Source organism: Diceros bicornis, chromosome 36, assembly GCF_020826845.1.
Source record: "Diceros bicornis minor isolate mBicDic1 chromosome 36, mDicBic1.mat.cur, whole genome shotgun sequence".
NCBI classification, from domain to species: Eukaryota; Metazoa; Chordata; class Mammalia; order Perissodactyla; family Rhinocerotidae; genus Diceros; species Diceros bicornis.
Genome location: NC_080775.1, coordinates 7,583,844 through 7,872,201, shown reverse-complemented (window position 1 = coordinate 7,872,201; position 288,358 = coordinate 7,583,844). Strand labels below are relative to the sequence as shown.

At 40.5% G+C, this 288,358-nt stretch overlaps 1 protein-coding gene across 1 annotated transcript; it reads left to right on the top strand.

Moving 5' to 3' along the window:
• The first annotated feature begins 119,785 nt into the window (after nt 1-119,785).
• On the top strand, nt 119,786-248,204 carry PRKCQ (protein kinase C theta). The gene is made up of 18 exons (XM_058532380.1): nt 119,786-119,824; nt 163,277-163,403; nt 167,168-167,367; nt 170,727-170,787; nt 178,255-178,417; nt 179,719-179,750; nt 179,847-179,932; nt 185,052-185,181; nt 188,632-188,741; nt 189,715-189,832; nt 191,097-191,257; nt 194,544-194,717; nt 219,824-219,915; nt 221,553-221,615; nt 228,694-228,832; nt 236,205-236,393; nt 244,512-244,640; nt 246,987-248,204. The coding sequence occupies exons 2-18, from the start codon at nt 163,286-163,288 to the stop codon at nt 247,173-247,175; spliced, it is 2,154 nt and encodes a 717-aa protein (XP_058388363.1). The 5' UTR covers nt 119,786-119,824; nt 163,277-163,285; the 3' UTR covers nt 247,176-248,204.
• Nucleotides 248,205-288,358: the final 40,154 nt, after the last annotated feature.

The following is a 288,358-nucleotide window of genomic DNA, read 5'->3' as shown; positions in this document are numbered from 1 at the left end:
ATGATGACTAAATCATCTCTTGCAGGACTGCTAGAGGAAAAGAGTCAACTTGTTGTCAGTAAAGCACACAGTTCCTGGTGGGCGCTAAGCAATTACAGCCATTGCTATTATTTGTATTCCATTAGTTAGTCATCCTACGGAAATCCGAGAGAGGGGGACAGGACCTGGGAGAGCAAAGAAAAGGTTCCCTCAATGTTAAACCTGCTGAGATATTCATCTAGAAGCAACAAGAAATAATTATGAATTCACAGATCAAAGAGTCATCAAAGGGGAGGGGAGGGATGAAGAGGTGAACACAGAGGATTTTTAGGGCAGTGAAAATACTCTGTATGAAACTGTGATGCTGGATACATGTCGTTACACACTTGTTCAAACCCACAGAATGTAGAACACCAAGAGGGAACCACGAGGTAAGCTATGGACTCTGGGTGATGTTGTGCCATTGTAGGTCCATCCTCAGCAAAAATGCACCACTCTGGTGAGTGATGTTGATAACGGGGCAGGCTATGCATGTGTGGGGGCAGGGTATATGGGAAATCTGTACTTTCCTCTCAATTTTGCTGTGAACCTAAAACTGCTCATAATATGTTCCGTTTATGGAGTAAAAGACCCAAATGAAATGCATGGGCCTTTTATATACTTGTATGTGTGGGTAGGACTATATGTGTAAACCCTGCTCAAACAAAAAGGAATTTGAGTAGCTACTAAATACAAATTTGGATGGTCCAAGGATTCTTTTCTCAGTTGGTCTACTATCATGACAGAATTCAAAGAAATTGCATGGAAGTAAAATAAGGGTAGGAAAATAGGATTTAGCCAGATACAAGTTTATATGAAATTTATATGCCATTGCTAAGATTTGGACACAAATTTTCCTTCAGCTCCTTAAGAGACAAAGCAATGAGAGAAATAGGACAAGATTCCTGAGTCACGGTGTATAAGAAATGAAAACAAACCAGTTGTTATCAGGGGTACAGATTTCTTCAGTCCTAAGATGGGAGAGAAATTTCTCTCTAGGTGCTCAGAAAGAAATGGTTAAAAAATAAAGTATAAAGACTATGTGTTTGAATGCAAGACAAAACATTTGCCAAGTTGAAGAACTAGGACAAACCAATGTTAGAATTTCTTTCTCATCCTGATTCAGAGTTGGACAACTTCGGAGTACTTGACTTTCGCCCTTTTTCCTTTGCTAGGGAGTTTGGAAGCTGAGGTCTATTCTATTTTGACCTGGCCTTCTTATGACAAGATTGAATCCACTCAAGACATCACTTTCTGGAAGCTCAAACCCAGGAGCCTCCCCTCCTAGGGATGGTCCAGGCTCTTAAGTGGAGTCGTACCAATCCTCCCAAGACCCAAGGACACTGGCATATGGGGGCTTCTCGTACACAACCCAAAGCCTCTTTTGCCATTCGCCTATCCTAAAAGGGCCTCTACTGTTTAGATGCCATGGTTGTGAATTCAGCAGCTATTGAATAGCATCATATTTCACGTTGCTTGTGTCATGAGCCTGTTCAAGAAAAAGGCACAGTTTAGAAAAGTCCAGGAGTGATCAATAAATATAGACCCAGGAGTTTGTTAAAACAGGCTTATTTTAATCCATTTACTCTCACTGAGCTAGTGTAGAAAGGCTAGAATCAGTATAAAGAGACATTCCCAGATGAAAATCAGAAGATCCTATGATTTGTCTACATAGAATGAAAAAAGTAACGAGTTGAGACAACTCTGTATCTAAAATGTAGATGCACAGAAAGTGACCTAGAGCACCCAGGTTGCTTGTTTAAATGTATTCCCCTAAATTAAAAAGGCAAGTGTGTCATTTACAGCTTTGCTTTTCCCGTGGAGACATTGCCAATTGCTCTTCGCTTTTTCCCATCAAAATTTTACTCTACATCCGGGCCTGCGCTACAAGAATAACCAAGTTATGGAGCCTCCACATCTTTTGTATAGATCTGCAGGATAACCTCATTAAATAGGACCTCGCTAATATGAAGTCAGAGATAATTAAGACAGCGAATCACTAAAGTTTTCCTTGGTGCTACTCAGGGATAAAATGGTTTGCTAAGCAAATTAATAGTGTCAATGAGATTCCAAGGGAAGTGTTTGCCTACTTTAGAAAACAAACTGTTGTCAAGTCTGTTAGAACCTCAAGCTATCAATTAGGTGCGCGCCAGACACGGCTTAAATGCATGGAGTGGCACAGACTCAGACAGACTTCCAAGCGGTTCCAGCTCCCTCGCATATTAGCTGGTTGACCTGGGGCAAGATACTTTATTTACCCCAGCCGGGTTTCCTCCTTGAAAACCAAAACGAGCCACTGTGTCTAAAGCACCGGACTGATATTAAGTTTCGATATTTGTTGGCTGTCTTTCCCCTTCTCCTCTTCCATTTATTCCAAACTAGCACCTCCACCCAGGAGAGAGATACACATCTAGTTATCCCATTGTAAGGGCCTCCTCTTGAAAGGAATGAAAACGATTTCTTTTCAAATTTTCTATTTCGCAGAGTGGCCTTGAAGTTGGATTTGGGAGATGTGACTGTACTTTCAAAATAATATGAGAATATCTAAAAGTATAGCAAGATTATGTTTTGTACTCCTAAAATGAGTTGTCTGTAGCATTTCTATGATGGGCCTAAATAGCTTTAAAAGAAAAAGAAAAAAAACTAAACTGATGGCAACTATTGGAACACATTTCTGAATATATATACCTTAGAAAATGTACCAGAAAAATGATTTTCACACATAAAGGGTGACCTATGCATATGGGTAACCCCAAATAGCGTGAATAAACTATACAGCAGGGGTGTGGCATATAAAGCAAAGAGATATATATGGAGCCCTAGATACTATTTACTGAGCTGTGAAGAACTGAGTTAACCATGCTCCAGAGGCCTGCCTCAGACACCACATTAATGATTCCTGCATACACAAATTCATTAGTTATTTAATTAAGTTAAATCATGAATTGAATTTGTTTAATCATTAATTAAGGAACAAGTAGTGCTGTGCTAAAATCTAGCACCTTGGGAAAACAAAACAAAAAAAAAAAAAACAGAAGAAAATAGTAATTGCAAATTCCTTGTACCCTACACCTACCAATGGTTTCCAATTTTGCCCTCTATCTACACACACACACACACACACACACACACACACACACACAGAGAAATCATTTTCAGAAATATTTTTACCTTTCCATTTCAAACTTGGTATGGTTTTCAAAATAAAAGTGAAAGTCATTTATTTATAGATTGTATATACAACTTTTGTTCCTCCTATAGATGGCATTTTTGTTAAGAAGTGAGAAAATGATTTGCCTAGCTTCATAAATGAAAATGGTGACATTTTTTTACCCATGACGGACCAACATTTAGGAGAGGGATTAGACTTCAACCCCAAATGGATTCTCAAGAGAACTCTACCAATAATCTCAAATCCTTCCATCATCATTTTAAGAATTCAGATAACAGTACAGTTAGAATCACGAACAGAGGTATTCTTAGGCGTCCAGCTTATTATAACATTGAGAATGAAATGGAGAATTGCATTTACTCAACACCTGAAGTCAAGCTCCCTCTCTGCTACCATGACGAAATGTTGGATGCCACCTGGAGCTCTTGGATTATGAGACAGCGAGAAAGTGGTCATTTTCTCTGTGAATGTAAGCAATTCCCCTAGTGCGATCTTGGGCATGACTTGTGAATCGTATGGCCCCTCCAGATGGTCCATGCTGTAATAACGCACCAAGGCAATTTATTCTAGTTTTGAGCATTAATCAGTGAGTCGTTTATGGCATCTCTTACAGGTGTTTCCCCCAAACAGGATGTGAGTTCTGGTGCACTTAATCTTGTTTTTCATATTGCCAAGGAGGGATTTGGAGGGTTTATTTGGCAGCATGGCTCAAGGGCTCAAGGCTGAGAATCCTGCTTTGGCATAATTGTCCACATCCTCATGCAAGTGGCTGGGTTAGTTGTCATAGCAACAGACATAAAAATTATCCACCTGATTTTTCCTCCTGGCTTTTCAGGGTACAGAGCCATAAAGTGTGAGAATCCTCTCTCCAATGTGCTCACAAAAAAGGTAGATGAGTTTTCTCACTGTTACCCCTGAAAGTTGATTTCAAAAATCCCATTTTCCAAGTTGTAGCCTGGTGGATCCATCAGAACATAGACATATCAGAATGACATGTAACTAGACAGGGCAGTGGATACCAAGTCAGATAAACGGGGCCTCCCGAATTTGCACATGGAGGGTCAGATCTTTGTGGAATAGAGGGAAGCAAGGATTGGACATAAGAGGACATTTCAGGTAGAGCAAGAAGGACAGAAGTATTTGTCCTCCCAGCCCTCTCAATGGGAATAGAGAGACTACTGGCTGACTCTCTGCAGAATTACGATGTTGCTTTGAATGGTCCAGAAAAACATGGACATTTTCAATGCCTTAGAATTCATAGATATAAGACATAAGATATATGTAAATATAAATATTTACATAGTTATGTATACATAGGTAAGTCTCCAAATCCATATCTATTTCAAGGAATGAGATATTAGTTGAGTTTATGACTAATACTTCATATTCAATATAATTCTATTAACATGTATTTAGCACCTGCAAGTTAGAAGGCGTAAGGTATGAAGTTGAATGAAACGACCAAGAGACCATTTGTCCTGCAGAGAGTAATAGACAAGTATTTTGTGTGTCCAAAATGCAAAACATAACAACAAATACTTTAAAGAGAAGTACAAAATGCAGGGAAATGCCCCAGAAGAGCTGGGTTTCATAACTGAATAAACCAGGGAGACATTCATAAGATGAGGATCATTGAGAATGAATGGTAAAGAATGGATGGAGAATTGGCAGAGAGAACAGGGACAACGGAGGCAGAGAGAGAGAATGGACTGTGGCTCAGAGGTGAGACCTCACTGTGTTTCTTCAGGGTAGGAGGAAGAAAGTCAGAGATGAAGCTAGAAGGCAGATTGTACAATATCAGGGAAGGACTTACACGCCAATGTCGAGGATTAATATTTAATTTGGTGAGTTGCTGGGAATTTCTTGGGCAGGTAATGACTTGATTTGACGGGAGGTTCACCAAAGACAAGTTAATAGGACATCTACTCATACGTAAAATGAACTGAAGTAGGGAGGACGTTAAGCAAGAGTTGGTGAGAATGGAACACAGGAGGGTGTCTGTCTAACCAATGACAAGGTGGTTGGCAAGGAAAAGGTGGACTCAAAGACTCTGAGGTCCCATGGCTAAAGATGAGACAATATGAGCATCAGTAAAAAATAAGTGCTATAGAGTCTCTCTCTCTCTCTCTCACACACACACACACACACTCACACACACTACTGGTTACCTCTGGAGGATATTAGTTAACTAACTCATTATTTTGAAAACTGGTAAATAAAGGAAAAAACTCGTACATTAATAGTGCCTTTCTTACACAAACTCTACCTCAAGGTAACCCAATAGATGATTTGGAAAATTTCTCTTCGTAAAAGTATTCCAGCTAATAAATTAAGAAGAAAGGATAGAATAAAAACTAAGCTATTGGTGGTGAACACGTTGCAGTCTATACAGAAACTAAAACATAATAAGGTCCACATGAGATTTACACAATGTTGTAAGCCAGTATGACCTCAATAAAAAAAAAAGAAGAAAACATAGAGTAGAACATCACCATTTTACAACCCCTAATGAAATAATAGCTCCAGGTCAGTGGTTCTCAAAAAAAGTGTGGCCCTGGGCCAACCGCATCAGCATTACCTGGAAGCTTGTTAAAAAGGCAGATTCTTGGGCCTAACCCAGACCTATTGAATCAGGAACTCAGGTTGGGGCTCAACGCTCTGTATTTTAACAAGCCTTCCAAGGTTACTGGGGCGCCTGCTTCAGATGGAGAAATGCTGACCTGGCCCATAACCATCAATGGCTGCTAAGATCACAGAAAGAGACAACCATGTATCATGAGCTCCTGATAGAACTACAATATACTACCTGTGCAGCAGTTGTGCTGAATAACGCATATCATGCCTCTATATCAAACTATCAATTTATAGATAATGCCAGGGACTCTAGACTATGCTAAATAAACTTTCAACAGAATCTTGACTGTGGACAAACACACTGGCTTCTTCAACAAATGAACTGAAAGTCAAAGAAAATGATTGAGAGGGAGAGAGAGAGGGAGAAAGGATAGAGCATCTACAGACTAAAGAAACATATCAACTAATTGCAATGTATGAACCTTATTTCAAAAACCACAAGAAAAAAATTCTGAGACAGTTAGAAAAGGGAACACTAACTCAAAATGTCTTATGTTGTTCATTATTTTTCAGTGGATAATAGTGTTGTGGCTATCTTTTTAAAAGAATCTTTATCTTTTAGAACACATACAGAAACATTTATAGCTTCAAAATAATCTAATGGAGTAGACATAGGAAAAACATAGGACCCACCACGAGCTGATAATTAGTTACTGGATGATGGGTACATGGAGGTTCATTATACAATCTTGTCGACTTCTGTAAATGTTTGAAATTTTTCGAAACAATTTTTATAAAGATAGAAAGATTTCAAAGACATTTCCTCTCCCCCTAGCACACACCTAAAATGTTCCTGAGGTCTGCAGCTGGGATGATTATAAAAATGGTGACCAGGAAAAAGTACAGGGGAAGGAGTTTCCTCTTGAGCTTGCTGAATTTAAGGCTCTGGCAGTGCATGCCTGGGAAGAATTCCAGCCCACCATCTGGAAAGGTTGATCTGCAGCTTAAGAGAAAATTTGGTATTAGAGAATTACCAAGCTAGATAACATATATTGTAGATATCAACATACACATGCTCAAAAAAGACACCAAAAAAAAAAAAGTTAAGGGCCAGAATAAGTATCGAAGTGCAGTGTTTTCTGACATAGCCTAGGAAGAGAGGAGGTAAAGGTGCACGTAGGGTTTATAAGTCCCAAATGTCATAAATGAATCCATGAGCGTTGTATAAGCCGTGTTGGGTTGAGTCATGCACAAGCAATCAGCAACCCCAAGATCTCAATAGCAAAACATATTTAAATGTATATATACACATACATATTTTAAATTTCTCACTCATTCTAGGTGAGCAGCACTGGTCAGTAGAGATGCTTTCCTCCTGGGACTCCACGGAAAGCTCTGTCTTATGTGTATCTCCAGAACTACTATTTTAAGGGGAAGGGAATGTGGGGATGCATGCCTAATATTTTAAAGCTTCTGCCCAGAAGGTGGCATGTCACTGCATCGCACAGTTCATTGAACAAAGCAAGTCACGGAGCAGGTGCCAAAAGCTCTCACTCCTGAGACACATCCACATTCAAAGGGAGCAGGGTTGTGCAATCATTCCAAATGCCCAGTAGAAGAAAGGGGACATTTGTGAACAGCCCTGTTGTGAACAGAATTGGGGGCCCTCAAATTCATACGTTGAAGCCCTAAGCCCCCATATGGCTGTATTTGGAGACAGCTTTAAGGAGGTAATAAAGATTAAATGAGATCATGAGTGGGGCCCTGATCCGATAGGACAGGTGTCCTTATAAGAAGAGGAAGAGACACCAGGGATGCGCATTCACACAGTGGCGGGGCCATGTGAGGACACAGCGAGAATGTAGCCATCTACAAGCCAAGAAGAGAAATCTCACCGGAAACCAACCCTGCCTTAACTTTGAACTTGGGCTTCCAGCCTCCAGAACTGTGAGAAAATAAGTGTCTTTTGTTTAAGCCGCCCATCTATGGTATCTTGTAATGGCAACCCAGACTGACCAAGACAAGCCCAGTGACCATCCCTAGCACAGAGGCTGCATTTCAGTTTGAACAGCTCGCTCGGCATTGTCCATCTTTATTAGATTTCAGTGGCACTACTCAGAGGCTTAGACGATCTATCAAACTGAATGAACCTGGTAAAGACAAACAGAAATCAGACACAAGTCAATGCTTCACTAAGGACTCTGCCCATCTACACAAAAAGTATTTTCTCAGTGTTGTTTTGATACGTTTCAGATCAGGATAAATATTCTAGGCTCCAACTTTCATCCCAACTTGTTTAAAAACCAAAAATGCTGCCAAGTAAACTGTGTTACTTCTCTCAGTTTACTATGGAAATGATTTGGTACAAAGACAGAATCCTACCTGCTGGCTGACTACTACATGTAGATATTTTCTGCAAATTCGACTTCTCAGGGCCGGAATCTTTATTACAAGAAAAGCTTTCCTAATCTGTAGGAAACTGGTAAAGGTCAATACTTTGGTTACTTTCTTGACTGACATATGAATCTTTGCTCTCTGGACAAAGTGAATTCTCATTCTATTGAAATACAGAGTAGAAATTTTTCTATGGAATATGTTACATGCTCTATACGTTTTCTTGTTATTGTGATTAGCAGTTTTTATTTTTATTAGAGTTCATTTTAGATCTCCATAATGGCTTCTTTATTATTTAAGAACATGTTTGTCAATCCTTCCTTGCAGCCAGGTTACACCATCCGAGTGGCTTATTTCTCTTGGCAGCTATAAGACGATCGTGAAATTTACCCTTTCTATTCAAATTCATACGAAGGCTTTATATCCTTATGTGTCAGCCAGGCTCCCTGCAGTTATTTTTTGGAGATTCAAAAAGTTTCTTTGTGAAGATGCCCAGACCATCAGCTGTCCTTCCAGATCCTTCTTTCTTCTCCAGCTCTCTCGAGAAAGGTTCCATTTGGGTAATCCCTAATTATACTATTGATGTTGGTAAGACAGAACCATTTCATCAACTGAATGCAAGCAGCCCTTTGAAACAAGTTTTGTCTGTTCCAGGATGATTGTTCCCTACCTGCAACACACCTGTACATTACAGTCAGCTTCTACTCCTCCGTGCCAACAGGGAGATCAGTCAATAAGTAACAGAGAGAGATCATTCTCCAAAACCAGAGAATGATCTCTAAACTACCTCTGTTTCATGTTGGATCAAATTACGCATTTGGGTTTGCTGTTTGTCGTGTTGCCTAAAATGTACTGTGATGCTTGATTTTTTTCTCGGGTTGTTAATATTCAATCATGTTCCTTGAGTATCTACCAATTGAAAATAAGTGAATAAAAAGTTTTCCAAACATAATCCACAGGGTGGCTAATCTATCCGGGAATTGTCAGGAACTCACTGTATCATCTCCCACTCCTCATGTATTGCTGAAATATTTGCTGAGGTCTGCTTTGGGTAAACACTGTGCTGGTCTCTGGGACTGTCTTCAGAAGCTCACACTTTAGTAGAAGGTATGTCATGCAGTGAAGTGATGAGTATACATGGTAGAGAGTGATAAGTTTTGTAAGGGAGGCATAGAAAAAATTGTCTGCTATGGCAGTTCACTGAGGGTAGAGAAGCATCAAGGGAGGTTAAGGGCAAGGGAGCATTTGAAACAGGTCGGCAGCAGTGGGTTGGATTTGGGCTTTTGGAGATAAGAAGTAAAAAAATGCCAGGCAGGGGAGCAGGGTTCATTTGCAAGTAAGCTATCTGCTCTTGAAGAAACTGCATAACTGAGATGTTAATTTAAAGTATTCCTGTTACATGCCTTTGACTTTGGGAACATAAAGGAAAAAAAAAAAAGATTTACTGCTCACAAAAATGTCAATTGTTACCTATTTAATAATGAGTTCATTATTGAGGCCACCCCAAGAAAAATACCTTTTGTTTATGTAACTCGTATAACAATAAAAGCAGCAAAGCAATTGCCCTCTCCTCTCTTAGACTGAGAGGAGTCTTCCTTGTTACTAGGTTATGCTTTTGAAGAATAAAACATGTAATACTTGCCTCTAGAAGGAAAGCATAGTTTTCATCCCCAACATTTGTTTTATGTTAATATACTTGGTGGCAGACACACACATGCACACACACTCCTTATGATAACGATCTCTAGCACCATCAACATTTCTCCTGAACATTTCTGAAGGAAAACAAATTCCTAATAAATGTGCGTATTTGAGCTAATCTGGTATAATCTCTGAAAAATTAGGGCCTTTCTCTTTGAGGCTTTAAATGCAAAAGGATCTGCTTTTGTAATCAATGCCCTCAATTAATCAGTAATGGATCAATAAGTTAGCCCACACAAAGGAGGGCCAGAAAAAAATCCGGTACTATGCTAATGAAGGGGATCAGAATATGCTACCCTAAAAGATGCCACTTTGGCATAAGGATTATTTTAAGTTGAAAGCAACCGAGAAGTAGCGGAGACAGGAGGAGGACTCCGCCCTCGTCCTTTCTGCCTGAAACAGGGGGTACATTTCATTTGTAAAGGTGTCTCCCTCTCCTGTACCAGGAAGAGGAGAATGATTCGTAATCACTGGAGGTGACTGTCACCACTCGTGACCTCCCCACAATTTACCGCCCCTAGAAGCCCAAACCCCTTTTCTTTTGTCTAGTCACTCCTCCACAACTTATCACCCTTTGTTACAATGGTATATAAGCTCTCAAGCCTAAAGCTTCTTTCAGTTTTCACTTCTTTTCTGTGAAGCTCCCATGTACAAACAAAATCAAATTTTCCTCTTATTATTCTGTCATTTGCCAGTTTAATTCACAGGCTCCAGTATAAGAACATAAGAGGGTACAGGAAAAGTTTTTTCCACATTTACACTGGTGCCATCATCAGTACTCAATAAATGTTTGTTGAAAGACACTGCTGGCAGTCTTAAGATATACTATCACAGACCCAGGTAATTATGAGATCTAGGATGGGGGGTGGGGGAGGTGGTGTCTTGGAGACCAGATCAACCCTCTCTTTTACTGATGAAGAAGCCGACCCTGGGAGGTTTATTTGTGACACACAGCCCAAGATCACATGGTAAGTTAAAATGTAAGTTACCAATTAGAGGTATGTTCTGAAAACCAGGCCTCTGACGGCCTTGCAGCATCATTTCTGCTGCTCCCTGATGCTTGTTAGCTCATGTGACCAGAGAAGAACAGTTTAAACTTTTTTGTTTCTGTTTGTAACATACACATGTTCTATTTGATTAGCAGTGCGATAGAAAGTATCCGTGATATGCTGAGATGAGTGGGGCAGGTAATAAACCTCTCCTAGTCTGGCCTTTAGATTTAGAGGATTTCCTTTTAAGACAGAAGCACGTCCTGCCATTTGAAGATTTGAAGATGCATGCAAAAATGAGATTTTTTTTTTTTTTTTTTAGGTTTTGTTTCCCAGGCAACTGCTCTCAATTCAAGATTGAATGCGAACACGAGAATCCCCCAGAGGCATCTCCCCCTCTGCCTCCCCTTATTCTCTTTACTGCAATAAAGCTGGAAACTCTGAGGACCTGGGATCCTACCTTCCTTTGGAGAATAAGAGGAGGTATAAGGGATGGTTCAGAAATGTTGCTAAATTCACAAGGACAAAACGTCTGCCAGCAGTCTCTGGAAACCTTCTGGGTGATATCGCCAAAGGGGCACAAGTAGACCAACATATCGGGAGGCCAGAAAAGATTGAGAAAGACACCATTCTGGTATTTGTCATAACCTTTAAACAGCAGTTGATCTCAGTTGATAACGAGACAGGGAAAGCTGGCCTTTTGAGACCCATAAAGTGGAGCATTAGTATCTGAATGACAACAAAATGACTGCCAGGGTGGTTTATCACAACACAAGCCACAAGTGTCCGCTGTTAAATGGCTCCCCAGATTAGCATTGCAAGGATCCTGAAATCACTAGGGGTTTGGAAATCAACTTGGCAGTCAATATCGACTTGGAGATTTTCCAATAGTTTCAAGACCTATTAGATTTATCTAACATAGACGTGCCGACTATGAAAAAAATGCTTTGTCCTCCTGGTTAAAATGTGAGTGGTGCTCCTCTGGAGAAGAGCACGTCTTTTTCGTCAGAGTCCCTCTCAGCTTTCTGAAGCAAGGCAGAGTTTCACAGATGGGGTGGCAGTGGGGACATCTTAACCATGTTATTCCAAAGAGATTTTTTCTTTCTCAGTGTGGTCATGGCGCTAATCTTCCGATACAAATCACAAAGAGCACGTGCCCAATTTGACATTTGAAAACAAAAGTAGCTGTCAGGTTGCTGGGCATCAGAACACTTTCTTGGTAGGTGAAAGGTAAAAAGGTGTTCTTTAAAAGGAAGATCCAGATGAATATTTATATATATATATATATATATATATTTTTTTTTTTTTGAGGAAGATTAGTCCTAAGCTAACATCTGTTGCCAATCCTCCTCTTTTTTGCTGAGGAAGACTGGCCCTGGGCTAACATCTGTGCCCATCTTCCTCTAATTTATGTGGGACGCCGCCACAGCATGGCTTGGTAAGCGGTGTGTAGGTCTGTGCCCGGGATCCAAACCTGCGAACCCGAGGCCACCGAAGCAGAGTGTGCGAACTTAACTGCTGCGCCACTGGGCCAGCCCTTGAATATACTTTTTATTAAATTTCCGTTATTACCTCCTCTCTCTCTGTCTCTCATCCATCATAACTTCTACCAACCGTGTTTCTGAGAAATTTTTCTAAGAACTTCTAGTTGAGAAATTCCTTTCAGTGATGAAGCCTGTATGAGGAGAAGAGAGGTATGTAGACATAAATTCTAGATTATTCTAGAAGACTACTTAGGATTTTTTCTGAATTTCAAGATTTCTTTCTATCTTTTCCTGATAAAATTAATCTACGTATTGCCACCCTGTATATAAGAATGACATCGAATAAGCCACTTTCCAGTCACTTTTCTGTTTTTGATGCCTTCTGATGGCCTGTTCCATTACATGGACAGAATTAGTTATTAACCTTTTCACTCAGAGAGCACAATTGGTTTTTTTATCTCAAGCTGTTTTCCCCAAAGTCACCCAGAAGACATTTTAGATGACCCCTCTCCCTCAACCACGGCCGCATCTCTAGCACTCTAAACAGGGGGATATTCAGGAAATGCAAACCCATTCTAATGACCCGATAACCCTCTGGATGTGTGGGGGTGGAGAGAAAGGTGAAAAGGTCATATGTTTTCCAAATCCAGCATGACCCATGCTACTTTTCTTTGTGTCATCTTGATTTGACAATATAAATCATAAAATAATTTAAAATTCAGGAAACTTTTCTCCAAGCAACATTTTGGTAGTGTACACATGGGGGCTTAAGTAGAATAGAATACTCACAAAATGTCAGATCTATTTGCGAGAGGAGATTTTTATGGGGAAGTGACAGTAAAATGAGCAGTCAGATGAGTAAGAGGGAAAGGAAGCAGGATGACCTCACACAAGTAGAATGGCACTTTAATTAAATGGACAGGAGATGGTACAGATTCACCAAACATTTAAGTGGTCATAATTTAGTGCTGTGAAAAATAATTCTCTTTTTTAAACCCAAGAATGCCAGTACTCTCCTGGTATTTATTCTGTCCAAGGAACAACTAATTTCACAATGTCTCAAGTAGGAAACAAGAAAAGAGAAAAAATCATGGCAAGCAAAGAGAGAAAAGAATGAGAGGAAAAGAAATAGGATAAAGAGTATAAACCATGAATGAATAAAAGAGAAAAAAATGTAAGGATGAAAGAAAGAGAGATTATAGGGATGTCTCAGAAATCTGCAAGAGCATGATCCCCCGTCTGCAGAGGACGAAGTTAAAAAAACAGAACAATTATATCATTTTTAATTATTATTACTCACATTAAAAATGACAAAGATAAAAACTCCATAATTTCATATACTCTGACTCTCTGTTCCAGAGTTTTGCTGAGAGTTCCTAGGCATGTGTGTCTGTGAGCAATTCCAAAATTATATGCGGCCGTGTAGGAATCTCAGAATTTCGTATCTGGTAGGGGTCTTGGAAAGGATTTAGTTCAAACGTCTCATTATGCAGATAAAGAAACTAAGAAATACTTTCCCAGAACCAGAAATGTGTTTTCCCTACATTACCGTTCAAGAAGAACAAATGAGAGTGTGATAATGAATGAGACACATGGTGGGGGCGTTGATGACTGTGGGTGAGGTCAATGTTGGCTCTGCAAACTGTGTATTATTTTTGCAGACCTGGCAACTGGGGCGGTCTATGTGCACTATTGCTCTATACAACATCAGCCTTAAATTGAAAATCATGTGTATCTTATGGTAGCATCCTACTTTTGGAAATTCAGTATCAGATGGGACAATTTTATGAGTTTCTGGAGCAAGCTGTCTTCTAAAAGCTTTACGTTTCCTCTTTACAGGGCAAACTAATCTAAAATGCTTTTGAAATTATTTGAATCTGGATTCAAAAATATTTCAGACTTTTTCTTTATAAAGAAACTGTTTTAAGATAGGATCCAAATATTTTTTCCTATAAATATGTCTGAACTGCTTTTGAGACCATTAGCCAGTTTTCAAAGAATTTTCTGTTTAGCAAAGGGAAGGTTTGAAACATTTCCAAAACTATAGAGTTAAAGCGTTTTCAAAAACATGTTTCCTCTGAAAGCTCTTTTTGTTAGTGCCCAGAGTTTTTCTACACACTTGCATATGTTATGTCAGGCTTTATTACATACATATTAGGCTAAAGAGATGTGAATAAGGTCATTACAATTTCCAAACTAAATATCTTTTCCATTATAAAAATAACACATTCATGAAAGAAAGTTTAAAAATATATAAATATAAAAATTAGAAAAAATGTTACTCATAACTTAATCACATCAACATTTTGTTGTATTTTTTTTTAGGGTAATTCTCCAACACCCATGTCTTATCTAAAATTGTCATAAAATTGATTTTAAAACAGAGCTGTAGGACAAGAGATGTTAATAGGCGTGAGGTACTTGGATTATCTAAAACAACATCTCAGTTTCCCCTGCCTTAGAGTGTCTTTAAGTACTACCACTGGTTTACCTAACATCTTTGGTGTTTTAGTACTGTTTGTCTCAAGCTCCTTATGGTAGACTTGAAATGTGTTTCTGTCCATAAAATCTCTGCCTTTTAACTTGCTTTTTCTTATTTTCTTTAATGGTAAGTCTAATTCACTGGAATTGTTGAACTACCAGAGTACCACTTCAGAAACTTGTCCCTTTCTCAAAGGAAGTATAACTTCTAGCAAGTTAAAACTATCTAGCAAGGAAGTATAACTATCTAGCAAGGAAGGAGTGCATTTGAAGGGAAATAAGAATTAAAAAGCAGAATGGTTTACAGTAAACTAAGAAGCACAGATTAACTAATAAAGCATGTTCTTTGATATAATGTTAACTGTTACATAAGAAGGATGTTATCAATTTAATGTAACAATAGGCAGTCCTATAGAAAGGATAAATTTTACAAATTAGGTCACACCCAGAGGGTGTTCAGATCTGAGCACCATACTTAAGGAAGAGCACTATAAGTCGGTGGCTTACCCAGGAAGATAGTCAGCATGGTGGCAAAGATGATAAGGGAATGGAGGATAAATGAATGAAGGTGTTCAACTTGGAAATAGAGAAACTCTAAGGAGCTATACCACTAGACTTCAGCTATCTCAAAGACGGGCACGCTAAAGGGGCATTGGACTTTTTATGTGAGGCTCCAAAACCCATATCTGGATTGATTCATCAAGGGGCTAGAAATCAGCTCTCTAAAATGAATTTGTTTCTAAATATTGAGATTTTCCTAAATGTAATGATATGTCTTGTCCATGTTTCCACCCTGGAAAGTTGAATTTGTTGCCAAGTGACCATCTAACTAGAACTTTCTAAAGACAATTTCTACACTAGGTTGTAGATTCTAGGGGGTTGTACTATTATCTCTCTAAGGTCCCTTCAACTCCAAAACTCAAGGATTATGTGATGTTGCTAGAAGGATTTCTACATCGGGAGGGAGACTGACCTATATACCAAATGACTCTTGATTCCTATCGCTCTCTAAATTTTTTGACAGTCAACTCAGGAATCATATCCCAGAGTCTCAGTCTTTTTTTTTAAGTCACATAACCATACTTCTTAATTAATTAAACATATCTACAAAGAACGATTCATTTCTTAGTAAGAATAAGTCCACAAGCCTACGAGTAAAATGCCCACAAGAGCCCTCTGCTAAAAAATATAAAGAATATTGCTGCAGGTTCATGCTAATAAGCCTTGCAAAGCAGTGAGATTTTCTCATTTTCTAGTTCTTGTTTTTCACGACAACATCTGTTGACCTAAAACTGGCATTCAGCGTTAGCACATATGTGCCAGAAATCGCAAAGGTAGACGAGAGCAGAAAGCGAGGTGGGTGTTGTTCAGGAACAAAGAGTAGGAAAAAGAAAGGCAGGGTTTTTTTTGTTTTTGTTTTTTAAGTCCCTTTTGAAACCAGAAACAAAATAGAAAATACCCACAATAAGATCAAATTGACAGTGAGCCGGTATGAGCAGATGAATGCTCTCTGTAAGGAGTTACCGAGTGACTGTTGGGTTGATAGAGCTGTGTTCTCAAGGTCATGACTGTTCCTAAGCACATGACCCTTCAAAGATTTTACTATCTTTCCCTTCCAAAAATTGGTAACATTTCCTGCTAAATGTTTACAGTTTTTGCTTGCTTTGCTTCATGTTAAACCTGCTTCGAAGCTCAGGAACACCCAATCCTTCCATCCCTCTAATTGTATGCTGTTAGTCATAGAATAATAGGTAATCATGAGTTTTGATGGTACTCACAGAAGAAGAGGGAGTTTTAAGTGCATCTATTCGTTCAACGTGTCTGATATTTTGGGAACAAACCTTCAAATGGTGCACAGTTCAAGCATAAGGTCATTTGAGGTTTCACTTCATTGTCCCTCCGGACCACACATTCTATTTTGCCTCAACAGGACTTATGTCAACTAACCAAGGAGAGAGTTAAGACAAAAATCTCAAGACAAAAATCTTGACATACCCACCACTTTTTTGTTTCAGAAATGTGTTTTTATTTCTATTGACACAATATTTAGAGAGACAACAGGGATTGCATAAAAAATAATTGCATTCACTAAAAGATACGTCTTCCTATTGCATTGTGACAGATAGTTTTTATTGAACCACTAGTTGCTAAAACTAATGATTACCTCTGGCCTCAATTGGAAGTAACCTACTATCCAAATAGTTTCCAGAATAGTTCCCTTCTCGTCTTTAGAGCAAGAGATAGCAGCGGTAAAAGATAATTAGCAAGAAAAGCAGGTACGGCATATTTTCTACACTGGGTGACAGTGTTGAGTTCAACCGAGTGAAAGAAAGGTGACTTTATTTGGGCCTCAGATCGAAATTTTGACTGCTAATGTTTCTATACATTTGAAGTGTTTTGCTGTTGTATAAGACCTCTGAATAATGACTGAGTGGGAACCAAGACAATTGGTGGTGGTATCCAAAGCCAGTGAGGGCTTGATTGTTTTTCAGACCCTGATGATGTCAATTGTCTTTGCTCTGCAAGTGAATTGAGAACTAGATGGGAATGTAGACTAGAAATAGAAATTTATAGAGAGGTTCAGTAGGAAGCAAATTATAAAAAAAAAAAAAAAAAAAAATATGCTGGAATTTTAGTAGAAAGCTGATGTAAGGCAAATGGGCTCCCAGTGTGATGACATAATGACATCCACCATTGTTGTCATATGGCTGCCACTAGAAAAACATTCAGTTTTCATCCATTCAACAGACATTTTTGAGTGTGTTATGTATCTTCAGGGATGTGAATTCAAGGACTCAAAATCCAGTGAATGGTTGGGGCAGGGAGTGGGGAGACTGTTTAGAAAATAGTTGAAGAGGAAGAACTTCTAGGATTCATAAGACCAGCCCTAGATACTAGTTTGTAAAAATGTGTGAAAAACTAGGGGAAAAGCAAAAGAAAAAACACACAAGACAGAAAGGAAAATGTCAAGATTTCTAGGGGCTGAAGGCAAAAGACCTTTGAATTTGATACAAGATGCCCTAAACTCCAGAGGAAAGATGAGAGAATTCCCTTCTCATTTTGGCACCATGTCTTCCTGACAGTAGTGACGACCATGCATATTGGTCAGTCTCTTTCATATTTCCCCACCTGTGTTTTCTCCAACTACTTGCTGTTGGATCTGCCTGCCTGTTCATGCGCCAGTTCAAACAGAAGCAAGAAGCGGAAGCGAATCCTCATCTCGCTGTTCGTAGATTTAGTAACTAGTGGGCCCAACAGAAACTCAGAGTGCCCACAGAGTGTACCTCCTTCCTTGCTAATTTAACCCAGTCCATAGGACTGGGCTTCTGTCTCAGTTTCCCTAGCTAGCAATCGAACGCACACTCAGAGTAGAGCAGTACTCTAAATGCCAGCCCGCTTGGCTAGAAGTTTCCAAACTCTTACCTACCCACAGGTCATAATCCTATCATGACACGACTTTCAACAGACAGTCTCACCACCCCAGGCGTCTTCCATTTTAGTCTGGGCCTCTCGTATACAAATGCCTGCACAAAATAGGCCTGAGCCTATTTTGAGTCTTCTCATAGTCTACATAGTCTACTGCTAGTCAGTTCCCTGGTACCTTTCCCATCTTCCCCCCTGGGAAGACAACCCCCAAAGCTTCATTCCACCTCATTTGCCCTCTGGATCCAGACTGACTTCCTATCTATTCGAAGTGCAGATTCTCACCGTCCCACGACTTTGACACATTGACAAATGACACAACTCTACTTTCTAAGGAAGAGAGTAACTGATAGGGGTCCCCATCCCTCTGACCATGACCTTTTTTTAACTGTATGAGCACAATGGCAAGTTTAAACTTCTAAAAGATAAGCTCAGTACCCTTCTAGATGGAGAGAGACTCAGGCAAAGGATGAGGTTTAGTGGGACACCTCAGCAGATGGGTCTCATCATCCCCCCCACCCCACAAATCCCTTTCATTCTAAACATTAATGATTTATCTGATGAAAGGCAGATCTGAAGCTAGTAATTTGCTTCACCTGGGGCAAGTCTGAGCTTCCCCTCTAACAGGCCATGAGTAGGAAACCCAGAAATGAGGGCACAGAGAAAGCAGCTCTTGAGGTCATTGGTCCGACCGTTGTAATGCAGCCAAGTGACATCCATGACCATCGACTCCCAGAAAACACTCGATCATTTATTCAGTATCCATTCCTTCCTCCACCATCCCATGTGGAGTGAGGGAGGCTTTGTGGCAGCTGACTATTCTACTCCACTCTTTCACCTTGTGGCAAGTCCCATCTGGGACACAGCTCCCAGAAGTTCTACCCAGAGACTGGAATGTCATAGGCTCCTGGTGGATGGCTCTGTTCCTTGAGGCCTCCCTCCCCATCTTCTCAAATAAAAGGTATTTGTACCATTATTTAAAAACTTTTTATTTTGAAATGATTGCAGATTCCTAGGAAGCTGCAAAGATAGAACAGTGAGGTCCTCTGTAATCTTTATCCAGTTTCCCCCAATGGTAACATTTTACATCATGTCTGGTATTTTCACCGCGAGCGTCCTTGTTGCAAGCATTCCTGCTACAGATATTTTCACTGCATAACTAATTGGCTGTAAGGCAATTTTGATGTAAAAGAGAACCAGTTATTTCTATCAACTTGGTAGAAAATACAGTGATAAAACTTACTGGAAGTGTGAAATAAGAGAATGTAAAACCAGATTGCGTATTGACTAGAAAATGATAATATATCAGTTTGCAAATTCTTTGGTGAGCATAGTCAACCCTCCCATCCATCAAAACCACAGTTTACCAAGCTATGGCAAATATAAAAGAGGTGGCTAGTCATTCACAATAGTCATTGAGTTCATCCTTTTATGGCTGAGTAGTATTCCACTGTGTATATATACCACATCTTCTTTATCCATTCGTGAGCCATAAAAAAGGATGAAATCTTGCCATTTGTGACAACACAGATGGACCTTGAGGGTATTATGCTAAACAAAATAAGTCAGAGGGAGAAAGTCAAATACCATATGATGTCACTCACAAATAGAAGAAAACAACAACAACAAACAAACACATAGAGACAAAGACTTGATTGGTGGTTACCAGAGGGGAAGAGGGGAGGGAGGAGGGCAAAAGGGATGATTAGGCACATGTGTATGGTGATGGATTATAATTAGCCTTTGGGTGGTGAACAAGATGTAATCTACACAGAAATCGAAATATAATGATCTACACCTGAAATTTATATAATGTTATAAACCAATATTACTGCAACAACAAAAAAAAGAATGTGCCAAACTATTTCCCAGGTGGCTGTACCACTTTACATTCCTGCCAGCAATGAATGCATGAGAGATCTTGTTTCTCTGCGTTTTCACCAGCATTTGATGTTGTCACTACTTTTTATTTTATTTTAGCTCTTCTCATAGGTTTGTAGTGACATTTCATTATGGTCATAATTTTCTAATGGCTATGATGTTGAAAATCTATTCAAATTCATATTTGCCATCCTTATATCCTCCTCAACGAAATGTCGCTTCATGCCTTTTGCCCATTTTCTGCTTGGATTGTTTGGGTTATTTTTACTGTTGAGTTTCGAGAGTTCTAGATATGAAACCTCTGTTAGATACGAGGTTTGAAAAAGTTTTCTTCCAGTCTGTGGCTCGTCTTTTCAACCTCTTGACAGGATAATTTGCAGAGCAAAAGATTTTAATTTTGATGAAGCCCAATTAACCAATTTTTTTTTTTTTTTTTATGAATCATGCTTTTAATGTGTTGTGTCTAAGAACTCTTCACTTAACCCTAGGTCCCAAAGATTTTTCTCCTATATTTTTTTCCTAAAAGTCTCTAGTTCTACATTTGACGTTTAAATTTATGTCTATTTTGTCTTAGTTTTTGCATAAAGTGTGAGATTTAGGTGAAGGCTCTCTCTTTTTTCCCCCTATGGATATTCAATTGTTTCAGCAGCATTTGTTGAAAGGGCTATCCTTCCTCCATTGAATTACTTTTACAGCTTTGTCAAAAATCAGTTGGCTGTACATATATGGATCTATTTCTGGGTTCTGTTCCCTATCACACATCTTGTTTACTGTAGCTATACAGTGTCTTAGTCTTGGGTAGAGTTATTCCTCCTACTTTATTCTTTTTCAAAACCGTTTTAGTTATTCTAGTTCCTTTACCTTTCAATACAAGTTTTATAATCATCTTGTCTACATCTACAAAAGATTTTCGTGGGATTTTGATAAGAATTACATTAAACCTACATGTAGACATGGAGAGAATTGACATCTATAGTATGTTGAGTCTTCCAATCCATGATAATATGTCTCTCCCTTGGTTTAGATCTTTATTTCCTCAGTGTTTTTATAATTTTCAGTATATGTACATGTTTTGTTAGATTATGTCTATGTATTTCATTCTGGATTAATTTTAAATGGTGTTGTCTTTTTAATTTTGGTCTTTGAGATGTTCATTGCTTGTATATAGGAAAACAATTGACTTTTGTATGTTGATCTTGTATCCTGCAACCTTGCTGAACTCACTTTTCAGCTTGTAGACTTTTCTTACTGACCTTCATGGTTTCTGATGAGAAATTTGCTGTTGTTTGAATTGTTTTCCCCTGTCAGTAAGTATTGTTTCTCTCTCATTGCTTTCAAGATTTCATTTTTCAGAAGTTCAATTATGATATCTCTTGGCATGAGTTTCTTTGGGTTTATCCAATTTGGAGGTCACATAGCTTCCTTAATCTGTAGGTTTATGTCTTTTTTTCAACATTGGGAAAATTTCAGCCATTTTGTCAAATACTTTTTCAATCCCACTCTCTTTCTCCTCTCCTTCTGAGACTTTGATGACATGAATGTTAGATCTTTTTTATGATCACCTAAGTCCTGCTGTTCATTTTTTTTTAGTCAATTTTCTATTTTTCAGTAATTACAATTGTTTGATCTTCTGTTTCACTGATTCTTTCTTTGTCCTCTCCACCCTACTGTTGAGCCCCATCCAGAGAGTTTTTTTCATTTTGGTTATTGTATTTTTTCAGTTCTAAAATTTCCAGTTGATTTTTTTTTTATCTTCTGTTTCTTTGCTGAGACTTTCTATTTTTTCATTTTTTTCAAGTGTGTTTATAATTGCTTTTTGAAGCATTTTTATAATAATTGCTATAAAATCCTTGTCAGATAATTCCGCACCTGTTTCACCTTGGTGTTGGTGTCTGATGATTATCTTTTCTCATTTGAGTTGAGATTTTCCTGGCTCTTGGTATGACAAGTGATTTTTAATCATATCCTGGACATTCAGGGTATTATATTATGAGACTCTGGATCTTATTTAAATCTTCTGTTTTAGCAGACCTCCCCTGACATTCTGCCAGCAGGTGAAGGGAGGTACTACCTCATTACTGCCGCAAGGGAGTGGAAATTCAGGTTCATCATTCAGCCTCTGTTGACACAGTGCAGGGAGGGGTACTTTGTAACTGCTGGGCAGGGGTGGGAGTTCAGGCTCCCCACTAGGCCTCGATGACCCCCCTCTGGCTAGATGGAGGAGGGGCACCTCCTTACGACCCCCCATGTGGCTTCCACTGACACCACTGTGTGTGTGAGGTGGGGGAGGCTCATAACCCTGGATCAATGGTGAAAGCCCTCACTCTCCAATAGGCCTCCTGCAGTACCACCAGTAGGGAGAGTGTGGGTCCCTCATCCCCACTGTGTGTGGATAGAAGTTCAAACACTCCACGTGGCATCTGCTAAGGAAGTTCCCACTCCCCACTTGGCCTTCTCTCACCACTCTGGTAGGGACTAGGAGGCTGCCTAGTTACAGCCTGACCAGGCTGGAAGTCTAAGCTCCCTATTCATCCTTTGCTGGTAGATGTGGAGATGGGGCCATGGTCTTCTCTAAGGTGTTTGGCTTGGGTACAGTGGTTGTTGTCTAAAAGCTTTCTGCCTTGGTAGACTGTCCCTTCCCCCGTCGGGTCTTGTTTCATCTGTGCCCATTAGTGTTTCCAAATTGCTGGCTTCTCTAGGGCCCAGGCTGGGATATATGAAGCAAAACAAAAACACGGAATTCACCACCATGTCATTCTTGGTGTCCTGAGGTCTCCGGAATTAGTCTACCTTCTCTTTTCCACCTTATGTTTGTTTTATACATAACATTCAGGATTTTTAGCTGTACTTAGCAGGAGGAATAGGGAGAAGTGTGTCTACTCCATCTTATCTGAAGTGTTTATACCATTTTAAACTTGAAATGTAAAACAAGCTGGCTCATAAAAATTATAAAGATATTCTACCATAATGAACACGGGCAAGGCAAGGAAGCATTCTTTAGGAAAACAAAAAAGTCATTTATTGTGAGCTGACCCATTTGATCATGGAATGAATGTGAGTCATCTGTAGAGCAATATAACAATGGTCTGGAAAGACAGAGAAAAGATACTTAAAGAAAAAGAAGAGTAGAAAAGGTAGCACCAAACCAGTCTTTGGAAGGTCTTGAAAGACAGGCAGAAGTTTAACCTCCATGTGTGTCCCCATGAGACGTAGTGACCTTGAGAAAGAAAGTGGATGTTGGAGTAAGCCCTGACATTTACACGTCACTCACATGTTGTTACTTAACCTTCTCAAGCATTTTCTCATCTCTAAAATGGGGATAATCCTCTAAAGGACTGTTGTGAGGTTAGAGACAATAGGTATAGACATCCCAGCTAGGCACGTGCTCAGCTCGAGAAATGGTAACATTAAAATAGGAAACAGGGTCATAACGATTTTAAAGAAGTGGAATGATACGATGAAAATGGGTTCAAGAACTTAATTTGCCAAAACATGGAGGAAATTTGGGGGATTAAGGAGCCTGCAACTTGATGTATTAGTTAAGTTGGCTGTTGTAAGTTATCTGAGAGAGGTCATAACAATTAGGAACTGGGGGTGGCTAGGTCTTGGTAGAACCAGAAAAATGAAAAAGTACCAGGCATTCTAAAAGGGGAAAAAATGACATGATTTATGATTAAATATAACAAATGAAGATGAGTAAAATCTCACTAATTCTTGGTGAATATAAGGAGAATATTTTAAAGTTTTAAAGAAATTCAGTCTAATTCCTTGCAATTATATAAAGTCACCAGTGCTTCTTTGTGGGCATACATAGTCAACTCTTGCCAACTACAGGCTTTCCCTAGAATCTCTTCTGATGATTAGAAAAACAATTATTCACAGTTATCTTTTGTTTGAATAATGCTCTAATTTACTTTTAAACAATTTCTGTTCTTCATATTTTAAACACTCCCTCTGGAGACTTGTTTTCACTTTTGATTTATGCTATATAGTAAACAGAAAATTTTCTGAAAAAGAATTATCATAAATAATTTTAATAGGCCTGAGTAAATTTTATTTTAGCATGAAGTTTTTCACATTAAAAATTTTATGGATTGGTCATTTTAATTGTAAAATGTATTTGCAACTTGATTAAGCGATACATACTTCAATACTCTTCCTTTTACGCAAAGTAACTCTAAGTCTCCAGCTCCAAATTTTCCCCACTCTTTCCTTGGGATGCAAATTACATCTTATATTTTTAAGAGACACATGCCTGAAACTCCCCTACCCAGATTACACGTAAACACCCCTAGCTGAAAATGAAAGGAGATGTCTTTTGATTTACCAGAAGTCGAGGAGAGAATAAGACAAGAGAAAAAAATGACAGTGGCATCATAAAGTGAGCGAGTTGAAAGTTAATTTCCACACAGACAGGAAATCCTCCCCCCAAACACACACACACACACACACATACACACATGCATACACACACACCACATGACAGATGGTAGCAACCAGGTCCCGCACACAACACAAAAAGTACTTTCTAGAGAAATGCTTTTATTTAATTCTCATAAACTTGGCAAACAACACAAGGCTTGTGTCAAGAATTTTCAAAAAGAAATTGTAGCAACCACCATTTATTAGAGACTTTGCCTGTGTTGCAAATATGTGTCCCCTGACATTATCTGACGGAATTCTTGCCACAATTCTGGGATATGGCCAGACATGATTATCCCAGTTTTACAGATGAAGAAACAGGGTTTCAGAGGGGCTAAGGGATTTGTCCAAGGTCACCCAGTTAGTATGAACTTGAGCCGTGACTTGACTCCAAATTTTTTGACTTCCAAATCTAATCTCTTAAGGACTGTGTGTGCTGCTTTCTATAACCTTCCCCCGACAACAAAAACAGATATTGTGGGTTCTCTTTCCAATAGTAAAATCATAATAAACTCTGTCATAATGGGAGCATTAAATTATTTTATTTAAATATTTGTCCATTTTACTATATGAAGAATGTTTATTTGTGGATCACTTGGATAACAAATAGGCAGGAATCTTGAGTTAATTTCTGCTTCCCTCTTGTGTCAGAGACTAGTAATGGCAATTACTAGAGCTGTACACTGCCTTCTATCTCCTTTATCTCTCCCTTTATTCACCCTGGAAATTATTCCATTTCTTCTCCATCAGAGTGAAGGAAAAGTCTGCATTGGGAAATTTGATCTGTTCACAAAGTATACCTCAGCTCCCTTGAAACTCTCAATAAAATGTATCAATTTCTTTAAAAGCAACAATTTCAGTGTATGATAGAATAAGATTAAATCAACATAACACAATGCAATAAACTTCCTTTGTCTCATGTCTCCTGTACAAACTGTCTCAAAACAATTTTCAATATTAAATAATGCTGTTACCAAGTTATGAGCACCTCTCTGAAGGAACCTGAAGGAAGACTGGGCCTTGATGTCTTTTGGGTCTGTTTTAGAAATTAGTCACTGATTTATAAAATACAGGTGTATCCTTGCTTTTCACATTTTTATGTCTGAAAAGTCAAGCTATCTACTGCAACATTAAGTGCTTTAGAAGGACTTTATTTAAAGAAAACCTTTAGTGAATCATCTTTCTAAAGTAAATAATGACTCCTTGATGTTAGCTGCTTTAAAAATCCACTTTTTGTGCAGATCAGATTTATTCGAGGAAGCTCTCGCATTTTTATATAAAGAGATCGTATGGGTAACAGTCTAGCTGGGAGCTTTTTCTTAGCTCGTATGTTTCTCCAGGGTGGTTTTAGGGGGGCTATAGAGGCTGTGGGAGGGGATGCTCACGGATCTCCTTATCTCTAGTCACCTTTTGACCTTACTGCCAAAATGATCATTAAATAGCTCTCATTTCTGCTACACAACTAGATGAGACTCTAGTAAGGTCGCACGTTCTGCTTTTCCTTTCCTCTGTATCTTATTGTGACTAAATGCATCTCCCAGACCAGTGCCAGTAGCTTTCCACAGACTGCTACATCTGAAGAGTTTAGACCCGGCCTTGTTATTTGAAGTATGCCAGGGCAAAACTACGCTACAGAGCAGAAAATAACCCTAAACTGTACGTGCCACTCTAAAGAAGCATGCGTTGTGAAGTAATATAGGAGAAAGAACAAAGGGTACTTTTGCATAGCATGGTGCCACCATCCTTTTCCCCTCTTAGTCAGAGAAATTAGTGAGCTTGATTAAAGCAGCAACACTCCAGCAGATCAGAGGCCTTTATGGAGAGAAATGATTAGTGTCTGAACTGTACCATCCAATGTGGTAATCATTAACCACATATGGCTAATTAAGTTTAAATTAATTAAAATTAAATAAAACTGAAAATCCATTTGCTCAGTTGCAATAGCCGCATGTTAAGGGCTCACTAACTGCATGTAGCTAGTGGTTACTATATTGGATGTCACAAACAGAACATTTCCGTCATCACTTAAAGTTCTAAAAGGCAAGGCTGGTCTGGAAGACTGCATTTCACGTGAAATTTCTTGACTCTGACGAGTTCATAATCAGTGGCCCAAAGAATACAGATGGAGAATCCCTGGAGAGTTTTCCCTTACAACTATAAGGGGTTGCATCTAATGTAGGAAAAGAGAGAATAGAAAAAAGGCAGGACTTTAAAAAATCACATATGGCCAGGAGGGGGTGCTCCCATCCTCTGACATTCAGGATGACTTTTCCCCTACTGGAAACGATACTGCGCAGCTGTGGCTGGATTAAGGCACCAAAATAGAAATCTGGTTTTGCTTTAACTGTAGAATACTTCACAACTCAAGCTCTTCTGAGACACCTTTAACCTTAGAAGTTTTAGAAGGAAAAAAACCCCAGTGGATTATTTGTAGCAAATAAAGATTGGGTCATTATACAAAATATACACAAAATCACGCTATATAATTTTCAAGGCTGTGCACATATCTAAATACGTTGATGGGATGGTTTGAAAGGTCATGCATTCAATACACAAAGTGACTTAGGATTTTAATTACAAGAGTGAACTCCAGAAGGTGATTTCTCCATCTTTGACTCCTGAAAAGAAAAGGTAGAGGGGATATCCAGTTACATGCTGATGAATAAAAATAGCAATGATGGTATATAAGTAGATCTCCTATAATGAAGCAGATGTTCCCACTCATACATATTAGCACAATGGTTCCACTTAGCAAATTGCACTATAGCTCTCTAAGTGGTTCTCTGGTGCCCTGACAGGAATCATGCCTTCTCCAATGGACCCAACGTCTTACTCTCAGAGAAAAATACGTGCCAGGCTCATCTGACCTGCACGTGTCAGGCCCCACACATGGGAAGTGGTCCACTTCGAGAGAGGCACACACAGCACCAAATGTGTCAGGGCCCCCCATTTAGAAACATTTAGAGCCTTTCTGAATTCTAAAATCACAGGGCAGATTTGACATCATGAAGTTAACATTCATGCTTCAGCTATTTGTCATCCCTATATGAAGAAAATTTTAATTGTCTTATGTGGAGGCTTGATCTGAGGGCAGGAGACCCTTGAGCCTCCAGTGGTCATGGCCACCTTGGCCACATCTGCGTCCAATTTACTACCCAATCTCATTTTGTCTATACAGTAAATCCAGGGTGTAGATGTTATCAACCCCATTACATGGAGGAAGAAGCTGAGAAGAGTATATTTTAGAGCAGTGTTTCAGGAATGGAATATTTGAAGGGTTTCTAGATCCATCTCTTGTGAAATGTCCCTCCGAAACATCCCTCCGAAACGTCAGGCGTTTAATTTATTGGCTCTTGTTTGAAAATAGCACACGGAAGAAAATCCTAAACCATAAGAGAGCTATTTTAACTTCCTTTGTGTGTCTTCTGTCTGTCTTCTTTTCAAAACCAAGCTCTGACTAGAGCCTCCAAAGTGTTTTACTGTTTATTGGGCTTATCAAAGATAGCCCAATATTTGCATTCCCAGTTTATCACTTCATATTTGCATTCCAAATTTATTGCCTACCAAATGAGCTGCTATTTCATTTGTTTTCAGACAGGTCTCCAAGTCTTTCCAGTTGGAGCACATATTTTGGATATACTAAAATATATCCAAATACATACTTACATTTTTCAAAATAAATTATTTTACAAAAATAAGCCCCAAAAATCTGGCTTCAGGGAAAAAAACTTATGAGAATGTCGATATGTCTTTCAGAACCTGAGAATGGACCTCAGGAAACACTCGACCAGGAACCTGAATGAGGTCAGACCTCGTTCTCGGTCTGGCCTCTCTGCTCAGATCTGCACATCTGATGTGTTTTTGTCTCTTGTTCTGCAGAACCACCTGACAGGAAACAGCTAACAACAGCTCTTGAGCTTTTCCGTCTTACAGCTTCAGCCACGAGACAGACACCAAGATGCCTCTGTCGGCTTCAAACCAAATATCTCAAGGAAGAGACACATCGACCCAGCTTGGGACAGACGCCATCTTTGCCCAAGTCAACTCTGGATGTGAATCAGGATCATGCTACTTAAAACAACGAATGGATAATTGTGGGAGTGTGTGTAAGCTTGTTTGCAAGGAATTGAATTTCTCAATAGATAGAAAAGTCTATCTTTTCCCTGTAGAGTCAAAATCTCAAAATATCACTAGCAAGTTTTTTCGATTTATCTTGCATGAGGAATAAAATAACTTCATAATTTGTTTTTTTGTGTGTGTGTGTGTGTGTGTGAGAGAGAGAGGAAGATTAGCCCTGAGCTAACATCCGATGCGAATCCTCTTTTTGCTGAGGAAGACTGGCCCTGGGCTAACATCCGTGCCCATCTTCCTCTACTTTATATGGGACGCCGCCACAGCGTGGCTTGACAAGCGGTGCATCGGTGCACGCCCGGGATCCGAACCTGTGAACCCCGGGCCGCCACAGCAGAGTGCGCGCACTTAACTGCTACACCACCGGGCGGGCCCCAATAACTTTATAATTAAATGTGCCTTTTTATTATACCAACACTCTTTTTGTTTTTAACAAAATATTACAAGTATGAAATCTGTAATGTTTCCATAAGTTATTAGGTTGATACAGCATCCAGATAATACTCAATATCATCTGGATACAATACATTTTGAATTGTTTGAAACATTTGAATTGAATTTAAGTTGATTTCCTTTCTCAAAGAATTTTTTTAATTATAAAAGCATACTTTAGAATACTAAATAACACATTAAGGATTCATAAGTTTTATATCATCCACAACATACCTAACTATTATGGTGTATGCCTTGTATATTACAAAAAGGAAAATATCAGCTGCATCATTACTTGCTCATTTCCCGCAAATTTTCCCTAACTGTTTACTCACAGACACTGTATCCTTCTTTATATTTCTATTCTAAATTATGAACACTTGTTGTCTTAAGGAGGATCTATCAACTTGACAATAAGAGTAAAATAATAAATGTTTTGAATGGTCCTCTAAAGCAGTAGGCAAGATTGAAAGGTAAACATGCAAATGTAGACACATTATCGTTAAAATAAGAAAAATGATAGTAATGAAAATAAGAAACTATCTCTAAACAAATAAATATTAAGAATTGACATAGGATGCATAAATAGAGCCTTAATAAATTGATTTGCTAAGTGTTCCTCAGGGCTATTCACATTAATTATTATCAATCTTTAGCCTAACATATATTCATAAGTATACTGACTTCACCTCTTTCAAATTACCAATTCTCTTATTCATCAGCCAGCAAGGTAATCACTTCAAATAACAATGAGAGAGAGTTGATTTGATAGATACTTATGCAGAACTATTTCCAATTTCATGGAAAATAAGTTCAGTAAAATAATTTAGGAAATAAAGCTATGAATCAGGAGTCCAAAGCCCCATTTTTATTCTGATCCAACACAAAGATACTGCATGACCCTAAAGAAGTTGTTACAGCATTCTGAGTTTTTGCAAGTATCAAAGATATCAAAGAGGTGCAGTGAAAGATATTCTTTATTATTGAGGCAAAATTTATATATGATGAAATGCATTGATCTTAAGCACACATTTTGATAAGTTTTGACAAAGGTAAATACCCACAGAACCAACACCCAAATCAAGATATGGAACATTTCCACCACTCCAGAAAGTTCCCACGTGATATGGACAAATTTAAAGATTTTTTAAATCTGAAGTATTATATCACCTGTAACTCTGGACTTAATTATAAATAGCAACTAGAGGAAAGGGCCAATAATCAATTTCCCTGTTGATTAAAACACCCATGGAAGTTAACTGGTTGGGGGCTACAGGCGGAGAGAAGCAGTCTGAGCAACCGCCAGGTGAGAGGGTCGAAGACTTGGAAACGATCAGGGCCAAGTTAAACATGTTTCTTTACTGCAGGACCCTTCAGCACCATTTTATTTTATTTATTTTTTGGGTTTGGTGAATTATAACTCAGTCCCATGGGAACTTAAAATGCCTATTTCCCAAATACATCTATTTATATCTCAGGGGAACTCAAGGTAGCTTGGTTCCAATACAATTTGGGAAACACTGATCCTGATCATAAGAGACTCGAAAATATCAAGGCAGGCTCTGATCACCACGAAGACTTCAGGTGCCATCCAGGTTTGTTACTGACACTTCCCTTGGAGCAGCTCTCTTCTCCCAAGCTTTCTGACTGGTTCAGACTCATTAACTTTGTGGGATGGATAAACTCAAGATGGAAAAAATCACTCTCCTACAGATTTTGGGGAAAATGGGTGTCTAACATTACAGCTTTGAAAATGAAATGGTAAGCTTTCTGACACCTCAAGTATTCAAACAACCTGGGACTGTGATGGTATTGGGAGGACCCCAAGGGTTACTTTCAACCCTGTGAGAGTCTGTGATGCTCTGTAAATATGCATCTTCGGTATTTGTTAATATATCATGCCTCTTTTCTATGTCACATATTTTCTAAGATTTAGTCAACAATATAATCTCTATTGTATACCACTGCATTCGTCAGGGTTCTCCAGAGTGATTTTAGAGGCTGAGAAGTCCATCTGCAAGGTGGGCCAGCAGGCTGGAGACCCAAGGAGAACTGATGTTCCAGTTCAAAGGCCTTCAGGTAAGAAGAGCCAATGTTGCAGATGAATTCTGAAGGTAGTCAGCTGGAGAATTCTCTCTTACTCAAGGGAGGGTCAGTCTTTTCAACTGATTGGATGAGGCCCGCCCACATTAGGGAGGGCAATCTGCTTTATTCTACTGATTAAAGTGTTGATCTCATCCAGAAACACCCCGTATAATGTTTGACCAAATATCTGGGCACTCCCTGGCCCCGTCAAGTTGACACATAAAATCAACCATCACAACCACTCACTGAAACTGCATAAACAAGTCTACGCACCATAATCTCCATTCTCTGCAAAAAGGCATTCTGTGGCTCTCGTGGCTGCTGGTAGTGACCTCCAGCTGTTTCCCTGGTTTAAAAAACAACCACCACCAAACTTCTCTTTAGTTTAATCTCTATCCTTCTTTTTATTTTCCTGAGCTCTCTCCACGTCTACCACCCCCAACAACACACATGTACATACACACATAAGAATCACATCTTACCATTTTTTGTGCATATGTGTACACATGTTGTTGCATCTCTTTGTCCAATGTCCCAAAAACCCAAGTTAGTAAAGACTTTTTCCCTGTGGATATTTTTAGAAAATTGTTAAATTTATAATTTGCTTACCCATCACAGATTTATTAACATTTCATGTCAGAGAACTCTCAATCTAATCATTCACGTCTGGAGAAAGAGGGGAGGCTAGAATAACAGACAAATCCTGCATTGTATGTTGTTTGCAATAAGGAAGGGAAGAGGAAACAGGAACAAATTTCAGAGGAATATTATTGGATCTTATTCTTGTATAAGACGCCTTCAAGTATCGACCACCAGTAGCAAAGCAACAATACAAGTTTGGATTCTTTTGTGAAGGGGAAACCTTCTTTTGCAAGTTTTACAGGAAGAGATTTTTTGTTTGCTTGTTGTGTCTTGTTATTTACCATTAACTTGATCAATTCACTTCTATAATGGACTCTGTACTCTTAAAAACAAATTTATTATTCAGGACTTGGGAGAAGAATACGCTCTCCATTGCACAGGTGTTTTTGATCTACTCTTTAGGTGAGTCTGTTTAAAATTATTGTAATAATTTCTGTGGGAAATCAGAGATGATAGACTTAAGGCTTTGTTGCTGGTGAGATTTATCTACGATGTAGGAAGAGAAGAGGGAAAACTTACCAACTAGGAGCTGGGCACCCTCCGCTCTCTGGTTCCTTAACATATCAGAATTACAGGCTTTCTGGTATTCATTAGGGCAGCTTAAGTCACCTCCTACAATAATAGCCTTGAGGTCAATGAAGAGGGAGGGACCTTGTGACAATAGATGGGGCAAGACCTCTGAACACTCAGCTAGTAGGAGATGCCAGACCTTATAGTCTTAAGTTAGCAACCTTAAAAAGGACTATTTTAATAGGGCCTCATGACACACATTTGAAAGGGCCTCGCTATTTCTCTGGGAAGGTGTTAAGGATGTATTTCTTTCCCTGGGTCTCTACTACTGATGTGTTGTGATGCTTTACCCTACGGAAACCACTATATTCCTCATATTATATGTTGATATGTAATCAGCACCAATGTCTCTCCAATCCCTAAAATTCCCAGATGAAAAATAAATGAAGGAAACTCTCGTATGTGGATAGAAGGGCAAAGAGCAACGATCAAAAGAGAAGTGCTTATTTTAATTAGTTAATTAGTTAGCTCTATAAAAACAACAACCAATTTAGACTACAAATGCAAAAGTAACAGAGAAAACAGGGCATCTGGTATCCAGTCAAATGTGATGTGGCAAAGATCTAATTGCGATAGTGGTCTCACAGGATCTCTCTCAGAAGACTTAAAGAGTTTTGGTTTTTTTTTTCATCTGAAACTATTTAACTAATGAATTCAATCCAGGAGCGGAGGAAAGTACAAGCAGCCATGACAGAGAAAATCAATCATCATCATCATCCATTATCAAATAATACTCTGCTTCCTGCAAAACCACATGTTTAACAAATTCAGTATTTTCAAAAAATGGAGACAGCTATGTACATCAGTGTTAAATGCACATGTGCATACCAACCACTCCCAGCCCACCTCCCACTTGGAGTAATATCGGGAGTAAATGAATAAATGCTATATGATTTTCTCTTTTACCATTAATTGTGGCTTACACTGTATAGAAGAGCCAAAATCAAATTTCCATTTGACATTAAAACAAGAGGTAAGCTTCAAAACAGCAGAATAACAGCAAAGATTCCTACCCTTGGATTGAACAGAAACTCCTAATTTCTTTGTAATTTTTAATTGAATTTAATATAATTTAGATTACTTTACCAACCCTTTTTCTTTTCCTTCTTTGATTCTGAAATATAGGACATTAAATTATGCACAGATTATTGAAAGTAGCGGAGAGCACAGAACCAGATTTGACAGCCAGATTGGAATCCTGACTCTATGTAGAAAGCGAGAAAGTTCTCTTAGTGATCAATATGGGAAGATAAAAAGGTTTAAAGTTATGACTCCCCTCCCCCAAAATAAAAGTCTGGATTTTTGAAATGCCTGGGGCTGGTTACAGATTGTTTTCTATTAACAAAAGAGGGGGAAGAAACTTCTTTATTCCTAGCCCAGCAGACTTCTCCAAGAGCCCAAATGAACTACTGATAAATTTACTAAATACAATTGTATAGTATTTACTGTGTGTCGAGCACTATGGCAAATAGCTTATCTTTACTGACTTATGTAATCTTTATGAAAAGCGTATGAAGGATGTTGGTAGGCATGATGGAATAAAAACCTCTGAAAATCCGCTCTTCCATAAAAGCAAGGAGAACACTGGGAAAAATTGTGAAATCATCATTTTTAGAACTCTGGAAATTAACCAAAGGCTTGCAACAATTCAAGGAGCATTTAAGAAACACAACTGAATCTTGGTAAGAACAGCGAGCCTTGCGTCATTTTAACTTCCCCTTTTCCCATCCCCCTGTCCCTAGGTCCACAGGAGTCCTGATAAGCACTAGCCTATGGTAATACACCATATTAATAGAATAAAGGATGAAAAGCACATGATCATCACAATAGATGAATTAACTCCAATACCTTTTCATGGTAAAAACACTAATCATACTAGGAGTAAAGGGCAACTCTCTCAAACTGATAAAGGGCAACTACAAAAACTCACAGCTGGCATCATACTTATTGGTGAAAGACTAGATGCTTTCCCATAAAGATCAGGAACAAAAAATGGATGTCTGGTCACGCCAGTTCTATTCAATATTGTACTGGAGGTCTAGCCAGGACAATTAGGCAAGAAAAAGAAACAAGAAGCATCCAGATTGGAAAGGAAGAAGTAACACTATCTCTACTTACAGGTGGCATGATCTCGTATATAGAAAATGCCAAGGAATCCACAAAAATAAAACCATTAGAACTAATAAACTAGTTCAGCAAGGTTGCAGGATACAAGATTAATATACAAAATCAATTGTATTTCAATACACTAACAATGAACAATCCAAAAAAGAAATTAAGGAAGCAATTCTATTTGTACTAGCATCAAAAAATAATAAAATGCTTAGGAATAAATTTAACAAAAAAAAGCACAAGACTTGTGTGCTGAAAACTACAAAATGGTGATGAAAGAAATGGAGGAATACCTAAATAAATGCAAAGACATCCTCTACTCATGGATTGGAAGACTTAGTATTGTAAAAACAGCAATACCTCCCAAATTGATCTACAGATTCAATGCAATCTCTATTAAAATCCCAGCTGCCAATTTTTTTGAAGGAATTAACAAGCTGATCCTAAAATTCATATGGAATGCAAAAGAACCCAGAATAGCCAAAACAATCTTGGAAAAGAATAACAAGTTGGAAGACTCATATCTCCCTATGTCAAAACTTACTATGTAGCTACAGTAATCATGACAGTGTGGTACTGGGATAAAGATAAATATATAGATTAACTGGAAAGAATAAAGAGTCTAGAAATGAGCCATTAAATTTGTTGTCAGTGATTTTCCACAAGGGTGCCAAGAAAATTCAATGGTGAAAGAATAGTCTTTTCAACAAATGGTGCTGGACAACTGGACATCCACATGGAAAAGAATGAGGTTGAATGCATATGCACACCATATACAAAGTTAACTCAAAATGAATCAAAGACCTAAATGTAAGAGCTATAGCTATAAAATTTAAAAGAAAACACAGGGGGGAATCTTCATGACCTTGGATTAGGGAATGGTTTCCTAGATATGATACCAAAAGCACAAGCAACGAGAGAAAAATAGATAAATTGGACTTCATCAAAATTAAAAACTATCGTGCTTCAAAGGAAAGTATCAAGAAAGTATAAAGACAGTCCACAGAATGGGAGCAAATAATTGTAAATCATAGATTGATAAGGGTCTAGTATCCAGAATATATAAAGAGCTTTTACAACTCAACAATAAAAAGACAAATAATTCATTTAAAAAATGGGCAAAAGGTCTGAACAGACGTTTCTTGAAAGAAGATATACTCATGTCCAATAAGCACATGGAAATATGATCTCATAATCAGTCATTAGGAAAATGCAAATCAGGACTACCTTCATACTCACTAGGCTAGCTATAATCAAAAAGACAGAAAATAACAAGTATTGACAAAGATGTGAAGAAATTGGAACACTTGTATGTTCCCAGTAGAAATGTAAAATGGTGCATCTGCTTTGGAAAATACTCTTGCAGTTTCTCGAGAAGTAAAACAGAGAGTGGTGTCCACAATTTCACACCTAGATATATACCCAAGAGAACTGAAAACATATGTCCACATAGAAATTTGTACACGGGGTCGGCCCTGTGGCATAGTGGTTAAGTTCAGCGTGCTCCACTTCGGTGGCCCAGGTTCAGTTCCTGGGTGCAGACCTGCACCACTTGTCAGCCATGCTGTGGCGGGGACCCACATACAAAATAGAGGAAGACTGGCACAGATGTTAGCTCAGGTGAATCTTTCTCAAGCAAAAAAAAGGAGGAAGATTGGCAACAGATGTTAGCTCAGGGCTAATCTTCCTCAGCAAAAAAAAAAAAAGAAAGAAAGAAAATTGTACACAATGTTCATAGCAGACTTGTTAATAATAGCCAAATAGTGGAAACAACCTAAATGTCCATCAATTGATGAATGCATAAACAAGATGTGTTATGTTCACACAATGGAATATGATTCAGCCATAAAAAGGAATAAGTACTGATACATGCTACAACACAGATGAACCTTGAAAACATTATGCTAAGTGAATAAAGCCAGATACAAAAGGTCACATATTGCATGATTCCATTTATACGAGATGTCCAAATCCATAGTGACAGAAAGTGTATTGGTGATTGCTAGGAGCTGGGGTGGAGGGGGGAATGTGGAATGACTGCTATGGATATGGGATTTCTTTGGGGGATGATGAGCCTGTTCTGGAATTACATAATGATGATGTTTCACACCTGCATGAATATACTAAAAACCACTGAAGTATACACTTTAAAGGGTAGGAGAAAAGATATGAAGGAAATCCTGTTACCATCCCTATTTTACAGATGATAAAACCAAGTCACTAAAGATTAAGCAACTTACCCTAATTCACACACTGGAAGGTGGTAGAATTGGGATTCAATTCTACACACTCTGGCTCCAGGGTCCCAACTTTAACCACCGTGTCAGGTGGAACTCTTGCAAAGCTCTCCTTGCTAAAGAAAGTTCAACGAACAAGCCAGACATGGCACTGTTTCGTTTTCAGCTGGAGACAATGAGGAAAATAGAGATACTTGTGCCATTTTTGCAAAAAGGTGGTGTATCCACATATTCTGTAGGATTTCAATGACATGTAATGAAACTTACAGATACCTTTACAGCAATTGCCTCTCATTGGATCATTTGTAAACCTGCTCTTTCTTTGACACGTATAGAAGCTTCTCCCATAACGGAATAGGAATCAGGCTTTTGTCTGCAGAATCATTACCAGTGTGGACTTGTCACTTCCTGTTTCACAATATTACTTCAGCTCTCAGTGTTTAGTTTCGTTGTCTATAATATAGGGATAATAGTAGTACCCCTCAGAGGATTAATATGAGGATTAAGCCCTTAAATTAACACGCTTAATATGCTTAGGTCGGTGCCATGAGCATAGTGATTATTCATAAGTGTTAGCTATTATAGTAACAATTATTATTATGCTCACACTGATACCATGAACAAATTATCACCTTTCCCCATAATTCTTGTTAATATTGTCAATAACAGAGAAGAATTCACTTTTAACTTAAATGAGAATATGTCAATATTCACAAGCCACTACAATTGATGCAAGAATACGTAACAACTCACGGACATAGGGTTGATGAACAGTGAACCAGCAAAATGATGTAGGGAGAGTCAAGGAGAAACGTATGCTGCTGAATTAGTGGACATTTCCTCAAGTAAAATCTTTGGAAACTATAGCCAGTTGAATTTTCAGAGTAGGACTGCCAGGCTGAGCAAGGGATCACTGTAGGATCCATTAAGACACAAGCACACATAGCCATTAAAAACCACCGAGCATTCGCCATTGTACATGGAATCATCCTCACTTTCGTCCCCGTCACCCACAATCCATTCAAAGGTCTTTGAGCTCTTTTTCTTAGCTCCTCTCAGAAAGCTAACTGCCTGAGCCTCTGTGGCTGCGTAGAAGCAACTAGGAGACTGTGGTGGCTGTGAGAGCCTGGAAGTCTGTAGAGCCTACCACCGCTGGTCTCCACTTGTGTTCACATTGCATGATAGTCCTCTAAATCTCAGTTAAACAAACACATCTTGTCTCACGTAACTGACAGGTGGTTGGCGTTGTTACTCCTCTCCTTTTTTACTAAATACATAAAAAAGTGGAAAGTAGGTCAAAATCTAAAATCCAAATCTAATCCCTTTTTTAGAAACTGATCATTGGCTTAGAGAAAAGGTCTTATGCCTTATAGAGACACAGGAATCCATGAATTGATCACAATTACTCTGCATCTCGTTTGAACTATATTGAAACTACTGCAGGAATGCAGGCCACCTTTGCTTAAAAACACTTGAGAAAAACTAACAAAACTCCCAACATTAAAAGTTCAGCGTCACAATTCTTATAGCCTCAAAGTTATGCCTAACATATAACCTAACATATTCCCGAGATCTAGAATTTTTTTAAAAAATCGTAAAGGAAGAAATTTTAAAAATCACTTAGTCCGAGTTCTAAATTTAATAGAGGTAAAAACCAAGGCACATAAAAAGCTATATGTTATTTAAAAAAATAGTTATAAAGTTAGGTGGCTTGTTCAAGGTCACAGCTAGTCAATACACTACTTGAGGCCTCTGCCTAAATCAAATTCTCATGATAAAGCTGTCATATATATGTAACTCTCTTATTTATTTAAATATATTATTTAAATAGTATTTATTTACTTGTTTTGCTGGTATTATAAAAATAAGCAATGCTCTTCAGGGAAAAGTATATAAATCTAGTATGAATAAAATGCAAGAATAATTTAAGAAAATATTATTCATACCCCATCAATTTTCTCCAGCCAAACAAATTATCCTTGTCACTTAAAATACAGAATCATCTAATTCTCCATTTGTCTGACTGTTGTTTGCTGAGGATCCACACTGCAGCTCAGTGCAAATACCTGGGTATATATTTCCGTAAGACATTGTCTCGATGATTCAGTTCAACTGCTCATATTTCCGAATCAGTGTCTTGCAGGCTGTCAGGAAGTCTGATTGCCAGGGTTTGATATATTACTCATGGATCTTCTAGGATCTTTTTTTGACACATCGCTGGGAGACAATTTTCCATGGGTCTCTCATGTTTCCGCACATCCTGGGAGCAAGGTCCTGACTGCCCTTTGTTCTAGGCTGTCTTTTCAAGTATCTTTTTGTAGCAAACAGCCTTGGAAGATAGAGCTAGCAGCTCCCTCCAGAGCAAAGGGCAGACAGGCCTACTACCCTTTATAAAAGATTCGGTTTCCTAAACTCAGGGCTCCTCTTCTGTAATGCAACCCACTTCATCTCCATGTACCACCTGGCCCTTTTGCATTGACCCATGGTAAAGGGATTTGGGAAGCTGGCACATAAAATGCTCACACTTGGTTACCACTAGCCCTGTTACAGCTATTGCTGACCTAAGGGTCTCATGCTTTCTATTAGCATCTGTGAAATTGCAGTAGACTAATTTGTTAGCTTGTGTACAGGGTAAAATCTTAGACTCTTCATATTTGTTGACACACTTACAGAATTCTTAATATGTAATGGGTTAAATGCCAGGAAGAAAAGCTTAAAGTCTAAATCCTATTTGTCATATAAGGTTCTGCATAATCTCAACCCAGCCTCACTTCTTACCCTCTATAGTCACTTTACCCTCTTGTCCTCATTACTCTCCTTCTTCAGATAAACCCCTACCCATTTCCATTCAGCACCAGTGAATTGCTTTTACTTCCTCGAAGAAAACATTATATGGTATTACTCTATGCTTTGGCTTTTGCTTAATATCTTTACCTCTGTGGGATTCAGGTTCTTCATCTGTAACATAAAGAGTTTGGAAAGTCTCAGATTTTTGGACTATATCTGCTCTGGACTGAACGTTTGTGTTCTCCCCAAATTCATGTTGAAACCTAACCCCTAGGGTGATGGTATTAACAGGTGGGGTCTTTAGGAGGTAATTAGGTCATGAGGGTGGAGCCCTTTTGAATGGGATTAGTGCCCTTATAAGGAGAGAGATGAGAGAGCTTGCTTTCTCTCTCTCTGCTGTCTGTCATGTGAGGATACAAAGAGAAGGTGGCCATCTGTAAGCTAGAAAGTGGGTCCTCATCAGACGCTGGATCTGCCAGTATCTTGATCCTGGACTTCCAGCCTTCAGAACTGTGAGAAATAAATATTTATTATTTAAGCCATCCAGTCTATGGCATATTTGTTACAGCAGCCCAAGCTAACCAAGACAATATCTGACCAGGATGCTTTATCTTCTTTTTGGCCTGATAAATTCCAACTTGAATCTTTTTTGGCTACTTCTCTAGAATGACTTCTAGAACCACACTCTTCTTCATTCTCACCCACCACCTCCACCACACGCCATCAGAATAAGACAATACAATAAATACTTACTGAAATCTGAACGTGAGTTTACAACAAAAACACACACATAATAAAGACCATAATCTTTTACTATTTCTCAAGATCTCTCTCTCTCTTTCTTAACCTTAAAAGGATCTTTAGGTAATAGCAATATCTCTTATTGGGATGAGATATTTATTTGAAAATTAATAATGCTATTAGTTTTTTCTTCTATTAAAAAATGAAAGTATCATTTCATTTTTATAAATGTATTGCCAACATATAAATATTTATCCATTTAGCTTTCCCTCCTTCTATCTGAGTATATATACAGAAAAGGAGTTGAAATGATAATAATCTAAAAATAATAGCTATTTCTGAGTGGCGGGATTGGGTGATTATTTTTTTTTTTTTTTTTTTTGTGAGGAGATCAGCCCTGAGCTAACATCCGCCAATTCTCCTCTTTTTTTTTTTTTTTTTTTTTTGCTGAGGAAGACGGCCCTGGGCTAACATCTGTGCCTATCTTCCTCCACTTTATATGGGACGCCGCCACAGCATGGCTTACCAAGCAGTGCGTCGGTGCGCGCCCGGGATCCGAACCAGCGAACCCCGGGCCGCCGCAGCGGAGCGCGCGCACTTAACCGCTTGCGCCACCGGGCCGGCCCCTGGGTGATTATTTTTAATTTCATCTTTATACTTTTATATTTTTTGATTTCTTTACAATAAGCATGTGTCATTAATTTAACAAAAAATTGAGACAAATATGCCAAGATGTTATCCATGGTTAAAACTGGGAGATGGGACTAAATAGAGATAATATTTTTCTTTTTTGTACTTTTACGTTTTCTTAATTATTTTGAGACAAAAGTTAAAAAAGAAAAGGAAAAATATGAAAATTGGAAAGGATTCCAAAAATCACCTAGTTCACACCTCTCATTTTATAAATTTAAATAAATTCAACACAGACTTATTAAGTGCCTACCGTGTGCAGATCAAGTCAAAGATGAATAAGATACAGTCTTTGCCCTTAAACCAGTGGTGTGCTGGAGTCCAGCTCTTGCGAGGTGATTTTGAGATTTTAGAGAATTTAGGGAACTGGCTGTTAAATGCAGCCGTTATTTAAAATCGAATCAAGTACTCAATTGTAATTTTTTTCATGCTGGTATCTTTAATTTTATTTTGATATACCATGCTCTAAGTAAAAATGGGCTACCAATGATGCCTTCTTTAAAAAATTGTCATATAAATTTACAATGAAATAAATTATATTAAAAACACAAGTAATAATTACTCAGAACTCATCATCTCTTGTTTATCCCAAGGCGTTTCACTATTATCTGTGCTTTTGGGGTTCTTAACTCCCATTGTGTCTGTTTGGTGGAAATATGACACGGTGGATAGAGTGCTATTGCGCATCTCCCCAGCGCAGCGTCAGTGACGTCAGAATGGCAGATTAAAATCGGCCTTGGTGGGAGGATTTACACCTCGGAGAACGTCACATGCTACAAATCTGGGCTTGGTTTCCTGTTGCAGGAAAGCGACGGAGAAAACGTTAATAATGCGGATGGTACTTAAATGAGCACATGTCTGTAGCTATTCCATCATGAATAGCACACATTTAAGGACATATTCTTCAGTATTTGGAAACCAGGAGGCAGCAAAGAAGTCATCACGTCATCGACAAAGACTAAAGTGCCAACATATGTCTTCATTGTTTCACTTTTGTTATGTGAATGAAAATATCAACCACCAGGCTTGTCAGAACCATACTCCTTCTTCAATTGCAACCACAGGTGGGCTACAGATAGGAGAGTGCAAGTACCAGTGAAAGCATTTCGTGAGAATCAATTAATTGGAATTAACAGTGAAGAATATTGTATATTTTATTATTATTTGTACGCTGAATGTGCTGCACACCGTTTATATTAGTGGAATTTATAATAAACCTAGGTACTTAGAGGCATACAATTTCAGAGAGCTGATTGTTAAACATCTACCAACACGAAGCTGTTTATAATCTAGTGCTGAAGAAAAATCTGTGGAAAATGATCGGTAATAAAAGGCAGAATGAAAGAACCAAAGTCTTAGCTCATCTGCCTGGGGAAAGGGGGGCAACTAAGGAAAATCAAAGGTTCAGAGGAATTAAGAGGATGATTCAGTTCATCCAGTGATCGCCAAGATGGAGCTAACAAGGTAACTGATTGAGGTATGGGGAGGTATGTCAGAACTCTATTTATGTTTATTTTTATCTTAACTGTAAGAGAGCAATTAAATTTAACACTATTTAACACATGGATTCCCTGTGCTCTCCATCCCGTCATGTATTGTATAAGGATATCCTGAAGGAAGAGAGAGAGCTCTACAATGCGGAGGTATCCACAGTGACACCCTTTCTCTTGGATTCTACATTTCTACACATTGAGGGTTGTGTGCACCTGGTCACCTAGACTTACCAATTATTCTATCCATAATAATCTAACTCTTGCAAAGTGGAAAATCGACTTCAAAGTATTGCTATACAGAATTCATAGATCAAAGATATCAGTAATACCAGCAAAGGTGATAACAAAAATATGGCAGAACTGACTCTTCTCAGCTCTTTATCAGCCCTGTATGTGGCAAAAAACAAGGCAGTGTGATCAGATACAAGAAGTTGGCCAAATAAATTATGAAGCATCAAGAAGACTATTTGAAATGTATATTTATATCCATTGTCATTTATATAAATATACTAGTGTATTAGCATAATAATATTTATATAAAAGAGACAGGGAACGAATAAATAAATGTAGATATATTGAGGGTGCATGCCTCCTCCTCCTATTTTCCATGTAGAGGATGGGGGCGCAATAAAAAAAAGTTGGAGATCACTGGGTTAAACCAATAAATCCAGATTAGGGGCTATTGACCCTTAGGGGCATGTGGGAGCTAATGGCACTGACAGCAATTACTCCTGGTTCTTGCCCTTACTTGCTAATTATAAGACCTCTTAGTTCCCTTGAAAGCCTAATTGGTTGTGTTAGAGTCCCCAGAATTTGTCCTATTTGTGCTCCAGCTAAAACACAGTAAGCACTTGCTCGCTCTTCTCCCGCTTTATTGCCCACTCTATGAGATCCACAAGCCCACTGCTATTTCCTATGGGCATTGCATCTCTGCTAGGCAGTGCTGCCTCTTTGGCTGAGTTCTACCATATTCCTAGTATCCACTACATACTCCATATCCACTACTGCTGCACGTCAGAGTCCGTGAGATAGCAAAGCCAGGAGATTATGGGTGTTTAAGTGGGAAGGAAAGCCTCTTTATCCCTCTTCTGTTATATTCTTTTAAGAGGTACCAAAGAAACACAAACTGTACTGCAACACCATTTGCAATTTTATGTGAAGAGCTTTCCTTTTTGGTTTTTTCTTAGAGCATCTTTCTCTATAAATAGACCTAAGGGGCAAAGCAGAGTGGCCAACACCATGCCGTGCTGAAAATTGCCTTTTCCTTCAGAAGCCTGAGACTTTGTTACTGGGTCAAGTTCATCAGGCCTCCCTCCCCTCCTTTTTAGGATCAACTGTCTCCCAGAAGGCTTGAGGGCCCCACAAGCAAATAGATTCCTGCATGATTCAAAGGCCTAGTCATGGGCACGATCAGACCTGTTAAAACACCAATAGTGGGCCCAGTTTAGGCTCAAACTGGAACCCTCCCTCCACTCTACCACTGATGAGCCATGTGTCATAGATGACTTTGTAAGAGCCAGTAGAGTGGAAAGACAACTGGGGAAATGGTTACGTTCCAGCTGTGTCTCTACCTAGTTGGGTGACGTGGGGCTCTTCGTTTTTATCACGTGTGAAATGAAGATATTGAACAGGATGCTCTTTATGCTTTATGTCAACACTAACATTTCCTAATCCTATAGAATAGCACAGTAGAGATCTATCTATAAGGAAATTGAAGATAAAAACTCCTAGACCCAAAGAGAGTGTTTTGCTGCAATGCGTGTCTCTGTAATTCAAATCAATTCATCCGAGACTGGTAATTTGGGGAACATCTGAATGGCAGAAAAATCATGTTGATCCACACACAGTTTTCACCAGCACATTATATTTTGTGCCACTGCAGTCTTCCAACCCAACTGAACACAACCAGCCATGGAGGAACAAATACAACACTGTGTACATACTGTAAGTGTGCTCCCCAGAGCAGCAGCAGGGGCATCTCCCAGGGGCTTTAGTCTAAGAATCGCCTGGCAATACAGTGTACACTTCTGAGGACTCTACCCGATGTCCCATTTTTAGGAGGCCTTTTCAGCCTGGCTGGTGGAAACACAAACTATTCCCAGTCCTGTGCCTTCTCCTGAGATTGTTCCACCTGTTTTCTCCTAGTGGTTCTTTCTCTGGCCTTGGTAGTTTCCTCATACACAGGTGCAGATTAGTTCTCAGTCATAGACTGGAAGAGAATTCTCTACAGAGCTCTAGAGCTTTCTCTATATGTGCATCTTCCTCCTCTCCGCTACTCTACTCTGCAAGTTCTAGCATCTTGGCCACCCCAGACTGTGGCTTCTGTCTCCTTAATTCAAATAAGAGCCTGGGGTCTGTTGGGGCTCCTCACTCCTGCACCGCGACCTGGAAACCCTTTCCAGGCAGTGAGCTCAGAGGGACTTGTAGGGTTTTTCCTTTGCTTGGGGATCACTTTCATATACTACCTCCCTTCCAATGTCTGAATCTGTTGCTGCATATACTTTATCTAGTTTTATGGTTGCTGAGGTGAGAGAGTAAATCAGTTCCCTGTTATTCTTTCATGGGCAGAAGTGGGAGTTTATGGGACATTTTTTTCTACCCTTTTTGCCAAGGGTAGATTTTATTTTCTTTCTTTTATTATTAGTATTATTGTTATTACATTCTGATTTGAGTAAATTAAGGTATGAAGTCAGTTCTTTGAGTTTTTTAAGATTTTCTTGAGACTTATTATGTGATCAGTGTGAAGAGGATGGCTCATATCCCTGAGAAAAATATATATTGCAAATTCGCAGGATGTATTTCTGAAGTCCATAATTGTGCTTTTACATTGTTGGAGACACCTCTCCGTTATTTCCGGCATCCACTGCTGTTCAGAAATCTCAAGACTTCCTGATTCCTGACGCTTTATATGGAATTTTTTTTCTCAAGAACCTTTTAGAATCTTTTATTTACAACTCATGAGATGCGCCTTACTGTATTTTTTTGTTTTGTTTCATTTTTATTCTATGTGCTTTGCACCCTATGGGCCATTTAGATCTGAAACACATGTCCCAGAATTCTAGAAATTTTTCTTATATTATTTGTTTGAAAATCTCCTCTTCAATTTTTTTTGGTCTCTTTTTATGAAACTACCATTATTTGATGTTGGATCTGCTAGACCTATCCTCAAATTATCTTCTTTTATTTTCACCCTATTTTCTGTACCTTTATCATTATTACTCTAAGATTCTTCCTTCACTTTGTCCTTCATCTGTTCCAGAAGCTAACTGTACAGATAAGGAAATAGAAAATAGAAGATAAAAATGAAAGACCTAGATACTGACTACAGAAGTCGCAGTTTTTGTAAATGTTCCATGTGTTTTTGAGAAGGATGCATATAATATATTGGGATAATATTTTACAATACAAAAGTGCTTCACTCTTGGGGCCAGGCCCACTGCATAGTGGTTAAGTTTGGTGTGTTCCACTTTGGCAGCCCAGGGTTCAGATCCTGGGTGCAGACCTACACCACTCATCAGCCATGCTGTGGCAGTGATCCATATACAAAATAGAGGAGAGTTGGCATGGATATTAGCTCAGGGCTAATCTTCCTCAAGATAAAAAGAAGAAGATTGGCAACAGGTGTTAGTTCAAGGTGAATCTTCCTCACCAAAAAAACAAAAAAACTTTCACTCTTTTGCATTTCTTTCTCCATGACCTTCCCCTATTCTACCATAGGCATACATTTACCTAAGGAATGATTATGAACACTACAGCAGGAATGCAAAGAAGCTTCGTTGAAGTTTTGGAGTCTGCACCATGACTGTTATCTTAAAAGCCAAGATTTTCAAAAGTGAAATCGTTGTCTAAATTACTTAGGTTCATTTGTTCTATTAGGAACAAGATCTGGTGTGTTTGAATATCCAGTTAACTCTAAATCAAGAGTACAGAGACATCAGGATATGCTACACACAGCAAAGTAGGACAAGTCTTTCACTTTTGTTTCCTGGAGAGGGAGAGGAAGACACAGAGAGAAGAGATCAGACACCAGTGTCTTGATCCCAGTTATCCCATAACCTCTCAATGTCCAAATTCAAGGGGACAGGAGAAGGGACTTGGATGTTGGCTGTAAAAGCAGAATGGAAGGAGAGGAATCTGAGATCACTGGGGTCAAGTGACCCACTTCCCATGCATAGCCTCAGGAAGCTGCCAGCCTCTCTAGAGAAGTCAGCATCTGGTTCACAACCATGTCCTGCTTGACATGAAAACAAGAGTCCTGGATGGGAAATGAAGTGCTTAAATAGATGATACCGAGGTCTCTCTCCTGGTTCCTCAGAGTCTACACATGACATTCAGGTGGAGTTGCCAGATTTAGCAAACACAGGTCACCCAGTTTTAAATTCAAATTCAGATAAACAACAAATAATTTTTTAATATAAGTGTGCCGCATGCAATATTCAAAACTCTCTACTGCCTAGTCACATTTCCTCCCCTATTAGATATTTTAAAATAATTTTTAATAATAACAATTTGCTAGGAAAGGCAGTATCATTCTCCAGAAGATCACACTCTAATAGAAAATTTGAGTTTCCCCAGGAAACTGTCTCAAGACAGAATGATGGAAGAAGAAAGCATTCTCCACTGGGACAGGTATCTCAGCAATATGGTATCAGGCTATATACTCCTGAGATGGGGATATACAGATGTTTCTTGGTTTACTTTTTTCCTCTGATCTTGCTCCGTTATCTGGATAATCACCAAAATTCTGTTCCATATAAGGGCCACGTGTTAGTAGAGTCTTGGAGATGGAAGGAGAGAGGACTAAGGCAATGCAGAAGGAGCCAACACCTGAGAGGGGTGGTGGTGGTGATGGAATGATCTAGGTGACAGGTAAGAGTAAAGCTGGAGTAGGAATTCAAAGCCAGAGAAACAGGGGGCGGAATGTATGTCCCCCTCCCTCTACTCTTTGGTAATCCTCAGAAATCTTAGAGAGAGTGTTTCCGACATATATGACCTTAGTAATGAATAAGCCAGACAATTATCTGCAGTAAGGGCAGGTCAGGTAGAAAAGTAGTGCAAATGTCCTGTGATGGGAATGTACTTGCTGTGTTTAAGGAAGGGCCTTGAGCATACGCTGAAGGCCTTGGATTTTATTATGAGTGATGGGAATTCATTGGAGAATTTGAAAGGTGGGATATTACATGATTTTGGCATATGGGATTTAAGAATTGCTCTGGCTGCTGTAGAGGCTAGGCTGTGGTGTGTGTGGGCAGGGTTTAGGGCAAGACAAGAATAGAAGCAGGAAGACCAGGTGGAAGGCCGTTGTAAAGGTCAGCCAGACATGGGGGTGGCTTTGGCTGGGATGGCAGTAGCAGAAAAAATGAGAAGTACCTAGAGCCCTCTTGGTCCTGATAAGGGAAGACATTGCTGGGTTTTAATAGGGAAGTGGCATGATTGGATTCCTACTTCTAATGGCATTCCTGGCCATTGTGTAAAGAAGAGTCTGTCGAGATGCACAAGTGGATGCAAAGAGAAAAGGTAAGTGTCTGTTTCTGTAAGCCAGGCAAAAGATGATAATGGCCTGGACCAACGTGGTGATAATGGCCTGGACCAACGTGGTAATAATGGGGACCAAGAGAAGTGATGGATTAGGGATATATTTTGGAGGTGAGTTGACGGGACCAGCTGGTAGGCTTGATGTGGGGAATGAAGCAGGGTGAGGATAAGTCAAAAGCTTTAATAATACAGTCTCCTTCTTGTCACTCTTTAGCCACAAGTTAATCACTGTCCACAATGCCACATGTTTTATTTAAGTGTTTCTTGGTAAGGTTGTTCTGGTTGGGTTAACAACAGAGAAAGGAAAAACCAACACTAAACAAAATCAGGCAGACTCTAGAAATATGTGCTAAGCACCATTTTCCTTCTGGAAAAGTTAATGGGTGGCATAAAATAAACTGAAATTCCTCATGACTATCTTATTTCAAGCTGGAAGTGACCCCCACAAGATGAAAGAATAACAGCGATTTAGACACCCACTTAGGAGAGGCAAAACTCTCACATAGGCAGGGGCCCTGACAACAGATCTGAGAATATGAACTTATACTGTCCCTCTCTCTGAGCCAAAGCTAACTTCCCCAGCCTTGGTAAAACATCAGTTCATTTTGGGGAGGGAGGGGACAGAAGGAGGGAGAGAGGAGGAGAGGGGAAGGAGGGGAGGAAGGAAAAAGAGAAAAATTAAAAAGGAAAAAAAGAAAAGCAGTAACACTAGGTGGCAGTGACTTCATGACTTACAAGATTTCAAATTGGGCAGATTGTCAGCTTCATTGCTAAGGGAGGTGGTAGGCTGAAATGAAAAACCTAGAAATCCCAGGCTTTCCCCACTTCTGTCTGCAACATTGCTGTGCATATGAGTGCTGGATTCATGTCCCTCTGACTTCAGAACAGATTAATTAGTTTCAGAGTTCCTCCGTACATCCCAGGTTTAACAACGGCTATATCCATCCAGAACTCTTGTTAAGGTTACAACATTAATTTACATAGTTAAAAGCGTTTTTATACAGGACCCATTGGTACTTTCATCTACCGTTAAAGTTCTGAGCCTCAGAAGACCCTAGAACACATTCTCTGTCTTGGCTGCACTTGGGAATCACCTGAAGAATTTGTAAATGGTACTGATGCTTGAAACTGGTTAAACCAGAATCTCTCTGTGTAGACTGTACAACAGGATTTTTTTAAAGCTCCCCAAGTGACTCTAATACGCAGCCAGATTTGAGACACGCTGTCTGAAGAACCAGAAATGAGCCAGCCACCACCATTTATCCCTGAACTAGTGTTGTCACAGCGGTCCTTCAGTGGAACCTGCAGTAAATGCGCCAACACAGGCTTGTTTCTCTGATTGGCTCTCTGGGAGGCTGGAGGTCCCCTCAGCCTCGGCCTCTGAATAACTTGACTTGTAAGCCCCCATCCAGCATCAGCACCAGCAATAGAGCGCGATGGCCAAGAGCAGAAGCTCACACTCAGATGCCAGCGTCACTTACTAGCTGTAACATCGGGGAGTGATTTGCTCTCTCTGAGCCTCGGTTTTCTTCTCTGTAAGATAGGAATAATTATCAGTATCTCACAGGACTGTGTGTAGTATTAATCTAATCTATGTAAAACCTCTACAGCCATCCTCGGCATAATAAATTGCAACTATTGGTAATCAATTTCCTACTGAGAGCTCATCAGATGGAGAGTTGGAGGGGCTTCTGAGATTGCAGAGACAACGATGAATTGTAATTCTGTTGCAAATAAAAAGCAGACAAGCAAATAAAACTTGAGGTAGAAAGGACTAGTGCTTACTTTCTACTGCTCTCAGATCTGTGATATTCCTTCCTACCATCCCCATTGGGTCGCATTTCAAATCTGCATGAGCAAGCCAGGGGATGGTGATATTCTCCAGTCTCTGCTCATTGCAGCGTTATCTATAATAATGAAGACTGAGAATCACAAATATTCGGTGATAAGAGAGGAGTTGCCCCTCAATGGGATAGCATAGAACCGTTAAAATAAGATGTTTTTGAAGAATTTCCAAAACTTAAAAAATGCTCATCATATAATGTTAAATGACAAAAAAAAGCATCAAACTGATTATGTAGGTAAATTCTAATTGTGCATGTGGATGTGTGTGCATGGAAAAATAATCACCTCTGATTAGAAGCATATCTTGGATTCTACCCCACATGCTGGTCTGAGATCAGTCAAGTATTCCCAGAGGTCACTTGCTTTTTAAAGAAACAATTATCCTCTCAGTACATGTAATAAATAGAAATGTCTACCCAATCATCTTCAGTTCTTTAGGAATTAGGCAGGAGTTAATTGATAGAGATTACAAAAATAGATGGACTTTTTCTAAAAGTATTTACATTCAGATATCTCCCTGGCTCCTCCTAAGATGCCTCAAAGGTTAAAGTCCATCTACTATCTGTGTCCTGGATTAGGGCTTTCACTGTTTTCCTTTGGGATCTCGTGCAGGAGATGATACTCACAGACTGGGCACATCTCCACGAATATACCCCGATTTACACACAATTCCCGGAGTGGTAGTTATAACATCACCCAATTTTCTCCCCTCAGAAAAATATATCAGAACATTAGGAGAATAATATTATTATAAGAATAACCACAAATTCACTTTAATCTTTTAAATAAAAATCATAGTAAACCATCACCAAATATTAATAATTTATTATCAGTCAGATTACTTGCAACACACAGGCAATCCTGAAATACCAGGAAAAGCCAGGACTACATCTCACTCCTATCTGCAGGATTGAAGGAAGGAATTCAGGAAGGTCTTGGCATTGGTCAATAGCAGAAGTCTAGAAAGATGAGTCACTGGGAGAATTGGCTGATAAGGGCAGAGCATCAGTATTACAATGCGTGAGGTACCAAGTAAAGTCAGGGCCAGGGAGCATGAACGAGACCCAGTTACTGAAAGGCATACAACATGGGGCTTGTTCACAGATAACTAGGCCTGAACTAATTCTCTAGAACTAGAGAATAAGATTAACCTGAGACCCAGTATTGCAGCTGAATCTCTGAGCTAGGAGTTCATCAAATCCCCTTTGACCTTAGCCAGACTAACCCCAAAGTCTTGGGCAAAGATGATTCTATGGGTGAAGATTAAATTACCCTAGGCTGGGGAAGGGGGAGAGGAAAGAGGTTGCCCAAGAAGGACAATACAGTGACATTAGGTAGGACTTTTACCAGAGACTCTGCCTGGGGTCAAATGGATGGGTCCATTCGCATAGGTCAAATGGATATAAAATACTTGGTCCTCTCGGGAAATAGAAGACAATAAAAGCCAAGACTTGGAAACAACCTCAGTGCCCAATAAAGGGACGAATGGATAAAGAAGATGTGGTATATATACACCATGGAATACTACTCAGCCATAAGAAACGATGAAATCCAGCCATTTGTGACAACATGGATGGACATGGAGGGTATTATGCAAAGTGAAATAAGTCAGAGGGAGAAGGTCAAATACCGTATGATTTCCTTCATTAAGTAGTAGATAATAACAACAATAAACAAACACATATAGACAGAGATTGGATTGGTGGTTACCAGAGGGGAAAGGGGGAGGGAGGAGGGTGAAAGGGATAATTCGGCACATGTGTGTGGTGATGGGTTGTAATTAGTATTTGGGTGGTGAACATGATGTAATCTATGCAGAAATAGAAGTATAATGATGTACACCTGAAATTTATACAATGTTATAAACCAATGCTACTGCAATAAACAAAAAATTTAAAAAAAAAAGTCTCCTACAGGTTCTAGGCACCAAGGGAGAAAAAAAAACAAGTAATAAATGTTTGCAAGCTTTGATATATTCTGCAAAGAACAAAGTGTTGCTTGGATACAAAAAGATACGGACATTGTCATGCTTTGCCTGAAAGCATTGACATGAGAAATAAATTCACTAGCTACAAAACATTCTTAAGTGTTTGCTTATGTGCATCCACATTACCAGTTAAATATCGTGGATGTCATATTATAAATCAGTTATTTCATTAAAATCCCAGAAATTCAGGTGATTTATATACTTGACACTACTGCAATCTGTTATTCATACATGAACTAAACATCCAGCATCCTCTCTATTTTAAGTTACAAAAAGGTCTGTCAGTTGGGTTCCTCTGCCGTGAGAAGGATGCTTTTTCATCCTGTAGTAGAGCAGACACCACAGCTCTGATGCACGGTGGGAAATAAATGCCAGTCACACAGAATTTGAGGGAAACGTTTCCTCTGGTTATCAGGGCTGACCCAAATCACAGTGTAATTTATTTCAAAGACTCATAAGCAAGGAAAGAAAAGGTCCTAAGACCTCAAACAAGCAGAACTGGGGGTTGATTTTCTGTTCAGACAAGCTAAGAAAAAATGGGAAATCCTTTAAGGATAAAGAAGACACTGTCAAGAAGACATTAGTCTCAGGCACATACTGAGTTTTGCAGAAAACACATTTCCAGTGTTACTTCATACTCGTCTTCTCACAGTTTATATTTCCAATGGTATCTGGAAGGAAAACTGCCCAGGGGCGGTTTCGGAAGGGCTTGTTAAGCTTACTTACTAGTCCTCTCTGTTCAGTGTGATCAACATCTCAGATTGTCCTCCTAAGGTAGCTACTGTGAACTGAATTACGTGCCCCCAGAGTTCACATGTTGAAGCCCTAACCCCCAATGTGTCTGTATTTGGAGTAAGGAAGTAATTAGGGTTAAATGAGGCCATAAAAGTGGGGCCCTGATCCAACAGTATTAATGTCCTTATAAGAAGAGACACCAGAGAGCTCGCTTGCTCTCTCTCTACCGTGTGAGGACACAGTGAGAAGATGGCTATCTGCAAGCCAGGAAAAGGGACCTCTCCAGAAACTGAACCCTGCTTGGAACCCAGCCTCCAGAGTTGTAAGAAAATGCATTTCTCTTGGTTAAGCCACCCAATCTATGGTATTTTGTTATGGCGGCTGGAGCAGACTAAGACAGTGGCCACACCTCCCTGTGTACTAGCTAATTTCTGGAGTCCAAACATTTATAAACCTCCCCAGTAGGCTTGGAAATCAGTAGTGGGGATACATTCAAATTAACTGGGACAACAAGCTTATTAGCTGCTTGGGCTCTCAGTGGACCCACTCCTGACACTTTCCTTCAAGCTTCTCTATAGTGTGGTTCAAGTCCACTCTTTTTAGTTACATAGTGATTCCAGGGTGAAGTTGTCTCTCAAGAGAGGAGGGTGGGGATTGAAGTTCCCTGATCATACTGTATGGAGGAGGCAACTAGCGAGTCAGTAAGCATGTATCCGCCTCATACTATCCTATATGCAAAGCTGTCCCTACATTCTGGTCATATGTGGCCCCTCCTCCATGGCTGTCCGACCCCCAACCCACTAGATGTAGGAAGACCAATAGGAACTCTTCCAAGATTTACTATTTGTAACACTTCTTAGTCATTTTACCTTTACTTTCTCAATCTTTGCTACTCAAAGTCAGGTACAAAGAACAGCAGCATTGGCATCTCCTGGGAGCTGGTTAGAAACACAGAATCCCAGGCCCCACACCAGACTTATTGAATCAGAGTCTGCATCTTAACAGATCCCAGGTGTTTCATATGCACATGAAAGTTTGAGAAGCCCTACTCTGAATGACTGATGGACCATATATTATGATGAAAAGAAAACAGCATTAGGAGACATTGATCTTTCATTGATGGGATATGCGATTGGACAAATCACAGCTTGAGTGAGCCTGAATTTTTCTACATTTTCAAATTGGAAGATTGGACTAGAAGAGCCCTAATATACCATCCAACTTTGTACTTCCATATTCTATCCCCTAAATGAGATACTCAAAGTCACAGTCCTCTCTTTTATATCTTTCTGTCACTAAGAATCTGGAATAAATCCCAATATGGTAATTGTTCAATGATTATCTGCTAATTGATTGACTTGAAATAAGCTTAACTGTATTCACTCTGGGATTGTGACATAGCTAACCCTGCGACGTAGCCAATAGTTCCAGTGGCGGTGACTCAGAAAAGCCTATATGTGTCATAGAGAAGAAACCTCTGGTGAGCTTTGCGGGTAGCCGACTCTGGCAACTTTGGCCTCTCTGGGAACTGCTGTCACAGCAATTGATAGACCCCTCCAACATGCAGTGCCAGTTAAGCTGCCTCGAAGGCCCTGGCAGTCTCTGTAGTCTAGAAACTGCTGGAGCAGGTGGTAAATGGTGACTAAGACAACTGCGTTAATATGTTAGAGCGTGAATGTGGGGTGTGTAACATTGACCCAATGACACCTGCTCCTATGGGATAGACGTTCATTTCTCTTTCTTGCAAAATTGTAGGTGATACAGTGACTATGCTCTGTGAAGGCCTCAAATCTCTGACCCCTCCCCTCCAGTTCCTCTTTCATCCTAGTCCTCACCACGTCCCTCACCCCCCTTACCATTGGGAGAGGGAGACCATTCCTCTACCCTCTAGGTCCTTCTGGCTGGTCTACAAACTAAATTGACATGAGACAGATTAACAGGAGAAAATCAAACAAAACTTTATAACATGTATACATAGGAGAAACCCAGGAAAACTGAGTAACTCGCCAGAATGGCCAAAGCCGCCACCTTAAACACCATTTTCAGCTAAAGACAAAGGAGGATGTTGGGGGTAGTGGTTTGGGGCTGCAAAGGGGATGAAGGCAATTCACATGGAGATGAAAATGCACATGTTTGTTAAACAAATGTTTACTAGGCCAGTTATAGACAATGTTATCTTATGGTATTAGCTCCTTCCTGGAACAGGCCTTCTATCTTAAGATTTTTTTTTTTTTATCTTTTATTTTTTTGTTTACTACGGTAACATTGGTTTATAACATTGTATAAATTTCAGGTGTGCATCTTTACACTTCTATTTCTGCATGGATTACATCATGTTTCTCATGTTCACCATCCAAATACTAATTACAATCCATCACCACACACATGTGCCTAATTATCCCTTTTGCCCTCCTCCCCAACCCCTTCCCCTCTTTTTAGGCAGTTAGGGGGAAGGTGAAAGTTTCTTTCAGAGTCTTTTGTTCTTAAAAGTAATTAAGCCAAAGAGACACATTTTGTGGTGGTCAATTCTAATCCCTCACACCACCATATGTGCATTCCAGCCCCTAAGGAAAAGGAAAGAGAACGTGGGTGGGAAGGATGGACACTCCCCTTATGAACCCAGACATTATGTGTATCACTTCCACACTCAGCCTTCTGGCCAGAGCTAAAGCACACAGCTGCACCCAGCTGAAAGCAAGACGGGGAAATGTAGACTGGTTCTGGCAGCTGTGTGTCCATCTAAAAGTCTTCATACCAAGGCAGATAGGGGAGTGGCCACTGAAGGGCAGCCAGCAATCTCTCCTACAGTGGGCACATATGAAAAACCCCAAGGAAGAGCTTACAGGAACTTTGAAGATGGATTCATATTCAGAAAATACTGTTTTGTGAGCCTTATTTCTCACCCAGACTCAGTCTGAGTTGCAGGTAGTTCAAAACAAGGACAGAGAGGACTAGTGGTGTTACTAGGTTGACTTATTTTCTGGAAATATAAGATCTTTCCAAAACTTCTTTATTAATTGATGTGAGTAAAATTTTCCCCCTTTCCTGTCCATCAGACAGAAATAGTCACACCTCAGAATGACTAAGTGTTTTTATAGTCAACCTCAGAAGATAATAGCTTCCAGGAAAGAATTGGGGCCCCTCTGGTTGCAACATAAATGTCTTCAGTGGGGTTGGATGCTTCAAATGCCAGGTCCAATGTTTATGTCCAGCCCCTGTAAGTTTCTCAGAGGTAAAAGGTGATCATCAAATAGTCAATCAACTGGGACTTTGGAAAATGATATTTGTGCTCAATCTCTACTTGTCATGCTGTCTTCCCAAACACTCATAATGAAAATGGGAAACTAGCTGCCAGAGTCACCTGAGAGGTTGTTAAAAGCACATATTCCTGGGCCCCCTTGTCCAATGAGTCTCCAATGAGTCTGAATTAGATTCCAGCAATCTGTATTTTTCAAAAGCTTTAAAATTTTTAAATTTAATTTTTTAGATTTAAAATTTAACACATAGATTTGAAGTTCACAAGCTAATTAGGGAGATATTATTCCATGTTGTAAATAATTATATTGATAAATCAACATATATAGGCAAACCACTATGAATTAATATCTACAATATTTAGAAACATTTTCACCAGTGCTATTAAAAGCATTTTGCTATGTGTATATTAAATGTTCGTAACCTTCAATAATCCACTTACTAGATTACTGGTAAGTAGCTCTTATACATAAAAATGAAGTCTACAGAGTTGCTTTTCATTTTCTCTAAGAACTGAAAGAAAACCTTGAATTTTTTATTGATCACTGGCCCCCCATTGAGAATCGTGATGATAATAGATAACCGTTACAGACAATCAGAGTATAAGGCAATTTGTAAGTGATTGTATCCATTACAATTTGTCAGTGGTTGTATCCTGTTTAACCAGGAAAACAAAAAGTTCCTCAAGTATTTACAACAAAGGGAATTTACTGCAGGGAAGTGGTTACGGGGTGGTGAAAGAGCTGAGAATCCAAACTGAAGCAGCAGAAAACCCAAAGATTAGCAACAGCAGGAAGCCACTATTGCCCTCAAGCTGGGAACAAAGAGAAGAAGCAGCACCACCGGAGACCTGGGTCCACCTGCAGCTAATGGAAGCTGGGATCATCTCACGTCTGTCTGGAAGGAGCTGGAGTCTCAAGGAGATGCAGCTGCTACCAGACCCGCCGCCTAAGACTCTGTGGGAGGAAAGCAATGCCCTGTCTTCTCCCCTCCCTAACCTTCCAATCTCTCATCATTTAGCTGCACCCAATGGAAAGCTAATTGACAGGGGAGCCTGAAAGACACGTTCTGCAGAGGCGAAATACTGAGCAGAGAAGGGGGTGGGGTGAGGGATGGATCTTTGGGCAACAACAGGTGGAGGATGGGTACTGACTTAGAGATGCTGTGAGGATGAGTTCATTGGTGATTAGGAGAGTGAAGGGAGAGGAAAGATGGTCCAAAACAAAGAACGTTGCCAAAGATTAATTATAGGCCAAGAAAGACTGCTTGGTTACGAAGTTCAAAATGGAAAAACAGGTAGCGATCAGGCTTTCTGCTTCTGCTATAAATTAGACTCCCATGTCTAAAAAAGTACTGGGAGAGGCTGGCCTTGGGTCACAGTGGTTAAGGTCAGCACACTCTGCTTCTCTGGCCCAGGTTCTCGGGTTCAGATCCCAGGCACGCATCTATGCCACCCGTCAGCCATGCTGTGGTGGCGTCCCACATACAAAATAGAGGAAGATTGGCACAGATGTTAGCTCAGGGCAAATCTTCCTCAAGGGAAAAAAAAGAGGAAGATTGGCAACAGATGCTGGCTCAGGGCAAATCTTCCTCAGCAAAATTAATTAATTAACTAATTAATTAATTAAATTAAAAAGTACTGGGAAAATACAATGCATTATTTCAGGATATACCATCTATCAAAAGTCATGCTGATGTCATCTTTACTAAAAACTGTTCTTTATTCATTTAAAACATCTCATGACTGTCAGGTTTAGAAATACAAATTAATCTGAGGTAAATTATACAGACTAGAGAAAAGGCATCTGATTTTCTTAGAATCACATATAAAAAAGAACTTGGTTTAGTATGAATAATTTTTCTTGTATATAATGAACTTTTCTCTTGTAAATACCAATATCGTTCTCCCTTCTCTTGTCTGTTGCAGTGAATTTGAATGGACAATATCTCTGATTTATAACCAATTTTATTTTCTTATTCTTTGAGTTTTTTTAACATGTAAAAGATGACTTCAATAAATTCTGTATTTTATGAAACTCAATTTGGAGTTAAGATATAATATATTAGCTTTAACTCCCAAGCTTCAGTTACATGTTCAATATTAGAACTTGTATTTTTATTCCAGTTTCAAAATTAATACCTATGATATATTAGAAATGCTAGATTCTGGATGATCTGTAGGTAAAGAAAAGAAGGAAGAAGGGAGAAGAGAGAAGAACAAAGTGGTCAGAGCAAGAATCTGAATTTCCTCACAATCTTTTGAGTGGAATGCATGTAAATAATACCTACACTAAGAATAAAATTATAGTTCATTCAAAGAAAATACCTTTACTTTTAAATAGTCATTGGCTTACCCTTCTTTATGTCAATATATTTTTTACTTTATAAATTATACTTTGTATCAGAGAGATTATATTCTGTTTTTTCCTCATCTCCCTACTTGCATTAATATCTTATATTCTATCATTCTGTTCACAGATTTACTTCAAAATTTTTTCCCCTATAAACATCTAAAAATATTTCAAAAACCACTTAAACATTAATTTCTTTAATATTGTAGATTTAGTGAAAACATAGATCCAACAAACTCAATGATCCCTGGCAGGATTAAAACAGAATAAACTTGGCTCTAAGCATATCATAGGCAAACTAGTAAAAACCAAAGATAAGGAGAAAATCTTTAAGGCAGACAGAAAGAAATGACACACTACATATGGAGGGCAAGAATTATGAACAACTTGTTGTTGTTTGAATTTTTTTTAGGCTTTATTTTTTAAAGCAGTTTTAGGTCCACAGCAAAATTGAGGAGAAGGTACAGAGAGTTCCCAAATACTCCCTACCCCCACACATACACAGCCTCCCCAATTATCAACATGCCCCACCAGAGTGTAACATTTGTTACAATTGATGAACCCACACTGACATATCCTTATCACCCGAAGTGTATAGTTTACCTTGGGGTTCACTCTTTATGGTGTACATTCCACAGGTTTGGACAAATTTATAATGACATGTATCCAGCATTATAGTATCATGCAGAGTATTTTTACTGCCTTAAAAATGATCCATGCTCCACCTATTCATCCCTCCACCTTGACTAACTTCAAAAGAAGCAATGGAGACCAAAATACAATGGAATGTCATATTTAAAGTACTAGGGGAAAATAGCTGTCAAACCAGAATATTATATCCAGGGAAAGTGTCTTTCAAAATTAAGGCAAAATAAAGAAATTTCAAATAAAAGAAATCTGAAAAAATTTGTCACCAGCAGATCTGCACTAAAAGAAATGCTAAAAGAAGTTATACAGGCTGAAGGGAGCTGATAACAGATGGAGTCACAGATCTACAAGATGGAAATAAAGGTACCAGAAATGTTAAATATGTGGGTAAACATAAATAAATTTTTTAAAAAGTCATATGACTGTTTAAAGAAAAGTGGTAACATTGTATTTTGGGATTTATAACACATAGGTGTGATACATAAGACAACAATAGCACAAAGAGTAAATGAAACTATACTGGTTAAAGGTTCTTACATTTTACATGAGATTTACAACATAAATTCTAAATAGACTGTGATAAATTAAGGATATGTATTATAATTCCTAGAGCAGCTAAAATAATATAATGCAAAAAGGTATGGTTGAAAAGGAATAGAAAAATTAAAGTGGAACACATAAAAATATTCACTTAGCTCCCAAAATAGAAAAGAGAAACAAGAGATATTTTTAAACATGGGGAAAAAAACATAGCAAAATGGTAGACCTAAATCTAACCATTCTGTGATTACACGGAATATAAACAGACTTGATACTCTAGGTAAAAGGCAAAGATTGTCAGTTGGATAAAAAAGAAATCAAAAGTCAACTGTATACTGTCTAAAGACATGCCGTTAAGAAAATAAAGAGGAAAAAAGCATGTGTTCATATCAGTACATGCAAAAAAAGGGCATTTGACAAAATTTGACATACATTAATTATAAAAATCCTGAAAAACTAGGAGTTTCCCAAGGAAATTTACCAACTGATAAAAACTTCTATGAAAATCCTACCGCTAACATCATACTTTGTATAAAATATTGAACACTCACCTCCTGAGATCAGAAAAAGCAAGGGTATCAACTCTGATCACTTCTATTCAACAAGGTACTGGCATTCCTAGACAATGCAATAAGGAAAACAGAAGAAATAAAAGCCATAAAGATTGGAATGGAGGAAAAAATAGTCTCAGCAAAATACGAGCAAACCAATTCCACAGTAATTAAAACAATCATTCATCATGATCAAGTGAGATTCATCCCTGGGATGCAAGACTGGTTCAACGTATGCAAAGCAGTAAATGTGATACATCACATTAACAGAATGAAAGATAAAAACTATATGATCATCTCAACAGATGCATAAAAGACATTTGACAAAATTCAACATCTATTCATGATAAAAACTCTCAACACATTGGGTATAGATGGAATATACCTCAAAATAATAAAGACCATACATGACAAGCCCACAGCTAACATCATACTCAATAGTGAAAGCATGAAAGCTATCCCTCTAAGATCAGAAACAAGACAAGGGTGCCCACTCTCACCACTCCTATTCAACATAGTACTAGAAGTCCTACCCAGAGCAATAAGACAAAAAAAAGAAATAAAAGTCATCCAAATCAGAAAGAAAGGGGTAAAAATGTCTCTGCAGATGACACAATCATATATAGAAAACCATAAAAACTCCACTAAAAATTGTTAGAACTAATAAATTCAGTGAGGTTGCAGGATACAAAATCAACATACAAAAATCGGTTGCATTTCTATACTGTAACAACAAACTATCTGAAAGAGTAATAAAGAAAAGCAATCCCATTTACAATAGCATCAAAAACAATAAAATACTTAAGAACAAGTTTAACCAAGGAAGTAAAAGATCTGTACACTGAAAACTATAAGGTATGATGAAAGAGAAGATACAAATAAATGGAAAGATATCTTATGTTCAAGAATCAATATTATTAAAATGTCCATAGTACCCAAAGTGATCTTCAGATTCAATGCAATCACTACCAAGATTCCAATGACATTTTTCACAGATATAGAAAAAATCAGTCCTAAAATTCATATGGAACCACAAAAGACCCCAAACAGCCAAAGCAGTCTTCAGAAAAAGGCCCAAAGCTGGAAGCATTACACTTCTTAATTACAAGCTATATTATAAGCTAGAGTACTCAAAACAGTATGACACTAGGATAAAAACAGACACAGACCAATGAAACAGAATTGAAAGCCCAGAAATGAAGCCGTACATATAGAGTCAATTAAAATTACACAAGGAAGCCAAGACTATTCAATGAGGAAAAGACAATCTCTCAATAAATGGTATAGGTAAAACTGGATGTTCACATGCAAAAGAATGAAACTGTACCGTATGTCACACCATACACAAAAATTAACTCAAAATGGGAAAAATATTTAACATAAGACCTAAAACCATAATTCTCCTAGAAGAAAACATAGGGGAAAAGAACCTTGACATTGGTCTTGGCAAGGATTTGTTGGATATGACACTAAAAGTACAAACAACAAAAGCAAAGTTAAACAAGTGAGACTACATGAAACTAAAAAGCTTTGGCACAGCAAAAGAAATGATCAACAAAATGAAAAAGTGTTCTATGGAATGTGAGAAAATATATGCAAACCATATACTTCATAAGGGTTTAATATCCAAAATACGTAAGGAACTCTTATAAGTCATTAGTAAAAAACAAATAGTCCAATTAAAAATTGGGCAGAGGAATTGAACAGGCATTTGTCCAAAGAAGATATGAAAATGACGTTCAGGTACATGAAAAGGTGTTTAGTATCACTAATCATCAGGGAAATGCAAATCAAAACCACAATGTGGTATCACCTCACACCTGTTAGAATGGTTATTATCAAAGAGACAAGAGATAAATGTTGGTGAAGTTGTAGAGAAAAGGGAACCCTTGTGCACTGTTGGTGGGATGTAAATTGGCACAGCTACTATGGAAAACAGGATGGAGTTTCCTCAGAAAATTAAAAATAGAACTACCATATGATCCAGCAATTCCCCTTCTGGGGATACATCCAAAAGAAACGAAATCACTACCTTGAAGAGATTTCCCCACCCTGTGATCACTGCAGCATTATTTATAATAGGCAAAACATGAAAACAACCTAAGTGCCCATCAGCAGATGAATGGATAAAGAAGTTATGGAATATATACACAATGGAATGTTATTTAGCTATAAAAAAGAAGGAAATCCTGCCATTTGTGACAACATAGATGAGGGCATTATGCTAAGTGAACTAAATCAGATGAGAAAGACAAATACTGTATGATCTCACTTACACATGCAATCTAAAAAAAAAACTGAACTCATAGAAACAGAGAGTAAATTGGTGGTTGCCAAGGGCAACGGGGTGGGGAAGTGGGTGAAGGTGGTCAAAGGTTTCAAACGCCCTGTTACAAGATGAATAAGTTCTGAGGATCTAATGTACAGCATGGTGACTATAGCTAACAATACTGTATTATATACTTGAGAGTTGCTAAGAAAGTAAATCTTAGAAGTTCTCACCAGCAAAAAAAAAAAAAATGATAACTATATGAGGTGATGAATGTGTTAACTAACCTTATTTATTTATTTTTTTTGTGAGGAGATCAGCCCTGTGCTAACATCTGCCAATCCTCCTCTTTTTTTGCTGAGGAAGACTGGCCCTGGGCTAACATCCGTGCCCATCTTCCTCCACTTTATATGGGACACCGCCACAGCATGGCTTGCCAAGCAGTGCGTTGGTGCACGCCCGGGATCCGAACCGGCGAACCCCGGGCCGCTGCAGCGGAGCACATGCACTTAACTGCTTGCGCCACTGTGCCGGCCCTTAAGTAACCTTATTGTTGTCATCATTTCACAATATATACATATATCAAATCATCATGTTGTACCCTTTAAACTTACACAATGTTATATGTCAATTATATTTCAATAAAGCTGAGGAAAAAAGAAGATATTAGATGGCAAATATGTACATGAAAAGATGTTCCATATTGTATATCATCAGGCAAATGCAAACTAAAACACCAAAAAGATACCTCTACATGCTGGTCAGAATGGCCAAAATCCAGAATGGATGACATCAAATGCTGACAAAAATGTAGAGCAACAGGAACTCTCATTCATTGCTGATGGGAATGCAAAATGCTACAGCCACTTTGGAAGACAGTTTGGTAGTTTCTTACAAAACTAAACACCCTCTTATCATACAATCCAGCAGTTGCGTTCCTTGGTATTCATCCAAATGAGCTGAAAACTTATGTACACACAAAAATCTGCACACGGATGTTTATAATGGCTCTATTCATAATTGCCAAAACTTGGAGGCAACCAAGATGTCCTTCAGTAGGTGAATGGATAAGTAAACTGTGGCACATCTAGACAATGAAATATTATTCAGTGCTAAAAAGAAATCATCTATCAAACCATGAAAAGACATGGCAGAACCTTAAATGCACATTACTAAATGAAAGAAGCCAATCTGAAAAGGCCACATACTGTATAATTCCAACAATGTGATATACTGGAACAGGCAAAATGATGGAGATAGTAAAAGACCAGTGGTTGCCAGGGGTTGGAGAGAGGGAGGGATGAATAGGCAGAGCACAGAGGATTTTTAAGGCAGTGCAAATACTCTTCATGATACTATAATGGTGGATATATGTCATTATACATTTGTCCAAACTCATAAAATGTGCAACACTAAGAATGAACCCTAAGGTCAACTATGGACTCTGAGTGATAAAGATGCAGTGTATGTTCATCGGTTGTAACAAATGCACCACTTTGGTAAAGGATGTTGACGATGGCGGAGGTTATGCATGCATTGGGGCAGGGGCTACATGGGAAATCTCTGTACTTTCTGTTCAATTTTGCTCTGAACCTAAACTAAACTATTCTAAAAGATAAAATCTAGGGGCTGGCCTGGTGGCGTAGTGGTTAGGTTTGCACTCTCTGCTTCGGCAGCCCAGGGTTCATAGGTTCAGATCCCAGATGCAGAACTGCGTACCGCACATCAAGCCATGCTGTGGTGGCGTCCCATGTACAAAATAGAGGAAGATGGGCACAGATGTTAGCTCAGGGCTCATCTTCCTCAGCAAAAAGAGGAAGATTGGCATTGGACGTTAACTCAAGGCCAATCTTCCTCACCAAAAAATAAAATAATAAAATAAAATAAAAATAAAATCTATTTTAAAAAACTCTTTAGAAATCTTCAGTGTAACTACTAGAACTAATAAGTGAGTTTATCAAGGTTATAGGACACAGTCAATAAACAAAAATTAGTTGTGTTTCTTTATAACCATCAGAAATGAAATTTTTAATATTTCTGCTTACATTAGTGTCAAAAATATAAAATATTAAGGAATGAATTTAACAAAAGATATACAACAACAGTATACTAAAACTACAAAGTATTGCTGAGAAAAATTAACGAAAGCCTAAATAAAGGGAGAAATATGCTATGTTCATGGATTGGAAGATATAATATTGTTAAGATGTTAATTTACCCCAAATTGATATATAGATTCCATGATTCCCTATCAAAATTGCAATATTTTTTGTAGCCATTGACAAACAGATTCTAAGATATATATGTAAATTAAATTACTTTAATATTTTTATAGAGCTACAACAGACAAGGTAGTGTGATATTGGCATAAATATAGACAAATAGATCAATGGAACAGAATAGAGTCCAGATATAGACCCAAACTTATATGGTCAATTGATTTTCAACTGAGACACCAAAGCAATTTTATCATTAAAAACAATACAGTAGGGCCGACCCCGTGGCTTAGCGATTAAGTGCCCACGCTCTGCTACTGGCGGCCCGGGTTCAGATCCTGGGCGCACACCGGCGCACCACTTCTCCAGCCATGCTGAGGCCACGTCCCATATACAGCAACTAGAAGGATGTGCAGCTATGACATGGAACTATCTACTGGGGCTTTGGGGAAAAAAAAGGAGGAGGATTGGCAATAGATGTTAGCTCAGAGCTAGTCTTCCTCAGCAAAAAGAGGAGGATTGGCATGGATGTTAGCTCAGGGCTGATCTTCCTCACAAAAAAAAAAAAAAATCACTGTTAAGAAAATGAAGGGGCAAGCTACAGACTGGGAGAGACTATTTGCAACACCTACATCTGAAAAAGTAACCTGTATCCAGAATATGTAAAAAAAAATCCCTCCAATTCAGTAATAAAAAGACACTCTATTAAAAACATGGGCAAAGCAGCTTGAGTGGACACTTCACAAAGGAATTTGTATTAATAGCCAACAAGCATATGAAAAATGCCCACTATGTGGTCATTGGGGAAACAAAAATTAAAATCACAAAGAGATATCACTACACACCCACTAAAATAGCTAAAATTCAAAATACTGAGCAATCGGAAATTGTATGTATTGCTGGTAGGAGTGCAGAATGGTATAGCTGCTTTGGAAAAAGATGAGTAGTTTCTTGTAATGTTTTTTCCCTATTACCCAGCAATTCCATTGCTAAGTATTTACTAGAGAGAAATGAAAACACATGCCCACACAAAGACTTGTAAACACATGTTTAGAGAAGCTTTGTTCACAACAGCCCCAAAGTGGAGACAACACAAATGTCCACCAACTGATGAATGAATAAACCTCAGAAAGATGCATAGGTTAGAGTATTCAGTCACACAAAGGGCCCTTTCAAGAGACTGAAGCTATGCTTCAAGCAAACCAGGGGGCCTCTAGGAAGCTTTATGGTATTGTCCTTCAGCCATCTCACCAGCCACCTGAGATAGTGGAATGATTATCTTGAAAACATTTGTAGGTGCGGCTTTTATCAAACGGAGTGAAATTAGTAAAATTCGTTAAAGATCCACCAACTTTTTAAGAAAATTGTTTTAGCCCAACACTGCCAGCTTGGGCTAAAAGGGACAAAGATCATAGGAAATAAAAAGAGACTCTTGGACTCCCGAAATTTGCTGGCAGGAAACCGGCTGATAAAACTAGTCAATTGCAAACATGAGCTACTTTCCATGAAAAAGGAAGAGTGATTCAGAAGATGGAACCAAGAGTCCAGAGGGTAGATCCCCGAGCCAGGGGGAACTATTCCTGGGGGCCTTGAAATATAATCGGGAAATTCCCATCTGCTCAGCCGGATTTCGGAACTGCCTTTAGCAGGTGAGGTTTTACCCTCCATTTTCCCATTTTTTGAACCACAATATCTGCAACTATTATTCTATGCCTGTCCCACACTGTATGTTGGGAGCAAATAATTTATGTCATTAGTTTCACATATCCACAGAAGGAAAGAAATTGTTCCCCAGCAGCTGTACTCAATGGATTACGTCTAGTAGCCTCATTCCCACCTGGCACTGATTTAGATTTTGGATTTGAGCTGATGAAGTTTAGATGAGATTTTGGACTTTGAATTGATGCTCTACTGGGATGAGACTCTTGGGAAACTTTGGAGGGATGGACGTATTTTGCATCTGGGAGGGACATAAATGATCAAAGCCAAAGAGTGGACCGTGGTTGGCAGAATTCTGACGTAGTCACCAAGATTCCTATCCCTGGCATGCACACCTTGTCTAATCCCCTCTTCTTGATTGTGGGCTTGAAATGTGAATATGAGCAGATATGCTTCCATGGTTTTTGCAAGTCAGTTGAGTCCAACAAAAGGGAGATCATCTTGAGTGGGTCTCATCTAATCAGGTAGGCACTTAGAGAGAAAGGAAGTAACAGTAGCCAAGTTCCTCCTGGTCTGGAAGGAAGAAAACAAAGGGCCATGTTGTGAACTACTTACAGGGGACACACACAACAAGGAACTGTGGGTGGCCTCCAGGAGCTGAGAGTGGTCCTTGGTAACAGCTAGCAGGAAAATGGGACCTCAGTGACACAACCATAAGGAAAGGAATTTTTCCAACAACCAGTGAGCTGGGAAGAGGACTCTGATCCTCAGATGAGAGTAGCAGCCTCTGCTAACACCTTCATTTCAGCCTAGTGAGACCCTGAGCGAAGAACCCAGTGAAGCTGCACCCAGAATCCTGACCCATGGACACCGCGAGACAGTCAATTTGTGTTGTTTTAAGCTACTAAGTTTGTAGCAATTTATTATGCAGCATAGAAAACTAATATATTTTTCTTCAAAAGGTGATCTTTAGAAAAAAAATATGGACCCGTTTCCCTCCACTTCCTTGAAATAATTCAAAATATGCACCTGAGATTCAGACTGAGACAGGGAAGAATGAAGGTATTGACCAGCATCTACTCATTACAGAGATTGGTGAAGATGCAGAAGTGGTGCGTATAGTAGTGTTGTAACAAATTTTGAAGTTCTAATATTTTAAGATAGACAGATGGATGAATGGTCAGATAAGGGAGGCGCAGAGCTCTGCCAAGAGTTTTACCCCTGAATGAACTGAAGTGCTGCTACTTGCAGTACTTTTACGATCATTCTTTCCTTCAGACTTACCGGATTCTCTACTTCTCTCTTTTTGGATTTTCCCTCAGAAATGATGTATTCTTTGACAACACTCGGGGAAGGAAAAGGTGAAGTAATAATTTTTAAAAAGTCAAATCATCACTGTGGCAACCCCATTTTCTATGATATACTTGGGTTCGGAATATCCTTTGGGCCAAAATACCCTCATTCTAATGCTTTGCTTCGGCCACACGGACCACTCGCATGGATCTGTGGTGCCTTAATTAAGGGATGACTACAGACACCAATATTTTTAATTGACCATTCAATCATAGTAATATTCCAGATGATTGAGAGGTCTGCCTTTTTTTTGATAAAGTAAGAGAGGGGTAATTGTGAAGGGGAGCAGGCCAAGGAGAACAGCATGAAAAGCTGCCCCAACCACATTCTCAGATCATTTTTAGGAAAAAGGATACAGAGAAATCAAGAATCTGGAAGTTGATTCTTTAAAAACCACCTGGTCCATGTCCCCCCTGGAAAGTCTTCATGCAGCCCACATCCTCCAGTTTGGAAATTGTAAATTGAAATATTCATGAATAAAAAGTCTAGAAATGTAACTTCTAAAAGCATGGGCCAGGGCAAAACAGGTCTTCTCCAGTTCTCTTGACTTGAAAGAGACATTTAAAAAAACAATTACTGGAAATTACTATGAGAAAACTTGATTCAAAACAACCAAGGTCTTCTAGTTTCATTTTAGCTACACTCCAGAAAGCCATGTGGGGTGTGTGTGTGTGTGTATGCGTATATGTGTTTTCTTCAGTGTGTGTCTATATAAATATTCTGAATAAGAAATAAAACTAGCAACTTAAACTGAGATGATAATACAACTTTGAGTATTTTTGCATTAGTCAAGTCTTGTCTGATATGGTGGCTCCGCTGGTGCATCTGGTTGCAAAGACCCGGCTCAGGGATGTTCTTCAGTCAAAATATCACACTGCCTCACAATAAAAACCTGAGCATAAGGTTTGATATTACTTTATGACTCAAAATATCATAATTCAAAAGACAAATGAATCCAAGGAGATGACTTCTATTTTGATAAGATCTTTATAAGTAACAACTAACATCTTTGTCCATTTCTTTGTGTTCTTTGACTTATTGAGTGATTAAAGTTGAGTTTTGGTGAATGGCAGTAGGAAGTATTGTATTTCCAGAAAACCCAAAGTGAAGTTATAAATCTACTCTTTGTGATGGTAGAGAGGGAGAGAAGTGTTTGCAGAGTTTCACTACAGCAAAATTCTGTGAGCGCCTCGTTATCCTTCAGGGAACTGCCATTTATTACATCCAAAGAAAAAGAAAATCAAACTTATTGCATCTTGGGGGCAGCCAAGGTTATGAAGACAGGTCAATAATATTTTTTGATTCCAAACATAACATTTCAGGTCTCTGAAAGAAGTAGCGTGGCTGACTGAGTGAAATGCAGCCAGGAATATCCTTTATATATTATTATGACTCCCCCTTGGCTGTACTTTCACAAGATGACCCACTTTCTAGTAAGCAATTGGCGTGTCTGTTTAATTTAGAAAAGAGCCATGACCAGGAATTTTCAGAGAACATTTCAAAAACCATGTTGGGTAATGGAAACTAGCTCTAAGCTTGGAAGCTATTCATCAGCCAGGTTTTATTGTATTTCAATCAAATCTGTACACAGCCATTACACACCAGTTTATACTTAACACCAACAATAACAATTATAGTACTAATAATAGCTGCCAATTTTCAACTGTTTATTCCACACTAAGAACTTCTCATACGTAATTTCAGGAAATTCTCACGATAACCCTATGAGACAGATAGTTTTTTTGTTAGTCCTCATTTTATATACAGAAAAAGTGGTAGAAGAATTGGCACCAAGGTACATGCTGGACTCAAAAGAATTTGCATCATAGTATTATCTTCACATTGAAAACAATTTGGTTTCAAAAAACACAATTTTAATCTTTAATCTTTAATGTTGCTAATTTTATCGGTTTTACACTTTTGCTTATTTTTAAATTCTAAGTTGCATGTTTAAGAACTGTGGACATAAGGACTTTATACCCCGTTTATATTTACGTAAGTTTAAGTAATAACAACTAATTTAAGTCAACAATATATAAATATATTGCGTTTTCTTTTAAGGGATCTGCATTTTCTCAAGTTTGTGAAGCAGAGGAGTACATCTGATACTGTAAGAAGATAAAAGCAAGAACTGATGATGTTTATCCTGGAGGAGAGAAAATTGAAAGTAAAGAAATCAAGAAACACATCAGAAGAGTCTTCAATTATCTAAAAGGCTATTGCCCAAAAGAGTCAATGTATTTTTCTTCGTGGCCCCAAGTGCTAGAGCCATAGTTAATGGGTGAAAGCCACACACACACACACACACACACATAGACACACGAAATCAAAGTTGCGGCAAGATGGAATGGGTTACCTTGTATGGAAATTTATTTTCTTTCATTGGGAGCATTTCAACATAGAATTCCTTGACTAGTTTGGGTCTTGGGTGTCGACTGGAAGAGTACACTAGAAGACCTTTAAGGTCCCTTCCTGTGCTGAGATTCTCTATCTCTTAAGAGGAGCATTGAAACTAAGAAAACAGAAGACAGACTTCATCCAGTCACTATTTCTCCAGGACTAGTTCAGTTTGTGATGAAATCTGAAAAATAGGCAGTATTTCAAAGAGGTAAGAGGCACCAACTAACAGAGAAAAAGCAAGTAGTTGTTATCCCCAAGCAAGCTCCTTAATAACTGGGGCAGGAGAAGAAAAGGATTAAGCTGATAACACGTCAGTGAACTAGTGGAGCAGCCTCTCTTCTTGACTTGAGGAAGACGGTCTCTCCAGTTACCTCTTTCTTTGCTACACATTTTGACTGAGAATCTCCCCTTCCATGACCCACTATTCTCCCAAGAAAAACAGATAATTGGCTCATTTCTCACCCCAGAGAAGCCCTAATAGGAGAAAAAGTCTTTTTTGACAGACAGATAGTAGATGGACTGAAAGGAAACACAGCCCTCCACTATTTTAAGAGAACTGGCAGAAATGAGAATCTCAGAGTAGGGAATGAGCCCAGGGCACTGAAGCTGACAGAGAATAAGATGAGTGTGGTGATGGTGGAAATATTCACTCATTTCCTAGTCCAACATCCATGATGGAAAAAATTGCCAACCGAAGTTACAGTAAAGAAACAAATAAGGATCAATTGAGTCTCTTCCTCCTTCTCTGTAGTAAAAAATTTTGTTTTGCAGTTTGAAAATTTTGTAAAATGTAGATAAATGAGAAAACATACTCAAAATTATTTTCCATTTCCATAAAGAATATAGGTAATATTTCTGTAAAGCCATGTTGAATCAACGTATCCAGCTTGACTTCTAATATAAAATAAATAAAACAACATAGATCTTATTTTTCCCTGGTTCATATATTGTCAAAAAATGAGTAAAATATCCCCAAGTTATGCCTGAATGATCATATATTTCTCTCACATAGTGGTTCCGTATACATCTTCATAACATATCCTTCTCTCACCAATTTAATACTACACTACGGTCCACTCGCCCTCTCAGAAGTCTCATTCTTTAACTCTGTCTTCTTTTTCTATTTTCCATAATTACCTTTGAAAAAAATTGATCAGACACTTCTTTATTTTGTTTATTATTCATTGTCTCCTCCTGCTGGAATGAGGGGTCCATGAGGGCAAGGATCTCTGCTGCTTTTCACTAACACATCCAACGTCCAAAACAGAGCCTGACACACAGCAGGGACACTGTCCATATTTGTTAACTGAATAAACTCCAACTGTCTATTTCTTATCTATTTTTCCACTAAACTGTAAATTCCTCAAAGACAGGAACCATCTCTAATTTGTGATGATAGCCCAGCACACAGTAAGCAGTTAACAATGTTGAAGGAATTGAGAAAGGAAAAAAGAGCAGCCGCTGAGGTTCAGAAGCTGGCCTGATGCTCACAGGTTAGCCAAGCTATTCTCCTAGTAGACATCAACAATCCCACAGAGTACCAACCTCAAACAAGGTTACTCTGGGACCATGATAAAATGACATGAAGCGACTTCATAATTTTGTCTAAGCACTGACAAAAACAAGGTCACTCTGCCAGCTACAAGTACCAAACACCCCTTGTCTCTCGGCCAAAATGAGTGAATTCTGCTTCTTTACCAATTACAGCTTTATTCTCATTCTAGTCTCCCCTCCCTGTATGTAAGATTTAATAAGATACTCAGTCATAGACATTATCCAGTGTAGAGAAAACCTCTATATCCTTAGACCCTCCTCCAACTCACCCTAATCCTATAATTGGTTGTTTTTAATGCCCCCTTACTGGGACACCCCATTTTTCCTCATGGTGTATGTTCTCACTCAGTGCAATAAGTAATAAGTCCAACTTGTTTAACTACTGGTGTGTTTTTGGTGGCCTTTGGCTGAAGAGTATCGACAGAATAAATGAATTGCTTAAGAGATGCAAGCGCTTCATAAATTATCTGCCTAGGAATTCCTTAATATCTTGGAATTTACAACTTACTAAGGCCATTAGAAGGAAAAGAGTTTCACCTCCCTGCTTCTCCAGGAAGGAGACATTCTCCCATCTCCAGACAAACCTCAGGAGACTTATTTCAATGGCATTTAGTCATCTAAAAGTAAACCCATATATCAGGCATGAGGGATGTGAAAGCCTTATGGTTCATTTTTAAATTATGAAATCAGCTACATTATACAGATGCTGTGTATCACATAAAATGATGTCATCACTTATAAAAACAACAAATTCAAATGACATCTCTGATCTGTAGCCAGTTACTTTTTCAAGATGTTGATACAGCATAGGCTTAGCAGTTCTTTGAAGTACAAAGCAATAAGTATTAATATAAAATCTATGGTATATTAACCCAGAGACTTATAATAAAAGGAGGACGGGGAAGGAGTATGGATTTGGAAATTATTCTTGAAGAACACGATGATAAACAATGCCTGGATACTAGTTAAAGGCGATGAAAACAGATTTTATTCAGTCTATTGCGATAAGAAGAGAATCCCACATAAACCAACTTTACCTTCCATCTGTGCGGAGGTGGCTGGGCATTTAAAGTGAGAATGTGGGAGTTGGGGAGAAACAAGCAGAGGCTGGAGAAGAGTCAGGGAAGTGGACGTTTACGAAAAGAGGGAAGAGGGTTGGTCAATGTGACTAGGTCATCTGGGTTTGTTAACTGGCGTTTATCCAAGTTAAACTCCTGCCCTCCCACAGAGACTGGGAGACAAAGGTCCTATCTTCAGATGTTAATTGGAGCAAACAGTAAATTCTTTTGGCAGCCTTGAGCTTTCCCAGACAGAAACTTAAGGAGGGCTGGGGTCATCCTAGGAACCTTGAGCTGTTAGAAACCACGCTACTGTTTGTTCAAGTCTCCTAGTGCAGGAGTTTGTATGAAAGCCTTTGTGCTGAGGGTCTGCAGTCCTTATTGGCCAAAGTTGAGGTCTAGTTGAGAAAGCTTTCAGAGGAGCCTGAGTTTGGTCAAGAAGAGGGTCTTTGTCAATGGTGAGATTGACCGACACAGCCCTGGAGCTCAGAGTCCCCACACAACTACCATATATGGCTTCTGCCAACATGGCAACTAGGTTTCTGGTGTAGATTGTAGTAGACATTGAAGTTGTCTCCACAACATCCACACAACCCTCTGTCTATGTGTAGCACCCATAAAATCTGAGTGTGTCTCACCCCATTCTTAGCTTATGAGAGCGGGGAGTGATGGGGAGGTTGATGGGTCTGAGCCAATCAGGTTAGCCTCTTCCCTGTTAGTCCAGGTGCCCCAGGTCATAGCCGGTGGGGACACACCATTCCCCTCACCACATAGATTCACAGGTGTGGGCCAATTTGTGAGAAGCTCACTACGTATGCTAGATGGCCGTGAGAAGTCGTCCACTCTCTTATCAGGAGTCATGTGGCTCAGCTATAATTGTTAGCCATCTCCGTACAGTGAGAGAAACCAGCCTGAGGATGAACTGGTATATAGAGGAGGGCAGAGTGGAGAGAGACATCTGGGACTAGAACTACAGCTCTGATCAGACAGTTAAGCTTGCTCTGCCGCTACCCAATAAATCTCCCTTTTTTGTTTAAGAGAGTCTGGGTTTGCTTTTCTATTTTTTGCAAGCAAAAGCATCCACACTTAAATGTAAATTTTAATATGACTTTTTGAGAAAAAAAAAGTACAAACACAAGCAGAGGACAAACTTATCATTTGTTTTCAAAGGAACTGCAACTAGAAATGATAAATCAGAATCGTTTTCCAATTTAATGGTTTGGTGTTTCATACCTAAGAAGAGGGAAATTTCTAAACTTATTACTCCAGGTGGAAAGATGGTGGGTAAGTGGGGGCCTGGGAGTGATCACAAACGTCATCCTTTGTACTCAATCCATTTGCTCACTGGGCACATTTTATTATTCTCTGCAATAATTGGTTGTTCCCAAGTATATGTTAAAATAAAATTAGTTAGTGAATAACGATCCTGTTTGAATTCATGTACCATAATGACATCAATTTATTTGAATAGTTGGCTTAAAAAGCCACTACATTGAACTAGGCATAAGCACGTTGACATGCAAGTACTCTTTATACTCGTGTGCTCTCTACACTCTCATCTATTACCTCCTAATTAAACAACAACTGTTCACTGGAAATGCCCGGGGACATTAGACATCTTTGTTAAGATATCATTGCTAAGCATTTTGCCATCGTTTGCTAGATTAACGTGACAAATTGTACAACCTGCAGCAAAGCATACAACCTGAGTCAAGACCTCGGTGAAACACTTGAAATGAAGTGTACAAATCCCTTTGTAAATTGCTTTAAATCAAAGCAAGTTCATCCCTTATGGATAGACTAGATTACTCTAAATGTCAGTATCTCTCTTTTCTTTATAGTCATTGCATGCTCTCAAAGGAGAGTGGATGATTTATAACTCATGGGAATTAACTCTCTGAGACAGCATTGGATCCATTTTCAGCTTTAGAGTAGCAAGCGTGTGGGCTAGGTCAGGACACTAGATATTATATTACGTCTTCTCCTGGTATAGATTAGAAGAGGGATAAGAAGAAAAGACTACACAATGTGTTGCCCATGGTTGATGACCATTCATGTCTAAAAGGATTGGAAGACAGATTTAGCGGTTTAAAAGGTGGGCTCTGAGGATAAATCACCAGGGTTCAGATCCTGGCCCTTCTCCTTCCTAGTATAACTGTAGGGAAATTATCTGATACTTTTAAGCCTCATTTTCCCATTCTGTAAAATGGGTGTAATAATGGTACCTATCACATAATGTTGTTATGAGAACTCAGTGCTTATAAAGTGCTCAGCCACAAAGATCACTCATGGTCAGTAAAAGTTAGCTTATGGTTTTACGAAGAGAAAATGATAATCTCGTGTAAAAATAATTTAACACTAATATAAATATCTTTACATTTATATTTATTCTTACTGCAGTCATCTGAGATTTTGAAGTCTGATTTAAGGTAGGTCTTTCAACGTGGGGTTTGATTAGGAGCAAGTAAAGACCAAGATATAATACATAGTTCAGGACTGGGGGAATTACAGCAATGCAAGGATTTCCAGGCAAAGGGTTCAAATAGTCTTGGGGTATGAACCATCGTTTGACATTTTCTAAGGAGAGTCAATGGGTCTTTCAGGAAATTCTTGAAATGAGCAGTAAGGTTATTTGCAACTTTTATTTTCTTGAGGGAGAGTTTCCTGGAATAGCAAAATTATGTTGATGATCAGATTAGAATAATAGAGTCACATTAATGTGAACAATAACCTGTGTGGATTTCCGTTTTCAATGTAAAATAAAATAGTGGTTAACCTAAAACTTATTTCCGTAAAAAACTTTCTATGATTAATTTTTGCAGCAAATCTCAATTTCAAATTTTATTTTGTCAAAAGTATTGCTAAATATCTCAGTATGCATTTAGTCCTTGCAATCTATGCATCGAAGGAAAGTAACCATGAAGGAAAAAAATTGGCCTTAGATTACAATTTCTCCTCAGAGAATCCACATTTGCAGAATTAAGAAGCAACTTATCATAATGAACAATAAAGTATTACACTAAGGGCCCAGTTTCTTTAGGATGTCCTTGAGGTTTAATTTGGGGTCACACTAGTGGAATCTTTTTTTTTTTTTTTTGGATGTGAAGGAGAAAAGCATTAAAGAGAACACGGCAAAAATTCTTTCTCCTTATCAATCATTTGATTCCACCATTATCGTCTCAGCACATAAGCACACTCTTGGCTTCACATCCCTCCTTATTCAATTTATATTCTATAGATCAATAGCACAATCACCCCCATTGCTAACACTTCAAACCTCTCGCCCCTTTCTTCCTAGGTCCCACCTACCCTGCAAAATGCCATTCATTGATGAACCCAGCTATTGCAAACCGGGAGCCATGAACACTTAACCATGCAAAAGTCTTGCTTATTTTTGATGGATAACAATGGTATGGAAAGTCTGACGTGGGTGAGGGGTGGCTACTTCCTCACAAATCTGCCACTTGGTTATAACAAAATCAAATCACAGATCAAACACCCCTGCACTTGTAGACATTTTGTATGTAATCATTTATTAGCAAGCAAGAAGGAAAGGTTCTGTAGGTCCAGCTCTCTGACCTTTTAGAGATCTGTCCACATCTTCCATGACCCTAACTTGAGGCAGACACAACACTGCAGAAACAGGATTCTGTTACCCCTACATTTGTCATCAGACCATCAGAAAACCTTTGACCAATGCCTAGACACAGGTCCATTTAGGGATATACTTTGCCCCTGTAAGTTTAAGTAATGTCTTCAAAATATTTTAGGCCACCCATACATCTTGAATACCATTGATTTCACCACTGAGACCCCATTTCCAACCATTATGTTAATTCATGAGCCTCTAATTTCACAAAAATTCATTTTTAATGTTATGATGCTAACAAGAAAAAATCCTGGTGTTGTTCAGGGATAAAAAGAGCTAAATTTCTTGTAGTAAATGCCTGTGAAGTCCAGCCTCTCTGACACCCTTGAAGAGTGAATTTCTGAGATGATAACCAGCTGGGCCCCAGAGCAGACTTTCTCAATCTTTTTAATCTGGACGAACCCTTTAAATGATTTTCAGGATATAAAATATTAAAGAGGTATTATATATTGTGGCATATGGTATATGCAAGTGGAAATTTGTTTCCCTTGTTTAAAACTAAAACTGACTTTTTAATTAATCTTTGCTGGAAAAAAGGAAAAACAGATAGTTAAGCTTAGTTTACCTTTCTCAAAATTAAGCTCCTTTAAAAATTTTAAACACTAATAAAGCAAATATAATAAATTTCTGTTAAATAATTGGCTTAAGCCAAAATAGAATTAATTTTTCTAAATTTGGCTCAATAGAGTTAATTCAAAGGAATATTATAAATTTACTTTAATGTTATTTATAGCATGAAAATTTATTGACAAGCAATAAAGAGCAAAGCTTCTAAAATCATAAGCCAAAGCAAAATGAATAAAAATATAGCTTAACAAATGATTTTACTTAACACTTTGAAAAAGAGAGTTTCTTACTGAGTGATATAATCAGGCTCAAATATGGGCTTAGCAATTACAAAATTATACATGTTGATTTCTTCATCTTTTTGATAAACCTACATATGCATTTAAACATTGTTATTTTTGAAACTGAGAATGAAATTTACCTCTTTAATGTGAAACCTGTGCTTATTTGGTGCTGCATAAAAATCAATTCTTAGTCGAACCTGAGATAAGCACACACAGATTCCGTTTTCACCTGAAATGCGATGATTTTTGCCCTTGCTTTTGGTGATTCTGAAATGTCACAAAGCTTGCTCATCCATATGAGGAGCTGAAAACTTCATTGTTTCTCTGTAACTGGTGGGCCACTCTTCTCACACAGAAATCCAGCACCCATCTCAGGAGAGATCAGTATGTCTCATCCAGAGGATACGATCAGGCTGCAACTCACAGACTTCATCCTTTTCTCCTAAAACTGTGTTTTCAGGCCCAGCACAAGATTCAGAGAAAGGCTCCCTCGCCTGGTCATGTACTTGTGTCTAAAGAGAGAGAAAATATGATTCCATTGTATTTTTCACTTCTTCCATGCTCTTCTCAGTAAGAATTGACACCTCCTGATAGCCTTAGATCCAACCAGCAGTGGAAACATCTCAAGATTTCCTTTTACAACATAATTTTTTCCAAAAATTCAGTTTCCTTCTAAATCCAAAAATCTTGACATTTGGAATGAGAACATTTTCTCCAGGGCTTTGCAAAGACTTCTTCAACTGATTCATGTCGTGAGAAACATCTGCCAATCTGGCTAGTGTCGGTAGCCATTCTCCATCGTCGAAGCACTCTGCAAAATCTGGTCTTCTATGTTCTTGAAAGTCCCCCTCTAACACACTAGTGCAATTTGTTTGTGGGAGAAGATTATGTCCCTTTATTGGAGTTTCCACCCAGTTTTTAAAAAAAAAAATTCTCAATTAAGCTGATCTTTGTCAAATAAAGCTAACCATATTTGTAACGTCATCCAAAAGTTTTCCATTTCCTCTCCAAGAGCTTTTGACCCAAGTACGTCTCTATGAACAAAGCAGTGTGTTGTGACAATGTCAGGATTTTCTTGTTTTACAAAAGAAGGAAGCCTCTTACAGAGCCAACCGTGGATAAGACATTATCAGTAGAGATACCAACACAATTCCTCCAAAACTCATGCTCTGTTTCAAGATACAAGGACAAAACAGAAACTGTATCTTGGCTTGGCTTGTTGGGAGCAGCTTTTTGTAGCTGACAATATTTCTTGAATTTCATCATTATTTACAAACCTTACAAATGACGCAATTGGTGTCAAGCTAGATAAAGAAGCTGTTTTTATCAGTTTATTATATAGAATCTTTTCAGCATCCAGAGTCTTGTCACCAATCTGTCACTTATCATATGCTTGAGAGTGAAAACTTTCTCATTCTTTATACTGTAAATTGTCCTAGCACTTAACTCGGTATAATTTTATGTGTTGGGGATTATTATGTTCTCCCCAAAGGTGTAAGTTTTCCTTTTTTGGGCAATAAGTCTGCTACTAAAAAAAATCGCTTCCTGAGACATCTCTCTGAAGGAGACTCTTTTTAACAAATGTTTTACACTGTTTGTTTTGAGATTCCAATGGCAATTTAAAATAGTCAGCACCTTTCCTTGGTGGATGTCACATAGAGTACCTACTCCATTTTGTTGGAGTCACTGCAACCTTCGTAAGTTGTTTGCCATGGAGAAGATGAAATGGAGTAGGACACCTTGGATGACCCGTGAAATCCATTGATAAGCAGTTTTCCCTGTAAACACGAACACACAGACTTCTTGTGTGCCCTTTGACACAATGAAATTACTCAGAAGATTGCAATTCCTTGTCACTTCATCACTTAATCAGAAATGTCTGTAGGTCTAGATCTAGAAATCTCTTGCATCTCACATCTCATTTTCAAAAATCACCACACAGACCCTCAGACATGCTTGAAAACATAAATGCCAACAAATTATAACACAAGGAACATAATGAATAACCAAACAGAAATTGCAAAAAAATATGAAAATGTCATAATAAAATTCTTTTCTAATCTACATAATCCTTGCCTTGAAATGTTGATGACAGCAAAATGGCGGGAGGTCAGGGGTGCCAAGTTGCAACACATAAAAATTCCTTCTTTAGAGTGAAAATTCCCTCCAATTTTCTATGACTGCTCTGAGAGGGTATAACTCATTTGCTCCTATATCAGTCAGGAGTATGGGAGGGTTGGTTGGGGGAGGTAATTCTGGGAGTGAGAGGTTGACATCTTCAGTCTAGGGTTCTCCTTTAAACGCAATATGGCATTCACCAATTATTAACAGCCTTCTCGTTTTTGCGTAGAAAACCGAGAATGGATGCAAATGAATGAATGCAGTCCCACTGCTTACTGCAATATAGCATACAACTTTCATCTTTATGCTGTCCCCTTTCTCTTGCATCATCAGTCTCTCTTTCAACCAGGTCATTTCCATCAACATGAAAACATACTGGAGTACTCTCTTCTTAAAAACACAATGAAAAATAAGCTCTTGACCCTATAGCCCCTTCCAGACGTTACCCATCTCTTTGACCCCTTTCACAGCAAAACCACCAAAATAGCTCTCTCCACAAACTGTTTTCCACTTCCTCACTCTTCAGCTCACCCCAAACCGATTTCCGTCTCTGTTAGTTCACTGAGCCTTGTCTTGTCCAGGTGACCACTGTCTCATGGGTTACCAGATATGTTGACTATTTTCTATCCTAAATTTATACCACCTCTTAGCAGCATTTTGTGCAATGCACTATCCCATATTTTATTTATTTTTTGCTACAAGAATTTTTATTTATTTTTGTAACAGCTTTATTGCGATACAACTTGTATACCATACAAACAGTTCCTTTAAATCATACAGTTCAACGGTTTTTAGGATATTCACAGAGTTGTGTAACCATCACCACAATACATTTTAGAACATTTTTATCACTCCAAAAAGAAACCCTGTAATCTAGCCATCACTCCCTAATCTCCTCAGTTGCCCTCCCAGTTGATAATCTACTTTCTGTCTCTATAGATTTATCTATTCTACACATATCATTTAAATGGAATTATGCAATATTTGATCTTTTGTGACTGACGTCTTCACGTGTCCTAATGTTTTACGTTTGCATGTTTTCAAAGTTTCCTTTTTATTTCCAAATAATATTCCATTGTGTGGGTATACCACATTTTATTTCTTTTTCATTTCTCTTGGATATATGCCTGGGAGTGGAATTACCAGGTAAATTGGTACCTCTACATTTAACCTTTTGAGGAACTGCCAGACAATTTTCCAAAGTGGCTGCACCATTTTACACTCCCATCAGCAATGGATAAAGGTTCCAATTTCTCCACATCCTCATCAATACTTGTTATTGTCCATCTTTTTGATTATAGCCATCCTACTGGATCTGAAGTGGTATGTCATTGTGATTTTGACTGGCATTTCCCTGAGGACTAACAGGAATTTTACATGTACTTATAGGTCATTTTTATAATTGACTTTGGAGAAATGTCTATTTGAATCCTTTCTCCACTTTTTAAATGTTACATGCCTTTTTATGTTTTTTCATTTTTTGTAATTTTTTATGATTTTCAAATATTTTCTCCCACTGTGTGAGTTGTCTTCTCACTTCATGGTGTCCTTTGAAACACAAAAATTTTAAATTTTGATGAACTTCCATTTATTTTGTTGTTGTTGTTGCCTGTGCTTTTGGTGTCATATTTAAGAAACCACTGCCTAATCCAAAGTCACAAAGATTTACCCCTTTGTTTTCTTCTAAGAGTTTTACAGTTTTAACACTTGCATTTAAGTGCATTTGGACATAAGTACTGTATACGGTGTGAGGTAGGGGTCCAACTATATTGTTTTTCATGTAAATATCTACTTGTTCCAGTTTTTGTTAAAAAGACTATTCTTTTGCCATTGAATTGTCCTGGCAACTCCGTTAAAAATTAATTGACCGTAAATGTAAGGGTTTATTTCTGGGTTCCTAATTCTATTCTATTGAACTATATGTCCATTCTTATGGCAGTACCACATGTCTTTTTCTTGTAACACTTTTTTCTCTTGACTTCCAGACCACGAAACTCTCCTTGTTTTTCTCCAAACTTCCTGTCTCCTATGTAGGTTTATCTGCTTCTACCAGCCATACACCTGGAATCTAAATGTGTCTATCTAACAAATTGGTTTAACTACACTTAGCTGTCTCATAGGCATTTTATACTTTACATGTCCAAAACTGAACTTTCGTTTCTCCCACAAACCAAAGGTTTCTTATCCAAGGCACTCCATCATAATAAGTGGCATTTTCATACACTCAAGCTAGAAATTTGAAAATCATTCTTGCTCCTATTCCTAATTTCATCTATTGATTAGGGTATAGTCAAAAGATATGAATCACATTAGTTATTTTGATAGAAATAATTTAATAGAAAGAATTGGAACCAGATATCAGAGAATGTGAAAAGGCAAAAAAAAAAAAAAATCCTGAGATACCACAAAGATAGTAAGTGCAGGAAACAGCTACTGCCCTATGCTTGGGGAGACACAAGGATGAGGTTGGAATTATTGAAATCTTGGGATTATGAGAAGCTTGGAAGAGATATTCCGTGGAGCAGGGATTTAGACCTCTAAGGAGGGGTCACCAGCTGTCTGTAGCTAGTATCTGGGGGTGCTGGTGGGAATGGAAATAAAGCTGAATTTGGGGGAGTTAGGAAAACTACAAACTGAAACTCCCTGTTACAGCCCAGGTGTTGGACCTTTCCTAGAGCAATGCTGACGGGAACAGGAAGGAGCAGCTCCCTTCAAAGTGGGACCCTCCAGCCTTCCAGTATCCCTTAAAATGTCTGCTTTTGGAAGAGCCTAACAAGTTGGAGCTTACAGAGCAGAAATGTGGTTTTGAAGAGTCTCCATCTAAACATCAACAAAATGAGTATGGAATGGTGGCTTTGAAGCTAAGGAACAATAGTTTAATAACCAGCACAATCCACTCTTGATTACTCAGCACTCATACCTCCTGTTGTTTCTACCTGTATACTCTGGACCCTACCTGCCTCTCTAACCTCAACTCCTAACTCAAAATGCTTTTCGCCGTTCTCACTTTCTTTCAGATCCTCAAATCCACAAAATAAATTCTTGCCTTAGGATCATCACGCTTCGCCTGGACCACTCCCTATCCCTTTGTGCCTGGGTAACTCCTTCTCATCTTTAAATCTTAGCTAAATTGTCTCCTCCATGGTGTGAGCTTGCTTTACCATGCAGTCAAAGTAGCAACTGACCCTTCTTCACCGCACCTTGTTCTTTTCTTTTATTGCACTTATTGTGTATGTTCCTTACATGTGTACTCATGTGACTATTTGTTTTATGTCTGTCTCCATCAATGGAATGTAAACTTCATACTTACTTTGCTCCCCACTTCATATATATTCCCTATCACAGCTCCTGACATTTAATCATGCTGAATAAATGTGGGTTGAATGGATGCCGTACTGAACCAACCAACGGGGGGGTCATATTGATCCACAGAAGAATCCATTTGGGGTTGGGTAAGTGTTGGATCAGTTAGTGGGGGTGGGGGGTAAGAAGCCTAATGGGGAGGATAGTTTTCTTGCCCTCCTGGTAAGCACAGTGCACCAAAACCAGAGTTGCATTGAAAAAGAAATTAAGAAACAGAGCCATAATCATCTGGGGGAAAAAACCCAGAAAATGGATATTTGGAAGAACTGGAAAATAGGTAAGATTGGTTCAGATTACAGACACTTTGAAAGCCAAGCACAGCATACATAGCTATTTGATTTCCCCTGAGAACCAGGAGAGAGTGTTAGCTTCTGTTGCAGTAACATTAGTCTAGTTTAGCCATGGGGAAGACATTCCAACAAAAGCTACATGTCATTGGAATGGATTAACAAAGAGGCTGGTAATGTATCTACTCAGTAGAGGGAAGGGAAAGTTTGGGACCAGAAAGTAAAAGAGAGGAATAGGAAAATACAGTTTTCCAAATTGACTTACAGTTTGCCCTTTTTCTTTTACTTTTTGCACTGGCCCATTCCCAAGGACCCCAAACAAATCATTTTCACTGCAAGGATTAGTCTCCCTTCACCAGATTATGCGGGAAATTCATAACTTATAGTGGGGGCCAGCTTCATGGGCATCCAACCTGCACAGGTATATAGGACCCTATGCTCAGAAGGACAACACACTTGATCTGATGTTCTCCTGTTGCCATCTCTAAATTCAAATAATTTTTAGAGGGATCCCACATTTTTATTTCACACTAGACCCTCCAAATTATGAAGCCAGTCTTGCTTATAGTATAAGTTCTGAGATGTATTATGCTAAAAGCATTGCTATGTATATATTTACCAACCCTGTGTTTCACTCGAAAAGCTTATTTTATTAATATGAATCTAGAAGGCACTATGTGCCAGTGCCCTTCCCAATTCCTGAAATTTCTACCCCTGCCCTCCTTTACTGGCATTGTCAGTACTGCCATAAGCACGGATGAGAATTCACGCTAGCCTGAATTCCCCAAGATAAAGCTCACAAACCAACAGATCCTCTAAAGATGATCTTGCACATAAGCAAATGAGGGCAGGGCAGCCTCCACTTTGGGGACATTAAAGTATATGTAATTTAATGTAACCTGCCTCCCTCGTTTCTCTACTATCGCCGATCCCTGGCCCCACAGCTGCTGGAAACAGTGCGTATTATCAGTGCGTTATAACCAATTCTAATTTTCTTCTTAAAGGTTTGTATCGTAAAAAAACGAAACTTTGGGGGCTGGCCCCTTGACCTAGTGGTTAAGTTCGGGGCACTCCGCTTTGGCGGCCCAGGTTTGGTTCCTGGGCGTGGACCTACACTACAGTGTAGGTGGTGACCCACATACAGAGTGGAAGAAGACTGGCACAGATGTTAGCTCAGGGCAAATCTTCCTCAAGAGAAAAGAGGAAGATTGGCAACGCATGTTAGCTCAGGGCCAATCTTCCTCAGCAAAAAACACAAAACAAAAAAAAAACCCAAAACTTTGCATATAAAGCATTTTGTGGTTTTCTAAATGTTTTACCTACTTTGTATCATTGGATCGTCACAATAACTGTGCAGTAGGCAGGGTGGATCTTATAACCCCATGTGTCAACGGTGTAGAGGGCAGATATTAGAAGGCAGGCAAATCAGGGTCAAATCTTGTCCAAACCCCTTTCTTGTCTATAAAATGGAGTTTCATGGAGATTAAACGTGAGTGTGTGTGAAACTCCAAGTACAATGCCCAGCATGTAAGAGGGGATCCATCTCCGGGAGCTTTTGTTGTGTGCATACTTTCTTGGGGAAACTGAGGCCATGCACCATACAGATTAGGGCCCATCTACTCTCAGCATCCCTGTGAGACCTGGTCCAGCAGTTCCCAGAATGCATCTTGCTCTCCCATGGTTCTTTGACTTTCCATCTGGTGCTCTGTCCTAAATTGTTGCTGCCCATTTTCCATCTGCTAATCCCAACGTATCCTTGAAGACTTACCTCGTGTGGCCTTTTTCTAAAACTTTCCCCGCACAGGCCTCCTTCTCTGGGTTCCCGTCTCCCTCTCTTCTTATCTCTATGGCTGCACAATGCTGTGCTGTAGCTGTCTGGTCCCTACTTTGTCACCTCTGTTGTCTATACTTACCAGCAGGACAGGACCTGTGTCTTTAATCGCTGCTTCTATAGTCTCTGAGTAGATGCTCAATAAATATTTGCTCCTTAAATGAATGAATACATAAATGAATAAAAGAAGGTAAGAAGGAATTCATTAATTTGCTTTTTGTGTGTGTGCCCCCTGGTAACAGAACTGTGATGCAAACCAGCTTTTCTAACAGCCTGGAGATAAGCCAGCACTCCCTTTTAAAGCTGAAAGCAGCAGGACATCTCTACATAAAAGGGTTTCTTGAGTTTCCAGGAATCTGGCCCATGGCCACAGGTATAGAAATGGTAGACCGCTGGATCAGGGTTGGGGGAAGGAGCAGCGCTTGACTGCAAAGATCATTTTTCTTGGCACTTGTCAAAGAAGAGGACAGAGACATCTGCATGTCCCAATGATGTCACTTGGCCCTGCCTTGCACAATAGAGGAAAAAAACTGTCAGGGCAAATTTCCAGTTTATCTACACACAGCGGGGCCAAGGCCAAGATTTTTCACCCCTCTCCTCCCCTATCGGTCCCAACCCCGAAAATGGCTCTGGGAGCGCTGAATAAAACTGCCTACAAATATCATTGAATTTTGTTTATTGACTTTGTATCCTATCACCTTGCTAAATAAACTTGTTAGTTTTAGCAGTTTTTTATAGATTTCTTAAGATTTACTATGTATACAATTATTTCTTAATAAAGACAGTTATATTTTTGAACCTTTCTTTTTTAGATTGTTGATTGCTAGTGTATAGAAATATAACATTTTCATGTGTTTTTCTTTTATGCTGCAACTTTGCTGAATTTGTTTATTAGCTGCAGTAGGTTTTGTGGAATCTTCATGATGTTCTTTGTATAAGATCAGTTAGCAGTTTTGAATGTTAGAAAGTGCAAATATGCAAATAATTGTAACCTTTTAAAATTTCTTTTGGATTATATTTCTCTATCTCTTGTGTTATGGAATGTGAAATATTTATCTTTTTATTCTTTGCATTCAATGCCTGGCACATAGGGGGTTCCTAGCCAATAGTTGTTAAATGGTTATGCAATTAATATTGTTCTAGGTGACCAATAAAAACTTGGGTGTAAAAAAAAAAAACTGCCTCGAAAGAGCCAGACTCTTAGTTGGATTTGCAGCTATGAACTCAAGGCAATGTTATCACATCCCTCTTGCCCCCACCCAGCTTCCACTCACGGGAACCACTCCCCCCAATTTGAGGCTTACCATACCCAGGCATTTCTTCATACTTAAACTACACATGCATATATTCTTAAAACTAGATAGCATTGCTTTACATTTTGTGAACTTCAGGTTGTATGTATTCATCTTTAATCCCCTTAAACTTAAACTTACCGGGTCTTCTCAATATGATGTTGTAAAATTTATCCACATAGATATTTGTAGCTCTGCTTCATTCTTGACGCGTAGTGGCATTCCCTGGGGTAGAATCAAGTCCCTTGGATGAGTGTCAAATGCGACAGCTGCCAGTTGAAGATGTGCTGCTTGTGTTATGTGGGGCTGGTGGGTGGAGAAGCCGAGGGCAGATCACACACAGGTCTGCGCCTCTTCTGATCCTGGGGTAAATGTGGGTCTGCGATGCCACGGGGCCAGAGGGATCTGTGGTCTGTTATCACACTAGACTAGGCTGATCCCGCTTCCTGAGCTTTGTTCATGGCTTGAGTGATGCTGCGATCAGACAGTACACTGTTACCAGAAGAACACTAGGCTGATGTCAGAAACCTAGATTCCTGTCCCAGTTCTTAATAAGAGCCCACACGACCTCTGGCAAGTCATTTCACCTTCCCAAGCCTCAGTTTCCACATGGAAGGTCACTTGATTTCCATAAGCTGCACAGGTCTGAGGGAAACATGGGACATGTTCCCTGGGTGGAATGAGGTGAAGTTGTTGAACTTTGTACAGAAGGACCAGTGGTAGCCTCTGCTAAGTCTCTGCAAAGGGACTTTGCAGATGGGATTAAGTTAAGGATATTGAAATGGGGAGATTATCCTGGATTACCAGGTGGGCCCTATGTAATCCCAAGGGTCCTTATAAGAGGGAAATGGGAGGGTCCGCGAGTTAGAGAAGGAGATGTGACCCTGAATGCACAGATATGTGTGTGTGTGAGAGAGAGGGGGAGAGATAGAGAGATCTGAAGATGGTACACTGCCTGCTCTTAAGAGGGAGGAAGGAGACATAAGTCGAAGAATGTAGTGGCCTCTAGAATCTGGAAAAGGTAAGGAACTGATTTTCCCCCAGAGCATCCAGAAGGAACACAGCTCTGCCAACACCTTGATTTTAAGGCTTCTGAATCTAGAACCATAACCTAATACATTTGTGTTGTTTTCAACCACTAAGTTTGTGGCAATTTGTTACAGCAGCAATAGGTGATTAATACAGCGGGTAAGTTCAACACGATAAGTCCACTCCAGTATTTTTATCTCCTTAAGTCTTTTGATTCCTCCGTCTGCCTTAGGCCAAGGCATTTCTGGCATCTCAAGGTCCTTTAATGTGGGCTCTGACCTCCCAAGTCCATGTTTCGGTCAACAAATGTTGAGAACCATCCTGTTATTCAAGTCAACACACTGAATCCAGAATTTCCAGGAAGTGCCCCTATTTGGTAAATTCAGCCTAACCCAAAGTTATGTTCTTTTCTTCCTAGTCTATGACTTTTAGAATCCACTCCCACCCATTCTTCCCTGGTTTCTGCTGTTACTAATTAGCAAAATCTTGCAATTCATCAAGTGTGTGCACCTGCTCCTCCCAGGTAAGACTTTATACTTTCCCCCACAGCATGCTGGGAGCCTGACTCCGGGGTTGTCATGAATAGAAATCAGGAATCTGGAAGCAGTGAGAGCACAGACACCCCCTCGTTATGTCATCACCTCAAGTGAGATCTTGACATGAAGTGACAGAGGAGGAGGGTCTGCTTCTGCCTGTAAGGAAGCTTCATTAGGGCTCGAATCTGCCCCAACATCCTCCTTCCAACCCTCTCTTTCCCAAGATTATCCTATTTTCACAAAAAAAGACAACATGAGGCTGGAAATGCACAACCTCTGCTGTAATTCAGCAACCCACGAAGGTAGATTGTATCTGATTTTTAGATGCATCAGCCTGTGGCTACAAGATATAAGAAACGTTTTTGAGGGCATCTCTAGAAGTTCCTTGGTTCTGACTGCTTCTTAAAAATAGAATTTAAACCCTGAGCTTATCATATATTTTTTTCATTAAGCTTTCTGGCACAGTTAAAAACAGGTAACCCATATTCTGAAGGTAGGGTATCCTTGTTGCTTCCAAATCCAACTAGATAAGATTACCACCCCCGGAGTCCCCAATTTTCTTGGGAATACTGATACTAATTCCTCTTAGGGTAAAAGTTCAGTTGTAAAGAATAGATTCCACACTAGCTGCATTAAGTGAGAAAAGACTCATCACAGGCTATTAAACATTCCAGAATCATTAGGAAGGCTGCAGAAACAAACTCTGGGCTGTGCTTCTAAGAACAACTTCTAGATTACACTGCAGAACCTGCAGCCACGAGAGCAGTTGCTTCTGCCACACCCGGACATCAGGAAGCTGCAGACCAAGGGATAAAAGCCACCTCTACGCTGTGGTTCCAGAACCACACTGGCTCTGCTAGGATCCACACAGACAGAAAAGATGCTCATTATCCACCTCAAATTCAAGTCCCAAGCAAAAGTTTCTGCTCAGCAGACTTAAATCGTATCCAAAAAACCTAAGTGCAAAGAGTTCTAGGAGATATGATCTTTTAACATTCCAGCCTCTGCTCTAGGAAGGCTGGTGAAGAAACCAACCCACAGTGTTGGCTCACTTCCCTTGAGGATTCCCAAGTATCATCCAGAACCTGTCTGTTTTCCATAATGGCTGCAGTCACTATGGAAAACAGTTTGGAGATTTCTCAAAAAATTAAAAATAGAAATACCATATGATCCAGTTATCTCACTACTGGGTATTCATCCAAAGAACTTGAAATCAATAATCCAAAGAGATTTATGCACCCCTATGTTCATTGCAGCATTATTCACAATAGCCAAGACATGGAAGCAACCCAAGTACATTTCTATGGCTGAATGGATAAAGAAGATGTGGTATATATATACAATGGAATACTACTCAGCCATAAAAAAAGACAAAATCATCCCATTTGCAACAATGTGGAGGGAACTTGAGGGTATGATGTTAAGCAAAATAAGCCAGGCTGAGAAAGACAAATATTGCATGATTTCACTCATATGTGGAAGATAAACACATGGATAAAGAGAACAGGTTAGTGATTACCAGAGGGGAAGGAGACTGGGGGGTGGGTGAAAGGGGTAAAGGGGCACGTATATGGTGACGGATAAAAATTAGACTAATGGTGGTGAACACAATGCCGTCTACAGAAATTGATAAATAATAATGTACAACTGAAATTACACAGTTATAAATCATTATGATCTCAATAAAGTAATTGAAAAAAAGAAAGAAAGAACCTGTCTGGAAAATGGTGCAATGCTGGAAACCTGAGCCAAAGGGCTGCATTGGTGAGTTGGGGACCCACGATGAATCTATTCTTGGCAAGGAGCTGGGAGTTAGAGCAAGCACCCAGAGGAAGGCAGGACAGTTGTCTTGCAAGTGAGGAAGGCAATTCAACCTCAGCACATATATGACTTGGTTCAGAAATTTGAACTCCAAATTGTGTTCCATTGTTATCTTTTTGTGTTTTGGATTTTTCTTCATACTTACTTTTATCTTATTTTTAAAAGTTCTCCAATTTTATTTCAGAAAGAAAGGGGAAAAACGATCTCTACTCTATTCAAGATACATAGTCGGAGCAATAGTCAGAGAGAAATGGTTCCTGCCAGGGGAATTCCCTCTGACAAGCTTCTCAATTTAAGAATTCTCAGCGTAGGTTGAATTTTGCAAAGAAGAGCCCAATAGCCATTGTTTTTATTTTGGAATTTGGATCTATACAATTAACTAAGTGAAAGCTAGCATGTTATAGGAATGCTAATTAATTACTTCTCATTTAAATAACGACAATTGAGACATTGTTCAAGCTGCACCGGTTTGCATATGCAAATTGTGTTTTTCTCTGCCACTCGAAACTCACTGATCACAGCTGCATGAAAAAATGTCTGGTTTATGAAGTTTCCATCAATCTTCACATGATAATGCTTGGTTATGCTGAATTAATTAGCAGTTGCATATTAAGAAATTTGACTTTCATTTATGTCTGCCTTTGACTTCTGGAATTGTACAATTAATCCCTAAGAGAACTTGAGAAGAATAATCATTTAATATTAAAGCAAATTATAAAACATTTAAACTGGGAAGCACATATGTGAATGAGTCTGAGAGTGAGTGTGCCTCTGACAATTTGAACATATGGAGCCTTTTGACTTATATAAGAACAATGATCCCTGAGAACCCCTAGCAGTTCACCTTGGCACAGATTCTCCAGTGACTAAGACTGTTCTTATTTTCTCTGCACCTTTTTCCACTTTCCCATAGGCATTTTTAAACTGTGTACTGTTTTTCTACACTGAAATCATCAAATTACCTCAAATTTTACAGTAAAGCAAGAGAAAGGCTATTAGTTAATCATAGCTGTAATGGGGTGCATAAGCTATTTGAACATCTCCCCACTCCCAGCGAACAGAAACCATTTGCTCCCTCTGTACACTCACACGTTTTTCTCAGCTCACAGCAGGAAGACTGGTTGGGTGTCATTTATTTGAATGTGTACTGGAGGGTTGTATGCTTTAAAAGAGAAGCTATCTCTAAGCCCCCAACCCAAGTCATAGTAAGAAACCATCCCCCTTTTTTTCCAATTACTCGGTCTAGAAGAAAAATACATTCTAGAAATAAACTTGGGCATTTGTAAAAATCCAATATGGATAATTCAGTTAAGGAACAATATCCAACTTTTCCCTTAATTACGCAGGTTCAGCCAGAAACCACATGGTTCCTCTGGGTCCTAAACATCGGCTGGCTGACTTGATTGAGACTTCTCCTAGAGTTACAAGATTAGCATATGTGGCTGAATATGTAACTGTCTCCAATTAAAGGCTTCCTTTTTCAGTGCTGTGCTACTGATTAATTTGTAATCTGTTAGCACACCTTATGGTTGTTACCTAAGACACAGTTCCAGAGAGGAATTCTTTGTGAAACAACACGTCAATGATAATTTAAAGTACAATGGTGCATCTTGACTATTTTTTGGAGAACAGATGTTATTCTGAATAATCAGTTTGGTTATTCATCTGCTTCTCTTATATCTTTCGCAGATAATATTTATCAACTGGAGAGTTTCTCTTAATAATCGAGGAATTAGTCACATATGTTTGTGGTGTGTGTTAACTGGGAAAAAAAATTTCATGGGTTGATATAAATTATAACTGACTAAGTAAACTGATCTAACTATTTTATTGAGTCTCATAAATTATTCAAATGCACTCCGATGTTTTCCATTCTCAGATGGTTACCATTCAGCACCTCCCAGAAAATATAGTAGGGGGCTCCTGAGGCATCAGCAACTTCAGTTGCAAATAGCATCTATCTCCGTAGCAAGAACACCTTCATTGGTCTGGCTTCATTACCTGGTCCTATGAAGGCAACGTTTATCTTCCCAGAATAAGTACTGACTGTCAAGAGAACCCACATAGGAAATCCACAAGTGTTTAAGTACCCGATTAATCAACCACGTTTAGTAACTTTCACATAGGCACATGCACAAACTTGCTCCCACATTGTTTTTGCTAATCTGTTCTGGAGAGGGCACACTGATTTCTTTCATATGCCAACGCCAATGAACTAACAATAGTTCCCTGGAGCACTGCATTGAGAGGATTCTGAGGTCATATATGAGCTTAATAGCAAAGAACAGGGGTCAGGCATCATTTTTGCCTCGCCTCACGTCTTTTGCTCTGGTCATTGCTGCAGCTACCACCTGTGCACAGGTGAGGGCTGACAGCACCTCACTTCAGCCACATTGTATCTCTTTTTCTTCTGTTCAGGAGCATCTTTGCCCCTGTTGTGAGGGATGGCTGCATGGACCCGGGCAGCCCTTCTGCCAGTGGGCAAACTGATGTGAAAATCCTTGACCTTGGGCTGGTCGCCAATGGCTAAGTACTCCATTTCTGTCTTGGACAGGCAACTCTGAGGAACACTCTACACCATTCCTCAGATGGTCCATGGGGTTAAGCCTCAGTTGCCCATCAGCTCCATAATGCATCCATGGGTTGGCTTTCCCACCTTCCCTCTTTCACTCTCCTCAGGTCCCCATTCCTATCCTCTGAAACCACTTCTCAAAGTAAATTATTTTCATAAGAATTCTTATTTCTAGTTCTGCTTTTCTGGGGGAAATTCAAGCTAAGAAAAAAGTGCCGTGCTAGATTATTGGGGTTAGAATGAGTGGCACTCATGTAGAGCTATAACTGTAAGCCACACAGTTGCCACACCTTGTTTCTTCCATCCCTTATGATGATTTAAACTCTAATCAATAACAGAGCAACTGACTCTGCCAAGACAGTTGGTCAGCTGAAAGTTGTTGTCATTATGCAAGATTTAGAACCAACGATGTGTCTTAACTTCAAGTTCAATCTTTGGTTCATTATCTTTAAAAATCAAGACAAATTACTCATTCTCATCATCAACAACCTTATCTGGGTGTGTAAATTTTCAAAATAGGGTTTAAGTGTTGGGGGGGATCAAGTAGGGAAAAAAAATAATACCTGCATGATAAAGAAAGATCCAAGGGCGAAAGTTAAAAAGATAATATGAAATAGCATGTTCTAAAAAGTAAATGAATGACACAAAGAAAGGATCGTTATCTTTAGAGTGAGTCTTCAGGGAAGAGGTGGGACTTGAGTTGGATGTGCAAAGGACTGGACAGGCAGAGGAGCAGAAAGAGAATTGCAGGCTGGGGACAGGTTTAAGCAAGAATGCAGCGTGGGAGTGTACATGGCATGGTCAAGAAAAAATTAGTCGACTAGTTTAGGAGGGAAGAAATAGAGGGAGATAAGTCTGGGGACATAGGTTGAGATTAGACTCTAAAGGAAGATAAAGATCAGATAAGAAACTGGATGTTTATTCCACCAACAGTAGGGTCTTATTGACTATTTGTGGATTCAGACTGCTATTGATAACACTTTAACCTTTTGGAGCAGGAGTAATAAGAAAATATCTCAGGTCTTGCAGGAGAAGACAAAGAAGACCACAGTCTGCTCTTGAACCACACAACTGCCCCCCGCTAAATCTTGGGAAGAGTAGAGGGAGTGTGGGAACTTCAAATAATGCTTGAATGCAGGGGGGGCAAAAGGCAAAAACTTATAATTTGAGCCTGAAGCTTCCAGCCTGGATACCAGTGGTTTTTCTGAATAAAGTCACTGATTTTTACAGAAATCATTACCTCTAGGTTCTAAGACTTACAAGATGCTTCTAAAATGTTTACAAAGCATTAAAAGCCTAACCACCTAATACACCAAAGATTTAAAAGGATAAAATAATTGGGTAGCCAGGATGTAGCAGAAAAACGTCTTTAAATTCTGCAGTGGGAGGATGGACTCAGCTCCCTCTTTTTTATTTTATTTTATAATTTCTTCCTTTTTATTTTATATTTTTAATTATATAAAAAATTTATTCACTCAACAAATATTCTTTGAATGTTTACTGTGTACTGTGGGAGGTTATCAGAACACAGGATTGGAGTCAAAGCCGAATTCAAATCCACACTCTGCCATTTTCTGACCATGGAATTTTGGAAAATTGTGTATACTTTCTGGCCTCAATTTCCTTTTATGTAAAATGAGAGAAATGATACCCACCTCATAGCCTATTGTTAAGAATTATGTCTATAAAATGCCTATAGTAAGTGATCAATTAAAGGAAGCTTAAAATTTTTCAAGTTTCATTTCCCATACCATCAAAAAAAATTAAAAGATTTACTATTTTGTAGCTAATAGAGAATTAGCTAATTTCCTAGCTGGAATATCAGCAATCATGATAGGTATAGAAATAACTTTGGTTAGAATTTAAATGTCTCCATTGCAATTGGCTCCATAGTTCAGACGTTAGAGCACTGGTCTTATAAATGTCTCCATTAAATCTTTAAATTTCTGTAGGAAGCATAAATTCTAACTTATTTGTCATTTAGAGATAGCCAAGACAATTTCCATGGATTTGGTTTCTCTGCTTGCCCTCTGACTCTAAAAGAAAATAACAGACTGAAAGTTATTTACTTGTTTCACATTTTTCTACTCAAATGAGTTGGGATGTCTACACTCTATCTTCTTTTTTTTTTTTTTTCGTGAGGGAGATCAGCCCTGAGCTAACATCCATGCTAATCCTCCTCTTTTTGCTGAGGAAGACCGGCTCTGAGCTAACATCTATTGCCAATCCTCCTCCTCCTTTTTTTCCCCCAAAGCCCCAGTAGATAGTTGTACGTCATAGTTGCACATCCTTCTGGTTGCTGTATGTGGGACGCAGCCTCAGCATGGCCGGAGAAGCGGTGAGTTGGTGCGCGCTGCGATCCGAACCCAGGCCTCCAGTAGCGGAGCGAGCGCACTTAACCGCTAAGCCACAGGGCCGGCCCTCTCTATCTTCTTAATTATTCAAAAAGTCTTTCAAGCAACCTTGAAATATACAATAACTTTTTATCTTGCTCTTCCCATTCTGCATTGAGTTTAACTCTTGGAGATTCAGCTATTCAAGCTTTTAGTCAATGATCACTATGATTCTGTTACATCAGCAACTCAGCCTAACGTTTTCTACAACTAACCATTGAAAAAGCATTTTAATACTTAATTAGATTTTCTTAGGCACAGATAATACAACTAATAAAAATTCTAGAAATTAACAAAATTCCTAATACTCATTAATAAGCCTGTTGTCTTTGATAGTATTGTGGTGATGTTTCTGTTGAATGAATAGATTTGTGCAGGTTGAAAAAATACTTAGGAGTGACATTTCGTCAGGTGTCATTTTTTTATGTATAAAAAAATAACAACAAAAAATCACATCAGAAACTTTATACCCTCAGTTTCAAGAGCTGTTTTTGTCTGAAAATGGAAGGAAATCTACCCTATTTAGCCATAGTTGACATGTCTCCCTCAGTAAGACAGGAGGGCAGTGATATATAGTGAAATGTGATTTCACTCAGTAGCTTGAGGTATACAACAAAAATATTTTGACCTTATAGTGTCTCCTTCCAAGGATGCTGTGTAAGAAAGTATTTTCTTCACAAAAGACAAAACCAGTCACTGTTCAAAACCAACATGGCTGTAGAAAACATCAGCAACAGCTGTGAATTTCTCTGTAAACCCATCAGCAGGAACAGGCAGTAATTTAACAACCAAATAAGCAAAGTAAATGACTCTACAGAGTCGTCCTTTATATAGGATGGGCTCTGGGAGTTGATGCAATCAAATTGCTCAGGCTGTCCCACTGAGTCTGCAGTTTTCTTCTCCAAATATAATGCCAACTATTGTGGCTGCTGCTATAACCCCCTAGGTCTGAATGTCCCCTGATTCCTACCACCCATCTGCTTCTCTGTTCACAGAGGATATCTCCATGTTTTCCAAACACATTATGAACTTTCACAGCTTCCTATCTTTGTTCATGCTGTTACTTCTTCCTGGAATGACTTGTGTTTATTTCTCCCCTTGGAGAAAGCCTATTCATTCTTCCAGATCCAGTGCACAGCGTTATCTCTGCTCAGAAGGCTTTCTAGTCACCCTGCCTCCCAGAGGCACATTAGAGAACAGCTAGTCATTTACCTTTGTTATGGCTTTGACTATGTCCCACCCAAAATTCATATGTTGAAGTCCTAACCCCCAGTACCTCAGAATGTGATTGTATTTGGAGACACAATCTTAAAGATGTGATCAAAGCTAAATGAGGTCAGTAGGGTGGGCCCTAATCCAATATGACTGGTGTCCTTATAAGAAGAGGAGATGAGCATACAAACACACACAGAGGGAAGACCATGTGAAGACAGAGGGAGAAGGTGGCTATCTACATGTCTACCAGCCAAGAAGAGAAACTAGCCCTGCTGACACCTTGATCCTGGACTTCCAGCCTCCACAACTGTGAGAAAATAAATTTCTGTTGTTTAAGCTGCCCCACCTGTGATATTTGTTATGGCAGCCCCAGCAGACTAATCCATTTTTCCAGCTCCTCCCACTAGAATATGAGTCCTCAAGATCAGGGACTAAGCCTCAGTCCCACAATTTGTACTCAGTAAGTACTTATTGAAGGAAACAAGCTAAAAGTGAAGGGAGAATGGGGAAATAAATTTAAGAAAGTAGTAAAGGAGTTAAATGTGATGACAAAAATGTTGACCCCCTCTTCTAGTCAAAAAGTTAAACATAGTCTCCCTACTTTCCGTTAATTGCAAATCTGGTTTTTTAACTGCAAGGATTTCAAGATGCAAAAAGAGTTGGCTGCTGAACATGGCTGCTTTTGCTCTGCTATCTAACGTTCAGAGCAGAGACCAAAAGGAGACCCATGAATATCTGAATAATTGACGTCAACCTAAAAGGTGAGTTGTAGTTAACATTACTTGTATTGATAAATATCTCCATTTCACACTCCAAAAATACCAGCCCTCTAGCTGGATTCGGAAAACTCTGAAGTAAGTGCCTGACTATTCTAGAATATATGCTCTCTAGCCTTTGGAAGGATTCTTCTGACCTTTTGAAATCTTGACTTATGTGCAAAATATATTTGCAACTACTGACAACTGATTACGTTCATGGAAGAACATGAGGTGTCACAGGGTCCAGAGAGAGACCTGTCTGAAGAGGAGACTCACTTGAAATGTTGTGTCACAATACAAACAGCAACTCCTATGGGAGATGTCTCAAACCAATAAGTGATTATATGATTATATGGACTGAAGTTTGTGCCCCCACCAAATTCATATGTTGAATCCTAACCTCCAAGAGGACAGTATTAGGAGGTGGGGCCTTTGGGAGGTGATCAGGCCATGAGGATGGAGCCCTCATGATGGGATTAGTGCCGTTATAAACAGACTCCAGAGAACTCGCTTGCCCCTTCTGCCATGTAAGGTTGCAGCTAAAAGTTTCCGTCTTTAAACCAGGAACTGTCACATATTTATTTGTGATTTATTTGGTTGAGCAGGTTATAAAACTGCGAAGGGAGCAACAAAAATAAAAGAGTTAAATGAATTAAATGAGCAAATCATTGTCAAACACTTGTAATGGTCAGGATATATTCAGTAAAGATGCAGTTACAAACAATCCCAAATCTTAGAGATTTATAACAGGCCATGGGTTTAGTTCTCATTTGTGCTACATGTCCAAGCCAGGTCAGCTAGGGGACTCTGCTCATCATAGTCACTCAGGGCCCCAGCTAGTATGGCAGCCGCCATATTGAACATGGCCATTCCTTGCTCCAGTGATGAAGTGATGCAAGATGCTTCTGCTCATAATTCATTGGCCAGAACTGGTCACATGGCCCCACTCAATTACAAGGGGCCTGAAGTGTAATGTTCCTGTAAGTGAGATAACTAGAAATATTTGGTAAAAAGCACTAATGACTGACATGTAGTAAGAGCTACGTAAGTATTGGTTAAATGGAATGATTTCTTCTTTCTATAAAAGCGATAGATTTTTGAGATATTAAGCCAATGTATTTTGCTTTCTAAGACCTTAGTTATCCCATGGCTTCTCCATCCATTGATTAATAGGACTCAGTGTCTCAGGAGGAGAGCAGATACTGCCTGGGCCATGTGGTAATTGCCCATCTTTGAGCCTTAAGGTGACTTCTTTGTGTAGGTTGTATGGAAATCATTTCGGAAATTGGCTTTGTCAAAAAAGGTTTCCTACACTCTAAAGTCCAACACTGGCGGACCTGGTTCGTGGCCTTTTACTGTCATGTAGGGGGGATATCATAAGGATTTATTGTGTAGCATGAAAGACAGGGATGTAAACCATAAAATATGTTATATGTCAGCAATAAGAGCAAGTAAGGAATGCCAGAGAAATGTAGAATAGAGAGCAATTGTTTCTGTCTTGATGGGGGTGGAAGGCATATTTGTACAAGGATTCATCAACAAGATGACATTTGAGCCAGGTTTAAAACATATTATTTTTGCTCATGCTCATCCTTCTCTAGGATGTTCCTTCTCTGCCTAGACATTAAAGGATGAAAGATAATGTGGAAGAACAGATGTGAAGGAGTTGTAAGAAAGAGCATTCCAGGTAGAAGAAAAAGCATAAACAAAGCAAATCATGAAAACACAGGACATATTTTATAAAGGACTGGTAATTTTAGTAAAAGTTCATTATAGAGAAAAGTGACAAGTGGTGTAGTTGGAAGGGAAGTTAGGGCTGGATTGTGAAGGCCATTAAGTGCTGAAGGAATCACCAGAGGCTTTGTCTGAGATATGATCAGAGTTTAGTGTAGACCAACAAGTCACTTAAGTGCAAAGTTAAGTGTGGAGCCCAAGAGCTAGGAGGCTTTTGTGACTGCCTGATCTAACAATGAAGAGGTCCTGAACTAGAGTCATGCAACAGGAATGGAAAAGAAAGAGTGCATTTGACAGACCACCAGAGGCAGAATCCACAGAGCTTGACCAGTTGAATAGAAGGAGTGAAGGAGAAAAGAGAAACAAGGGGAACTAAAAAGTACTCTGAGGTTTCCATCTTGGAAGCCTGGGTGGGTGGTGACCCAACTCATCAAGAGAGACATCCTGGAGGAGAATCCGACTTGGACGAGGAGGTAGAAAACACTGAGTTCTATGTCAGTATGCTGCATGTGAGGTGTCTACGGGTGTTCAGAAGGGCCCATCCAGTTCAGAGCTAGAAACCTAGAAACCAGTAACGTGCTGGTCCGAACACCACAGCATCTAGAGGACAGGTTTATGATGAAGAAGCTACCAACCAGACACTCCTGCAGGACACTTCAATTTGCAAGAAAGTGAACAGAAGAAAGCACCTGCAGAGTCTGTTCTGGCAAGAGTAGCAATGCCAGTTATTTGGTGCACATAATTGATGGGGGACACTTATTTCCCACTCTTCATGTTTCCTTCCATGTGTGATTGATATCACACCCTGGCTTCTCTCTGCCCCTTCACTGCCTCCATCCTAGGGAGGTGGAATGTCTACTTTGACCACTAAATTTGTGAAGGATAAATAGGCACGCTGAGTTCCTCTCTTCCTCTTTGGAGTGAGTCTGTCCACAGGTCCCTGAGTTCCATGGGCATCACCTTAGGCAGACTCTACCCTTGTTGGGGGGTCTGCCCTGGTCCACTGACATGATCATTAGTTGCATGAATCTTCCCAATTCTGGTGTTTAATGAGCAAGCTCATTCGACTCTCATACTAAGCTTAGTATTCTAACTTAGCTATTATTAGGAATAAAGATACTTGTTCTCCAGTTGCCACTTCTTTGTCTTACTTGGTCAGAACTCAGCTGGGAAAAGGAAACACTGTTTATCAGGCCCCTTTCAGACTCCATCAGCAGAATCCTGGGCACAGAGGAAGCTGCGTCTGTGTACCAGGAGCAGTAACAAGAGGGTCTCTGCCCTGAAGGATAATGTGTTTATTATTCCTGGTTGCATGGTCTCCAAGCTTGATTCCACGGCCCTCCTGGAAATTCTGTGAGCTAAAAAAAAATCCTTCAATAAATGTCTTTTCTGCTTAAATTAGCTATAATTAGTTTTGTAATTAAGAGCCCTCACCAATATACCATGATTCAGATGATACGGTAATTTGGAGTTCCAAAGATATGGTCACTGTAGCTAGAACAGATGAATAGGGAGTTGCATTGATTCTAGAAAAAATCATGGAGGATTTTATGAGGAAAAGACAGAGCTAAAGAGTAGTAAAGTATCATGTCTTAAGGATAGAGTGCCTTTAGTGTCAACAGAAGTTTTCTAGTACTCTTAAGAGGCATGTGCTTGCCAAGAATGGGTACAGCCATTACCACCATCATGGTACAGTTCCATGAATTCTTTGCCAAAACTCTTTAGGCAGATACTTCCGAATCCAGATTTTCTTTTTCCTTACTTTAGGAAGATAATATGGTACATGCACCATATATTATACTGTGCCCCCAGGGAGGTCTGGGGCAAAATTCTGTAATTGAATATTCACACTGAGTGGAATAACGATTACAAATAGACTCAAGTCAGTTTACTAAGTGAGCTTCGGCATCAAACTTAACGAAAAATACTTGCAGTTTTCTGAGGTTTTTTGGATTTTTTGAATTATAGTTAAGGAATTGTGTGCCTGTGCTAAATTTTGCTCAATTTACAAGCAAATACCTGAACTTGATTGCATTTCCCAAGAAACTTTCCTACTGGTAACCGACTAAAGACACAAACTAATGGTCTTGGCAATAATATTTCCCAGAGTAAGTTTATATCCTTGAACCTTATCTTGACATTTAGAAATAAATCTATCTATCCAACTGCCCACTTGATATATACAAATGTATGTTTAAGTTTCTCCAATTTAACATGTCCAAAACAGAACTCTGAATTTTGTTTCCACGGTCTTTTCCAACACGATAAATGAGCACCTTCATTTGTCCAGTTGCACAAGCAAAACCTACAAAAATCACTCCTGGTCCTCCCTTTTGCTCATTCCCTACATCAAATCCACCAGCCCTGTGTGCGGGTTTGAATCATACTTTGAAAAGTCTTTCTCTTTCCAAGATTATTCTTAAACTTCCCTCATTCCATGGTTCACCATATTATTTCCTCTGGAACCCAAGTCAAGCATCAGAAAATTCTCCTCACTCCTTGACCACTTCTATGCATGCATTTTTCACCTTCCTGGATCTCTTCTGAGGACCTGCCTTACCTGCAGCCTACTCGAGCAGTTGCTGTATTATCTCCAATATCTTTCATGCCACTGGATCCGGAGACTGGGTGGATGCTATCCTTATTCCTCATGTTTGCATCCAAACAATCCTCTCGTCCTCCTTTCTAAACTCCCTACATTTGAATTTTATGTCATCAGATAATTTCTGATGACCCAGTTTCTCCTCCTTGCTGCAGTTTTTCATTGTCCCCTGGGATGCTCTCACTAATCCCTTGAAATTTTAGCTCCTCTCCTGCTGTTACTTTCTGTAACACTGTTTCTGTCATAATTCTGTATACATATAAATGATCCTTCTGCTATGCTCTCAGTTCCTTGACTTTCTCCTCCTACTATTTTCTTGTCCTTTAAACTAACTGCCTCCCACGGTCCTCCTCTTGACCTTGTCATTACAAATAACTGCGTGCCACTCCTTGACCATCATCTTCTGTCTTTCTAGATCCCCCCTTCCAGTATTCTTGCTCCAACAATCCTTTAAATACTCTTCCAATATGGGACGCTCAATCCATTATCATACCACCATCTTTTACTCTCCTTCTTCCCCTCACATCCTTACTTTTTTCCTTGCCATGCTTAAACTCCACAGTAAATTGCACTATAAGCGCTTCCTTACATAAACCCTTAGCGTTCTTCACCTCTTTCGCTACACTGTATTCATTTGGCTGAACCACAACCCTGGGTGTGGGAAGGATTGGATTCTGAATATATTTTGAAGGAATATAGGGCGCGAAAGAGGAGAGTCAAGAATGATTCCAAGATTATGGCCTGAAGACCAGAAGAATGGAGTGACAGTTTCAGTAATGGAGAAGTCTGGAAGAAAAGCAAAATATGGGGGACTAGGGTCAGAAACTCCATCTGAACAGGTGCATTTTAGGCACTTATTTGACGTCTCAGTGGATATGTGAAGTTTAAGGAAAGATCTTGGATAGAGAAATAAATTTAGGATTCTTCAGCATCTATATGGTATTTAAAAACCTTAAGACTAGATGAAATCACTCAGAAACAAATGAGTAGAAGTGATCCAAGGACTCCTAGCAGTAAACCTTGGGCACCCCAACATTTTAGGGCTAGTGGAATCAGCAAAAGAAACTGAAAAGCAAGTTGTCAGAGAAAAGTAGAGGAAATCCAGTGTGTGTGGTGTCCTAATATCCAAGCGAAGAGATATATCAAGAATAAGAGAGTGACCAGCTGTGTCAAATACTGATGATCCATCAAACTTTCATTAGGTTATTCCATGGTAACAAGAAATCCCCGAATCTCAGGGGTTACATCAGCAAAAGTTTATTTCTCTTTTATGTTACATATTGGCTGCAGGTCAGCTGTAGCTCTGCTGTACTCTGTGTATTGGCTTCATTCCAGGATCTGTGTTGGAGGGACAGCCCCCATCTGGGAAACACCATTCTCGTGGCAAAGACTGAAAGAAACCACATGATGCACTTAAACTTGTGCTTTGAACTGAATTCCCCATACTGCCATAACCGCAGCACTTTAAACTGACCCCATCTTATCAACAAATGAATGGTAAAGTTGTTTTTCAAGGGCGAAAGTGCAAAAAGCCAAAACTGCAAGTCATGTAGCTGGAGTATGAGCAGAGGAGAAAATTTTGACCCGAAATAACATCCAGAACCAAAGATTCTCACCCCACGGAACCAAAGGACTGGAAACGACCAGAACTTGAAAGCCGGACTCTCTTCAGAAGCAAGGGGTCCATTGTCTAGGAAGATCCGGTGTTTAAGCCCCTTTCCACACCTTACCATAAATGTTTGAAGCCCTCCACTGGAAACCTGCCCCTCTAGAATTTCCACATACTAGCCTTTCCCCCTAACCTCTTAAATTTTGCCCCAAACCCTGGATCGGGGAGACAGATTTGAGAGCCTTGCCTCCTGTCTCCTTGCCAGTTGACCTCACAATAAAGCCTTTTCTTCTCTCAAAAGCCAGTGCCATAATATTGGCTTTTTATGCACATTGGGCATTGGGCCTTCTTGCTCAGTAACACTGCTCCCCTCCGTTCACTTAGTCAAGAGGCTGAATCTGACTTTAAGAGCCTGGGAAAGGTAGCCTAGCCATGTGCTCTGAGGGAGCGGAAGACTTTGATTAATAATTGTCGCCCTCTGGAGACTGATAGCAGCAAGATGGCATAGTAGAAGTTTTCTACCATCTTTCTCCCCCAGCCCCCAAAGAACACCGATTTTGACAATCACCCATTGATGAGAGTAACTTTGTGGAAGTCTGCAAGAAGGATGAAGGATGAAGATCCTACTAACTGCTTCATGCCCTGAAGAGCTAAAGTTATCTTGCATAAGAAGAGCAAAGCTGGAGGCATCACACTTCCTGAGTTCCAACTATATTACAAAGCTATAGTTATCAAAACAGTGTGGTATTGACATGAAAACAGACACCTAGATCAATGGGACAGAGTAGACAGGCCAGGAATAAAACAAGGCAGACATAGTCAATTAATTTACAATAAAGACACCAAGAATGCACAACAAGAAAGTATAGTCTCTTCAATAAATGGTGCTGGGAAAACTGTATATCCACCTGCAAAAGAATAAAATTGGACCCCTATCTTACACTATACACAAAAATCAATTCAAAATGGATTAAAACTTAAGTGAAAGGCCTGAAACTGTAAAATTGCCAGAAGAAAATGTAGGAGGTGAGCTCCTTGACATTGGTCTTGGTGATAATTTTTTGGATTTGACACCAAAAGCACAGGCAACAAAAGCTAAAATAAACCAGTGGGACTACATCAAACTAAAAAGTTTCTACACAGCAAAAAACAATCAACAAAACAAAAAGTAACCTATGAAATGGGAGAAAATATTTGTGAGCCATATATACAATAAAGGATTGATATCCAAAATATATAAAGAACTCTTACAACGCAGTAGCAAAAAAAACCAAATAACTCAATTTAAAAAATGGGCAAAGGACCTTAATAGACATTTTTCCAAAGAAGACACACAAACGTCCAATTGGTATATGAAATGATGCTCAACATCACTAATCATCAAGGATACAAATCAAAACCACAATGAGATATCACCTCACACCTGTTAGAATGGCTACTATCAAAAAGACAAGAGAAAACAAATGTTGGTGAGGATGTGGAGAAAAGGGAACCCTTGTATGTTGTTGGTGGGAGTGTAAATTGGTACAGCCATTATGAAAACAGTATGGAGGTTCCTTAAGAAATTAAAAATAGAACTGCCATATGATCCAGCAATTCCACTTCTGGGTATTTATCCAGAGGAAACAAAATCATTAACTCAAAGAGATATCTGCACTCCCGTGTTCACTGCAACATTATTTACAATAGCCAAGATGTGGGAACAACCTAAGTGTCCATCAATGGATGAATGGATAAAGAAAATGTGGTATATATACAAAATGGAATATTATTCAGCTTTAGAAAAGAGAGAAACCCTGCCATTTGTGACACCATGGATGAACCTGGAGGGCGTTATGCCAAGTGAATAAGCCAGACAGAGAAAAGCTAACTCTATATCATCTCACTTCCATGTGGAATCTTAAAAAAAAAACAGTTGAACTCATGGAAACAGAGAGCAGAAACTGGTTGCCAGGGGCTGGTTGGGAAGAAGAAGAGGTTGGTCATAGCGCACAAACTTCCAGTTATAAGATGAATAGTGTCTGAGGATCTAATGCACAGTATAGTGATTATAGTTAATAATACTGTATTGCACACTTGCAATTTGCTAAGAGAGTAGATCTTAAGCATTCTCACACACACAAATAACTATGCAAGGTGATAGATTCATTAATTAACTTGTTTATGGGACTCATTTCACAATCTGTATCAATATCAAATCATCATGTTGTACTCTCTAAATATATTACAGTTTTATTTGTCAATTTTACTTCGATAAAGCTGGAAAAAAATAATTGCCAATCTCTGCCCCATCTACTGTATATATTTTTTGTGTGTGTGAGGAAGATCAGCCCTGAGCTAACACCCATGCTAATCCTCCTCTTTTTGCTGAGGAAGACCAGCTCTGAGCTAACATCTATTGCCAATCCTCCTCCTTTTTTTACCCCCAAAGCACCAGTAAATAGTTGTATGTCATAGTTGCACATCCTTCTAGTTGTTGTACGTGGGAGGCGGCCTCAGCATGGCCAGAGAAGCGGTGCGTGGGTGTGCGCCCAGGATCTGAACCCGGGCCGCCAGTAGCGGAGCGCACTCACTTAATCGCTAAGCCACAGGGCCGGCCCTACTGTATTGTTTTTAATGATAACTTTTTAGCTATAACTTATTTATTGCTATAATAAACTCCAATAATTTTTATATAGTATTTTGGTTTATAATAACCTTATAAATGCTCAACCTTATACTTGATGTATACATTCTTTTGATTCTAAGTACACAATCATCTTGTCTGCAAATAATGATAGATGTGTTTTCCCTCTCCAATCCTTATGCATTTATTTCTTTCCTTACCTTACTCTGCTGGCTAGAACTTCCAGTATAATATTGAAATTTTAAAGTAAACATTTTTGCCTTGTTCCTGATATGAGGAGTTGGGGGGGGTAGTATTCAATGTTGGGCCATTAAGTTGACTCCAAGTTTTTCAGATACTCTTTATCAGATTAAAGAAGTACTCTTCCATGTCTAAGCTAAGAGATTTATCATGGATGGATATCAAATTATATCAATTGTTTTTGTGCATTTCTTAAAATCGGGGAAATTCTTCTCTTTTAATCGGTTACTGTGGTGACTTGACCGATTTTTAGGCGATTTGTGATAGGAGAAAAAGGCAACACTATTTCTCCTCTGCGATTTGAATACTGGAAGTCCAAACCTTAGTATCTTAGGTTAGAGTTTGCTGTTCTCTTTGTCTAAAAAGTTTTGTTGCTCCATCTCCCCTCCCTAGTTATCCAAAAGCTGACACTTAGTCCTCATTCAGGCCTTATTTAAATGTCCCACTTTCACTGAGTCTTTCCCAGGCCACTCTGGCACCTTATCTCTGTCACATCACCCTATAGTGCCTACTTCGTAGCATTTATTATTATCTGAGGTGATCTTGTTCCCTTAATTGCCTGCTTGATTGCTTGCAATCTCTTCCCCTACTGGAATGTAAGCAAGACTTGAAATAGTTCCTGACACCAAATAGTCTTTCATAAATATTTGTGAATGAGCACATTAAAAAAGTTATTGACTTTCTGATTTATAAATCAGTCTCCTATAAGCTTCTTTAACATAAATTGGTCTCTCAGACACTGATCTTTCTGATAGATTTTGATTCAACGAAAATCGTGAATACGCGAAATCGAGGGGCCTTTGGTACAATGCATATCTAGTCTAAGAAGCCACCAGTTTGTCTCTCTCTTTCAACCCAGACTACAGCTTGATGAAAACCAAGAAGCGCTCTCGTCTCAGAAGCAACTTATTTTTAAGATCCTTCCTTGGCAGTTACTTTTCTCTGTAACTGAACCGTTAATTCTAGGAGGTCATATTTTTCTGAAACTCTCTCTAAACTAAGAATGTGCACCTGCAGTAGGCAGAATGGTCCCTCCCAAAGATGTCCGTTCCCTAATTCCCGGTTGTAACTAAGATTGCAGGCCTCAAATAGAGACATTATCTTGAGTTATCTGAGTGGGCCCACTTTGACCAAATGAGCCCTTAAAGGCAGAGAACTTTCTCCGGCTGGAGGTAGGAGATGGGGCAGAGGGGAATCAGAGAGATTCCAAGAATGAGAGGGAGTGGACATGCCATTGCTGTGTCTGTGATGTGGGGTCCACGTGCAAGGACTGGCGAGAGGTTCCAGGAGCAAGGGCGGCTCCCATCTGACAGCCAGGAAAAAAATGGGGACTTCAGTCTTATGGCTGCAAGGAACTAGACTCTGCCACCAACTCGAACGAGCCTGGAAGTAGATTCTTCCAGAGCCTCCCAGTGCGAGCCCAGCCAGCCAACACCCTGATTGCAGCCTTGTGAAACCTGGAGCAGAGAGGCCAGGTGAGTCAACCCCAACTTCTGGCCTACAAACCATGAGATAATGAATTTGTTTTGTTTTAAGCTGCTAAATTTACCGCAATTTGTGACAGCAGCAAGAGAAAACGAATACAGCACTCCTTTGAGAATAGTGATTCCTTGACTCAGCCCTATGGAGTAATTATCAATGAGTAAATATTTTCATTGACTTATTACTGATTTTTATGGAGGTGATTTGATTCCAGTTGTCTGAAGGAAGATATTCCATTTAAAGTAAAGGATTTTCTCTTTGTTTTTATTTGTAAACGTATTAAATACTTCTTATGATGTGAAAAGACTAATTAAATCTGAAATTATTCAAGATCTACTGTACAAAAATGTGACTATAGTTAACAATATTGTACTGTATACGTATAGCAAATCATCGTGTTGTATACATTAAATATATACAATTTTTAATTGTAAACTGTAACTCAGTAAAGTGAGGGGAAAAAGAAAATAAATAAATAAAAGATAAAGCATTTGTCTCTGTTTTTATTTGTGAATGTATTAACTAATTCTTAGGATATGAAAGAACTAACTAAATCTACAGCTATTCAGTTCTCTTGCATAAATATATGTGAATATTTTTCACATGCATGTAAATGTATTGTGATTAACTGCCTTTCATTAATTCATCCATATAACAAATATTGTTTGAATGACTACTATGTGCCAGGTTGTTGGAGGATATGATAGAAAACAAAACAGAAAATATATCTTGCTCAGTGGGGGATTATATCCAGAAAGGTGAAATAAACTGGGATGGTGGACATATCAGGAACAACACATATGGATGCATATGGTTCTTAGGGACTGCAATTTTAAATAGAGCGATCAGGGAAATACTCACTGAGAAACTGATGTCCAGGCCAAGACCCCAAGGAGGTCTTGTACCGATGTCCTGAGCTGAGGCTGGCCTGGCATGTTAAAGGGCCTGATGAGCCCAGCATGGCTGGAGCTGAGGGAGGACGATGAGTCAGAGAGGTGCCTGGGGAGTGGGACTGGGGCACCGTGAGAAGGGAGCCCCTGGAGGGCTGGGGCAGAGGAGTGGCACCTGTGACATGGGTGTTAACAGGGTCATTCTGGCCTCCGTGGGGAGGACGCACTGCAGTGGAGCGAGAGCAGAAGCAGAAGCACCGGTTAGAAGGATTTCCCCATCGCCGGCCTGCATCGACACCAATGCGTGTTTCACCATCCACATCTGTGCTTGTGTATAAACACGTCCACACTGATAACATCTCCCTCTGTGGCAGATAAGAGCTTGACAGATGTAGAACAGCTCACTCTGGCTTTCTTGTTCTATGTATGTCTCTGTTCCTTCTAAAAATGAACCCACATGTGAAAATCACTTGTATCTGTTCTTCTTGACACACTCAAGAGCTTTACTTACATACACTTATTCGATTGTGATCAGTAAGGCAACCGGAAGAAAAACTACGATGGTGTATTTATTCCTCCACTTACGCATTTTTCTCTGGCAGCTTTGCAGGTGGCTTGAACCAATGCACGAGATTTCCTCGAGTGGTTTTTCCCTCACTACCAGGTAACCCGACCATCTCAGAAGAAGACTTTAGAGTTAAAACAACGGTGTCTTGTGAAAACAGAATTAACATAAAACTTACTCCATATCTCTAATAGTTTGGGATGGTTACATTTCAGAAAATTCAAAGGACTTTTTTTGTTTTTGTCCTGCATTTCTTTCCGATTCCCTGTGAAGTTCAGATGTGCTCACATCATGAACTTAGTTGATGCTCTTTAAATTTTTATTGAAGAAGTAATTAATTTCAGATATAAACTCAACTGATCACAGTGGAAGATGATCCAGTTGTTGGAAACAACTGTGAAGGTAAAATGGAACAGAGGAAGAGTTATTTCGAGCAGGCCAATTTGCCTTAAGATGGGATCTGCTAAGGGATGCATAAAGCTGCTTGGGAAATGGGAAGGATTGCCTGCAAAGGCATTTTCTCCAAATTTCCCAGAATTTGAATTAAAGAAGAAAAGAGCGGCTGCTTGAAAACCTACTGGAGCACCGAAGACGCCCAGGGCGCTGGAGCCTTCCAAGTGCGCGACCACAACTCGATTCTAATTGCATCAACAGATGCAATTAGGCCTTGTTTTCCAACAACTTTTGAGACTTGCAACAACTAACAGTGTTCTTCTCAAGAAAAAACTCTTCTAACATGGGGTTTCATGTTTAAAGGCACTCCCCGCAAACACTCTTTCTGAGCTACACTTTTTCTACCTTCTAGTGGAAATTATAACCACAGGTTACCATGTTTTCTTTCCTGTGTTTGAAAACCACATGTGTTTTAGTGAAAACATTAAGGTGAATAATGAAATGGAAGACTTTAAAATACTAGGTACCTGTCACTGGAAATGGAAACGTCTTACTTACTGCTTCCTCTGCTGCAATAAATTCTAGTAAGTTGAAAATGTAGCTTTTAGTCATCAATCAATCTCAGCTGAATACAAATCACGTTTAATTATCCAGGGCAAAAAAAAAGGGTACAAATATCTGTGAGAGTTAGGTTATTCTGTACCTTATAGATTGTTAAAACTGAAAGGAGCATATTCTAGTCCATCACTTCATTTTATAGCTGAGGAAACTGAGGCCCAGAGAGATGATGGGCCTCCCTCATATCCACACGGCTTATTAGTGGTGAAGCCCAGACATGAATTTGGAGTTCTACAACTCTGAAGTCCATGCCACTGTGCCTCTATTCTTAACATAGCAGATAATATTGGAAAAGTGCAGGGCGGAGATATATTAAGTGCTTACTTAGGAACTTCCACATGTTTTATTTAAACTAGTTCTTACCTGTGAGGTAGGTAAAGGGAAGCAGAGAAGTGTTATAAAGTGTACTGAGCACCTACTATGTGAGCAGGAACCTTAAATGTCATAGAGAGACTTGTATCATCAGGATTTAGCTGCTGTTGAAGACAAAGAAGAAGATAGCAGTGCTTCTTTAAGGCTACAAGTCAGAAACCAAAAAAGTTAACATTTACACTTTTCTAAATTCATAGCTTGAAAATTCCCTCCATTTCTCTGACTTCCTCAGCCATCCCAGAAGCACCCCCGGCACCACAGTATGAACGGATGCCAACCCTCTGTAATAGAATGCACCCTCGCACTCTCAGGTTTATGTGATGGGTGAAGGCCATGGGCGAGTTGGTCAGCCATGAGCTTGCCATCCATCTGAACCTGGACCACATGGACCTTCCTTCTGTTCAGTTCACTTTCTCATAACACACCCCTCTCTGCTCTCCGCCCAGCTGGCCTCTCGGGGCGGCTGCTCCTTGAAAGACTTCTGTTCTAGCGTCTGATCCTGGATTTGGCAGTTTCAGAAACGGAATTTTATCTGGGAAATCTGTACCCGATGAAAAAATGTGCACCATCCATCAGGGAGGGTCTGCCTCACAAGATAACCAGTAGAGTTCCAATCACCCAGGAGACTAAAGCACAGGTCCCATCAATTCTTTGTAAGCAAAGAAATATTTGAAAAATGATAATAAAGGAAAGTGGAGGGCCGGCCCCGTGGCTTAGCGGTTAAAGTGCGCGCTCTGCTACTGGTGGCCGGGTTCGGATCCCGGGCGCACCGACGCACCGCTTCTGCGGCCATGCTGAGGCCGCATCCCACATACAGCCACTAGAAGGATGTGCAACTATGACATACAACTATCCCCTGGGGCTTTGGGGGGTAAAAAAAAAAGGAGGAGGATTGGCAATAGACGTTAGCTCAGAGCCGGTCTTCCTCAGCAAAAAGAGGAGGATTGGCATGGATGTTAGCTCAGGGCTGATCTTCCTCACCAAAAAAAAAAAAAAAAAAAAAAGGAAAGTGGATGTTTCCAATGGATATTTATATCAAGCTAATAGAGGCTTATCCTTCTGCAGTTTAGCGACATATCTTTTGAAATAACATTTTCAGCTCCTTAAGTAAAGAAATACAATTAAAGACAGTTGAACGATTTGGAAGAAAAGCAGACAAATTCTCATATCCAGCCCTCCTTTTTAATATTCTTTATCAATACTCAGGATCTCCATCATTAAAAGCTTATCTTTAATTACCTCAAGTAAAATTCTTCCAGATGATTCTTTATTGCCTTTATTTATATTTTATAGCAGTTACTTCACGATACTTTAATCTTATCGACATGCTACCTCCAAAAAAGCAATGTAGAGAGGGTCATAACTACCCCCATTGGTACTTTGTGCAGTCTTTATTGGATTCCATTTAGAAATGGGCATGAACTGACTTTTGCTCAAGTTGGGAAATATTCTATTTTTTAAAACTTTTGCAGTATTTACCCACTGACTAGAATGTGGAATTCAAGGTTTTCTTCACCAAATTTTTGCCTTTAAAGAACAAATACTTTGTATTATCTACTCTGTACAAGGCATGATGCTAGGGACCCAGCGGAGGCACACAAAGAGGAACGCAAGCACAAATCCATGGCGGAGGAGATGTCAGTGGACTGCCGCTCAGGGTAGGAGTGGCAGGGTGTGTGTCAGGATTTCAGAAAGAGAGAGGTTGAGAGAAAGAGAAGCCTCAAAGAGGAGGAGGAGGAGCCTAGAATCATGGCCGTGGGGGTCCAAAGTCCTGGAGACACCATCTTGTCTAACTCCTCCACTCATCAAATAAGAAAAAGGACTCAGACAGTATTGACTTGTTTGAGGTCACACTGTCATTAAGCTTAACTTGTTGGCATGCTGAATAATAGCACAAGAGAGACAGAGAGAAATAGAGGGAGACAGACACAGAGAGACAGAGAGACAGACACAGAGAGGAATAGAGAGAGACAGACACAGAGAGACAGAGACGTGGAGAGACAGAGGGAGAGAATTACCATATCTGCCACATTGTACTCACTATACTCCTAATGAACTCTCCATTACCTGGGAAACCAACCCTGTTTCTGGCTATACAGAAAGGGCTTTACAAACATGATAATACTACATTCCATTTTCAAATAACCATTTTATTGGGGTTGACGCAGACAGAAAAGTACACAAGCCACAAATGCACAGCTCAATGGATTACTTCAAAGTGAACATGATTATGTAACCACCTCCTACGTCAAGTGATAAAATACCACCAGTGCAGCATAAGCCACTCTGAGGTCCTTTCCCAGACACTATGCCACCTGCCTCCCCAAATGTAGCATCCACTATCCTGACTTTTCATAGCGTGCATTCGTTGTACCCATTTTTGAGCTTTACGTAAATGAAATCATATAGTCGGTGTTCATTTAGACCCAACATCATTCACTCAGCACTATGATTGTGAGAAGTGTTCATACTGCAGCAGTAGTTCATTTTCATTGCTGCGTCCTATCCATTGGTTGACGTACCACAATGTGTTGATGCATTCTACGGGTAATAGACGCTTGGGCTGTTTCCATCATGGGGGGATTGTGAACAGCGCTGTGATGAATACGTTTACTCGCCTTTTAGTGCATGTATATGTACACATTTCTGTGAGTTATGTACTCACGGAATGCTTGGGTCACAGGGCATGCATATGCTCAGCTTTAGCAAATACTGCCAGTTTCCCAAGGTTGTACTAATTTGCATGAGAATTCCACTTTCTCCACATCCTCCCCATAATGTACATAATGGACTCACTATGTCCAGGGAGTTACAAAGTAGATCATGGTATTTCTGGAATTTTCTTTCTTAGCTAAGAAATAAAAGGAAGAATTTAAGTTTAGGACCGCGGAAGAGGTCTCCATTCTATCCAGATGAAATGGCAAGGAAAAGAGAAAGTGTGAACCTGCAAAAAGTAAGTAAACGTAGAGAGGTTTGGGGAAATAACACAAGTGCAATAGTTTTGTTTTTTTTAATTCTTCTTAGTGCTTTGACACTCTGTGGAATATGCAAAAGGCCATAATACCCTCAGGGACCTATGTTTAAAGACTTTCAGTTGATTTATTGTTTGGTTTCTTTAGCTTGGGTTCTCACTACATTCCTAGGAAAAGTGGCAGCTTGGTAATAGAGCTGTGGTGGCTCGAATATGCTGCACCTTGCTGTGTCACCCAGAAGCCTTTTAAGATCTTAAGTTTCTAAGTCGTTTTAAGTTCCCTTGGCAGGTCAGGTCACATGACATAAAGGTTCTCAAGCAACAGTTTTCTTGTCGTTTGCTTAGAGAGAAACATTCTTAGTGTGATTAAAATTTAATCCACATTTCTGCAGCCCCCTCAAATCTACGTAACACTCGAACTTATTCTTCAGTATCAGTTGCTTTAGCCTGACCAAAAGCCTTTTCCTCTAGTTAAAAGTGCACAATCCAGTGAGTAAACAGGGAGCTGGTTGGGTTTCTTTCCCTGCGCAGCGGAAACTGCTTAAAATGAGTTACATTTGAAGAAAAAAAATAAAGCCATTCTGTGGAGTTATAAGGGCAGACAAACAGTATCATTATTCATTCTTTAAGGTATTTTTTTGTGTGGGAGTAATTTTCGTCCTTTAGTAAAAAGCAAAGTAGCTAGGCCTATTTGAGCACCCAGAGCATTCTAAACATCTGCCTAAAAATCATATTTGTCATTCTTTGAAAAATAAAAACATCAACAAATCAAGTGAAAATCAAACTATTAAAAAATGTGCTATGAACTGTCAGCTACAAATTGTACGATGTAGATAGTTTTAGCTACAGTGTCAAGATCCATGCCCTCAGCCACGACTAGGATAAGATACCAGAACAGTTATCTTTATATTTTGAGATTCTAAGAGATTTCAATTTTCTTTTATAAACATTTTTATATTTTTGAAATGTTCTATGATGAATCTTCATTACTTTATCATCAAGCAACCAGAAAAAGTTATTTCTAAAGTAAAATAATTCCAAAAATTATGCGTAGATAAAAGAATGTAAAGAAATACACCAAAATGTTAATTGTCTTTGGATTGTGGAATTATGGGTAATCTTTTTCTTTTTTCCTTTTTTCTAATTTCTAGATGTGTGTGTATGTGAGTGTGTGCATGCAAGTGAATGCATAACTTTTATCATAGGAAAAATAATAAGCCTTATTTTTCAAAACCTGCATGCAGAATATGATCCCTACTGTTAGCCTCCGTAGTTGGTGGCCAGAATTCTCTAGACACTTCAGCATAGGTCTGAATGAGCACCATCTTGGTTGTGATTCTGGATCTTGCGTTCACTTGCTATGTGATCTTGGATAAATTATTTATCCTCTCTGAGCCTCAGTGTTCTCATCTGTAAAGTGTGAATAACACCACCTATGTTATAGGATTATTACGAGGGTAAATAAGATCCTATAAGTAACATACCACTACAAATGGGCTATACAGGGCAGCTGATCATTCAACGTACAGCATCCTCTTCCTAAGGTTTATAGAGATCAAAGCACATGAGAGCCCTTACCTACTCAGTCTTCGCTATGAAATTGGCAGGATGTAATATGAATATCTCCCTTTTATTAATTTTAATACAAACATGTAGAGGAAAGGATTTGTGAAATAATGCATGACATTTATAATCTATTTAGAAAAATAAATATATCTTCCAATTTCGAACAGATACCACATATCTTCGATTTTTGAGCATAACATCTCCATCAAGCTCTAGCATGAGGTGTAAAAAGATTAATTTATTTTTCATTATTTTAAGGTTGTTTTAAGTACAAATATAAGCTAGATGATTACTTAACTATTGAACATCTGCTCTCTGAATTATATGCTGAATCTCAAATGTAGAGCTTTACTTCTTTTGTTTGCTGACTCTGCCTAGTGATAAGCAGAAAGAAAGAAAACAAAGAAGAAGAAAACATCTGCTCGAATCTACTTACAACATATGAGTCAATGCAAGTTTAAAAAAACAACCGGTGTCAAGGGTTGCCATTTGGGGGCTAAAAACAAACCTTTCAAGGGTGAGAGGGTTGGGTTGGCGAGACCATGAAGCAGAGCGCGTCGAACTGACTCACACAACAGCCAAATATGGTCAACTCAGCCTCTGTAGGCCATGTTCTAACCACTGAGAAAAAAAGAAATTCCTTAGGTTTTTGTTCCACAAGAATTTTACTTGAAAGTGAATGATTGAAACTACGGTGTAGACAGGAAAACTGTACACAAAGAAGAGCATAATGATGTTCAGTGTTTTCTTGGGCCATCAGTGCATGACTTCCTTGACAGTAATAAAAATTTTTTATACCAGTGAATATGTTAAATTAACAATGACTACGACCAGAAGCAAATTTTGTTACATTCCCCATCACTGACAACTAGAACTTTCTTTTAATTGACATTCTCAGAAGTTTTTTTTGTTTGTTTTTAATTTTTTTATTTATATTTTTATTGCGGTAACATTGGTTGATAACATTGTATAAATTTCAGGTGTACATCATTATACTTCTATTTCTGCATAGATTACATCATGTTCACCAACCACATACTAATTACAATCCATCACCACACACATGTGCCTAATCATCCCTTTCTCCCTCCTCCGTCCTCCCTTCCCCTCTGGTAACCACCAATCCAATCTCTGTCTCTATGTGATTGTTTGTTGTTGTTTTTATCTTCTACTTATGAGTGAAATCATACAGTATTTGACATTCTCCCTCTGACTTATTTCACTTAGCGTAATACTCTCAATGTCCACTTATTCTCAGAATTTTATAGCTGGAAGAAACCTGATAGAATATTCCATGTAGTCCAACGTACTTTTGTAAAATGAAAAATCCCCTCCCTCCATATGTGTGTGTGTTTGTATGTGTGTGTGTGAATGGCAGAATAAACCATATACAGTACGCATTTGAGGGGTATGGACTGAAGGAGAAGGGCGTGATGGGGGCAACTGTGGTATGTGCCTTGTTAAAAATGAGATTGAGAGACAAAATGGTTTAGGCTAAAGTCATATGCTTTCATTGATAGATTTTCAAATCCAAGGGCAATTGTACTATGTCAAATTGTAGAATTGCAATAATCAAATTTATAAATATGACAGAAGGCTTGATTTCTTGATTTCTTCCTCCTGGATTCACAGATTAATTCTCAGATTTATCAAACTTTCCTGGGGAGGAATTCTCATCAAGCTGTACAAGCTTTCCGACTTTCAGGCTGCTGTTGCTTTTCTGCTGCTGAAAGAGAATCACTAAAAAGTGGGCTGTATAGATTATTCTATCTAATCAATATCTCTTTAATTTCAGACAAAAATTTGTATTCATTTGGGCCACACTCACTATGCTGATATCTCGACTCACTCAATCCAGAACTGTATCTGTAGTCCTTAGAAATATCAGACCTTCCCCCCATCCTGAGTCTACCCTTAGAACTTACAAACACGCCAGAAGTTTATTGTGTTATCTTGCATCTATGTTAAAACAACATTGCATATCTTATTCACTGATTCAGATACTTATAATTAGTCTCTTTATTGGCAGTGATGACTTAAAAAAATCAGGCCTTTAGGATTTCAGAAGGCACGACCAAAACAAGACAATATTGTGTTTGCATAACTCCCCTACCTTTTTAAAAAAATAAAATAAAAGGAACACTTTCATGCTCAATTTCATTCTTTTATAATGTAATAATAATTCATGCTCAGGAAAAAAATGATCTACTCTAAATGTTATGCATCATTAAAGATTAAATTTTGTTTTCCATGGTTGTATTATTAAGTGGGCATTTTATACACCCTAATTTACAAATTGCCCATGCATACATGTGTTAACATTTTTCTTCTTAGAATACCTTATTCACCGGGACATCCACAAACATACACAATTCTTTTACTGCTTCAAGAGTCAGGCTATAATTTCACTTCTTGTCTTGTTTCTGTTTGATGCAAAAATCAGGGATTTGAGGGTAACAGACTGGGAGTCAAGCCACAACCGCCACCACCAATTGGCTCGATGAGCCTGGCAAGTCACCTGTTTGACTGCTAGGACTCAGCCATCTGTAAAATGAAGAGGACATTACTCATCTCATGGGATTCGTTGTAAGAATCAAATGAAATGATGGAAATAAAGTGTTTAACACCAGGCCCTGATACACGTCGTAAATGCACAACAAATATTAGCTAGTATTAGGTTCACTCATCACCTCTTTCTTAAAGGAAGACTTTGTACCTACCTCCCCACCTACCTTGTCTAAAATTTTAAAATTAGCTTAACATTACTAAGCATTACAAAAACAACAGAACTTTCACAAATATCACGTTATGAACACTGTCCCTTTTTTCCCTCAGCATTCACCTTCCCTCTCAGGGTCTGGAAGAGTTGATATCAATCTTATTACCAGCAGGAATCAAGGTTTATTTACTCCCCAAGGAGACTGCCAATTTTTGCTTCAGGTTTAGAGCTCTTTCTCACAATAACAATTTCTAACTTCTAATTATCTTTTCTTCCCACTTGACAACACGAAGTTGAAGTGAAGAGGAAAAAAAATTCTCTTTCCCTTGTCCAAGCTGTGAATTTAAAATACCTGTATTTTTGTCTGTGCCTCTGTCACTCTGACCCACAGCTCCTAGAATAATTTTGACATTTTCTGAATAAATTGATGCTAGACTCGGCATGTTTTTCAAGTCTTTGGTTAGGGTAGATCATTGTCTTCTGATATTCCATGCTGATTCTTCTGAGGATTCAGGAGGACCACTTTAAAAACTATGTCTGCCAGCCTTTAGAAAAAGTGGATAGCTGGGTAGCCAAATTCCTCATGAAATAGCCCAACCTGGTTTCCTCTGAGTGCTGATTTTCTGCAGACAGAGGCGTCCTTGTTACATAATCCTGTGCTCAAATTGTCTGTGTTTGTCATATCCTACTTCTCCCCAAATACCATCTTTCTCCAAATTGGGGCTCCTAAGGACATTTTCTTTTTAATTTCTTTCCTAAATCCTTCATGGAATGTTAACCTCACAGAAGGGCGCAAGAAGTGGTCTCTTTCAGAGACAGAGCATAATTGTCAACTAGATCCAAAATGAAAGCAAAGTGTCGTCTCAGGCTCCCTTTTGCAAATCTCAGGCTGAAGGAAGATGGATTGCAGTATCTCCAGGGACAAGACTCATGGGAGTCGTTTATTTCTTAGCTCTGGATCCAAAGTAGGAATCACATCTTTCCTGGCTGAAGTGAACTGAAGCGGCTGCCCACAGTCTGAGTTCAGCACGATTCCAGGAAACTTTAGGGCAAAACCTGAAGGAGGAAAAGAAGTACAAAACTGAAAGTTCGAGTGTGTGTAACGTAGTGAGTGGAACCTCACCACCCACACGTAGTCCCCTCCAGGAAATGCCATTTCCTCTTCCAGGAAACAAAGGTGTGGAGGACTTCTGAGCAGCAGCCATGTTGATAAAACAACGAGAGAATGTCTACTATGAAACAGAAATGCCTTGTAGCCCGAGGAAAGAGAAGGCTGGCAGCACAGCATGCTGGAGTCAAAAGACCCAGAGGTATCTTGAACGTCTAGCACACATCAAGAACAAATTTGGATTATTTTCTTTTAGATGAGATTCAAAATAAACAAAAAAAATCCCATTTCTAGACATATGATGAATATTGTTTTAAAAGATCCAGTCTTCAAATGAATGGGTTTCCAACTGTAGGACTACATGGTTATAGAATAGCATGGTTGTGTGAGTCTCCAGAGACCGGCTGTCCAGAAGAGAGAAGCAGAGAACGGAGGGAATGGTTCTAGAACGGAGGCAGTATTCAATAGTGCTGGAGCAGGCTGCTTCAGACTGGCCTGAGTTTGAATCCTGGTCTGGTAATTTACTAACGGTGGGAACTTGGGCAAGCTGCATAATCCTTCTAAATCTCATTATTCTCATCTCCAAAATAGAGATGAGGATATAATATCTACCTCCTAAGATTGTTATGAGGATTAAATGAATATTGCATTGAAAGTGTTGATCATAATGCCTGCCCCAAGACACGATCATCATCATCATCATCATCGTCATTTTTGAAACCTTTGTTAAAGCCACTGACTATTGACTAAATTAAAAGGACATGTGAATTTCCCTTGAGCCCCTATATGTACTTAATCTCTTTCTCAAGTAGTGAGTGCCTACTGAGTGCCAGGCTCTGGTGATGTCTTGGTGAGCCGGCGCATCTGAGGTTCTGTCCACCCTCACACCTCCTGGCTAGAATCTTCCAAGAGGTGGCAGCCTCTCTGTTGGATGATCCTGGCCTGAGGGTCCATCCAATGCTGTTAGACATTAACAAATGGGAGAGAGGGGCTAATTTTCATGGAACATATTTTTTGTCCTTAAAAGCAGTGTGTGTTTGCTTTGCTGAGTTCTTATAGATGAGGGGAAAGAGTCATCATATCAAACACTTCTGGGCCTCAGTTTTTCATCTTTAAATTAAAAACTAGCTGTAGACTGAGGTCCTTTTCAGCTAACACTGTACTTCCATGATCAGAAGCCTACAAATCGGAGGTTTGGCTCTTTCATAGACTTTAATCTCTCTCTCAAAAAAAAGAGATTATTGCTTTATTTCTCAGACTAATTCCGTCTTACTATGTTATAGCCACAAAAGACTTAACCAAGTGCATGTTAACCATTTAATGTCATAATGGAAAGGGAACAGCTCTATCATAGTATTGGTAACCAGGCATATAGTTTTACTAACCTGAATGAAAAATTAATTCTATGGAGTACAGCAAGAACCACCCCAATGATCCTGGTTCACGACGATCATTAATACCAATAGCACTGCGTAAAAATCTTCCAATGACAATGCTCTGTAGCATTACATTGCAGCTTCAAGGGCGTTCAAGTTTAAAGTGTGCACCTCTGGAAACTATATATAAATTATAAAGACAGTTGTGCAGAAACAGAAAATCAACATCATAAGTAGGACACAACCAGAGAAGATTATCCACCGGACAGAACTGCACCGACTTCTCAGGCAGGTAATTTTAAAAGAGCAATGTTCACAAGTACTTTCAGGTGTAAAAACAGACAGAACAGACGGAACGTTTTTTACCGATTGACCCTGATCCTTCCCACTGGAAGGATCGTTTTGGGTTTTCAGTTTGGTTAGATGTAGAATCAGGCGGTCTCATGCTTCCTTTTCCTTGCGCTCAGCATGTGGCTAATGCCAGGCGCCCCTTGTGGGCCCTCCTTCAGCATCGTCACCCCAGGGTACCCCATCCTCATCTTCTCCTGGTTGTAGCGCAGCGGAGCGCGAATCGCCAGGAAGGAGCGAGGCTGGAGGCGAGGGGCGGGCACAGAGGCGGAGAGGAGGCGCTCGGCACCGCGGTGCGCGCGGGCTGCGGGTTCCTGGGCGGCGTCCGGGGAGCCCGCTCGGGCGATCGGGGCGCAGGGTGACGAGCGCCCCCTGGCCGGCGCCGCCCGCGGGCGCAGCCCTGCGCCGGCCCCGCCAGTGCCCGCGCCAGCGCCGAGCAGCCGCGCGCCCGGACCGGCAGCCCACCCTGCAGGTACGTCCCTCCGCGCGTCGCCGGCCCGGGAAGGGAAGGGGGTCTGCGCGGGGCCAAGATCGCGGCCTAGCGGGGCGAGGCCCACCCAGCTCCGGCTTTGAGGTGTTCCAGGAAGAGGGGAGCAGGATGAGAGCGAAATCGAAAAGACACTCGAGCGCAGCAAACTTCTGGTCATTTGCTTCCCGTGGGTTCTTGTGTGCGGGTTGCGCAGGATGCTGCGGACCTTGGTCGTGGGGTGGCCACCGGGTCTGGGGCCGGAGGCGCCTCCTCCTTCCTTCTCGATTTTTGTTTTTGTTTTTGATTTTTTTTTTTACTCTCACCTGAACTAATGGGGAAGAGAGAGAGGGAAGAAGGCGGCGGCAAGTTTTATATTCTTGGCAAACCTTTGTAAATAGAGATGTTTGATGCGATGGCAACCTGTCCACAGAGGAGAATAACTTGTTTTCTTGGAATTTGCTAGAACAGCGGACAGGGCTGCCAACACTCACACTTCTAAACAAACCAAGTGTCTTCTCCAGGGCCTGGGGTAGGCTGGCGCGGGTCTGATAAATACCAAAAAAAAAAAAAAAAAAAAAAAAAGTCCGGCGCTCAATCCTGTAACCTTGACTGAGATTATCAGCTCTGAGGGCCACATATTAAGAAAGTAGAGTTAAATATCTTTATTTTATTGGATTTTTGAGAACCCCAATTATCAATGTGAAAGAAACTGTTGGTGCTAAAGGCTTGGGCACTCCGCATGGGCATGAATGAAGAGAGAACCAAAGGCTGACTGCGCTGGGAGATTCTGGTCATTTCTGCAAGGATAGTGCCACTGAGCTGCCTTGTCCTTGGGAGACACCCTGCTCAGAGTGGTGCTAATAAAAGATGATTCAGTAATGGCACGAGCTGACAGGGAGGGGGGTGGTGACATGGAGAGAAGAATGAGGACTCGCTGCTCTCTCCCTGTCACTGATGACAATGAACCACCGTAGGTAGTGCGCGGGTCCGCAGGTGCCGGGTGGGCTTTCTGAACACAAGTCTGGCAGCTCCACTCCGTTATTTATCCCCTTGCATTGTCCTCTAGAAGCTGTGACCACCACCGGTCCTTTCCTGGACGAAGATGTTTGAATACAGACAAATCCTATTTGTAAGGTCCTGCGTGCCCCCCACTCCCACCGCACACCCTGACTTTGTGAATCACCATCTTCATTTTTTCTCTAACTTATCTTGGGTAACTCTCATAAAGTGGCAGGCTTACTGCTTATGCTTAGTATCTTTTAAAAATGCTGTGTCTAGTGGGAAGAAGGGTGACATTTACTAATTTGGTTGCAAATTACTTTTGAAGTTTATGCACAGCTGTTTAAACTGCCTCAGAGGAGCCCAGGGCTCTTGTCTGATGCAGGTGTCTGCCACAGAATGATCTTGTTCTCTCTTTCTTCTGCTGACTGGAACATTCATTTATTTAAAGATGCAGCATAGGAAGAGCTTCTAAAACATTCAACGCCTCAGCTGCGAAACTCCTCTAAGTTAGCAAATGAGTCTAAATTAAGTTGTTTTGTTTGGTTTTGTTTTTTTGTGTGTGTTTTTTCCTTTCACCAACTTTTATCTCTGATTTCAAGAGTAACCTGCTCGGCATCACCCGCCTTTGTTTTAGCCTCCTGTGATTTTCTTGTAAACTTTTAAAATGTAAACTTCCAAGGAGGACTCTCGTCACCACCCTCCGCTTTGTCATGTTCACTTCCGCCACTGTCTTGTGCTATGGTGGCTCGGGATGGCAAGCGGCTCTTGGGCAAACTTCTTCGTTCGTTTTCCTACCAAGTCCACCTCCCTAGGAGAGAAACTCCTTTATTGAGTCTGCTTTGAACATACATGGGTCAACTACTGGAACTGAGGGTTCTTTAGCTGATGTCCCACTTCTCTTTCTCGTAGGCAGGGATACTGTTCCATTATTCACACCTTGGTCCTTCTTTTAATTTCAAAGATGCCTTTTAACACCAATACTTGATTTCTCGTGTTCCTAACAGGTACTGTAGGCTCCCCTGAATATCCCATTTGTCTTTGGTCATTTCTATCAAGGTTCTTCATTCCATTCTGTTCTGTGGAAAAGAAAAAATGCTTCCGTACAATGAATTTGATGTTTTATTGAAAATTCCCTGTAGGCTGGATCTGGGATTTTCTTTCGAGAGTAAGGGCTTATGGTACAAATCTGTGAGTGGCATGCAGGAGTAGTGCTCCACAAATCTCCTTATAATACAGTATTTAATGTTAGTACATTTGCCTTCCCTTAGAATAGGAATTAGAGTTAGTACTTGCTGTTTTTAATGCATTTCATGTTTTGGAGTTACTGCTTATGTTGTCTGCCCCTGAAAATATTGCTGATATTTTAATCTAATGTGACTGTTTGTTAATAAGGGTATATTTGATTTCAAGTGACTTCCTTTTTACAGGGTTCGATCTTTCATTTTTTTTTCAGGTAATTTCCCCAAATCATGTAAAATAAAAAAATTATTATATGATGAAAAATACCAGAGAACACAAATGCATCACGTGATTCCATATTTATATAGTTTTATTGCCCCAAATCAAATCTGTCATTAAACGTAGGGAAATTAGTCTTGTGGTGACGTACGTAGCGTTAAATTCATTCTTTCTGTTTCTGTCCATTGTTTTAAAACTTTATCTCATTTTCAAGCAGCAATGCATCTAGCTTTGCTTTTTCATACGTATTCTGGCTGTTGAGGCAGCAATCATGAGAAACTCATAGAAAAACATGATGGTGAGGCAAAAGGTGAGTGAAAAGATGTTTTCTTGCAATAAGGGAAACATCTTACATTAACGTGTCAAGTGTTTATATACAAATTCACATAGCTGTGTCATCTAAAAATATCCTTGGGGCAAAATGAGAATCAGAGGTTTCAGAAATTAGGAATAGCTCACTCTAAGCCCAGAATCATAGATTTCTGCCTTGAGATATAATTAGCAGATATTTTAAAGACACTCACTTTGGCAACACATACTTCTACAGGTCACTATAGGTTGATGTTAACTTTTGATTTAAGCTAATAATATCGATGATAATAATAATCGAGCCAACAAAAGTAATAAAGCATGGTTTTATTGATGCATTATTTGTTATAATTTATGTGCCAGATATTATACTCAGAATTTTATTTATATTTCACAAACATTACTACCTTATTTAATCTTTGCAAAGCTTTTATAAATTAGATATTATCATTATCCTCATCATCATCATCATCCTCATCCTCATTTTACAGATAAGGAAACTGAAGCTCAGAGAGGTTAAGTCACTTGCCCAGCTCTTATAGCAGTAGAGTCAGGTTTGCCTGAGCATCAAGCAGTTGCCATAAACCGCAAAGCTGGACAACCTATGAATTAAAATTTTTTTAAATTGTAGTAAAATACATGTAACATAAAATTTACCATCTTAATCATTTTTAAATGTACAGTTCAGTGGCGTTAAGGACATACACATTGTTGTGCAACCATCACCTCCATGCATCTCCAGAACTCTTTTCATCTTGTAAAACTGAAACTCTCTCATTAAACACTAACTCCCCACTCCCCACCTCCAGCCCGTGACAACCTCCGTTCTGCTTTCTGTCTCTATGAATTTGACTAGTCTAGGTACCTCACCTACATGGAATCATACAGTATTTGTCTTTTTGTGACTTGCTGTCTCACTTAGCATAATCTCCTTCAGGTTCATCTATGTTGTTGCATGTGTCAGAATTTCCTTCCTTTTTAAGGTTGACTAATATTCCATTGTAGGTTTATATCCCATTTTGTTTATCCATTCATCTGTCCATGGACATGTGTCCATGTCCATGGATTTACGAATAATGCTGCTATGAACATAGGTGTACATGTATCTCTTCAAGTCTCTGCTTTAAATTCTTTTGGTTATATACCCAGAGGTGGAATTGCTGGATTAAATGGTAATTATATGTTTAACTTTTTGAGGGACCACCATACTGTTTTCCATGGCAACCACACCATTTTACATTCCTACCAACAGTGCACAAGGGTTTCAGTTTCTCCACATCCTCACCAACACTTGTTATTTTCTGTTTTTTGATAGTGGCCATCCTAATGGATGTAAGGTGATAACCAGTTAACTTTTTACGAAATCATTTGATGACTGATGTCAGGGGTCTGTGGGCTGATGCTCCTTCTGAATTCATCGTTTTTTCCTACCTCGCCTTGTGCTTATGTACCTTTCTCTAGTGCAGAATCATTGGAGGAACTACTACTCAAGCATCCCCTGAAGGACTAGGGAAACCATGGACAGGAAGGTTTCTAAAAGATAAACCAAATGTCCCTCTAGGTAGAGTTGCCTCTACCTACATGAAGGGCGTGGTGATTTGGAAACAAATAGTTGTCAAGAATAAAGTAAAGATGATGTTAGTATTAATAAGTCTAAATGTGTGGAATAGACCACTTGCGGGAGGTTAAAGGCTGAATTATCTCTTGTATGAGATCAAAACAAGACAAATCCCCAGGACAATGGAGAAAACCAAAAGGGGGGTGGCCATGCTTGAATCCAGCAGGCTTTTGTTGGGAGCCGCAGAGCCACGCACTGCGCGGTGTAACCCGCGGCGGAGACGCAGCCAAGCAAATAGGGAATCACAGTGAAGTGTGCTGGTCTCATCGTGTGTTTATATTGTTATATGTCAGTTTATAATATTACAGTGTGCGGTTATACTACGTATTTGTTTGTTTACTTTGTCTTTTTTCTCCTCTAGAATGTAAACTCCATGAGGGCCAGCTATCCCCGCCTGGTACACAGCAGGCCCTCAGTGAATAAGTGCAGAATGAAGGTATAGGTGCTATACTAGGGACATACACGGTGCTACAGGAGCACCTAGACTTGGAGTGTCTGAGAATATGTCCCAGATGGCCCAGTGGGACCTGAAGGGTAGGTAGCAGTGAGCCAGGTGAAGACATTCCAGAAGGTGGAACAGCATTTGTAGAATGGCCTAGCAGCATTTGAGCATGATGTCCTAGCGAAGGAAAGGAACGCTCGGTTTGAATATAGCCGGTGAGTGGAATAGAGCAGAGTGAGCCCAGAGGCTTCCACCTCAAAGCATGTGGTTGCAACTACTCTTTAGTTACAAGTGCAAAGAGCAGACTCCTTACCTCCCTTGGCTATCCCATCCTCCTTCCCCTCTCCAACCATCTGAGTTGTTCCACTGAGTGGAGGCTAAAGTGAGGAGAGTGCTGCCAAGGGAGGGGTGAGTTTCCAAAGCAAACCAAGGGCTACGAGTTCATGGTCAGATGAGATGACTCTTCACAGCCAAGGTGAGCAAGAAGCCAAGTCTTTCACGAAAGTAAACTGCAATGTCCTTCTTGCCATTTTGGAAGAAGGTCATCTCAGCAGTCTGTCTAGCATTTTTAGCATAGCAGCTTTCAACATTCTCCATTCTGTGGTCCATTTATGTATTTATTTCAATGATGCACAAACAAGCCTCTTACACAGTGTTTTTCAAACTGCAAGACACAGTCCATCATTGGATTATGAAATTAATTTATTGAGTTGTGACAAGCATATCTTTAAAAATGAAATAGAACAGAAAGTACTAGAATGCATTTCATGTTGCAAGAGCAATTATTTCATGAAATTTTGTGTCATGGAGTTTGGGACATATTAAATCTGTTTCATACCTAAAGGTTTGAAAATTATAGACTAATGGCATTTGGCTTTTTATACCATTGCTTTAAGTCTACATAGAGCATGATTCTACATAGAATCACATAAGCTTAGGGCTGGAGGGAGGAAGGAGACATGGAAAGGAAAGGGACATCTGTTGAGCATGCACTGTTTCCAAGTGCCTGGACACATGAGATCATTCACTCCTAGAGCCCTGTGCATTGGGTGGATCATTCACGGTTTATGGAGGAGACATTGAGGCTTGGAGAGGTTAAGAAATTTGATCAAGGGTCACACAGCAAATTACTAGCAGCGAACTCTGATCTCTTGGCTCCTAATTTAAAATTCTTTTTCTGCCTTCATGGGTTATATTCCCAAAGTTTGTTCATTGGTTGGCTGTTTGGGGAAGACAGTTCCTCAGAGAAAGTGTTATAACCATACTCCACATGTGTTAGAAAGAATATGTGCTTTGAGATATACTCTATCAGCTTCTTACAAACTAGATCACTTAGAAAGAAATCATATTGATTATACAGACCAGGGAACATTCAGCCTGAAGCTGACAAAGATGGTGACGGCCACTCTTTCTTGCCCTGGAGCTTTCCCTTTGCTGCCGGGAGAAGACAAGCCTGGTGGTGCCATGTGAGATGGTGTGCTTTCCTTTCCAAAGCTGGGGTCCCGGGGACGATAGCCAAATCCACCTGTTTACTTTTCCCATGTCCATACAGAGGTTGATGGGTTCTACTGGACAGAATTATGCAACTATGCAAATTCATGATGCTCTAATTCCATGATTTCTAACTTCAGCCAGGCTCTCAGACTTTCTGTGGTCAGCTCTCTTTTGCTTTCTATGGCAGCTGTTTCAGACTTTCTCCTGCCTCCACCGTCCCTCACTCTCTGCATGTTGCCTTGCTTCCTGCTTCACTGAGAAAATGGAAGTTTCCCTGATGGGAACAACTTGACCTGTGACCACAGGGCCACAAACCTAACTTTATTTGGATCCACCTTCCCATCCTTCCCTTCTTTTCCATTGGAAAAAAGAAAAAGAAAAAGCCTCCCCTCCTGTCTCATGTTCCTCCTCCACTGGTGCTCTGGAACCCATTTCTTCCTCATTCTGCGGAACCTCCTTGTCTTGACTGCCTCCTCCCTCACCTGCATTTTCCTTCCTGCCCTCATTATTGGTTCCATTCTCACTGCGTCTATCATGCTTAAATCCATTCCTTCTGTGAAGAAAAAGACCAGCTTTCTATGCCTTCCTCCGGCTTCTCCGTTTTCTCTTTCCTCCTCTTCATGACCAGACTCTTTAAATGGTCCTCTCCACCTGCGGCTCTTTCCTAGTTCCACGTCTTGGCCACAGACATCTGGCTTTGCCTCCACTGCTTCTGGGACACTCTCATGCTCACACTCCGTATTGCTAATTCTTGCTAAATTCTAACCTGACTTCTCTGCTGAGCACTCCTGCGTTCTTGCAGCAATGTTTTCCTTCCATCCTCCCGTCCCTTTCTCCTTCCTTCCTTTCTTCTGCTTTGCAAGCTCCTCCTCTCCATTCTGTCCCATGAAAGGTTGATGTTCCTCAATTTTCTCACCCCATGGGCAACCTCATCTCTCATTGACTTTAATATCCAACTCCTTGCTGACCACTAGCCAGCTGTTACCTATCCAAAGTCCTGCTGATCCTCTTCTGCAGCTAGCTGATGGGCACATCCAACACTGTGTGCCCCAAACTGAACTCATCATCTTCCGTTTTCTCTTCCCACAAATATTCTCCTCCCACTCTTTTCTCTATCTGGCACTGGCATCACCTGTTCTTGCACAACCAGATATCTGGATGTTTTTCCTTGACTCCTCACCTCCACAGCTCACCCAAAACTAAGTTCTGTTAGTTCCACCCGCTGTGTATCTCCTTATCCCATCCACCCTTTCCTTTCCCCACTCTCTGTTCCCAAGGCCACCACCATTTCTCTTCTGGATTACTGCAGGCACCTCCTAACTTGTCTCTGTTACTATGGATTGTTCTCCCTGCTGTTCTAGAAGAACAGGATTGTCCTAGAAGGAATGATCCTTCTAGAACCCAGATCTGACATGTTACTCCTTGGTTTAAACTCTCCGATGGCTACCCAATGCACTTGGAATGAAACCCAGATCCCATAACATGAATTAGAAGGTTCTAGTTGATGTACACTTCCCTGTCCTTTCCAGCCTCATCTCTCCAGCACCACACACATCACATTCCTCCAAGTCCGAGCCTCCTTGGGTTCCTTAGCAGCCCCATGCATCCTGTTGCCTCCTGGAACTTTCTGCCCCTCCTCTAAACTACTTCCTTTGGCTAATTCCTAGACATCTTCGATCCCTAACTTAGACATCTTTTCCTCTAGAAAGCTTTTCCAGATCCTCCACATTAGGATTTTTTTTCTTCCCACATGTTCTTAAAGCACATATAAGATCATCTATATAGACTATTTAGCATCGTGCATGATGGATAGTAACCAATCACTAAACGTCAGCTGCTCGGCACTTAGACTGTATTGCCATTGTTAATTTTCTTTCAGGCTTCCCCAATAGATTGTAAACCCTGTGAGGGCAAAGCCACATTCTCTCTTATTCTTGGTTGACTCCCTAGCATCTAGCACAGTATCTGACATAGAGTAGGTCCTCAATAAATATGAGTGTGATAAATAATGAGCCATAAATTTTAGACCCTGTGATGTCTAAGGTACCGTGTGCTAATTGATAAGAGAAGAGAATCCCAATCTATGGGTTTAAATGTCTGCACAAGTAGAATCATATCATCCTGGGCAGATTTCGCTTGTGGGTCTCTGGAATTATCTGGATAAATTCTACGAGAAAGTCAGAGTGGAAGGTGATGGGAGACATTTAAAAATACTAAGAGGCAACTTGTGACAAGGGAAGAACTCCATCTCGCCCTGTCTATGGGGCGATTTTCTCTCTGTGTCATCCTCATAGCTTCTCACCTTGCTGACCATTATAATGCCAATAATAAAAGGAAAAAGACTAAGCTAAGAATAATCAAGAAATAAAAGGTAATATTAAAATATCCTGAAATATCTTACAAACAAAAGGATGAGGGAATAGGTAGACATTAAATGTAGATATACCAAGAACTTAAAAATTATTTTAATAAAAAGAAAATATTAAAGGATAAAAGAGATAAAATGTTTTTGATGAAACAATAAAGATTTAAGGATTCTTTGCAACAAAATCATGTCTTTAAATTTGTTAAAGTAGGTAAGAATAAGAAAGGTAAAAAGACTAAATTCAAGAATTAGGATAATAAGGAGGCCGGCCCCATGGTGTAGTGGTTAAGTTCCTGTGTTCCACTTCGGCAACCTGGGCTGGTGGGTTTGGATCCCAGATGCGGACCTACACCACTCGTCAGCCATGCTGTGGTGGCAACCCACATACAAAATAGAGGAAGATCGGCACAGATGTCAGCTGAGGGAGAATCTTCCTCAGCAAAAAAAAAAAAAAAAGTGGAAAAAGAAAAGAAAAAAGAATTAGGATGTTTAAAGTGTGCCAAAGATAAAATCATTGAAAGCATTCAGTGAAAAATATTTCAAACATAAAGAGTAATAAATTATTTAGGGACTCACTTAAAGGCAGACTAACCGAAAATCTGAAACCAAAGGAAAAAAACCCATAATCTTTTTTTTTTTTTACCCATAATCTTTTAAAGAAGATTAAAGATAAATCCCAGGGATAATAAAATAAAATGGACACTAGCATGGGTTCCTAACAACGAGTAAGCCACAGCTAAAATGACGTTAAACCCGGAGCTTAGGTTTCTGGCTTGTGCTACCAAAGTCCAGGTCACCTCTCTGGGATTTCAGGGACAGTTTTCAGAGTGTACTTTGCTGTGTGAATGGCATTGTGTTTCAGGGAAAACGCACTGCGCGTTCCTCTGTGCCATTCTCTCCTGGGGAGTGACAACAGGGGGTCACGTGAGGGCAGCCAACCATTTGTGCTCACCTCTGCCTGCAAAATGAGGAGACACTTCTAACTGTGTAAGACTAACATGCTCTGCATCCCAGCCCCCAGAGGCTTCCCCATCCAAAGTGTCCTGCTTTCCTTTGGGAAATAAAATAAGGTGGCCCCTGAGTTCTAAGTGCATTTCTCCCCTTGTTCATGAAGACCCCTTCTCAACCAGAGTCCCTTTGGCAGTTACCAAAGAAAGTGTCCATTTGTGTTATACCTTTTCCGTGCAGCTTGGAATGTCTTTACCCTCCCTCAATGCTTTCTCCTGTCTTGAGGGAATGTGGGTTCTACCTGGCTCATAACCGGAGCTCAGTAGTGATATTTTAACTCGGTTATTATCTCCTGAGTGAGCTCACGTGCACCAGGTCTCCTATGTCCTTCTTCTTCTTCACCTCTTAGCCCAGCGCTCAGGCTGCGTCGTGACTTGGGGAATCTCAGGAAGCCTCTTCCAATCAGGGAACATACTTTATTGTCCTCCAGTCGCCAACACGAAGGATTCTAAGCAAGAACATCATATTTTCAGGGCCTAATCATTAGTATCAAGAGCCGTAGCGCTCCAGTGTTTGTCCGCATTCTTAAGGTGAGTTTTAGGAATCTGAGTGAAATGTGGTTTCAAGGGCCAGGTCCGTAGTCACACTGTGGTGCCCCAACTTCTGTTTTGTGGTCTCTGCCCTTTGTCACCTGCTGCTTTCCTCCAGTCGGAGTTTTGTGGTGCCAGGCTGTCCACCTCACTCTCCACTCTCCCTGCGGTAAATGGGACACGTGGTAGTCGGCATACAAGGGTATAAGAATCCAGATTAGACTGGCCCTTTCAGTAGACGAGCCGGAGAGAGGCCATAGGATCTCGTGGCATAATACCCCTGCCTTCATTCTCTGACTTGATGGCCAAGCCAGTCTTCCAGAGCCATCCAATGGTGAAGGCTATAGAAAGGTCACAGAAGTGGGGCTAGGAGACCAAGGTTCTCATTCCAGTTTTGCCATATTGACCATAAGATGAGGGAGTTGGATAAGGGGTCTCTAGGATTCCTAATATTTGGTAGCTGTTTTGGGGGAATTGTTTTGATATCCACATGTTCCAGTTGGACCAGGATTTCCCCCAGGCACCTGGGGTGATACAGTACTACATGAATGTCAAGGATCCCAGGCTGTAGTCAGCCCACACGTAAGCGTTGGTGAGCAGCCTGTGTCGAGTAGAGAAGATAACCAGGAGTGCAGTGCGTAACCCTCCACCAGTCAACAGAAGTGCGGTCACCCACTGAAGTCATTCAACTACAGTTCTGATTTTGCAAATTAAAATTTCATGTGATGACAACAACAAAAGATTTTCCTTCCACTTTGTTAGTGATGAGGGTGACACAAGGGATGCTGTAACAACCAGACTTCTCAAAATGCTGGTTCTCCAAAAAGAATGGCTTTATTTCCTCAGTGGACTTGGTTTCTGGAAGATAAGATAATGAGGTCTAGGAGCCAGAGTATCTTCTCTCCTCTAAGAATGGGGACTGTTTTCATTCTTTACTCGAAAAGAAAAATAAATTAGCGTGTATTTTTTAGGACATATTCAGGCTGTACAGAAGGAGTGATATTAATAGTAACCGTAAATAAACTCTTTCATAAGAGGAACTTGAAATACTCTACTTCTCACATGCAACTGAGCCAATCCTAGGTAATTTTGTAAAAATCCTTTTAAAGTGGGTGAAATAATTTGGTGAGAAGTAACTTGCATAATTCCAAGTTCTGAAGCAGAGGCAGCTTAAGTATTTGCTGTAGGCCCAGCACGCGGTACTTGAGCCTTCCTTCCAATCCAAAGGAGGATTTTACTGCTGAGATTCTTTCCTAGTTCCAGGGCATTAAGACCTGTTAATATTTACAGTACACTTGAGATCTGTGACTGAAAGTGCTTTAGGAGAGTAAGGCATCTGAGCAGTAGGAAAGGCTTTTTGTTACTTATTAAAATAAAATAAATGCAACTTATTTGAGAAAAAAATTGCCAATGTTTGCCAAGCATAAATTAGCACATAATTGTAGCAATGAATGAAGTAAAACTCATCCATGAACAATGTCCCATAGGTGGAGCTGGTAGAGAGAAATGGCAAGACATAACATCGTATTTGAGTTTTATTATTTGAGTAGAAGCGAAAGGAAGAAGAGCATGCCCCTCCTCTGCACGGAATAGACTAGAAGTATTCAGAACAGAGAGAATATATGTTTATTTAAATACAGAAAATCAGTTTTCTCCTGGAAAAATACTGTAGATATTTTCTTGTGGAAAAATAGTCTAGACCTCCGGGTCCAAATATCAGATCACACACTATTTACCCGAGTTCTGTTCTATCTCAGGACACTCAGCAATACAACTAAGAAAGCCAATTATAAAGAAGCATCAAACATTCTGCAGGTCCAAAAAGTGAAACATATGTTTGTTTGGATATTGATTGGATAAACTACCAATAGGAAAGTTCAGACTTGAGTTCCAGGGAACTTTAATCCACACACCACATTTTCTTAGCCTTTTGCAAGACAGAATCAGAGGATTACATTTTCTAAGAACCGCTTTTTAAAAAGCTTGTGCACTAATCAGTTAAGTGTGACATGGGCTTGCAATGAGATTTGGTAATAAGGAATTCAGGGTGGGGTACAACTTGACACATATTGACCATGGACCAATGCTATTGCCCTGAAATTGTCCAGGCTGCAGTATTATTTATTTGACGTATTTATTTGACCCAGAATATTGCTTTGGATATCAATCACTGTGTAACAGATTTCACCAAAACTCAGTGGCTTAAAATAACCCCATCTTTTTTGCTCGTGACTCTGTGGACCAGGAATTGGGGCTGGCTCTGCTCCTTATGGCGTCACCTGGAGTCTCTCATGAGGTTGCACAAGATCTGAGATGGGATCACTCAGGTATGGCACTTGATGGGTGTGGCTAGAAGCCTGGGACCACCCCACTCCCTGTCTTTCTCTCTGTGTGGCTACCTTGGGCTTCTTTTCATGGTGGTTAGATCCTAAGAGTGAGTGTTCTAAACACACAAAGGCAAAAGCTCAAATCTCTTAAGGACCAAACCGAGAATTCACAGAGCATCACTTGTGTTGCATTCTACTGGTCAAAGCAAGTCGCAGGCCAGCCAAGATCAGGGGGAGGGCAGTGGATGGCACCCCTCGGTGGGCACGGCCCAGTGGTACCGCAGAAGAGCCATGGAGTGGAGATGCTGCTGCAGCCATCTTTGGACACACGGTTTAGCAGAAATATTTAGGCTGTTGAGATGATAACATTTCTTGAAGGTGACCTCATATTTATTTTCTGAGATCGAGCCTTTAGTCTCACTCTTCTCGCCCACTCTTAACTCTGCTGACAGAAGGATTGTACTAAAACAAAAATCAGACCCCTCTCCACTTTAAAACTCTTGGGTTGCTCCATATCATCACAAAATGAAATCCAGACCCTTGGCATGGATTCCTGGGTCCTTCCTGGTCTGTGCCCTGCCTGCCACTCCAGCTTCCCCTCTTACGAGGCCCTGAGCCCCTCCTGGGTCCTGGAGCTCCTCTTGGTTCTTCAGCTGCCTCTCGGTTAGCATGGCTCCGTGTGGGACCACGTGCTTAGGATGCACATCTTCTTCCCATCAGAATCCTTGCTTGGCTGACCCTTCAGACATCACCTCCTCCATGAAGGCTCCCCTTCCCACTCACCAGCTATATTACAACGTCCTTCCCCTGTGTGCCGGGGCTCCTGTACAGGAAGCTATCTCAGCAGTAACAACACCCCCCTCATCTCTCCAACCACACTGCGAGTCCCTGGAGGGCAGGATCTGTGGCTCTTGCTCTCTAGTGTGGCCCTTTCTCATCACAGAGAGTCCCCCCACACAAGTGCTCAGTAAATATTTACTGCATGTCATGTAGTATCCGCACATGACAGAGCAGGGAGTGCCTGGAGGAAAGACCAGAGAACCCCAAACAGGAAGAAGGCGGGTGTGATGAAGAGGAGGGTCAGAGCCCTGCAGAGTGAGCTGTGTAACGGAGCCAGAGCAGTGGGTGCGAAACTGCCAGCGTGCAGAAAGAGAAGGCACTAGACACACGAAAGACAAGAAACAAGCACAGTAGGTACAACAGAAAATTCGGTTAGATGTGTGAGAGAGCAAGGCGTGGGTCCTGGTGAAGAAGGAAGAAACCGTGAGAAGGTGGCTTAGCATAAGACCCAACCAAGCATCCACAGAGATGTGGGAGGGGCACCCCATAGGGGCATCCCGGACCCGAAACGAAAAGGCAGGACACCCCGAATCCAAACAGTGCAGAACCTCAGTCCTCCAGACACAGGTGGTTCTGCACAGGTGACTGACTGCCCGACCTAAGGGGCAGGAGAGAAGTTGGGCAAAGTGAAGGGAAGCCGCTGCTTCTGGGATAAACTGTGGGGCTGCCACTCCTGTATCTGAGACGTTGCTTGTGTCACTTGGTTGAGTATCTTTCCTCCTGAGTAACGTGAAAGTGAAACTGACTGTTCTGGTGACAGGGTACAGGGGAAATGGTGTGAGTGGGGAGGGCTGAGCTGGTAGCTACGCCCCAGTGAGGAGGACCCACCTTGAAGGAGCCCATCGCCTCCCTTTGACAAAACAGCTATAAAGGAAGTAATCGCCGTGAGAAAATGTTTTTTCTGCTCAACAGTGGAAGAAGAAAACATGATCATAATTCTTTTGACTCTGGGTGTATAAACTTAGCATAATAATTGTAACTAACTGATATGGAGCTTTTTCTGTATACTGGGTTCTGCTCTGATCAGTTCACATTCGTTAACTCATTTGAGGTGGATCCTAATATTGTCCTCATTTTACAGATGAGGAAACAGGTTCAATAGCTTGTTCAAAGTCACAGAGCTACTCAGTGGCAGAGCTGGGATTTGGACCCAGGTGGTCGGATGCCGTAGTCTGTGTTCTTAACATCTCCTTGGCTAAGCCTGAATTTGGCAATAAACTCTATCTACTGATTCATTTTTTTAAAGTGCTACCTAACATTCTAGAATTCTAAGAAGTAAGTTTTAAGACTTCCTTCCCTCTGTACGTCTCAATTACTACTTTGGGGCACGTTGAAAAGTGGCAAATTCCATCATATTTGGATACACACGCATCCGTATCTGCTGACTGCTGTAACTTGCAAAGAGCTGTTAAGAAGAAAGTTTAATTAAAAATGAGTAAGAAATGCAGCCAGATTAACATTCTTTAGTAATAACTTTGAAGTTTGAGCTTCAACTTTATGGGGTTGTTCTGGAAATCAGAAGAATAATGTATTGTCATACCATGAGATATACTTAAATTGTTTTTCGGTATATTCCTGATATGACTTTGTACTTTGCTTTTTAGCCGGTATGTTCTCATACCTATGAATCACTAATAAGGTTCACATTAAGTTTCTGATCCTTTTTATGTCTATTATTTATTAATTATTATTTGACAAGTTTCTGAAGCACAAGATTCCAAAAAGTTTGAAGAGAGATCCTTATTCAAGAAAACATTTCCTTTGTCAATATTTTCCAAAGAGTAATTTTTTAAAATCTCAAGAAATCTGTACTTTATTATTTTTTTGTTAGTTTGCAAAATAAAATCAGAAATACAATAGATGCTTCATATTAGAGCAAATGGACAATTTTCAGAGGTTGAGCAATTCATTGAATATAAATATTAGCCCTGAAAATGAATAAATAGGAACGTTACAATAACTACCAAGGCACAGAACGTCCAGGATTCATAGTCTTGGGGGCAGAAACAAAGTATCTACACTTTGTACAACCTTATCCTTCTGTCCCTAGTGGACCTCTGATGGGCAGCCCCCTCCCATGGCCAGCCTTTTAGAGGATTTGTGGATTCGGTCATAGAGGAAGGGAAGAAGCTGTGAACAGTACAGAGGAATTTTTTTTTCTTGGAGTAGCTTCCCAGAAAATCAAAGGGTGCCCAGCTTTGGAATGCTCCTTCTCACCTGATCTCAAAATACTCTCCATTGCACTGCCAGAATATTCTCACTTTGCTTTATTCCAGTGCCTGAAATTCTGCCAACTAGAAGTTTAAGGAACACAGATCCTCTTAAAAATGCAAGAGCTGCTGAGATTTCCTTCACACGTTCCAGCGGCTTAATCAGTAACTTAGAGAAAATGGGAATTTTTATGGAGAAGTGGAAGGCCGAGATTTATTCAGTCAACAAACATTAATTGATCAAACGCTTCATTGATCATTGGCCAGTGATTGATCTGGGTGTTGGAAATACAGGGGAAAAAAGAGGGCCACGGTCCTGGCCCTCATGAAGCCTACTTTCTTTTGCAGAGAAAGACGATAATAAGATAAACAGTATATAAACAAGATAATTTAGATCATGCAGTGCTCTGGAATAACATTAAAGAGAGTGAAGAACTAAAGATACAAACGTTTGGAAGCTGGCCTTCTCTTGGATTACTAAAGGCGTTCTTTTTATAGAGAATGAGGGAGGGGAAAAATATCTGATATACATTCACTGCCCCAAAATCATGGTTAAAAAAAAAAAAAAAGGAGGGTGCAGACAAGTCATCAGGTGACACAGAAAAGGCATATTCTGTCCTTCCCTGGTCCCAAATAATGTATAATCCTTGTCTTCCCCATTCCTCCATGAGGCCTGGGAACATGGCTACATTCTCACCACCGCTTTCCTCTGCTAGAACATACCTGGGACTTAGTAGGTGGTCAACAAGTATTGTTGCTAAATATATATATGGAATCTGACTATTATGATTCCTGTTAGTAATGAGGATCTATGCCTTTAAAAAAAATCCTTGGGCCGGCCCTGTGGAGCAAGTGGTTAAGTGTGCGTGCTCCGCTGTGTTGGCCCCGGGGGCCTGAGGTTCGCAGGTTCGGATCCTGGGCGTGCACCAATGCAGCACTTGGCAAGCCATGCTGTGGCGGCGTCCCATATAAACTGGAGGAAGATGGGCACGGATGTTAGCCCAGGGCCAGTCTTCCTCAGCAAAAAGAGAGGAGGATTGGCAGATGTTAGCTCAGGGCTGATCTTCCTCACAAAAAAAAAAAAAAATCCTTAACTTTGTATTGCCTACGGCTGCAATTTGAGCAGGCAGGCAAATGCGTATTAGGAGACTGAAGGACGCCTGATTAATTCCCACTCATGCAGCCCAGGCCCCAAAGCTCTGCTTCCTCTCCTCCTTAAACCTCCACATACGTCACATCCGAGGGAACGTGCCTCGTTGTGCTTGAGAACACACCTGATACTCTCTGAGTATTCCACTCACAAAGGAATAGCCTGAGTCAGATTTTAAATAGAGTCTTTCATTGCCCTCTTTTCTTACATCCTAAGAATAAATATTGTCTCTCAGAATTTCCCCAAATCTTAATAGCATCGAGATAAAAATAGTAAAATATGGAATTTTTGTACAAATATGAGTTATTCTTTCCAGACCCCTCATTTTAAAGGCAAGGAAATGGGCTCAGAGGTGCCAACCAGGATCTTCAGGGTGGCACAGCTGGTCCGTGATAGTCAAGAGTACCCTGAGGGCCTCTTGACTTCCAGGATTCCATAAATACCGATGATCTCCGGTGCCAACCTCAAAAATTCAACTTCATCCTAAAAATCTCATTTCTCCTCCTGTGTCAAGGTGACATATCCTCACAAGTGAAAGGGACGTGGGCAATAGATGACACTGTTCCAGCCAGCAGGGATTTCCCTAAGAGCACGATGCCCCGGGGGCTCCATGGAGTCAGAGCAATTTCTCAGACCTTCATGCTACACCCGTGATGCTTGCTTGCTAAACCATCTGCCTAACTTATTTACCCTGTATCTTTTATCTCAAGTTTTCTGGTTGTATTTTATCTAAGTCATCTTTACTTTAGTTGAGCTAAAGCTGTGGTTTTGCAAATTAAATCAGTTGTGGGTTTCTGCATACATCTCCTGCATGTGTTTACGTAGCTTTTTTTTTTAAATTAGCTTTGTATGTTTGTTTTCATCTTTATAGTTGTGTGAGGGAGGGAGGATTTGTTTTGTTTAAGGTTCTTTGAAACAAATTCAAAACTATTTAGAAGAACACATTTTAAGAAACCAAAACTTTTTTACATACCTTGTTTAATCTAGATCTTAAGCCACAGTTGTATTCTCTTAAAGTCTTTAAGTTTGTCCATAAGGAAGAGATCCTGTGGCTTTGAGTCTGGACTTTAGGCAAAGGGAAGGTGTAACATGGAAGAGATTTAGAAAGACAGCTCTTAGGCTAATGTGGAGGAGGAGTAGGCATCATGCAAGGATGAGGGTTTGGTACTAATTAGGAATCTACTGTAATGATCTAGAGAAAATATCTGAAGTTATATAAAAATATAACTTATAGGGGCTGGCCCCGTGGCCGAGTGGTTAATGTTCCCTGTGCTCCACTTTGGTGGCCCAGGGTTCACAGGTTCGGATCCTGGGCGAGGACCTACTCCACTCATCAGCCATGCTGTAGAGGCATCCCACATACAAAGTAGAGGAAGATTGGTACAGGTGTTAGCTCAGGGCAAATCTTCCTCAAGCAAAAAAAAGAGGAAGATTGCCAATGGATGTTAGCTCAGGGCAAATCTTCCTCACCAAAAAAAATATATATATATATTATATAATATATAACATATATATTATATATATATTTAGTTATATTAGTTACATTTCAATTTTTAAATTATAATTACATTTCCTGCCTCCCAGAGATAATCTTGACTGAAGTTTTAGGTGCTTGGAATCTAGTGACATATTTACAGATTTTAAATTTTAGAAAGCTATTTGGCAGTAACCACTCTAGTTGAAGGTGTGTGTATACCAAAACCCTGTGGTTCGACTATTTTGCACATATTCTATAGAAATTCTCAAAGGAGATAGCTACAAGAACGTTCACAACAGTATGGTTTACAAAGGCAAAAAAAAGGAATCAAACCTCAACAGAAGAACAGATAAAAAGAATGTCATATATTTATTTCAATGGAGTACTCAGGAGCAGTGATTCTTAAAGTGTGGTCCAGGGAACCCTGGAGATCCTCAAGACTCTTTCAGGGAGTTCTCAAGTCAAAACTAATCTCATAGCACTACTAAGAAGGCCTTTGTACCTTTCCACTCTCATTTTCCACAGTGGAGTTTTCCAGAGGCTTCGTGTCATGATAGCAACAGACAATGTAGAAATAGATACGAGAAGCCAGCTGTCTTCTATTAAGCCAGACGTTAAGTAGATTCGCAAAAATGTCAACAGCGCCACTTTTTTCATTATGTTTTTGCTTTGAAAATTATGATTATTTTTGATCAAATATGTTGCTTATGTGACTGTATTATATGTAATGGGTTTTTATTGTTATTTTTAATTAATAAATAATTGTTTAAAAATGTTCTCAGTGTTATTTTTTGATATGGCAAATACGGGTAGATTTAATCCACATAAACCAAAGTTCTTTGGCACCCTGGATAATTTTTAAAGAGGTAAAGGAATCCTAAGACCAAAAAGTTTGAGAACAACTGCTATGGAGCAAGGTAAATGAATAAGCCGAGACTATATGTATCAGTAAGAATGAATCTCACAAATATGACAGATGAAGTTGCAGAAGAATATAAACAATGATTAAGAAAAGATGAAACATAATATTTTACAAACAAATATCATATCCTTCCTTTTCTTCCCAGGATTTCATTCTAAGGGTCGCACGGGGCCTTCCCCCACGATAGAGTAGCTTAGCAATTAGGCAGCCGTTGCTATGGAGACAGATTCAGCAGTACTACCGTTGGTCATGGGCAGGGTGTGTGGGGGGTGCAGAAGTGCCTCAGATCTTTAGATCCGTCCTGCACAGAACGATAAAATTGAAATTAACGTGGCACTGATATTTTTGCTGTCTTGCCTTTCTCCCAAAATATACAGATATTGTGACTCCTTTGGATTTCAGACAAACTGTAAGAAAAGTGTGAATTTGTGAAATTTCAGAATAAACAAATTGTTTTACTTACAATTTTTTAATTTGGGGGTATGTAAAGTAATTTGACTAGCTAAAAATAGGTCGTCTGGGGGCACCCACCTTTAAAAATAGAAATTGGTTTCCTGGTATGATGGGAAAGGGCCTCGGATGCTGAATCCTGGCTCCTTTCCCTTTTAGCTGTCAATCCTTGTGGGAGATGTTTAACCTCTATGCCAGGTTTCTTCATCTGTAAAGTAGGGATGACAGTTTCTGCCTTGCAGAGTGCTGTGGGCATTTTTTCAGATGGGTATAAGGCAATCCAGCACACAGTAGGTGCTCAATCAATAGTACCTCACCATATTCTCTCTAACTTGCAATTCCATCGTAAATATCTGTGCCTTACGCACTTAAACACATCCGCTTAAGATTTAAAATAGTCTTGGCATAGTGCTTAGCAAACATTCACCAAAATATGTTTCCTAAGGGTAAATTTCAATCTATCGCTTCTTGGTGAAATTTAACACATATTCCAAATTAATCAGGGATGGGGTGGACTGAATTAACGAGGTTTTTGGTTTCCTGTAGTAAGATAAATGACATAAGCAGTTTTACGTACCTGACAGAAAAATAGCAACCTGCTTTGAAGCTGCATGCAAACCATCTGAAAAATGTGTAACCCTCTTAGCATTATGGGGCTAGAGATGGCTTCTCCCCCTTCCCATAATGGGGAGACTTGGCACACTGGTTTCCAGTCCTGACAGCTTCCCACACAAAGCATAAGTCAAACAGAATCACTGTGACCTCCACCAGGAAGGATGTGCTCAAAGGATGAATGACAGGAGGGACATGAGTGGAAAGAGGATGGCGACTCCCAAATTTCCCCATGCTGGAATCATTCCAGGACTGGTGTGGGCTTCTCTGGAGAACAGCTCCATTGGGCACGGAGTGGCCTTGTCAGAAAATCTGCTCTGTTAGGAGTGAGTTTATTTAATCATCAATGACAGTGTTTTCAGTGTCTGGAGGTGTGTGTTTGCTTTTCTGATGTAACCACAAAATAGCGGTTAGTTTCTCTCTAATAGATAAGGGTGACAGGAGTTGCTGTTGGCTTTAAAATGATGTATGAACTCATTCTGAGAACGAACAGGCTGAGTTTAGTCATGACAGCCCTAGTGCTTACTTTTTCCTCTCTCACCTTTTTCCCAACACCGCCCTTCCCTTTCCGTTTTTCTTCTCCATTTGGAGAGAGAAAGAAACAAGAGCAGGCTCAGCAGAGAGTGTTAGGAAACAGCTGCCCCGCTGATGGTAGGTATTTCAGATGCCTGGGCTCCACCTGGGTGACTTTTTCTTCTTTTCTTTTTAAAAGTAAACACAGTAGGATGTGCACACACCAATTAGTGAGCACACAGAAATATGGGACTGCTGGGCTAAGGGACAGCTTCAAAGGACCGTGGCAGGAGCCGGCTGCCTCCCTGACAGCCAGTTAAAGGGCTGCTGGCTCCCTGGGAGAAGAGTTGACTTCCTATTCCTGGACTTTTCTTAGAGCCCCACAGAAGGAACTCCACGTAGGCAAAGGACACGTTGGCAGTGGGGTTTCCCTCTAGCTTGGGGACATTCTGAACCCACGCAGAAAAAGAAACCTTTTAAAATTTTTATTTTATTTGGCAGAAACAATGAAAAGAATGTGACCTTGACTTTGAAATACCTTACACCTCATGGGCTGTATATTTTCCTAGTGTATTCCTGGGAATACCTAAGGAAGCTGTGATGTAGGTAGCCTTTATTACCTCCATTCTTTTTAGGTAAGGAATTGGAAGCACAAAGCAGGCGAGTGACCTTGTAACATCAAAGTTAAGCTGATCTTCTGTACTCCTAGTGTGTGCCCCTGTGTGCCACAATCTAACATCGCAACATGGGTAGCAAAGCACACCTGACAATCCAGTTGCTGAGTTATGCTCAAATTCTGCTCTTGTCTTAGAGTGAGAACTGTTAACTTTAAAATTATAGATGCTAGGCTATTCACGTCTCCATGGTTTCTGTCAGTGCTGTTGTATTCCTCTTTTATTGCTTCCACTACGGCGCAAGTATTTCGAGGATGCAATGCCTATAGTCCATGCTCAATGAGTATGTATTGTGTGAATGTTACTATTGAACAGATCATTTATATGTTATTCTATAATATCAGGATGCAAGGAGATGTCTCCAAGACGGCAGGTTTCTGTCTGTAAATGCAGTAGCCTCGGCAAAATGGTGAGCGAGACTAGCAAGCCTGGAATTCATCCCACACGACAGGGTGTCGGGACTAAAATAGACTGGGGAGATTCATCTCTACTCTCTTATTTCATAGGCAAAGAAGCTGAGGCCCACAGAGATGCAGTGATTTTCCCAAGTCTACCCAGTTCCCCATCGAGCTTTGTGTTGGCCTCATCATTCTTAGTGAGAACACAAGAACTGGCCACGGTTAGAACCATGGGCCCTTTGCACAGGTGGCTCCTGCCTCTGAATCAAAGAGCATGTGGAAAAAGATGTGGTTGCTTTCCTGGGCCTTAAACTTAAAAGTGCAGAAGTGGCCTTGGGCTTAGCATTTTAATAAGTTCCTGTAGAAATCAGATACCATCCAAAGAGTAGGGGAAAAAGTCATCTGATTTGAACATGAATACTTTTTGGAGAAAAGAGTGAAGAGTAGATATTGCTTCATATGGAAAAGAGAAGGCTTGGAGGTGATTTTAATATGTGGCATCAACATAAGAAGGATAATTGAAAAGAGAGTCCTAACTAGCAATTTTCTGATCTTCACTTAAAAGAGAGAAATAGGCCTGTAATGTTGCAGGAAATTTTCTGTTTAGTTGTAAAAAATAATGATAAAAAAGTGATAATCTGCAGGACTCAACATAGACTTACTAAGCTTCATGCCAAACTCACCTAATTTCCATTTTTGTAGAGTTACCAGACTAGTGAAATACTGGACTAGCGAGAGAGTATTTTAATTTCAATATGATATTTAACAGAATGTCTCATAACACTCCCGTCAAAAAGATGAAAAATATCTAGCTATTGTCTAGGGAGCAATCATTCATCTCAAATTCAAGAAAGAAGGGTCATTAGTGGCAGATCATAGAAGTCTGCACTTGATTCTGTCCTAGTCACCAGCATTTGTACAAATAAATATCCTAGTGAAGACTTAGAAGTCAGGCCAGATTGACAGCTGAACACACACTAGAAGGGTCAACAGAATGCAGAGTCAAAATGATTGCATAGACTGCAAAGCTAGGCCTAGACCAAACTCAGACCTAGCTTTGGTAAAAGCTCCATTTAGATTCAACGACCTAACTGGTTGAGGGCAGGGTGGAGAAAATATGACTTGAGAACATTATGATGAAGAAGATTCAGGAGTTTTAGTTAATTCATATTTCTGTAGGAGGTAACAGAAGCTTCCACAAAAGTCAATTTATTCTTAGCCTGCATTGATGGATCTTCAATGGATCATAGAACTCTCTCCTCTGTTGATCTGACAATATCTGGAGAGTGTTGATTGTTCTGGGCATGTTTTAAAAGCACATTAACACACATGAAAAGATGCTCAGCATCATTGGTCATTAGGGAAATGCAAATCAAAACAATAATAAGATACTCATCACACCCACTGGGATGGCTATTATCAAAAAAACAGAAAATAAGTGTGGTGGAGAAATTGGGACCCTCATGCATTGCTGGTAGGAATGTAACATGGCGCAGTTGCTGTGGAAAACAGTATGATGATTCCTCAAAAACTTAAAGACAGAATTACCATGTGATCCAGCAATTCCAGTCCTAGTATGTACCCAAAAGAATTGAAAGCAGGGACTCAGACACTTGTACACCCATGTTCATAGCAGCATTATTCACAATAGCCAAAAGATGGAAACAACCCAAGTACCAATCAATCAACAAATGAATGATAAATGAAATGTGGTCTACACATACATTGGAATATTATTAAGCTATAAAAAGAAAGAAATTCTGATACATGCTACAATGTGGATGAACCTTGACAACAATATGCAAAGTGAAATAAGCCAGACACAAAAGGACAAATATTGTATGCCTCCATTCAGTGAGATACCTAGAATAGTCAAATTCAGAGAGAGAGAAAGTCTCTTAGGTGGTCACCAGGGGCTAGGGGAAGGAAGGGAGAGGGAGTTACTGCTTAATGGGTACAGAGTTTCTTCAGGAAGATGAAAAAGTTCTGGAGATGGATGGTGGTGATAGCTGCACAACATTATGAAAGTGTTTAGCAGCACTGAACTGTTCACTTAAAAATGGTTAAGATGATAAATTTATCTCATGTATATTTTACCACAGTAAAAATGTTATTAAATATGGACAAATTATTCTGGCAACAACAACAAAAAGCATATTGACAAACTTCATTGTATCCCTGCAAAAGTGATCAAGACCATGGGTCTAGAAACTGACGAAGAAGAGATCACTAAAGGAACTGGGGATACTTATTACCTAGAAGACAAGGCAGAGGAGCACATCAGCCGTCCTCTGCCAGCGGGAAGGATCTCCTGGGGCAGGGGCATTATACTTATTCAGCTTATTCAGAGGCACCTTGGGGACAGACCCAGGATCAATGGGGAAAGTGAGATCTGGGGAGGTAAATTTCACTACAGGAAAGAATTTCTAACCGATTGGATCTATACGTATATTTTTTTAAGAAAATGGCTTTGAGGGCTGGCCTGGTAGCACAGTGGTTAAGTTCACGTGCTCCACTGCGGCAGCCAGGGGCTCGCAGGTTTGGATCCCGGGCTCGGACCTATGCACTGCTTATCAAACCATGCTGTGGCGGAGTCCCACACGTAAAGTAGAGGAAGATGGGCATGGATGTTAGCCTAGGGCCAATCTTCCTCAGCAAAAAGAGGAGGATTGGCATCGGATGTTAGCTCAGGGCTAATCTTCCTCACCAAAAAAAAAAAAAAAAGGACTGTCATAGCTAAATGCACATTTGAGGGCTCACAGTATTCTCTAGAAAGAACTTTTGTGCAATTTGTGATTCAGAGTGCTAAACTGAAAGATTATCCAAAAGGTCAATGTATGTAAATTTAGAAAAATCAATATCCTCCAAGCTCTAAGATTTGTTACTATCACTCACGGAAGAGTCCTGAAATTATAGTAAAACAAAATATTAGGGTCAACAGGAGGGAAACTAGGGCTCTAATTATTAAATTCACTGATATTTCTTCCCTCGTTCTAAGAACCATAACTCGATCCTTAGCCATGGCACTTTCAATTGTTAAAAATAAATTAAAAGTACTTCCTTTATGGGTCATTTGGGAATAGTTAAAAGTTGAAAGCCTAGAGGCCAGCCTGCTGACTCAAGCGGTTAAGTGCGCGCGCTCCGCTGTGGCGGCCTGAGGTTAGCAGGTTCAGATCCTGGGCGCGCACCACCGCACCACTTGTTAAGCCATGCTGTGGCGGCATCCCATGTAAAGTAGAGGAAGATGGACACGGATGTTAACCCAGGGCCAATCTTACTCAAGAAAAAAGGGGAGAATTGGCAGCAGATGTTAGCTTAGGGCTAGTCCTCCTCACAAAAAAAAAAAAAAAAAGTTGAAAGCCTAGAATCTGAACTGGGAGGTTTGGTCTCACTCCAGCTCAGACTTCCCACTGCATGGTGGTGAGAGAACTGCTCTGCTAGACCTGTGTCACCTCGGTGACATCAACATGGCATCACAGCTAAGCAAGGACATCCTCCGCTGTTTTAGTTCTGCCTGGGTTTTCTGAAGGCAGAAACCAGTGGGAGGAGCCTTGGTTTTAAAGAGCCCTTTCTTATGCCCTTCAAACCTAGTCACACCAACGGTAGATCTGAAACCCAGAATTTGGCTTAACATTTCCCAATGGGACAGCTTCTATACGATATTTCTTCCCTCTCTGCTCAGAAGTCGTTCCTGTTAGAATGCCTTCTACCTCCGATCAGAAACCAGCCTGGCTTCCTTAGCTGACCAAAGGGCCAGCAAGAAAATAATGAATTGATGCAGAGAGGTTGCAGCAGGCTGGCATACCCATTTCCTGCTGCCCCCACAGTCAACCATCCCTGGGCCCCAGTCATGGCAGCCCCAGAGGTTGGATGCTGGAGCATAGCTCGGCAGACCGTCACTCTAGAGAAGCTACTCTGGCTTCAGAGCCTAAGCACTCAGCAAGATGGGGGCTTTTCCGCCAGGAACTGAAGGCAGATTCCTTCTGGGGGAAGCTGGCAGAAGCCATGGTCCCATTCTTGCTGCTCCTGGAGGCAATGTACTCATTCCTCCTGGGGATAGATGGTGCAGGGAAGCGAATCCCCCTTCTCCTTTCTTCCTCCCCATTTGCCTGAAGGCCAGATGTTCTCTTCCTGTCACTTGTCTTTTATTACCACTCTGTCAGCAGGGAGGAAGCACTGAGCTGCAGAGGCCCTCGAAGAGTTAGTGTGTGAAGGGTGGCACCGTCGAAGAGGACCCAGAACCGGCAGGATTGATCCTGCCCTCCCCGACCCGAGCTTGCAAAGACAAGAAGAGTGGCTTCATTACTGGGAGCAGCTGAGGTGAAAGTGTCTTTTGAGAGCCCTAGGGAAGCATTAGATGAATAATACCTTTTAATCATCGTGTCTCTGCAGTAAAGACCAGCCGCAGAGAACTCAGTGGGAACCCAAAGGTTTCTTGACAAAGATGTCAACATAAGTCACTCGGTCAGATGTAATTAAAAATAATTACTTATGGAACAGAACTTAGCTTACAGGAGATTAAAGAACCGTGTATGCTTTCTGAACAGACCCTGAGAAAGGAAGAGAAGGTTTACAGCAGAGAGCCCTCGGGTTAGCTTCTGTGGCCCTCGAGTTCCCGTCCCCACTCCACCATGATTAGCTGTGCGACCTTGGACAAATGTCCTCGCCTCTCTGAGCCTGTTTCCCTATCTGGAAAATATGGATAAGATTATCAACTTGCATATGTCACAAGTTCGTGGCATTAAAATGGAGGAAACGTATGAAAGCACTTGGATAAATATCAGATTTTGTTATTCCTCATTCTCATTTATTTCCCTACCGAGGCACAGATTAACAAAATAGTTTATTGCTCTCAATTCTTTTCAGAACAAGATGAAATGTTAGTTTTAAAAACAAACAAAAGTACTGAAGAAAAGGAATCTCCCCCTTCCCTACAGCCACTCACAAATGCCCACAGTGAAGAGTTAAGTGGAGCATTCAATCCTTTCTCCTCCACACCCACCCATGAGCTCCAGCACCTGCCTCTCTCTGTCCCCTAAGCTTGACAAGCCTGGCCTGTGCTCACTCCGCTCTGAGCCCCTAGGTTGGGAGACGTTGAGAATTCAGGGTGGGGGTATTTCCAAGATCTGGTAGGTTTCTGTTTCATTTCAAGGAGGAAGGGGTTGTACCCCCAGAGTTCAGCCTTTCTCCTCTTGCAGCCCAAGAGCATGACAGACGTACTAGGTACACTACACATTTCCTTCTGCTTTCTCTCCCAGAGTTCTCCCCCAGGGGCAAACAAATTTGAATTTCAAATTTTTAAACCTCAGGAAAATATCTCTGCCCAGAAGGTACTTGGGGTTTGTTTTGTGCTGTCAGTTTGGGGGCAGTGTCAGGACACTGACACCAGATGCCTCATTTGGTTACCATTGTCACATCCTGTTTTTTTTTCCTGTGAGCAGGACAGGGAGAATTGGCTGGTCAGTCTGGAAGAGAATGAAGGGGGAAGGGGACAGGAAGGATGGGGCAGGGGGAGGCGGAGGACTTTTTAGAGTATAAGAATAAAACTCTGTTTTGTTATTAGGATAATTCTCTATCATTCAGAAAACTCTTTCAGTTATATTCTTATGTGTTTCTTACTAAAGCCTGGTGAGGCGTGGCATTCGTTGGTCTATGTGTTTGGCTGCTATCACAGGACTCCAGAATAACAGGGGCCTAAACAAGGTAGCTGACCCCTCTCCCACCTGAGAGTCCAGGCTCAGGGCTCGAGGGCATCACCACGGTGATTCAAGGCCACCACCTCAGTATTGTAGCCAGTGGCAGGCAGGTGGGCCCAGCCTGGAAGTTCATCGGCTAGGCTCACCTGCCCTTGGCCACGTTCAGCTGCCAGGAAGTGGAAGGGGACAGACCTGGAGGCAGCTCTCAGTCTCTGTGCGGTGGCGAGGTTTGTGCCGTAGGCTGCCCGACCTTCACATGCCCTTTGTTGGAGACCACCAGTTGCACGTGGTCCTCTTCTTGCCTTCATCCTCCTTTGTCTCCTACTCTGCCTTCTCTGGCATCACTCTCCACTGCCCTGTGTCTCAATCCCACTCCTACCTGGAATGCCATCCATCATTTTTTCCCGCTTCACCTCTGCTCTCCATGCTCAGCATCACGTGCAGGGTGCATCTCCCCCACTCCTACCTCCCACAGCCCTTTCCCTGGGCCCTGACTTCTCACTGCCGTCAGCCATGGGAGCCCCTCAGGCAACCTGGAGCAGGAGAAAGGACCTGATGCCACTACTTAGGAGGAAGGAAGAGGAATCTATGATCCTACTGCCACAGCTTGCCCAGGGTGTGTTCCTAAAACCCCGAAAGGGAAGTTGGGAGGCATTTCCTAGTACATATATTGCAACTATTGTAAATCCATTGTAGGTGGTTTCATAGGACTATTTAGTACTCCAGAACATGTGCTTATGCGGATTCAGCATCATGGGTAACATTTCTACGGGAAAAAATATATCCTCTGATCTGAAATGTTGATTAATGAAGTGGTGGACCACTGTTGTTTCTAAACTAGGAATCTCGTATTACAAGGATTGGAGGATTCTTGAAATCAAAAGCTATGGCTTATATGTCTACATTACTGCCCCACATACTAAACTTCCAATAAATTGGCATTAATTAAAAGAGTGACTTGTGCAATTACCAGATGTCATCAAAGCTGGGGATCTGACTGCATGCCAGCTGGTACCCTGGGGTGGGGTGCACAGAGGCTGTGCAGTGGAAGGGACTAGATTTGGAATTGGAGGTCTTAGGCCCTGTCACTTACGAGTTCTGTACCCTTGAAGAAAGTCTTGACTTCAACAGACATCCATTTCTCCCTTCCGTGTAATGGGAACCATCCATTCTACTTCACAAAATTGTTGGCAGTGAAAAATGAGTCGGTATATGAAAAACGTTTTTCCCTTTTTGTTATACAGGATCGTTTTGAAAAGTCAGAATTGTAAACTCCTCAAAAATAACCATCTAAAATCTGGTCCACCCAGAGACAACATTTTGGTCCAAACTTTTTCTCACTAAGATTTATGCATATAAATTCATATCTTTTTAAATGAGGTCCTATTATACACAGGATGGTTAGTACATCTCTTTTTTAACTTAACTATATCCTATAAATATCTTTATTTTAGTGAATAACAATCTACTGGTTGTAAAACATTCCATTGTAGTTATTTGCCATAATATATTTAAACAATATACTATTTTTGGCTATTGAGGCTGCTTCTGGTTTTACTATTATTAACCAGTGCTGCAATGGGCATTCTTGTATATATACCTTCATATACTTGCCTTATTGTTTTAAAGTCATTTAATACATATTTTCTTCCATAAAGATTGTGCAGATCCCTTATCCAAACCATTATGGCCAGATCTGTTTCAGAATTCGTATTTTATAAAGGAAATAAAGTTATATACAGTATATTCCAAAATATTCCCAATAAGTTGTGTGCTTGAGGGGAGAGTATGAATAGTTATGTTGCATGGAATAAATAAACCATAAATAGCTCACATCAGATTTTGCTACAAAATCAGTTTGCACGACAGAATAAATTTTTTTTTGTATTTTCAGACCTTTTTGGATTTTAGAATTGCATAGAAGGGATTATGGAACTGGCTAATTTAGATTCCTTTTATTTCTAGTGAAATTGAACTTTTTTCTTGTTTTATTGACCTTTTATATTTCTTTTGTAAAATGCCTGCTCTTAGCCTTTGCCTATTTTTATCAGGCAAGTAATATTAAATTATCGTTTTTCTTTTTTATTGATGTTTAAGAGCTTTTCACGTATTTGCCTAATATTTTGCCACAAATTTTATAATTATGTCTCCCAGTTTGTCATGTCTTATACTTCGTTAATGTTTAACACACATAAATTTTTAGATAAAATGGTGTAGAAATGTGTTCCTTTATGGAGCTCATCTCTGGTATCACATTTGAAAAGTCCTTCCTAATTCCAAAAGGATATAATCATTAATCTATTTATCTAGTACTTTTAGCAGTTCAGAAATTTTATTTCTCCATTAATATCATCAATCTATCTGAATTTTATTTTGATGTTAGCTTTAATGTAGGTTTTAGCCACTGGGCACAGTCCCGTTTATTAAGCAATCCTTCCTTTTCCCCTGACTTTAAATACTGTCTTCACTGTACACAAAATTTTCATAAATACTTAGATCTGTTTCAAAGTATTCTATTTTGTTCTGATGATCTGTTCAACTCTTCTGCTGACAGCACCACACTATTTCCATTATTTATCTTTATTTTAGTATCTATTAGGGCTGGGAGGAGGGAAGGATGAATAGATGGAGCACAGAGGATTTTTAGGGTGGTGAAATGACTCTGTATGATATTATAATGGGGCATAAATGTTATTATACACTTGTCCAAACCCATAGACTGTACAACACCAGGAGTGGACCCTAATGTATATTATGGGCTTGGGGTGATGAGGACATGTCCATGTAGGTTCATCAGTTGTAACAAATGTATCATCTGGTAGGTGATATTGATAATGGGGGAGGCTGTGCATGTGTGGGAGCAGGGATTAAATGAGAAATCTCTGTACCTTCTGCTGAATTTTGCTATGAATCTAAAATTGCTCTAAAAAATAAAGTCTATTTAAAAAACAAACCCTAGACATTGCTTCTGAAATCACAGAGCTTCTATTCGGGGGGTGCGGGGAAGGAGGAGATGAGGAATATAAAAAGATAAATAGAAAATTAGTATAGACTGTAATTTAGCAAGTATTGTGATACAAATAGGTACCGTAGAATAATGCTTCTCAAACTCTGGGTTGAAGGACCAATTTTAAAAAATCAAAAACAATTTCTAGTATCTATTAGGACTAGCAACCTCTTTATTACCCTCATCTCTGAAAAGCGATTTGTAAACTGTCAAATACTCTATGCATCTTACTTGTTATTTGCCGCTGCACTATAATGCATTCCTTGCTAAAATGAAGATCCCTATTCATTCCACTTACCTTCTATCTGGAGAACAATGAAACTGCAGTTACAAAATGCTGTGGTGTCCTCTTAAGAGATTGTTGTCTTGTAAGAATAGGCTGAAGAACATTTCAAACAATGGCTCTGATCACAAAATAATCTTAATTGCTCACTAAAAATTCACCACGTAAAGTCAAAGCTTGGCATTTGCAAGAGATATATCCCATAATCAAGTACTTCTTTTTCTTTTTACCATTTTTTTTCTTCCAGGAAGCAAAGTGTTTAATATCTTCACATTTTATATGTATATGATGAATACAGAAAAGCCCCCTCTGGAATATGAATAATCAACAGTTAGCTAGGTTCACTCACTAACTGAATGCCTGGCTCCTGCATGTGAGGCTCCTGCCCTGTTCAAAATTACCAAAATTAGTACATGTCACGAATGTTAAGTCTGAGCTGGCCAAGGGTCTGAAATCTGGTGGTTTACACAGTCTTGGGTATAAGCAGTGCTAATATTCTGTGCAGAAGGAAAAGCAAGCATTTGTTCAAATCCTGTTCCTCGCCGAGTGATATCCACGACAGTGAAATAAAGGCACAGTGCAAAGATGAATGACAGGGATCTGGGAGACCTGGGTCCTAGTAACACTTCTTCCACTAATTAGATGGATTGGACCACTTGCCTTAATTTCTCTGAGCCTCAGTTTCCTCATCTGTTAAAGGGGACAGACCACTAGTCCCTTCTCTTTGTGGGGCTAGAATTCTCTAAACCTGGGGAAGTGATGAGAGACAGTGAGGAATGGGTAAGGGAAATTCTCCTGGCTTCACCACATGTAAGATATTTATTTAAACCTCAGCACCATTAACATATTTGTTGTGGGCGCTGTCCTGTGCATCGTAGGTTGTTTAGCAGTATCTCTGGCCTCAACCTATTAGATGCCATTCACACCGTCTCCCCCCATTTGTGACAACCGATGATGACTCTAGACATTGCCAAATGTCCCTGGAGGCAAGATCACCCTGGTTGAGAGCCAATGCTTACAACCACCTGACTGCCAGGCGCTGTGCTGGCTACTGAGCAAATAAAGATGAAAAGTACACAGCCTGGCCTGGTGGGGTTTACTCAAGGGCAGCCCTTCCCGAACTTGAGTGTGCAGGGAGTCACGTGGAGGGCCGTTAAAACCCAGATGTCTGAGCCCGCCTGCATAGTCTCAAATTCAGTGGGTCTGGGTGGGGCCGGAGGATTTGCATTTCTAAAGAGTTCCCCACAGATGCTGCTGCTGATGTGGCTGGTCCTCCAGGACCACACTTTGAGAACCGCTGAGCTAGCGGGTTCCCATCTTGCGGGGTGTTGGGTGTCCCCTGCAGTTACGGCTGAGAATACAGATGTTCCCTTCTCACAGCGTAAAACTAGTGTTCCCTGAGAAGCAGAGTAATTTGTAGTTTTTGAATTGAGAAATTAGACCCCAAATGTGCTACTAAACCCTCGATAAATCTGAAATGTCGCAGGAAAAAAAGCTAGTAGAAGATCTCATAAGCTAGAACAATGACAGAAGGGGGTCAGTTTTATAAATTGATTTTGACCTCATTCTGAATCAACAGATTCATAGGTTAGTTAATGGGCTAATAGATCTCATTTCACGGTTTCCGTGGATCCTAAGGTTTAATTACAAACATGCTTTTACAACCCACTCATTTCTCCTAAGTTGGGGACATTTCTGTGTGCAACAAGACGTGGGTGACTCACCTAGACCTACACGCACACATCCACCCTAGGCTGTCTGACCCCCACTCTGCCTCCTTCTCTTCCTTCTGTCCCCATCCCCGGGTCACCCTGTCCCCTAGTCAATAGCAGTGATGGGCAGTAACTCAGGGCAGCATTGCCTGTGGTCGCTGGCACACACAGGATTCCGTGCATATTATTCTGAACAAAACCATTAGTTCATCTACGGACTGAACGTTGCTATTTCCGCTTGTGGGGTGATACTACCAAATACTGTATTTTCTTTGAAAAGTGTCACACACCCTCAGAGGAAGTGGGGTGTGGTGTTCAAGCAGCACTGGGAGGACAGGCGTGTTTTGCTACTGGTGTCCCCGAAGTGACAGCCCACTTCACCGTTTCTTGTTTTCTCGGTCTCTAACGCCAAGTCCACGTTAATTGGCTGCGTCCCTTTATTTACAGGATAAAAGGGCAAGAAAGTAAGTCCAGGCTCTCAAAACCTCCTTCTTTGATCCCCTCTAGACGGTGGTTGACCCCATTCTGAGGTCCCAAGGATTATTTAGAACGAGAACCATGTCACGTTTTATATCCAGCACTGTGCTTTATACGTCGTAGGCAGGTTTAGCAAATGCTTATTGAGCAATGGCAAAACACAGATGTGCCTGTCGCTTCATTTACTTAGCCAGCAGTTTAGGTGTATGCTAGGCCATGTCAGTTAATCCGTTGAGCAAACTGCCATCATTGGTAACTAATTATCATCAGGGAGAATTTCTAAGTATACTTTGGAAAAGTCCCATATGATAAGAGCTACCTTTTCCGCCAAACACTGTTGTAAGCATTTCCCATGAATTAATTCATTTCATCCTCATGACAACTCTATGAAGAGGCTCTGTTATTTTCCCCAAGTTGCAGGCACGGAGACATAGTCACAAAGAGATGAGGTTGCTTGTCGAACACTGTGCGGCTGGTAAAAGCTGGCTTTTACACCACGGTGGTCTCGTGTGCACACCTGTGAGCTCATCCACGTGTCCTCCCATTGCTGTGTCTCCATGCCTCTTACACGGCCAGGCCAAGGCCGGAGGATAATGGACTCTGTGTACAGGGACTTCAGCTTCCCGTTCTCAGTCCAGGCGCCCTTCGCCAGGGCGCCTGGGCCCCGGCTCTCATCTGAGGTCCCTGGTTCACGCGGTGTGCTTTTTCTCACTGGGCACCTGCCTGGTAGAAGAAGAACTCTTCCTCCAATGCATTAGGAAGATTACAGAGCACTCTGGGTCTCATTAGAGCTCCTGGGTTGATAAGATGGTAGAAGCACAGAGAAATTATTTCTTTTTCCCCAACTTTATTGAGACATCATTAACAATTAAAAATTGGATATATTTAAGGTGTGCAACTTGATAATTTGATATACATATACATCGTGAAATAATCACCACAATCAAGCTAATTAATATGTCCAACACCTCACCCTTTTCTTTTTTTGTGGTGAAGATTGTCTTTTTTTTTTTTTTTTTGGTGAGGAAGATTCACCCTGAGCTAACCTCTGTGCCAATCTTCCTCTATTTGGTATGTGGATTGCCGCCTCAGCATGTCTGACAAGTGGCGTAGGTCCACACCCGGGATCTGAACCCGAGAACCTCGGCCACTGAAATGGAGCGTGCTGAACTTAAACACTATACAATGGGGCCAGCCCCAAGATTGTCTTTTAAGAGTAAATTTTGACACCATGAACAGAGCCTTAAATTAAATTACTTCCTATCTGAGGCAGCATCCTTGGACTCAGTCAGTGACCACTCTAACTGTGGTTAGAAAATAGTGCCAAGGAGTCTGAGATGCTCCAAGGTTACATGAAGCATTAGCTTTGTTCTAGACTTTGGCCATAGAAATCCTCCCTGATCCCAGTCAGCCATCAGGAATGGCATGAATGGAGAAAGCTCTCAGGTGAGACAGCACACACTGATGACATCCTGGGGAAATTACCCAGGTCAGCAGCCTTGACCTCACCTCCAGAAGACAGCTTAAGTTATTCCAAGAAACTTCAACTGTTTATGTTACCTGCTCCTAACTCTTCAAATGACGGTCATGGGTAGAAGGATAGATCCTCAAACCAGAGGTACTGACAAAGAGGAACACCACCTGAGTACCTAAGGTAATGAGGCAGGTAGGCAGAGAAAGCCTGTGCCAGCGGTTCTGATAGACTCTTTCTAATTAGAGACTGGAAACAATCTATGAGGAACCTCCATGCTTTCACTTCCTCCATGACCTAACCTTACAAGGCATTTTCTAACAAGAGATAATTGACTAGTTGGGATGGAGACACTTAGCAACCAGGGCTGGAATCCAGGTTCTCCCACTTACTGGCTGTGTGACCTTCAGCAAGCTGCTCGCCCACTCAAGCCTTGGGTTTCCTATCTGTAGAATGGAGCTAATTATACCTACTTCATGGGTGTGGTGAGAAAACTGAGTAGTATAAGCTATGTAAAGCTCTTGGCAAAGTCTTGTGAATTGTAGGGAATCCAATAAATAACTCCTCTGGACTATGCTTGTGCTTGGAACAAATGGGGAGACAGACCAAGAGTCAGAGAGATGAAGAAAAATGCCCGCTTGACTGGTAATAAAGACTGGATTGGTGGAGATGGCTGAAGTGTTCAAGCAAAGAGGTTGGTTGTTGTTCACTGGGTCGTAGGCGATGCTGGACAATGGCCACCCTCCCAGGACTGAGGCGGATGGCCCCATCCTGCCTATGGCATGGCAGAGAAGAGAATGGAAAAACATGCTCTCTGCAAGTCAGCAGATTCCCCCAAAAGAGAGGAGGGGGCTGGGCCGGGCAGGCACACTTTCTTTTTCTAAAACTCATCCATCAGATAAATCACTCCTCTTCCCGTGGGGAGCAGGAAAGAATTTCTGAGTGAGGCAGTACATAAGTGAGGTCCTTGAAAGATGAGAAAGATGAAGGATGGCATTTGTGCAGGGGCGGAGGTGCACAGAGCATTGCAAACAGAAGGAATGGCTTGAACAGCCATCGACATGGATAGTTGGAGTGTATTCAGCAGAGAATGCGAGATGGGCTGGGGCTCCTGCTAAGACGTGCTGTGTGGGGAGGGCAAGTCGAAGCCGACACATGGAGTGTTTTAAATAACAGATTGAGAAGTCATGACTTCACTCAGCAGGGACTAGGATGGTTTTCCTGAGTGTTCGTGTAATTTGATCCGAGCTGTGCTTTAGTTGACTCTTTCTTCATGTCCCACATTAAAATTAGTGTCAGAATATTAATAATGTCATCCCAGGTGCTTTGTTTTCTATATTTCAATGTTTCAACACTGTTTTTTTTTTTTTCGTGGGGCAGGGGGGTGTGTTATATTAGCCAGCTCAGGCTGCCATAACAGAAAACCACAGACTGGGTGGCTTAAACAACAGACATTTATTTTCTCACAGTTCTGGGCACTGGAAGCACAAGATCGAGGTGCCGTTGGGGTTGGTTTCTGATGAGGCCTCTCTTCGTGGCGTGTAGACTGCACCTTCCCACCATGTCCTCACATGGAGAAGAGAGAGTGAGCTTGGGTGTCCTTTCCTCTTTTTATAAGGACACCGTCCTATCAGATCAGGGCCCCACCCTCGTGACATCATTTAACCTTCATCACCTCCTGAAAGGCCCCATCTCCAAATATAGTCACATGGGGGCTTAGGGCTCAACATATGGATTTGGGGGGATATAATTCAGACCAATACCATAATTCGGGGGGGGGGGTCTTGTTAATGTTTGCAGGTAGGAGGGCAGCACTGGCTCTGTCAACAAATCTCCCTTCCTCAGTGGTTCTAACAGCTAGTCAAATGCTAGGCTAGAGTTTCCTTTGTCATTGCACCACATACTGGAGGGGTTATTTTATTTTTATTTTATTATTATTTGTGTGTGTGAGGAGGATCAGCCCTGAGCTAACATCTGCCAATCCTCCTCTTTTTTTGCTGAGGAAGACTAGCCCTGGGTTAACATCTGTGCCCATCTTCCTCCACTTTATATGGGACGCCGCCACAGCATGGCTTGCCAAGCAGTGCATCGGTGCGCGCCCAGGATCCGAACCAGAGAACCCTGGGCCGCCACAGCGGAGCGTGCGCACTTAACTGCTTGTGCCACTGGGCCGGCCCCTGGAGGGGTTATTTTAAAATATTATCTTCAGTTCATACTTCTTATTTTGTTTCACTTGTGAGACGCTGTTTGAGGGCAAGAGGCTAATATTTAACCTGACTCTTTTATTATGATACTTTGTAGCAGTCTTAGCAAAAAGATAAAACACTTTCCAACTATGTGATCCTTCACTAGTTCTTTCTCTTGTGCACATTGAGAGACAAGTTATTTTTTATTACAGCTTATTTTGTATATGTTGCTTTTACCTAAGAAACCTTCCTATCTCATCAAGAAATGTAAAAGCTCTAAGTATAGCTTCATTTGCCAACACTTGCCCAAACTGATGTTAAATTTACCGCACTTTTGCTGAGCCGATGCATTTGGAAATGATTGAATGCTTTTTCCCTCATTCTCAAGTTTACTGTTGATTCATTTGTCTTCTCTCTTCTACATGTTAGAGGTTTTGATGTAGCGATGAGCACTGTTCCTTTATTTCTGAAAGAATCTCCCTCTGTCACTGAGACATCTCCAACTAAATTATAGCAATACAGATGCATCCAGATTTTTTAAAATCTAAAGTAGGCTCATTCTTATGTCATTTGCTGCCGAGGAAGAGAATTCTTGATATTTTGCAGCTGATGAGAGTATATCACACTTCTGTTGCTTTCTATGTCTCTGGATTTTTCCCCATCAGGTTTTGTGATGTGGTGGCAATCCTTGACATCACTGTGAAGGTGTATGGCAGGTCTGAATTGTGGCAGGGAAGTCAGTCTAGGTAAATAGATGAGTCAGCGCCCAGGGAGTCAAGAGACCAGACTTCTTGGTTCAGTGCTTGGAAGTGTGTGACCTTAAGCACACCGCTGAGCAATTATCCTTGACCATCGACCTGTATCATAGCTACCTGCTAAAGACAGAGGAGATCACAAGTAAGGTGAAAACACTGAGCTCATAAGAGTGAAGGCTCTTTTTAAATTTAAAGTACATATTATGATATTGCGCAGCTGGAATTGCAAAAGCAGAGAAGACTGGATGGACACACTGATAGTTCATCACGATAAGTGCAGGCACTGAGATGACTCTATTAGACCGTAATAATGCTGTCGGAGAGATATATGTGGGGTTTTATGGGAGCTCGGTGGCGGAGCACAGAGGAAGGTCACATAATTCAGCCCAGATAGGCTCCTAAAAGACTATTTCTCCTTTCTTCTTGTCCCTTTTTGGTACACACCAAAAGTCAAGAAAGTTCATTAGGAAATATATAAGAGTTGCAATAATAATAATAATAGCTAACATTTTTTGAGAGTTTACATGTGCAGCCCTATTCTAAGCACCTCTATGTAATTGCCCATTTCATCCCCTTAGCCCTCTGAGATGAGGAATGGCATCATCACCATTTTCCAAACGAGAAACCAGGCTTGAAGAGGTTAAATGACCCCTACAGCTGAGCTCGTGATGGCATCGATACTCCGCCTGTAACAATGACTGGGACAGTTCCTTTGAATTGACTTCCTCTATAACTGTCTGCTGCCTAATTGGACTGTAGCAAACCCTTGCAAGTAAAAGAAATGCGTGAAGATGAAGAGATTATGTAAAATCTTGCTTTTGAAAATTAAGTCCCTTAGCAAAAAGGCATTGAGCCTCTGCTACATATCCAACAGAGGGACCCACCTTGGAGGAGCATAGACGATCAAGACATGGTCCCTGTTCTCAGAGCCCACAGTCTGGTTTGCGAAGACTGACGCGAACCAGTAAATCTATAAAGCGATACAGAGAATTATGGCCATGTGAGAGCCAGCACTTGGTCTTGTCCCCCACCCCGTGTAGCTGACCTTAATGTCCAAATGAATGTGGTAACAGAGAAAACCTTTGATCACAGCTAGCGTCGAGTAAGTAATCCCACACTTCACTCACTCTAGAGGGGTTTGCTAGAGATATCGCAGGTGAAACCAGAGGGACTTCTGTAGTCTTAAGTCAGTTCCTCTTCTGAGTCTGTGTGGTACCTCAAGGATTAAGTAGGAGAAATCCTGGTGGGGCTCTACTGTGTCCCCCAAATTTGGGAGCTGAGAGCTGGAGACACAAAGACAGAGAATGGGAGCGACAGGATCTGCCCCACTCAGACTTCTGAAATAGCAGAGCTGAGGCAAACAGATATGACAAGTGCTGTCTCAAAATGGACCCAGGGAGCCATGGGGACCTGGAGGGCCGAGTAAATCCCACCATGATGTGCTGCAGGGAGGATGATAGAGGCAGAGCGAAGACAGGCTTCAAAGAGGAGGTAGAGACTGAGCAGGAACTTGAAAGATGAGGAAGTGGGGGTGGGGACGGATGGAGGATGAACTGAAATAGGAGGGCATTCCAGGGAGAGGGGCAGTGTGACTAAAAGCCTAGAGCTACCAAACAACATGACAATTTGGAGAAATCTGCACGATCCTAAGAAAGATACTGTGGCCTGCAGTAGGGAGATTTGACTGGGAATGAGAGGTGACCAGGACTGGATAGAGAGACGGGGTAAGCTGCTGCCATGCCTCAAACAAGAGACAATGCAGAATCTAAGGCCACAGAGACGGAGGGAGAGGAGGTGGGGAAGGAGGAAAGCAAATTGGTTGTGGGGCATGACGTCTGAGCAGAGTGCTAAGCCAGGAGTCATGGCACCAGTCACTGAGCTGGTGAAATAAAAGAAGACAGGACAGTGAGTCACTGGGACTCGGCAGGTGGAGGGTCCCAGGAGCTGGCCAGGGGAGAATTGAATGTGTGATTTTGTTGCTCAGACAGAAGTCTGTAGAGGGACCTGGCCCCTGCGCTGTCAGAAGCAGCCTGGCCGGTCTGTCTTCTACGCACAGTGTTTGTTGTAAACGTTGAGACCATCGTGAATGGCAAGTAAAGAGGAGATTTGTGAGACTTAAATTGCGCAGGAGACTGGGGGAGGACAGACCTGATAGATGCTATTCCAGGGCATGTATTTTTGTACACAAGCAATTCTCCTTTCTATTTTAGCACCAGGGAAATCCCCCTTCTCCCTTACCATCAGCTCTGAGCACAAAAAGCCAGCCCACAAAATCTTTCGTGTTAATTTCTTCCTCGTATGCTTGTTGCACAGCTTCTTGGCTCTTGAGATACACATATATACGTGTGTGCGTGTATATGTGTATATGTGTGTGTGTCTGTTCAAAAAGATTATGGAAATTGACACCCCAAACAGCATTGTATAAAAGTATATGATTCATATTGTCCTTGCCAGTGTCAGGTAAGAACATTTCAAAAATATTTGCTAATTGCACAGGGAAAAGATGATTGTTTTCTATTTTGTGTTTTAAATATTTTAACTCTTCTTATTATTACAGTTTAAATTAAGAGTTGAATATTAATGGATCCTCAAAAAAAATGCATTATCAAATTCTAATGTTTTTTTTCTCAGCTATTTGCACCAAAATGCAAAGTTTCAAAAGAGCTTAAATACTACAGAGTAAAAGCTGTATTGTTGTTTTTTTTTTAAGGCTTTGACGATTTCCCTTTAGTAAATTGAGGTTGCTTTTGATTACTTTAAGATTTTAATTTAATATTTTATTATATGAATTCCCAGTTTCCTAATGTATATCCTTTGTATTTTATCTATATAACCTCTATATTTATAATCCATGCCTCGAAATGCCAAAGCCTTTTTTTTTTATTTTGGTTTTTAAATTATCATATGGTAAAATTGGCCTTTGTTCTTGGTGTATAATTCTAGGAATTTAAGTTTAGATTTCCGTTACCTCTGCCACTATCAGGTTATAGACAGTTTGATCTTCCCCAAAAACTTCCTCAAGCTTACTCTTTATAGACATACTCTGTCCCCTACCCAAACCACCAGTAACCACTCATTTTTTTCTACGTATAGTTTTGTCTTTTCAAGAATGGCACATAAATGCAATTATATAGTTTTATTTTGCATTTCTTAAATTGCTCACAAGGCTGAACATTTTTCCATATAACTAGTGCAACTACGTTGTTTGAATTTGTATAGTTTGTGTCATTACCACTTATTTACTTGGGTCATGGGTAGTGGCTTTTTGCTTTACAAATGTGTATATACTTATTATGTAAGAATGATGCTAACTTATTGTCTGTTACATTTACCATAGATATTTTCCCATTAGATCTTTGCCTTTATGTCTCATTATGTTCTTTAAATGTATCAGACCTTACAAGTAGTAATATCATCTGATCTAGTAATATTGTATTACTCTAGTAATCTAGTCTGATGCCATATTCCTAAATTAAAAAAAAAATAGTAAAAAGGTGCTTAGCATAACATTATTTCTATTATGGAAAAATTGGAAACAGTCTAAATGTGTAACCATAAGACTTTAGTAAGGCAGATCCTGGAGCTGTCCTTCAACAGAATACCATGCAAGAATTAAAAGGATGCTTACAAAGATGATGTCGTAACTTGGACAATTTTTATGGTAAAATGTTACATTAAAGAGTTAAACGTAATCATACACACAGCATGTAAAACAAAAACACAAAACCTGTTAATTAAAACAGACTAGAGACTATACATCAAAATAGTAACAGTGATTTTGCTTTTGTTGGTGGAACTATGAGGTCCTTTTTACCAATTTTGTGTATTTTCTTCATTTCATAATGATCACCTATTACTGTTACAGAAGGGGAAGAAGTTCTGAGTAGCTCAAAAATAAAATGCTACCTTTTGCCTTAAAAACAAACTCCAGAGCTTGAGGCTTTGTTGGACGATGTGTCTGGTTAAGGGCACAAATGCCAGTTCTGTCTTCTAGACGTCAAATGTCAGATCATGTCACTGGGGCTAGATCTTTAGAAAGAGAGGTGGTGGCTTGGCTTCAGACACATGCAGGCATTGGGTAAATTGTCAAAATCCTCAATAGGGCAAGTGAATCTGGTGAAATGGCAAGTGAACCTGGATGGCTTATGAAATAGAAGACAGCTGATGTCTAAGCAAGACCTTCGGGAGGAGAAGGGGTCCCCTGCAGCCTCTTCCATACAGCCCTAGAAACCCTGGCTACCCGAGAGGCTTCTGTCTGTTCCCCAGACAGGTGTCCCCAGGTGTCTTTTGAGCTGCTGTTGCCTCATTCTGAGCCCAGCCTGGAAATAGCAGAGTGACACATCGGTCACTAAAGTTCAGAGTGGTTGTAACTCAGGCTCTATGAGCCAATGATCCCTCCAGGCTCAAATCAAAATGAATTGCTTACCTTTACTTGTATTGAGGAAATCTACAAAAAGCCCTCATGTGGTAAATACTCTCATGAATGAAGATAGTTCTTGGTGGTTTTTCCTCATTAGTGAAGAAATACAGATTTGTCTGAAAGACCTTTGTGGCCCAGGAAAAGGGGGATCTCAAAGAAGTTTTCTCCAGAGAATTCTTCGTTATTAGCCGGGCTGCTGCCCAAGAATTCTAAGCTCAGAGGGTAAAGGGAGCCCCCTAAAGACAAATCTGGAAGTCGTCTAGCTGCCAATTCAATAGTGTGACATATATAGATTGTTTCAGAGACTAAGGACACCCAACAAGTCATGATTATTCCATAACCATATCCTTTAGTTAAACGTGCTAAACTCTGCAGGAAATTGGGACTTTCTTAAGATCCATGAAATTAACAGCAGTTGTCAAGAGCCCCTAATTTGTCTCTCTAGAGGTTCAAAAAATACCCAGAGACTGCCAGCATTCCAGAGGACAGGCGATCGTTGATGGCTCTGCCGGGTTCGGGATTAGGGGCCCAAGATTTCCAGGTCTGTCATTGATTCTCACATCTGGGTTCTATTATTCGAGTAGTTTTCCTCCTTTAAACAAAGGTAGAAAAGACAGCTGATGCTTCGTTCTTGTTATCTTTGGCTTACTTAAGAAAGTTTGGGAAAATTCATGAGGAGAAAGCATTCAAGAAGACAGAAGAAGCAAGGAAGTAACTTTTCCACTAAATTCCAAATGATAGTTTCAGATTAATGGGACCTAATGGAAAAGTAGGTAATAAGAAAGGTGTTTAGTTGAGGCCATGGCCAAACAAGGACAAGGAAGGAATGTCAGATGAAGATCAGACTAGGATCCTGGAATTTGTAGCCAACACTATGATGATTTTCACCTATATCTCTAAGAAAATGTAATTATTAGTTATTTGGTGTTTATGAAGTAATTCATTTATCCTTGCACAATAAAGCACTATTTTATGATGGTCAGTGATTTAGGGTTTTTTAAGTGGTTTATGTTCAAAAGCTTATTTTTACGCATGTGTGTGTATATGTACATACGTGTGTGTCTATACATGCATACACATGTGTATATATCTGAGTGTGAAGAAAGCAGACCTTCTTGAAAATGTCTAAAGTAAATAGAGATCAGCTGCTAAACGTCCAGAGCCAATTCCATCACACACATAAATAGCCCATGTAAGAATTTGGTGGTATCATATTTAACTGGTGTGACTAAAATAGACTCACTCTTTATAAACTCGTTTTCTTATTACTGTATGTAGTTTCCTGGGTACCTACTGGAATAATAGAAGACATAAAATGTTAGAAAATTTCTGCCTTTCTCTGCAACTATTGAACATAACTCCACTAAATTAAGAGTGGAATTATTGTCCTAACTCACGAGGTTGAATAATGCAGACTTCCAGAAAGCCTCTTTCTTTGACAAGTCAGTCTGTGGTTTGGGGTGAGCCCAATAATGTACTTTGCAGAAGGGGAAGTAAAAGCACTAGTTTGAATGGATAGTTGAACCATTCGAGGCTCTGGCTGCCAGTGATAAAGCACTGGTTAAGTGGGGACGGTTAAATATATTATTATTAAAAAAATAATATATTTTTTAGCCGCCAAATAGCATTTGTTTTTTGTCACATTGCAGGGAGCGACCATGTCGCCATTTCTTCGAATTGGTTTGTCCAACTTCGACTGTGGGTCCTGCCAGCCGTGTCAGGGAGAGGCCGTTAACCCTTACTGTGCTGTGCTTGTCAAAGAATATGTTGAATCAGGTAAGCTTGAGTGGGTGTTGGAGGTGGGGGAGGAGGAGGAAGCCTCTGCTATGAACCATGAAGCAAGGCCTTCCAGGATCTTTCTACAATTCAGGAAGCTGATGCCCAGGAAGACTGATGCTGAGGGCATGTGGGCTTAGTGACAGCCTCTGAATAGACCCAGGTCTCCTGCCTCATGCTCTATTTCACTGCACCATTCTTCCACACAAACAGAGGGAACACAGGAAAGGAGAAATGGGTTGAGGACATTGGATGAGGAGTTAATAGGGCAAAAAAATCTACTAGTGAGCTGAAATAGAACATGGGACCTATATTGTTGAGCCTGGTTGTTTTCAATGAATATAGATAGATTGTCTGCATAATCTTACAATCAACTTTAAAGACAGTTTACTGCTTCTTTGGCTAAGCTTAGATGAATGTTACAAAGAATATGTAATTGGCCATTAGAATCCAAATTTCAGAAAACTTACTTTTATGTTTACTAAGACCCTGGATAAGTGAAAGAATAGTCAGGTTTTGTCAAATTTAAATATTTATAGGCAGTCCACGGTGAGGGGGAAAGTGTGACAGTCTTCCAAGTTAGATCATTCAATTAAAATCATCCTATTCTGTTGGGAATCTCTCCACGGTCATTTTAACTGGCTTCCATTCTCCTTAATCCCCACTTCTGTATTTTAAGATGCTTCTAGACTTTCTGAAGGAAAGGTAAGAGGAAGTTTACACCTCCAGGTCTTCCCAGCCTCACTACCTTCCTCTGTGTCCCTACATATACTTGTTTTAGTGGACACTTTGTAGAGAAGGATGAGTACCGCCATCCAGATTTGCAGTAATGATAGGAGCCATTACAGTTCATTTACACAAAAAGTACTTATGGAGTGCCTGCTGTGCACTAGGACAGGAAAAGCGCCTTTGCTTTACAGCTTCCATTCTAGCAGAGGAAGAGAGGCAAGAAACAAAAATATAATATAGTAAGTAATGAGCCTAGTGGTCTAGTGGTTAAGATTCGGTACTCTCACCGTGTGGCACAGGTTCATTTCCCAATTAGGGAATCACACCACCCATCTGTTGGTTGTCAGCTTGTGGTGGCTGTGTGTTGCTGTGATGCTGAAAGCTCTGCCACCAGTATTTCAAATACCTGCAGGGTCATCCATGGTGGACAGGTTTCAAGTGGAGCTTCCAAACTAAGACAGACTAGGAAAAAGGACCTGACTACCCAGTTTTGAAATAAGTGGCCGTGAAAACCCTATGAACAGCAGTGGAGCGTTGTCTGATAGAGCACGGGAAGGTGAGAGGATGGCATGGGAAGACCGGGCAGGGTTCCACTCTGCTGTCCACAGGGGAGCTAGGAGTCGGAATTGACTGGATGACACTAACAACAAAATGATTAGTGCTGTGAAGAAAAACAAGGTGGGGTAAAAGGGAGAGAAAAGGATTGGGGACAGAGAGAAAGAGAAGTGTGTTATTTTATATGGGGTAGTTCTAAAGGCCTCTTGGGGGGTGACATTTACAGATACAAGGGGACCTGATTCAGAAGCTGAGAACCTCCAGCTAGATGTTTCCAGCTCTGAATCCTGGAGTTCCAAATCCTATTCTGTTGGCTTTTCCCTCTCTGAAAAGGCTTGTGCTTTGTGGTTGACTTCAGCCTTCCAGCCGCTGCGAGTCCATCAAAGCTGAGGAGACAGTCTGCATCATCTTGATTTCCTTTCTGCCCAGATTTCTCTCCTGTTTAGTGAAAAGTAAGAGTGGCACTTGCTCCCAATCTAAAACCTTTCAAATGTCACAGAAATCTTTGAAGTGTAAAATGTCTGAGTTTTCAAAGCCGCTTCTGACTTCATGCGTCTCCTGGATCCAGTTCTCTTTGCAACCACAGGTCTCCCTGACATTTGCCTCCTGAGAGCCCTTTTTAAATTTCTTCTTCTTTTTTTGGCCTTGCCTTTGAACTTGGTCTAATCAGCCATGCGGATCAAGTGATCTTGTCAGAAAGGAAGACTTCGTTCTTCCGAAAGGTTGGTCGGTGGAGTTTGGAGATTTTTGTGTTTGATTTTGTTTTGGTTTTGTTCTGAAAAGAAACCACTGTGAACATTATAATTCAAGTGTTATTTCTACAGAATTTAAATACGTTTCAATCTTGGGGTGTGAGGCTGCATTTTCCAAGATGAGTCAACAGAACAGGGACAAATGGCACACAGTGTGTTGGTCTGGGAGCCTTTGAAAATGCTCATGCTCACTGTCATTAGATAGGATCCTGAGTCCTGAGTCACCTAAAAAGGATGATTACAAACCCAGCAACTGAAAGTGTAAAATTGCCTTGGGAATTTCTGTCTTTTGGGGGCATGGAAAATGGTTGAAAAGAATTATGTGTAGGAGAGGTTTCAAGTCTGTGGAAGTAAAATGTTATTATGATCATTAATATTGCCACTGGGGTTTTTTTTTTAAATGTCCAATCTCCAGGGAAATTTCTTTTAAACAAGCCATAAAAGTCTTCTCCTTCTATTCCACCCTTAACATTGTCAGAGTTTGTACCTCTAATAGCCAGGTTTACCTAAAATTTGAAGTTTCCGCTTATTGAAATCCTTGTGTACCTCCCAAATAATAATTTAGCAAATGCTAAATGATTGTGCTGTCGCAGCATTGTTGACTGGAGAGGAAGGGCCCTCAGGAGTCAGAACTGCTTGGTTTCCCTGCTTTAAACAGAATTTTCCCTTTTGCTTTCTCAACATCTCTGAATTGCTAAATCTGCTGCTTATGGTGCTTATTATCACAAGAAACAAACACTCGGATACAGCTGCAGTTTACTGCTTCTGAGATGATTAAAGAATAAATACTACAGAAAATCCAGTATGGATGAGAGATAAGACAACACTACTTAATCCCACTAGTAAACTCTTTCCCAATCCCCTGGTGGTTCTGGGGAGGTTTCCCTCACGCTTTATCAGCCTGACCCTGGGTCTTGCTACTGACCATGCCGAGGACTGCCACCCGCCTGGTGTTCCTCGCTGGCAGGTGTCTGGCCTGCTTCGCTGACTCTAGGCATTAAGAACACCACCTCCCTCTGTTACTTGTTAGCTCTTGCTTAGGGTGCATGGTGCGTGTAAAATGTATCCCCATTTGAGAATCAGAGAGAGAAATACTGACTCATTATATTTTAAAGGTTTTGCCTCTTAGTATATTTATGTCAAATGCAAAAATCTTAAATATCTTCTTAAAGGAGCACTTATTATGAGCCTTAAATTATGCTACTGTGTCTTTCCAGAAGAACACGCAGTGGTTTTGTATTGTCTATTTTTTTACCAGATGCCAGTGAAATTAGGCATGTGTCCACCTTTATAGATTAGCAAAAGAGGATCCTGAAAGGCACAAAAGCGTAAAATGTGTAAAGAATGGGGTCTGGGTCACTCTATCCTACTAAATATTCCAGGCTTAGCCCCTGAGTGCTTTTTATTTGCTCAGGTGTTCACAGTCAAAGTGAAGCGACTAACTATTGACTAAGAAAAGAATATTGCCAGTCCAAGACATTCTCAGATTTTTGTTGCCTAAATTGTCCAGATTGACTCTTAAGTTTCAATACGTGACCTTGCATGTAGACCAGGGATTTCATTCTGTCCTATGTTGTCTCTAATTGTTTCATATGTTATTTTTGCCTTCCCAATGGAATTATATATCCTAGAGAGCAGAGGGAATGGGCGCCACTGTTGTTGAGTTGAATTGAGTTATTTCCTGGAGCTAGCTAAAGGAGTAATGAGAACATATCTTTCTGTTCCTAGAGAATGGGCAAATGTATGTCCAGAAGAAGCCAACTATGTACCCTCCCTGGGACAGCACTTTTGATGCCCATATCAACAAGGGGAGAGTAATGCAGATCATCGTGAAGGGCAAAAATGTGGACCTAATATCCGAAACTACCGTTGAACTCTACTCGCTGGCCGAGAGATGCAGGAAGAACAATGGGAAGACGGAGATATGGGTAAGTATCTGAGCTGTGAGCTTTATTTACAGTGTATGTACCATTAAGTGATAAGTACCATATTAGCGGAAGACTAGCTCAAAATGTCAGTGTCATCCTAAAATAATGATACATCAGCCTTGAGTAAGCAGACTCCCTACCACTTACTCATTGTTGACTTGATAATGACGATGATTATTCATTATGGACTATAGAACGTACTGACATATTCTAATCTCTTTGATTCCTGTGTAAGATGAAGGTCTCTTAAGCTATGAAGAACTGTTATTGATTTATAACTGTCAAAATGTGCTCGGAAATATCACAAATTCCTCCTAACTTTGAAAACTTAACTGTTGTCTGTTTATCAAGATATCACATAGACATCTTGATAAAGATATCTTATAAGATAGAAAAAGTGAAGATAGCTAAATGAAAGGATAGAGCAAATACTCATTCAATGTTTGGTCTTCTCTCTCCGTACTTTGCCAATCCCTATAAATAATTTTTAGCCATAATGGATTCACTTAGTTTACTTTGTACTAAAAAGTACGTCATACACAATCCATGTTACCACACCAGGTTTTTGGAAAACTTAGGTTATAACCATTTTGGTAGCAAGTGTTTAGAAATGTTAAAGGGAAGAGTAAAATACAAAAGCATAAAAAATTCTAATGAAAATTTCTGGGGTCCACAAAATGAAAAAACATATACCAGTAAAAACTGCTTTTAGGGACCAGCTGGGTGGCGTGGCGATTAAGTTTGCATGCTCCTCTTCAGTGGCCCGGGGTTCACGGGTGTGGATCCCAGGCGTGGACCTACACACCACTCATCGAGCCATGCTGTGGCAGTGTCCCATAGAGGAGGATTGGCAGCAGATGTTAGCTCAGGGCCAATCTTCCTCACCAAAAAAAAACCAAAACTGCTTTTAAATGATCTGAAACTCAGAAAATGTTTATATCATTTATGGAAAAGGAGAGAATCTTTCCTTTCTGCTTCTTATTTCCTGTAACTCAGATTTTTAACAACTCCACCCAAAAGATTTTCAAATCACAGATTTCAAAATGGGAATGATATAAGCCTAAAAACTAGATTTGCATGTCAGTTTTGTATTTTTGACTTCAAAAAAATACATTACTTTTTGGGAAAGTATATATTTACATAAATCTTTGCTTGTGTCACCAAAGTCATCTTTAAAGATAAACACATACCAAGATTTAAAGAAGAAAAATTGCCCACACTTAGATGTGTTCAGATGTGTCTACTGACACATTTCTGCACTCAGCTAGGGGAGAGGATCATAGAAACAGAAGTCCTCTTGGGGAGCTGCTTAGGAAAATAGGATGAGGTTAAATAACTGGACAATGTCACAGGTGTGCAACTTAGTGTGGAAGGGTTTACACAAACCAGGTAAGCGAGGGGGAAAGGCTGTAACTGTGCCTAACCATGGGAGCATGTGGCTGGGCTAGGAGAAAGAAGAGATTAACTAGAGAATCTCCTCCGGTTTTTCCCTCATTCCATTTATTCTCTGCTTTCTGCCTCTATTTTTTTTAAAAAAAGAAGAGTCACAAAATCCCTAATTTTTTAAAGTAGCATGCTATCTGATTTCTTTCTCAATTCGTGGAGGGATAACTAAGTTGTTAATCCTTTTGTTAGGCTTCCCTGATGACCAGGTGGCCTTTCTATTCTTAGCTCTTCAAGTTGCATTTGATTTCTTGCCTAGGCTTTTTCTGGTTTTGTTCTTATCAGACTTTTCACTTTTTTGCATTCTAGGGTTATTTAGACATAAGCACTTGGTAGCCTCAGATCCTCATTTGACTAGCAACCATTTAACATTTTCCAGCTTTTTTTTTCCCAAGGTCATTTCTTAGTTTACTTTTATTTATAGTGTGTAAGGGCCAACAGGTTGTTTGGGACTTATATTTTCCCTTCTATTGAAATCTGCTTTCTTAAAATTAATTTCTCTATTTAAAAATTATTATTTTCTGAAATTTGCCTTTCACCTACGCAGACACCGTCCAGTTTCTAAACACCACACTGTGACTCGCCCTCTGCTCTCCCTGGGTTTTAACAGTTTGAGTGGTTATCGAGTATTTACTCTCAAAAATGTGACAGAATTTGACTTTCTATGGATATTGTTTTTCCAGCAGTGGAGGTTTAATTTCCTCCACCACCACTAAGTCCTGAATATTGATACCTTTGTGGTCATCTTTGTGGTCACAGTTTTCCCCACTTCGTTGGGGAATGAGTCCCTTATCTCTCGTTCTTCTAGTTCTATTTTGCTTCGATCTTTACTATTTATTCCCCAAACTGGAGAACAATGGTGTATATACGTCATGTCAAAAGCACTTCTCTTCATTAATCTATTTAAGCTGGCATGAGAATTTATAGTTGACCAAGCAGTGCAAGCTTATTTTATCATAAAATTCTCATAGTAGTGAAACTGTGACATAAGTATTGCTGTTATGTCAGTTTTTCAGAGATCTTTGAGGGTGAGTGACTTGCACAAGGTCACACAGCCAGTAAATTATTTAGCCACAATTCACATTCAACCCTGGGTTCCACCTGATACTTCTTACCATTTATCAGTTATTCTAGTTACCCATGGATGTAATGATCAATAATAAGCTTCAGTCACCTTCTTATTCTTTTTGGCATATTAACGATACAGTGTTACGGTTTCGTACATTAGCAATAGTGCTCAGGTTGTCTTAGATTTGCCGTTTTTCCCCTTAGGTCACATCACAGGATATCCTGCATCATCCCTTAAAATGTCACTTTCTTCTGGTCCCCTCTATATAACGATACTGAAATATATTTTTTTCCCTTCTCGGATCAATCTAATTAAAATATCCCTTAGTAGATTATCTAGCACTTTCCAAACAGCCTCTCCTTGTGAAAGAAAAACGTTGCTCCCATTTCATACCTGATTAACCTAGGGCCACGTGGGTAGGCACCCTCAGAGCAGGGTTTATCTTTCCTCCCAAAAGACCTACTTGTTCCCCAAGTGAGCTGGTCCAGTGTCTGCAATTCTTTTGTCGTGATTAAGATCTGAATCTGCCCTGTTACTACTCTTCAGATAAGGAGCAGCGCAGGGCAAGAAAATCAAATCAGATCTGTTCTAGAATTTTGTTTCTTCCTTACGGAAGCTTTGATCTCCAAGTAAAATTAATGAGTTGCTGAGGTGTTTTAATAAGAGAAAGGCTAGCTTCATGGATGCTGTGCTCTCCTGATGATAATATGTCTGAGTAGAGTGACACGGGGCCGTGCTTGGACCCTGCACTGGAAATCTGCCGTCGCCAGACCCACCTGTTATTACGTCATTAAATTCAGCGCTTGTTTCACATTCTGACTGATATTTCTCTCCTTCTCTCAACCAGTTAGAGCTGAAACCTCAAGGCCGAATGCTAATGAACGCAAGATACTTTCTGGAAATGAGTGGCAAGTGACATTTCTTCTTCCTGTTTGGGGATGAGGCGGGCATGTCTCTTCTCCTCATGTGCAACTGATTTTACTTTTGCCATAGCCTAGAAAAGAATTAGGAGAAAATGGAAGACAAGGAATTTTCCTGAGATGCCCAGTGGTGCTCAAATATTAGTTGAAAATACACTCTCTGGGCCAGATAAGCATAGAAATATGAAACATGTGTAGCATCATTTTCTAAATTGTGTGAACTCATATGCCCAGTGCTTTGATGGTCTGTCTTTATTATAGTCTGGGAATTTAATGTAAATATAAAAGGCTCTGTTTTATGTGTCGCTATGTGTATGCCCATTGTCTGTGCATAAATGATGTGATATAAAAAGCTGTCACACCAGCAGCAGAATACAAAATAAATAAGAAACCGATAAATAGTTTCCATAACGCTAGTGGCCAAATACTAACGCTTCAAGTTAGTCACCGCAAATCCTTTTAGGAACAAGGAAGGAAAAAATGCATTGCTAAAGAGTTTCGGTTCTATGTCATATACAGACGTTAGTCACAGAAGGTACATTTCTGAGCAGTGTGCTGGGTGCTGTGACAGCCTGACAGTTCCTTCTGTTGCCTTTATATTCTGTTGTCAAAGTGCTGTTTAAACGAACCGTATGCTACTACTCATAAAATTCCAAATCTCAGAGTGGGTATGTGAACTGACTGATAATAAACCGATATCATTTTTTCCTAAATTAGTTTCACTAGCAAGAAGCAAGTTTTAATTAGAGATTTATGGTGCTTTCTGGGGTTTTGCTTAAGATATACAATTCCTTTGGGTCCAGATTCAAACAAATCATTGGAAAAGCATATTATGAGATAATCAGGGCGACTTGAACACTCACCAGATATTTGATGATATTGAGACATTATTATTAATTTTTTAGGTGTTACAATGATATTGTGGTTATGTTTTTTTTAAGAAGAGACCTTATCTTGAAGATACATACTGAAGTATTTATAGATAAAATAATATGATACCAGGAATTTGCTTCAATATCCATTGGCATGGGGTGGAGGGAGTGGTTGGGGTATATTGAAAGAGAGTGGCCATGGATTGGTAATTGTTGAAGCTGGACTATTGGTACTGGGAAATTGATTACAATATTTCCTCAAATTTTTGTATATATTTGAAATTTCCCATAAAAAAGCTTTTTTTAAAGAAAAATAATTCCTAAGGAGGGAAAAAGATAATCCGAACTCTTCTTCTTTTTCTCATTGAAGCTGTAGATATATAGTATATGTCATTGTACTATTTTTGAGTTGGCAAAATTATATAGAGTGATTGTAGAACAGCTGAATAACTAGGCTTGCATAAAAAATGAAGGTACTGGCCTAAATGGTAATACCAATAGTGTTTAATTCCCTCTTCAAGAGAAAGTACCTCTTCCCATGAGTTCAAAACATGGCCCAATGTAAATTGAAGACAGTCCGCCATCGGAATGCAAGTATTTTTGCTAAATGGTTTAAAGATCACTGCTTTGAAAAACAATTTCATAGACGTTCATCATATTACTACGGAACTTAAATTTTGTCTTAGAATGAGAGTAAATTCGGGTGGGGCAAAAACAATGATATTTCACAAACAATAATTACACAAGCCCAGGAAGTTGTTTTTTAAGAATAAAACTTTGTCGTATTTAAAACATTTATATCTAGACCCAAATTGAGATTCTCTCTCGATTTTTATATATCAAAAAACCCTAATTTTTAACAAGCAATATTATGGAATAATCCAACTAGAAAATTCCTTATTGATGACAGGAAGTATAGGCTATCATTCAATTTTAAGAATGTTTATTATTATATATAAGAAATAGTTTTCTGAAGGATTCGGAAAACCAAAACATGAGTTCTTCCACTCAGGGAAGTTAAACCCAGATTGAAGGGGTGATGCAGATTAAACAGTTAGTGGAGAATGAAATCCTAAACCACATAAATACTGATTAACCAAAAGATCAGTATGGGTTACCTTCATTCCAGAAAATTCCCTACTGCAGGCATTGAAAGATAGGCAGAGTTGAGATTTACAAAGAGGAATAGCCTTCTAGGAGGGAAAAAAAGTAGGCTTGAACAAAAATATGAATGGACAGAGGACTGTGAGAAGACCAGTCTAAGTAGATCAGTGGGCCTCTGCTAAAATCAGAATGAAGAATCAGAGACAGATCTTGGAGGGCTTGGAAGCCAGATAAGAGGAGTGTATAGACTTGGGGAAGTCACCCACAAGGAGTCACTGTTGTGTTGAGCAGGACATGACGTGATGGAAGCAGTGTTTGAGGGAAATTGCTTACAATAGAATGTGGAACAGATGTGGGAAAGAAGACAGGCTGGATGTAGGAGAGTCTATAAAATTTCAGTTATGCAATGGAGAGGTTATGAGAATCTGGTCTAGAGATATGGTTATGGGGATGAAATAAAAGAAGAAGGCCAAAAGAAAAGAAGGTAAGAGCAAGATTTCATGACACGGTAGGTGAAGGGGTAGCCCTATTATCAGTACATAGATGAGGTGCTTCATAATTCTTTATAAATGAAAGTTGAATGAACAGAAAAAATGTTGATGATCTCTCTTAAAATAGCTAGACTGGGAAAATTATCATAGGAGTGGTAGAAATGGGAGATATGGGAAGAGAAGGCAAATGAGTAGGGGATCAGGAATTCAATCTTGGAAAACATTTAAAATGATATCATGTCCCCTGCACCCTTCTTTAGTGGACGCCTCAATTCCTTTCTGCTCTACTGGGAAGTAAATGGCTCATCACTCTCCACACACACATCACTCCATTCTTTCTCTTTTAAAATCCCCGTTCCTTGATTTCTGTGCTGGAATCACTTTTTCTCTTCTTCTTCTGCTCTCTTACTGTCACTTTGGGTGGCTTCGATGTTCACCATCACCATCTTATACCCCCACCTCATCTTTTCACACCTTCCTATACTTTTCTTTATCCTTTCAATAAACCACAATCACCCAACAGGTCATCACTCAGAATTCTCCACCGTCAAGGACTCCGAGTCAGACCTTTCTCTCTCAGAGCTCATCTTCCTCCCCTGTCAGTTCTGCCCTCCCTCATACCCAATAAGTAACAGACCTTACCTTAATCTAGTTTCTCTTTCACAGCCATTTAGTAGCCCACTTCTGGCATTAACTACCTCCCTACCTGGACCCCATGATGTGCACTTGCCAGTATTCCTCTCTCACGAGCGCACTCTTCTGCCACAGATGTTCTGACCTCTAAACCTTGCATTCTCTTCTCTCCTCCAAGGCTTTGCTAGAAAAAGTCATCCAGCTGTGTCCATTACAAACCGATGCTGCTAGATAATGTTCCTATGTTTCAGCCTCATGTGTTTGACCTCTTAGGAGGCCTCTCCAAGTAGATTTTCTACAAGTAATGTAAATTCAGTATGTCCAAAATCACACTTACCATTTTTACCAGTAACTTAATTCCTTTTGTATTCCCTATCTCAATTATAACTCCATCCATCCAGAAACCTGGGAATCATTTTTGTAGCCTCCTTTTCCTTCACCTCCCACATTAATCCATCAATTATTTCTGCCCATGTTGCCTACTCAATGTTTTTCAATTTTATCCTCTGCTTACATCATCATCTCTTCTCGAATCCCAATTTTTCTCCTACGCTGCTGCCAGAATGAACTGTGTAAAGCTCCACTCTGAACATGTCATGCTTTTCTTTGTCCCTTTGCCTTGCTCCCGCCTACAGCCTTTCAGTGTTTGCAAATTATCTACAGGAAAATGTACAAACTGGTCTTATACATACCCATCTTCTGGATGTGACCACTGATGTTTTCTGCTTCCTACTGTACACTCTAGCAATGCTTACATCCTGAGATACTTCTCTCTGTACCCTGGCTCATTCTCTTCCATCTAGAGAGAACACATTTTACTTTTCCCCACCATACTTTCTCCCCCATATAAGTAGGAGTTACTTATCCTTCAGAACCCAGCTCATAAATCATCTCTGCTAGTACCTTCCTCCCCCAACTTTCCTGTCTTTCTCACCTCCCCCTACCTCCACCTGCTTTAGCTGGTGTAGTGTCCTAACTCCATGGTCCCATAGCATCCTGTGAGTACTTCTATTCTGACATTTACTACATTGTCTTTCCTTCTGGACTGTGACTTCCTTACAGGAAAGCAATGGTTGAAGCACATCTTATTTGTCTCTTTGACTCCAGCACCAGGTTGTATGCTAGGTCCACAGGAGGTACCCAATGAATGGTTGTTGAACTATTCAGTTGGACTCACCCTGGCATTTAGAAATTCCTTTTATTTTCTTTTGTTTCCCATACAGTGGCTATTCCAAACATTCCCAAACTCCTCGGTTTCTGAGAGTATCCATTCTTTTCTCACTCTTAGAGGTTGGCCTTGTCCCAGCTGTAACTGGGAGAGGCTCCATCTTCTGTCTCTGCGCTTTAGAATATAGCTGCTTCTTCCTGCATTCTCTCCCTGCTCTTCTGCCTCAGAGAAAGTCCCTCCCTTTCTTGGTCTCCTGCCTCTCATCCTTTGTAGCTCTGCACCACCAAGTGTGCACGCTTTCTGGCATCGTCAACCTTCAACTTTTCCTTCTCTCATTGGCTTCCACCTCATTGCCAAGACATAGTGAATTAAGCCATCTTCTCCAATCTTGAAAAAAGATCTTTTTTTTTTTTACCTTTTTACCTCCATGAGTTTTTCTTTCCTCTCCTTCCCTGACACATTTCTTGAAAAAGTGGTTTATATTTATATAAGTTCCTGTTTCTTCACTACTCTGTCAATTCTTAAGCCCTAAGAGTCTGGGTTATAGTTCAACCAATCTGCTAAATGACTTTCTCCAAGAGTGTGAATCCTCAAAACAAATACCTGTTTCCTAGCCTTCAGTTCCCTTGATCTCTCTAGATCAATCAATGTTGAGAACCCCACATTTTCTTGGCTTGCCCAATGTGATATTATTCAAGTTTCCCTCTTAATTTTTCAGCTGCCACTTCGTGGTCTCTTTTATAATTTCTTTTCCTACCTCCTAAAAAATATGGGTGTGCCTATCTCCAAGTCTGTTCCACACCATCATACACTATTCTTGGTGTGAGTGCCGTGTCTCCCTGACTTGACTGTTAGCCGCTCAAAGTTGGGGGTAACATCTCATATTTCTTTTCAGCATAACAATTTGTTCATAGCCACCCAAGAAACATTTGTGGTTTGATTGACTACAAACAAGTGACAGATTAACCTAAATAAATAGATTAGACACCATTGCTATAAAAGAAATAACCAAACATATAAAAACCAATGAGCTTATTCAAGCCAATAAATAAGTAGAAGAGCAAATTGCTTCAGAAATAAACATAATAAATACCAGAAGAATTCAAAGATTCTGAGATTTTACACATGTATGTTCTTGTAATGATTGAAATGGTTAGAGGACAAAGGAAGTCATAGGAAGGAGCAAGAGAATACATTTCTAGAACTCTCTGACATTTTTAAAAATTTACAGTATTATAGTCTAATTATAGACTATTCTAAATATATATTTATATTTTAATTTATATTTATATATTATATAAATATTTATATAAATATTCGTGTATGTATAGTGTGTACTATTATATCCATGATAGTCTGTGCATTCGACTATATATATAATTTTTAACATAATTATATATGGATAATTTTTTACAATAATACAGATGGGGTTCCCAGAATAATTCACTTCCATATCCTAAATTTGAGAGTAGTTTTATGCTTTATTTATTTCATTTCATGTCATCTGGACCAAAATAGAAATGAGTCAAATCTTGCTGACAAATGACCCACTGCACCAGTCACAAGTTGTAAATAGATCTCCACATTTATACCAGAACTTGTGGAACAAGGCGATTGCCTCATTGACTCTAAATGTAACCCCTCATTCACCAAGCCTAATTTATTTCCAGCCTAGTTTCAAATAAAAATACCTATATTACCTAACCTTAAAGTATTAGGCAAAGCATTATGCCCCATCTGTGGAACTCTTTAGATGGTTACTGGGAATGCTCTTTATCTGGGGTTTGGGGTTGCCATAAAACAGACCTGTGGACCACTGCAGAGAGGACTTGAGTCTTAAAATGTGTCCTGGGCCTTGGCTGGACTCCTAGGGAGAGGTCTCCATCTACACGGTCCCACCTGTGTCTACCTAATGCATTTCTAGCCTGGCCACTATTTGGGATACGGAAAATAAAGTACCTTGGCAGGGATATTTGCCTCAAGTGTGTTGTCACATCTCTGTCACTGCCTAGCCAGAGTGCAAGTAATTTAGTTTAAATATCATTAACTCTTTATATTTGTAAATATAAGCCCCTTATTCTCGCTAAACCTCCATTTTTTGTATTTATAAAAATAAAAGAAATAGAATAAGTAATCAAAGAATCTTCAAGCTGTCACAGAACTACAATTCTAGGAGTTATAATCATTGAACTCATTGTCCTCATTTTAGTGATGATGATCATTTTTGTTATTTCTCTGTTGTTCACCATGCCATCCTCTCTTGCATGCTGGAGTTTTCATCATGCTGTTTAACCAAGACGGCCTTGCTATTGCGTGTTTTCATTGGGCATGGGTTTCAGCCAAGGCATCACTGTTATTCTCAGAATTCTGCCAGCCATTTGGGAAGATGTCATCTGGGCATAGGGCACTGTGCACAGTGACTACCAAAGTACCTTCACCAATATCCATGAGCCCAGGGGGAACTGAAGAAATGTCAATGTGATGGTTTGATGCAGATGACTAGGTAACATCCAGGATTACCTAGACAGTAAAAAAAAATTGCAGCAATTTGTTCATGTCTGGCCCTTTCCACATTGACCATTGACCAGTGTAGTCTGTAGCTGGTGCATCTGGTTTCTGTGGACATCAGGAACCAGAGCATAAACAATTTCCCAAAGTTCTTCTGCCCTCACCCGCAAGTCTGCCAAGCTCCCTCCAGCCTACTGTACTCTGTCTGCACCCAGATGTAAAGCATCTTGGGACCTAAAAAAATGCCGTTCCCAAGCTGCTGTCAGTAACCACATTGTTCTCTAGAATCACAGGTAGAAAAGTACTTGCCACTTCCTGCCTTTTCTGGCTGACTCATCATTGAGTGTGAATAGGAGAGGTTGATAAATACCTTGAAAGTTCTGACCTCTGGTTTTAAAAATTGAAGGATAGATCAGCCCAGGCAAAGAGGAGTGAAGGACTGAGCCAATAATCCAACCTCATTGTTTCAATCCTATAATGATATAACCTATGATAATTCTGTGTTATAGAATTCAGGAAAGAAGCTTAGTATTGTACCAACCTTTATAAGTACTGGGAATCTTATTGGTCTCAATGCTTGTGTAGTTCCTTGTCCATCTCTGTCCCTCACCCATCTCCCCGCCCTCCCCACCCAGCCATATCACAGAACTTCACTTTGTCCCCTATCCTCTTCCTGCAGACACAAAGGACATGAGTGAATTTGAGAATGAAGGTTTCTTTGCCTTGCATCACCGCCGAGGAGCCATCAAACAGGCTAAGGTGCACCACGTCAAGTGCCATGAGTTCACCGCCACCTTCTTCCCACAACCCACGTTTTGCTCTGTCTGCCATGAGTTTGTCTGGTACGTAACTTGGCATTTCCCTCCAAGCATCAGGTTATGCATTTTGTCATATCCTCTTAATCCACCAGGCCTGGCACGCTCCACCTTTGGGGAGTGTGCTGGAGTAAGTACAACGTGAGAGTTTTCAGTGGCCGCACCTGGATTGAGAAGGCCTACAGGGTATGATTGTATAAAATATTTTCATAATGTGGCTTCTGTAGAGCAAGGAAGCCAGTTCCATCAGAAAAAAGTTCCAAGAACTTTCATTTCTGATTAAATGAGAGGCTGCTGGGGGTAAGAGGGGAGGAACAGAAGAGGTAGATATCTTTGTCGTAAGCACAGTTTTACAGACAAAGCTGCCACCACCTCGACAGCCCAGCTGGGCTGGTACTAATGTCTGTAACAGGCAACATTTTCCATTGGAGCCAATGGGTTTAGGTGTTTACAAGGCTTGTGGGTGTCTTAAAACCCTCAAAGAGAGATGGGTTCAAGCCTCAGTAACCACATAGCACAGGCTATGGTAGAGTGGAGACTTGAAATGACTCCTATGTCTGTTCTCAGCCTCTTCACCTGTTAGTGAGGTGTTCTTCCCTGTGGGTTACTGCAGAATCCATTAATGCACAACCTCAGCTTAAGCAGGGTATCCAAAGCTCAAATAGACTTTTGGTGGATTTCCATCAACCTGTTTCATCTAATGACTTGAACCTCCTTCTTTTCTTTTCTTTTTTTTTTGTGAGGAAGATTAGCCCTGAGCTAACATCTGATGCCAATCCTCCTCTTTTTTTTTTTTTTTGCTGAGGAAGATTGGCCCTGGGCTAACATCCATGCCCATCTTTCTCTGAACCACCTTCCTTTCTAATAGTGAGTGTTACTCAGGAATCGATCTTAAGCTTGAGAATTTATTAGTTGCAAATATTCTCAGATACTCAGAAAGGAAATAAGATGCTGTACAGATGTCTTTGCTCATCTACACTGAGCTTAGTGAGACAATGAATTTTTAAGTGCAGAACATGGAAATTTCCTACTAGGAGCCCGTGACACATTTTCGGTCAGACATTTTAATCTCTACACATTTGTTTGGAAAATATGCAAATGCGAGGGAAAGCAATAGCTCCTCATTTGTTTAATTAACCAACTTTTAACAAAGCAGTTTAAAACAAAAAACACATGTTAATACTCTTGGCAAATGATAGACCAGGGCTGCTTATCAGAAAATGCTCTGTCACAGTAGGAAGCTATGAGATCTTGTTCACCTCTTAAATGTCTGTGGTGCTGCTCTTGACTTGAACACGCATAAAAATCAAACGTGTGTTTCATTGCAGGGGTCTGAACAAACAGGGCTACCAGTGTCGACGTAAGTGAGAAGGATTTTTGTTGTGTTATCCTCATTCTTTTTCTTTAGTTGTTCCATAACTTCTGAATATCTTCAGTTGCCATCATTTCTTTTCAGAATGTAACGCGGCAATTCACAAGAAGTGTATCGATAAAGTTATAGCAAAGTGCACAGGATCAGCTATCAACAGCCGAGAAACAATGGTACGTATCTAGATTCCTCTCTTTGTTTGAAATGTGAAGAATTTATCCTGACGCTAAATTCTACAGCCCACTAATTCTTTTTAATAGTGCCTGAACTTGAATCCTTAAGCTTATCCGTGGATATCAATCTCCCTAAAACCCTTTCCTTTTCATTAATGATTATTACTGAGATCCAAAACTAGGGGATGAATAAGAGAAGCATGGTAAGAATTTTAGTGACTCTACCTTTTCCAGAAAAACATAATAGAACGTGGCCAGAAAGCATGGTTTTGATCAATTATCCAAGAATAACTCCTGTGTCGTGTACAGCTAGAAGTGACCGTTAAAGAGTAAATAGAGGCAGATGATTAGAAAACACAGACATAAGCATTTACAAGGTTAGTAAGAGATGATAACAGACCTATCATTCTTACATTAAGAGGCGAATATTTCAGAATGAACTTTGAGGTACATGGTCTGGGGACAAGCTAGATCTTACCCCATGGGGAACTTTGAGGTACATGGTCTGGGGACAAGCTAGATCTTACCCCATGGGGAACTTTGAGGTACATGGTCTGGGGACAAGCTAGATCTTACCCCACGGGGAACTTTGAGGTACATGGTCTGGGGACAAGCTAGATCTTACCCCATGGGGAACTTTGAGGTACATGGTCTGGGGACAAGCTAGATCTTACCCCACGGGGAAGGGGAGCTGAGATAGAAAGCTGGGCAGCCTGCCGTCTCCTACCCTTTCCTCTTCATTCGACAAATATTTATTGTGTCTCTAATACATGGAAGATACTACACTGTGTACACAATGTACAGCAGAGCACAAAACAGACCTGGTCCTGCTTTTATGGACTTTACTGTAAAGTTGGGGAAACAGATAATTAACAAACAACTGTGTATAGTTTCCATTTATATTAGGTGCTGTGAAAACAGCCAACAAGGTGCAATGAGGGAGAATAATCGAGTGGCCTCCTTAGAGTGACGGTCAAGGATCTCCCAAGGGAGGGAACATCTAAGCTGAGAGCTGAAGGATGAAAGGAGCCAGCTATGTGAACAACAGGGGGAAGGAGTCTCCAGGCTGACTGAAAGGCATGAGGGTGGAAAGAATCAGCATGTTCTAGAAACTGAAATGCGACCATGTGGCTAGAACAGCAGGGGCGAGATAGAGAATGGAACCTGCAGTGGGGGAACTTGGCAGGACCTAGATCAGGCGGGGCTCTTCTGGACCCTGAGAAAGAGGTTGGATTTTATTTGACTTGTAGTGAAGCCCACTCTGTGACTGCTGTAGGGGAAACGGTGTGTTGAGATGTGACAGTGAAAACCGGAGGTGACTGAAGGAGTCCCACCACGAGGGAAGGTTGGTGGCTTGTACCAGTGTGAGGACAGTGCAGATGGAGCAAAGCGAGCAGATTTTCAGGTAATTTCAGTGTTAGAAATGACTACATTTGCCAATGGATTGGATGCTGAGAATGAAAGAGAGAGAAATAATGATGATGCCCGAGTTCCTGTCTTGAGCAGTGGGGTAGACAGCAGAACCGTGTGAATAAGACTGGAGGGAGAGATCTAGAGGGATAAATTAATATTTTGGTTTTGGATAAGATCAGTCTGAGATGCCTATGGACATCCAACTAGAGGTATCAAATGGACAATTTTATATGAGCTTGGAATTCACAAAAGCCAATGGACCAAATCTATAAATTGGGGAGTGGCTAGCATATAGGTGGAATTTAAAGCTGCCAAAGAGATTACCTAGTGAGAAGAGGGCTCAGGGCTGACCCCAAAGGAATCTAAATTAGATGTTGGATAGAAGAGAAGGAGCTTGTGATAGAGACTGAGAACAAGGGTTCAGAGAGGACTCTTCCTATACTAAAAGTGTATGAAGGGGTCAGCTGTGTCCAGTACAGTTGAGATGTTGAGAAAAATGAAGGCCACATGGAGGTCTTTGGAGACCTTGATCAGAGAAATTTCAGAGGATTGTAGAGGTGTTTGCCTCATTGACCAACACTGAAGGTTACTGGAAGATGATGAAACAGCCTATGCATTAGATGACTGGAAACAACCTGTGTCAATATTGTCAAGAAGATTAACCATGAAGGAGATCACTGAAGTTGAACAGTAGCTGGAGGGAGGTGAGGCACAGGGATGGAAATGCTCCCATAGCCAGGGAGAGATGAGAGATGGATGAAGCTAGAGAGAGAGGGACAGCCAAAGCAGTCAGTCTTGGCAAGAGCAGAAGAGGTCCAAAGCACGCGTGGAGATGGGACTCTGATGGATTGACAGACAGGTCATCAATTGCACCAGGAAGGGAGCAGGAGAAGATGGTTACAGATGAAGGTAGGTTTGTAGGTCGGGTGGCTGGCAGATGAGGGAGCTTCCTTAGACAGCTTACATCCTCATTGAAGTCTGAGGATTGGGGGAAGGAAGAAAAGAGGGCAACAAGTGGCTTTGGGGAGAAAGGAGGATCTGTGAAATAATTCTCTTAGAGATTTGGGAAAGGCAGTAGGATCGCCGAGCACAGTTGAAAGTCCACTTGAGTTTGAGGGGGCCGACCTGCCCAGGTATGTGATTTTCTCCAGCAAAGGAGCAGGTACAGAGAAGGCAAATTGGTTGAGTTCTTCCAAAGTAGAATTTCTTCTACAATTTAGAGCCAGAAAGGGATAATCTCATATTACAAGTGACTCTGCTAAGACTCAGAGAGGTTGAAGTGGTTTGTCCACAGTCAACCACCTGTAAGTGGCAGTGCTGGGACTAAAATTCAGATCTCAATCTCCCAGGCCAATGTTTTTGTTTGTTTAAATCAACTTGCCCCCTCCCAACCTGCCCTCGTTGCTCCCTTTGCTTGATGCCTTCAGCTTTCCTAGAAAAATCGCAAATTGTAAGCATGACTGTTAGCCTCAATGGCTAATGTCCAATAGAAACAGAATGAGAGCCACAAGTATAATTTTAAATTTTCACATAGTCACATTAGGTAATGGAAAAAGCAACAGGTGAAATTAATCTTACTAGTATATTTTATTTAACCCAATCTGCCCAAATATTATCATTTCAAGATGTAATCCATATAAAAAATTAAGGAGATATTTTACATTATTTTCTTTTCATGCCAACTCTTCAAAATCCAGTGTGTATCTTACACTCACAGCACATCTTTTCACCACCTTGCAAGTGTTCACTTGGCCTATGTGGCTAAGTGACTATCATTTTGGACAGTACAGACCCAGAGTCTTTCCCGGCTGTAGCTTGAACCATCTGGGCTTGAGTTCAAGATTTGAGTAGAAGCCTTCAAATTGTTCATATTTACATGGAAACGTTTATATGAAACGAGTTCTGAAAATTATTTTTTCTTGCTTGAAAATGGCTAGAGTAAGTGCCAAGCAACTTTTAAGCAATTCTAAACAGCCATTCTGAAGACCCAGTGCTGATCAGTATCCACAGTGGGAACATTAAATATGTCACTGTTATTGACTAAGGCTTCTTTGCTGTGTGCGTTCCCAGAGGAATTGTTTAATTAAAAACTTCTGCAGACATCGTAAGTCTTAAGTAAATAAAACTTTTTATACTGCACAACAATATCAATATTCTTCCCAGGAATCAAACTGCCTGATTTTTTTATTGTTGTTCATGTGACAAGTTTGATTAAAGGAGAGAATTTAAACTCTGGAAAACTGTTAAAAATAACAAAACACCTGCAATATATCTACTGCCACCATGCCTCTCTCATGTCCCCTCTCCCCACCCCCTGCATCATTATGTTTATTTTGGGAGAGAAAAGACAAATGGTCAAAGAAGATGGGCTCTGATTCTGACTGCCAGGCCCACAGATTTCACAGCTCACTTGACAGCTGTGTGAGCTAGACAAGTGTCTTGCCCTCTCTCTGCCTAATCTCCTTATCTATCAAATGAGATACTAATACTAATAGAGGCTACTTCAAAGGGAGTATTTGAGATAGCATATGTGTAAAAGATAATACATGTGACATATTTGTCCACAGCATCTGGCAGAACTGTTTACCTGCCTCTGGCCTCCTCGGTTCATGTGTAATGGGTGTGAAAATGCTTCCCACGTTAGGTTCTCAAATGAATAAACCCATAGCAATGTTTCCTCCAGATGAGGCATTATATGACTTCTTCAGAAGGTTAAAACACTAGTTCTGGGTTGAAAGAGAAAAAGAAATATTTATATTAAAATAGGATGGGAGGGGTCGGCCCTGTGGCTTAGCGGTTAAGTGCGCACGCTCCGCTACAGGCAGCCCGAGTTCGGATCCCGGGTGCGCACCAACGCACCGCTTGTCCAGCCATGCTGAGGCGGCATCCCATATACAGCAATTAGAAGGATGTGTAACTATGACATACAACTATCTACTGGGGCTTTGGGGAGAAAAAGGGAAAAAAAGGAGGAGGATTGGCAATAGATGTTAGCTCAGGGCCGGTCTTCCTCAGCAAAAAGAGGAGGATTGGCATGGATGTTAGCTCAGGGCTGATCTTCCTCGCCAAAAAATAAATAAATAAATAGGGGCCAGCCTGTGGCGCAAGCGGTTAAGTGTGTGCGCTCCGCTGCGGTGGCCTGGGGTTCGGATCCCGGGCGCGCACCGACACACTGCTTGGCAAGCCATGCTGTGGCGGCGTCCCATATAAAGTGAAGGAAGATGAGCATGGATGTTAGCCCAGGGCCAGTCTTCCTCAGCAAAAAAAAAGAGGAGGATTGGCAGATGTTAGCTCAGGGCTGATCTCCTCCCAATAAATAAATAAATAAATAAATAAAAATTAAAAATAAATAAATAAATAAAATAGGATGGGAAGTGCAACGTTTACTTATGCCCCATTTAAATAAATAACCCTAGTCCCCTCTTCCTGAAATGCTAGCCGGTCTGTGGGGGTGCCCCAGACTCCAGCCGACTCCGGGTTACCTGATATGTGTCTATTGCATGCTTGCCCCTTACTGAGAGGAGTTAATGGCTGCCTGCCTTCTTTGGACATGATTATCAGGCTTGACAAGTAAAAATTATAGTTTAAAATACACATCATTCCAGTGTTTTTCTTTCTCTGTTCGTTATGCTGAAGAATCTGCTAAGACATCAAAAGTTGGGAACCCAAGGATACGCGTGTGGTCTCACGTTCTTCTCTTGTTCAGTTCCACAAGGAGAGGTTCAAAATTGACATGCCGCACAGATTTAAAGTCTACAATTACAAGAGCCCCACCTTCTGTGAACACTGTGGGACCCTGCTGTGGGGCCTGGCGAGGCAAGGCCTCAAGTGTGACGGTGAGTCTAACGGGGAAGGAGCTGGGCCCCAGTACAGAACCCTGCTGCGGGCTGGATTCCCAGCTTCGATGGAGAGCATAAGGCAAGGAGGGAGGATGTAGATGGCTGACTTCTCCAACCAGCCTGGAGGAGCCAGGATCATGAATGAGAAATTGCCAGGACAATAAGCCACAGCTCTTCGTCTCCTTCCATCCCCAAAACCCTGAGCCTTGTATCCCAGATGAGTGCAAAACCGTTCAGGTTACATGTCAAGGCTCCTGGCCCGCTGCTTTCTGTTGCACTTGTTCCCAGGGAGAAAGGGAAACAGCGTTTCTCCTCTGAGTTGTCCCCTTCCCTTGCTCCTCTGAGTGGTCCCCTTCCCTTGGACCCACCCTGCTGTCTCCTCTGTGTTCTGGGCCTGCCCCTCCCTGACTCTGGCAGCTGCAGCTGTGCTGTGTCCCTGCCGCTGTCCTTGGCACCAGCCAGTAAGGTTCTTCCTGTCGTCCCCTCAAGGAGCAAGCCCCACAAGTCTGCTTGGCTGATGGATGGTCCTGCACAGAATAATTCTGGGACTTAAGCTGGAGAGTCCATCCCCAGAGCATGCTGTGAACTCAGAGTGTCCAGCGAGAGGCCCAGTCCACTCTGCCTCTCTGATCCTTCCTCAAAGGCTGGCATTTCAGCAGAGGCCAAGCCTGCAGCTCTTCTGAGTTATTCAGATCCACCCTGAGATAAAGCAAAAAGGGCTTTCTTGCTCTGAAATCCCAAGTCGCTAAGGCAATAACCTTTAGAAACTGAGATGCCGTTAGGCCAGGCTTAGGGAGTAGAAAGGAAAAAAATCCCAAGAACTAACAAAGCACTTCTGCCTTTTGAGTCTGGGTGAGAGTAGGGACAGGGCCCAGATAACATATTCAAAGAGGACTGTGTCCTGCTGCAGCAAAGGCCTTTTATTTTGAATTATTAAACATAGACGCCGCTATATTTTTTCTTGGCAGCCCCATTTTAATTACACCACTGGCTAATACATGTCTTAGCGTTTAAGTGATCAAGGTGGCTGATGTAAGGTAAAAGGTGACCTTCGCAGCCTCCCCCTTCCTCATCCCCACTGCATTCACATGTCTGTGGAGCCTGGAGTGACATCTCGGTGGGGCAGAGGGGTGAGGTTTTCAAATCATTACCGAAGAGAAAACCCACGTGTGGTCAAAATTCACCTAAACAATCCCTCCATCGCCCAAAAGTACCACTCTGCAGTCTCCTCTCTACCCCTGTTCAAGAGGACGTGGGTGGGCCTGGTGTGAGACAGAATATGGTTAAGAGTTCATGGGCAAGAAGTAATTGCAGAGTATTCTAAGTGTACAAACAAGAGATGAATAATCGAATGCCTGTACTGGGGCTCTCCTATTCCCGTGACAGTCCCCCGTTCAGGCTCCCTGTCCCTGCCGCGGCACCCCACTTGCAGAGGCCACGCTGGTCCCGACAGTGTGATTACGCTCTGAGCTTAGAACCTCCAGAGGCTTCCTCTGCATTATTTCACGGCCCACGTGCTGCTCTGTTCCGTCCTCCTAACGTTCTTTCTTCTCCATTCCATTCTCTTCCTCACTCTCTTCCACCTCCTGCACGTCAAGTGTCCCCTTTCCTCTTTTCTCTCATCCCCTCTCCACCCTCCCTCCCTTTCTTCCCCCTCCCAACACCCCGGACGGCCCTGTGTGCTCAACCTCTCATGCCCTGGTCTTCAGCTCCCCTCCCACCTTCCCCGGGCCTCCTTCTCCCTCGCCCTTGGCCTCACTCCCTCTGTATCTTTCTCTCTTATAAGCCACCTTCTTAAGTAGAGCCTCTTTTCATCCTAGCCCATCTCCTTTCTCTCTCCACTACAATTCCCATGAAAATCGTCATAGGAAGGAACTATTTACACTCACAGAGACCCAGCTCTCGCCTAAGAGGTTAGTGACAAAGACATGACATTGTCGTAGTAGAGATGCGGGCATCCCTCACGACTGCGCTTCAGAGACAAGCTTAGATCTGGGTGCAGTTTTAAGGAGCAAAATAAAACTCCCCAATCCCTTGTCTAAATCCTCGCTAACTGCCTGCCTTTGCCTTGGAGTGATGAGTAAGGAGATGGAGCTAGGGGCGCCCAGCATAAACCTGCATAAACAAGTCCAGGGAGTCGTGCTAACAGTGCAGAATTCAAAGGGCAGAGAGCCGCCATAAACAGCATCTTCACTGTGTTAAAAGATTTCACTTCGAATGGATTTTTATGATTATATCTCTGCATGTCTACTGGGACCAGTAATAGTTTATACTTATTTACATAGAAAATGCTGTTTTCTTTTGTTTTATTATGAACCATCTGAGGAAGAGTGGGCTAGTTAAAACTAAAGGTGAAGGCTGCTAAAATTTCACCTAAATATTTCAATATATATTTCATTGTAATAAATAAAGAGAAGTTGTATTTGGTGAGCACCTACCTGTTCGATGCCAATCACTGGACTGAGTTTTTTGCACACAAGTGGGCTGGTGATAAGCAGATATGTTTAAAACTGCAGGATTTTATAGCTTCTCCTGCCTGGTTCCATTATAACGATCCCTATTGATACACTTTATAGAATCAAGTTGAGATCTATATGAACTTGAGATCAGAGTTCTATCAGCTGGAGTTTGGAAATCTTTGTTAGCTTTTTTTTTTTCCATTGTAACAGTGATGTTTCATAAGCAGAATTTGAATTTTCTATAACTAACGACATGATGTAATAGTTGTCTTTACACAGACAGACAGGTGTGCACACCCCCCCCGACCCCAATCCGAGAAGGCTCACGTGGTCACAGTACATGGAGGGCAGACCTTTATGGTGCTGTTTTCAGGACTAATGAATCAGAATACTCCCCCGGAATTGTAGGTCTCAAAGCTAGAAGCCTACATAGATTGTTTAGTTCAGCCCAACCCTCCCATATGGTGAGAACAGTATCTCCAGGCCACTTCTCCCCGCCCCTAAACACATACACAGACACCCCCCACCATCACAATTTCAGTCCTGCAGGCTGAGGCTGCACCCTGGGCTTCTGCCTAGAGGGTAGAGAAGCTCCTCACAGCCCACATGAGAAAGGGGATGCTTGGGCTCTGGTCTAGGGTGGTAAGTGAACAACCTTCAGTTCCAGCATTGCACATTACCACCAGTGAAAGCCAGCATCAGTTTCTCTCCACAATGGCACAGTCTAAATGCAACCTCCTCTCTCAACAAGGCTCTGGTTCTATCTCAAGTGGGAGCATCCGGTCTGTGTGTGCCTGTTTTGGGAAGGGGAGGTGGATGCACGGGGGCATGGTAAAAGCACTGTTCAGTGTCTCCATCTGCTGGGAAGATGGGCCAGGGATTAGCCAGTTGTTCCTTTGACAGATGTGTACTTGAAACAGATCCTGTGCACAACCCGCGGAGGTTGGTTCTGTCGCTCTTCCTCACGGTGTCGCTTTCTTCCTTTCAGCATGTGGCATGAATGTACATCACAGATGCCAGACAAAGGTGGCCAACCTTTGTGGCATCAACCAGAAGCTAATGGCTGAAGCCCTGGCGATGATCGAGAGCACTCAACAGGTAGGAAAGACTTTCAGGTGACAAATTCCTGCAATTTCAGCTCAACAAGGACAACTCCAGCCCCTCTACTCTTTGATCTGCAGCAACTCTACAGGACAACATGGAATCTGTCTCCCAGCACTTGCTTTGCCCCTTGCGTCTTCAAGCCCATATCCCCCCTTTGAGATATTCTTTTAATGCATTTGTATTATATGGATCTTTATAAGATCTTAAATTCTTTGTGGAATGGGCAGGGGCAGAAACAAATAAATTCATAAAGTATTGAGGGTTCATTGCCAGCTTTATACCTGTATGCTAGGGCTATCTGATAGCCTTGGGGAGGGAACACTTATTGGCTGGAATCATCCCTACAATGCCCTCAGAACACCGAGTCCAGGGCAGCTTTTGTTTTGCCATTTACTAGCATGCTGAATTTGCATATCCAAGAATAAACCCTCTTTAAGACTTGGTGTTGCCTGTGTACGCTATGTTTCCATCCATTGGCCTTCTGGTCTTATCTGTGATGGGATGATGTGGATAGCACAGGAAAAACCAGTTAGCCCTCAGGAAAGTATGAGGGAAGTGAGTATGTTCTGCTGGTGCATCAAATATGATAAACTCTCAAAGGATATGGGATCCTAAAAGAGTGCTGAAGGGGGCTGGCCCGGTGGCATAGTGACTAAGTTTGTGCCCTCCACTTCGGCAGCCTGGGATTCGCAGGTTCAGATCCCAGGCACAGACCTATGCACCACTCATCAAGCCATGCTATGGCAGCGTCCCACATACAAAATAGAGGAAGATTGGCACAGATGTTAGCTCAGGGACAATCTTCCTCACCAAAAAAGGAAAAACAGTGCTGAGGGAAAGAAGAGCTTTGGTTATCCTACGCATTTAGGAATCTTAAATGGCTTTTGTCCCCGTGGACAGCAGGCTGAGCTGTCCCGTCAGTGGTGGGTGGGTAGATGAGTGGTCTGACTCTTTCTTTGTAATCTAGGCTCGCTGCTTAAGAGATTCCGAACACATCTGCAGAGAAGGTCCAGTTGAAATTGGTCTCCCCTGCTCCATAAAGGGTGAAGCAAAGCTGCCACATGTACCAGCACTGGGGAAAAGAGGTACCTATCTTGACTTGTGGTAGCATGAATGTCTGTAATTAATCTTGATCAAGCTTGACCTGAGTCTTCTGGATTTCAGTTCTCCGTTTACCTGGTCAGACAGATGATACTTTTCTATTTTACAGATTACAGACCTAGCCACCAACTCAGAGGCTCCTACTTCTTAGAAATGAAACCAAAATACACCCCATTAGGAAACTTCTATAAGAGAGTGGGAAGTGGGGGCAGGCGTAGGATAGGTCTGGGGGAAACAACTGCACATTTTCCTTAGAATTTTAGAACGTTACTTCCTGTCGCTGTTAAACAGCTTTACAGAAATAAATCCACCATAAAGCTCAATGGTGGGAATACTACAGAAGACCGTCTTCTGCACCTTTGAGACTTTTCTGGGAAGTTTGAGTAGAAAAGAGGACGACGGGACCCAAAGTCCTTAATGTTTATGACACTAGGGAGGTTTATCCAGCCTACTGTTGAAAGGTCGCTCATGAGCGGATATGACCATGTGATTCTGGGGCCCCGAATAGTTTCAGCATACATTGTAAAATACTTATTTTCCTTGGACTTAGGGAAAATATGAAAGATAAACGTAGAGATTGAAAAATAAAAGCAATGTTATAAGGAGGCAGGGGAAAGATTCCAAAAAAGTTTTTCTACACCTCTTCTGGCATTGGGTGAGAAATAAATCGACTTAAAGATTTATAAGAAAGGTTGGGTTAGACTTAGGAAGGGTCTCCAGGCAGTGATGTAGACCATGTCTCAGAGATGCTCAAAGCAGCAGCATCTTGACTTGAAGGCTGGTGAATGACCCAATTTGGATCTTTAACCATCTGCTATCCGTGTCCTCTTCCCTCCCACACTAAGTCGTAGAAATTGATGCCACTGTGCCCACGAGCCACGCAAGCAATTGGGGATCATTTTTCCTCACATTTGGTTAAAATCCCTATTGGCCCATGATTTGACATTATTAAAAGTGCTCGCTTGATTTGCACATACGGTCTTTTGCTGATTGGAATATGTTTAACAACTTGACATCTTTCCCAGTCTGTTGTGTAGATAAAGAGACACAGTCCACGCCCCAAATGCCAGGCCCACAAGCAGGAAGTGCTGCCCTCACAGCGAGGGAGGGGCATTAGAGCCGCTCTGCACTGCAGGGAACCCCTTCCCGCATTGTTGGGCTAGAGCCTCAGAAGGCGAAGTGGAAGGGAAAGTGTCGCTCGAATGACCTCCATTGTTCCTTGTTTTAACCACTGGCTTCCATTTTCAGAGCCTCAGGGAATCTCCTGGGAGTCTCCCTTGGATGAGGTAGAGAAAATGTGCCATCATCCAGAACCTGAACTGAAGGTAGAAAGACCATCTCTACATATGAAATTAAAAATCGAGGATTTTATCTTGCACAAAATGTTGGGGAAAGGAAGTTTTGGCAAGGTATGAGACCATACTATCGAATTCTAGGGACCAACTTCCGGAAATTGAAGGGCAAAGCTCCTGGTGGGTGGAACTAAAACTCGTGGGCCCAGAACTGTGTGTGGTGTGCAGAGAGAGTGTTCCTGCGCCTTTTGTGAGAGGGTCAAGAGATGTCTGAATAAATAGGGACCCAGAGAACTCTAGGGCTGTAGCAGCCTCTGCTTCCTGGGAATCATTGTTTTCAGGCCATTTTGCTCCAAAGGTCTACCCCACGTTGGACACCAAAGAATGAGAAGATGCCTCACCCAGTTCCTGTTTCACACAGGTTTTTCGTTTGGTTGGTTTTGTTGTTACTGTTTTTCCTCTTTGCTCCTTTCTCAAACCTGGAGTATTGTTTTACTTCGTATGTGACTTTTTTCTCTATTTTTCTCTCTATCAAATGTCCTCAGCCTTGTATTAATCTACCAGAACTGCTGTAACAAAATACAACACCCTGGGTGGCTTCAATAACAGAAATTTATTTTCTCGCAGTTCTGGAGGCTGGAAGTCTGAGATCAAGGTCTCGGCAGAGTTGTTTTCCTGAGGCCTCTCTCCTTGGCTTGTAGACGGCCGTCTTCTCCCTGTGTCTTCATATCGTCCCTCTGTGTGTGTGTCCTAATCTCCTCTTCTTATAAGGACACTAGTCAGATTGGATTAGGGCCATCCTAGTGACCTCATTTTAACATAATTACCTCTGTAAAGACTTCACTTCCAGATACAGTCACATTCTGAGATTCTGGGGTTAAGACTTCAACATATGAATTTTTTGGAGGGGATACAGTTCAGCCCTTAACAAGGCTGTAGCTTGAGAGTCCTGGGAAAAGTTTCACGGAGAAAATCCCTCCTCTAAATTCTTTCTGCCACACACTCAAGTTGTGGGCTGTCTCTGTCAGTCACAGAGGACAAGGGAGGGAGGAAAAAAATATAATTTAAGAAATTATAATCGATTAGTAACAGCAGCAGATTTTCAAGCTAGTGATTATAAGGAGGGATGATATGGAATGTAGGCTTTTAGGTTATTTTAGATATTAAGGATATCTAATGTATTAATGGCACTCCCAGTTGTTTTATATTCTTGGATGCTACTCCTAGGAAAATTTTAGCCAGAGAATACTGTTCCATGAATTTGTGTATCGAAAGCCAGGATTATGCTCAGCACCTGCTCACCAGACTTTGGCTGAAAAACTTACCCAGTGTATTTAATAATAAACAGACTAAAATGCAACTGAGCATTGCCGCAGCTAAATGACACTGTTGCAGTTGGGGTCTGCATTTAAATACCAATACATTGCCTTTGGCAAAATCTACTCTGCCTTGCAAATTATAGCTGATATCCATTAATTCTTTTAGTTCATTTCGACAATAATGTGAACCACAGCAGGCTCATTTGGTGTTAATCTGAGTGTAATAGGCAATTTTACAGCCAGTCTTCATTATAATTTAGCATCAATTAATGTGCAATTATAACCTGTTACTAAAAAATTGAAAGCACATTATAGAGATGGAAATTGCCTTTTCCGCTTCTTAGTTTATGGCTGGTTTTGGGATGTTTTATTGAAAGAAGCAATTACTGGAAGAGTACTTTTAATTGTTAATGAAATGCTTATCTTTCTTTGTTCCCGTGTGGATTGCTACATTTGAACAAGGTTAATAAGAAAGACATTAAGTTGAACCTACAATCCTTGGTAAATATTCCAAGGGACAACTGAGAGCTTAAGTTATCCTCTGCTCTGTGTCCAAAGCAGTGTGCTTGTCTCCATCTGGACCCTGGGTCCCTATGCACTGAGAGGACTGGACCATGGGATTGAAGAGGAGAGGAGGCTGAAACACCAAAGCAAAATGGGACACCCATATTTCCTGTCTCACAACACTGAGAATTCTCCAACCTTGTTTTTCTTCTTTCTTTTCACTCTATATAGGAAGTATGGTTCCTCACCAAAATGGTAGCCTCTATGTTCTTGTTCTCAGTCTACTTTTAGGCCCAGGAGAAAAAATTGCATGTTTTCTGGGGATCTGTCATCATTCATTTGCCTCAATTCTTATCTAAGCTCTGTCCCCTCTATCAAGTCAGCTACCCCAAAGCTATGTATCTGCACTATATTATTTTAAACATAGACACACGCATTTTCACTACTGGTTTAGTATCATTGGCTTCAGCATTCCCTAAAAGTCAATGAAAGAAACAAATGACAAGTGTTCTTAATGACTGTCATTTAGAGAACGTTTTATAGTTCACGCATCACTTTCCCATGCGGTATCTCATTTGATTTTCACAATGGTCCTGTAAATTAGAGAATGTGGTGATGGTTATCTCTTTCACACATTAGGAAACTGAAGCCCAGAGAGGTTACCTTCCCACAGCTAGTAAATGTCTGTGAAATGAGACCCGAGCTGGAGTTTTCTGTCTCCAAAGGCCGTGTCCTCACAACTGTCAAGCGTCTGTTGCTGCATCATTTGCAAAAGCGAAAGTTGTAGAAACTCTCCAATATATGCCATCTGGTGTCCTTTCACATAAGATTCAGGAAATCAAGTAGAAAAAGTAAACCTTGGAGTTAGGTTTTCCACTGAGCAGTTCTGTGAATTTAAGCCAGTGAAGTTACTCTTTGAACCCAGTTTTTTTATTATTAGTCTCTGTCTTGCAGAGAGTTCTGAGCTAAGAATTAAATTAGATAACCAAATTAGATAGCACTCATAAAGTACATAGCAGAATGTCTGACATATAGTAGGTCCTAAAGATGGTATCAGGGTCTGTGGCATCAGATAAAATGGTGTGCATTCTTTAAGCACAGAAGGAGAGCTCTAGTCCTCATGTATTCTCTTTCTCCTTGAAAAACTGGGTAGAACTTAGAGATAAGTATTATGCTCATTTGCAGAGATGTTTCAGTCGAATCCTCCTTTATACTACTTGCTGCTTCTTCCTTCAATACATGCTTTGTCTCTGTGAATTTTTATTAAAAACTTACTCGGGTGCCTGGGCAGACAGGGCATACTTTTTTAAATAGAATTTTCCAGGACTGAGAATAACCCATCCAATTGCACAATAGTTTTGTGAAACCCTTTGAAAGGTGCAAAGAGAATTTGAAACTATTAGGTAATATTCTAAACCAGTGAAGCACGCTATTTTGTCATTGCAAAGGGAAGAGAGGGGAAATTGGAGAAGGAATCCTCTTTTCTCACCTAACACAGGTGTCTCTCAGGACTTTGTCTCTTCTTTAATGAGTGTGAATCCAAATTTCCAAATAAAGTGACTTCTTCCCCTTCCTTCTAGGTCTTTCTAGCAGAGTTCAAGAAAACCAATCAATTTTTTGCAATAAAAGCCTTAAAGAAAGACGTAGTTTTGATGGATGATGACGTTGAGTGTACGATGGTAGAGAAGAGAGTCCTCTCCTTGGCCTGGGAGCATCCGTTCTTAACGCACATGTTCTGTACATTCCAGACCAAGGTAAGGCTTCTGCCCAGACAGCCATTGGTCCACCTCTCGCCCAGTAAATCTGCCCGAACAAGTGTGGTGCCCCTGGTGGTACCCCCATTGGGAGACTTGGGGTGTTGTCTCCATATTTTTCTTGTTACCTGTCAGTCCACCTTCTATCCATCCAAATGAGTTTCTTCTCCCCTGAACACCACTGAAATATTATTTAGAATTTTTTAATGTAATCTGTTGGGAAAGGGCTTTACTTCTAGATTTGTTTGTCTGTCTGCTTGTTTTTTGGAATTTGGTCTAATTTACCTAACAACCAGGATTATCAGCAGTCTGTAACTTGCTTGACAAAGCAGTGGTTTGTGAGGGGAAAAAAATATGATACCTGTTCATCCATCTACCATGCATGTATTTGAAGAGACGAAAGTTGGAAAAGAGATCAAAATGCACGTGCACTGTTGTTTTCCTTTATAAGCCCAGCCGAGGAGCAGCCTTCTCAGGGGTTTTGTTGGAGAGCAAGGCCCTGGGTAGTGAGGTAATGATTTTGCCAGGGGCTCTCCTATTCCAGGAGGATTCTCATCCTGATCTCCTTATTCCTTAAAAAATTTGTAATTGCTTTTTTTTTTCTGACTCAAAAGTTGTCAGGATCATTTTAGAAAATTTGCAAAATGCTTATACGCTCAAAGAAGAAAATAATTTATAATATCACCACTTGGTTATACTCACCGTTAATACTTTGAAGTTTATCCTTCTAGATTTCCCACCCCCCAATGGATTCTTAAAAATAAAAATAGCAACTCAGTATAAATACCTACTGTTCTGTAACTTGCGTTTTTAACATTCTATTATATACATTTCCTGACATCTGTGGATATTCTCATACAACATGATTTGTCTAATTAGAACATTTCTAACTTTTTGTTCTGATTTGAATAACACTGCAATGAACATCCTTGTAGATCAGTCTTCATGCACGAGCATGATGATTTTCTCTTTTCATTTTTCTACTCTCCTTTGCCCTGTCCCTACTGTATGTAGCCCAGAATAATAAGCAGATCCGTGTGGGGCCATGTGGTTAAGGTCTAAAGAGCGTGCAGAGTTGTCTTTTTTTTCTATTTCATGCCTTGATGATAATGTACTACCTCAGGGTACATAACAGAAGACCTCTAGCTGTCTCCAGTCACAGAAAGTATTTATTAGTGGGAAGACTGTGGGAATTGTCAGAAAATGTAGACAGCAGCTAGGGCTTTCATGACCCCTTCTCCAGCTCCCAGTAGATTCTCAACAAAGGTTTAATGAACAAATAAATGAATAAATACACTTAACTAAAGTAAGAGACACCAGACCATGATAAACCACTTAATGATTATCTCCTGTATTCAAAACACTGTGGAGGATGCAGAAATATATAATACAGTTCCTGACCTCTAGGATTTCATACTCTAATAAAAGAGGCAAAAGGGATACTTCCAACAGAGGTGAGGAATATTAAATTGCAGAATGCAGATCCTAAGCACCAAAGTGGAGAGAAACCAGATAGTGGAATGTGAACAGGCAGAAAGAGCCTTGCAGCAGAGGTGTGGTGGCTGCAAGAGAGAGGCATGAAGGAATGAGAAGATAATGATAAGCTGTTTCAGAGAAAGTAGGCTCATTTTCTGCGGCAGGAAGGAGTCTGGAATTTCTGATCATGAGTTAGGGAGATTTTCCACTAGAAATTTCCTCCTGGAGACCGTAAATTTCTATTGATCTGGGATGGTGTGGATGTGTTACCACAGGGCAAAGTGAGGAACTCTGCCGTGCTCTCCTGGTCTGTGTTCTAGATTTGCTGTGCACCCTCGGATACACAATCTCACTTTTTCTTTTGAAATATTGTGAGGCTTGCATCAAACTGCTAAATACACTTCAGACTGGGCTTCTAGGGTCATTATGTCATCAAACCTCGCTTGGCACCTTTTTTATATTTGTATGTATGATTGCTTTCGTATCTAACGGGGAAGGTTGTTATGAATCCCACTTTAGAAAACAGGTATATATCAGAGCTTCAGGTAGTGTTCACTTCTTTCCCTGTCCCGGGAGATGCTCTTGAGGTTCTGTGCATTTGGAATGCTTTACCAAAACCAGAGAAGTAAATGCATGAGAAAAAGCGGCAGAGAACGTGTGCATCAAATGTAAAAATGACTGATTCACTACTTACACTTCAAGAAATTGAGTCCTTTTAGAAAAAAGGGATGGAAAAAAAAGTTTGCATTGCACTTTCTCAAGGACCCTGAGTTGTTTGTAAGATGTCCTGATTTATTATTCAGACCTTGCCTGTCAAACAAAATAAGCAGTTGGATACCCCAGGTGAGTGTACGAAAGCAACAGCTGATATGAATGATGATTTGCTCTGGGAACATTTTTGAAATGGCCTTTCTTGAGGGGACAGTTACCTTTGCACACTAGTGAAGACATTAGATAAGATAAATGAACTATTTACTTCTCCAGGGAATTGTTGTTATTTGGAGAAAATTACTCATTTGCTTTCTGCGTCCAAAGAGCCCACCTGTTGAAGAGCAGATTGTTCAGGAGATTCTGACGACAGTTATTCACTTGTTATTTATCAGGGCCTGTGGATTAAATCATTAAAGGCTTTTCAAGTTCATAAGTGAGGGACATATGACCTGTTGAAGTGTGAAAATATAGTAAAGCCATTTAGGAAGCTATGAAGAGTGAAAATGGCCATGGACTTGGTTCCGAAGAAGTTCAGTCCCAGCTCAACCATATATCAGCAGGGCTCTGGGGCTCCCTTCCTCCCCTGCACGGGATGGAGAGTAAGAATTACCATGCAGAGGGATTGTAGGGTATAAATCAGGTACCTTGTGTGAAAGTGCAGTGCTTGGGACATAGATGTGCAAAATGATATCAGCTGGATCTGAACTTGAATCTGAATGAGGCTCAAAAGAAAGGAATCTTTGAAATTAATTTTCTCTGAGCTAGATCAAGATAACTTTGTATATCATTCAATGTGCAACATAAATTATTGGCATCAGAGTCTAGTACAAATCAGCATTATGGGAGGCTGGCCCGGAGGCGTCGTGGTTGACTTCTCGTGCTCCGCTTTGGCAGCCCAGGGTTCACAGGTTCAGATCCCGAGTGCAGACCTACACACTGCTCATCAAGCCACGCTGTGGCAGGTGTCCCACGTATAAAGTGGAGGAAGATGGGCACGGGTGTCAGCCCGGGGCCAATCTTCCTCAGCAAAAAGAGGAGGATTGGCAACAGATGTTAGCTCAGGGCCAATCTTCCTCACCAAAAAAAAAAAAAGAGCATTATGAGAGGTTGTTGTCTTAGCAGGAGAAGGCAGACTTTTTATTCTTTAATTTTTACTAATATTTATTATTTTTGAATATTTCTATTTTCTGTGTTTCACATGAAAGTCCACAGGGCTGGAAATTGCATGGTCCCTCTCAGTATCAAATGCAATATGTATGCCAGCCAACTTTCGCACTGCTGGGTTTTAGACCCGTGTGTTCAGTACCTTTTTTCCATTATTTACATTAAAATATCATCCACAGAACTGGGCTTCCATCCTCAAGGGTACTTCTCAGTCCACTATGGCTGCTGGAGCCCAGCCCTCACAGCCACATTCTAGTCAGGAAGCAGGAGGCAGAGGTAGAGGATAGAACAGCCCATGCCAGCTCTCTCTCCTTGATTAAATCACTTTTCCATAAGACCCACAAAAAACCTCTGCTTACATATTTGACTCTTCTATAGCTACAAGGAAAGCTGGGAAATTGAAAGCGCATTGGCATCCAGAATAAATTTTTTTACTAAGAAAGAAATGTAGGCAACCAGCTCCAATATGTATTTTAAAATAGAGAAAAATATGATAAAAACTACCTTTATTGAGGGCCTATTTTGTGACAGATAGTCTCCTAGGATCTGTAAGTCTATTATGCCATTTAATTCTGTTAACCTCAATGAAGTAGATAGTATTCCCATTCTACCCACGAGAAAATTGAGGCTAAGAAAGACGGTCTTTGACTAAGGCCACTCAGCTGGTACCTGGGAGCAGTGTTGGGTCTTACCGTGTGTCTCTGTGTCCAGACATTGGCCTCCTATATATTCATACCATGTAAGTATCTTAGTGATGTGTCATCTCTGTAGCAACTAAATGTTCACCTACAGGGAAGAAAAAACACTGAGAAAAATAATTTTCCTCTCTTTTTCATTATGCTAGAGTAAAAGAAAGATTAATAATTCAAGTACCCAAAGTTTCTCTGATCTATGTCTGATAACACTGTGGAAAAATAAGAAGGTTTAGTTCCAACATCGGTTTGGAAAGGAAGGAGGCGTCTAACGCTGTGAGAACACTGTTTTGTTTTGTTTTTTAAAACAATAATTTTTCCTTAGAAGTTAAAGTGAACTGTGGCCCACCTTCATTTGTGTTTCCTCTGAATTCTGAAAGGCCTATCTGTACTCAAGTCTATCTGTATTCAACTAATTTAAGAAGTGTTACAATTTCACACCTACAAGGAGTTTTAGATCGTAGGAGAACATCTCTGGGTCCCTCTTCAGGTTGAACGTGAGCGAAAGTGGGCAATTTGCAGGTCTCCGCGTGCAGACTCCCCGTCACGATGGCAGGAGTTAGGATACTAGTGTTTATTCATATATTTACACCCCTGCCCTGGACTTCCACACTCTCAGTGGAGCCAGTTGAACCTTCTTTGTCAGTCTTACTTTGAGATTTCTCTTTTATGAAAAAGAAAACTGAGTTTCACTTTCCATTTATAGAACACACCAAGCTTGACTTCCGGGCCAACCTCCCCACGGTCATCCCTCTATTTATGGTTTCGGGGCATGAATTTCTGCCTGACACTTCTTGTGACTTTCAAGTCGCCTAACGTTTCTTTGTATCCTTGGTTCTCTTCCTTTTGCCTCCAAAAGGATAGTGTTTAAAAAATGGCACCTGCAGAGAAGTTTGAATCCTTTGTGGAGAAAGTGGAAGATATTGTACTAACTATAAGATGTTATTTTTTGAAATAGAAGAAAAACTTCTTCAACTTGGCAGTTTTTCTAAAGTATGTCATTCTGGTATTTCCATGGTTTGAAGGTAAAATCCATCTAAGATTGCCAGAAGGTTTTAAATTTCAAGCATTTCATTCAGAAATGGCCCCACCTGAAGCTCTCAAAAACACTTTAATCCATAAACCCTCCAGTTGAGTTGGGAGCGCCAGCAGTTATCACAATTTTAGCAAGGAAGAGAGAAACCACATAAACCACATCCTCGAAAAGACTTATCCATGAACTAAGAAAAGAATTAACTTTTTGTGCCGTCGCCATTTATAGTGACTGATAAGTCTCTCTTCTTTAAAGTACCCTGGCAGTTTTCTGATACTTGAAAACTGTTATTTCCGAAATTGCACATCCCTTTGATGTGCTTCGGATGCCCTTTCTGTGCAACCAAACTGTGATTCAGCAGATGTTAGATTTACAGTAAATTTACAAAAATTAGTAAATTTACAGTAGATTTATGGTAAATTCATGTTGTGTTCACCAAGCTTGCTTTAGGTTTTTCCCACCCAAAGACACAGATAATCACCAATTAATGCACAAATGCTCAGGAATTCCTTGACTCTAAGCCTTGCCTGGCAAGTGTGAGATGCTATGCCCTCTCTGCACACCTGCTTTTTAAGCTCCCAGATGTTTTCTCACCTTTATGTGACTTTTGTAATGTTTCTTCAGGGCTCATGTGCCCACATTATCAGTCCATTCTTCTGTCAGCTGTTCTCTCAGAGCCCCAACAGGGCTGTCACCAGCTTCCCACAAGACATGAGCATTTTGCATCTCCTTCAAGAGTGTCTTAGGAAAGTGCCTCTCCTCTGTGAATCTACTCGCGCACCTTTGAAAGCTTGCTCAAAGACTGTCTCCTCCATAATGGCTTTCTGATCCACTAAATCCTACTTAATTACCAGTATATTTCACCCCCTCAGGCTTCTCTGCTTACAAGATCCAGAAAGCTGGTTCTGTTCCTGTATCGCTTGGCCTTTTCTGTCAGAACTTTCGTCGGCACTTATTCTGTTTCTCCATTTAAATATGACATTCCTTGATACCAAGAAGTACGTTTGGTCTTTTCCTTTTTTTTTTTTTTTTTTCATTTCCCCACGGAATGCTAGATAATTTTCTGGGGAGAGAAAAAAAGAGACAAATGGTCTTATGGAAAATTATATTGACTGACTACATCTCTGCCAGAATCCTCAGGTGCCAGAAAGGCTAGTCCTGACAAAACTGCAGAGAAGAGGGTGTCCATCCTTGGCATAGCCTCTTCCACCTCTCTGTGCCCTTCCATCCTGTCATTGCCCCTGCACCCGGGTTCCCAGGATCTTGTGCTCAAGTCCTTCTCATCTCGTCTCGCCGCATTAAAAATTCTGTCCTTTCAACATCCTTTTCTCGGCTAGAAGTCTCAGAGAAAAATATATGATAAATAGCATATGGCAGCTTAATATGTATTGTTCCCGGCAATAATTGCTCCCCAAAATAGGGCACTTGGAGATGCCGTTCCTTATTACACCAAAGACCATGTCGCATTTGCGTGGGTTACAGAAGATGCCTGAGGAAGGGAATAATGTAGGACTTTTTTTGCAAAGAGGCACTGGGTGAAACTGTGGGACTACGTGAGAGTTGGAATAAACCCACTGAAGAGGTTTAGGGACCAAACCAAAGAAAAGCCCCCTCTTAAGAAGTGGGAGGAAGAAGAGGAAAAGAAAGTGACAGGGGAGATCCCTCAGAGAGCTGTGGGGAGGGCCAGAGGAGTAGGGTCAGTGGTGGGGGAAGAATTTTAAGAATGAGGGGAGCACGTGTTCAGAGTGGTGAGGAGTCAGGACTGCTGACTGTGCCCTTCAGGAGGAACAGGAAGCAGCCTCTCAGTAGGAGGATGAAGGCATATGTCAGGTCACAGAGTCTTAAGGAGTGAGTGGAAGGTGGGCGGCTTCGGTGTCATACAGAAGTCTTTCAGAAAGTGTGTTTCAGAAGATGGAAGCTTGTTATGATCACAGGGTTTAAGAGTTAATGGAGAATGCTTGAGACAGAGGAAGAAACCAGACCAAAGGGAGGTAGATTCTGGAAGAGGAAGGGGTTAGGGCAAAGAGTACAGCAGACCTTGGTAAGGAGAGAGGTGGTGCTGGGAGATGGAGATGAAGTGGGAAGGAGAGGAGATTTGAGAGTGCTCACTGAGCTTGTGTCACTGCAATAAAGTAGGAAACTGCCTCTTGCTGGGAAGGAGAGGGACAGGGATAGAACTGAGACCTTGGAGGCACAGACAAGGCTAGAAATGTCAACAGTAGGGGCTCTAATAGAGATTCAGTAAGAGACAGAAGCACGAACTTCGAGGTATCGTCTAAGGACAAGAGTCTGGAGAGAGAGTGTGTGATAGGAATTTCCCAGGGATGGGAATTGGCAAGATGAAAGTAGCCTTCCAGACAAAGAAAGAAGTTGGTATAAAACTTACTGTTTAACTGCTGTATCCAATTTATAATGATTTGTATTTATCCAGAATGTGAATGAGCTCTTAAATCTTAAGCATTTAATAGGTTGAAAGAAATAAGCAGTAATTCTCCAAGAAACTCTCTGAAAACCATTTCTAGAAGAGCACTTACAAATATTTTGATTAAGTGGACACTATCAACCAAAATAAATAAAAATGTGTTTCTAGAACTCATATTTTCAAGGAAGATTTTAAATAGAACCTGTGCAGTGTTACCTTCTTTGTGTAATTTCTACCTTTACAGGGCAAATAAACATTATAAGAATTTAGTAGAACTTTATTAGTCTCCATATTGCTCAGTCCCATTATTTTATTGATATTTGTATGAATTCCATATGAGGAGGAATCTAAAGAATGTTTTTCTTCTTGTCTTGTGCACTAACGTTACTTTGAATGTATTGGCTAGCCTATAGTTACTAGTTTTTTTAATTAACAGACTTTATTTTTTAGAGCAGATTTAGGTTTACAGAAAAATTGAGTGGAAAGTACAGAGAGTTCCCATATATCCCCTCCCTCCCCCAGCCCCCATAGTTTCCCCTGTTTTTAATATCTTCTTGTAGTGTGGTACTTTTGTTACAACTGATGAGTCAACATTGATAAAATTGATAAAGCTAAAGTCCATCGTTTCCATTAGGGTTCACTTTTTGTCTTGAACATTCTATAGGGTTTGACAAATGTATGACAGACATCCACCATTATAGTATCATACAGAATGATTTCACTGTCCTAAAGATCCTCTGTGCTTCACCTATTCATCCCTCCCTCTCCCAAAAACCCTGGCAACCACTGATCTTTTCACTATCTCCATAGTTTTGCCGTTTCCAGAGTGTCATAGAGTTGGAGTCACACAGTATGGAGCCTTTTCAGATTGGCTTCTGAGACTTGGTAATATGCATTTAAGGTTCTTCCATGTCTTTTCATGGCTTGATAGCTCATTTATTTTTATTGCCAAATAATATTCCGTTGTCTGGATGGACCACAGTTGGTTTATCCATTCAGCTATTGGGAGACATCTTGGTTGCTTATAGCTACTAATTTGATTTGTTATACTCCTTTGCTTTGCTTATACTCCTTTGCTTTTCTTATAATGATAGGCTCAATAGATGGAGAACTTTTTAAGCATAGGGAGGGGTTGTAGAGGTTATTGTGTCAGATCCCCTCATTTTGCGGCTCAGGAAATTGAGATTCAAAGATCAGCATAGCTGATCACAGTGCAGTGCTCTTTTCTGGATCATACTGTCAATCCAAAATTATTAGAAAAGTTGAAATTTCAAGGTACTATCTAAACACCAAATCCAACTCACAACTCATTTAACTGGAGAATTTTCCATTGCTTAGACCCAAGCAAGAGGGGTTCTGCCCAGCCTCTCACTTTAGGAGCCTCCCTTTGACCTTCCTCTAGCCACACTTCTCCCCATGGAGCATGTCGTCTTGGCCCCCGTACCCATTCCTAAGCCATGCTTTGGGCCTCAGAATTCCATACTCGAACAGCTCCAAGCATGTGTGAACGTCTTCCTCGGGTCTGTTGTCAGGGGGAGAGGGGAGTTCCCCATGTGGCCACTTAACTGGTACAAGATTTGGAGGAATTCTAAATTTCTAAATTCGTCACTAATTTTCTTGGTCGTTATGAAATTATCTTTCTCAAGACTATAGAGAGAGAGGGAGGAAGAGAGAGAAAGAGCCCATATAAGAGTATAGAATAGATTTAATTTAATAGTTGGTGAGCTTGATTTATAGCACTTAAATTCTTAGACATATGGTGTAGGGCATCTGTTTGTACTCCTGTTCCAGACCTTGCAAATGTTAGGGCCATCCTTGTTCTGAATATAATATAACTTAAAGCTTTCCTTCCCTGTGTGATAAATAACAACAATATACATAATAAAGGTTAACATGTAATGAGTTCTTACCATATACCAGGCACAGAGCTAAATACTTCATGTGGATGATTTCTTTTAACTTTAGATAGGGACCAGCTCCCCATTGTTCTCCCAGGTGAACTTCCCGGCTCTTTCCACTTGCTATGATAGGATAGATCCCAAAGTAGAGCTGAATTCTCCTCTCCAGTTTCTATATTGTTAGGCTATCATCTTGGATGTTACAGCATTTATTACATATGCTTAACATACGATACTCTGAAAGGAGTCCTGGTATACTTAGATATTTTGTAATAAATATTTTGATTCTAATTTTATTTCTTCTTTAGACATGGCAAGTCTTTTCTTGTATACAATTTATTAATTTAGTAGCTTTTGAAGGAAAAAACACTAGGAAAAATGACTACAGTTATTCTTTTCCTCCTTCTCCCAATTTAGATTTTCTGGAGATGGAGACTGTATTCCTGATCTCATTTGCATGATATTTGCCAAGTTCTCTGTGTTTTTTCAAAATTGTTATTGGTTTGATAAAAATCATTAGCTAATCTCTTTAATGCTGTAAAGTTCTCGTTTATCCAATAACATGTGCACACTTGGCAACTGTTCTCTTATTTATTCAGTATTTGACTAGCTATGTTGAATTGTTGTCATTATTAAATAATTTTCCATGCTCTTTATTTTCATTCTCTTATTAAAAGAAATGTAATCATTCTAAGAAGGCAGTGTAGAAGCTAGATCTATTAAAATAACTTTTCAGGCCATCTTTATAGCCCCCCTTTACTAATTCTAGAATATCCATTCACAAAATGTCCTTTTAAAGAATTATTGTATATTTTAAATATTGATGTATTTTGACAGCCCTAGGACTTAACTTCTCTAAATAATATTTGTGTATGCAAACACAGTCCTGTGAGAATGACACAAATGACTTTGTTAAATCTATGGCTTTAATCTTGTATTTAAACATCTTTCTTTCATAGTGTGAACACAGATTTTTACTTTAATGACACTTCCCTTATTAGATCTTTCTGTTATTTTGTTTCTTTTTTGAAAGAATTATTCTATTTGTGTTATTTGGATTAAAAGTGATTTTAAAGTATTTCATCAGGTCAGACTCTACTTCCCTGTGCCTGGTCATACTTTCTTCAGAATGTTTAAGCCTGCTAGTTTGAACTTAGGTGAGCTGAAAAAGAGATCTTACTTTATATCAAACAATCTAAATTTCCATGCCAGCCCTACCAATAGCAATACTTCTTTGAATCTATCAATGAATCAGACTTATTCCAGACCTCTTTCAAATTGATGTATAGGCTAGACTGTCAGTCTTTAGCTATTCCTTGTACTTTGGGGAATCTGCTCTTCAGTAGCCCAGATCAGAACAAGAATAACAACCCCCCTTGACAAATGTTGAGAATCTATACCATATAAACATAAGGAGACAGAAAAGTCACTTATAATTTTCGTGGGTTTTTTTGGGGAGGAAGATTGTCCCTGAGCTAACATCTGTGCCAATCTTCCTCCACTTTGTATGTGGGATGCTGCCATAGCATGGCTTGATGAGCGGTGTGTAGGTCTGCGCCTGGGATCTGAAGCCGTGAACCCCAGGCTGCCGAAGCAGAGTGCACAAATTTAACCACTACACCACTGAGCCAGCCCCAGTCACTTATAATTTTTAAGTAAAATTCATTAACATTTTCCCTAATTATGAAAGTAATTACACCAAAACATACTTTAAAAGTTAGAAAAGTATTATAAAAAGAAGGGTATCAGTCCTAGTTACATCATTCAAAGGCACCCAGAGGTAGGATTTTTGAGTATTTCCTTTCACCATTTTTTACATTTTTTTTCTTTATAACAGTAATAATTTAGAAACTTGAAAATCTTCAGCAGAGTAGGTCATTTCACGTCAAAACCATATTCCTTAAAACTTGCCATTTGTGGTAAAAGTCAGTCTGTTCCTGAGACCCTTCTGTACGTGTGAATATATACTTCTCAACAAGTACATGCATGTGTATCGTATATAATAACTATTGTCATAAATATAATAATAGCAGCTGATGATCATGGAGCATTTACTGTGAGCCAGTCCATGTTGTAGGCAGGTTGCATATTTTAGCTCATTTAATCTTCCTAGCAACATTATGAGGCAGACACTATTATTATCCCCATTTTACAGATAAGGAAAGTAAGGTGGCCCTACGGGGGTAAGACAAGCATCAGAGGTCAAACAGCTGTTAAGGAGGGGTCCAGGATTCACACTTGGGCAGTCTGGTGGCAAAGTCCTTAGGCCTGACTGCAGTATTCCTCTCATTAGAGACCTAATCCTAGCAGGGAAAACAATTTTAAAATTCATGAAATGCAGTGCTATTTGTACTTCCGTTATGAAGGAAAATAATTGGTTAGTTAATGCAAGAAGATGCTGTGGGACAATTAAGTCAGTAAATACCAAGCTAGCCTGAGTTCCTGTTGCAAAGTACAAACCTCTAGAAACTCAGGCACGTTCTTTCTGACACATACTAATGGGTCTATTGAAGGCAAAGAATTTTACTAATTAGAGTTTACAGTAGAAATATCCACAGGCCCTAACGAGTGAGTTGGCTGGTCTGCAGAGAGCCATCTCTCTCTCTCTCTCTCTCACACACACACACACACACACGCACACACACTATAGATATAAAAAGTACGTATATGATTATGTGTTGGGTTTTTGATAGTATGTTCTTTATGAAAAAAGAAATAAACCTGTTTTTCTAGGATGTTTTAATTTATAGCTCAATACAGAAGAAAGGAATAGTTAAGTACTCCAGATTCAGAATTGCTCAGCCTTCTAAATTACAAGCATACCTAGGAAATTGAGTGTTGGTGTGACCAGACTGATGTAGGGTGTGTAAGTACACCAGAGGGACGTCCAGGTGAGCCAGCAGGTGTGCAGACCGGGATGCAAGCTCCGCCCCCACCTAGGGTGCACCTTCTGTGCACCCAGCTTGGGCAGCCCTGCCCCCGGCTTGGTGGTCTTCCTCCAGACAGGAAGCCCCTCCATAGCCTCACGACCACAGAGCTGAGGATGTCAAAAAGGTAGCTCTCGCAGGTTGTAATTCTCAACTAAAACCTTGCTTTTGGGGGACAATACATAGAAGTAAAGACGTAAACCTCCGCTGAGGTAGTCCACCCTCTGGAGGGGACCTGCCTCTACTTCTAACACCAGTTGCAGCTATGGTGCAAGTAAAAAGGATGGGAGTCACAAAAGTAGAGATTCAAGACAATGTCTTGGTTAAATTTAGACCAGAATGATTTAAATAATTTGGCCTTGAATACCACTAAAGTTAGTACATAACACCTGTTATCTGAAAAATGATTTTTTTTCTAGTTCTTAGATTAGCAAACTATTTAAATATTTTTATTCTCGTACACAATGTTGACCTCCCTTCCTTCTGTATACCAGTATAAATCACCTTTACAACTAAATTTTATATAGATATTTCACAAAGAAAATGAATACAAAGGAATTTACATTTTAGAATCTCCCTAAGTGCTATGTCATATTTTTATAAGAACACGGGAGAAGCAACTATACAGTTCCATCAACCAAGGAATGAAAGATATTTGTGGAAACTGGAAAATTCGGTGTTTTGTACACAAACACAGAATTCTTGGCAAAAACACTAGGCTATTTTGAATTTTTGAGTACTCTCTATATATATTTAAATGATTTTGCAAGAATATAATAAATACCATTTTTTAAAGCACCAAAAAAAGAGCCACAGAGCTTTGAATACCCATCTATCTACAGAATATTGGCATCAATTATTGCCTTCAGTTGTCAGAAAATCACAGCAGAGCAATAAATAACTGTGACTCTTGTTTTTATATTCCGGCATCCAGAACAGCATGCATACCATAGGTATACTTGTAAACTGGAGAGTTGAGAGTTAAATAAATGTTGTTAAATGCTGCATCAAATGCTTTCTTGTAAGCCAGAGGTACTTGGGCATTATTCAATGAATCCCTTCTTCCAGTGACCCTAATGTCATTGTACTGTCAAATCCCAACTAAAACCTGCTTCCCAGACAGGATGGCAGTATGCTCAGTGTTTTAGCGTTTCATTAATAAAGTCAGTGGATGGTGGAAGGACACTCAGAGAACTCCCTCTGAAGACCATGAATGGTAGGAACAGGAGCCTTATAGGAACACTCACTTTACAAGTCAGTCCCTTTGAGCTGACACCCACAGAGGTTCCGGGAACCTTGGTGTGTTTCCTCCTCTAGAAACTGGCTAAGTAAGGCAACCTTCCAACTATAAAATTCACTTTTCCAAACAGCTACTTGACAAAATGCTATGTTTTTGCACCAAAGTAGGCAAAAGTGGAAAAATTCACCAAACGCTCAGACTGGGCGAGAATCCTAGAGGTTATCATTCTGTGCCTTTGTTCCGATTCTTTTCCAAAATCGGAAATAAGACACTTCTCTGGGCAGGCCTGCTTGAGTTCCTCCTAAGAGAATAGGATGCACAATTCAGAAACAAAATACAAAGACCAATCAAAAAGCTAATCTCCTGCCACTCCCGTTGTCTGCTCAACAATGCTAAGCCACAGTCCATTCTAACCCTTTCTGCTTTTCAGCCCTTGGCCCATGGTGGGATTAATTTAAATGTTAAAGCAGTCAGGACCCTCGGTACAGAGAGGTATTTGTCCCCAACCAATGGCCAAGCTCTAGGAGCATAACAAGGAGGCAACTTCAGTGGGAGGATGCCCTCTGACCTCTATTGTATGACCTTCTTTGGGGTGTCGTGTGGGCCATAATGCTTACCTCCTTTGAGGAAGGCTCAAAGGGAAGGCTCATCTCTGTTCTTTTTCTTTTCTCTTTTTATTTATTTATTTTTTATTGTGGTAACATTGGTTTATAACATTATATAAATTTCAGGTGCACATCATTATATTTAGATTTCTGTGTAGATTACATGTCATGTTCACCACCCAAAGACTAATTACAATCCATCACCACACACACGTGCCTAATCATCCCTTTTGCCCTCCTCCTTCCCCTCTTCCCCTCTGGTAACCACCAATCCAATCTCTGTCTCTATGTGATTGTTGTTTTTTTGTCTTCTACTTATGAGTGAGATCATATGGTATTTGACGTTCTCCCTCTGACTTATTTAGCATAATACCCTCAAGTTCCATCCATGTTGTCACAAATGGCTGGATTTCATCATTTCTTATGGCTGAGTAGTATACCATTGTGTATATATACCACAGCTTCTTTATCCATTCATCCCTTGATGGGCACTAGGTTGCTTCCAAGTCTTAGCTATTGTGAATAACGCTGCAATGAACACAGGGGTGCATGTATCTGTACACATTCGTGTTTTCATGTTCTTTGGATGAATACTCAGCAGTGGAATAGCTGGATCATATGGTAGTTCTATTCTTAATTTTTGAGAAATCTCCATACTGTCTTCCATAGTGGCTGCACCAGTTTGCATTCCCACCAGCAGTGTATGAGAGTACCCTTTTCTCCACATCCTCTCAAACACTTGTTGGTTCCTGTATTGTTAATTATAGCCATTCTGATGGGCATGAGGTGATATCTCATTATAGTTTTGATTTGCCTTTCGCTGATAGTTAATGATGTTGAACATCTTTTCATGTGCCTGTTGGCCATCTGTGTATCTTCTTTGGAGAAATGTCTGTTCAGATCTTTTGCCCATTTTTTAATTGGATTGTTAGTGTTTTTGTTGTTGAGATGTATGAGTTCTTTACATATTTTGCATATTAACCCCTTATCAGATGTATAGTTTGCAAATATCTTCACCCAATTGTTAGGTTCTCTTTTCATTTTTTTGATGGTTTCCTTTGCTGTGCAGAAGCTTTTTAGTTGGATGTAGTCCCATTTGTTTATTTTTTCTATTATTTCCCTTGCCCGGTCAGATACGGTATTTGAAAATATGATGCTAACACTGATGTCAAAGAGCATACTGTCTTTGTTTTCTTCTAGAAGTTTCATGGATTCAGGTCTTAAATTCAAGTCTTTAATCCATTTTGAGTTAATTTTTGTGTATGGTATAAAATAATGGTCTACTTTCAATCTTTTGCATGTGGCTGTCCAGTTTTCCCAACACCGTTTGTTGAAGAGACTTTCGTTTCTTCATTGTATGTTCTTGGCTCCCTTGTCAAAAATTAGCTGTCCATAGATGTGTGCATTTATTTCTGGGCTCTTGATTCTGTTCCATTGATCTGTGTGTCTGTTTTTGTGCCAGTTCTGTGCTGTTTTGGTTACTATAGCTTTGTAGTGTATTTTGAAATCAGGGAGTGTGATACCTCCAGCTTTGCTTTTTTTTTTTTTTTCCTCAGGATTCCTTTGGCTATTTGGGGTCTTTTGTTGCTCCACATAAATTGTAGGATTGTTTACTCTATTTCTGTGAAAAAATGTCATTGGGACTTTGATAGGGATTGCACTGAATCTATAGATTGCTTTAGGAAGCAGGCACATTTTAACTATGTTAATTCTTCCAATCCAAGAGCACAGAATATCTTTCCATTTCTTTGTGTCTTCTTCAATTTCTTTCAACAATGTTTTATGGCTTTCAGTGTACAGATCTTTCACCTCTTTGGTTAAGTTTATTCCTAAGTTTATTTTTGTTGCAATTGTAAATTGGATTGTATTCTTAATTTCTCATTTTGCTACTTCATTGTTAGTATATAGAAACACAACTGATTTTTGTATGTTGCTTGTTGTATCCTGCAACTTTACTGTATTCATTTAATATTTCTAAAAGTTTTTTGGTGGATTCTTTAGGGCTTTCTATATGTAAATCATGTCATCTGCAAATAGTGACCATTTCACTTCTTCCTTTCCAATTTAGATCCCTTTTATTTATTTTTCTTGCCTGATTGCTCTGGCTAGGACTTCCAATACTATATTAAATAGGAGTGGTGAAAGTAGGCATCCTTGTCTGGTTCCTGTTCTTAGAGGAGTAGCTTTCAGTTTTTTACCATTGAGAATGATATTAGCTGTTGGCTTGTCATATATGGCCTTTATTATGTTGAGGTACTTTCCTTCAATACCCATTTTATTCAGAGTTTTTGTAATAAATGGATGCTGTATCTTGTCAAATGCTTTCTCTGCATCTGTTGAGATGATCATGTGATTTTTATTCTTCATTTTCCTAATGTGGTGTATCACATTGATTGATTTGTGGGTGCTGAACCATCCCTACATCCCTGGAATAAATCCCACTTGATTATGGTGTATGATCTTTTTAATGTATTGTATTCTATTACTAGTATTTTGTTGAGGCTTTTTGCATCCATGTTCATCAGTGATATTGGCCTGTAATTTTCTTTTTTCGTGTTGTCCTTGTCTGGTTTTGGTATGAGGGTGATGTTGGCTTCGTAAAATGAGTTAGGAAGCTTGCTCTCCTCTTTAATTTTTTGGAAGAGTTTGAGAAGGATAGGCATTAAGTTTTCTTTGAATGTTTCATAGAATTCACCAGGGAAGCCATCTGGTCCTGGACCTTTATTTGGGGGGAGGTTTTTGATTACTGTTTTGATCTCCTTACTGATGATTGGTCTATTCAAATTCTCTCTTTCTTCCTGATTCAGTTTTGGAAGGTTGTATGATTCTAAGAATTTATCCGTTTCTTCTAGATTATCCAATTTGTTGGTGTATGGCTTTTCACAGTATTCTCTTATAATCTTTCGTATTTATGAGGTGTCCACTGTAATTTCTCCTCTTTCATTTCTGATTTTATTTATTTGAGTCTTCTCTCTTTTTTTCTTGGTGAGTCTAGCTAAAGGTTTGTGAATTTTGTTTATCTTTTCAAAAAACCAGCTCTTGATTTCATTCATTTTTTCTATTTTTTTTTTTTTAGTCTGTATTTCTCTATTTTTAGTCTCTGTTTATTTCTGCTCTGATTTTTTATTATTTCCTTCCTTCTACTGATTTTGGACTTTGTTTGTTCTTCTTTTTCAAGTTCCTTTACATGCACTGTTAGATTGCTTATCTGAGATTTTTCTTGTTTGTTGAGGCAGGCCTGTGTTGCTATAAACTTGCCTCTTAGAACTGCTTTTGCTGTATCTCATAAATTCTGGCATGTCGTATTTTCATTTTCATTTGTCTCCACGTATTTTTGATTTCTTCTTTGATTTCTTCATTGACCCAATTGTTGTTCAGTAGCATTTTGTTTAATCTCTCGTGGCTTTTCTGATTTTCTTCCTGTAGTTGATTTCTAGTTTCATACCATTGTGGTCAAAAAAGATGCTTGGTATTATTTCAGTCTTCTTCAATTTATTGAGACTTGTTTTGTGACCTAATATGTGGTCAGTCCTGGAGAATGTTCCATGTGCATTTGAAAAGAATGTGTATTCTTCAGTTTTTGGATAGAATGTTCTGTATATATCAACTAAGTCCATCTGATCTATTGCGTCTTTTAAGGCCAATGTTTCCTTATTGATCTTCTGTTTGGATGATGGACCCATTGGTGTAAGTGGAGTGGAGTGTTAAAGTTCCCTACCACTATTGTGTTACTGTCTATTTCTCCTTTTATGTCTGTTAATAATTGCTTTATATATTTAGGTGCTCCTATGTTGGGTGCATAGATATTTACAAGTATTATATCCTCTTGTTGAATTGTTCCCTTGATCATTATGTAGTGCCCTTCTTTCTCTCTTGTTACAGATTTTGTTTTAAAGTCTATTTTGTCTGATATGAGTATTGCTACCCCAGCTTTCTTTTCATTGCCATTTGCATGGAGTATCTTTTCCATCCCTTCACTTTCAGTTTGTGAGTGTCTTTAGGTCTGAAGTGTGTCTCCTGTATGCAGCATATATATGGGTCTTGTTTTTTTTATCCAATCAGCCACCCTGTGCCTTTTGATTGGAGCATTTAGTCCATTGACATTTAAAGTAGCTATTGATAAGTATGCACTTATTGCCATTTTGTTACTTTTTTTCTGGGTGTTTTACTAGTTCTTCTCTGTTCCTTTCTTCTTCTCTGCACTCTCCCCTTGTGATTTGATGGCTTTCTTTCCTATTATGTTTGGGTTCCTTTCTCTTAGTCTTTTGTGTATTTATTACAGGTTTCTGGTTTGTGATTACCATGAAGTTCATATATAATAACCTACGTATATAGCAATCTATATTAAGTTGATGGTCTCTTTAGTTTGACCTCTTTCTAAAAGCTCTACTCTTTTACTCCCCTCCTCCCACATTTTTTTTTTTTGATATCATATCTAACCTCTCGTTTGTGCGTTTGTATCCGTTACACTCTTATTATGGAAACAGATAATTTTTTCCTATTAGTGGTCTTCTCTTTCCCCCTTAAATAAGCCCCTTTAGCATTTCTTGTAGGACTGGTTTCTTGGTGATAAACTCCTTTAATTTTTGCTTATCTGGGAAACTCTTTACCTCTCCTTCCATTTTGAATGATAACCTTGCTGGGTAGAGTATTCTTGGCTGTAAGTGTTTTCCTTTCAGCACTTTAAATATATCATGCCACTCTCTTCTAGCCTGTAAGGTTTCTGCTGAGAAGTTAGCTGATAGCCTTATGGGGTTTCCTTTGTATGTAACTCATCTTTGTCTTGTGGCTTTTAGGATTCTCTCTTTATCTTTAATTCTGTACATTTTAATTATGATGTGTCTTGGTGTGGGCCTCTGGGTTTACCTTTTTTGGTGCTCTCTGTGCTTCCTGTACCTGGATGTCTGTTTCCTTCCTTAGGTTAGGGAAGTTTTCATCTATTATTTCTTTAAATAGGTTCTCTGTCCCTTTGTCTTGCTCTTCTCCTTCTGGGACACCTATGACATGGATGTTAGTGCACTTGATGTTGTCCCAGAGGTCCCTTAGACTGTCATCATTCTTTTTAATTCTTTTTTCTTTTAGCTGGTCAGCTTGGGTGATTTCCTCTAGTCTTTCGTCCAGCTTGCAGATCCGTTCTTCTGCATCCTGTACTCTGGTTTTGAGTCCCTCTAGTGAATTTTTCATTTCCAGTATTGTATTCTTCATTTCTGGTTGGTTTTTTGTTATATTTTCCAATTCTTTCTTGACTTTCTCACTGAGTTCATCCATTCTTCTCCCAAGATCAGTGAGCATCCTTAACACTCTTTGTTTGAGCTCTCTGTCAGGTAGATTGCTCATTTCTGTTTCATTTAGTTCTTTTTCTGGGGTTTTGTCCTGTTCCCTTACTTGGAACATATTCCTTTGCCTCCTCATTTTTCCTCTTTCTCTGTGCTTGTATCTATGTATTAGGTAGGTCAGCTACATCTCCTGATCTTGGAGAGGTGACCTTATGTAAGAGATGCCTTATGAGGCCCAGCAGTGTGCTTCCCTCTCATCACCAGTTCTAAATCTTCCAGGAGTGACCCCTGTGTGGGCTACATGTGTCCTTCTGTTGTGGCAGGGTTGCTGTTTCTCTAGGTGCCCAGGGAGGCTGGGCTGTCCTGCTGGCTGGCTGGTTGCAGTGCTCAGCTGCATGTGGGTGCTATGGACCCTTCAGTCTCTTTATCAGGCATGGGGAGCCCCAGCAGAGTTGGCTGCAAGGTCTAATAGCACATTCCTGTTGCAGTTTTTCTGTTAAGTGTGTAGGCCCCCAGCGTGGCTGGTTGCTAGGCTCAGGGGCTTACAAATGCTGTAGGCTTCCAGCCTACAAGGCTCTTGTCAGCTCTCTCGGGATTGCAGCTGGCTGGGGATGGCCCCAGGCATGGGAGCACCCAATTGTTTCAGGCTTTGGAAGGTGGGGCCAATCCCCTATGTGGCTGTTTGAGAAGCACAAGTCTGCTGCAGCTGACAAGCCCCACCATCCACTGGGCCACAAACACCATCACAACACAGTCCTACCCTGTGTGTGCACCCCAACCCCCTGAAGTGGACCCAGTCTCCCCACTGCAGGGGCCCCACATGCTCCACCAATGCCCCACACACTCCACCAGCTCCCCACACAATGCCCTGCCTTGCAGAGGTGGACCCACTCACACGGCTGCAGAGAATCCAGTCACCTAGCCTCTGCAGGCCCACAAGTTGCCCGGGGACTTGCTACTGGATGGGCCCAGTCCCTAGGGCAGGCTGCCTGCACTGACTGAGCTGGATTAAATTGGTGCTTTAGTGGGTGGGGCAGACCCTGGGCTGAGGCGCCAGGGGAAGAACTTCAATGGTGTCTGCCAGCATCTGTGTCAGCACACCTGTACTAGGTCACAATAATGGCTCTGCCAATGTCTCAGTCCCTGGAGAGTTCTCAGCTCTCACCGAGATGCACCCAGAGCCTATCAGCTGAGTCTCTTTTCACCAAAAGACTGTGCACCTTTCTTTCTGGTGATTTTAGGTTGCTTTCCGAAACAGGTGACTTTGTGCATGGGCCCTTTAAGAGCCAGCTTTTTTTTTTCATATCAAATAGCTTTTCTCAGGGTATTCCCTGTTGTTGTTAGTAGCCAGCAAGGCCAGAGATTTGAACACTCATCTCGATTGTGCTGGGTCCAAAAAATGCTTATAGCGGCAGTGCTCCCCAGCTCAGGTCCCCTACTGCTCCAGGGAGGGCTGCATACCTTTGGATTGCTCCTGGGCAGCCATGAAGCACTGTGGGTTGTGAAGGTGCCTTTTTTTCTCTCCAGAAAGGAATTTATGCCTCTTCCACCTCAGTCAGGACTGTCACTTATTGCAGGGGTTCCTCTTATCCAGTTTTCAGTTCTCTCTCAGTGGTAATTGTTCCAAGAGTAGTTGTAAATCTGTTGTGACTGTGGGTGGAGGTGAGTACAGAGTCTGCCTATGCTGACATCTTGCCACCAACTCTCTCTGTTTTTTCATTATACTTCAAATATGCATTGTTTCCAGACAAAGATTTCTCTTAAGAATTTTGCAAGCATAACATCCTCTTGCCAATATTTATTTTATCATTTGGGCAGCACTACATGGGTCTTGTACTCAATAGTCACTGTTTGCTAATTTCATCTTTTCCCCCAAGAAAAAGGAAAAAAAAATTGAATGTATGGTGAAAATCAGGGGTCTTTAGGCTAGTAAAGGGCAATTTAGTCAAGGGTTTCACTGATACATCTCACTTTACAGAGGCCCAGGAATGGCGTGGTTGACCTGATCACACAGCTAGTGAATGACAGCACAGAGATGAGACTCTGCACCCCACAAATGCTGTGCCACAAGTTGTTGATAAATTCTGAGTCAGGGCACATTTGGAGCATCCCATCTCCCAACACCATCACCACTTCAGTTTTCACTCCTCAAAAGAATGATATGCATCAGTTAACGTATTACCAGCACGAAGAAGAGAGGGCTGTGTTGGTATGACGTGGGTCACAAGCTCACGCTCCCCCTCGCTACCCTGCTTTGCATTTCCTCTCAGCTTGTGATCAGAACAGAAAGGGCAGCATTGGAGGAGATCTAACTCCCTGTGGCCCTCTTTGTTTCAAGAGCCTCAGGACTGTGTAGTTTCTTTCCCTGGAAAGGAGCTGCTGGGTTTTTTTGTTTGTTTGTTTGTTTGATGTCATGTAAATTTATGCCATAAGATATAATGTAAATTAAGAAATGTGGAAATACTATAATATATAGTGGATGTCCAGCACCATTTCTTCAACAGATTATCTTTGCTCCATTGTGTTGCCTTTGCTCCTTTGTCAAAGATCAGTTGACTGTATTTATATGGGTCTATTTCTGGACTCTCTATTCTGTTCCATTGACCTACTTGTCTGTTCTTTCAACAGTACCACACTGTCTTGATTACTGTGGCTTCATAGTAGGTCTTGAAGTTGGGTAGTGTCAATCCTCCAACTTTGTTCTTCTCCTTCAGTATTGTGTTGGCTATTCTGACTCTTTTGCTTGTCCATATAAACTTTAGAATCAGTTTGTTGACATCCACCAAATACCTCACTGGGATTTCGATTGGGATTGCACTGAACCTATAGGTCAAGTTGAGAAGAACTGACATCTTGACAATATTGTTTTCCTATTTATGAACATGGAATGAATATCTCCTCATTTATTTAGTTCTTCTCATCTGCTGTTTTTTTCACTGGCGTGTAAATTGTTTCCTCTAATGACAACGGCTACCAGTTATCAAGTGCATGCTGAGTGACAACCCTGAGCTAGCATTCTACATGTATCATCTCATTTAACACTCATGTCAACCCTATGAGATGGGATTATTATTTCCTCCATCTCACAAATGAAGAATATGAGGCTCAGGAGAGGTTAAGTGACTTCTCCAAGGTCTCAATTAGAGGAAATCTGAACTCGGGTCTGAGAAAGGGCAAAGCCCATGTTCTTAACAATTACCTTGAGTCTTGTCCTTCTGGATTTGGTTCTACCTAACCCAAACCAGAGTTTTTCCAGTGGGCAGACTTTTCTTTCTGAAGGTGGTCCTACAGGGTTCCAGGTCAGCAGCAGGTCACCTTCAGCTCTGAGCACTCCTTCCCTAGCCATTTATGAAAGTTTGTCTATCATATTTATTTACTTTTGATGACTGGGAATTGGGATTCCACTTTTAAAAGATTTATCCATCCTTCAAAACATGATCCTGAAACCCAAACCCCACTACTGCATGGTCTGTATGTACATACATTTATGCTGATTTCATCATGGAGCCATCTCATTGGGCCCAGAGTGAACCCAACAGTCACCTGGATGAGTGGATCCCCAAGACTCCCAAATAGCTATCGGAACCCCCTAGAAGAGGGCAGAGATCCTCAGAATGGCACCCTCTAGCGGGATAATAGGTATCCCCGTCCTGCCCTCCCAAGCTGGACTTCAGGCATGGACTGCACTTACCCACCTTTAAGAAGCCCATGTTTTAGCTGTTATTCACCCAAACCAAAAGCTTCAACTGAAGCAAAATGCCATCATGAATAACAAAAGACAATCAATGAGCCTTTTCAGTGCCCCTGGCTTAATATAAAGATGATAACTAGAACAGACTCTTTTGAAAGATTTATTGTGCAGCCATAAAATCTTTTAGTAGGATTGTGTAGCATCCAACATGCTGTAAATCTCCATTACTATTTGATTAACAATCACCACGGCAGTGGGGTCTTCTTGGAATGCCCATGGTAGTGAACATCAACCGCACCCCGTGATTTCTTAGACTCTCTTTGACCACACAAATTCAGCCACCAATGCTCAGCAGAGGTGCTGGGTCTGATTTAGATGCAAGAATTGATGGGACCACTGTACTGGGGACATGGAGAAGTTAGGGTTGACCTTGTGCCTTGAGTCACCTTCCCCACTTTCTCCAAGTCCAAACTGACAATTTTTAAATTCCAAAATTTCACCTTTAGGGGAATTTGTGAGCATCCTAACACTTAAAAGGAGCTTTTCATCTGAGCACTGACATCAGTGATCTTACTTTAAGCTTTTATCCCTTTGGTTCTCCTGAGTACTTTGGAGATTCCACCACTGCGTGTCCACAGGTCTTCATAGCTTGAGGTAGACAGGTAATGGTTAGAAGTTGTTCATATGACTTATGAGAACAAAAGCTAGAGGGAAGATATGCTAATGAGAAAGCAGGTATGTGCAGATGGGGCAAATGATTAATCTCAAATTATGTTTGAAATAATAATGTTAAGTTAGGATTTTTTGTCCACAGAAAATTTTGGCCTGTCCACAAGAGAAAGAGTGGGCTCCAGTTAAAGATACATGGAACCAATAAATTTGATCTGAGGTCAACTTTGGAAAAACCAGGACATATATCTTTACCTGAATTATCGAGATAATTGCCACAATCCTTGGTTCCCCAGTTCTGTGGAAACCTGGCCTTAGTACAAATGGCAGGCAGTGTGTGTCACTCTTAGGCCAGAACACTGTTACTGTCGTCACCTCATATGCCTCAGGGCCTCAGTTAGTCTCACATCGAAACTTAAAGGTTAATTCTGTTAAAAAGTCACCCAGGTGAGGTTTGCAGGTGCAAATTCATGCATAGACACGCCAAACGTCTCCACACTTCATGGATTACTAATTCTGTGGTTCACGAGGACTCTCAAAATCAAGGTGCTCAAAGCGTTGTAAACATGCTTACCTCTGACACCCTGACCACAAGCTGAAGACCACTCAGCCTTGCTTTTCAGGGCTGCCATTCAAGGAAACCACCTCTAATAACATGCCTGGTGTCTCTGTTAGGAGCAACATGCTGGCTCATAAGCCATGTTTTGCAACAAGTGAAGTCGAGTCTGGAGAGAAATAAGACTATACTTGATTGTAAGCTCCCTGAAGGCAGGACTGTGTCTCAGCATCTTTGATGGATTAGGCAGGAATGAGCATCCCCACTCTCACTCCTGCCATGGTGCCACGCCCGTAGACTATGTTCAGAGCTACTTACTGAGTGTTGAATGAATGCTTTCTAGCCCTGCCCCTGGAGCCAGGGCCCCCAACTTGTATTCTCTTTCCCATTCTACATGCTGCCAACTTCAGTAGGTTTATGATCAGCACCCACTAAGTGCCCGACACCATCCTACTGTCGAGGGGAAAGTCCAATGGGACCCTTCCTCATGCTGTGCCCCATCTGCTGGATCACAGCATACAAGCATCCTAGCAAACATGACACGTACCCCATCCCCCACCGCCAGACTCCCCAGGCTCCTTGGGGTTCAGAAATGCTATAGATGAGCTAAATTATTTTGACAGTCTTTTGTAAGTCATTTCAAGACAGAATTGGTTCCTCTGAAATAATCTACATCCATTTGAAAAGTAATCCTTGTTTTTGCTTTTTAAGAAGCTAAAAGTTGGGACTGTTTTGTTTTTCCCTAGGAAAACCTCTTTTTTGTGATGGAGTATCTCAACGGAGGAGACTTAATGTACCACATTCAGAGCTGTCACAAGTTCGATCTTTCCAGAGCAACGTAAGAGCCCTTTCAAGGGGTTGGGATTTTTCACTGGTCTTGACAGGTCCTGAGGACCCACAGGGCCCACAAAACACTTTTCCCATGTGGCATTTTCTTGCTTCTTCTCTCAGCGTGTCTCAACCCTGGGGCAGGCCTAAATCCCCTGGAAACCTAGCAAACAAGGCAGCAGTTTCCCCAGTTTGTGAAGCTTAAATTCAAGTCAGTTTTGTTTCATTTCTCTGTGTTTTGAAATCAACTGCTTAGTGTCTTAAGGAACCACCCCAGTGCACCAGGCTTCTACATAATCTGAACACAGAAGCAAACATTTGCCCTTTGAAAGGAAGCAGTCAAATGGAACACAGATCTTGAGGGTGGCCGTGGGGAGGAAGCTGTAACTGAGGCCCTAAAGGGAAGCTCGATGTAAAGCCTTAAAGCATTTGGCTCCGGGGGCATGGAAATTAGGAAACCGGAAGAGGTCCTTACGCTCTCTGAGAATAAATCTGCACCTTCTTGGGCATCGAGCAACCCGAGATGCAAGCGAAATGGAGCGGGCTGCGTTGACCGGGTGGGACTGCTGCTGAGTCCCCAGAACCCCTGCCACTCTTCCTCCTGTGGGTCCCGTTTTCTGAGTAATGAAACCACCGTGACATTCAAAAACAAGAAAACCGTGCCTCCAGGCCCACTTAAAAATGGGGGTACGCTCTAGCTTTGTTTGCTTGATGCTCAGTAATCTTTCACTCACCCCTCAGGAGCACTTGGAGTAGTTTAGGTTGAGCTGGGTTGAAAGATGGACTTGTTCCACCAGGTCCTGCAGAACCCTTGGCTGAAATGGCCGTTTTGTCAAATCCAGTGGGTAGCACGCCGCTGATCTCATTGCCTCCAGGAACCATCAGCAAAGTGCCCAGAGATAATTTTATGGGATTTCTGCAACAGATTAATCATCAGGTCTTTTTCGTGCTAGAAAGGATTCTCTCGGTTGACCGTCCTCTCCAGCTCTGTAAGCCATGGAAGCCATCACAGACACATGCCATCTATCCTGTCCTCAATGCCTCCCAGGAAGGGGACTTTGCATTCTTCTCTGAGATCCAGCAAACCTCACTTCCAGGAAGTTCTCCCTTCTCTCTAACTTTAATCCCACTAGTGATAGTTCAAACCCATTTCCTTTGAGTCTGTCATCAAAGATGGGGAGGAATGTCTCACCTCCCATCTTCTCCTATCCCTTCCTCCACCTGTCAGGCTGCGTTTCTTGCACATGAACAAGTCAGATCTCTTTGGAATGACCCCACATACAGGTCTAAGTGTTCCAAGCAGAGTTTAAAATAAAAGGAAAAATGATTTTCCTGTTATACTGTACTCTTACATTGAATGTTTGTGTTATTAGCAAAAAATGACAGTTTGAGCATTATAGTTTAAACTATAAGAATGAGCACTAGATGCGGGTAGAATAACTAAAGATACCAGCTGTTTCCTGCCCTCAGGGCTGCGTCTAGACCTATGGAATGGATGACATCTTCCTTTTGTTGGGGTTAAACAAAACTATGCATGTATGCGTATAAATTACACGTGTCCATTTAGCAGAGCACCCTATACAAAATGGGGATTCCATTTTGTCCCATCCACGCATCCACATTGAACCTCGATTTTCCCTCCCTCAGGTTTTATGCTGCTGAAATCATTCTCGGGCTGCAGTTCCTCCATTCTAAAGGCATTGTCTACAGGTAAATTTGACTCTTTGCAGACAAATACTGAGCTGTCTGGATTTCCCGTTAATTTATCATTGTGCTTGAGTGACGTGACGGGCCAGTGTGCTTTTGTGGCAGAAAGTTCCACACCAGGCTTCCTGCCCATCGTGATAACACGGATGATGATTTAAAAACAACCAAGTCAGAGATTCCAGTCTCACAAGCAGGAAGGTTCTGATCTTATTTTGTTCTGTACTCTCGTCCTTACATTTCTTCTCCTTCTCACCTCTGTTTTTCTCGTTTCCTTCCATGACTCTGCTTTCTCTTTGGCATTTTATCGTTGCTCTCTCTCTCTTCTGTCTCCTTTGTGTCTCCTCTTTTTCCTGTCTCTGCTTTGAGCCACCTAGAAATGCTTATTGCATGCTCTCCATGGGGGGAGGGGGTCTTCCTTGAACACTCACACACGCCCATGGAAACGTAGGAGCCTACACCTCATACAAGCACAAAGGATGCCACACATACCCTCTTTTATGAATGGATGTCTGTCCAAAAGTTCTCTATTGGACACCATCATTTTACGTCCTTAGATGAAAGCCATTGTACTTCAGTTTCCTTACTTCTTTTCTCCAAACGTGGTTGACACTTATTTAACATACGAACCTTCAAAAGCTTAGTTGTCTGGTTTCTGACTTGCTGCAGATTAGGGGAAAAAACTAAAAAGAAAACAAAGAAAGGAACTAGACAGGAGGCTGCCCGAGCTGCCGGAGGCCAGCAGAATGACTGCGGTTGAAGGAACAGTGGAGAACCTGACATAAAGGGAAATACAAGACAACTGAGAGGCTCCGGGAGAGCGGGATTTATGCTGTTCTGTGGCAAGTGGTGGTAATAACGACCCGGAGTCATCAATACAGGTTACGTGATGTCCCACCCGATTGTTGAAGACAGCCAACTGTGTATACACAGTCCAGAGCATTCCATCAGAGATGGTCAATAGTGAGCTTCAGTGCTTACAGAGCAAGCTGACAATTCACTTAGGGAACCTCTCCATTTCCAGAGGGTGCAGCCAAGGGAGGGCTGCCCTATCTAGAGTCACAAAACTAAAGACTTGGGGGCGGTTGGGAAGTCATTCTTCTTAAGCAGTCTTTTTAGCAACCTTTGGATGTAGTTTTGTTTTTTCCAGAGATGGGAGGGGGTCTATCTACAAAATAATAGATAAAAAACCTGTTTTATACCATCCTTTAATCTTCAGGAAGTTGAGAAATACCCACCAGAACATCAAAAACCATAATCAGAATCCACATTTTTTTTCTTTCTCTTTATATCTGTAATGCCTGCAATATACCTAAAATGTACCTATACCAGGGCACTCAGTAGATCATGTGGGATGAATGGATGGGTGGATGGATGGAAGAGAGGGAGGGAGGGAGGAAAAATTAGGAAGACTGGAGAGAGAGAAAGATCTTAGAGCTGACAGGGACTTCATGAGACTAAACCCCACCTGCCCCAGTGCAGTCTATTTCTCCATACCACAATGTTTCTTTCTATCATTTCATCTTGTAAATTATTGACACTCAGAACAAAAGGACCAATAAGGATCCATAAGCATCTTTAACATCACAAACAAATTGTACCCATTTTATAGATCTTACTATGTCCATGTACAGGAAATCCTGTTTTCTAAGGTTTCTTATGCACCAGTAAAAAGGAATATGGGGTTTATTTAGTCGTGTGTTCACTGAGGTTGTAAGGGATCCTTGAAAGACATCATCAAATATTTAAAACTGAGGAGAGATCATCTAGCAAGTTCACTGACGCTGAGACTGGCTTGCCTTAAGAAATTATTCAGCTGCCATGTGTAACTGCACTGACCCAAACTTTTCATTTGGCAACTGAATTAATAAGGGTATTCTACTAATTTCTCTCCTCTGGCCACTTATGATTTGATTTCTGGGTTTGTGCACAAAAGAGATGTATTCATTTTGAAGGGTTGCCATGAGAAATTACCACAAACTTGATGGCTTAAACCAACAGGGATTTATTCCCTCACAGTTCTGGAGTCCAGAGGTCCAAAATAAAGGTGTCAGCAGGGCCACACTCCTTCTGAAGGCTCTAGGGATGAATCCTCCCTTGCCCCTTCCAACTTCAGGTGGCTGCCTACATTCCTTGGCTTTGGCTGCATCACTCCAGCCTCTGCCTCCATCTTTGCACGGTCTCCTCCTCTTCTTGTGTGTCTCTTCTCTGTACTTCTCTTATGAGGACACTTGACATTGGATATAGGGACCACTCAGATAATCCAAGATGATCTGATTTCAAGATCCTCAACTTAATTACATCTGCAAAGACCTTTTTTCCAAATAAGGGCTCATTCACAAGGTTCCAGGGGTTAGGATGTGAACTTATCTTTTGGGGGGCCACCATTCAACCCACTACAACTGGTAACTGTCCACTGAATGTGCAGCTCTTTGTTAAGCATGGGGGTGGCCACAAAAGCTAGGAAAATCCCAACTCCTGGACACCTAGTGAAGCCACTCTCTGGGTTTTTATTTTGTTACATTTGAGTTTTTGTGGAGGTAGAAAATAAGTACATGAAAAGATACAAGCAGCACACTCTAAAAAAGTCCAAGTGAATAAGATTCTAATTAAAGTAAGTGCTGAAGGGAATAAAAATGAAGGTATCATCAGAACTGGGTGAGGATTTGCCAACAAAATATTCCTATCAGAAAGTGGATTTTTTTTAAAGAGGCAGAGGCTTTGCAGATGGAAGGGGTGACTCCAGAAAAGGTATGGAAATAGGAAGAAGGAGGGCAAGTGGAGGAATATTAACCAAAGGTGTCCAGCTTTATCGGGAAGGCTGTTGGCAGGCAGTCACAAGAATTGAGGCCAAGATGTAGAGAAGCAGGTGGCAACATCCTCATTGACCATCTGCTAGTGGAATCGTAAAAGCAGTGGCATCTTAAACGATGCCTCAGCTCTGGTTTGGGTTAAATGTAAAAACAAGGAGCTGGAAAATATGAAGACATAGAAAGAGAAGAATCTAGAATCTCAAATCTTAGAAATGTTAGAACCAAAAGGGACCTTCAGATGATATTTAATCAATGATGACACTAGGCTCAACCCATATATTTGAAGCCACTTAATGAATGCTTTCACATGGATTATCTCATTTGATGCTCACAAGGGTCCTGTGGGATAAGCAAGGCGGGCATCATTGTACGCATTTTACAGATGAGTCATCAGAGGCTCAGAGAGGGGATGTGGCTTGGCTAAGTGACTTCAGTAAAGCTGGGATTTGGAAGCTGGTTCCTCTGACTCCCACTCTGCCTCTTCCAAATGGAAAGCTTTGCTTGTGTTGACCACATAACTGAATGAAAGGCTTCCACTGAATTCTCTGTTACACCTGATGCCCTGATGTGCTGCCTCTTGGGCAGACGGGTACTTACCAGAGCCACGCCAGGTGACCTGGTCTCTGAAGTTCCTTTCTGGCTCCTGGTGTCCTGTGAGGAGTAAATAGCTGATGTACCTGTGAACACTGTGGCCTTTGGGTTCTGAGGCCTTTTCAGTTAGTCTTCCTCTCCCCGGTCCTTACCCTCAGGGAGGTTTGGCTCTGCATGGCAGACTTCTGGACCTTTCCCATTCCAGCTTTGAGAGATCCAAGCACCAATGACCTTTTCTCTCCCAACCCCCTAACACACCTGGCCCACTTTAGAGGGTGGATTGAAAATTGGACATGCAGCTTGTTTTCCTAGCCTGAGGCCCAGAGAACATTTATTTTTAGAATTGGATAAAATGCACCCTAGCAGTCACAGAAGACTCTGGATATCTTAGCAAGACCCGTTCAGTGAGAAAGACTAGGTGAGCTTGGTTTAAGGGTATGGAAAAGAGGACAAGCCTGGGTTTGCATCCTAGCACACTGACTGACTGTGTGAGCTGGGATAAATCACATAACCCTGAAGAGCCTGTGGTTTTAACCAGAAAAATATGAATAATAATAATTCCATGTCAAAGGGCTGTTGTGAGAATCAGATGATAAAATGCATGTGAAAGTCATAAAATCCAATACAGATGTTAGATATTATGTTCATTATTCTCAAGATCCATGTATAGCACAGCAGCTAGGTATCTGGCTCCTTAGTGATGCCCCCAAAACCATCTTTCAGCCAAATTTCTAGGACCATATGTACGTGGCTATAAATGATGCAAATATGTTTCATACAGCAGAAACCCAAAAAGATATCAATATTGCATAGAGTTCAGATTAGAAAATGAACCTGCAATTTTAGAAGGAGGAGTTAAATGTGACCTATAATTGGAATATAATCCATAAGTCATAGTGAAAGTGTATTTAATTAAAATGAAGGCACAAGAAGGCAGAAGACCTGAGAAGACGTAGACATAATCGAAGTCTTTCATCCTGATAATGAAAGTGTGACCCCATTTGAGTTAGGATGAGAGAAATAGAACCGTGCTGATATGAATGTCAGATATATATTCACATATCCTGGAGACATCCAGGCCACCCAGTCAGGCAGAAACTGTGATGCATTGGTTATGGAGACTACCAAGCTGGCCCAGATGGAAGATGTCAACTCTAGGGACATCTGCTAATAGTGTCACTCCACCGAAACAGACCTGCATTCCATGCTCACTCTCTCTGGCTAGTTTATTCTCCCAGAAGGTGGAGAACACAAGGAAAGGGAAGTTACTCAGGACTTAATTGCAACTGGTAATCAGTCGTTGGTGATGAATTCATTCAACATATATTTACTGAATGCTCAATACGGGCTCTACTCTTATCAGAGCAGTCACAGTACGGCATATAACAAGCAATACGTGTTTCCAACCTCATGAAGCTTATGGTTTAATGAGAGAGACAAAACCAATAGTGATGGGAACTTTAGACTAATATGAATATTGATGTCAGGTAACATAAGACCACTCAAACTTCTTAAGCAAAATCTCAGCCTCATTGAGACACTGGAATCAAGGACGCAGACCCATCGGAAAGAAAGGTAGCTTCTCTCCCATCTGTTTCTCTCTGGGTTTACATGACCCCCATCTCTGCTCTTGGCCTAGCCACTTCATTTTTCTCCTTTTACAGACTGGTTTTCTGTTTCTCCAAGGGCATGCTAGAGGATATGCCATAAGCATCCTAAGTACCTTCTCAGTTCAGGCATGAAACCAAGACAGATTAGTGCTGCCACATTGCAACCCCAACATCCTAAAAGAGAAAGTCTGAATGATCCAGCTGAGTCAGACATCCACCTCTGGGCCAGTCCACTGGGGTGGAGGAGACGGGGCTGCTTGCCAGGCCTTTGGGAGCAGAATCCTTGAAAAGGGAATTCTCAGCAAATTCTCTAAGAAGACGTACAAAAAAGGGTAAGAACAGTAGCTGTTCCTGCTCTCTCCCAAGTCATCTTCACTCACTAAGGAAGGCAATGGTAGCCATCACCAAACACATATCCTAGACTTAAAGAAAGATTTCATAAAGTTCAGAAATTCATAGGCAAATGACATGAAAAGAAAAAAGGCTGGATGATATATAACAGACTAGAATTCATAAAGTGCCATTGACTAAAATTGGTAAAATAAAAGTTTAAGGAAATTGATGTCAAGTGTAGCACCTGGATAATCTTTAAAAAATCAGTTTCACAGGTACAGGATGAGAAGAAAGTAGTATAATGGCAATTTGTGTAGGGCAAAAAAAGAAAACACCTGGAGGTTTTAGTTTACAGTAAGCTCAATGTTAACCATTATTGTAATGGAGCTTCTAACCCACTAGTGCAGTAGTTCAGGCCACAGAGGTAAGAGGCTGGAGGATCATACCAGAAGCTAACCGTCCACCATAATCTGCACCAATGAGAGTATATATCTGGAGCATATCGGGTCCATTCTCAGCACCGTATTTTAAGAAGAAAATTGACAGATTGGAGATATTTGGATGGGAGGGGCTGGAATGTTGAAGGGTCTGAAAGCCATGCCATACGAGGAACAAACTTCCTGACCTTGATGAAAGAAAGACAAGAGAAAACTTGGTGTCACTTTTCAGATATTCAAGGTATCATGTGTAATAACAGAAATGTTCTTGGACCCACAGGTAGAATCACAAGGAGCTGTAATTTGGTTCATCCATTTTTTAAAAATCTTCTTATCAGTTACATTTACCTAAAAACTTAATGGGTGCTTTATGAGGATACTGGTTCTCTAAGGAAAGAAGAGTTTATTGCCTTGGTGTTCTGGCATCAGACGGATCCTGGTTCTAGCATTATTCTTAGTTAGGAGCAGCCTTCTTCACTTGGTCTTAGAATTAGGTACAGTATAATTTATCCGCGAAGAAACAAATAGAAATACTTGGAAAATGGCATAAAGTCAGTGTATTTTTTAGGCCTTTCTTTCCTCGCCGTGACCCCTGGGAAAGGTCCTGGGATAAAGAGCCTCCCATCTGTGTCTCGTCTGTTATTATGTTGCGCTGTACTCCTTGGTAAGTCAAAAAGCAGAATCAGCAGCAACCAGCCATTTCCTTGAAGCACTGGTTTTATCTATACTCCTATCTTGTATGCAAGTAGATAGGGTTACATATTGTGTAGTGTTAAATACCACCCTTCCCCAAACGCATCACCAACTCCTGGCCCCTGACATCTCATCACTAGCTATTTCTTTGTATCCAGGCATTGTTTCTTCAAGGCCCCTCTTAAAAGTGAAGGATGCTACACTGGAGAGAGAACACATTCCCCATCTCACTACCTGCTCAGCCATTCATACAAGAAATATGGATTGAGCTCCAAAGATTGCCCAAGTGCTGCCCTGGGCATGGCAGATATAAATTCCATCAGAGTTAGGCCCTGAGAAGGCTGGCCTGGGTCACAGAGAGCTATTGGCGAAGTCCCGAGCATGAGCCACTGGTCAAGGAGGAAAGAGCAGGGAGGAGACAGCAGTGAGCCCATGAGTGGAGTTGTGGACTGAGAACTGGGTTGGGAGGGAGAGGAGAACCAGGAAAGCAGCCACTCGTCAGCTTCTCAGGCTGGGATGAGACAAGCGACCACTCCTCCTGGGGCAATTCTATTTTATGAAAATCATATTTATTAAAGTGAGATTGTGATTTGCTTTTGTTTTTCAGGGACCTGAAGCTAGATAACATCCTGTTAGACAAAGATGGACATATCAAAATCGCGGACTTTGGAATGTGCAAGGAGAACATGTTAGGAGATGCCAAGACCAACACTTTCTGCGGAACCCCTGACTACATCGCCCCGGAGGTAGGGATGTGTTGCTGGAAAGGCCTACACCGGCCCCTTCCCAGCTCAACACACCTGGGCCAAGCACCCCTGCCTCTTCCTTCCCTGAAAATCAGAAGATTTTAAGTATTTTGGTTCAGGATTTGTTTGTCTTTCTGGGTATTTCATAAATGCAGCCGCACCCAGGGGCTGCTGTGATTATTTTGTGGGGGATGGTACTCACGGTAATTAGGTTCTCTCTGCAAGTCTGGAATGGCTCAGCATGTCCTTTCATGGCTCCCCCAACCCCAGCCTTAAAACATATTCACTCCTCTCAGACCAACCAGGGGAAACAACGGTGAGGAACCACGTGGACGCTGAACAGGCTCGTAAGCATCCACCTGAGGCAGTGCAGTGGTTTCATTGGGGGACCAGAAAAATTTATAATGTGGTTTCCAAGCTGCCACTGTGTGAGCATGGAGAGATTGCTGGAGTCTACCGACCCCCACTCCCTCTTCTGTAAAATGAGGAGAATAGTTACATCACATGTTATTGCAAGTGTAAAATGGGAGAACCTATAAAAGTTTAGAAAAAAAAAAAAGGCATTGCTCTCATATGTCTGAGCCCCCAGAAAATGGCATTTGCCCAGAGGACATCCATCAATCCGACTCCACCCACCTCTCCCCCTGTTATGGAGCCCTGCCTCACTGCCCAGCGCAGGGAGATTAGACAGCCCCATACCCCTTGGTCCTTCCCAGAGCATCACACTCATCATCGTTGCTTTTTATCTTTGAATCTCTTGCACTAGCGTATTGCTCTAAAGTCAAGGGCTGTTTCTTATTCACTTATTTAAAACTTTTTATTTTGAGATAGAGATTCACAAGAACTTGCAAAATCAGTACAGAAACATCAGCCATATATATAAATATATACCCTTTGCCCAGTTTCCCCCAATGGTCATATCTTATATAACTGTGGTGCAATATCAAAACCAGGAGAGTGACGTTGGTAGAAGGTGGGTCTAGTTCTATACCATTTTGTCACGTGTGATCTTAGTCGCTTTTACATCCAAGGACTGAGTCCTGGGCTTGGCACATTAAGGTGTTAATAAATACCTTTTTGGAAGAATGAATAACTGTATTAATAAATGTGTGAACGGTGATGGTTGTTTGATGGACAGTGATGGACCTCTGATGGATGTTAGTAGCAAATCCCTGTCATTGCCAAAGTAATTGTGGCATCCTGAATCTAAGAAATATGTGGTTTTGCCCTGTGCTTACATGGTATTTAATTTTGATTTAACCTTGTTTAAATGCAAGATTGGCCTGTGGTCAACAAGAAATTACGGCTCTTAACATTCCTGTCTACAAACACCTTGTGACATCTCCTTTCCCTGGCAGTCCTCCTTTCCTGATTCTGTTTCCTTCTGCATCTGTCAGAATTTAGCTTCAATGACTTCCTTCTCTCTTTGCAACCTCAGTCTCTTTCTCTCATCTTCAAACATGCATGTCTTCACGCGATTCCATTCTCGGTCCTCCTCGCACCGTACATTCTCCATGAGCAACTGTATTTATGACTATGATTTCAACTCCAAAATCAACATGGCCAGTCCCAACTTCTTCTTCTTGCTCCAGACCCATATGTCTATTTTCCCACTTGGGATCTCCAACAAGCCGTCACAGCCATTCAAACATAAGGAACTTGCTCTCTCTGTGGAACTTGCTCTCCCCACACCCTTCTCCTCTACCCCTTTCTTGGTGAATTATGCATCCGTCCATCCAGTCACCTAGCCAGAAAACTAAGAATTATCCAATCTTCTCCTTCTTCCTTACCCCTCCCAAATCCAAACACCACGACCTTCTAAATTTAGATCTCAAGGACCTCTCACGCCTCTTCTCCCACCTCCCCAATCTGGTGACTGAATTAATAACATTCCTTGATTCCTTCTCGATCCTCAAAGTGCATGCCTTCGATTTGATCGCCAACGCTTCTCCAGTTCCTTCTCATCCTACTGTTGCTTCCCTACCCCAGACCCTCAGAGCATCTCTCATCTGCACCCCGATGATACCCTTTTGCTTGGCTTTCCTCTCCGTCAATATCCAACTGCCAGTGCATCCTCTTTACATATTTTCAAACTTTTTGATCATGTTCCCTCATCAATTCAAAAGCATCCCAGTATTTGTATATTATATATGAATCTCATACATTATTGCCAATTAATATAGTCTATGTTATAAAACATACATAAAAAGGAATATAATCAAGTTGAACTGAAGATGAAATGAACAAAAAAAAGTTTTCAATAACTTAAATTTTATTCTATTGTTTAATAGTAAAAACATATTTATGCTTCATTAAAATAGTGAGATTAAATAACTTTTTAAAATCTTGATTTAACATTTTATGATTCTGAGATTCAAAGGTCTGATTAGTTTCTTTCAGCTCTTATTGGCTTTCCTAGCTGGAAAAGATACTCACAGAGGCACACGATGACAAAGGCTTTGCAATATGTACTTAAGGCAAGGCTCATCGTTGACAGTGGATAAAGTCCATAATTCCAAACAATGTTTTGATACATCCAAGTTTTTTAGCCAACTTGTCATAACTAATGAGATCGTCATTGCTTTTAGCCTCATTATAACGCGGCTGACAAAGAGCTCAGACTAGGAGTGAGAGAGACCTCTGTGCTGCCGTTTTCTTACCTTCTACGTACGTTTGCATTATTTAGCATTATCATCAATCCAAGCCTCTTCGCAGATAAATTTTTAAGGACTTGCCATTTTGTAAAAATGGGCTAGTGCAGAACCCACCGATCCCCTTAACCGGGCATGCAGCATAAATGATGCACCTTAGGATAATTAGTAATAATAGTAACACCCCTTACGATATGCTCAGAGCAAATGCACAAGCAGAGCCACCACCAGCTCCTGAGATATGGCTTCCCATTCTTCCCTCGGGATGCTGCAGTCACTGTGTAAATTTCTAAATGAGGGTACCAGTGTCACTCTTGGATTTTTTTAAATTAGCGTAAATACAAGTTCTACTATTGTCTTCCCACGTTTCCTTGCACCATCTGGTTGACCCCTGGGGTGCATCCACTGTTCTGAAGGCCACTGCCACACCAAGACACCAGATTCACCTTTCTAATGGGCAAACCTGTCATTCCACTGCTTTAAAATCTTCAAGAAGTCCCCATTATCAGCTGGTGTAAGCCAAAACCCTGAGTATAGGTCCTTAATAACATGTCCCTAGACTTCTATTTTGCCTTCATCTCTCATATTCCTTAACCATGCACTCTGAATCCTTGGTCTATGACTGTCGCACCTCCGAGGCCATCTTCTCCCTAAAGATGCCTCTGGCTTCTTGGAATAATCAGTTGTCTCCTCCTCTGCTACCACAGCACACGTGTAACCCAATTTACCAATAAACTGAATTTCTCCACACTCCTTCCTAGCTCAGTGCACCATCCACTGTTTGCTGAATGAATGACCACACTGAGACAGGCATCCTGAATGTCCATCTCTGACTCTGCTGAGTTTCCACCTCTGGGCCTCCTTCATACAATAAGGCTCTCTAGCCTCTCCCTTCTCTACCCATTTTTCAAGGCTCTACTCACATGCCATCTACTTTGTGAAGTTTTTCCTTTTTCTCACTCATTGACCCATTGCCGTCTCCTCCCTCAAAAAAAGAAAAAAAAATGAAGTGTGCTCTCCTGCCTCTGAACCTTAACAATAATTTAACCTTCCCTTCTTGTGGGTACTGTTTTTTCGTGTATTCAGTTGCCATCTCCCCTATTAAGGATAAGCTCCTTCAAGGAAGGGACTCTGCGGCAAACAAAAGGCTAGCCAGGCCAGGCGTTAGAAAGACACAGGGCACAGAACAGCTAGGACAGAGCTATGGAGCCCACCTGGCAGACACTGGTATCTCCTGACAGGAGAACCCACATCACAGAAATGAATGCTTTTCAGAGCAACATCAGGAGTGATGCACGAAGAACAGACTGTGCTCTCCAAAGCCAGGGAGTATTCTCGTGTCCTGAGACCTGAAGCTCTTCTCAAAAGCCCTGTGGTTCCCTTTGTCTCCCAGTTACAAGACCGAGGGGTCTGACCTCTAATGGAGGTCCAAGCTCTTTTTGACAAAAAATAGGGCAACACCCTACTTTCTGATATCTGCTAGCCACTCAGTAAGTCCACGTGGGACTCAATACTTAGAAGCTGCTTCCTGGAGAAACCAGAAGTCACAAAACTGTAGGGCACTGGTCATTTAATACACCAGAACAGCACGTGCCGCCATATGCACATCCACAAGGGAAGCTTGCACAGGCTGTACCTCACTGGCTCCATGGGGAAGGTGGAACTACAGATGTCGCTCTGTATAAGAGAGAACGAGAGACTCGGACGTCGAGTGGGAATGTCATTATGACCTGAATTATTTGAGTAAAGATGGGGGAGGGAACAGAACAAAAGATGACAAGGCCATAGAAGGCACCAGAGGCTGAGATGGAAACGGGGGCCATGCCAGCCAGTGTTGCTCCACCGCAGTTTCTTTAAAAATAGAGACTAGTGTGAGCATGACCATGTGAGGTGGAGGTTTAAATCCAGGAGACAACATTATAGTATGAAAGGAATGTTACGTAATAAAATCCCAAAAGACCAGGGTTCAGAACGAAGCTTTCAACTCACTAACTAGGAGACCCTCAATAAGACATGAGACCTCCCTAAGTCCAGTCATGGCCTTTGTTAAATAGGGACAGCAGGACCTACCTCAGGGGTTCTTAGAAATAAAATACATAGCACTTGATGTGTAACAGCCCCCATCTACAGACATTCACACTCAAATAACGGCGTGTATTTGAGTGTGAATCTGCGTTATGTTTCTTCCTCCTAACTTAAGACTGAAATTCTTTATTAACATCCTCTAACCTTAGAAGACTTCATTTCCGCCGCGGCTGTCTCCTCTCCTCCAAATTTCTTTCCATTTGTCCTACCAAATGAAGTTGTTGACAACAACGTGACCTCAGAGCAGTTTTGGGTTGCTGTGGGCTCCCCCTTGTGGCACATCCTGCAAACTGCGTGTGAACCGGGCCCCAGTGAAGGCAAATTTGCCCGAACGAAGTGTGTGCATGTGCGCATCTTCATTTTCTTTATCATTCTCCCTGGGTCTACTTTTAGATTATTCCTTAAGGCGAAGTTTATTTTTTCTAAACCTTAAAGTGAACTTCAGTATTTAGATATTGAGTTAAGGCTAGCGGATAGCATCTTTATACTGGAAGTCAGTGGCAGATTGCAAAATTTTGTTTGCAGCTTGCTTCTTATTTTCACAAATGGGTGACACTTCATCCAGCAGGATATTTATCAGAGAACATGTAGGCCTTCCTACTTTTCCCTGGATCCTTACCACAACCCAGTAATAAGCTAGCCAGATGTTATCACTGCTTTTCAGAAATGAGGCTTCGAGGGGTTGAGGAATCTACCCAACACCATACAGTAAAGGACTAAGCCAGCAGCAGAACCGGCAGCATTTTATATGGCCATCACAGTTGTTGTTGTTGCCGTTTGTTTGTTTAGCAAGTCTTGTGTTACAGGCACTTTCACGGTATCGCTGAACCTTGCTCCACGCTTCTCTCGTTTCCCAAGGACAGGCCTGGGGTGGGATAGGGCTCAGAGGTGGTCTGTGCACGTTATTCTACTGCATCAAAAGGTCATATGCAGCTTTCCTGGAAAAGACTGGAATGTCTGGAATCGTGTGTCATTTTCCTTTCCTCAGGCTACAATTCTACCATTCATTCCAAAGACCCACTTAAGAAGAGGGGGGAAATTCCATTTCAGAGGAGGAGCGCTCATAGTAACATGACCTCTGTGTGTTCGTGTGTGTGTTTATGTGACGTGCTCACTCGGATCCATGAGCGAAGCTGCAAATTGCAGTGTGGAAAGGATGGTACTTCCCCGAGAGGGTCCCGGTCTTGCTTTTTAAGTTTAGTGCTTCCGTGCTGTTATCCCTTCTCCATTTTGTTTTGGGTAATAAAGCAGCTTGCCCCCAGCCCATCCTGGGAGCAGCAGTCATGAAAGATAACATTTTCCTCCTCTTCTCCATGTAACAAATTATTATTGTGCTCTACTATGTACTGGTTCTAATTGTGGTAAAATATATATACCATAAAATACACCATCTTTTTTAAGAGTACAGTTCAATAGTGTTAAGTATATTCACACATTGTTGTGGAAAAGATCTCCAGAACTTTTTCACCTTGCACAACTGAAACTCTGTACCCATAACAACAACCCCCTATTTCCCCCAATCTCTGGTAACCATCATTCTATTTTCTCTTTCTATGAATCTGACTACTCTAGGAACCTCATATAAGTGGAATCATACAGTATTTGTCTTTTTGTGACTGGCTTATTTCACTTAGCACAATGTCCTCAAGGTTCATCCATGTTGTATCATGTGTCAGGATTTCCTTATTCAAGACTGAATAATAGTCCAGTGTATGTACTGACCACATTTTGTTTATTCGTTCTTCCACTGATGGACCATATGTACTGTTTTAGAGAAGGGCACAGCATGGTTTGTTGGGATGGCAGGCATTGAGCAGAGTGACATGTACCCTTTCTCTCCCAACATTAAACAACGAAGTTGCAGAAAGGCCAGAATACAAAGCCTTATCTGCCAGGAAAGTGGATTGATGAAAGGGTAGACATCTTTTAAAAAGTTAGGTTCCAGACTTTAAATCCACTTCCTTAAAGGATAGAGCAGACTGGTTCCACTTGAAACACCGCTATCAAGCTGTACGTAGGGCTTAAAGATCTCCGATTTCTGGATTTGAACAGTGTGTTAAACTAGTCTCTCTCTTGGCACAGTCACAAAATTTCTCTCTTCATAATGGTGACCACAAATGTGACTCCTTAGTTGCAGAACCATGAATAGTTAGGCTTTAAGGAGTGGACTAGGTCAGATGACCTGTTTTTTGATGCTTGATTGCCTACAGAAACTTTATGCAAAGCCTCAGGATGGTAGATAGAAGTCAGGACAACACATGGGTTTGGTTTAGATATTCAACTCAGAGGCACTGGAAAGCTTAGAAACACACCAGCTTTCCTACGTCCGAATCTACTACCCAACGCCTCACATCACAGAGGGGAAAATGAAGGCTAACAGCACAGTTCAGTTGTTTTACTTAAGTCCAAAGGAAAAGTAGAAATTGAAACTCAAAAGTGTTTGCTCAGTTTTGGCATTGCTCCCTCATTTCTATCATTAGCTTCTCAAAAGATGTGGTTTTCAGCATGATCTTTGTTAAAACCACATACTGTTGTCACCATCAATTATTTACTGAGTGGCCTTGAGAAGTGCATGTAGGGTTGTCACTCATTTATCTCATTTTTACTAATTATGTCTCTGCCTTTTGGTCATGCAGATCTTGCTGGGTCAGAAATACAACCATTCTGTTGACTGGTGGTCCTTTGGAGTTCTCCTCTATGAAATGCTGATCGGTCAGTCACCATTCCACGGGCAAGATGAAGAAGAGCTCTTCCACTCCATCCGCATGGACAATCCCTTTTACCCACGATGGCTTGAGAAGGAGGCCAAGGACCTTTTAGTGAAGGTAAGACATGAAGTCAAGGAGACTTCATAAGATTAGTATTGGGTTTTCTGATCAGCATTCCCATTCATTTCTAGATTCTGATTTAGACATGGTAGAGTCAACAATAATTGTGTTGAACCAGGTTTGAATGTGATGCTCACCATCTCTGTTTTAACTGAGGCACCAATATGATGAACATCAGATATCAAAATCAGTATAAGATAAACCCTCATGTGCATAATTTACAAAAGAAATGTCCAGGAACCAGTTCCATGACTCTTGAATGCCCTCACTTTGAGGTGTAATTGGTCCATTGAACAAGCACAATTTGTGGCTTAAAACTCAACTTTGTGTTTCCCATAGTCCCTATTAACTCTATTCAGCCCAGTGAATCTTCTCCTGCTCCTGGTTGAAAACTTGGACAGGATGCCCAACTTTTCTGCTCACTTTTAGGTAGAAGACAAACCTGTTGTTACTCTTAAGTCATAAAACACCATCTCAATTGAGAAATTAAAACTGTTCAGTTCAAGACATGTCATCACATCAATCTCAACTCTAAAGCAAAGACTTCTGCTCCCTCTCATCTGGTCAGGTCCATGGCTGGCAGCTGCTCACCTTTAGAGAAAGGAGTGTGGTCATATTGTTGTCAACTGTGTCTTTGCTCTCTTCCTCTCCAACTCCTGAGTTTCTGTTTCAGACCATAGCAGGTTATAAGCAGGGAGAGTATGGAGGGATAATGAAGAGAAAGAACTATTCTTATATGTCTGGGTGGCTTCATGCTCTTTGAATCTGGTGGGTTGTTAAAGCCAAGACTTTGGTGAGGCATTCTAGTAGTTTTCTTGGAAATACCTATCACTGGGGACATTTTTGGCTAAAGCCCTTGAGATACAGCCTATTCAGTCCATTTCCTGGTCCAACTACTGCACCAAACTCTAACTCAGCAACTCTCCGTCATCTCCCTGAGACTGTCACTGCTCATTGCCTGCTGAGCAGAGTCTCTTAGGCAGTACCTAAAATGGTTTGCAGACCAGCTCTATCCCTCCACCTCCTACCTGTGTCCACTAGAAATAATGATGCATTTGTCACCCTGAAACTCTGAGAGTACAGGCTGTCACCATCTTAGCAGCCATCTCCAGAATCACCATCAAAGCAGGAGTCAGACCCCATCCATGACAGCCCAGGATCAATTAAGAATTGGGGTACAGTGCTACAGATGTAAACTGAGCTCTGAGAATCGCCAGCCATGAGCCAGGTGCTTGCAGGGCAAACCAATGCAGAGACAGAAGAAGCACCTAAGAGCCATCATTAAAGATTTAGAGTTTAGGCAGAGTCCCCGTCCACCTTTTTTGAGGATGTAAAATGCCACCTATAATATATGAGTACAACAAGTTGTAAAAAATAAAAACAAATCGCAGTAAAACAGCATGCTAATTACATATAATAATCATAACCACCTACATTTACTGAGCTGTCCCAGCAACTATTTGGATCAAAGAGACCTACCAGTGTGATCAAGAGGCTAACAAATCTCAAAGAAGTGGGCCAAAAATACAGGTGTTTTGAACAAAACAGTGTTTTCATTTCTGGCAACTCATCTCTCAACTAGCTAAAAGGAAAAAAAAAAAAACATTTCAGGAAATAATTTTTAGCCTTGCTCTCCTATATTAAAAAGGGGAATAGGATAAGATCTTTCAACATTAGAAGCTATCAGTGGATTTTAAATCTAAACTCAGAAAAAGATGACCAGGCCCATCTTTTTTCACTAGTCTACTCTTTTCTCATGAAGAACTACCTGAAATTAAATTTAAAGGGCATGCACTTTTACTTCTGACGCAACTGACAGCTTGTCTAGGACAGCTCTGCAGCTCTCCCTGAGGGATCAAGACATTGAATCTGAAGTGATGACAGAGCCCTCCCAGGACCCCCAGCCCAAGGAGGATGGTAGTTAAAAATCTGCGCCAGTTCAATTCAGCCTTCACTTTCTGATTCTGATGCAAACAAGCAATAAACTTAGAAAACTCCCGGAATGACCAATTAAATTCACTTTTAATGACTGAACAAAACACTTATAAAATGATAGCTGATTTCAAAATTAACCAATTAAAAAAAAAAGATGACAGCAGTAAAAATAAGTTAGCAGGATCGGAACGTAAACAATCTGCTTGACAAAAAAGGCAAGTTCAAACATTATTACGCTTACTATCTTTATTTTACACTTGGCTCTCTGAAGGACTTCAGATGTACTGTGAGGTGTATTAGTCGGCTCTGGCTGCTCTAACGAAATACCATCAAGTGGGCGGCTTAAACAGCAGAAATGTATTTACTCACAGTTCTGGAGGCTGGAAGTCCAAGATTAAGGTCCAGCAGGGTTGGTTTCTAGTGAAGGCTGTCTTCCTGGCTTGCAGATGGCCGCCTTCTCGCTGTGTCCTCACATGACAGATAGCTTTCTGCTGTCTCCTCTTATGACCTCATTTACCCTTAATTACTTCTTTACTCCAAATACACTCACATTGGGTGTTAGGGCTTCAACAGATGAGTTTTGAGGAGACCGACTCCGTCCATAGCATGGGGGCTGCACTGAGAAGGCCTAGGCCAGCAAAACCCACAGAAAAAGGAAATAAGGAAAAAGCTTGGGGGCGGTCTGGAGGCCCTGGAGCTACAGTTGCAATCCACCCTCACCTGCTGATGTGGCATAAAGGTGACAGCTGTGCTTCCCAAACCCAGCTCCACCTCAGGATCAGGCAGAGCTCCCAGCAAGGAGTGAGGGTAATGGAGTAACAGGGGCCAGATGGAGTTAATCAGAAGTAACTCCATGGAAGGATGCAGGGAGCGATGGTTTCAAAGGAGAGAAAGGTGGGTGGGAGGAAATGATTACTTCCAGTTGGAGGAGAGAAGATGAAAAGTCATGTGCATGGAATGTTACTCAGGGATAAAAAGGAATAAACTATTATTGATGTACAAAGCGACTTGGGTGGATCTCAAGGGCATTATGCTAGTGAAAAAGCCAATCTCAAAAGGTTGCATACTGAATGAGTCCATTTATGTAATGTTCTTGAAAGGACAACATGGCAGAGATGGAAATCAGATTAGTGGTTGCCAGGGGTTAGGGCGAGTGGAGCCAGGGGAGTGACTATAAAGGGGTATCCCAAGGGAGATCTCTGTGGTGATGGGACAGTTCCGTATCCTGTTTGTCATGGTGGTGACCCAGATCTACACATGTGCTAAAACGACACAGAACTAGACACACGCATTGTACCAATGCTAGCGTCCTGGTTTTGATGTTGTGCTGTAATTACATAAGATGGAAGCATTAGGGGAAACTAGGTGAGGGGTACACAGGATATCGCTGTACTATCTTTCAATGTCCTGTGAATCTGTGTGTATGGACTGAATGTGTCCCCCCGAATTCCTATGTTGAAGCCCTAACTCCCAATGTGATGGTTATAGGAGGTGAGGCCTTTGGGAGGTAATTAGATATAGATGACATAATGAGGGTCGGGCCCCCATGATGGGACTAGTGCCCTTATAAAAAGAGGAAGAGAGAGCGATCACTCCGTCCAAGTGCATGCACCAAGGAAAGGCCCTGTGAGCACACAACAAGAAGGTGGCCGCCTACAAGCCAAGTAGAGAACCCTCACCAGAAACTCACCATTCTGACACCTTGATCTTGGACTTCCAGCCTCCAGAAGTATGACAAATAAATGTCTGTTGTTTAAGCTGCTCACTCTGTGACATTTTGTTACAGCAGCCCCAGCAGACTAAGACACTATAATTATTTCGAAATAAAAAGTTTTAAAACAAAACAAAATCTAAGGCTAACTGCCAGCAACTACGAAAAAAAAAAAAAGTCTGCAGAGTTTCAGTGGCAGGAAAAAAGATTTGCTGCAAGAATGGAAAATAAATTTGGTTGAATAGAGCAGAAACCAAGACAATTCAGGATAAAGAAGTAGGGGGACTAGTTGGTGAAAGAGGTTTTAAATCCAAGTGAAAGAGTTTGGGCTTATTCTTTCCCATGAGAGTTAGTAAAAATTCCCCGTCCGTGCTCCATGGGGAAGGTAATTCTCTCCCATGTCCTAGCAGTTGGGCTGATAAAAATTGGTTTCCATCAAGCAATCTGCTGACCGTTAGACTGGCTTCTAGTTTCATCTCTGCTCCTCATTCGCTCTATAACTTTGATCCAACAGCCCCTACATCCTTGAACTCCCTTTTCTGCAAAGATCAAAGATAATCTCATTTCTGAGAAACTTCCTCTAGGGAATTATACATCATGATGTCAAACCCGGAAGTAATGGGTCCTCTGGAAGGTTGAACCAAGCAGGATTGAGTGGTGTCTGTTGCAGCAGCGGCCTCAGTACCAGACTCTGTCCCCTTCAGCCCTCAGAGGGTGTGGATGCATGTAGCGCACTGAACAATTGCACATCAGGAGAGGCTGTGCTCCATCTAGAATTACAGCTGGGAATCTGCTGTCCGGTTGACTATTGCCATAGAAACACCCCTTTCTTCCCCACTTATTCATCCAGGATGTCCTGTCCATTTGTTTGGAAAATGATGGAAAATTAATGATCTCAAACAGAGATACCTCTCTGTTGTGTAGAAAGTATATCTGAGAAGGGAACGAAGAAGAGAAGACTCCAGTGACAGGTGCTAAGCACTGGTCACCATCCTTGGCAGCCCAGTGCTGCTTTCTTGCCCAGACAGTCAAATAAAGTTAAACAAACTCCAGCTGCATCCTGGCCATTTGTGTAACAGGTGTGCTGTTTCCTAGTGATGTAAACCACCCTTCTGACAGCTTTTATGGACAAAAGCAAGTCTTTCTTCGTGAACCTTTATTCCCTCGGTGCAGCTTCCCTGCCGCAGAGCCAACAACCTCCCATGAGGTCACCAGTCACCTTCAAGACCGGGAAGAAGAGGGGGTGATTTGCAGCAGGATAGAAAAGATAATTTACTCTTCTGTGCAAAACTAGAAAGAATTTTGAATCTCAAAGCTGGAAATCATATTATATTCTCATTATACATTTTATCTTTTAAAATATGTTTTTAGGGCCGGCCCCGTGGCTTAGCGGTTAAGTGCGCGCGCTCTGCTACTGGCGGCCCGGGTTCGGATCCCAGGCATGCACTGACGCACCACTTCTCCGGCCATGCTGAGGCCGTGTCCCACGTACAGCAGCTAGAAGGATGTACAACTGTGACATACAACTATCTACTGGGGCTTTGGGGAAAAAAAAAAAGGAGGAGGATTGGCAATAGATGTTAGCTCAGAGCCGATCTTCCTCAGCAAAAAAACAAAAAGAGAGAGAGGAGGAGGATTAGCATGGATGTTAGCTCAGGGCTGATCTTCTTCTTCAAAAAAAAAATATATGTTTTTAAATTTCACAGGTACATATACTAGGCCTAGCAGGCTCTTTGTCATGATTCTTTTGGTACAAATGCCTCACGTTACTGGAAAAATCTAATGGAAAACCTAGCATGGTGCACCCTTGGTCTAGGGCAGTTACTTCTAACTTAATTCCCTGAAGCATTTAGTTGTAACAACATGAGCTAGTTTGGGGCCTGTTCTTGAGGCCCTTACACCTTCTCTCTAATCTTGTTTCATCAAAAGGTCCTTCAGAAGTGGACGTCAACAATTAGTTATGATCATTTCAAGGGAAGAGAGATGGGGCAAGTCATTTATTCCCTCTGCTTCTAAAAAGCAATCTGCTTTCCCATCTGTTGACTCATACTGGTGTTCAAGTCTACAGAAAAATGTGTTTTACTGTGAACTCGGTGCCTTTTCTATATGTTGTTCTATATGGTGAAAACAAGAGGCTAACAGAAGGTGAGGACGGAAGACATGTAATCTGCAAATAAAGTAGACAGACAGATTACTCACTTATTCAACAAACATTTACTGAGCATCTACTGTGTGCATGCTCTGTGCTGAATTGTGTAAGAAATGGAAACGTAAATGGTGGCTGCTCTCCTGAGCTCACAGTCTGGTAGGAAAGATAGTCTTAAATATACATATAGTGTGCTGATTTCTCTAATGGAGGGAGGATGTTCTATGGAGCACAGAGGAGAGACTATCCAACCCCAGAAGTAGGAAGGGCCTGCTTATAAATTAGGTTCTGGCTGGACCTGTGATCTTGAGCAAGTTACTTAGCTACTTCAATCCTCAGTTTCCTCAGCTGACAATTGGGATAACAGTACCTGCTTTTAGAACTATCAGGATGATATAGCTGGGGCATCTAGCACAACGCCTGCTTCTCAAGGAACATTGGTTGGAATGAATGATGTAATCAACCATATGTCAATGAATGTGACTTGAAGAGGAGGGAGAGCTCACCATGAATTGAGGTAATCAAAGAAAGCTTCAGAAAGCAGAGGGCGTGTAAGCTGAACCCTGAAATGTGGGTCAGGATTTAAAGAGGAGGAGAAGGAAATGGGAACAGAACGTGGGGAGAGGTATCTCCTTGCAAGGTGGACGTGTCATTAGCAAAGGCCAGAGGCAGGCGAGGCAGGTGGGATATTCAGGAGTAGACACGTGTGGACAGAAGAGAGGGGTACAGGGAGACTCGAAGAACGTGCATCAGCATCAGGCTACAGAGAGCCTGGGAGGCTGAGAAAAGTGAGACTCAGAAAACTGGCCCAAGGCCACGTGGGTAGCAAGCCTCCTGGATGACAGTCTCATGGTATTTCCACTGTGCAGCGGTTTTCTAACAGGGTGCTTTGGAACCCCGAGTTTCCATTGAGATGCCCCAGCAGCCACCACATGGTAAGGGGAGAGGAAGTTAGGACCATGCCGATGATTGGTCACCTGGATAGGTGGGATAGCTGCATGAGCATTTCACTTGGACTCTTAAAAAGATTCTCCTGATTAGTAAAAGAAAGAAAGAATCTCCACTTTACTACAGCATGTTGTGTTTTTTGTGTTTTTTTTGGGTGAATAGAGCCTTTGCAGATTTCCAAGTAGTCAGGTAACGTAAGTAAAGCAGGATTTTAAAACACATAGATTGGCTGTTCTTATAAGAGGTAGAAGCAAGAGATCCCTGCAACTTAAGTGTGGATGGGGGTCAAGTCCTGCCAGAATCGCATGGAGAATCACTGCATCTCACTGTGGTTTCTATTTTCAAGACCCCTACCCTCCTCAGGACACCCTCCAACTAGCGTTTACTTTATAAATAAACATCCAGCTGATGTGAGAAAAAAGATAAAGGCTCAGACACTCAGGAGACCCAGGACCTTTCTAGGTTTCAGGTTTGCACTCTCCTATTCTTTAATGCCCTTGACATATTTTGTTTAAGTCTCAAGAGTTTCCAAGTTTCTTTCCTGTCCTGGCCTGTGTTCCTTTTGACCTCATGGGGGAAAGTAACAGGAGAGGGGACAGTGCAAAAGGAAAATAAATATGTAACAGGTCAGAGATGATGAAAGATGATTTGAGTTAAGTATTACTTGTCCAGCAGGTTTGCAGGAGTCCAGAGGGATCCGCAATACTCAGATGCCTTATCAAAGCTGACGTCAGGGACCAGTGTATATTACACCTGATATGAGCCCTCCTCACCGTGAGACTGTAATCCTGAGAGGGAAGCTTTGTAAGGAAGCAACTCGATTAATGGGCAGTCAACCAAACAACAAATAAATTGATCACTTACTCTATGTCGTTGGGTTTTACAGACCAGGAATTAGTGCATACATATGTATGCGTGTGTGTGCATGTGTGTGTGTAATTATTTCATTTAATCTACGAACAGCCTGGGAGAAGGACACTTCACTCACTTTACAGTTGAGGAGAGTGACTCAGAGTCCTTAACTTGCCAGAGTTCCCGTAAATAACACTGGTCAAAGCTGATTTCAAACCAGGTCCCTATAACTCAAAAGAGAGCATTTCTAGGCCAAAGAGTAAGGAAGCAAAGGCCCACACTCCAGAATATTCAGAGGGCTCATTTGAGAGAGGATGTTGCACCAGTTTGGCTTGAGTCAACAGTTTGTAACGGTAAGTAGAAAAATGAGGTTACAAAACAAATGGCAAAGAGCCAGGCCTTTATCTTTGTGGAGTCAAGTTCATGCGGCTTGCACTTCATCCGCTAAGAGAATGCAACCTCCATCTGAGGCTCATGGGCTGGTCCCTTGAGGAGTAACTGTGCCCTCTCTGCTCCTTTTCAGCTCTTCGTGAGAGAGCCTGAAAAGAGGCTGGGAGTGAGAGGAGACATCCGCCAGCACCCTTTGTTTCGGGAGATCAACTGGGAAGAGCTTGAAAGAAAGGAGATTGACCCACCGTTCAGGCCTAAAGTGGTAAGGACCCACCTAGGGACCGTTTGGTTCCAGCCATCTCGCTTTACTCCCAGGCCGCCCGCCTGTCCCATCCTGGGGCCATCCCTCACCCTGCCCAAGCCCTGACTTCCCACCCAGCCCCACCCTCTGGAGTGCAATTCTTGGAAGAAAGCGTTTCTTTAACCATAATTCAGGCTATTTGGCTGCTGGGGGGTACCACCAGCCAAAAAAAAAAATTTTGTTTGCAAAAAATCGATGTTTGCAAAATTTGACCTCTGTGATCCAAATGTACCTGCGTGAAAAATGATTTGCCACGTGTACGTGCCTTAGACTGAGTATATGTGTGTGAGGGTGACCATCAGATGAGGTATGGAGCCTTTGCATGGGATGCATACCTGCTTCAGGGTCACAGTCTGCATGACCCAAATCTGGTCATAAACCCTGCACCCTATGTCAGGAATTTTGGAGCCATTTTTTCCATGATGTTTATTAAAGTTTACCTGACGTTTGCAATTTGTTCATGTAACTGCATTCCCCAATGGCAATTGTTAGGTGTTCTCCAGTTTACAGAGAAATAAATTGGTGCTGAGAAAAAGACAGGTCTCTAAATTCCCATGTGTATACTCATTAGCAAAGTCACTAACCTCCATGAGAAAAGGCAGAATGACCTGGTCACATGCAGGACGGGCCACCATAAAGTGAACACAAAAGTAAAGCAAAGTTAAGATGGAAAAAGTTCTGGTGATGGATGGTGACGATGGTGGCCCAACACATGAATGTACTTAATGCCACTGAACTGTACACTTAAAAATGGTTAAAATGGGGGCCGGCCCTCTGGCCAAGTGGTTAAAGTTCTGAGCACTCCATTTCAGTGGCCCGGGTTTTTGGGTTCAGATCCTGGGCGTGGACCTACTCCGCTCATCAGCCATGCTTTGGAGTCATCCCCTGTAGAAAATAGAGGAAGATTGGCAGCGAATGTTAGCTCAGGGCGAATCTTCCTCATCAAAAAAGAAAAAAAAAATGGTTCAAATGGTCACTTTTATGTTATGTGTATTTTACCACAATTTTAAAAATAAATAATAATCTTTTTTAAAGAGTAAGGCCAAGTGGCAGATTCACCAGTTTTACCCATCCCTGGCAATTTCTGGGAAAGAGGTAGCAATGACCTGGGTGGTTGTGAACAGTCCCCACCGTCTCTGCATGGAGATGGCACAGGCTCATGGACTTCAAAGCAGAGTGTTCGCTCTGGGAAAGAGCTGCCGTTATTAGTCCTGACAGTGGATGGCCAGAAAAAGGAAGCATGTTCTGAGGGTTAGAAGAGTAATTCTCAACATTTGCCCCAAGCTCCGGGATGTTCCAAGGGTTCCACAGGCTGGCCTGTAGCACTCTTATTATTTGTAACAGCACCGTATCTAAAACATGGGCTAATAATTTGTGATAAAATAAATTTTTACCTTGTTTTAGCTCATCAGAGCAGTGCAATTCATGTCTCAACTTCCACAGTAGATTACAATTGACTTGGTATATTCCACATAAAAACCAGACCTTTCATCTACTGCTTCCCTACAGGACAATCCCAATTCCGCCAGCAGGAAGGAATTTCCCTGACTTGTCATCTAAGCAGCTATTTTGGGCAGAGGCCACAGGCCACTGGCCTCAGCAGGCCAGGGCCCCTTTGAGGGTGGGAAGAGCCTGTTATGCTCATATATGTAAGGGTGACTTTTGATTATCTTAGAAAGCTGAATTGTACACCATACTGGATGGTATTTATGAACAGGTGTTTGTTTTTACATTCTCTCCCTTTTGTCCTGGGCACCATTGGACTAGGTGGCTTGAGAGGAGATTGTCCCAATCTGTGTTGTCTATGGAAGAGAGTCCAAGATGTTTAATAATAAAATTATCAGGAGTAGGAAAATAACAGTAGTGAAGGATGTTGATAAAAGAACAGGAATATATAATCTGCAAAACTCCTTCCCTCTGCTCCCACCCCCACCCCCCCCAACCTCCTACACACTGTCCCCTGTAGACTAAAAGGACAGAGGTCAAATTTGGGCTCACCACTTTTTCAAAGGTTGCCAATCCCGCTTCATGTAAACTCTTGACTAGAATCATTAGATCTTATTAGAATGTATACGATGGAATTCCTTTATGTGAATTTAATTTTGCTATTGATAAACTGATGGCTCGGGGTCCTAGAGATGTTCAATAAAAACCCCATATGATCATCTGTAAGTATTACTTCAGTTTAGTTTATCTGCAAAGCCAGTGTGGTCGTACACAGATCATAGCCTAGATAACAAAAGCAAAGATAGTTAATTCAGTGGCTGACTTTCTTCCCTTTTTTCCCTGTCTTAAACTCTGATCAAGAAATCACCGTATGACTGCAGCAACTTTGACAAAGAATTCCTAAATGAGAAACCCCGGCTGTCGTTCGCCGACAGGGCCCTCATCAACAGTATGGACCAGAACATGTTCAGAAACTTTTCCTTCATTAACCCGGGGATGGAGAAGCTGATATCCTCCAGACACGCGAAGGAAGTTGCCTTCTCCCCGTGAACTGGTTCAAGGGACGCTCCTTGGGTTCCTTTTCAACTTGGAAAAGAAAAGAAACACTCAACGGTAAAGGCTGAGTCCTTTCAGCTCCTCACTGACTTTGTAGCAGAAATCAATCTACTTCACTAATGATGACGCCCTCCGGTTTCTCTCCTGTCATCTTTCACAGCCACTCCTGAAGTTAGGTCCTTACTAACCACAGTTATTTACTTGAAAGATGGTTCTCTGCACAGTGAAGATTAGGAGACTTAATCCTGCTCTAAATTACAGTTCTTCACTGGGGCACCAACTGCAGGTCAATGAAATACTTGATGACCCAAGGAGAAGAGTGAGTACAGACTTCTCAAGACGGAAGCAGCACGTCGCCTGGTGCAGTAGTGGATTTCGTTCAGCCACAGACGAGTGACCACTAACCCATTTTATTCTGTTCACATCTGTGGAAGGGTAAATGGTGGTGGGGAAAGCCCTGAGTAGGTTTTTATGGGAATTCTTCACAATAAACATAGCTTGTAACTTGAGATTTTCAAATCCGTTCATTCTGATTACCCATGAAATTCATGGGAAAGAGGAAAGTGGGAAGAGCTCACGTCACTGACATGGCAGCTTTGATACAACGACTACTCTGGTTCTCTTGTCAACGTAGATAATAAATTTAGAATCCAACAGATAGAATCATTTTACTCCTGCCAATAAAACCTTTCCATCTATCCATTCTCAGTTGATTTCAGTATCAGGGGCAGTCACTCATTACCAGCCTCACATTATAACAAGAAAAGAAATGAAGTGCATAGTTCTTCTAGGAGAAAAGAAAACCAATCCCTTATTAGACCATTACTGATGATTCGATGACTCGTAAGTCCCTCTGTAGGCATCATTCAAGACAAAAGACCCATGCACGCTACTTGTAGCAGTCAATCTTGTTGAATTAGAATTCTAGCTATACATTTTTTGGTATCTGTGCTGTTTGTATATTTTGATAAAATGTTGTGACTTAATGACACAAAGGTGGATATGTAAAAATGGAATGAAAGAAAGAAAGAAAGATGCCTGTTAATAGCTTAATTTCCTACTTGTCGCCCCTATGAACTTGGTTCTGTCTTGGTTATCATCAAAATGTAGCTATCATTGAGTTGATGTTTTAAATTTTGGGAATCATTAAAAATCCCGGAATGGGGGAGAAACTCAGATAACCCTTAAGTTATTGATATTCTATTCCTCTTTCCCTTCATTACAAGATTTCTTGGAGTGGTCCACACATGTTGCCTCTACCTGTCCAACACTTGAATTCAGCTCTGCCCTCTGACCTCTCTCCTGCACTGCTTCCTCCAAAGACTACCTTCTTGCCAGCACTTGTAGAATGTTCTAGGTCCTCATCTACCTTTCTGCAGCTTTTAGACAAGGAAAGACCCTCTCTTTGATCTCGGCCCCATCGGATGCTCAGACACAGCACTTTCCTCTTCCATCCCCCCACCACTGATTACTCCCTTGGCTCGCCCCTTTTCCTCCTCCTACCCCAAATCACTTCCAAGCCTCCCCTCCCCTCCTTGCCTTCACTTTCCCTTTGTTTTCTCCATCCACCTCATGCCTTCGAGGATCACTCAATGCAGATCATCTCAAGTCCACATCTCCAGTTCTCATCTCTCTGCCAGGCTTCAAAGAGGCTCCATTAACTCATTTTATTTTCTTATGCTCTACATCTCTCTTGTGTTTCCTAATTCTATTAATGGCACCATCATAGGCTCCATCATCCAGGCTCAGAACTTCAGAGTCGTTGTTAACCATCCCCCCATCTCCCTATCTAATCTCTCTCTCTCTTTTTTTTTTTACCAAATCCCTATGATTCTGCCTCTGCAGTCTCTCCAAAATATATACTCATCTCTACTTTCTCTCCTGCGAATCATGTCTTGATCAATCTCCCCATTGTAAGTCTCTCTGTCCATTTTAACTCATATATACAATATATATTATAAACTGTAGGGTAGAAATAACTTTTCCTCTACCCTCTTATGTTAAGTACCCAGGCACCTGCAAATTAAACTGACAAAAGACAGATTAGCAAGAGAAGCGTGCTTTTATTTACACATGCAAGGCTCATACATAAGGGAGTGCTCCATGATGAGTAACTCAAAGGAGTGGTTAGAATTTGGGGCTTAAATCCCTAACTTACCAGGGGAAAGGGAGAGGAGAGCAAGGCTCCTATGGGAAGAACAAATATGGGTCTTTAGGACAGACAAATGGGGTTTCAGGGGAACAAACAGGAGATAAGAAAGTTTGTGATCATGTTCTGTCTTCTTCAGGGCCATGAAACTCCCCCAGAAAGGGGATGTGTGGTAAGTAGGTTTACTCTTGGCCTCATTCCTGGGAACAGACCCACCGCAAAGAAGGAATTTATGGTGGTCCTCATCTCTCTGAAGTTTCTGCTTTTAGTCAGATAAGGGAAGCTCCAAGAAGGCCTCTTTCTGCATCTGTTGAATCTCAAATGACTTTAGCTTAAAATAATCTCTATTATTTATGAAATATAAAAATAGTATCTGCACAAATCAAAATTTTTCTTTCATCACACTGACGTACAAACCTTGAGCAATCTTCTCTGGCTAAAACCCATTCAGGGCCACCCATTCTATCCCCAGACAACCTGTCTACCTGTACCTCTCATTTCTACCTTTCAGTCACCTGTGCTCCAGTCAATCTGAATTTCTTAGCACGGCCTATAAACACCCATCGTTTCCTCCCTCCAGGCTTCCCTAATGCTAGTTTTTCTGTCTGGAATGCCCCATTCCCACATGTTCAATGCTTTCCTGTCTCTCAAGATCCAGTTCGACTGATGAGTCTGCCCATCAATCCCGTGAAGTATCCCCTATCCTCGCTGATCCCCCACTGAGCTGGTGCATCTCTACCTCTCTAGGATCCCATCATACTGGATTTCTCTATACTTCTCTCGTGGCTCTCACCACTTTCTATCAAGCTGTAAAAGTGTTTTGCTTTGCCTCTCTTTCTCAGCTATAATCCACCACTCAGGGCAGGATCTCTGTCCAGTTCATCTTTCTACTTCCCACAGTTCCTTTGTACATTAGCTCTCAAAAAGCGTTGTGGGCCAATGAGTAAATAAATGAGTGTGCTGGGTAGTGTTTGAATGGTGGCTCCTCCAAAGATATGTCCACCTGGAACCTATGAATGTGACCTTATTTGGCAAAAGGGTCTTTGCAGATGTCAAGTTAAAGATCTCGAGATGAAACCATCCTGGATCATATGGGTGGGCCCTAAATCCAATGTCAAGTGTCCTTACAAGAGACATACAGGGAGAAGAGAAAGCCAGAGGAAGACAGAGATTGGAGTGATGCGGCCCCAAGCCAAGGAACACCTGGAGCCACCAAAAGCTGGAAGAGGCAAGGAAGGATCCTCCCATGCTCCCTCTGGGAGCATGGTCCTGCCGACACCTTGATTTCAAGCTTCTGGCCTCCAAAAGTGTGAGAGAATAAATTTCTGTTCTTTTTGAGCCATGCAGCTTGTGGTAATTTGTTATAGCCACTACAGGAAATTAATACACACTGTTAAATGAAACTAGCAGTGTTCTAGAAGGCTCCAGTGAGGTTTGTGTGTTCCTGCCCACCTCGACCACCACACATGCCAAAAGGGCATCACATTCCTGACAGACGCTCACATTGCTTCTCCTGTGATATAACTTCTCACTGTCACTCAGCTTTTTGTCCACGTGAATTCCCCATTGTAGTTCTTAGTCTTTCCTTGCATATTTCTCCTGTTATCTCATTTGTCTGGTCTGCTTTTTTCCCTCACCTGCCTCCAATATCGTTCTCTTTGACTGCTGAGCTCATGGTTTTTCCATACAAATAGGGAGAAAGCCTCTCTCCAGCTTTTTGTTTGTGAGACAGCAGCTGTTTCTTCCTGCAGGTGGAATATCCACACTGTGGTTTATAAACTTGTGTCAATATTATTAAGGAAAAATTATTCCTGATGCTTGTTAAGGCACAGTCAGGAAGACTTGATTCAAGGGGGCCATTGCGATGGGTGTCGGGACCACTGCAATGGTTTTTGCAGTGGGAGAGAGATTGGACTCACTCTGAACACAGCATGAGAAAGTGGGAGTTTATAGACAAGGAGCAGGCTGGGGTCATTGGACTGGAAATAACCAAGAGGAAACATCAAAGGTGAGGGGGTTCTGGCTAAACCCACCTAACAGGATTCTTGCTGAAGGCAGGCCAGGCAATCAAACGTCTCCTGGAGGATGGTGGGGGATGAGAAACCCCATCAGATATTGAGAGTGGGGGCTTCTTGTTAAACTGACTTACTAGGATTCTTGCTAAAACTGGACAAAGCAGACACAGAGGCCCAAAAGCCATGCCTAGTTGAAAATTTCAGGGGACCTTGAGTAGAGTTTGGTCAAGGAGAGAATCTTCATCAGCATTTGGAGCAAACATTACAGTCTTAGCATTGTGAGGGCTTTGGGATCACAACCAGTTTAGCATTTTCTTAAACGGTGCTGGTAATCCCCAAGCAATTCCCTGAGGCTGTCTTTAGGGCTAGCCTTGCTGTTTCCTCCAGACAACACCCTTTGCTGTGAGTTCCGACTAAGGCAGATGCACTTCTACCATCTTCAAGGCAAAGGGGTGGCTTAGTTTATAGTCGGAATAGGCTGTCCTTTTCCTGGTGACAACCTCCCACGCTATTGCAAAGACTGTGCACGTGGGGCTTGGCCTTCAGGGGACAGTAAGCAAACCAATGGACTCGCTGAAGCACATGGAGTAACAGAATGTTAAAGACAGAAAAGTACGTTAGAGCCAGATTCCCAGGGCCGCAAATATTTGGTTAAAGAGTTTGAACGACATTCCATAGGCAAGGTGGAGCCACTAAAATTATGCCAATAAAGCACAACGAAATCCTCAAAGAGTAAGCACCAGAAGCATAAATGAAAAAGTAATTTTTTAATTAAAAAAAAAAAAGAATTTCCTGCCAACCTGGAAGCAAATTTTCTGAAGCAAAGATACACTTACATGATTCTACATATAAGATCATATCATCTCAGTAGGACATCAGCAAGGTGGAGGACTGAGAGGTCTCAGCCCTTGTACTCCCACAAAACAACAGTTTAACAACTACTCATGGAGGAACATAGCTCCAGGAGAGCTCCAGAGTACAGATAAGAAGCTGCAACAACCCAGCAGAGGGCAAAACTGTGGATGGCTGCATAGAGAAGTGTAGGAAGTGTTTTACCTGTCTTCCCATCTTTCAAACTGGCACAGCTCGGCACCAGGAGGAATCCCCTCGACCACAACTTCTCCCTGCAGGAAAAAAGAGAGCAGGAGGAGCGCAGCAGCCCACTCCATGCTGCAGACACCCTTGATGAGGGGTTAATATCCAAACTTTGGAAGGAACTCATACAACTCAACAGCAGAGAAAAAGATTTAAAAATGGGCAAATGACCTAAATAGACATTTCTCAAAAGAAGACATACAGATGGCCAATAGGTACATGAAAAGGTGCTCAACATCACTAATCATTAAGAAAATATGAATCAAAACCACAATGAGATCACCTCACACCTGTTAGAATGGCTATTATCAAAAAGTTGAGAAATAACAAGTGGTGGCGAGGATGTGGAGAAAAGGGAACCCTTCTGCACTGTTGATGGGAATGTAAATTGGTACAGCCACTATGGAAAACAGTATGGAGGTGCCTCAGAAAATTAAAAATGGAACTACCACATGATTCAGCAATCCCACTTCTGGGTATATGTCCACAGGAAACAAAATCAGTACTATCTCAAAGAGATTTGCGCTCCTATGTTCATTGTAGCATTATTCCCAATGGCCTAGACATTGAGACAACCTAAATGCCCATAAATGGATGAATGGATGAAGAAAGTATGGTGTGTATATATAATGGAATATTATCTAGCTTTAAAAACAGGAAATTCTTCCATTTGTAACAACATGAACAAACCAGGAGGACATTATGCTAAGTGCATGAGGCCAGACAAAAAAAGATGAATACTGCATGATCTCACTTATATGTGGAATCTAAAATAATCACACTCACGGAAGCAGAGAGTAGAATGGTGGTTGCCAGGGGCTGGGAGAAGGAGGAAATGGGGAGATACTGGTCAAGAGGTTCAAGGTTGCAGTTATGCAAGATGAGTAAACTCTGGAGATCTAATGTACAGCAATGTGACTATAGTTAATACCGTATACTTGAAAGTTGCTAAGAGTGTAGATCTTAAGTGTTCTCCCCACCAAAAAAAAAGGTATGTATGTAAGGAAACAGATATGTTAGTTAGTCTGATTTTGGTGAAAATTTCACAAAGTATACGTGTATCAAAACATCGAGTTGTACACCTTATATATATACAATTTTTGTCAATTACACCTCAATAAAGCCGGGTGAAACTTCTTTTTAATTTTAAAAAAGAACTAAAGATAGAAATACAATGAGGTAGATAATCTCTATACATTAAACTTATACATGTTCCTATGGCTGCTTATTTTGTGTGAGTGAGTTTCCATTTAATGGATGAAGGAGCACGTGCATGTCCTTAAGCCCTTTCCACTAGTAGGTCCCCGTGGCATGGATGCCAGAAAGGGTGATTCAGCTTTTACAGGTGGAAGATGCTAAAAGAAGAAAAGCATTGACCAAGCTGAGCCAGAATGAAAGGTCAAGCTCTTGGCTCCCCTAGTCCCTTGGCATCCCCATGTCTGGGCTGAGCCCCTGTGGTCCTGGCAGACTGTTCACAAAGAGCTTCCTGCTGCTCCTTGATGGAAGACCACAGTGGCCAGACCTCCGCATGAGGAAAGCCCAGAAACCTCTCTCTGCCCCGGAAGAGGCCCCCTTCCAACACTAGGGGAAACAAAAGAGCAAGTACCCATTCTTCCAATAGAACAAAGACATGTGACTATACCGTGTAATTCTGCCTAGGCTGGCGAACCGGCCAAAAGGGGACCTCCCACTAGTTTTTTGCATTTTAGTGTATTAGTTACATTGATTTTTAGGATGAATTTGAGGCCAGTTTTATTTCTGGTCAGTGTGATATTCTTGGCCTTTGCAGAAGAACTGAGGTTCCTTCTGAAGCAAAAAAGTGATAAGACCTCTAATCCTCATGCTCACGAACAAATTATTTGCTCCTCGGTCTTCAGGGAGAGACATTAGGTCACCAAAGGATGAGATCAGAGCCCTCTGACCACACAGGCTCCTGGAACTTGGGCTGGAAATGGTGCGTAAGCAAGGCTGTCCTGAGCGTATGTTGTTACCACGGCATGTGACCTCAGGGCTGCTGAAAATCCTCCTCCCAAAAATGAGACCTCACAGACTGACGCCTGGTTAGAGTTACCAAGAACTTGGACTGAGTCAGCTCCTCTTGCTCTAACCAGAAGCATCTGATAACCCAAGATCACAGAAAGGGCAGAGAAAGGGCAGAAAAAGGGAGGCTGGGAGGGGAGAGACGACCTTTTCAGACATCTCAACTCTGCTGCCTTCGAAAGTACTGAATCTGGGGTCTTTTGTGTGATGACGATAGCAACATCCTAAGAAGTGTTTTCACGCGCAGCAGTGTGAGGAAGGGAGAGATGGGCAGCCCCTCTTTTCCTCCTCTTATAGGAACTGGAGGCAGAACAGAATTGGGGACTGGCCACCGTTTCCTCCATATGGCTCTAGCTGGGAATGGGGAGAGAGAAATCCTTACCAGCACAAGATAATGACAGAGCCTTAGGACTACAGAGGGAGGCCAGGAAATAGAGATGCTGTCTTAGGACAAACTGGTACCTCAACATATCTGACCTCAAGTTTAGACTTCCATGAGAAGGTCACCATGACCTCCAGGCACACAATGGTGTCCACAAGTTATGGCTATTGGTGCCTCAGTAACTACAGGCTTCCCCTTCCAGTGGTGCCATGGGGAGTAACAACAGATCAGTATTTGTTGACTAATGAAGCACAAAATCTGTACTACGTCACCCTCAATGAGTGCTTAATATCAGTTCTTCATTCATTCATTTACTTAGAAAACCTGGAGCATGTTCTCCATTTTATAGTTCAATTCCACAAACATTTATTGAGCACACAGCACAGGTCAAATGCAGTGCTGGACATGAGGGGATGAATCACTGAGGAAGAGACACAACTTTTACCTTCATGGAGTGTGCACCAGTTAAACAAACGATTTTCAGCATGACAAATATAAAATGAGAAACACAAGGTGGGCTGGCAGTGCATGCAGAGGGATTAAATTAAATAATGCATCATGGAAGACCATCCTGGAGGAGTGACATTTGGAGTGATGTGTGAATGATGCAGAGAGGGAGGAAAGTGTTCCAAAGACCCGAAGCTGAGGGAGAATGTGGTGGATTTAGGGAATTGAGGAAAGTCCAGAAAATCTGAAGGAGGAAGGAAAGGGGCAGTGTTCTGGCCAAGGCAGGCACATCAGCATGTCACAGCCCTTAGGAGTTGAGACTTGATCCTAAAGAAAACAGAGTGAAGAGCACATCTTAAGCAGGGAGCAGCATGATCAGATTTCGAGTTGAGGAGAGTGGGGCTAGAAGAGTACAGAGGGGAAGGTGAGGGGGGGTTCCGGGGACCAGGCATTGTGCCAGAACCAAAATTCTCAAGTCCGATTGTTTCCTCTCACTGACTATTATTTGTGGTTTAAAATGATGTAAATGGAGTTCATGATCCGAAGTCCAGCGATTACTAAAAACATATTCAAAAAGCATTTGCTTACTCTAAAAGTGAAAGAAAGCTTTCTAGGAACTGAGAGGGCATGCTTTCTAGGAGACGGTGGTGAGTGAGAAAAGGCAAAGTGTAAAAGAGTGTATAGTGTGTAACTGTCTGTGTAAGAAAGAAGGGAAACCATGCACACGTGTGCTTGTCATCACAGGAAGGATAAGCGGAAACACTGCAGGTCATTCCCTACCAGGGAAGAAGGCAATGGAGGGATCTGGGGAAGGGGCACGTCTTTGAGAACACCTGTTTGTATAGTTTTGACCTTTGAAAATATGTTAATATTCTACATAGTCAAAAAAAACAAAATAAAACCAAATCAGAGTAGGAAAGAGTAAGAAAGGGATAAAAATCCATAACTGAAAGCAAACTAAAACAAATCAGTCTAATTGTATTTCCAGTGAATAACATAATTTCATTGAAAGAGAAGGAAAGTAGAAAAATAGGAAGGAGGGAAAAAAGGGGAAAGAAAGAAAGAAAACTAATCCGAGTAACTTGTGAGCACAATATCTAACCAGACATCCTGAGTCAGGAAGAGGGGCTGGAAAGGCTGCCAACAAGTCCTGAACTCGTTTCTCAGTATTTGGTTTTAACTACAGTAGAATCGGCAAAGCCATTCTGACATTTATTTAGATGTGACATAGGACTGGGAAAATGATGACACGAGTTGCTGTTGAGAGCCAAGGTCTCACTGTGGAAGGAGGGACGTGCAAATGTGGAATGAGGAAGGAAGAGCCTGGGTGATAAACCGGGATTGAAGGAATCAGTGTGGGCTCATGACTTCTAAAATATGGCTACATTTGCATGGAAGCACATTTCTGTGCTGGTATACATGTACATACATACATATGTACATACATAGATACGTGTGTGTATATGTATGTGTATGTATATATGTGCATATGCATGTATATGTATGTGTTTCTCCTATGCATATATTCCCAGCTCTTTCTGCTGAAAAGGCCAAGAATTAAAGACACCCAGTGGCAATGAGCATCCAAGTCTTAGTCTCTAATACTGTTCCTCATGAAAGGAACCAGAGTTCCTCAGAGGAATGGCTGATTCCAGGGCTGGGGCAGGGTAGGTGCGACATGAGCCAGGACATCTTGTTATGCCACAAAGTAATGAAGTGTTCAAAAAAGAGGATGGCAGCATGTCACAACGAACCAGATGGAAGGGGCTCTCACTGACCAAGTTATAGACAATTTGGGCATCAAAAGAATTAAGTGTAGTAATGAATTACAAACCACTGAAAACTAGAAATTTATTACTAGTGAGTCCATACCAATAGTAAATAGATAAATAAGTGAGGAAGAAGGGAGGCTGACTGGTAAATATGGAGAGAGTGCTGGAACTGGAAAATCATCATTTGGACCAGGGATGAACCATCTACAGATGCTAAATCTAGAGGGAAATTTTCGTATATTTGCATAGTCTTAAAGTGTCTTTCCAAAAACTGCTTCTTAGTTGCAAAAGAGAGAAAAAAAAAACCCAGTGATTAAGCAGCACAGAAACTGGACAATCCCTTGACCCGGTAACCAAAGTTAACATCACCGGTGAGAGGCAGAAGGATATTGTGACCCTCCAGGTGCTCTAAGCTAAGAAGGACACAACATCACCTAGGCAGCATTCAGCTACGAAAGTCTAACCTCCATATAATCCTGAGGAAACATCAGATGAGCACAAGATGGGAAATTTCAATTAAAAAAAATTGAGAAAGGGAGGTGAGTATTCTTCAAAAATACCAATGTCATAAAAGACAAAGAAAGGCTGTGGAAATGTTCAGATTAAAAGAGGGTAGAGAATCATGACAACTAAATGCAACGCCAGCGCCTAGACTGGACCCCGTCTTGCAGAGGAAACACACCATGACTACGTCAATTGACAAAATTGGAATATGGAAGGTATATTAGATAAAAGAAAATCAAGCTACATTTCTAAAGCTGATAATTACACTGTAATTGTGTAAAAGATTATCCCCATTCTTAGGAAATATATACACTGAGGTGTTCAGGGATAAAGAGCCATAATGTATGTTACTTCCTTTCAAATGATTCAGAAAAAATATCAAGAGAACAAATATAAAAGAAATGGGGCAAAATGTGAACAATAGGTAAGTTTAGGAATGGGTGTTTGGGTGTTCTTTGTACTATTTTACTTTTGCAATTTTTGTAAATTTGAAATTATTTCCATATGAAAAATCATTTATAAACAGCATTCTGCTTATTACTCAGAATCGCGGACAGGTAATAGTAATAGTAACAATTAGTCCTCTTTACCTTGCCCCAAATGCTGCCTGGACTATTCCTTCTTCAGACTTTGAAGATGGCCATGGTGTGGGGGAAAGAACCCCGGACTTAGTGTCAGAAAACATGGTTTCGAGTGACTTTGGAAAGGCCATTTAAGATCTTTATACCATGGCGTGCACATCTGCAAAACACAGAAAATAAGACACACTTCAGAAGCAAGGATTTTAAAATTAAAGAGACATAAAGGTATTGCATAAACTCTAAAGTGTTATACAAATCACAAGGAGGGTTACTCCACCACCCACCCTAAGATTCAAGGTAGAAATGTAGGGGTCACCCTGAACGCCGCCCTCGCTCCCTCAGTCTATCAGTCCCCAAGTCTCATTGTCCTCGCCCGTCTATCCTCTTCCCTCCACCTCCACTGCCAAAGCCTTAGTTCCAGTTCTCATTTCCTCCTGCCTGCACCAGTGCAAGAGCCCAGTCCATCAACCCCCCTGATCCATCCTCATGGCCCCCAAGATCCTTCTAACAGGTTAACATGATTGTATTATTCCTACGTCTTCTTCTTATTGCCTTTAAAGCAATGATTCTGACTTTTTGTGAATGCAGTTTATCAAAGAATATCAAAGGGATCATGAACCCCCTGAAGTCTCTCCATTGAGCCTAAATTAATAACCCCGGGTTTTATGGTTCCTCATTTCAGGCAAGATAAAATCCCCGCTCCAGAGCCTTCACATCTGTGTCCTGCGTCCCTCTCCAGCCTCATTTGCCACCCTCTTTCCACTCACATCCTCATTTTTGGCCACTTGTGGACCATGGCACCATGCTCTTGCTCACCTCTTGGCTTTAAACATGCAGTTAAACATGCCATAGTTTTAAATTTCTAACCATCCTGCAATTCTCAATCCAAAAGACTGAGACTCCAGATCCTCTTCACATGCTCTGACAGAGATGATCTCTTAAAGAAAAAGCAAGTTGTGAATTCAGAAAGATAATTATTTGCTGGCTTAAGAAAGATCCACTAACTTGATTAAAGAGATCAACATAGGTTACCCAAGTCAGAATCTCGGGTCTGAAATTTCAAGTAAGAGACTTAAAATGTCAATAGACTCTAAAGACATGTTCACTGATGGGAATAATTAGCCATCATGAAGGCAGTGCATCTGTCCTGCAATTTGCTCCGTATTCATCCCTAGGAAAGCTGATCTAGTAGGAATAAACAGTGAAATGGCCAAAGAGTAGAAAACAATGAGGAAACTGGAAAGAAGCAAAAGACAACAATTATAATCACAATATATGCCAATGAGTTAAATCTTTCTAATAAAAGAGAAAAAGGCTTAGGTTGATAAAGAGAAAAAAAAAATTCTGTCAAATGCTATTTAAGAGGGTTAGAGTCAAAACAAATTATAAGGAATTTTGGGAAAAAAAGAGATAAGAAAAGATATACTGGGAAAATTTAAAAGAAAAGAAAGGAAGAAGAGGAGGAAGGGGGGGGAAAGGGAGGAAGGGATGGGAAGAGAGAGGAAAGAAGAGAAAAGAAAAATTAAGGTATAGCGATATTAAAGCCAGACAAAATACAATTGGAACAAAGACATTCCAGATTGAAGACAAACAGAAAAATACACGCAAAAATAGAGATTTAAAAAGAGTATATGAAATAAAACTGATAGAAATCCAAGAAAGATAAACTTATTATCATAATGGGAAGCATTAAAATATCCATCTCAAAAACCAAAAGAGTAAACAAACATAAGTAAGGATAGAGAATGTTTGAATAACAGAATTAAGAAGCTTGAACTAATAAATAAATAGAGAATTTTAAAGTCATTAGCACTGAATATACACTCTTTCCAAGGAAAAATGGACCCAACCTCACAGGGTTGGTATGAGGATTAAATAAGTTAACACATGGAAAATACTTAGTGTGTTGCACATAGTAAATACTCAATAGGTATGTTCCATTGTTATTCTCAAAATCTGCCAATGAAAATATCAACAAATTCTACAAAGCACAAGTTATAAGGCTGGAGTCACTGAGCACAATTAGAAAGTAACAGTAGGAAGATAGCAACAAAGTTCTATCTACATGGGGAGTTTAAAATAGACTTGCCAATACTTCTAGATTAAAAAGGAAAAAAATATGAAATTTACAAGATATTTAGAAATGAATGACCATAAGAATATATATATTAAATCTGTGGGATGTGACCATAAAAGTACTCAAACAAAAATGTATAATCTATGTTCATATATTATAAAACAAGAAAGATAAATAACTGAAACATGATTATCTTAAACACATCAGCAAAAAAAAATCTTCATCTACTAGAAATACAAACTATTTTAGGGTGAAAACTATGACATCTGGGATTTGCTTTAAAATATTCCAGAAATAAAAATTTAAATATAGAGGAAATTACATGAAACATATCCAGCAGAAACTTGATGGTTGTTGAAACTAGATGATTGATGCCCAGGGATTTTTTTGTAGCATCTTTTCCACTTCTGTGTATGTGAAAACTTCCACATTAAAAATATTTTGAAATGAACTATCCAAAAAGAAGTCATAAAAATAACAGCAAAGAAACCTTAAAAAGTGGAAAAAAATTATAAGATAAAAATCAGAAATTAATTAAGAAAAATTATGCCACAGACTTCATCAATAAATCCAAAATCTGACTTTTTAAGTCAAAAACTCTTTGACTACTTGTTAAGAAAATAATTGAGATGACATTGATAATCATAATTACAAAAACAAAAAGGAAACCATAGATGGTAAAGTTATAAAAATATATTATAATTACAAGTTAATAAATTTAAAAATCTAAATGAAATGGATAATTTCCTTTTAAAAATGTAAATTATTAAAACTGACTTTAAGAAATAGGTTTTTAAAAACTCTAATATTCCTGACCAGGTGGGATTTATTTATTCAAGGATGGGTCAACATGCAAAAATCAATTAATGTAATACAGCACCTTAACAGAATGAAGGAGGAAAAAACATGTGATCATCTCAATTGATACAAGAAAATCATTTGACAAAATTCAACATCTTTTCATGGTAAAAATATTCAACAAGCTATGAATAGAAGGAAACTATCTCAAGGTATAAAGGCCATATATGAGAAGCCCGCAGCTAATATCATACTCAATAGGGAAAGACTGAAAGCTTTTCCTCTAAGATCAGGAAGAGACAAGGATACCTGTTTTCACTTGTATTCAGCATAGTGCTAGAAGTCCCCACACTTTTGTGAGTTTTACCTCTTGGAGCTCCACCTGGTTCTCACAGTGAATATTGGAGAAAAATTCCCTCATGCTTTGGCAGGGGGATGGGCTACTCATCAAAACAGACTACATTATTGGCCATAAAACACACCTCAAAACACTCAGTAAACTAGGAATATAGAGGGAACGTCCTCAACTTGATAAAGAATGTCCACAAAAAACCTACAGGTAGCATTTTACTTAATAGTGAGAAATGAGAAGCTTTCCCACTAAGATCAAGAAAGAAACAAGGATATCCCCTTTCACCACTTTCAATATCATATTGGAAATTCTAGCTAATGCAATAAGACAAGAAAAGGAAGATTGAGAAGGAAGAAATAAAACTATCTTTGTTTGCAAGAAGATATGATTGTTTACATAAAAAATGCAAAGATTCAACCAAAAAACTTCTGGAACTAATAAGCAATTATAGCAAGGTTGCAAAATACAAGGTTAATATATAAAAGTCAATTGCTTTTCTAAATACCAACAAGGAACAAATGGAATTTGAAGTTAAAAACACAGTAGCATTTACATTAGCACCCCCAAAAGTGAAATACTTATGTATAAATCTGACAAAATATGTACAAGATCTATATGAGGAAAACTTCAAAATTCTGATAAAAAAAATCAAAGAACTAGATAAAAGGAGAGATATTCCATGTTCATGAATAAGAAGACTCAATATTGTCAAGATGACAATTCTTCCTAACTTGATCTATAGATCCCAATCAAAATTCCAGCAAGTTATTTTGTGGATATCAACAAACTGATTCCAAAGTTTATATGGAGAGGCAAAACACCCATAGCAGCCCACACAATATTGAAAGAGAAAAACAAAGTTGGAGGACTGATAATACCCAAATTCAAGACTTACTATAAAGCTCCAGTAATCAAGATATTGTGGTATTGGCAAAAGAATAGACCGATAGATCAATGCAGCAGAATAGAGAGCCCAGAAATACACCCACAAAAATAGTCAACTGATCTTTGATGGAGGAGCAAATGCAATACAATGGAGAGGATAGTCTTTTCAACAGACGATGCTGGAATAACTGGGCATTCACATGAAAAAAAATGAATATAGATGTAGATCTTACACTATTCAAAAAAAATCAACTCAAAATGGACCACAGACCTAAATGCAAAATGCAAAACTATAAAAATCCTAGAAGATAACATGGGATAAAATCTAGATAATCTTGGATTTGGTGGTGACTTTTTAGATACAACACCAAAAGCACAATCCTTGAAAGAAGGAAATGATAAGCTGGACTTCATTAAATTAAAATTTTCTGCTTTGTGAAAGACAATTTCAAGAGAATAAAAAGATAAGCCATAGACTAGGAGAAAATATTTTCAAAAGACACATCTGATAAGGGACTGTTATCCAAAAGAACATTTAAAATTCAACAGTAAGAAAACAAACAATCCAATTAAAAACTGGGCCAAAAACCTTAACAGAGACCTCACCAAAGAAGATACACCAGTGGGAAATAAGTAAATGAAAGGATTCTCTACATTATATGCCATCAGGGAAACACAAATTAAAACAACAATAAAATATCACTACACACCTATTAGAATAGCCAAAATCTGGAACACTAACACCACCAAATGCTGATGAGGATGTGGAGCAACAGGAACTCTCATTCTTTGCTAGTGAGACTGCAAAATGGTACAGACACTCTGGAAGATAGTTTGGCCATTTCTTACAAAACTAGACATACTCTTACCACATGATCCAGCAATGTGCTCCTTGGTATTTACCCAAATGAGCTGAAAACTTACATATACACAAAAATCTTCACGTAGATGTTTATAGCAGCTTTATTCATAATTTCCAAAACTTGGAAGCAACCAAGCTGTCCTTGAGTAGGTAGATGGATAAACTGTGGCACATCCAGACAGTGGAATATTATTCAACACTAAAAAGAAATGTGTTATCAAGCCATGAAAAGACATGAGGAAGCTTAAATGCATATTATTAAGTGATGGAAGCCAATCTGAAAAGGGTCCATACATATGTATGATTCTAATTCTATGACATTCTAGAAAAGGCAAAACTATGGAGACAATATAAAGATCAGTGGTTGCCAGAGGTTCAGAGGATTTTTAGGGCAGTAAAACTACTTTGTATGATACTATAATGGTGGATACATGTCATTATACATTTGTCCAAACCCGTAGAATGTACAACACCAAGAGTGAACCCTAATGTGAACTATGGACTGTGGGTGATGATAATGTGTCAATGTAGGTTCATCAATTGTAACAAAAGTACCACTCTGGTGGGGGATGCTGATAACGAGGGATGCTATGTATGTGTGGGGCCAGGCATATACAGGAAATCTCTATGCCTTCTGCTCAATCTTGCCATGAACCTAAAACTTCTCTAAAAAATAAAGTCTATTTTAAAAAGGCATATACAAAAAAAGACATATAATCCTCTCTATATATGCCAGTGAAGCACTTGATAATGTTCAAAATCCATTCTGAATAAAGAGAAAACATTAATAAACTAAAATAGAAGGAAACTTCCTTTATTTAACAAAGTATATCTGTTTTAAAAACTTTAAAAAATCATATAGTAGGAACATAAAAGCATTTCTGTTAGAATTAGGAATAATATAAATTTACTCATTATCATAGCTACAATTCTGTATTATGATACTTATTCAAAAAACAAGAGAAAGGGGCCGGCCCGGTGGCAGAGTGGTTAAGTGCGCGTGCTCCGATGCGGCGGCCCAGGGTATGAATCCCAGTGCGCACGGACACACCGCTTGTCAGGCCATGCTGTGGTGGTATCCCATATAAAGTGGAGGAAGATGGGCATGGATGTTAGCCCAGGGCCAGTCTTCCTCAGCAAAGAGGATTGGCGACAGATGTTACCACAGGGCTAAACTTGCTCACAAAGAAAAAAAAAAACAAGAGAAGGAAATAGCATATATAAGTATTAGAAAGTGAGAGACAAAAATAATTGTCTTCAGAGGATATAATTAAATTAAAAATCTAAGAAATATTGACAAATTACTAGATGTAATTTGTAAAAGTCTAATAAGGTCCAGAGAAATTTTATTAATATCTCAATAGATTTTCTAGAAATAAGAAATAACCAGTTCAAAAAATGTGACAGAAAAGTATCACAAATACCACATTCATAATACCAATGGAAAGTAAAATATAACAAGAAATAAAGATCTTTGGGGAAAAAATTATAAAACTTAACAGAATAATACAAAGACCTGAATGAATAGAGATCTGTCCTGCTTATGGATGGTAGGACTCAAGATTTTAAAGTTATCAAATATCTCTACCTAATCTGTAAATTTGGTGCAATCCCAACTATAACCCCAACGGAATAGTTTTATGAAATTAAACAAGCTGATTTTAAAATTCATCTCAAAAACAAAATGCTTCAGAAGAGCCAAGGAATTTTTCAAAAGAAAAATGATGATGGAAGAATGCCTTATCAGTTATCAGAGTATACAACAAAGATGTAAGAGTGCAGAAGTAAACAGATGGAATGAACTGCACATGTGAGTCCTTAGGATATGATAAACTGTGAAACTCTGAATCATGATAAAACATGAGCTATTCAGTAATTGACTGTTTGGGGGAAAAATAAAGGTAGATTCTTACCTCAGACTTTATAGCAAAATATATTTCAGATGAGATGCAAAGTTAAATATAAAATAAAACAAACATATAAAATATAAGACTACGTGTGATGTTGGAGTAGAAATCCTTGTAAAAAATAGAGAAAAATTCAAAATCCAGAAGGGAAGAGATAAATTTGACTACATAAAAATTAATAATTCTTTTAACAAAGTACACCAAAATAACATGAGAGACAAGAGAAAGGGTAAGAGAAAATATTTATAAATTATATAACAGATAATGGATTATTACATGGTATATGTAAAGTGCTCCAGAAAGAAAAAATAGAAAAGCAGGCAAAGAATATAAATGGGAAGTTTTTAGCTAAAGAAATACAAAGGAAAATTCAATTAAGATATTCTAGTTCACTATTAACCAGATAACTGCAAATTAAAACAATATATATTTTTCAAGTTCTTGGAGGGAAACATTTAAAATATTGCTAATATCAAGTATCAGCGAAGGTCTGGGAAAATGAGTGATCTCCATATATGGTTGAAGGACATACAAATTTGTAAAGCTTTTGGAGAGGGCAATTTTGCAGTATACTTTAAATTTTATAATACAAATATTCTTCAATCCAAAAATTTAACATTTAGGTCCTGAAAAAACACTCACATGCATGCAACAAGAGACATATGAAGAACCTTCATTGTTTATTGGAAAATTGGAAACAGTCTGTATATGGTTATATAAACAATTGATGTTTTTCAAATTTTTTTTGACTGGAATACAAGAAGAAATACATTTTTCAATGAGTAGTCATTTCCTAGGGCTGCCATAAGAAAGTACCACAAACTGGGTGGCTTAGAACAGAAATTTATTGTCTCCCAGTTCTGGTGGCTAGAAGTCTGAAATCAAGGTGTCGACAGGGCCCTGCTCTCCCTGAAACCTGTAGAGGAAGGGTCTTTCCTGGCCTCTTCCAGCTTCTGGTAGCCCCTGACATTCCTTGGCTTGTGGTAACATCACTCCAGTCTCTGCCTCCATTTTCACATGGCATTCTCCCTGTGTCTTCTCATCATCTTCCCTCTGTGCACGTCTGTCTCGGTGTCCAAATTTCCCTTTCTCATAAGGACACTAGTCATACTGGATTACAGCCCAACCCTAATGGCATCATTTTCACTTGATGACCTCTATAAAGACCCTATTTCCACATAAGGTCACATTCTGAAGTACTGGGATTAGGACTTCAACGTATCTTTTTAGGGGGATACAATTAAATTCATAACTCAATGTTAACTAGAGCCCACCTACATTTATATGACTGAAACAAAAATTTCACAAAATGACGCCCACATTACCTGCAATATGATACTTTCTATTCTATTCTACTTATTCTAATCTATTTTTTTTAATGCTGACAGCAATCCTTGAAACATTTTATGACACACAAACGGCTGGCAAGTCAAATTTTGAAACACTGAACTATGCAGTGGTTTAAAAAAAAAAGTACACACACACACATATTCAAATCTTTCAATACAAAACAGGTTATTGAGTGACGTCAGCATCATGGCGGAGTGAGTTGTTCCCTTTGTCTCTCCCTCTAACTTACAACTAAATGGACATTCATTAAGCAGCAGAGGATTTCCTGCACAGCACAACAGGACATCTGAGAGATCCACGCAGCCATACATCTGAAGGTGGGTGGACTAGATCACCAGAGTGCAGAGAAACTAGGTGAGCACACCCCTACCACTCCCCGATGGCAGCAAGACAGGTCGCAGATCCTCACACAGAGGCTGGCATGACCATAAGAGGAGGCAGGGGCAGCCTGGCCCACGTGAAAGCTTTTGGAATCATAGCCTGGCCCACTAGAATGCCCACCGTGCCATGGCAGCCCTGCCCATGGAAACACTCTACACTTAGTGGCAGTGGTTCAGCCTGCTCAGAAGGCACCCCACCCACAGAGCACAGCAGCCCAGAGGACCCACCAAGTGGCAGCTCAGCCCCTGCATAGACTCCCCTCCCACCTAGTGCAGCAGCTCACCTACCCCCTGCCAAGTGCAGTGGCCCCGCCCTTGCGAGAGTGACCTGTCCACCAAGCACAGAGGCCCCACCAATGGTACATGACCCGCTCACCCAGCACAGAGGCCTTGCCCATGTTAGTGCAACCTGCAGAGCAGCTAAGGCCAGCCTGCACACAGAGCAGCCCTACCCACACAACTTCCAACAGATGGGGCAGGGTAAGAAAACACAGCTCCTGCTCCCCTCCAGTGGTGGCAGGTGGAATCTGCGACCTGATACCACCATAAATGCGCCAGCAAAGGATCAATTCATCAAACACTGTGAAGAACTACAGTAACACTTCAGAGAAAAGGGAAAATGACAAGTCTCCAGAAACTAATCATAAAGTCACAGAAATTTACACTCTAAATGACAGAGAATTCAAAATACTTGTCATAAAGAAACTCAATGAGTTACGAAGAAAACTCAGAAAGACAGTCCACTGAGCTCAGGAATAAAATTAATGAGGATAAGGAATACTTCACCAAAGAGATTGAAGCTCTAAAAAAAGTAAATAAACAGAAATTCTGGATGTGAAGAAAACAATTAATGAGATAAAAAATAATCTAGAAACCATAAAACATAGAGCAAATGTTATGGAGGACAGAATTAGTGAATTAGAGGAGAGAAATCTAGAAATGCTTCAGGTGGAGGAGGAGAGAGAACTAATATTTTTAAAAAATGAAGAAATCACTTTAGAAATATCTGACTCAATTAGGAAAAGCAACATAAGGATTATAGGTATTCCAGAAGGAGAAGAGAGGAAGATAGGAGAAGAGCGCTTGTTCAAAGAAATAATAGCTAAGAACTTCCCAAACCTGAGGAAGGAACTGGACTTACAAGTACATGAAGCCAATAGAACTCTTAATTACATCAATGCAAAAAGACCTTCCCCAAGGTATATAATATTAAACTGGCAAAATCAATGACAAAGAAAAAATATGAAGGGCAGCAAGGCAGAAGAAAATAACCTACAAAGGAACCTCTATCAGGCTTTCAGCAGACTTCTCTGCAGAAACCTTAGAGGCTAGGAGAGAATGGAATGATATATTCATAATACTGAAAGACAAGAACTTTCAACCAAGAATACTCTATTCAGCAAAACTATCCTTCAGATATGATAGAGAAATAAAATCTTTCCCAGATAAACAAAAGCTGAATGAGTTCATTGCCACAAGATCTCCACTATAAGAAATGATGAAGGAAGCCCTCCTACCTGTAACAAAAAGGGAAAGGTTTACAAAGCTTTGAGCAAGGAGATAAATAGACAGACAAAACCATAAAATTGCAGCTCTTTATCAGAACAGGTCAGCAAACAATTAATTCTAACAAAAAAGCTAAAGGGGAGGAAAGAAAGCATCAAAAATAATTATAAACACTTCAATTTAGTCACAAACTCACAACACAAAAAGGAATAATTTGTGACAACAATAACTCAGAAGGGGAAGAAGAAAGGGATGAAACCTGCTTAGGCTAATGGAGATAAGAGGCTACCAGAAAAGGGACTACCTCATTTATGAGATCTTTTATACAAACCTCATGGTAACCACTAAACAAAAAATCAGAACAGAGCCACAAATCATAAATAAAGAAAAACTGAGAAAACCATCACAGAAAACCACAAAACTGAAATGGCAGTCAGAAATAAAAGGGAAAAGAAACAATGGAAATATAGAACAATTGGAAAACAAGAGATAAAATGGCGGTATTAAGCCCTCATATATCAATAATCACTCTAAATGTAAATGGATTGAATTCTCCAATCAAAAGGCACGGAGCGATGGGCTGGCCCGGTGGTGCAGTGGTTAAGTTCCCATGCTCGGCTTCAGCGGCCCAAGGTTCATAGGTTCGGATCCCAGGTGCAGACCTACTCACTGATCATCAAGACATGCTGAGGCAGCATCCCATATAGAAGAGCTACAGCTCTACAAATATGATACACAACTATGTACTGGGGCTTTGGAGAGAAAAAAGAAAAAAGAGGAATATTGGAACAGATGTTAGTGCAGGGCCAATCTTCCTCAAAAAAAAAAAAAAGACACTGGTAAAAACAGTTGCCTTTGAGGAGGGAAATGGAGATCTGGGATGGAGGGAGACTTAAAAAAAAAAAAAAAAAGAAAGAACACAATCCCAGTTACAATCACAACCCAGAGGATAAAATATCTAGGAATAAATTTAACCAATGAGGTAAAAGACCTCCACACTGAAAACTATAAGACATTATTGAAAGAAATCAAAGAAAACATAAAGAAATAGAAAGATATTCCACGCTCATGGATTGGAAGAATAAACATAGTTAAAATGTTCATATTACATAAAGCAATCTACAGATTGAATGCAATCCCAATCAGAATCCCAATGACATTCTTCACAGAAATAGAACAAGGAATCCTAAAATTTATATAGAACAATAAAAGACCCTGAATAGCCAAAGCAATCCTGAGAAAAAAGAACAAAGCTGGAGGCATCACAATCCCTGACTTCAAAATATACTACAAAGCTATAGTAATCAAAACAGCATGGTACTGGCACAAAAAAACAGATATACAGATTAATGGAACAGAATTGAAAGCCCAGAAATAAAACCACACATCTATGGACAGCTAATCTTTGACAAAGAAGCCAAGAACATACAATGGAGAAAGGAAAGTCTTTTCAATAAACAGTGTTGGGAAAACTGGAAAGCCACATGCAAAAGAATCAAAGTAGACCATTATCTTACACCATACACAAAAATTAACTCAAAATGGATTAAAGACTTGAATGTAAGACCTGAAACCATAAAACTCTTAGAAGAAAATGTAGGCAGTACACTCTTAGACATTGGTCTTAGTAGCATCTTTGCAAATACCATGTCTACTCAGGCAAGAGAAACAAAAGAAAAAAGAAACAAATGGGACTACATCAGACTAAAAAGCTTCCGCACAGCAAAGGAAACCATCAACAAAATGAAAAGACAACCATCAACTGGGAGAAAATATTTGCAAATCATATATCTGACAAGAGGTTAATTTCCAAAATATATAAAGAACTCATACAACTCAACAACAACAACAACAACAAAAAACAACCTGATCAAAAAATGGGCAGAGGATATGAACAGACATTTTTCCAAAGAAGATATACAGATGGCCAACAGGCACATGAAAAGATGTTCAACATCACTAGTTATTAGAGAAATGCAAATCAAAACTACAATGAGATATCACCTTACACCTGTCAGAACGGCTATAATTAACAAGACAAAAAATAACAAATGTTGGAGATGATGTGGAGAAAAGGGAATCCTCATACACTGTTGGTGGGAATGCAAACTGGGCAGCCACTATGGAAAACAATATGGAGATTTCTCAGAAAATTAAAAATAGAAATATCATACGATCCAGCTATCCCACTACTGGGTATTTATCCAAAGAGCATGAAATCAACAATGCAAAGAGATCTATGCACTCCTATGTTCATTGCAGCATTATTCACAATAGCCAAGATGTGGAAGCAACCCAAGTGCCCATAAACTGATAAATGGATAAAGAAGATGTGGTATACATATATAATGGAATACTCCTCAGCCATAAAAAAAAGACAAAATAGTCCCATTTGTAACAACAGGGATGGACCTTGAGGGTATTACGTTAAGCAAAATAAGCCAGACAGAGAAACACAAACATTGTATGATTTCACTCATATGTGGAAGATAAACAAACACATGGATAAAGAGAACAGATTAGCAGTTACCGGAGGAGAAAGGGGTATGGGGTTGGGTGAAAGGGGTAAAGGGGCACATATGTGTGGTGAGAAATAAAAATTAGACTATTGGTGGTGAGCTCGATGCAGTCTATACAGAAATTGATCTATAATAATGTACGCCTGAAACTATACAATGTTATAAGCCATTATGACTTCAATAAAATAATTTTAAAAAAAATATCAACTAACATTCATGTCAGAACTACACTCATTCATCAGCTGCAAGCTGGCTACTGATTCAAGAGTTTGGCAAAAAAATAAGCAAAAGCATTTTGTGAATCAATTGGTTATGTGGAGTTTACAATAAAGAATATTGTACGTTTTTAAAAAAAAAGGTTATCAAACAACATAAATAGTATGTGTAAAACACACACACACAAAAACTAAATATATATTTCCATGAATATATATGTAGCTAAACGCACAAAGGTCTGGGTGGATAGGCTCTAAACCAATAACAGAGGTTATCACTAAGGAAGAGAGAGAATTTGGGATGGCCTGATGCAAAGGGAATACTTGCATTATCTAGATATTCGAATTATTTTTACAAGAACCAATTCATATCATATATCACCTGCATATTTTAAAAATAACTTTTTAAGGAAAAATTCTTTTATATACATTTTTCTTATTTTTACCATGATCATATAATTTCTACTGAAAGAAAAAGACCTTACGGACCCCTAAACTCATTCTCCCATTTTTATTATCCAGTGGTAGAGTTGGGACCAGAACCCAAATGTCTTGACGCTTGGCACTTAGCACAAAACTGGACACATCTGCCCATCAACCAAGCACTCAAAGCCTGGCTTGGCTTTCCCTTTTGGCTTAATGAGAAAAAGACATCTGTTTCAGAGTCACTTTACTTCTTTTGAGCCCAAGTCCTACATGAGTTCAGAGGCTTATTTATTTTAAAGCTTTTATACTTTTATCAGAATTCAACTCCTTGAGCTATACTGGTTAATCCCTTTACAAGTGTTCAGAGTAGAAGGGGCCACAGACAAACGTTTACTTATTATTGACACTGGCTCGAAAGGTTCAATAGGATAGCTGCCAAGGTACTTTGGCTCTTGCAATAAATGGAATGAGGAAAAAGAAGTCCCACATATCTAAAACAATTGTCAGGGGACTGCGTTGGTGGTGGGTCTTGAACAAAAGGGTGTACAGGGATGACTTACAGTACTCTTTCTAGAAGCTAGATGGCCTGGGGTCGGGTGGCAAATGGCACTAGGCTGCATGAGCATCTCAGTCTGTGCTTCGGTAAATGGGTTTAGTCTCCTGGCCTTCATGTAGACTCCACAAAGGGAACTCTGAGCACTGGGAGGAGATGCTGCCCAGGAGGCCCCAGCTCCAGGGGAACTATGTCCTACCCTATGAAATGTGTGTGCAGGGGAGAGGGATATGTCCTCAGCTCCAAACATCCTCCAGGCTACTTCTCTGAAAACATTTAAGAACAGGGCAAGAAAGAAGCCCCATCTTCTCTCCCTAAAACAAGAAACTCAGTAAGACAACCATCAATGAGCTGTCGGAGCAAAACTCTCCAGGGGCAGGACTGATCAATAAAACTGTTAAAAATCAATAATACTGTCCTTTTAAAGCGAGTTTTGCTGTGCTCACTTTTACTTAATCACATGCTCACAGATGGCTCTGGGTAGCATCTGAGCCTAATGAGATAGTCCCCTTCTTCACGTGTCTTTTGGGTTTTTTACACCCAAGCTTATCTATGACACAGGGAGCTCATTACCTGTGGATATTTCAGTGGATAAATACAAATACGTCCACAGGGGCTGTTTGCAAACTGGCATCCGTTCTGATTGGTCAGTGACAATGCTATCAGGGTATTTAGATATTTTGAACATCAATCATAAATGTGGGTAAATGGGATGGAGAAATGAGACCAGCTTGGCAACAAAGGTCTGTAAGTTCCCTTTCTTCTACTGATAAATTCAGAATCTAGCAAACCATATAAATGTAGTTTGCATAGGTGTTTTTAAAAACAAGCACAGAACCAGCAGCCCTATAACTTCTAGCCCTGTTTCGAGCCTACTCTACCATTCCCGCCACAACCACTGTGCTATGCCAGTCAAAGAGTACCCCCACCCAGACACAGGCCACGTCAAAATGGCAACACACTGAACCAAGAGCCCTCTGGCATATTTAACAACAGAGGAAGAAGTCAACGTCATTGTCTTAAGCTGTTTCAAAAATATCTCATATTATTCACTCCCATATCTTTTAAAAAATATTTTTGTAGCACAACAATAAAAAATCTATGCTACAAAATTATCAATTAAAAGTACAGGGTGGAGGTCTATGCACTGTTTCACTCTGACTCAGATTTCACCACCAGAAGCCCCCATCCAATTTCTCTAAATCTTATCATACTACTACTTCTTTTTCCAATCAAGTCTCTATTCCCTGTCACCTACGATGTCTTAGTGTGACGCGCGTCCAGATATGTGAGAGGGTTTTGTGATGCGAGATGTGTTTCCCGTGATTCTTAGTGGGTACCCTCACTCGTCGAGCAACTAACTGGACATTCTTCTGACATTATATTTAAAATAAGGTCCGGAATACCACACTTCAAAGTCAGACCAGTCTTGAATATGATGAAACGAAGAGGGAAATAAACTTAAAGGGGAAATAATTTGCCAAGACAAAGGAACAGACCCTCAAACTGGAGAACATGAGGAAGTCTATATGGGAGTAGGTTACTTATCTGTAGATTCATTTCCAAATAGTAAGAGGACACCAACACACATTTGTTTATCCTTGGCTTAGCGGCTGCTGCCCCCTCCTCGGGCAGGAAAGTGGAGTGAGACGGGAAGCTGTGTGCATTTGTCTGAGCTGGGACTGGGGAGGAACAAGTGGAGAAAGCCATGTTGACTTGGCTGTGGGGGTCACACCCTGACAAGGTGATCAGAACAACCAGGTGAAGTTAGTGCTTCAAACTTCAGATTAAACGCGAGGATAAAGCTAGACCTACGGTGGAGCTGCTCTGTCTGCTTGGTTTTTCGTTTTTCATTTTTGGCACCACAGGACCTATATGAAGAATAACCTACCGATGCACGTGAAACTGAACTGTCCCAGACATGAAAAGACTGATGAGGAAAATAAAATATGGTGGAAGGCCCAAGTGCTGGGGATTCATGCTACTTTAAGGCAATAATAAAAGTCAGACAGGTGTGCTATAAAATGATCATACTAGATTGAGACTATTGTGACGTTTTTTAAAAAATAAACGTTCTGCTGAAAGGAACACCGAGAACCTCGTCGAATGCGGTGAAAATAGGAGCCTATCTTCAGAAGCATTCATTCAGATGTTCGGGTCCTTTGTTCTGACAATAATAGCAAGACCTCAGATCTCTAGTTATATGGAAGGCAATACTTCTCCTTCCCTTGCTGCAGATGACAATGCTCACAGGTATTTACCAAACGCGCCCTCTTGAAGGAGGAGGAGAACGGACAAGGGCCAGGAGGGAACAGCTGAGTGAGGGAAAGACCATAGACAGAGGATGGGAAATGTTCGGGTCTTTGTTCTGAAACAGCTCCGCTGCTTGTTCATGGGGAAACCTTGAACAACTCATTTAATCTTCTGGGGCCTCAAAATAAGGGGGTCAATGAAGATAATATCTAAGGTCCCTTCCAGCTTGAACATTTTCTGGTTCTAATCTGAATCAAAATCCTGAGAAGCTGCAAAGGTCGATGAGCAATACTTTCCATGCACACAGACACTCATTGATTCCACTCTTTGCAGACCTGAGGCCGGCCTCAGGCCCCTCCTTCCCTCTCAGCAATCTTCTGCCTCTTTCTGGGTCCCTACACACCCCCTGCCCAGGCACCCAGTGTTCTCATGCTGCCCCAAGACCCCCACCAGGACCCTCAGCAGGAGACATTTAAGAGTCGGCTCTTAGAAATAATAACATCCAAATCTGTATTCCTTCCACAGTACCCAAAATAATATTTAATTCATAATTGGCTTTTAATAAGTGTTGCCTATGTAAATTTGTTGGATGACTAATAATATTAATATTTGCTTCATGTTTTGGAGTGTACAAAGGAACTACATCTATCATTCTATTCTTACAGGAGCCCTCTGAAATTGCATGTTAATATACCTATTTAATAATAGATGGGGAAGCTGAGGTTCAGGGAGATAGTGACTTATCTAAGGTCATACTAGAAAGTCTCCAAGTGGAGATTTGAACCCAGATCTCTTAACATCAGATCCTGCTTCATTCCAGACTACAGCATTCCTGCTGCATCTATCCATCAGGGTTATATCCCTGTTATTTACTAGAAAGAGTTTTAAATTGACTCACCTGGTTCAGGTTCACACCTGGTCTTACCTGTTCCCTTTCTAGGGAAGTCAGCACAGAGAGACAGTCTCATGGAAGCCTGGCCCTCTCACCACCCCACCCCCCCAAATCTCCCCCACGTTGTACTTCTGTCTAGACTCAATCTCACTAAAATAAATGAGAACTATTCCTGGGGGCCGAGTGAAATGTGCTGGAAAAAGAGAGATCAGTGTTTCGTTTAGGAAGATGTGGACTGAGATTGGCTGTTCTAACGGTCCCTTTACTGCACATGCAGACAAATGAGGAGGCATGAGTACTTCCCACGTACCAGATGTTGGCCATTGAGAAAGGCTACCCAGGGTTTTCTCAGAGTCTGTTAGCAGGACCACCTGGTGCAGCCGCTCTGCTGGGGCTTCGCCCACCAACGCGTAAGTGCAGAGGAAGAAGTCGTACACCACTAGCCAGAGGAGAGACGCCTTTGCGCATGTCCAGAAAGTGCAGCCAGAGATCTCGGTATTCAGCACATCCGTCTGGGATAGACGCAGCCAGGACCCGCATGAAAGGAAGCGTCATCTTTAATCACCTACCAGGCCAAGAATATGCCAGAATCCATTCACAGCAGCACAAATCAAAGAAGACTTCTCCCGCCACCCTTTACTCTTTAGCTCTCCTCTCCCAAGTTGGGAGAAGAGAGCAGGGGAGCAGAAACCACGGTTATCAAGCCAGGAAAGAAGACTGAGCCTGGGGAGTGAGAAAGCATGAAGAAGCTGACCGCTTCTCTCCTTCCCACGGCAAGGAGCCAGCACGCAGCCCGCCTGAACTCGAGAAGGGGAGAAGATGTGCTTTAAGTGGATTTTGGATTATTCCATGGTGCTGCACATTTAAGTCACTGAAATGAGACTTGAGGGAAGACCAGAAGTGACTAAGGACATTTTCAATCACCTGAAAATAAGCAGAAATTCATGAGACCTATGAGATTTCGAAAGTTGGAAGAATTAGCCCCACAGAGCAGGTCTGAATGGACAGGAAGCAAAAATAATACTTTTTGTTCTGCTCCATTTTATCCTAAGAGTTCTGCTTGTTTACACACAAACATGTATTGGAGCCTAGATTATGTTGCTCCTGGTGCCACAGCATTCGGGAGAGATTTCGGATGCATACGTACCTGCCCTTCATCACCAATCCTACTGCCCTGGTGGGTGCTCAACAAATACTTGTTGAATGAATTAATTGGACAGTGGGTGAGCACCGAACTCTGATCATCTGTCAGCATATGGGGCTGGTTGTTGAGAAGGCCTGGGGGTAAGTGCTTTGTCCAACAGTGATTAACGGAACTTTGGTATCAGATTCTCTCTCTTGGGGAATTTTAGGAAGAGGCAGAAACCAGTTGACTAAGAGAGAAGGCATCAAAGCAGAGAACACAAGGCAGCAAAAGGCGTGAACAGCAGAAGTCAGGAGGTAGAGAGCAATCACAGAAGCAGTGATGGAGAGCACATCTGTCACCACGATGGAGAAGCACTAGAGTAGTGACCAAGAACTAACCCATTCTGGGGACACCTAGGGTTGCTCCATCGTCCTGGAGGGGCTGAGCGTCCACAAAGCTGCTGGGGGGTAGTTTTGTAGGCAACTCTCAAGTCAGTCCTATGTTGGTCCTCAAACTCACGGAACTCACAGAACTCACTCAGGGAGCCCTCCTGACAGAGGTGGGAGCCCATCCCAACAGAAAGCCTGCCAGGGACCTGAGGTCGCTGGATGCATTTGCTCCCTCAGTGACACTGTCCAATCTCCATGAGGGTTAGCAATGAGGGGAGAGTCCTGACTGCCTTGTTTCTCCATGGATCCTCAGAAGCCCTGAGCCCAGAGAGTCCTGAGTGTGTCTCATGTGTGTGTCTGTATATGTGTGTGAGACAGAGAGAGATTAACTGAACTATGACAAAACATGCCACACAGTTATTAGCATCAGACTGGTTGACTCATTATTCTCCCACATACCTGAGGTGTATTCCTATCCCAGAACTTTGACTCATTTTCTCCTACCAGCCTGAAAGGTCCTTCCACATCTTGTAAACAACCCCAAAACCAACCCACTCCCCAAGCCCCAGCTGCAGCTCCTACCTCCTGCATGAAGCCTTTGCTGACACTGGTCAGTGAGGCTTCCCTCCTTATTTTGTCTTTTTTTTTTTATTTTTTTTGGTGAGGAAGATTGGCTCTGAGCTAACATCCATGCCAATCTTCCTCTACTTTGTATGTGGGACACTGCCACAGCATGGCCTGATGAGCAGCGTGTCAGTCTGCGCCTGGGATCCTAACACGCGAACCCCGGGCCGCTGAAGCAGAGCATGCAAACTTTACCACTACGCCACCGGGCCGGCCCCTCTCATTTTGTCTTTTAAAGGACAATAGTTAAGAGCAGGCCCAGAGAACCAAAGCCCAAAGATATTTGGGGACGGAATAGGCACCGCCCCCCACGGTTGCTTTTATATAGCTCTCAACTCACTGTCAGGAAAGCACCCTCAGAGGGTGGGAGCAACTCCCCCACCACAGGCCTGTCCGGGAGGGGAAGTGATGTCCCACCAGGGAGACAGGAAGGGAATGCCCCAGGCAGGGAGCCTACTTTCTGCCCCTCAGTTCTCTGCCTTCTATATCATTTCTATTGCTGACGAAGCTTTGGCAATAAAATACATCATTGTATACAAAATGATGCGGGTGGGGAAGAGTGGCAGCAAACCAGCAGCAGAGAAACAAGTTAGCTATAATAATATTACCAATAAGGCCAACACTCTTATGTGCCTCCCCATAGCCATCATCCCCCCCAGGGTTCTGCTAACAAAACCCTGATTTTGTTCCAGAATCATGCAGGCAGCAACATGTCCAGGGAAAAGGGACCCTTCCCCAAGGGGTGAAAAGAGAGTCATCTAAGCCAGGGTGAGTCAACTTTTTCTGTAAATGGCCAAGAGTAAATGTTTTAGGCTTTGCAGGCTATGTGGTTTCAGTCACAACCACTCTACTCTGCTGCTATAACAGGAAAGAAATAATAGACAATACGCAAATGAATGAATGTAACTGTGTTCCAATAAAACTCCATTTGTGAACAAAAAAAAAAAATACATCATTAGGATGCATTCACTTCATTAACTGAAGTGGTTAATGGGCCGGCCCTTAGCAGGCAAGGTGGGAGTAAAAGATTGTCTTATGGAAAAATCTTGCCAAGTACCAGGCACTGTGCGAGGTGCTTTATATATATTATTTCACTTATGCCTCAGAACAACCCCGTGAGGATGGCATAACTGTCCCCATTTTATAAATAAGAACACTGAGGTTTGGAAAGTTTACATATCTTGCCCAGAGTCTGTAAAAGTATTTCAATAAAATGCCTGTGCTCTCTATCATCATAAGGGTGTGCAAAACAGCATCATGGCTAAGCAAGTGGGTTCTGAAGTCAGACTGCTCAGTTCACGTCTCAGCTTCACGACTACAAGATGCGTAACCCTGGACAAGTCTCTTAAATGCTCTGTGTCTCAGTGCCCCCATTTCTATAATGAGGATAATGGTATCGCCAACCTCACAGGGGAGTTATGAGAAGCAAATGAGACAATACACGCAAAGCACTTAGAAGATCACCTAATGTATAAGAGGCACCCTCTAATCTAACAGTATTATTACCATACTGATATATCCCAACAGAAATCATGTACAGACCTCTTTCATAGGAAAAACAATTCTATCTGATCACCAAAGGAGGAGATAAAACTTAAATATGAGCAATATTTACATAAACTCTACCTTATTGCTCCTACACAGCTATAAAACCTGTGTAAAAGTAAAGGTAAAGGTATGGTTTGTAAAAGTTAATATAAATAAGATAACATTGAAATTAACAATATTAATTTTATGTAATGATGACATAGGGAAGCTGAAACTAAACCAGCACACCCAATATAAATGTATCCTGACTCCCATGGTGCAAATTCTTTTGAGTTTAAGCGTGGTTGGATGACCACGTATGGTCATGGTTGGACGACTCAATCTATCCACTGCTTTTCTCTACTGGAACTACCAAAGAAGAATCTGTTATGCGTCTTGATGCATTTGACTTTCATTTGTCATAAATGCTTAAGTGCACCTCAGCTCTTTTCTTATAGCACCTGACAAAGCAATCCCATTGGTGCCATCACAGTCATGACCAAAATGTACCACAAGCTCTGGATTTCAACACTATCTAATAGAACTTTCTGCAGTGATGGAAATGTACTATATCTGTGCTGTACAAAATGGTCACCAATAGCCACATGTGGCTGTCGTGCACTTGAAATGTGGCTGAGACTGAGAACCTGAATTTTAAATTTTTTTCATATTAATTACTTTAAATTTAAACAGTCACATGTGTCTAGTAGCTACCATGTTAGATAGCACAGCTCTGAAATCTCATGATAGTACTTGGTTATAAGGCAGTCATCTGTATTATCTATAATTTATTTATATATATATGTATGTATATATATAAATATATATGTATATACCAGAAACCAAATAACATACATGCATATGTGTGGGTATATACACACAAAACTTTCAAATGTGTAGCAAGAACCTTCATACCACTGATATTCTCCCAATTTGAGGAATACTATGTTACAGTATACTGTGTCCTTCTATTGGGAAGATTTATCAGTTCCAGCCTTGCATGCCAAGGTGTCTACTCCCCCAGAGCAGACCTGGTAGTGGGTTAAAGGTAGAGTAAGGAATCTAGGTACAACAACAATGCAATCTTCTGAAATTGTCGGGCCATGCCAAGAGTTTAGGTGTTACATTTTAAGAGGGACCTCAAAAAACTGAAGCTCATTGACAGAAAGGTTATCAAAGAGATAAAAGTAAACCAAATTATGGCACATCAGAACGGTCAAAAGAACTGGAGATGTTTGGCTTGGAGAAGAGAAGACATTATTGAGAAGAAGAGAAGCTTCGGTCCTGTGGACAAATATTTGAAGGCCACGGTTGTGTGAAAGAAGGATTGCACTTGCTTCATTTAGCTTGATGTTAGAGAAGACAGAACATTGCCACAAGAAAAAATTATATCAACTGTAATTCATATAAGAAAGACACATGTGAATTATATCTCAACTAAAACAAAAAAAGAATGACTCTTTGAGCTATCATGTTGTCTGAGGAAATGAAGAAGCACAGAGCCCTGAATGCAGCATTTCATCCACTTCCTTCCCAACCTCATTGAATGTTTTTTAAGAAAGCTATATTATTTAAAAGGACAAAGCGAACAAGAAAAGAGATAACAGAAATGAGAGATGACAAAATTTTGGTAGCTGGAAAACAGTTGAAGAAGACTTGGCACAGTGGAGAGAGAAATCCTAAGCCTGAGGCCTCTGTATTCCATAGAATCTCAGAAAGGAACAGAAATGTGAATTGTGCAGAAGATCCTGGAAGACAATGGTGTAAGGTAGAGCTGAAGATGGGGGATAAGTTGAAACTCTTTAAAGGCAGCAGTTAGACCTTTTGGAGATACCTTCTTCATTCAGCCAAGATACTGCTGAACCTAGCAGCCAGCAGAAGACTAGAGATCTGCTCTCTAGAAAGGGTGACCTTGAGAAGATCTGGACTCAAGGACCCTCAGTGGAGGGTGGGGATAAATCATTATATTAAAAGGTGAGAGATTAAGTTAAAGTCCACATATTGAATGGGAAGACCTCCCCCTGCCCCAGTCCCCTTCCCTCACTTCGTTTCCAGAGTAATTATTTCTCCCACGGCTGGAAATTATAGGATTCCTTCCTGAGGAAACTGATGAGCCCAAGAGAAAAAGCCAACAGACCCAGCCATTGAGGATGGGGATGGAAATGGCTTGGTTCCTGCCTTTTTACCCTTAAGTGAGTCCCACTAAGGTATAGGCCTATCCCAAGGACTCAAAAATCTCAATCATCATTTTAGGGTGTCTCTCCAGAATATAAACAGATAACTAAGAATCGCCAAGCACGTGAAGAAACGTTCTAACCTAAAAGACAGAAAATGACAGGGGGAAAAATACTGAGAAAACAAGGACAATAGAGAAACTATGAGGAGCAGGAGAAAACTAAATAATAACAATAACAATAATTATTATCATCAGAGACACAAAAGGAAGTATTGCATCCATATTACATCCATAAAAAAGAGCTGGGTGCTACAAAAATTCAGAGAGCATCCAGAGAAGAAAAGTTATTTCAGAAATGTAAAAATTGATAAGAGAAATAAAAAACAACCACAAATAGGTTGGAAAATAAAGTTAAAGAAATGTCCCAGAAAATAGATCAAAAGGAGAGCTAGAAAATGTTGAAAGAAGATAAAGTTTCGGTCCTGAGATTTAATGTCCAAATAGTAGGAGTTACAAAAAGAGAAACAAAGAGATCAAAGGGGAGGAAGTCATGAAAGAAATAGTACAAGAAAACGACTCAGAACTGAAATACTGTTTTCAGTTTGAACAGACGATTTTGATGCCCTGTAAAATGAATGAAAAAAAAGATCCCCATCAAAGCTCATCATAAAGAAATTTCAGAACACTGGTGGCTTGAAAAGAGAGAGAGAGAGATCCAAAAACTTTCCATAGAGAAAAAAGAGGCCATACGCAGTGGATCAGGGAACAGAATGATATGTGACTATTCATGGTAACACTGAAAGACACAAGACAATGGAACAATGTCTTCAAAACCAGGAGAGAAAACAAATTCGAACATAAAATTGCATAACTAATCAAACTATCATTCAGATGTTAGGCTATAATAAAGACACTTTTAGACAAGCAAATACTTAAAAATTTATCCCCCCTGCACCCTTTGTCGAGAGGTTATATTTCACCAAAAAAAGTGTGTGGGGGGGTGGTTACACCAGGGAGGGGAACTTAAGCAAGAAAGACAAAGACAAAGGAACTTGGAAACAGAGGGCTCAACTGAAGAGTGAATGGAGCAAAGAGAATTCCCATGGTGATTACAGAAAGAAGTTGCTGGGCAGCAGCAACGCTGTAGTATAGGCCTGGAGAGCAACCAGTTCAGACCACAGCAGGGTGGCAGAGAGCTACCAGAATGTTCTCCCTGAGGGAAGACCAAACATACTGATGGGAATATCTGGTGTGCTAAAGAGTATTAAAAGTGATTTCAGTTCTGTCAGAGATTTGAGGGTGAGTTAGTGATAGATACACAGAAAACCAAGCTTATTAATAAATGAGGTAATTATTAATTCTAGATAAAATAAAAATTTGTTCAAAAATGCAAAGGTAATTATAATACGTTAAATAGATCCACTGTGAATAATACTCACATGATAATAATTATGTAAATGCAAAATTAATCAAACAGATTATAATGTAATTGGGAGAACAGGGGAGAGCAGAGGGTATGTGTATGGGGGAGTAGGTGAAACAAATTTTCATCTTTTTTAGTAGGAAGCCAAAAAATAATCTCAAAATTTAAAAATCAAGAAGAGCAGTACACAAATCTCTTTGAGATATATTAGAGAAACAGCTAAAGAGTTTTTAAATTATATGCATTTATTACTTTGAACACACACGCATCTAACATATATACACACACACATATACATAGGTAGAGAGAGAGAGGTGATATAGATAGATAGATAGATAGATAGATAGATAGATAGATAGATAGATAAAGATAGGAGAGAGATAAGATAGGAGAGAGAGATAAGATAGGAGATGATGACAGAGAGATAGGAGAAAGATAAGATAGGTGATAGATTACATAGATAGATCATAGATAGACAGATAAATAGATGATTGATAGATAGATAGATAGATAGATAGATAGATAGATAGATAGATAGATAGATAAAGATAGGAGAGAGATAAGATAGGAGAGAGAGATAAGATAGGAGATGATGACAGAGAGATAGGAGAGAGATAAGATAGGTGATAGATTAGATAGGCAGATAGATAGATAGATGGATAGATAGATAGATAGATAGATAGATAGATAAAGATAAGAGAGAGATAAGATAGGAGAGAGAGATAAGATAGGAGATGATGACAGAGATAGGAGAGAGATAAGATAGGTGATAGATTAGATAGATAGATAGATAGACAGACAGACAGACAGACAGGTAGGCAGGCTCCTTGGGAGGTAGGAAGTTCTCTGGAGCTGGGCCTAATCAAGCACAGAATATATAACCACTCTGTCAGAGGACTTGAGAGAGTTTTCAAGCATTAGATTCTAGTTATAATGGAACCAGTCACCAAGACTCCTTCTAAGCTCTATGATTCTGTAAGTAGTTATTGGAGTTTGGATGAAGAGGGGTACTGACAGCTTCTGAATCCAGTGCCAAGATTGTGGTGACAGTTGGGGAGCATCCTGGAAGGAGTAGCACACAGGCTTCCTTCCCCTATACTTCCTTCTCCTCTCACCGGGACTGGAGAGAGAAGAGAAGAGAAGGATGGCAACAGAGGAGGACCCAGGCTTAGGGTCCCATCTCCTTGAGGAAGTCAAAGATGGCCCAACTGATCTCTGATAGGAAGGAGCACAGGGGCATTTACACTAGACAGTATTCTAAGCATTCCTGTCAGTTCATCAGCATCCTCTGGCAAGAGACAAACATTAAGAAATGTTATCAATCTCAGAATTTTTCATTCTCAAAGACTGATTCTGCCTCATAGATTTTAGAGATGCATCTTTTCCTTTCTTTCTAATAAACCCAAAGGCTCTCTGAATTCACATGTGGATCTTTAAAATGTAAACAGCAGCATGTAATTAATTTAAAAACAGAGATGTTGTTATTTGGAAAAAGTCAGTTTAAAATCCAAAGAGGAAAAGAAATTCTCTGCAAGTGTTTGCAGTAATGACCACACAGTTATTGTTTTTTTCCAGTGCTGCAGGCTTTAAGAAGCTTTGGGTGTCCAACCAAAGATATAAATCTGAAAAACAAGTGGAAAATCTAAGTCCAGCAAAGCCTACTCAAATTTCAGTAAGTATTTCAAAACACCAACAGATGACGTCCACCCAAGAGAAACTAGAAACAACCCATTTGAACTGCTCCCACCATCACACAGATTACTCTCTCCCCAACCCCTGCCCCTCCTACCTACTAGGGGCAAGACACCCACTCATTGTTGCCATGGAAATTGTGCTTTTAAAGTTTTCTTCTGAGATGTCCTGTGTTGTATGGAAAGGTGGAGACCTCTAGCGTCCCAAAATTGTATATCCTCCAAGAATCAATTATACTATTGGGTGCATATGACAGTGAATTGATCAAGAGGAAAGATGAGCCTACTAGCTAGGATTGGTCCTAAAATGGCTGAACCCCAGAGTGGAATAAAAATAAGAATCTTTTGTACTTTACACCCGTTATATGTGTGGTCAATCATATCAAGAATCCAAATTGCTTCATCATGGTGAATGTTTGACTCTCCTAGAAGGCATATTTGCCAAGTAGCCTATAAACGAGTCCAATCCTTTTTCAAAAGAGAAAAACGTTAGACAATGCCAGCAATGGAGCTCCACCCATACCATGACGCCACCGATCCCAGAATAACACATGGAAACACACGGTCTCTGGATTCTCAGCATGAAGGGAATTTCGTGGATGGCAGTAAGCAAGCTTTGACCCCAGGTTTCCAGTGTGATTTGTTACCATGAACTTCTCTCCATGCCTTCACCTTCTTGATCTAAATTAGGGAATTCTTACCCCAGGGTTGGTGAATGAGTCGAAATTTCCTGCAAATTTTGAGTCTTTGTGTATATATGCATTTTCCTGTGTTTAAGAGTTTCTCTTTATCACTGGTTTTAAGAAATTTGATTGTGATATGTCTTGGTGTAGCTTTCTTCATGTTTTTTGTGCTTGGGATTCATTGAGTTTATTGCATCTGTAGGTTTAAAGTTTCCATCATATTTGGAAAATTGGGGGGGCATTATTTCTTTCAATATTTTTTATGTCTCCTCCCTTTCTTTGGGAATGCCAATTGAGTATATAGGTCATTTAAAGTTATCCCATAATTCACTGATGTCCTGTTATTTATTTATTTATTTTGGTCACTTTTCTCTCGGGGTTTTATCTTGGATGGTTTTTATTGCTACATCTTCAGGTTTACAAATCTCTTCTTTGGCAATTAATCTCAATCAGTGAGTTGTTCATCTCAGACATTGTAGTTTCCACCTCTAGAAGTTTGTTTTTTTAAATACCTTCCATGTCTGTACTTAGCATGTTCAGTATTTCTTCTAGCTTGTCGAACTTATGAAATGCAGTTATAACAATATATTTAATGTCATTGCCTATTAATTTTATCTATGTCATTTCTGGATCAGTTTTGATTAATTGATTTTTTTTCTCCTTATTAAGGGATTTATTTTCCTGTTTCTTTGTATGCCTGGAATTCTTTTTAATGGAGTCAGACATTGCAAATTTTTCTTTGTTGGGTACTGGATATTTTTGTACTCCTAAAAATATTTTTGAGCTTTGTTCTATGGTGTTGTAGAGTTACTTGGAAACTGTTTGATCCTTTCAGATCTCACTTTAAGCTCTGATAGACAAGACTAGAACAATGTTAAGTCTAAGGCTAGCTTTTCCACACTACTGAGGCAAGATCCTTCTCCATACTTTAGCCACTGTCCTGTGGAGTATGAGGTTTCACACTCTGGCTGTTGGAAACAGGCAGTCTCTCCAGCTCTTTGGAAGCCCTAGACATTGTTATCTCCAGTCCTTTCTGGTGGTTTCTCCCCAGCCATGCGCAGTTTCCTCATGCATGTGATGAACAGTACTCAACTGAATACATGAGTGGGATCCTCTGCAGACCTCAGGAGTTCTCTCTCTGGGCTATGCTGTCCTCTCTGATACACCATCTTGTGAAGTCCAGTTGCCTTGGATTCTCTGGGCTCCCACTTCCATCTACTCAACTCAGGGAAACTGCCAGAGCCTGCTTGGGTTCCCCCTCCATCCACCATGACCTTGAAGCTTTCTCCAGGCAGTAAGCTGGTACAATCCTAAGGTTCACTTCATTTGCTTCCCATCTCTCAGGGATCACTGTCCTTTCTTACCTGATGCCCAATGTCTTAAGAGCTGTTATTTCATTTATTTTGTTGGGTTTTAGTTGTTTCAGGCAGGAAGATAAGTCTAGTCCCTGTTACTCCATCTTTGCCAAAAGTGGAATGCTCAAACATTTTTAATATATTTTCATTTAGATGTTTAATTCAGTGCTTCCTAATCTTGTGTGTGTATGATAATTTTTTATCTTCCCATGTCTGTGTCTACCTGAGAATTAAAAATATTTAAGCTAAAGAGATTGTTGCAGAGGAATACGGGGTAGGTTGTTTTCTTATACATGACACTGACAGAAATTTTTAATACTTGTAGTTCATGCTTTTGTTTGTTTTTAAAGGTAAGCCTAACCGTTTTAGAGTTGTTGAAACACATAGAAAATTATAATCTTTTTGCAGAAAACTAGGGTACACGAACAATTGTGCTCATGCATGATTGTGGGAGACAGCACAACTTAGGCATTCTGACAATACCAGTTGTGCCCAGCTGCCCTGTTGAAGGGATCAATAATTCAAGCCACTTGTAAGTGACTTATACTCTACCAGTGTGCAGAGGTACATTGGTCAGGAAACACAGATCTAATCAATTAAGAATTTCTTTAATATATGGTGTGAGGTAGGGATCTAACCTTATTGATTTTTGAAATGGATAACCAAGTGACTCACTACTTTTATTGAATGGATAATTTGTCCTTTCCTCACTGATTTAAAATTCTATCTTTGTCATGTATTATTTTACCATATCTATCTTTGAATATCCTCTATTATAATATATTGAGCTATTTATCTATTCTTCCACCAAGACCCAACTGTTTTGATTACTATCACTTTATAATATGCTTTGATATCTCACAAGGCAATTGCTCTTTTTCAAAAACTTCTTATCTGGTCTTACATATTTACTATTACAAATAAACTTTAAAATTAGCTTAAATTTCACTTTTAAAACTCCCACTTGATTTTTTATTGGGATTGTACTGAATTTATAAACAGATTTGAGGATAATGAATTTCTTTTACATCTTAAAGTGAATTCCAAGGTAACTAAACTCTCCTTTGCTTAAATATGGCTTCTTAGATTCTTCTTACCATAAATTTATCACATTTAAAAGCTTCTCCTCAACATCCAGCTATTGCCTGGGTTCCTAGGCTGATTTTCCCAGTTACTAACTGAATAAACTTGAGGAAGGTACTGAGATACCAACCATTATTATAGGCACCTATTTAAAAGAGTTAATACCTGCCGAGTACTTAGAGGCATGTCTGGCCGTAATAAGTAAATACATGTTAGCTATTATCATCAGTATTATTATCACTATCTAGACCCTTTGTTTTTATCTTTTTGAACAATGTTAAGAAATGGCCACCAGATAACACTGATAAGTAGCCATATCATAAGGTAAATTATGTGCTAGACCACAGGTCAGCATACTTTTTCTGTGAAGGACTAAATAGTAAATATTTTAGGCTTTGCAGGCCATACAGTCTCAGTTGCAACTACTAAACTCTGCAATAGGAAGGCAGTCATAGCCAATATGGAAACAAATGGGTGTTCCAACATAATTTTATTTACAAAACAGAATTTTATCTAAGGAATGGAATTTGCCAATCCCTAGACAAAATCAGGAAGTCAGTTATATTTGTTTGTGATGTCCTTCTCTCATCTTATAATGCTCCCTTTTGTCTTTTCTGCAGTGACTTGGCACCATAGAAATTTGTTTCTCCGTAGGGAAAATATCACTAGACTCTTGGAGATTTCCCATGTCTGAGCAGTGTTTCTACAGTTGGCAGGCAATGGTGAGTTTTCCCAGGAGAATGAGGAAAAGAATAATCATAACTAACACTTTCTGAGTGCTTATTATGTGCTAGGGAACTTTCTATGTGCTTTAAATGCATTAATTCATTTAATCTTCATAACAACTATATAAAGTAGGTACTAAGATGATCCTCCCTTAACTAATGAGAAATTGATGTACAGAAAAGCTAAGTAACTAGGCCAAGGTTACATCACTATTAGAGAACTGAGGTGGGCTGTGAACTCTAGACTCCTCTCTCATTGCAAGCAAGAGCCCCAAAAAATTACTTATTGCCTAAAAACCTTTGGATTTCTATAAAACCCAAAGACCAAAGTTCTCACTCCCTCTAATAGGTCTGCACTGTTTCTCAACAAGAGTTACTGGCGTGTAGGGAAGGACCATTATTTGCTGGTTGGGAC

Bases quoted from the DNA above. Each gene is read 5' to 3' on its own strand.
- PRKCQ (XM_058532380.1), top strand. From the start codon at position 163,286: ATGTCGCCATTTCTTCGAATTGGTTTGTCCAACTTCGACTGTGGGTCC. The intron at 163,404-167,167 runs GTAAGCTTGAGT...TTCTGTTCCTAG, and splicing joins CAAAGAATATGTTGAATCAG to AGAATGGGCAAATGTATGTC. The intron at 236,394-244,511 runs GTAAGACATGAA...GCTCCTTTTCAG, and splicing joins CCAAGGACCTTTTAGTGAAG to CTCTTCGTGAGAGAGCCTGA.